This window comes from Peromyscus maniculatus, chromosome 9, assembly GCF_049852395.1.
Source record: "Peromyscus maniculatus bairdii isolate BWxNUB_F1_BW_parent chromosome 9, HU_Pman_BW_mat_3.1, whole genome shotgun sequence".
Lineage (NCBI taxonomy): Eukaryota > Metazoa > Chordata > Mammalia > Rodentia > Cricetidae > Peromyscus > Peromyscus maniculatus.
The window spans coordinates 55150738-55387567 of NC_134860.1; the positions used below are offsets into that span (position 1 = coordinate 55150738).

Sequence of the window (236830 nt, forward strand, 5' to 3'; positions counted from 1 at the left end):
GCCATGCCTGGCTCAATAGAATTTTAAGGGACTGGATGTATATTTGTCATAATTCCACTCTCGGCCATAACTGTAGCTGTTAAAGTGCTCACTCACTCGGTGACTCAGAGCTCACCTGAGGTTCCAAGCAGCAGTCACATGATGCCCACCATGCCTGCTTCTCCAGCTGCAGGTGAACTGTGAACTCCTCTGCAATGGCTAAGTTATGAAGACCATTTGTGTTCCACAAACAACAAACTGATAAAGCAGAGGACAACGACAAATGGTTTGACCCGGCCCTGGTAACAACACACATCATCCATGCACGGCGTCCTCATTTGGGTAAATAACTATAATTAGCGATATTTTTTCACAACCAAAACATGTATCTCAAGGTTTAGCTTGAGGAAAGAATAAGAGGGAAAGCTGGGAGGAAGGAAGTGTTCCTGGCCCTTCTCATAAACCAGTCGCCACCCCGGTTCCCCCAACCCCACATGGAATTTTGCTATTCAGTTCCTAGCAATTCCAGATAAGGCTACTGTCGAGTTCAGAAAATGATACCCAAAGTACAGTGACTTGACATGCTGAGTCCATTGAATTAAAGAAACTTAAATTAATTAAAGGAATTGAAAAATTTAAAGCTGCCTCTGATGAAGTTCATTCCAACCTTCCACCGTGGGCAGAGAGATCTGTCCGAAGTTCCCTGTGCACACGACATTGCCCACCTTGGGCAAGGAGAAGGCAGGACTCATACCCCATCCTTTGGAGGACCAAAGTGACAGTCTCTATGACCCATGTCCCAGGTGTGTAGACAACTCACTGATGCCAATTGCCATGGCTTCCAAGTGACAGAAGAAAGGCTTCTGCTTGGGACAGAGGAGGCCATCAACTGAAAGGAGCCTTTTGATCCCACCCCACCCACGGCACCTCACAGTTTCTGGACATCGACCTTCAAATGAAAATAAACAACTAAGGCAGTGCAGAGTCAGCAGCTAGAAGTCCCCCCAGGGGCTGAAGCTACAGGGTGAGTGGCAGGAAGCCCGAATCCCTGGAAAACCAAACAAACAATAACGGACAACTTTGCGTGCAGCCACCCAAACGCCAGCGTCCCGTGGTCTGGGCCCAGCATGGAAGTCTGCCCCAGGAGCTCCTTATCAATATTAAGTTGCTGGAAAGAGTTCCTCATTCGCCTTTTAAACAGGCAGAGGCCCTGGTGTGCTCAGTACAGTACCCGGGATCTAATGGACTTGGAGAGCAGCAGCCACACAACAACAACCATGAGTGACAACACTTAGGGGAAAGTAAGGGGGAGCAAATATCACACTTGTTAAATCCCCTCGATGTTGCTGAAGCTTTACCTATGTGTGCCAGGTAGGCTGTGCCTTCATAGGGGCTTACTCAGCAAGCATGAGGCCCTACCTATGGTTGGTCTCCAGCACTGAAAGTGTGTGTGTGTGTGTGTGTGTGTGTGTGTGTGTGTGTGTGTGTGTGTGTGTGTGTCATGGCCACTCTTAGTGGCATCCTGTGTTTCTGGCCTGATAATAAGATCAAACAATTATTTTCCTAACTTGAGTTTGTCTATTCTATTTAACATATTTTTATAAAAATATTTAGATACATATTCATTTTTACTTTGAGCATGAACTGAACAACCTACAATTTGTAGACCATACTGGATAATTAGATTCTGTCTACACTGATGATATAATTAGCACAAAGTCAAAAGTCTATATCAGAAATTAATTGTTCCATCCTCCTAAGAATGTCTTGTGGGGTCCTCTTCAGGGATTTGGACTTTCTGTTTTAAACTCAGAGGACAGCAAGGTCATTAGGCTTGTTTCTATTTTTATTTTTATTTTTATTTTTATTTTTATTTTTATTTTTTGAGACAAGGCCTTACTATGTATATTGACCAGGCTGACCTCAAACTGGAGAACCTCCAGCCTTAGCCTCCCAAGTGCTGGAATTATAGATGTAGCCAAGCAAATTTGACAAGCAAGAATATCAAGGTTGGGTTGACTGTGGGTTGACTGTGGTGGTACACACCTGTAATTCCAACACTTGGGAAGAAGAAATGCAAGGATCAGGAGTTCAAGTTCAGCCTTAACTATATAACAAGTTTGAGGCCTTGCTGGACTATATGAGACTCTGTCTTGGAAGAGAAAAGAGAGGAGGGGAGGGAAGGGGAGTGGAGGGAAGAGAAAGAAGAGGGAAAGGGAGGGAGAGGAAGGGAGGAAAGGGGAAGGGAAGGGAAAGAAGTGGAGGGGAGGGGAGGGGAGGAAGAATCAATGTTTGAACAATGTTTTGTCAATATAATCCTTTTAGAAAGCAATACACACAATACTTGAAATCAAGCCACACTAACAAATTGCCTCTAAAAAAAAGGGAGGGAGTGGGAGAGATGACCAGTAGTTAAGAGCACTTGCTCTTGCAGAGGGCTCAAGTTGGGTTCCCAGCACACACTTGGTAGCCCACAATGCTCCACAGTGTCCGTTCCAGAGGATCTGGTGCCTCTTCTGGCCTCCAAGGGCACCAGGCAGGCATGCAGTACACTGATATACATGCAGGCAAACACTGATACACATAAAATAAATAAAACCTTTAACAGTAAATAATTAGGGTCTGGCCAGGCGATGATGGTGCATGCCTTTAATCTCGGCACTCGGGAGGCAGCAACAGGTAGATGTCTATGAATTCGCGGCCAGCCTGGTCTACAGAGTGAGTTCCAGGACAGGCAAGGCTACACAGAGAAACCCTGTCTCAAAAAAATAAAATAAAATTGGGCTCAAGATTTGGCAGAGCAGTTAAGAGCACCTGCTGCTTTTGCAGAGAACCTGGTCCATTTGCCAGCACTCACATGGTGGTTCCCAGGCATCCGTAACTCCAGTTCCAGGGGATCTGATGCTCTCTTCTGGCCTCCTTCAGGACTAGGCACACACACACACGGTATAAATACATACATCCAGACAAAGCACACATACACATACAATAAAAATAAATAAACCAGGCATGGTGGTGCACGCCTTTAATCCCAGCACTCAGGAGGCAGAGGCAGGCAGATCTCTGAGTTTGAGGCCAGCCTGGTCTACAGAGTGAGTTCCAGGACAACCAAGGCTACACAGAGAAACTCTGTCTCAAAAACCAAAATAATAATGACAATAATAATGATAGTAATAACAACACTAATAATAATAATTTTTAAAGGGGAAGAGGAAGATAATATAGCACCCAGCAATATGTATCAAGAGCCAGCCAGATAAGAGTGTTCATCTAGAAATTCCTTTTTTTTTTTTTTGGATTTTTGAGACAGAGTTTCTCTGTGTAGTTTTGGTTCCTGTCCTGGATCTCGCTCTGTAGACCAGGCTAGCCTCGAACTCACAGAGATCCACCTGCCTCTGCCTCCTGAGTGCTGGGATTAAAGGCATGAGCCACTGCCACCTCGGCTAGAAATTCCTTTTTTTTTTTAAAGAAACTTCCTTTTAAACAGTAACCCAAAGCAGGAGGAATGCTGTAGAGAGATAATGAAGTCAGTGTGATTAGTTAAAGCTCAGTATTGGTTTGGTTAGGTTGTTGTTAAGAATCAGTGGAACTGTAGGGTCATCCACAATAGGCAAACATTCCCCCTCTGAGCTCCAGCCCTAAAGCAGGTACTGAATAGCCATAAGAACATTACCTTCAGGACTGGATACATGGCTCAGTGGTTAAGAGCCCTGACTGTTCTATCAACGGACCTGAGTTCAATTCCCAACATCTACACAGTAAGTCACAACTGTCTATAACTCCTGTCCCAGGAGATCTAGTGCCCTCTTCTGGCCTCTGCACTGCATTCACATAGCGCACATTTACACATGCAGGCAAAACAATCATACACAAAAAATAAAATTTTATTTTCAAAAAAAGAACATTGCTTTCTACTCTTTAGTTAATTGAGCTGATGTATTTACAAGGCAGACTGCTACAAAGACCCTAGAAGAACCACACAGGCTCTAAGAACAGAGTTACCGTTGGTTACAGAAGCAGTCACCAAAACTATATAAATAAGGACCCATTGTGGTGACGAACGCAAAAACAATACAGGAAGTGAAAGGGGGCAGAGGAATAAAAATGTAGTGAGAGTTTAGGGGTAACTCATTAGACCTTTCCTTCTTTCTAGCACCCGGACTTTGTTAATATCCCCAATGTGTTTGTTCTTGTTTGCTGACAGAGGGCCTCTGTATGTCTAGCCTTTAAGTCACTATGGAGTCTAGGCCACCTTGCTAAGATGACTAAGGCCAGCTGCTGAGATTACAGACATGTAACCCCAAGTCTGACTTGCCAACATTTTTTTAAAGGGATGGTTTGTGTACTAGGGTACTCTGGAATTCCTTCCAGACACTGGCTGGCCAGCCTGAGGAATGTCAATCAAAGTGCTAGGGCTGACCGTGGGCCCAACCCTAGGCAATGTCACATCGCTAGCTTTCTTCATCTTCTATCCTCATGCAGCTCACTAGCAAGCCTCAGGCCATCACTGTCTGTCTGTCACCTGGATGGCTCCCTGCACTCTGAAGCCAAGCTCCCTCCACGGCACACATTCACTCATCATTGCAATCCGCCCTGAAGCCTAGGTCAAAATCTCAATTGGCCAGGTCCCAGCCTCACAGAGTGCAGATGTCAAAAAAGATGGCACTGAATCCTTAAAAGCACATGGCACCATGTGCAACTTGGATGAAAGAAAGCAAGCCAGAGTAAAGTCAAATTCAGACCTATGCTAACCTTCACCGGGTTAGGACCAGAGTCCACCACCTTCTACCATTCTGCCCGGGACATGCCTTCATTCTAGTTATGCAAGGCAAAGGCCAGAAAGAGCGGATTGCCATGGACTAGTTTCCTACTGATTTTGCAGATCACAGTCTGAGACACGCAAGTCATACCCCAGCTGCTTTGTCACTGAGGGCTTGTAGGGTAAACACTCGCTGGAGGGCCAGTCATGCTGGCCATTTTCAGGCCTTCCCTGCAATCAGGTGGAATGCAAAGCCGAGCCTCTCCCACCTGTGGCTTCACTGCCCTTTGTTACACCGTGACTAATCACTTTCTCAAGTCCTGGTTTGGTCACAGAACCTAATACAGTCATGTGTTACTTGATGGTAGACATATTTCTGAGCGCAGCATGAGGAGGTTATTGTGCGGTTGTGAGGCCATCCTAGGCTGTAGTTACACAAAGCTAGCTGGTCCTGGTCAGGTGCTACACATGGTCACTTATGAGGCATGGTGGGGCTGAGGCAGGGACTCAGTGGGAGAGAAAGGGCCTGTGGTGCCTGGATTCCATCCATCCCTAGTACCACATGTAAAAACAAGACATGGTAAGTTTGAGGTGTATAAGATTGCTGCCAGCATCACACACACACACACACACACACACATTGTTTTGCAGTAAGTTTTCTGGGGTGCGTGTATGACAAGGTCTCACATAGCCTAGGTGGCCTCCAACTATACATGAAACTGAAGATGACCTTGAACTCTTGATCCTTCTACCTCAGCATCCCAAGTGCTAGGATTACAGGATTAACCACCATGCTAAGATCTACGAGAAGTTTGTTTTTTTTTTTTTTTTTTTTTTAATAAGTGCAGGACCTACACTTTAAAATAATAATTTAAAAGCATAGTACAAGCTGGGTGTGGTGGTACAGGCCTGTAGCCATTATAACATAGAGGCTGAGACAGGAGAATTACTACAAGTTTGAGGCCAAGCTAGACTACCTTTTAAATTCCAGGCCAGCCTGGGCTCAGTAAGATTCTATCTCAAATAAATAGAGTAAAATAATAATAAACAAAAAGTATACTACATTAAATATACATACTAATATCATTGTTATTTATTATGATGGTTAAGTATTATATACTAAATGTAATTGTACCACTAGTATAAGACTTGCATCTTGGTAGGGCAGTTTGTACAGCATCATCACAGGTATGATTGACACATTGCAATATGATATCAGGGCATCGATGGGCAAAGAGGTCTTCCAGCTGTCATATAACCTTTTTGGCCCTACAGCAGTAGTCTATGGGATCCATCAGTTGGTCGTGTAGTAAGTATGTGACTGTGCATACTACAGCAAAAAACTTGCCTTGTATGTTGTATGTATATTGTAACACATTTTATTTCTTGATTACATTGTATCTTTGAAAGCTAAACATGGCCCAATAAAAGAGGCCAAAAAAAGAAAGAAACGGGGAAGAGGGATGGAGGAAATGCAAATACACAGCTAGAAAGCACCTCCTGCCTAGGTCTGGAATCACACTGTTTGAATGTGGCAAGAGAGAACTATCAGAAAAAATAGAGTTCCCGTAAGAAGAAAGATGGACAGAATTTTTTTCACATTTTGCAAGTCAAATAATGAAGCTGTGTTCTTCTGAATGACCCCTGAGCAGAGGGGGCTTGCAGTCCTTAGGGTCTGGACCGTGGGGACTCTAAGATACCACAGACTTCTCTGATCACCGAGTGGCCGAGAGTGTCCAGGAAGTCCCTCTCTTCCTCACCGTCGCCCCGCTTGGTGCTACCGCTGAGACCATGCGTTTTCCTTCGACCAGACCTCTGATGTGTGACAAAGCCAAGTGAACCTTCTTCCCCCAAAGGTGGTTTTCATCATGACACACCTCAGAGACCTTGCCCAGGGCCTCGGTCCACACACACTCTCTTCCTGTCACCACCTGCTCTACAGTGTCCAGAAGACTGCCGATACCAAGATAAAGTCCTTCTTTGTCAGCAGCAGACAAAACCCACAGCCAGGAGGGCAAGGGAAGAAAGAGTTGGTGCCTTGCTTGCAGAAGATAAGAACTGTCTCAAGGACTTTCTAGAATGCCCCACCAAAAAACGTCCTTCACAGCTACATGCTCACCCGCCCTGTATGTATAGACTGTTATGTCCAAGTTTCTCTGGAACATTCTGGGAGGTATCACACAACTCGGGAGGTGCTCTTCGGGTCGTCACTCCTCCAGGCAGCTGATGTCAAGCCCTGTCTCAGTCAGTCCCCAAGGCCCAGGGCCTCAGGATGGAAGCGACTTACTTGAATCTCTTCTCCCTTTTGCTGACAAAACTTCCCTTCCCTTGTGCACACCTATTGCCTGCCATAGCTTGCATCTGAATTACAACCTTTTTTTTTTCTCACCCCTGAACAAATTCTTTCTGCTTGAAAGTATTTCCTGTGGTTTCTTTGCAGCTTTGACACTTTGTAAGCCAGACAGGGCACTCCTGGCCCCTGGGACCCAACCTGCAGACATCAGTACCACTAACTCTTAAAACTGAAGAGGTCCAGCAAGTAGCAACTTTTTCCTCCTGTTAACAAAAAGATATCCAAGGAACGACGGCTGGGGAACTTTACCTGGAAATCAAAACAGCCTCACAAGAGTCAAACTTCTTCATAGAGAAACTGACAAGGGCAGTGCACAAGGCATTCTGTTGCTTTGTAGTAACAAGTCAACTCAATTCCATACTTAGCATTATCTGAAAAAAATCATTCGCATGGTCTGAGGATATAGCTCAGTGGTGGGATGCTACACAAGGCCTGGATTCTACTTCCAGCATTAAAATAAAAAGTCTTTACTGAGAATGTATGTACTTCTTTTGTTGCTATCATGCCCTAAAATAGACAATATAACCACTATTTTCTTAGCATGTTGTATGAATTATAATAAATCATTTAAGGGTGACTTAAAACATATGGAGGTGTGTGCATGATGTCTGTGCAAATGCTACCCCATGCCATACAAGGGCTCAGAGTTTGGTATCATAAGAGGGTCTTAGAGCCAGTCTCCCACAAATGTTGATGGACAGTTATGAATGGCCTTCAAGGACGTTCTTACTAGGCCAGAGTAATGGCTGGGGCCAGCAATGTCAACACTTGGGAAGCTGAGGCAGAAGGATTGTAGAAGTTTGAAAGGAGGGAGAATCCAGGAACACTGTTGGTGAATGGAAGCACAATCCTCACACCACAGTTATTCCCTCTTTACACAGGATGGTAGGACAGAGAAGCTACTTCCCACCTCAAGGTCACCTCAGCGACAGAGCTGAGCCCTGAATCCCAGAGTTTACAGCTCTAAGGACCAACCTGCACTGTAAGTGATGAACTGGGGAGGGGCCAGGGGGCCTGGGACAAGGACAAGCACCTCCTGTGTAGTCAGCAGGAATCAGCAAAGAAGGCCCTGGGTCAGCACCCCTCCACGCTCCCAATGAAAGATTATAAAACACAAACAAAAACAAATTAAAAAAAAAACATGCCACGGAGACTCTACCCGGACTCAAACCCTAAAATATTTATGGCCCAGACCTTAAAGAGAAGGTTTGCTGAGCCTTGCATCGGAGTAAGCTTTACTAGTACTTGAAAAGGCAAACTGAGGCCCATTAAAATTTTAACAGTTTATTTGAGCAAACAGTGATTCCTGAAGTAGGTAGACATCAGCAAACCCAAGCGGGTCTGGGCTCTGTCACTGGGGTTGGCAGAGAAGGCTTGCCCTGGATACCCTGATTGGTGACAGTCTGAGCAGTGGTCTCATTTGACAGTCCAGTGGAAAGTCCCTGGTTACCCAGGAGTGCTCAGTGGCCCTTTGTAATGGGCTACGACCAAGCTGGGGCAAGGGGCCACTGCAGCCCAGTGAGCTCCCATTAGGTTGCTTTAGACACAAACCTTTAGCAGTCGATCAATAGTAACACATTTACAATAATAATTATTTTAGTCTTTAACCCATAAAGATAACCTCAATATGTTAAATTATATTGTTTCCTGGGCATTAATGCTCCACTGTAAAAACACAGTTAATGATTGAATGGTAGGCGTGCAAACGATTTCCCAACCCATAGAAATGCATAGTTGTGAAGGTCAGTATGATAAGGACATGGAAGACATGGATGCACTGTATTATTAAGTACAAACGTTCAGTCTTCAGGCTGCCATCAAACCTGGTATGTAACCAAGGGCAATCTGCAACTTCTGCTCCCCCTGCCTCCAAGTCCCAAGGGCTGGGGGTATAGGTGCACACGCAGTACCACATCAGTTTACACAGCACTGGGATAGGACCTGGGCTCTGTGAGTGCTAGCTATTCCGCAAACTGAGCGACAGCCTCATGCCCCATTTCTAAAATTCTGAATAAATGAGGGTTTAGTTCGTTTATTCTTGAGACAGAGTCTCACACTATAACCAAGGCTGGCCTCAGGCCCACTAATGTAGCCCAAGCACCCTCAAACTCACGATAATTCTCCTGCCTCAGCCCTCCCAGTGGCTAGAATTATAGGTATATGACTCCACATCCAGCCCACTTTCCTTATTTTAAGTATTACTAGTGTTCTGATCCAGCTTATAAAATGAAGTAAAACCTTGGAGTTCCACTTCTACCTGGGATGTAGAAAGCAGTTTATAAGTTACATTTTGTCATCAGTATGTATGTGTATGGAGAACATACAGGCTTTGTTATCCTCCATAGCTTCAAGCATCCATCCTAAGTCTTGGAAATTGTCCGTGACGGCTACAGCAGAAGGATGCTGTGTCCCTGTTTTCTATGCCTTCATCTGTGATGGATTAAAGCTAGAGCTTTCATGATTTAGCTTTTTTTCTTGACACATACTGATGACAAAATTTAACTTATAAAAACGATGCACAGCAAGAGATGAGCAACACTAAGTACAAACAGAGTATGTGTGCTAGTGTGATGATCCAGACACAGAGTGATGTTTACCTCAGAAAACTCTTCGGGGGGGGGGGGACCTCCCAGGAAAGTTTGGGTGCAGCTGGAGGGCAAACAGAGCTTTCCTTGACTGCAAACGTGTACAGGAGCCACATGGCTGCTGCTGTGGGAGACTTGTGAATTAGGGACATAAAGGTGCAGAGGCATTTGGAGCTCATGGCAGACCTCAAATAACTTTGAAAATAGGAAGATGCAGTTGACTTCTTAACCAGATAGATTGGACTTCATTCCTCAAAGCAACAATCTAACGGGAAGAATCAGTGTCAGCATTCAGTGGGGAAATTACAGAAAAACACACTAAAAAGAAAGAAAACAGTCAGTGAAACTGGATCCAATGAAAATCTAGAGACTGGGATGTCAGAAGAGAGACAGATGCTGTAGTGAAATGTTGGATAAAAATGACAAAGAGAAAACTGCCTTTGATGCAAGGCAGCTGGTCCCTAAGATGGACACCGGTGACGCCTGTCTCCAGAAATCATGCCTTTGTACAGTCCCTGCTCACAGTGACTAGGTCTGCCCTGTGTGACCTACACAATGAGGGAGGACAGGTTCCATGACTTCTGAGACTCAGTCATGGAAACTGCAGTGTTTGCCACCTGCTGTGAGATCACTCACCTGCTGGTCTATCGTGGAGACAGTCAGTGACCAATGAGAGTCCATGAGGAGGGGCAGCAACCTCCATCCACAAACTTGGCAGAGATGAGAGGTCCATCTTGAAAGTGATGCCCCCAGGTCTGACTAAACCTTGGGCGACAGCAGCCCTGGCCAATATCAAGAGAGAACAAAACCAGAGGCACTTTGCAAAGTATCTCCAATGTAAAATACGTTTACCATTGCTTTAAGACAGCACAAAGGCTTCCAGTTAATGGGGTACACAGCAATAAGTAACAGTCAGGCACACCACCAGACTCTACAGAAATGAGGAGCCAACAAGGGTGAAAAGAGGTAGAAATCACAGGAAGTGGGGGGGTATAGAGGGAGGAAGAGAAAATGCAGGACTCAAACCAATTTATCAATTTTCTAGACTTGTAACTTAAGCACTTAGAAAAAGGAAAGCAAATCAAATCCAAAACAAGCAAAAAGAAGGAAGAATAGTTGACGGAAGAATCAGTCCACTCTAAGGAAAAATCACTAGAGAGAAAAATAAATAAAACTGAACTAGTTCTTTGAAAAGATTTGTAAAACTGATAAGCCACTTGAGGGGAAAAAGAGAGAGAGACTAACTATGGATATCAGGAATGGAGAAGAAACATGAACACAAACTTGAGACACTAAAAAGACAACAAGAATGTTACTAATAACTATGTTTCCATAAATTTAACTTTTGGATGACATGGGCAAATTCCTCTACAACTTCCAAAGTTATCCAGGCAGAAATAGGGAATCCACCACCCTGCATCTGCTAAAGAAACTAAGCCCATTGTTTAAAAGTTTACAACCAACTGATGGGAGTAGATGCAGAGGCCTACAGCCAAGCATTAGGTGGAGCTGGGGGGTGGGGAGAAGAGGGGGAGAAAGGACTGTAGGGGACAGAGGGGTCGAGGACACTAGGAGAACATGGCCCACAGAATCAACTAAGCAGGGCTCCTAGGGGCTCACAGAGACTGAAATGACAATCATGGACCCTGCATGGGTCTGAGCTAAGTCCTCTGCATATAGGTTATGCTTGTGTAGCTTGGTGTTCTTGTGAGACTCCTAACAGTGAGAGTGGAGGCTGTCTATGATTCTTTTGTCTGCTCTTGGGACCCTTTTCCCCCCTCAACCAACTGAGGCCCTTGAGATGGCTCTGCAGCTAAAAGCACTTCCCGCAAAGCCTGATTACCTGAGTTCAAGCCTGAAAACCACATGGTAGAAGCAGACATCTAACTGCATGTGAGCATGTGCACATGTGCATGTGCGTGTGCGTGTGCGTGTGCGTGTGCGTGTGTGTGTGTGTGTGTGTGTGTGTGTGTGAATTTATGGTATAAATAAATAAATATTAACCAAATGAACCCAGAAAACATAAAAAGGGTAATATATCATAACCAAGTAGGGTTTATTCTAGGCATACAAGGTTGGTTTGACATTCTAAAATAATCCAATAAAAATTCACCATATACACAAGGCCCTGGGTTTGTTCTCCAGAAACAGGGGGAGGGAGAAAAGAAAATACAGTAATAACAGATTAAAAAGAAAACCACACAGTTCTCTTAGTGAACAAAGAACATGCATTTGACAAAATTCAGAGTTCAACATCCATTCATTATCAATACTCAACAAACTGGAATTAATGGGAATTTCCTCAACCCGATAGAGGCACCAAAAATAAATTTAAAAAGGAACTCTAACATCACAATTAGTCATGAAAAACACTTTCCCCCATAATAAAAAACAAGATACAGCAGCATGGGTATCAGATCTTATACTCCTGATCAATACCACACGAGACAGTGTAATCGGCACATCAATAAGAGTCATAGCAATTGGAAAACTATTCAGACACATGTCTGCCTAAACAGAGAATCCTAAACCACTACCAAACTATTGCTAGAGATAATGGGTGAGTTCAGCAAGACCCCAGGACATTCAGGCTAATGAACGGAACAACTGGAAAGGGGTCCTTTTTGACAGAGCTATTGAAATGGAACTAATATCACTAAGCACTTACAAACATATCTGACAAAATGTACGCCAAGTTGCTATTAAAATCTACAAAACACATGAGAGAATTTTTTAAAAACTCGATAAACGGAGGGGTATACCATGTACATGGATTCCAAGGCCCAATCTTGTTGCAAGTCAGTTCCTCACACTAATCTATAGTCACTCGAACTCCAGGGGGATTTCTTTCCCCTTTTTTTTGGATATGGGTTGTGGGGTGGAATGGAGGAGTACATGTGTGGGTGCTGGTACACATATGCAGTTCTCTGATGAATGTCAGATGCAGCCTCAAGTGTGGGTCACCAAGTGCCTTCCACCTTTTGTTTGACGCAGGGTCTCTCACTGGCTTGGAACTTCACCACATAGACCAGGCTCGTTGGCCCTGGTGTTTCCAGGGATCCAACTGTCTATGTATGTACGCCAGGCTAGCTGGAACTAACAGTAATCCCCCTGCCTTAGCTCTCCAAATATTAGGATCATAGGTGTGTCCCACCACACCCAACTGTATTGTTTGAGGTTTTTGGGGGGTTGGAGTTAATTTTTTTATATTTTTTTATTATATGCATATGTGTTTGTCTAAATGCCTGCCACATGTGTGCCGGTGCCCGTGAGGCCGGAAGAGGATGTTGGTGCCTGTGGAACTGGAGTTATAGGCAGTTGTGAACTGTTGGACATAGGTGCTGGGAACCGATGGAACTCAGAACTCAGGTCCTCTGGAAGCACAGCAGGAACTCGTAAGCTCTGGGCCACCTCTTCAGCCCGATGTGTTTTTTTGTTATCACATTTATTTATTTAGTGTGTGAGTGCACACTCTGGCATATGTGGAGATAGAGGACAACTTTCAGGAGACATTTCTTTCCTTCCACCATGTGGGTCCCAGGGATTGAACTAAGGCTTGTCAGGCTTGGTGGCAAGCCACATACACCTTCACCTGCCCAATCGGTCCCCATATTCTTTTCTTTTCTTCTAAATGGTTTCTGTCCATGATTGGCTGGATCCATGGATGTGGAACACACACAGTCAACAAAACTGTACTAAGCGCCCCCTCCCCAAACTCAAGTTCTCGGATGAAACATGGGTTCCAGCCCCTCGGGCCTGTGTCGTTCACAGGCCAGCTGTGCAGACATCTGTCCCATGCACATGGTACTGAACACTGAGACAAGCACATTTTATCAGACGTGAATGATATCTTGCCTGTGTGTGGTAGTGCATACCTGTCATCCCAGCGCTAGGCGACGGCAGGAGACTCAGACATTCAAGGCCAACCCTAGCTACAGATAGTTCCAGGCCAGCTTGGGCTACATGAGACCTTGTCACAAAACAAACAGATAAATAATAAATACAGCCTTAGTAAACCCGATTTCCTTTCTTAAACATTTAAGAGAGTTAAAGCTATACTCAGTGGTAGAATGCTTGCCTAGTAGGCACCAGACTCTGGATTCAATTTCTGGGCAGCAAAGAAACAACAAAAAGCTATATTAAAAAAAAATATCTTAGCATATAAAACAAGTGTCACATGCCTAGTGTGACATGCCGCAGAGGACCTTGGAACTCCAATTTCAGGGCACGCCCCTGTGCCAGCTCAATGCTGCCATCCCAGTAGCCTCTGCCCCCCCCCCCCCGCCTCACCCCCTCCCCCACAACCTCCTCCATCCCCACTGAAGCGACCATTGTGAGCCTCAGTGACTAAGACCAGGTCCAGTAAGCTGCTATTCTTTAAACCAACACAGACATTTCAAAATGCTGCTACTTAGGAGTGCGGCTTCCTGTAACTGACGCCCGTGTCTGGGAGTCCTTTCCAAATGACACCAGTACCTTTCCAAGCTGTAAAGAAAGGTGAGGTTCAGGTGCAAACTCCCAGCATCTGCAGGGACCGTGTGACCGGGGCTTCTAGATTTCAGCCGTGGTCCTGCCTTTGGAAGCAAGCTCCATTTCAACCTCCTGAGTTAATAAGCCATTCTCATGGCTCCGGCCAGCCACCTTGATCCCCAGGCGTCAATGGCAGAGATCAGATTATGCCTCCTCCAGTCGCTAATGAGCCTTAATGCTCTTCAGAGGGTGACGCTTTCAGACCGGCTTTTGAGACACAGCTTATTTTCCAGTACGGAGGACTTTCTTGCCAGGCAAGATTTGGTTTCAAAACTGCACTAAGTTCTAGAAATTCAAGTTTCTTTCTTGGAGGCTCCCACATTTCAAGAGTGCTAGGAAACCTTCTCACCAGCACTCCTGTCCTCTGGGATTCAGGTAGACGATTATCTTGGGGGAGGAACGGAGCACACCTCACCGGAGCACACCTCACCACGGCTTTGGCGCAAGGACTAAGCAAATCCTGCAAGGGGACTGTTTGGGGTTGAGGAATTTGTGCAGGCAGGCTCCCTGGGTGCATCTGCTTATCCTGAAGCTCTGCCTCCCACTTCGGAACATTTCTCCAGAACAACAATTTTGAGGAAACAGCCTGCTGGCACCCCATTTTTCTACAAGAAAATGGGAGTTGTGAGAATGGGTGCAGCTCCTGGGGTGACTCTAGAGGGACAGGTGTAGCACACACCTGTGATGCCAGCTCCTTACAGCAAGAGGCAGGAAGGCCAGGAGTTCAAGGTCAGCCTCAGCTACACAGCATGTTGGAGGCGAGCCTGGGCCACATAAGATCCTGTCTTGAGGCAAAAACCGAAGGTCCAAGAGTTCTGTGGGTGCACCTCAGTGACAGGGCTATTTCCTAGTTGTGTGAGGCCCTGGGGACAGGCACCAGGACCTTTTGAAGCTCTAGCTTTCTTGATATTCATAGATGGGAAATTAAGCTCAAACACCATACTTCTGTCTGAAACAGTCTTAAGGAAATTAAATATAGCAAGAGGTGGATTTGTTTTGGGATAATGGACCTGAGAAAACACTTAGTGTTATGTGTATAACACATAAATGCTTGTTTTTGAAATGGGATCTTGCTGGCCTCAAGTGTGCATGGATCCCCTTGCCTCTGCCTCCTAAATGGTACAATTATAGAAGTGACTCACCATATCCAGCCTTCTCCAAGTTGTATATTTAACATTCCTGGACATTAAAAACATTAACACAGTCTTTAAAACGTGTAGCATACCATTACATGGTTTTTCTACGGGGGTTTTGTTCATTCCTTTGCCTGGTAAACAAAGGTTGAAACATTGGGAGGTACTAATTATAGACATTGAGTTATTATCATTTGCCTGTTGTGGTGGCAGCAGGATCACAAGTTCAAGGGCAGCCTTTGCTACATAGCAAGGCCTGGTCTAAACAAGGACTTGAGCTGTAGCTCAGCAATGGAGACCTTGTGTCCTGTGGCTCAGCCGTGGAAAACTTGAGTACCATAAGCAGTGCCATGGTGTTTGATACCCAACACCACAAGGAAATAAGAATGTAAAAAATTAGTGTGTAAAGCGACTACAAGCCAGGTGTAGTGATGCGTGCCTATAATCCTGGCTCTTGGGAGACTGAGGTAGGAGGATGTCCTTGGGTTCAAGGTCAGCCTGGGCCACCTTGAACCTGAATTCCTAGCTAACCTGAAATGAACTACAGAGTCAGAAAAGGGGTCATCTAGCAAATGGGATCATCATGTGACTTTCTTCCCACCTCCCCTTCTGATTAGTCACCTCTTCTGGCCATCCTCTGAAAGATTCTATCAGGATAGAAATTACAGCCCAAACTCTGTTTCTAAGGGAAAACACGGAGTGTCCTGCTGATATCATCATCCTCGGCATGTTAGAGAGGTTAACTCATCTCATCTGAGGAGCCCTTGAGCTGGCATTAAAAGCCACCCTGAGTCACTCCTACCTCAACTGCTTTCTCCTCCGTGCCGCACCTGTGTCTCAGTCACACTAACTAACCTTCTAGGACATACACACTCACCTCCTCCATTCATCTCTTTCTGAACACACTCCCTACCCTGAGCCCCTTCAGCTCCCCATGACCCCCTTCCACTCTCCCAAACTCCACCTGTCAATTCCTCTCTGCCTTAAACCTCCTGCACATTCTCTCCCTGTCTCTGAATTGCTGGAGACAGTTTCTCAATGCAGTCTCTTACAGGAATTTAACCTAACAGGCCTGAATCACTCCTCTCAATTCTCCTTCCCTTCTCTCCCAGCCTTGGTTGCTCCACATAACAGACAGAGCTCAACATAAACACATTCGTTACTTGGAAAACAGACGGACCCTAGTTATGGCGTCTGCTGCATAGGGAACACTGTCTCTTGCTCTGTACCATTTATTTGTTGTCAAAAATTGTACCCAAATTATACAATATACAAATTATTAAAATGACTATCACTTATGAAGCATTTCCTAGGTCAAGGACCTTATACAGTAGCATATGTCCCTTTAAGGGATAATCATCCCTTAATTGCTGGGTGGTGGTAGTGCACATCTTTAATCCCAGCACTCGGGGGAGTCAGAGGCAGGCAGATCTCTGTGAGTTCTAAGAAAAGCACCAAAGCTACACAGAGAAACCCTGTCTCGAAAAACAAAAAAAAAAAAAATATATATCCCTTAAAGGATTCACTTTATATCCAAGACACCACAATGCCTTCTTGCTAGTGAAGATTTTTATGTAAAAAAAAATTTTTTTAGATGTATTTATTTTATTTTATGTACATGTGTATTTTTCTTGCATGTATGTATGCAGATCTGAAGAAGGTGTCTGGTTCCCTGTACCTGGAGCTACCAATGGTTGTGAACCACTACGCGGTTGCTAGGAATTGAACCCACATCCTCTGAAAGAGCAGCAAGTGATCTTAACTGCTGAGCCATCTCTCCAGCCCCACAAAGCACTGTATTAGATGGTTATGATAATTATCTGCTAGACTGTTTTTTTTTTTTTTAAATAGGGAGAGAAGTCAAAAAAATCCACAGGCATGGTGATACCTGCCTATACCCCAGTGCTCAGCAGGCTGAGGCCAAGGGCTATTCCTTGAGCCTTCAAATTGAAGGCCAGCCTGAAAAACACAGCGAGAAAGTTCTTGAACACAGGTATACTCATTATCCTAGAGCATGTCTTCACACACCCACTAGTGCTGGGTGGGATATGTGTAAATAAGCTTTCTAAAAGCAACTTCAAAGGAAGCGACATGGCAGGCTATCTCAGTGCAAAACCACACGTCCTGTGACAGAAGAGAAAGCAGCCTGCCTCGGTGTTCGAGAATTTTATCCCACTGGCTGTAGGATAAAATTTCTATCTCTGGGAAAGTGGACGTGCTGGGGAGGGAAAAGACGGGCTCACAGGGTCCAGGCTAACCTAAAACTCGCTATGTATCCTAGAATAACCTTGACCTACCCCTGCCCGCACCTCTCAAGTACAGAGAATACTACACACGACCACACCAGGCTGGGGGTGAAATTTCATGGATGAATTCAAAAGCTCTGTCATGAGCATCTCTGAAGAAGCGAAACATCTCTGGGCACCTGGCTAGACAGACCCCAAGACATGACAGTACGCTGGAATGAGAGATGCCTGATGGGAGACAGGAACAGAACGCTTTGTGAGTGAGAAGCTGGAAAATCACAGCGGAGGCCACATAGCCACATTTCAGATCTCACTCTATAACTAAATCAGATGAACATGGAATTATAACGTGGCAGTTCTGCTACTTAAGTAGATGTGGCTGAGCCTGCTTCAGCAGGTTCCAGGGATTCGACCAGCTTCAGACTGAAAATATGAAGGGGAAAAAGTGTGCCTCCTCTAAGTACATGCAGACTTTTCTCACCATTATCCCCTAAGCTGAACACTGTACCCACTATTTACAGAGCACGGTTGTTGTGTTGGGTGTGAGGGGTCATTGAGATTATTTAAAGTTCACAGGAGGATGGAAACAGGGTCTATGCAAAGATGACACTGCTTTATTTTTTAAATTAAAAAAAAAATTTTTATTCATTTTACATACCAACCACAGATTCCCCTTCTCATCCCTCCTCCCTCTCCCCCTCCTCTGCCTAACTCCCCCACCCACCCACCCACTCCTCCTCCCCTCCTCCAAAAGGTTAAGTTCTCCTATGGTGGGGGGGGGGGCAGGGAGACAGCAAAGCCTGGTACATTCAGTTGAGGCAGAACCAAGACCCTCCCCACTTTTTATGGCACCTGCACAGCTTTGGATTTTACAGCTACAGGCACCTAGGCCGATGCCCGGGGGATGCTGATAGCTCTTACATCAATCAACCCCCAAAAGAAGTGATTTTTAATCCCGTCATTGAATAAATAGAGCCTTGCCTTCCAGGAGAGTCACCTTAGATAGACTCCCAGATGGGAATCCTCACACCGCTCCAGAGTGAGGTTATCGTCCTCATACAAATGAGGAAGTGGCCGGGCGGTGGTGGCGCACGCCTTTAATCCCAGCACTCAGGAGGCAGAGCCAGGCGGATCTCTGTGAGTTCGAGGCCAGCCTGGGCTACAGAGCGAGATCCAGGAAAGGCGCAAAGCTACACAGAGAAACCCTGTCTCGAAAAACCAAAACAAACCAAACAAACAAATGAGGAAGTGGAGCTTAGAAGTTTAATGCATATACCAAAGATCCCCAGCCCCTGTATGTTAGACTGTCTCCAGGCCTGTCGGACTTGAGTGTGTTCTGAGTCACAGGCTGCAGGGAAGGCTCCCACCTGCCTGAACTGTTCTACCCCAGTCCCACCTCCCCCGCATCCCCACCCCGCAATCCCAGTAATGAAGTGCACACTTGCTTCAAAGTTAAACCCACACAAAGAAGCTGCTCCGCCAAGACCAGACCCAGGTGGCTTCTGTGCTCTCCAGAAGCAAGCCCAGGGAGTTAATGTAGAAACGGGGCACCTGTGAGCTCACCAGGACACTCTCTGACCCCTCACGGGGCCCTGCATTTCATACAGCCTATACCATACCAAGAGACAGAGATGATCATGTGGTGCACATGCTGCAAACCCAGCATTCAGGACACTGGAGCAAAAGGACAGCTGCGAGTTCAAAGCCATCCTGGGCCACATGGCAAGTTCCAGGTCAGCCTGAGCTACACAGTCAGACTAGGTCTCAAAAAGGAAGATGGGGGGGGGGCGGGGGGAGGGCAGCGGCGGCACGGGGGCAGGTGATGGGAAGAGAGAAGGAAAGAGAGGAAGAGAGGGAAGGGAGAGGAAGAGATCCCACCATCCACTGGGTATATATCTCAAGCCCCCTGTGGATGCCCAAACCACGGATAGTCCAAACATTATTTATGTTGTCTTTCCTAAACATGCACATATATGATGCAGTTCAGTTTATTAAGTGAGAGGCTAACAGCAATAACTAACGCTAAAGAGTCACATAACACACTGGAAAGTGTTATGGGACTGTGCTGGCGGAGGGGGCAGCCTCGAGACAATGATATTTTTAGATTCTTATTGACCACAGGTAACTGAGACCGTGGGTGAGTTGGGCTGCTGTATTCGAGAAAGAGAAGAGCTGAGAACAGTCCTCTCGTCTCCACCCCACCACACGTTTGGTAGAGAAAGTGGAGAACTCAGAGCCACAGAGACAAGGAACCAACCTCTCGGGACAGGGTCCACAATGAAAGACAAGTGGCCTCACTGGCTTCTCCACATTCTCAGTGTGTCCCCTTGGAACAACACAGACACTGAGGAGTCCCGGGAATAGCCTTTGATTTTTAAGTTAATTCATTCCAAGCTTATAGTAGAAAGTGACGTTTGCACTTAGGAGCAGGGACTGGCGGCAAGGTGGGCACATGAGCTGGGGGGACAGTGGCCTGGAAAGCTGCAGTCCTAGCACCCAGACGCCAGACTCAGGCTGGAGCAACCACTGCCATTCTCCAGACAGATAAAAAACAAACAGTGCCCGTGAGAACTCTTTTTTGTTTTTTCTTTTAGTGAGATTATCTAAAATCCTAAATGCTAATGGAAGATTTTCTTTTAGGTGACTTCCTTCAACTTCCTGCTTACTAGAGTGAAAATGTGTCCATTTAAGAATGCAAATCCAGACCTGGTGGTACTCACCTTTAAAGTCAGAACTCCTGCGACCCAACTCTGTATGCTCAAGGCTAGCCTGGTCTACAGAGCAAGCTCCAAGTGACAGAGCAAAATAAAATGGTGTTAGGAGTCCAGAAACCCTTTTCTTCCTCAATATTCTGACAATTCTAAGACATCATCTTCGTAGTTTGATGAGCATCTGAGCGACGCATGTTTTGATGACCCTGTTTCCTGTCACAAAGAACAAAATCCTGATCTTGAAGGTACAAAATGTCTGCACCTTCCATGGTGGAATCTCGCCTGCCGGTGCTTCCAGAAAAGCTAGAAGACAACCTCTGGCCTCTTCCAACCTGAGAGCCTCGGCTTTGACTCACCTGAATGTGCATGGCGCCCTCTACTGCTTCCGCTAGGTTACCGCAGCCGCTGATGAGAGACAACTGCTGCTCAGCACTCAAGGAACCTTTCAGAGAACCGGACTGCTCCAGCAACTTCATCTCCTTCCTGCAAAAAGGTGGAGAACAGTCACCATGGCAACCAGAAACAGATGTAAAGACCAAGCTGGACAGACCCAGTGCAAAGTCATCACACCTTTTAGATGATACTATCAAAAAGGAAGGAGGAGGAAGAGGAAGGAGGATGGGGAGGAGAGATGGGGGGGGGGATGGAGGGAGGGAGAGGGAGAGAGGGAGAGAGGGAGAGAGGGAGAGAGGGAGAGAGGGAGAGAGGGAGAGAGAGAGAGAGAGAGAGAGAGAGAGAGAGAGAGAGAGAGAGAGAGAGAGAGATGGAGATGGAGATGTGATGGTGAATGTGGAGAGACTCAAACCCTTCTGGGAAAGTAGACAGTGCCGCAGCTATGGGAGTCAGTGTGGAGTTGCCTCAAAACCTTAAAAAACGGAAGCACATGATCCAGCTGTTTCTAACAACCAAAAGAATTGGAAACATTCTTTTTGGTGTCTGCAGGGAGAGAGGTTCGAATTTGTGCATGTGTTGGGGCATGGAGAGGCATTCACATACATGTATGCAATGTGTGTGGAGTCCGGGGATCAGCTTTGGATTCCACTTCTCAGGAGCCATTCACTGTTTTTGGAGACAAGGTCACTCACTGGGACCCAAAGGCTCATGGATTCAGCTAGGCTGCCCAGCATCAAGCCCTAGGGACTCCAAGCATGCACCAGCATGCCAGAATTTTCCCATAAGAACTGAACTCAGGTCCTCATGCTTTACACAGCAAATACTTTATAAACATCACTATCTCCTCGGGTTCCAGAATCCAACCTTAAGGAGGTTCTGCACAGCCGTGTTCAAGGCAGCGCTGTGGAAGCAATAGAAGACTCTGCTGATTAATAGAAAATCAAATGGAGCATGTACATGCGGTAGAGTATTATTCGTCCTTAAGGAGGTAGATAGATGAGCAAAATGTGTTCTAGCCAAAAGGAGTACCATTCAAGCTTTCAAAGGGAAGAAACTCTGGCACACACTGTGTGGCTGTTCTTAAAGACCTCATGCCAAGTGAAATCAGCCATTCACAAAAAGACAAACGCTGTGACGGGTCACACTTGGATACAGTACCAAGAGCAGTCAACTGGGAATAGAAAGCAGGGGGGCGGTTCCCAAGGCTGAGAGTGTGGGGGAATGAGGAGTTAGCGGTTCACAGTGCAGTTTCTTCTCTGCAGGATGGAGAGCCGTGCCTCATGCACCGACTGCACTTGAAATGGTGAGATAACAGATGCTGTGACATGTCTTTTGTCCCATTTTGACATTTTTAATTGAGTTTTCTACCTTTAAAGTAAAGGGTGAAACTAACTCCATGGTGGGGTGTGGATATAACCAACGGTACATTCTCACTCCCGGCTCAGTCCCCTGGCGTGGACAGGTCCGCTGAAAGCCGGGTGTAGTGGACCTCTGATCCCACCACTTGGAAAGCTGAAGCGGGGGGGGGGGGGGGGGGGGAACATGGGTGTATGAAACCAGACCACATCACTTAGAGAGACACCGCCCAAGAAAGAAAGAGTTGGGGGAGAGCCAGCGTCATGCTGTGTAACCTGTGCCATCACACTGGGCGCATGCTGGGTGCGTGGGAAGCCCACGTTCTCGTTTGTCTCCCAAACTACGTTGCCAGCACTGCTCACAATGCAGGAGCACTGAGGGGGGGGAGGGGGGGACACGGAGACGGACACATAACCACACCCAGCTGCCCAGGCACCACCTGTGCCCCCCAAAACACACTGCAGATTTTAACCAGCAATCAAATACCTTCTCATTCATTTCACATCATGGTTTTTACCTTCCGAAGAGCAAATACATCAAAGTGGTGCCCGTTTATAGAGTCCCACGTGATGTTCCAATACGGGTACACGTTGTCTAAGGGTCAAACCACAGCACATATCCATCTCACGTTTTGCAACCACTCAAAATCTCTTCTAGGTTTTTGAAAAATATAGTGTATATAGCACATGGGACACTTACTCTCCTCTCACGGCCCCTTGGTCCCCACTGCTCTCCTGCCCCTGCCCCTCCCCTCTTCACCAGACTCTGGTTAAGTACCATTCTACTCTCAACATGTGAGCAAGGTCACATGCGGCACCTCCTTCTGTAACCATGTTTATCTTTGATCCACTGATGACCTTGAACCCAAAGCCAGCAGGAGCAAACTGCAGGGGAGCTAGCCAGGTCTCTGAGAATGAGAGGGACACATGCCGCATGTGTATCTCAGGAAGAGGGTGGCAGACAAGAGCTTGCACAGGGTTCAAGCGTTCCCTGGGCAATCCCGAGGGAGCCTCTGGAAGTGGGCTCTCCATGTGAGATGCCGTCAGAAAGCGGTACAGCTAAGGATTGGATTCCTTGACATCTCACATGTGGATGGCCGGACCTATGTCAAAGCTGGGTGGGCAAAGGGGCAACAGGCACCCCTTTCCACCAACAGAGGGGCACTGGGCATCTGTGGGGCCCTCATTATCTTCAAGGCACCCTGTGACCTTGCTTTGTCTATAATTGAACACAGTTAGCCTTGCTCTATCTTGATCTGGTCTGGTGGCCTTGAGTAGAACACGAAGGCACAGTTCTGAGTGCTAGACAGTCTCACAGCATGGGGGCTGGAAATTAAAACAAAAAAAAGATGTGCCAAGATATAAATAAACTTCCATATTATCTTTAACCAAAAGAATTGCCATGTGATGATGAATCTACTTTGTCAACTTGACAAGATTTAGAATCACCCAGTCGGCACACCTCTGGGCAGGTCCATGACGATGTGTCTGGAAAAGTTTAACCGAGGAGGGAAAACCCAGATTTGGGCAGCGCCATCCCATGGGCTGGAGGCCCAGACTGAAGGAGAAAAGAAGATGGCCGGGGGCATCTTCTCCTCGCTTCCTAACTGGGACTCATGTGGCCAAGTGTCTCATGCCCCTGCTGCCGTGCCTTCCATCATGGTGCACTGCATCTTTTCTTTTCAAGACGGGGTTTCTCTGTGTATCCCTGGCTGTCCTGGAACTCGCTCTGTAGCCCAGGCTGACCTCAAACTCAGAGATCCGCCTGCCTCCACGTGCTGGGATTACAGGAGTGCGCCACTGCTGCCTAGCTATGGATCTTTTCTTAAACTGTAAGGCAAATAACCCCTTGTGGTATTGTGTTCCCCCAAATATTGTGCATGCTAATAAATGTATCTGGGGTCAGAGACAGAGCAGCCACAATATTAAACATAAAGAATAGGCAGTGGTAGCACGCGCCTTTAATCCTAGCATTCCAGAGGCAGAAATCCATGTGTTCATGGATACAGACAGGCATGGTGACTCCTCACGCCTTTAATGCCAGAAAGCAAGCCTTTAATCCCAGGGAGTGGTGGTAGAAAGCAAAAAGGTATATAAGGCGTGAGAACCAGAAACTAGAAGCATTTGGCCTGGTTAAGCATTTGGCCTGGTTAAGCATTCAGGCTTTTGAGCAGCAATTCAGCTGAGACCCATTCTGGATGAGGACTCAGAGGCCTCCAGTCTGAGGAAACAGGACCAGCTGAGGATCTGTCGAGGTGAGGTAGCTGTGGCTTGTTCTGGCTCTCTGATCTTCCAGTGTTCACCCCAATAACTGGCCTCAGGTTTGATCTTATTAATAAGAACTTTTAAGATTCATGCTACAAACCCTTCCAGCTGATTTGCTTTTTCAAGTATTTTATCAGAGTAACAAGAAAAAGATACACTAATACACTTGGGAAAACAACCCTGAGATCGCCATGGGCCAGACAGTGCATGGGTTTCTTCTGGTACAGGCAGAAAAGGGTACCAGTAGATTGTCACCAGACATGGGAATTGAACTTTTTTTTTTAATTCAGGGCCTCCCTGTTTGGCTTAGACTGGCCTTGAACTCATGATCCTCCTGCCTCAACCTCCTGAGTGCTAAAAATCACAGGCATATGCCACCACATCCAATTTTGTCCTCATTTTCTCCTCATTGTTTTCTTCTCTGTTTTAATGGTCTCAAAAATCCTATGACAGATTTTTTTTGCAGTGATGTGTGTGTGTGTGTGTGTGTGTGTGTGTGTGTGTGTGTGTGTGCGCGCGCGCGCGCACCAAGCTGTTTCCATTAAAAAGTACTTGTTTTTAACAGTACTCTTAACACACTTGCCACCAACGAAGTGTGCTGGTAAGTGTGCTGTCAATATACCTATTCTACCACTAGATGTCAGGCTAATGTTATGATGTAGAATAAAAACACTTGGATGCCAACCCTGGGGTGTGGGCCCAGCACTTGGAAGGTGAGGGTAGGAGAATCAGAAGTTAAGGATGTTCCTGAGATGCATAGCATAGCAAATTGCATAGAAAATTTGAGGCCTGTCTGGGACACAATAGACTCTGTTTCAAAACATAAAAACTTAGAAGGGAAAAAGTATGCAAACAATTATCACTATAAGGTAAAATAAGGGTTTTTTTTTTAAACTGTAAAAACAAATTTTTTAATTTACATTTATTTATTCATTCACTTGGGGGGTTTGTGTGTGTGTTTGTGTGTCTCTGTGTGTACTAACACATATGGATTTGTATGTACTTGTGAGAGCATATACGTGCTACAGCACATGTATGCCCCATCAGGTCATACACAGGTCAGAAGACAGCTTCCAGAAATGTCCTCCTTCCACCCTAAGGGTCCTGGGAATCAAACTCAGGTGGTCAGGCTCCATTGCACCTTTACCCACTCAGCCATTTCACTCGTCTCTTATTTCTAGTTTAGATGTTGTATTAAAAATCAGCAACTAGAGCCAGGCAGTGGTGGCGCACACCTTTAATCCCAGCACTCGGGAGGCAGAGGCAGGCGGATCTCTGTGCGTTCTAGGCCAGCCTGGGCTACAGAGTGAGATCCAGGACAGGCAGGGATATACAGAGAAACCTTGTCTCAAAAAAAAAAAAAAAAGAAGAAGAAGAAGAAAAAATAATAAAAACAAAAACAACAACAAAAATCCAGCAGCTAGGGACTAAGCCTAATGGCTCTTGCCTTTAATACCAGCCTTCAGAAGGCAGACGTGGGCAGACCTCTGTGAGTCTAAGCCAGCCTGCTCTACAAGGTGACACTTTTCTCAAAAAACGAAAACAAACAAACAAACAAAAAACAGCCAAAAGTACCTGTCTAAACTTTGGTGAGGACAAAGGGGAACTGGAGCCCTGGCCCGCTGATCAGTAGGAACAGATGTGGTACAGTTGCAATGGACATGGCCATCCCTTGAAAATGAAAAGCAAGAGGCACACCAAACTTCCTCTGACAGCACAGTGCTTTTCAAAACCTTGACAGCCTTCAACCAAAGACTATCTGGAGTTTGCCGGGGGCCTTCCACCAAGTAACCACACCTGCTACCCAGCCAGCCAGTCTGTCGGTCCTGAGAATCTGAAACCCTCTCTCTCAGTGAGGCATCTAAGCTTGAATGGACTGCAAAGAGACAGAAAAGAGCCTCCAGCTGTCCACAGGAAGCCCAGGGGTCTGACTGGTGAGAGCGCCCCCCTCCCCCCACCTCCTCTCCTCTGCTTTCTTGGGCTCTGAGGCTGGTGGCAACTCTGGAACTTGGAGGCCAGGAATATAAAAAGAGAGGCCCAGTTAAGTCTTAGGACAACCAATTTTACCAAAATTTACAGGGTAGTATCGAGTGCCAGCCCCGTCACGAAAGTGGCCCCGTGGCTGCCTGCTCGTCAGTCAGACACACGGGGAGACCGCTGCAGTTTGGAGGGGTCCCCCGAGGTCTGTGTGCTGGAAGATTCAAATAGTGCTCAAAGGTGGTGGGATGGCCTAGTGGGAGGTGAGGTCAGAAGCAAATAGTGAAGAGTACAGGTTTCACAGCAGGAAGCCAGTTTGTGGGAGAGTATGTTGTTACAAAAAGAACAAGTCCACCCCTCCCAGGTTCCTGTCTTTCTGAGTGGCACACACATACACACACCATGCCCAAGTCTTCCCACTGTGTGACGCCATTTGTGATGTAGCCAAAAGACATTCCCAGGCAGAGCCTGAATGGAGCTGCCCAGCATCAGATCTTCAGCTCTAAAACTGTGAGATACTGAGTCTCTCCTCTTTATAAAATAGGCAATCTCTAATGTTTTGTTACAGCAATGTGAATCAAAATGGTGAGGTAAGCGTCACATCATTCCTTTTGAAATTCATTTTAAAAACTGATTTTCTAGGGCTGGAGAGGTGGCTCAGAGGTTAAGAGCACTGACTGCTCTTCCAGAGGTCCTGAGTTCAATTCCCAGGACCCACATGGTGGCTCACAACCACCTGTAATGAGATCTGGTGCCCTCTTCTGTATACATAATAAGTAATAATAAGTAAATAAATCTTAAAATATATATATATATATTAAAAAAAACAAAAAACAAAACAAAACCTGATTTTCTAATTCTCGTGTGTATATGAATGCAGAGGTAGGGGTTAGGGTGTGTGTGTGTGTGTGTGTGTGTGTGTGTGTGTGTGTGTGTACATGCCTCTCCCTATGAAGGCCAGAGAAGGTGTCAGGCACTCTTCTCTCTTTCTGCCATATTTCTTTGAGGCAGGGTCTGGAGCTCACATTTTTAGCTAGGCTGGCAAGCCCCCGAAATTCTGTCTCTATGCCACCATGGTGCTAAGGCAGCAGACATGGGCAAGAACATGTTCTCGGTGCTTGTTCTAGGGGTGCTAAGATTCAAAGTCAGGCTGTGGCGACTGGGCAGCAAGCTCTCTTAACCATCCATCCATCTCTCTGGCCCCAAGTCACAATTGGTTTTTTCTTTTGAGACTGTGGCTTTCTATGTAGCCCTGGCTGTCCTGGGCTTGTTATGTACACCAGGATAACTTCGTACTCAGAGATCTACCTTCCTCTACCTCCCAGGGGCTGGGATTAAAGGTGTGCACCAGCAGGCCCAGCCCAAGTCAGGCTATTCTTGAGCCCACATCTCTAGTGCCGTCTAAGCGTGCACAGCCCTCTCCTCCCGTCGGCATGCTCCTCTCCAAGCACACAGCGTGGAACAGCAGCAGCTGGCCTCAGAACGCTCAGGCGCAGTCGTCACCGGCAGCCCCACTGATGACAGCAAGTCACAGTCTTCAGGCCCCCCCAACTTTTCAGATGTCCAGTCCCCACAGGTCACTGCTGCAAATCAGATCAACTAAGGCTATTGCTGCTTGGGAAGAAAAGCAAACAAAGGAAGTGAGGCAATTGCCTGAACTGTCACAATGGCAGCCAAGAAAGAACGGAATCTGTGAACACCCAGATAACTGGGGTGGAATGACCCAGCTGAATCCACAACCCGAGACTGTGGGCCGGAAACCACCAGGCTGATTACTCCTGGGCCCGCACCCTGTGCGCCCTGCTGGGTCATGAGACCGCATCTGCCTCTCCACTTACATTTTATTTACTTATTCATCACTAAAATTAGATATATCATCCCTCCATGAATACATCTATGATGTCTGATATTTATACTTTTTAAAACATATATTTACTTTTATACTATATTTACTCTTATTATGCTCTCTGAGAATATATTTTATTATGTTTTCTGTGTGTAGCCAATCTACAGAAATATAGTAATTTTTTCTTCCACATGATATTTTCTCTGCTTCCTTGAGATTTTACCTCCAAAGCCTATGTTCAAATTTCTCCCTTCCAAACACTCACCAACAGTAAGCTAGAACCACCAACTCCCCGGTGGTCTCAACACACTCCTCTGAACTGACCCGTCCCCCCTAACTGGGAAGAAGCACTTGAGGCTTTGCCGGCATATGGTGTATATGGGCAACAGACGGAATGCCAAAATAGACACGCGGCAACAAATGGCTGGGGCTAGGTTCTCCCTGTGTGACACGGATTGGGGCAGTGAAAGGTCCCCTGGCAGAGCAAGGCCACCAGTCCCCAGGCCTTGAAGTCAGTGGTGGTTGCTGACTGCAGAAGCCCAGTCAAGGCAGGCATACTAGTTCCCACGCGTCCTGTCACGGTCCCTGGGTCTGCCATCTTGGTGGGGCTCTCTAACATGGAGGCTGCTGGTCTAAGCTGTATCCCTCGTCTGTCTAGCAGATGGTGCGGGGTAGTGCTAGGAAGTCCTAGTGGACAACTGTGAGGAGAGGTTTCCCCACCAAAAGCGGCAGCATCCCCATGCACAGTGCCTTCCAGGTTTCTGCTGAGTCACCGTTTGGACTGCCCCACTGGCCAGTCGGCATGGCCTGGCCCAAGTCCAAGGTCAGAGTAGAAAGCCACCTGGTGCTGGGTTGATGCACGCATCTGTAATTTCAGGGCCTGCTGGGTTGACACATACTTGTAATTCCAGGGCTTGGGAGGCAGAGACCACCCTGGGCTACACAAGGAGTAGGTGCCTCAAAATAAAACAAAAAGTATATTGCAAAGGGGCCAACAGAGGATTCTTGTCTCACATGCAGGAGCCCCCAGGTTCAATCCGGGGGGGGGGGCGCGTGTCGACAGACAGGACAATAGTTTATGGCCATTTTGTGGTCCACCATTCTAATGAGTGGTTTGTGGTGGTGGTGTTGTTTTATTTTGTTTTGTGACAGTGTCTCATGACCTCAAACTCCTGATCCTCCTGCCTCCACCTCCCAGGTGCTAGGATTACAGGCACGGACCATCACACCTCACCCACTATTCCAACTGTTCTAGCCTAAGGTGTGTGGAAAACCTAAAAGTTTCCAAGCAGAAGAACAGACGAATCCAGAGGAATGTAGGTGGACACAGTTTAAGATGAAGTTTAGGCTCGGGCAGAAAGGAGGCTGGAAAAGTTAAAAACAAGGGATCAGGTCACCTGCAGGGCATGAGTTCAGAAACAACGTCAGGAGCCAGAGGACAGGGCAGCTGCCAGTTTCAGAGATCACTTCCCGGGGTTTATTAACTCCCAATCTCTATAAAAAGCTGACACATTTGCAGAGGGCAATGAGTCCCAGCGACCACAGAGAGTAGAAAAAGGTAGATGACAAATGAGATGTCACCCAAAGACAGTGGTCACAGCTGAGGACGTGAGCCACACAAGACAGCGTGTTCATACCTGGGGAGGGGTGGGCAGTCAAATGACGACCCATGGCCTGAGGACTTGGAAAAATGCAACAAGCTGCAAATCCTGAGAAATAATTCACTCAGATCCACAGGCGGCTTTGTTTGGCACCATGCTTACTGGGTTTCAGTTTATCTTCTTAACATGTTCTTAGAGCCGTCACTCTGGAGAGCTGGAGACCTAACACCTACCGAGCGAGCTCAGAGCCGAACAAAGGCGAAGCAGGCAGGCACAGGCAAGACCTCTCCAGATATCCTCCACCTGAGACGGTGACAAGTTTCTCACTGTGCCTCCCTGCTAGGAAAAGATCAGTCTTGGATGACATTTTTTCCCATGCACTAAGATCTCCTGTCACATAGTATGGGTTATGATAATAACTTTTTCAATGTCTTGGTTTTTTATTTTATTTTATTTTTTTGAGCCAGGGTTTCATTCTGTGGCCCAGCCAAACCTGGAATTTACCATAATCCTCCTGCCTCAGCTTCCAAATTCTGGGATTACAGATGTGAGCCACTCACTATGCCTAGCTTCTAATATCATACTATAAAATAAAAAAAAATACATCAAACTTCTCCTATTCTATATTTGTTTTTACACTTTTCACATCAATGTGAACTATTTCTACTATTTAAGATTAGTTACCAAAAAAGGCAGTGAATACCTGTAATCTCAGGACTTTGTGGGAAGAGACAAGAAGGTTGTGAATTCTAGGCTAGCCTGGGCTACATAGCAAATTTAAGGCCATAAACAGATAAACATAAACAGATACCATCTCTGAAAATACAGAAGGGGCATGTAGCTCAGGGGCACTAGCCTAGGGTCAGTGTAACATACAAGGGATTTCTAAGGCTGTCTAAAATAGATTTTGTGTGTGTATCTGTGTCTGTCTGTGTGTGTGTGTGTGTGTGTGTGTGTGTGTGTGTGTGTGTGTGTGTGTGCGCGCGCGCGTGCATGGTGCCTAAAGAGGCCAGAAGAGGGCTGTGTGCCCTGAGCTATAGTTGCATGCAGTTGTCAGCTGTCTGAGATGGGCAATCTCAACACAGATTCTTCAAGAGCAGCAAGTACTCATAACCACCGAGCCAGCTCACAGGGCATTTCCTGCTGTAAAAATTTCAGAAGAACCAGAATAAAGTCAGGCCCAGTGGCACACTCCTGTGATCCCAGCATCTGGGGATTAGGGGTAGGAAAATCAGAAGTTCAAGGCCATCCATGGCTACATATATAATTCAGGGCCAGCCTGGGCTACTGAGACCCTTGTCTCAACAAACAAACAAAGAATCAGAATGTGGGGAGTAAGTAAGTACAAATGACTGAGGGAGGGGAAATCTATGAAAAATACCAGAACCCAAAAAGCAAGCAAGAAAATAAGTATCACCAGGAGAGTTCTCTTTTGAGGATCTCAGAAGCTGGGCATCTTGTCTTATATCTGCAGTGGGGAGTAGGGGTGAGAGATCTTAGGAGGAGAACTGTCCCAAGTTTGAGGCAAGCCTGGGCTACATGATGAGTCCTAGGTCCTACTGAAACCTGCTGAGACCTAGAACCCATTATATTCCAGGCTCTGAGACACAACGTGTCGTCTGGAGTGGCTGGCACAGAGCTTGTGTGACACTGATACATTCAGAAGACTGAAAACAAAATGCACAGCTTGAACCTAGAGTGCCTAGAGCAGTGGGCACTCCCCACAAAACTGGCAGGGAAATGCCAGGGGCCATGAGAACCCTAATCTGTCATTTCCAGCAGCAATCCCCGTGTCTTAGCTTCTGGCAGCTTCGGTTACTTGAGGCCAACACTAGGACCGTTCTGAAGTTCATGTCACTCAGCTCCGGGCCACCAACCACAAACACCAGAAAACCAGTGACAAGTCTAGGTCTGCTGAAAAGCTGTCACCATCCAAGGGTACAATGCCAAGGCGTGTAACCACCCCATCAGGGAGGGAGGTATTATAAGACAGACACAAGCGCTTCTCCACTCAGCAATCAGACTTTGAGACAACGGATCTCCAAAAATTGAAATTTCCCTGGGAACCTCATGCTGAGGGAAAGAAAAGACTGAAGTCCTGGTACCAACTCAAGGAGGAACTTGGCTCCCCAGAAGTGACTTTGTGATTCTACTAGCTCACCAAGCCACCTTGTGGGACCAGAAGCTAGATGATAAAGGCTCAGTGATGGGCAGGACCACACCTTGACCAGGACTGCTCAGTTATGCATAACACTTGCCCTCAGTTTAAACCTAAGCCTTGTTTTAGGATCCCCAAAAACAGACTTGGGGTGGGGGGTCACTACACTATTTGTTCCTCTTTCCCATAAGGCCACATTGATTAAATCTCCTTCCTCTGCTTTCCACTGTAACTTGTGTCTGTAATTGGTGTGCTATGATGCATTACCGAGCCTAGCTTGTTGGGCAGCCGGAGCCCAGGCTTTGACTCTAAAACCTCTGGCAATGGATGCTTTGGCCAGCTACCATTTCCAAAGCAAGGTCCGCAAAGCTCTTACATAAACTACTCATGTGGGACTAGAAGATGACTTTGACAAAGGATTACTGTTCCTCCCATCTTCGGGATCTGCATCCCCAGGTTCAGCCAATAGCAGGTGGAAAATAATAATCAAGAAAATGTTTTTCATCTGTCATTGTCCCTAAAGTATGCAGCACAACTACTTCCATAACATTTGCATTGCACTGGGAGGAATGAGCCACCTGGAGATTGTGGAAAGACACCGGGATGAGCAGACTCGATACAGATGCTACGCCACATTCCTACAGGCAACTTGGCATCTGTAGATTCTGGTGAGGGATCCAACTGTGACTAATTCCTTTAAATCTTCTCTGAAAACTTCCACTCCCAGACCAGAATTTCTGAGGAGTCACTTTACAAAATCTTTACATGGGATTCTGAGTTAGAATAATTACTGTGCACCAGGAAGTCACAGCAAATGAAAATCTTTAAGGCTCACCTGTTAGCCAAAAACATGTTTTTAATGGAAGGAAAGAAACTGGGTCTACTTTTGGTAGAGCATATGCTTACACGTACAAGGCCCTGGGTTCGATCCTCAGCAAGATCCGAAGAAAGGACTGGAATATACAGATGGCAAAAAGTCATGTGGAGAGTTGACGCATGTCGCATGCCATCAGCAGATCAAAAACAAGGTGGCACCGTTAGACACACGCTGTGGCTCACTAACGCCCAGAACACTGGCTGCACCTAATGCTGGCAGGGGTTCAGAGCACCAGGAACTCTGACTTATTGCTGGTGACAATACAAAACAGTATAGCCACTTTGGAAGACTCTTTATAAAATGGAATATATTTTTGCCATTTAATCCAGGAAGTCACGATCTTTAGTATTTATTCAAAGGAGTTGAAACATGTCCACACTAATCTGTACATGAATATTTATAACATCTTTATTCATAATTTCTAAAACTTGGAAGCAACCAAGGTTGCTCTTCAGAAAGTGAATGAATAGTCCAGGCCATGGACTATTAGTCAGTGTTAAAGTGTGGTAGGTCATTAATACATGAAGGAAGCTTAAATGCACATTGCTAAATAAAAGATTCCAATTAGGGCCGGGCGGTGGTGGCACATGCCTTTAATCCCAGCACTCTGGAGGCAGAGCCAGGCGGATCTCTGTGAGTTCGAGGCCAGCCTGGGCTACCAAGTGAGTCCCAGGAAAGGCGCAAAGCTACACAGAGAAACCCTGTCTCGAAAAAAAAAAAAAAAAGATTCCAATTAGAAAGAGCTACAAACTGACTCCAACTATGTAACACTCTTGAAAAAGACAAATTATGGAGATAGTAAAAATATCAGTGGTTGCCAGGGCCTGGGGAGGGATGTATGAAGAGGCAGAGCATAGAGCAGTTTTTCAGGAGGTAGAACTATTCAGTATTATCCTGTAACAGTGGACACACGTGAGGACGACCCACAGAATGTGCACTACCAGAAGAGAAGCCTAATGTCAGTCAACCAAGGGCTCTAGGAGACAATGATGGATCAGGGTAGCTTCATCTATTGTAACAAATGACCAGCGGGAGAGGAATGTTGAAGGTGAGAAACACTGAATTTGAGAAGTTGGAGGCATGTGAGAATCGCTATATCGTCTCCTCAATTTTGCTATGAGTCTACAACTTCTCTAGATCTTAAATCGAGAGCTGCCAGCAAAACTGTCACCCTAAGGGACATGTAAATAGCTGCAGAGGCACCACATGGGACTGAAGGCTAACATCACGTTTGGGTCTTCCACCCCTGCCTGCCCCCCCATACTTGCTGATGTAAAGGCTCTCTTCACAATAGGAGGCCCTTCGCTCGTCTAGATTCATGTGCTGTTCCTGTGAACCTTAAACCTGGCCTTTATCTTCTCAGGGTTACAAGAGCTGTCTCGTGCAAATGGGCAACTTCAGGTAGTCATAGCCTGGAGGACTGCGAGATGATCCTCGAGATGGACTTCGAGGAGCAGGGCCATCGGATGACCTCCAGGTGTGCGAGCAGGGCCTACCTGATGTTTTCCAGGGTGTTCATGATCTGCTGTTGCTCAACATCATAGAGTTGCACCTTGAAGCCTCCACTGGCAAATAGCATAGCCCAGCTCCGACCAATGAGTCCACTGGGGAGAAAGGCCAATAAAAAGGATTCAAGTCATTTATCGATCCAATCACTTGGTATGTCTCAGATAAAGCAACTCTAAAAATTAAACAACGTCCCCCTCTTACAACCTTTAATAAATAACCTATATAGACTTCATGTTGGATTGTGTAGTACACGGAATCTAGAAGGACTTCAAGGGAAGGTGTGTGTCACTTCTGCCACACTGCCACTGTTGCTTACACAAGAGACTTGAGCATCTATGTTGACACCCAGAGGGGGGACCTCAGAAGCCCTCCCTCATGAGTACTGAGGGCCAACTGCATTTTCCCTATCCACTGTCTGCCCCCAATAATGACTGCCACTCTCCCCACATCCAAGCATGGAATAGGTGCCAGACACCATTAGACACTTTTCAGGTCTCACCTCTGTTAATCTTTGCAATACCCTAGAAGTAGATGCTATCAGTTTCTCTCTTATACTTGAGGAAAGGAAGGCATCAAGGGGTTAATCTCAGGCAGGCTGTTTGTGCTGTGACTAAGAGATAAAGCCAGGAGGTCTGACTCAAGAGTCTTTATTCTTTGTTTTAGGTTTTGTTTTATTTTTATAAAGAAGAGTAGGGATTTTTATCAAAAGATATTTTTTTAAAGATATATTTATTTATTTATGTATACAGCATATGTGGCTGCAGGCCAGAAGAGGGCACCAGATCTCATTACAGATGGCTGTGAGGCACCATGTGGTTGCTGGGAATTGAACTCAGGACCTCTGGAAGAGCAGTCAGTGCTCTTAACCTCTGAGCCATCTCTCCAGTCCCCTCAAAAGATATTTTTAATATCAATTCCAAGCATGCAGGTTAAGAGAAAGAAAGGCGGGGCTAAAGAGATGGTTCAGCAGTTAAGAGCACTGACTGTTCTTCCAGAAGACAATTCCCCAGCACCCACACGGCAGCTCACAACTGTCTGCAACTCCAGTTCCAGATCTGACAGCCTTACACCAATGTACATAAAATAAAACTTAGATAATTTTTTTAAAAAGGTTAAAATGTTAAAGAGAGAGAGAAAGGCACCAAGAAAGAAAGATACACCAGACAGCATGTGTGTGAGCTTCTAAGACCCCCGCCCCCCAAATCTAACTTTTGTTTTTCTTGCTTCCAGACAAAGTCTCTGTAACAGCCCAGGCTGGCCAGGGAGCTGAGGGAAACCTTGAACTCCTGATTCTTCTGCTCCCACCTCTGGAGTGCTGTGATTCCAGGCTTATGTGCCACCAGCCCAGTTTGCATAGTGCTGAAGACCAAAGTCAAATCTCTCTGGTGCTAGACTACACTCAAAGCAGATGAGCTACGGCCTGAGCACGAGTCTTTATTCTATAATCCATCCACCCTTCCAGACTCACTGCAAATCAAAAGGACAAAAAGTCACCATTTCCAAAGGACTAAAAACAACGTTATAAAACACAGCTGGGTGCATGGTATACATATAATATACCTGTTATCCCAGAACTGGAGGGTCAAGACAAGAGAGTCCTGAGTTCAAGGCCAGCATGGGCTACAATAGTAAGATATCTATAAAAAAAAAAAAAAAGTCCAGAATACATCCAGGGTCCAAATTGGCTTCTAATCCCATTCTTTAATCAAAGGAAGCAGGACACCTTGGAGAAATGAATAGTTCTAGGACTGAGCATGCAAGATAAAAGATGACCCTGGAGCAGTCAGCAACACTAGAAAGCTAGGAAGTGCTAAGGCAGTGCCTGGCTGGCCCAGCGTATCAAAGAGACCCATACAACCATTAGGAGAGGGCTCAGGGGCCAAGGCAATGAAATCCAGCTTTCACTACATAGAAACAAATAAGCAAACAAAAGTACCCTGTGGAAGAATTCTAATAATTCATGCAGCTACACCCCCCTCGGGGACATGAGGTCATACTCTGATGGCTATTCTTGGTTGTCAACTTGACTACATCTGAAATAACTAAAATTCAAGCAGCTGAGAATACCTGTGAGGGGTTTTTCTTAACTGAATCATTTGAAGTGGGAACACCCATCTTTAATCCAGATCTTAGCTGTGTGAAGACCCACCTTTAATCTGGGCCACATCTTCTGCTGGCAGCCTATATAAAGGACATGGAAGGAGGAAGCTCTCGCTCTTTGCCTGCTTGCCCTCGCTCTCACTGGCAAGTCTATTCCTTTGCTGGGATTAGAGCCTACTTCTTTGGGATTCTGGCATACACTAAAGACCTCATGGACTGAACAACTACTAGATGCTTGGTTGTTCATTTGGGAGACAATCACTGTTGAACTAGCTGTATCACAGTCTATAAGCCACTCTAGTAAATTATATGATAGATAATATATATATTCATAGATATTCATTCTATCAGATCTGACCCCAATACACCTTCCATCCATCCCCAATGTAACTTATGCAGAGACACTCTCAAAAGTATAGTAAGGAAGGACACAGTAACTCAGCCATGGAGAAGCAAGGCAAACAGGACCTTAGCCAGGTTGTTCAAGGTTACTATCAATAATGGTGAGTCATACTGACTGTTCACTCCCAGGCTGTGCTGTGATGAGAATGCCCCTTGACCTCTCAGCCCTTCCCCCCAGCAGCCTGTCTAATCAGGAGCAAAATATTAGGAGAACAAACAGAATTCAACTTCTTGCCTGGTGTTCTTCAAAACTGTCAAGGTCACCAAGAACAAGGAAAGTCTAAGAAATTGTCACAATCTAGAGGCACTGATACAGAAACAGCCAATGAAGCGGCCCTCTGCATCAGTGAGGGATTAGCTCCAGGGCTCTCCTGCTCCCATCCCAGGAGGTGGCCATGTTCCTTGCATGACGTAGCACTGGCACAGAACCTATATCCATCGTCCCATATCTGTAGACCCTGCCTTGATCATCTGTAAATGACTTACACAACGAAAATGCTATTACACATGACGGTCATATTACATTGTTTAAAGCAGTGGTTCTCAACCTTCCTAATGCTGAGACCCTTTAATACAGTTCCTCGTGTTGTGGTGACCCCCCCCAACCATAAAATTATTTCATTGCCACTTCATAATTGTAATCTTTCTACCGTTATGAATCATCACGTAAATACCTATGTTTTCCAATGGTCTTAGGAGACCCCTGTGGAAAGGGTCCTTCAAGCCCCAAAGGAGTTGAGAATTGCTGTTTTAGAGGATAATGACAGGGGAAAGTCTGCACACATGAAGCCAGGCACTTTTCTGTCAATTATTTTCAGGCCATGTTTGGTTCAATCCGCAGCTATGGAGCCCAAGGACACAGAGGTGTGAAGAGAGTTCCCCTGGGACTCTCGCCAAGCCAACGCCATTGCTGGACCATCATCTCCGTGTGCAGACCGGCATGGAGTGGCTGAGAGTGCCTGGGAGCCAACGACAAACCCAAGCAAGACCCTGCTTCCGCCGTCATCCCCCGGCCTGGGAGGGGTCACTAGATGCTAACCCAGCTCTTGCTGGTGTGTCTCAGCATGCGGATAAACATCAGTTTTGGGCAGGGAAGCGGGAGACGCAGTGCTGGTCAGCAGCAGCGCACTGTTTGCACTTGACAGGATGAACTTCACACGCTCTGGGAACCTTTGTAATCTTGGCACGCTGTGGAGCCTGAGAAGTGTTAGCTGTTGACAACCAAAAAAGCTGACATATGCTACTGACAAACTCCAGATAAAGGTCAGCGGTGCTTCCTGTGGGGCGAACGAACACAAGCCCAACGGCAGGTGGCTGGAGATGTGCAGAGCGCCCGCTGTATGCCAGGCACCACTCCAGCTCCAGATCAGATGGAGTTTGCAGCGGGCACAAGACAGCCCACTAACGGAAGTGCTGGGAAAGAGGAAGCAGCAGGAAGAAGGGCCTAGAGCAGGAAGTGGGGATTGGGAGGCAGAAGAAATCTGAAAGCACTACCAGGGACTATCTCACCGGGGCACTGCAGGAGGTGAGGGGAGGTGCCTGGAAGAACCGTTCCTGGCAGAGCTGGGGTGTGTTTGCAGGTCCAGGTGAACGAACAGGATGGCATCACTAGCATGGAGGTGGCAGGAAAGGGTGGCAGAGGATGAGGTCAGAGAAGGGAGGTGAGAGGGGTGATCTCATTGCATACACAGCGCCTCAGAGGCCATGGCAGGATTTACATTTTTAAGCTGGGTGTGATGAAAAGTTTTAGATTACAGATGTGAACTGACTTGTTTTAAAAGTTTAAAAGGAGCTGTGCACACCAGTACTCAGGAAGCCGAATCAAGTGAACTTTAAGTTTAAAGCTATTCTGGGCTATACAGCAAGACCCTGCAACACACAGACACACACGTAGGCACACACACACACACACACACATAGAGACACACACCACACCTCAAGATGCTGGGCATCAGCAGCAACTGTAGCTTCCTGAGATCACTAAGTACACTAGACATTCCAGTTGCTGTGGTGCTAAACTGGGATGTGTAGATGGGTAGGTAGTAGGTAGGTCAACAGATGACAACCAAATGAGAAGGTGGGAAGGATTGGGGGGGGCAGAGAAACCAAGGGGAAGATAGCACCCATCTGTGTTCATCGATCAGGTTCAGATTGGACTGGATAAATAGGAATGTGGATCAAGGTAAGAGCAGTCTAGGGAGTCCAGTGTCAAGAAGAGCCTGCTTAAGGAGGGCCTAGGCAAAAAGGGCCTCTGGATATTAACTACCAGTCTCTCAGGAGCAGAAGGGGTAGGTGGGCATGCTAATATATTTGGCAGTGTCTCAACTGTGGGAGATTTGACTCCATGTTCTGCAATATCAAAATCTTCTATAATTAATCTTCTATAAAAAATGCACAAAATTTTAATGAAACCCTTAGAGCTCTAGATGTGCACTGATCAATATGGTAGACTTTAGCCATGCACAGCTACTAAAATTTAAATTACAGTCAAGTAAATGTTAAAGTTCAGTCAATGAGCAGAACTGAACACAGTTCAAGTACTCCATGTCCACATCTCACAGTGGCTACCAGGCTGGACAGCAAGGTCCAAGATATCTTTCCATATCCACAGGTCAGACATTGGGAGAACTTGCATCTGTTTGGAACATGCTGACTTTTCCTGGTCATTACTCCCTAAACAATAAACAACTATTACATGGCACTTACACTATACTAGGTGAGGTATAAAGATGGGGAGATTAAGGGGATATGGGATGGGAATGGGCTTCTTATCTAGAATCTAGCTTAAGTCTCTCACCAGCTATGAGTAAGGAATTCCATAACAATTAACATTTGCTGTAAAGCTTGCTTGCCTAAAGACAGTATTCCTTTTACACAGAGGCTTCTTAAGTAAGAATGTTAAAACAGCAATGAGTCATACTTAAGGTCTAATCATATACAGCCTTACTCCCACATGTAAAATATATTTTTATGTGACATTTTCTGGAGAGATCACACCCTTCTACATATGTGCAGACTTGTTATGTAGCCTTGGATGGTCTCAAACTTACAGCAATCCCTTGACCTCAGTCTCTTGGGTGCTAGGATTGCAGGTACCACCAAGCCTGACTCTGGCTACTCTTAAAATTAGCTGTCTACAGCTACCTCTTTATGAGAACAAGCTGAAGTAAAGCTGCCTCTAATCTCTTGATTTAAGTGAGCTATATGAAGTTGGTTAGTATTAAATGTTTCCTAGGAAGGGCACATCAGTGCTGTTGTTGACTCAGAGGCAACTAGTCTATCTATGGTTGGTTCTCTGTGGGGGGGAAAATTAATAGATATTTTTTCAGGAAGTCTTTAGGGCAACACTTGGGAGAAAATATCTATCTCAGAAAGTTTCTTATGTTAAGAAAAAAAAGCATCTTAGGAGCCCCCACCCCTAACTGAGGATCTATTGACAGTAGATGGTTCTGGGGGAGGGAGGGTCAGTTTTATTTAGGGGTGTGGCCCCTGGTAAGTTAACCAACCACTCATGAATGGCTCCACACCTATGAGCATATGGGCAGCACAAATTGGAATTTTTTAAACAACAACAACAACCAAAAAAACCCCCACAACATTGGGAGGGTGTGGAGAGGTAGGTGTTAGGGTGAATATTACCAAAATACATTGTATGAAATTCTCAAATAATTCATAAAAATATTCTATTAAAATTAAAATTGCCCTGAAGTAAAATTCTGGGCACTTACTAATGAAGAAGAAGATTCTAGAGCATAAATCTCTTGTCTAATATTGTATTGGCTGGTTTTGTGTCAACTTGACACAGGCTAGAGTCATCAAAGAGGAAGAAGCCTCAGTTGAGGAAATGCCTCCATGAGACCTAGATGTAAGGCATTTTCTCAATTAGTGATCAATGGGGGAGGGCCCAGCCCATTATGGACGGTGCCATCCCTGGGCTGGTGTTCCTGGGTTGTATAAAAAAAAAAAAAACAGGCTGAGCGAGCCATGAGGAGCAAGCCAATAAGCAGCATCCCTCTATGGCCTCTGCATCAGCTCCTGCTTCCAGGTTCCTGCCCTGTTTGAGTTCCTGCCTTGACTTCCCTCAGTGGTGGAAGTCAACCTGAAATAAACCCTTTCCTCCCCCAGTTGCCTTAGTCATGGTGTTTCATCACAGCAGTAGTAACCCTAACTAAGACAAATATCAAACAATGTTCTCCAGGGCCTTCATAGTGTGGGGCCTGGGTGATAGCTATTGGAAACATTCAAACATCTGTGCACAGGACTAGATCTGGGTTAAAGTGCAAGTGTGGGCAACACAGAATCAGCTCCTAGGGGAAGTTCCCAGAGACCAAGTCTATCTGAGAGAAGACTATCCCTGAGCTGAGCTAAATACTATGTCTGACGAAAACAGGGTGGGAGAAAAATCGGCTCCAGCTGAACATGCACGGTGCCTACCTCTTAGCAACCACCAACACACATGCCCACAACCACCCCAGACAGGTGTCTATCTCCAACAGGCTCATGACTAGAGTAGGTTTACCAGCACAGAACAGTGTGTGAATGAACACAGCACCCCAACAGAGTGAAAGCCTGGGAACACAACTCAAACGCCCATCCATACTCATCTCTACTCCAGTCACTAAAGTTGTCATTTCCTGATTTCGCCTCTTTTGCTCCCACAGCCTTATCGAAGACTATTGGGGTCCAGCCCTTCTATAGTCTTCTCCCAGGGCTCCAGAAGAGATGGTACCAGCAGTGGATTAATCTGAGGGATACTCGAATGAATCCATGTGCACGGAGCTCTTTAGTCCATTCACTTTATTCTTCTAAGTCAAAATCTCTCTGCACAACTTCAATTCTGTTCTCATACTTAGCATCTCTCTGTCCCTTCCTCTCTGTCCTCTCATTGTTCTATCTAAGTTCCTTCCATCTTTGTTTCTTCCCCTCCTCTCTCCCCAGTCCAGTTTAAACACACATACAATGCGCAATTCTCTGGCTTTGCCACTATCTGCTTAGGTGAAGCAAGTCTGCTCGGCAGCTAGGAAGCCTGTCACACAGCTTGATGCACCTGGTATGAAAAGGCCCTTTTTCTGAGTATTGTTAGAGGGGAAGTCTAGAGGTGCCACTTGAGCTGTAGAAGAATGGAGGGTCTAACCTTACTTTGCACAAGAAACAAAGCTATGTACCTAACGTCTACCTGGCCTAGGGGGTGTCTCTGTATGAATTTAATATTTACCTTAATTCAGAAGACTGTCTGGAATGCTTATTCTGTCTGTATGACAGGTATCTCAGATTAAATGCTTTTGTACAGAAATGGCCCTAGCCTTGGATGCTTGCTAAAGGAGATAATTACAGAAGGCTGACATCTGATTCTAATGCTAAGGGGGGGGGGGCTGGAAAAGGGAAGTCTCCCCTGTGTCACGGTTGTCAGCACAGTTGGGAGAAGTATTCCAAATAACTTAATTGCAACGAGAAAAACTGCCCAAAGAATGATCAATCACACTGCTAGAAGAATCAAATGGGAAAGCTGCAATAACACACATGAAATCGTGCTATATTCAAATATATGTAATATAGTCAAAAGCCAATGCACCAATACTTCCTTGAGTCTTGACTTCCTCTGGAAAAGCCCTTGACTCTTCCAGGTAAATGATGTCATAATCAGCTGAATTCCCACATCATATTTCTGTGGCTCATAGCACAGCCTCAAACCATGTTTTGGTTTTGGTTTTGATTTTTTTCCATCCTTAATGCTCCCAAATCTGCTCTTCCCTACCATTTTAAAACATCCTGCCCCAGAAGCCCACAGGGTTAAACAAATGATCCTAAGGAAGGGTAGCCCTGGTAGAAATAGCAATAGAAAATAATTAAATCAAGGCCAGATTTCTAGGTGGGTATGGCCTGTAATCCCAGCACTAAGAAGGCTATGGGGAGAGACTGAGGCAGAAGGACTAGAAGGTTAAGGTTATCCTTAGCTACACAGGGGATTTGAGTCCAGCTTGACCTACATAATACCTCTCTCTCTCTCTCTCCCCTCCACCCCCCATGAACTTCAGAGCCAGTGATCTGGCACATGTTCACAGTTCTGACACTTGAAAGGCTGAGGCAGGAGAACATGAGATCAAGGCCTGCCTAGGCTACATAGTAAGGTCCTATATCAGATGGAGTGAAAATGACCTAGGGTTTAGCTCAGCAAGGAACTTACCCAGCATTTGCAGGGTCCGGTCCAATCCCCAGCACTGCGAGGAAATGAAAGGAAAGAGGGGAGGGGGCGGGGGGGGGTGGCAGGAAGGAGGGAGGGCAGGCCAAAGAGAGGGCCAGGGTGTAAGTCACTTGCCATGAAAATCTGGCAACCTCATCAGAGTTTGATCCCCAGACCCCACATGAGGACGTGGAGCAAACCAACTCCACGAAGTTGTCTGCTGACCTCTACTCATACTGGCACATACACATACAGAATAATACAAAATAATTATTTTTAAACTTGTGTAACTGCTTTAAAAAACAAAACAACAAAAAGTGGAGCCCAGCCAGGTCTATTTTGCGGTTGCTTTTGTTTGAGACTCTTGCCCAGGTTGGCCTGGAACTTGAGAGCCTCACGTCTCCGCCTCCTTAGGGTCACAGGTGTGCAGGTGTGCGGCCTTGCCAAGCTCTTCATCCGGGTTGAAGGAACTGATTTACATTCTGGGCACCACCTGTTAAATGGATGGGCCCTTGAATCACCTATGGGGCCCTGAAAGATGGAGATGGAGAGCGATAGAGAAGACAGAAATAAAGTTAATAGAGATGAGACACACGGTAGAAGACTGGTAATAGATACTATAGAGACTGGTGGATGATTGACTGATAGCTGGATAGACAGATGAGAAAGAAGGGTGGGGAAGGGTGAGGGGAGGCCAACTTTGTGTTCACAAGGGTGTTGTAAACAAAAGACAGACAGAACTTTCTCATTAGAAGACAAAGTAACATGCAATGGCCCCAGGGTCATCCTGTGGTGCTTAAGATGCCCCAGGCCTCTTCTAAGCTCCCTGTCCATGAGCTCAGATAACTGAGTAGTTCCTCCACCTGACACACCTGTTAGGCTCAGGCAGAGCACTACTTCACTCCCAACATGAGATCCAAAAAAAACCAGCCCTTGACCCTGGCGTATCACAGAAGGCGAGGCAGCACACTTCACCGCAGGGGCAAAGTGCACTTTTTGATATTCCTTGACCATTCAACCACAAGCATCCACGGAAAGGACAAAGGTGCAGTTAATTCCAGTTCTGTGAGAGAGAAAATGGCCGGCGGCATCCTGACACCTTCCTCCAAAGGGTTCTAAAGGAAAACCCCTGAACTTGAGATTGGTCTGCAGGCGGGGCAACAGGTGGTCAAAAGCATAAACCAGGACATGGAGCCAGCCACTCCTCAAATAGCTATCAACCAACACGAGTTACTATGTTGCTACATGTTGATAGAATTATGGACATCTAGCCAAAGAAAAGAACACATAAACGCCCCCTCCTTATTGAAAAAAAAAATAGCAATGAAGGAAAAAAGGGAGGTGTGAGAAGAGAAATCAGTATGGATGAACTTGGCTTGTAAAGTGACTCAGCCTCCCTCCTTGGGGCACACATACACAAGAGTGATGAAAGCCAGATGTTTTATGACTGACAAGGGATCTGCCTCCAGAGACTTACCAGCCTAGCCCCGGGGTGCACGTGAACCTTCTTAACGCCCCAGGCCAACCTTCCCAATTACTATCATCCTGCGTAAATCACTTGTCTGTGTTCTTAAAAAAAAAACAAAAAACTAAGGGCACTGTTTTCAAGCTGGGTGTGGTGGCACGCACTAGCAGTCCCTGTAATTGGGAAGTAGAGGCAGGAGGATCAGGAGTTCAAGAACAGCTTCAGCTACTTAGAGACTTTGAGGCCAGCCTGAGCTACATGAGACTCCCGGTTCAAAACATTAGAACACAGTCTTCGCAGGATCATCGCTAGTACTTGATGCCAGACACCACTGAGGAGCCCTGCACCATTGGGCTGTCCAGCCTGCACTGACAAGGGTGGAAACCTCGGGGTGACCCCACACCGACTTAAGGAACACATTAGCTCTCCTCAGGGCTCCGCCAAGCCTCAGCCGCCACCGTGTCTCCTGCCAGGCCAGCTCCGGAGTGCAAGTGCAAAAGCGCCTGGAGGAGCGAGGTACAGCCTGATGCCCACCCGAGGCACCCACGGCCGCCCCAGCGAGGCCCCGCGTTCCGAACGCTGCCGGGACGCCAGCCATTGCAGCGCAGCGCCACTGAGACCTTTACCTGCCTACGATCACCACCCCTCCCGCTGCGGGGGACGCCATGGCAGATCCGGGCCTGGCAGCACAGCTGCGCTAGCGGAGGAAGCAGGCAGAGCAAAGCGGCTGTGAACTGGTACGGGGCTGGGCGCCAGGGTGGGGCTGGGCGCCAGGGTGGGCGTGCCCGGGCCTCGTGCAGCCGCGCCCATTGGCTGCTAAGCTCCGGGGAGGAGCCGAGGCGCAGGAGGGCGGGGCTAGGCGCCTGGTTTGGTCACTAGGCTCTCGCACCGGGAACGTGGGAAAGTGGGAACGTGGATGAAACCGGGAAAGCCAGACACTTCTGAGCTGAGCAATTTTTACTTTTCAGTTTCTGACAGGAAATCATTAAACCAGTGTCCCTAGGAGCGGATGCTGCCAGGTTGGCACAAAGCTTTACCCTAGAGACACTTGGAAGAAAAACGTTCCTTTAAAGACATTTAAGACATTCCCGGCCGCTTGTTTCACTATTTACATTCGACTCGACACAGGAGATGCAGGTCTGGCGAGATACCTGCCGCCTGGCTTCACTGGTGTGAACTGAAGCCCGGGTACTTAGGGACAGCCACGAAGGAAAACTCCGGATATGTCACTCTGCGAAACGGAAGGACGCGTTTGAATTCCTTGTAACGTGCCACAGCCACTGTGTGCCTTACTTCCTCCTTCCAGAGGCGTACCATGGGTGTTAAAAAATAAAAATAAAAAAGCCAAGTGGGGCATGCACCGCCCCTGCTCTTTTACAAGACCTAAGGCAGCTTTCAACTGCTCTTCCTTTCTGGAGGAGAGGTCAAAATGACTAAGGTAATGCCATCTTGTCCTAACTTAATTTTGTGTCCGCCTAGCAATCCTCAGCCTTCAACCCCTAAAAGCCATATCTGCCTTAGCAATGCTTTTTTTCTCTGTGACCCTGACCATGGTCCAGACATATAAGTCAAACTAATTCATGTTTGTGCAAGCTAAAACTAAAATTAGAGGAAGTGTAAATAAAAAAGAATTGTCATGGAGTGTCTGAAAAATACTGCTGAGTTTTCCAAGAAAACATGTTACTAGGCCACCCCAAATTCCTCACTAATGCAATTATGGCTTTTGTCTTTAAAAACATTGTTGTACCCCAAGAAACATTTTGGAGGCTTGAGCCTACTGTGGGTCTGGCCATTAATAAAGAACGAATATGCTTTCCTTTGGCTTAATTAGCGTGGCTGTCAGTAGCTATCTCTTGTGGATCATCTCAAGGTCACAGTAAGTCACTGGGAGAGCATCTGCCACAGCTCAGACTTCAAAGCCTCCATCCTCTGATGTCAACAGTTCCTGAAACAGACACTAAAGATCACATGGGTCTGGGTGCCAAAGTGAGGACCCTGCACTGCCCACTACTGGGGAGGGTGCCCACTACAAGGTCTAATGTTTGGGCAAACAAAAGTTCCAGGCCTTCCCCTGCTGCAAAAAGCAGGCCCTTCTTGTGCATGGCTCTGGGGTATAGAGCTTCAAGAAGCTGGTGTCGCTCTCTGCTAATCTCAGATATACAATATGCTGAAGCAAGAGGACAGGTTGATCTCGGAAGTTCAAGGCCAACCTAGAAAACTAGTCAAGAACCTCTCACTAATCAATCATCGAAACTTAAAAAAAAAAAAAAAAATTAAGATGAACCCCTTCCAAATAGCCTAACACTGGCTTATTTTTACTCTCAGTCTAAGAGACTACACCTCTTAACCTGTAGGTCTTTTGTCAACAAAACAGCACCAAGTTCATTTGTTGGCTAGCAGCTGGTGAAAACCTTAGACCCTCACAGTTATTAATACATTACAGAATTTAAAATGTAAGTGCTATTTTGTTTTGTTTTTCCCATGCTGAAGCTCAAACCCAGGGCCTTGGACCTGTTAGGCCAGTGCTGTGCCACAGAGCTACCCTCCCACCCCCAACTTGTATCATCCTTTTGGCTTAATTCCAATTCTAGAATCTATTTTACAAAAATATAGAGAGATAGTGACACGGAGAAAATAGTTTATTTCAGCGTGGTTTTTAAATGAATATTCGCCAGTTGAAGACGGTTTTAAAGATGGTTTGATTTTCAGAGAATATCTGCTTCCGGTGAAGTTAGAGGAACAAGGACGGAATTCAGCATCTAAGCACTTAAAAACACAACAGGAAGACCTCCCCAAGCAGAGAACACAGTGGTCTCAGACACTGAACAAAATTCAGTGTGGGTGGCTGTCAGTGTAGCTCAGTTGGTAGAGAGTTTGCCCGGAGTGCACAAAGCCCTAGGTTTGAACCCTGATGCCCAACACCACATTAAGTGGAAACAGTGTCTGTGTCTGTAAAGCCAGCACTTGAGAGGCAGAGGCAGCACGGTCAAAAGCACCAACCCAAGATCATTCTTAGTCAAATATTGACAGGAGACAAAAGAAAAAGAGGCAAGGGAAGGGGTTCCAAGGAGAAGGAGAGATGTGGTAGGTCATGGGGCACACAGTCCTCAAATTAACGGAGCTCTCGGGAGATCTTAGTTCTCCCAAGTGTGAGTTATTATAAATAAGACTAACTCACTAACACACTTCTCCGTGCAACGGCTTTGTTTCTTACTGTTTCGTTGCTGTCCTGGAACTCGCTCTGTATACCAGGCTGGCCTCGAACTCACAGAAATCCGCCTGCCTCTGCCTCCCGAGTGCTGGGATTAAAGGTGTGCGCCACCACTGCCCAACTGCCAACTGCTTTCTAATTAGATTTGAGGCCCCACAGAAGGACCAAAAGCTTGTGGCTGGAGAGGTCACAGGCCCTAGAGGGAAATTTGTTAATGATGTTTTTGCAAATGGACATGTGGTCAAACTGCTTTCTCTATATACACTCAGACAACCCCACACTCCAATCAAGGATGCAAAACTAGCCCTGCAGATAAAACCTCAAGCCCTGGGTATATTATCCAGGGCTCTTTAGAGGAAGAGAACTTATAGAATATATAGATATAGATATTCTATATATTCTTTAATGCCAGTGAAGGAATGGACTTGCTAGCAAGCAGGCAAAGAGAGTGCCATCTTCCTTCTTCCCTGTCCTTTCTATAGGCTGCCAGCAGAAGGTGTGGCCCAGATTAGAGGTAGATCTTCCCATCTCCAAAGATCTAGATTAAAGGTCTATTTTCCCACCTCAAAAGATCTGGATTAAAAGTGGGTCTTCCCACTTCAAACAATTTAATTAAGAAAAAAAAAATCCTTCACAAATGTGCCCAGCCATTTGAATTTTAGTTAATTGCAGATGTAGTCAAGTCAACAACCAAGAACAGCCGTCACACTTGGGAGTTGCCTTGGGAGTTGCCTTTGAGGTAAAGATAACTGAAAACTTCTGGGTCATAAACTGCTTGAAGGAGGAAAAAAAAAAAAAAGAAGTGCTGTGTCCAACTCAGATGAGTATCCTGAAGGAAAGAGCTAGAAAAGGTTAGACCAGAGTCAGGTCCTTGTAGCACAATGGAGACCTTGAGCCAGAGCCAGACCACCTCCCAACCTCTGGCTGTCAGTGTGTGTGGAAGCAGCTCAGTATCATCCCAGTGACATGAGCTGTTACTAACGCCCATCATTGGACTGTCTGATGAGGTGACTGGGGCCGTAGCCTATAGATACCAATGCCTGTGAATAATTTATATAGGCCAAAGGAAACATCAAGGAGGTTTGAGTGAGGCCTCTTGAGTTAAAAGAAGTAGAGACATCAAGATTCAACTGGCTGGCCCAGCAGTGGTAGCACATACCTTGAATTCCAGCATTTGGGAGGCAGAGGCAAGGGGAATCTCTGTGAGTTTGAGGTCAGCCTGATCTACAGAGTGAGTTCCAGGACAGCCAGAGCTACACCAAGAAACCCTGCCTCAAAAACAAAACAAAAGAAATAAAAATAGAAAAGAAGAAGAATTCAGCCTGGTGACCATTCTCCTTCTCTGACTCCTTGTATGGCCTAAGTCCTAGTGAGAGTTGTCATATGCACAAGTTGATGGATGAGTGCTCTTGAGAAATTCCCCGAAGTGTGTGTGTGTGTGTGTGTGTGTGTGTGTGTGTGTGTGTGTGCTTTGCAGTCGAGCTTTGATGCCTATATGGCAAAGGTGGGAAAGAGAGGACTCTGGCAGAAAAGTGTGCTGGCTCCATGACTACAAGATTACTAATCATTGGTTTGAGTTCCCAAGGGCATCTAAAAACTAAATACTTTGATGGTGCTTAATTTTTTTTTTAACCTGAAGATTTTTGTTTGTGTGTTTGTTTTTCAAGACAGGGTTTCTCTGTGCAGCCCTGGCTGTCCTGGAACTCCTCTGTAGACCAGGCTGGCCTCAAACTCACAGAGATCTGCCTGCCTCTGCCTCCCAAGTGCTGAGATTAAAGGCGTGTGCCACCACCACCCAACTTCCTCTTCTGTAATCTTATTTTCATGATACTAAGGAATTAACTGTTAACACATGCTAAGCTCACCTCTGACGCCAAACAACTCTCTCTGCCCTTGAGTTTGGATCCTCAGAGTTTCTCACATGCCCACATGTTGAAGGTTTGGTCCGCAACCTGTGGCACTTTTGAGAGGTGACAGAATCTTTAGGAGGTGGGACTGGGAGGAAGTTAGCACATTGAATAATAAACAATAACAACCTTGAGTGGCATATTGAGACCCCAGCCCTCATGGTCTGTGCTTTGGCTTCCTGGCCACCGTGAGGTAAACAGATTTCCTTTGTCCTTGCTGCCTCCATGATGTACTTTACTGCCCCAGGCCCAAAGCAGTGGAGGCCAAGTGATCCTCGGAGAGATCATGAGACAGAATAAAGCTCTCCCTTCTTTAAGTTGATCATCTTGGACATTTTGTGACTGAAAGTTAACTAGCGCTTTTTTTTTTTTCAATAAGGTAGCCACCAGCCACATGTATTGACTGCTACTTTAGCTAGGACTGAAGCAGCCAAGGTAATTCATTTCGTTTCAGTTAATTCTACTTTCAGTAAATGGCCAAGTGTATCCAGTATTGATAGCTCATTCTAGGCATTGAGAACAATGGTAACCAAGACCAATAAAGACCTTTAGCTTCATGAAGTGTCCTCTAAGTAAAGATACAGAAACTAAACGGAGACAAATAAGCACAGTATATATGGTTTTGGAATCAGTGGTTAGCAAAGGCCTCTTGGGGAAGGTGAGATTTGAAGCGCTGAAAGATGTCTGGTAGGTTTTTTTTTTAGGGTTTTTGTTGTTTGTTTCTGTTTTCTGTTCACTTTGGCCAGAGAGGACGTACAGATTTGATCCTTGGGCCTAGTGCATAGGCAAGCATTCTATCACTGAGCTATCTCTTCAGCCTGAGATTTGGGGTGTTGAAATAGCTCTACTAATCTACAGCCTCTCCAAATCCAAGACTGTTTTCACCAGAGATTCTCTGAAACTCCCTCTCTTCCTAAGGAGTCTACTCCACTTCCCCTTTGCAGCTCTGACAACCGCATCCACGATGGCTGCTCTTTTCTCCGAGCTCCCAGGATGCTGATCACCAGCACTGCACAGTGTAGCCCTCAAGTTGTGGTTATTCATTCACCCGATTTTATTTTTAACTATGCAAACCAGTTGGTTAACAAATGCTTGATGTTTAGTCTTCGACTAAATTATAAACGTCTTCTTTTTTCCTTACTAAGCACATAATAGGTTTAATCTTTAATGATGCTCCTGAAAGCTTTCTCTCACTCGTTTCCAAAGCCCCAGGGAGGGGACAAAGCATTCTCCTGCTTTGTTTCCTTTTCCGGTTTGACAGTGGCACTGTGCAGGTGAGGACATCCATGCCAATGGAATCTGCCAGGCTTTCAGTGACCGCTGCACTCATAGAATAACAAATCAAAGCAGTGAGCCCCAAAGCAGACAAACAACATTACTTTCCAAACAAGTTGAGATGAAATAAAATTCAAAATAGGCAAGCCAGGACTATTGGCAGTTGGTCTGTAATGGCAGCCTGGTCAGGACGCTGAAGCAGGAGAGTCACTTGAGCCCAGGAGTTCCAGACCAGCCCGAGCAACACATTAGGGCTCAGGCTCAAAAGAAGAACAAAAGTTTATTTTAAAGCCTTAAATAGGGCCTGGCGGTGGTGGTGTACACCTTTAATCCCAGTACTCAGGAGGCAGAGGCAGGCAGATCTCTGTGAGTTCGATGCCAACCTGGTCTACCAAGTGAGTTCAGGACTATGTAGAAAGACCCTGTCCCAGACACACACACACACACACACACACACACACACACACACACACACACACACACACCTTAAATAGGAAAAATAAAACTGTTCCCAGCACTTCAGTTCTAGGCCAGCCTGGGCTATAAAGTGGGACCCTAGAGAGGGTGGAGTGGAAAGCAGGAAAGAAGGAAGGAAGGGAGAAGAATATGCTCCTGCTGGAAGAGACAGGGACCCTTAAAAAAATAGAATACAGGGGTTGGGGGTTTAGCTCAGTGGTAGAGTGCTTGCCTAGCAAGTGCAAGGCCCTGGGTTCGATCCTCAGCTCTGAAGAAAAAAAAATAGAATACATTAGCAAAATATGACAACATTTTAGTGTATCATAGTATTATTAAAATTATTAGAAAAAAATCAGACAAAAGTTAGCTGTGGGGATACACGGTAAGATTTTTTTCAAGGGATGGCTCAGCAGTTAAGAGCACTGACTGCTTTCTCTGAGGACCCAGGTTTGATTCCCAGCACCCACATGTCAGCTCAAGCTATATGTAACTCCAGTACTAAGGGATCCAGTGCCCTCTCCTGTCCTCCATGGACACCGGGCACATTCGTGGTACACAGACATACATGTGGACAAAACACCCATTAAATATAAAATAAAAATAAATAAATCTCAAAAGTTTTTTCAAGCCTTGTAAATGTCTGTTTCATAAACAATAAAAAAAATTACTTCAGAGAGTTAAACTATAGCCAGGAGGTGGTGGCACACTCTAAGCCCAGCACTCAAGAGGCAAAGGCAGATAAATCACCGAGTTCTGGGCCAACATGGTCTACAGAGCAAGTCCCAGGACAGCCAGGGATACACACAGAGATATCCTGTCTTGAAAGCTGAGAGAGAGAGAGAGAGAGAGAGAGAGAGAGAGAGAGAGAGAGAGAGAGAGAGAGAAACAGAGACACAGAACTATAGATCTTATTTGTCAGCATTAACTGGGGGATATGATCTGAAGAACTCTGCCTAACACATTCATCATGCTTTGAAAGACAGGCAATCAAGATCCAATTCTAATATTTGTCTCCCCATTTTCAAAAGTGAATGGAGGAATTGATTCCCTTGGCTTTAATTAAGGAAAGACTGAGTGGGCTCCTGATGGGGAATAGAAAAGAAGCCTAGGGGCTGGAGTGTGGTGGTATTATGTTCCCCAAAATATTGTGCACTCTAATAAACTTATCTGGAGTCAGAGAACAGGACAGCCACATTATTAAACATAGAGATTAGGCAGTGGTAGCACATGCCTTTAATCCTAGCATTCCAGAGGCAGAAATCCCTCTGGATCTCTGTGAGTTCAAGGCCACATTGGAAACAGCCAGGCATGGTGACACACGTCTTTAATCCCAGGGAGTGAGGGCAGAAAGCAAAAAGGTGTATAAGGCTGATCAAGCTTTCAGGCTTTCGAGCAGCACAGTTCAGCTGAGAGGCATTGGGATGAGGACACAGAAGCTTCCAGTCTGAGGAAACAGGATCAGCTGAGGAACTGTTGAGGTGAGGTAGCTGTGGCTTGTTCTGCTTCTCTGATCTTCCAGCATTCACCCCAATAACTGGCCTCAGGTTTGATTTTTTTAATAAGACCGTTTAAGATTCCTGCTACACTGGAGAGATGGCACAACAGTTAAGAGCACTGGCTGCTCATCCAGAGGTCTTGAGTTCATTTCCCAGCACCCACTTGGTGGCTCACAACCATCTGTAATGAGATCTGATGTCCTCTCCTGGCCTGCCGATACAACACTCATATGCATAAAATGAAGCCTAAAGGGAACTCCGTTGCAAAGGCAGCCTCAGTTGGAGAGTTAAATTTCCGGTCCCCACTGGCCGAAGTTGCAACGAGGGAAGAAACGAGAGTCAGGCAAGATCAGACTGTTTCTCAATCACCTCTGTCCCCTTCACTGCTGCTTTGTTCTTCCTGGGTCCAGTTGGATGACAGGAAGAGGCTGGTGACAGAGGGCATAAGATCCTCACTGCTCGCTGCTTCCCTTAAGGATGCTTAGTGAGGTCTGGATCTGGCAGATAATCAAGACAGGCAGTGTCTCTTGGCTGCTTGGATGGACTGGACCTCTAGAGGGACCCTCTGGGTCATTTAAACTAACTCCTGTGACTGGGAAGAGGCCTTTGCTCCTGTGTCTGCCTTCCCTCCCTCAGATTTCCTGGTGGCCTGCTTTGCCCCACTCTCCTGTGGGAGTCTTGCCCACCCACGTGAATCTGTCCTCTTTGTCTGGAGTCACATGGTCCCAGGAGTCTCCCATGTGTTTCCTCATCTGTGTTCACTTAAAAAACTCAGAGTTTTGCTGATCTCAACCTAGTAGCATTTTCTGTGTTTGCTGAGCAAGGATTTAACACACACACCCTTTTTTTCTCTTTAGTATTTCTGCTTTTTAGACATTTTGAAGTTAAATATTAACCCATCAATCCATGTCCCAAATCACAGTTCTCTGAGTGGTCATCAAGCTCAAATTCCACTATATATCATCACTTCACACTTTCAGATTCAACCAACCACAGGACAAATACATTTTTGAAAAAAGTACTACATTTGTAAGGAACACATACAGACTTTTCTCTTCTAATTATTCCCTCAACATTCCATGTAATGACTATTTTCATACTGTTGGCATTGTTGTGGGCACTGTAAGTCATCTGAAGAATGTATACAGGTTCTATGTAAATACAACACCATTTTATTTAAGAGCCTTGTGCATCTATGGATTGGGGTATTTGCACACTGATCTATCACCACTCCTAAATCCATGCAAAGTCTTAAAACAACTAGAAAAAAACAGCCAGCTTCTGTTTATATATCCTCTAGCATGCCTCTGTGTCCTTTACCTGCATTCTGTTCTTCCTTAGTACCTAATATTTACCCTTTTTGTTTGTTTGTTTGTTTGTTTGTTTTCTAGACATGGTTTCTTTGTGTGGTTTTGGTGCCTGTCCTAGATCTTGCTCTGTAGACCAGAGCCTTGAACCCACAGAGATCCGCCTGCCTCTGCCTCCTGAGTGCTGGGATTAAAGGCATGTGCCACCACCACCCGGCCTATTTACCCTTTCTTATTCTCCCTTGTACTGGTTATACTGGACCCACGTGTGTAAACTCCAGTGTGAAACCCTGCACATTCAGAATAGCTGTTCTTGCTGTATAGAGGTATTCATTGAGAGAGATAGACTTTGAGTCTGGCTAATCTTGATTCATGTGTTTTCTTTGCAATAATGTTTGGTTTTAAAAAAGACATAAATCCTGATCAGCACAAAGTTGTCACAATTTCTTGTGCGTACATATTCATATATGTATGTGGGTGTGCATTTAAGTGCACATCTGTGTGCCTGAGTGTGGAGATCAGAGGTGTTTTCCCCAGTTGCTCTCCACCTTATTTTTCCCTGTGTGCTCCAAGGATTTGCCTGTCTTCACCTCCCAGGCACCAGGCTCACATACACACACCCTTGAACTGGCCATTTATTTGGTTCCTCAAGCTTATGTGACAAGAACTTCTCCTACCGAGCCATCTCCCAACATCAAAGTTCTGTTTTGTTTTTAAACAAAACCAAACCAAGATACTTTACTGCCATCTTCTGGAAGATTGTTTTTTTGTTTTTTCTGTTACTATCATTATAAGTATCAGATCTGTGATGCCCATGATATAAATAGGACCACCTTAGGTAGTTCTGTCTCCATGCATAACAAGAGCTGTAATAATCATAATATTCTTTAGGGAACTTGATAAGCTTGAATGTAACTATATTCAGTCAGATGGTGACTTTTCACCAGAAAGTCCTGTTTCTAATAACCATGTATAATTACCATGACTTCTTTCCGAGTAACCACTGAATTTGCTACAAGATGACATCACATATATTCTAAATGTGTGTGAATACTCTGAGTGGCAGGTGAGTTGTCAGCAGGTGATGGACATCCTGAATAAGAAATCTATCCAAAGGCAAGAAGCTCATTCAACAAGCACAGTCTTAGTCGAGGAAATGGAATGATTACATCATGGCCCAGGGTGACTTTTGAGGGCTGTTGTTTGTGCTAGAAACGGAAGCTAGGCTTAGAGAATTCTAAGCAATCAGTCTACTGTTGAGCTGCCCACAGCCTCTGTTGACTTCTTTCCTGGGATTTCAGAGGACAGACTTAGGTGCCCCTTCAGAGCTGTTAGTGGGCAAAGATGTACTTGTAGTAACAAGAATTTCTTTGTTTTTTTCTCACAGGTCTACATCCCCCCCTCCCCCCCCCCCACATATCTACCTTAAATTTAAAAATAGAGGGCAAGGATTCTTTATTATCGAAATTTTAGGTCAAAACACAAAATAATGGATTTCATCGTGGCATCTTCATACATGAGTGTCACTATACTTCATGTTCATTTGTCCCCTCCCCGACTGGTGTTCTCTGTGCCTCATTCCCCATTCCGGCTGGTTCTCCCCCTAGTCAGGCCCTGTTGGCTTTTCCTGTTGCGTGTGCTCCATTACCTTCTCTATGAAAAATAGAGACCAGCCCAATGCGGTGGTGCACATTTTTAATCCAAGCACTCAGGAGACTAAAGCAGGGGGATCTCTGAGCTCAAGGCCTCTCTGGTCTACATAGTGAATTCCAGATCAGCCTCAGCTACAGAGCAAGGCCTTGTCTCAAAAAAGGACAAAACAAATACAGAGAAACAAAGATTTTTGAAGCAAAAGAGTCACCTAAAGAGACGAAGAATATAGCTATGATCTGTGCATGTCCTCCAGGATTAGCGCATCGTAGAAAATACTTCCCAGTGCAACAGTGACATGGGAGGGACCTTTAAATGGCTTCAAGGCCACAAGAGCAGAGCCCTCCTGTGGCTGTGTTCCTGCCAAGCTACTCCTGGCCTGGCTCCAGAGAGCAGCACCTAGCCATCCTTCCTTTAACCGACACCTTTTGTTTCTCTTATCACCCGATGTGAGTCTTGTCTCAGAGTCTCCCAAGGATCAAAGGCCTATGCAAAACTTGGTTCAGGAAACCCAGAAAACCATGGTACCTGAGAAATCGAGGAACTTGCACTTGGCATTTTATCTTTGGGAGCTCCTTTCAGGTTGCTTTGAAGGTACGGAAATTAACTGACTAAACTGTAAATAGAGAGAAAATAAAACTGCCCTAGGCAAAGGGTTAGTGCTTCAGTCCTTCAAGGCTGGACACCCCTACAGCCACAAAAGGCTAAATTCATTCTTAAGATGCCTCTGAGTCTTCTTTCCACGGATCTGCATGAACCCACACACCCAATGCCACGATAAACAGCGACACTTCAGGACTGGAGAGATGCCAACACTTCAGGAGTGGGGTCCTGATAAGAGCTCGAGTTCAGCCCTCCTCCCCCCACCTCCATCTGCCCTTCCACTTTCTACTGCAGAATGACCCAGCCCGAAGACCCTACTGGATGTAGGCCTTGATCTTGGATCTCCCAATTACCGGAATCATGAGCCTGATAAGCTTCTATTTTTATACCCTATACAGTGCCTGAGAGTGTGTTACAATCAGCCAGCTGGGATTCTTTTACTGTTGATCCAGACAGTACTCACGGGTGATAGAGGAAAAGCTCTTGCAGTGTTGGTGCTTGGGCAGCTTTTATGGCCTTTATTTCCAGCAGCTGTGAGCAGGGGTGGCACACTGCAGGTGGCTTCCACAGCTGTGAGCAGAGGTGGCACACTGCAGGTGCCTTCCACAGCTGTGAGCAGAGGTGGCACACACTGCAGATGGCTTCCACAGCTGTGAACAGAGGTGTCACACTGCAGGTGGCTTCCACAGCTGTGAACAGAGCTGGCACACTGCAGGTGGCTTCCACAGCTGTGAGCAGAGCTGGCACACTGCAGGTGGCTTCCACAGCTGTGAGCAGAGGTGGTACACTGCTTGTGGCTTCCACAGCTGTGAGCAGAGGTGACACCCAGTAAGTGGTTTCCACAGCTGTGAGCAGAGGTGGCACCCAGTAGGTGGCTTCCACAGCTGTGAGCAGAGGTGGCACCCAGTAGGCGGCTTCCACAGCTGTGAGCAGAGGTGGCACCCAGTAGGTGGCTTTCACAGCTGTGAGCAGAGGTGGCACACTGCAGGTGGCTCCCACAGCTGTGAGCAGAGGTGGCACACTGCAGGTGGCTTCCACAGCTGTGAGCAGAGGTGGCACACTGCAGATGGCTTCCACAGCTGTGAACAGCAGTAAGTAGCACCTCTAGCTTACAGCTGTCCTGCAGATCTAGGGAGTTAGGATTCCCCAGCCTTGACATGGCTAGTGTTACAGCTCATGAGCCTGGAATATCCAAGACCTTTGACCTCTAATGTCACAGCCCTTTCGACTGCTTTCAATGGCCAGGCCTGCAATTTCTCTTCTCTGGGTCTTTATAGCCTTCCATATTTCACCTCTTTACTTCTACTCATCCTCATTCTCCCTGCCCTGACCCCTCTCTAGAACTTTCCAAGGCCTCTCATTGCTGTTGCGGTGACCACAGTTTGCCCTTTTTCCCACTAGAGTACTCTTCTGTCTGTGCTGCAGCTCCTACCTCTGTCACTGTCCCCTTCTTTCTTTGTGTTTCCACTTGGTCCCACCCAAATAATGAGAGATCAAACGCAGCAAGAACAGACCATCAAGAGAAGGTTCTTATTGGGTCCAACGTTGCAACACTTGGTGTGAGGTGGGGGACATAACAGAGTGACTCCCAGCTAGCCCAAACAAGCAACCTACTTATAGAGCCAGAGGGTGTGCTTGCAACAAACACAACAGAACCCTTACCTAGCACACATAATCCTGAGGACTGCGAGAGGGGAAAACGGTTTGTACATAGGGTGATTTTAGCATTCTTTCCATCCTTGTAGCACTACCCAGTACAACTTTCTGTGTGATAGTGTGAAGGCAATATGAAGGCCGAGACTTGACTTTACAGACTCCATCTTAGGGAAGGGCCACCATCTTAGACCACCTGCTGTACTCAGTTCCAGGAAGGGCCTCAGGAATGTGCCATGACAACTCAACAGATACACGGCAGTAGGGTTTAACAAGATCCAGATGCTCCTGCAGACATTCTGTCTGCGGTTTATGGCCCTTGAAGATATCCAGATAATCCTGCTCAGCAGGTTGTGGTTCCCCGCCAAAATTCTAAACCAATAGTTTCAAATGTAGTTTTGCGCCAAAAGTCTAGACCAATAATTTCAAAAAATCACCTTGCCCCATATCCCTTCTACCCAATCCCAAGATGCCGAGGCATGTAACTCCTGACTTGTGGTTTTTCCTTTAAAAACTCTCCTCCCCCTGGGCCCACTGCTGCCGCCGCATTTCCCTCCATCTGCTGAGTGGTCTGACAATAAAAAGGCTCTTAGGTGCTTGCATTGGAAACAGGCTCCTTGGTGGTCTCTAGGGGTTTTACAACATGTGTACAACAATAGAAGTGTTTGGTTTTGTCCTCACCAATATAGTGACCTGTAGCCCCGTGTGGCTCTTGAGCTGTTCAATTAGGCTAGTGTGACTGAGAGACTGATTTTTTTTTTTTTAACAGAAGGAAAGGTTTTGTGGTAGTTTGGATGAAAATGGCCCCCATAGGCTCACAGAGAGTGGCACTTTTCGAAGGTGTGACCTTGTTGGAATAGGTTTGGCCTTCTTGGAGGAAATGTGTCACTGGGGGTGGACTTTGAGGTTTCAGAAGCTCAAGCCAGACCCAGTGACTCACTGTCTCTTCCTGCTACTGCCAATCCAAATGTAGAACTCTCGGCTACTTCTCCAGCACTGTCTGCCTGAGTGCTGCCATGCTTCCCACCATAATGACAATAAACTAAACCTCTGAACTGTAAACCAGCCCCAATTAAATGCTTTCCTTTGTAAGAGTTGCTGTGGTCATGGTGTCTCTTCACAGCAATAGAAACACTAATAAGACAGGTAAGAAGAGTTTATTTCAGCTTTCAGTTTGAAGAGCAACAGTCTATGAAGGAGGAGAAGGCATGGTGACAGGAGGCTCCACAGTGGTGGGTCTGTGCAGCTGGACTCATTGCTCCACATCTTGGAGAAACAGGGAAAAGACAGAAGAACTGAATATTTGTTTACCATTCTAATTGGTGGTGGGTCCTGGAAAACTGGAACCAACAAATGAGGCAGACTAAAGCCTCATGCAATGGCCAACTTTATTCAGAGTGTCAGACAGTTTATACTCTGAGGATTAAGAGGAGTCACCTAAGCAAAGTGTCCAATCACAAGGACAAGTCTCAAGTGACTGTAGCTAGAGTTTTCCTGACTTGCCCACAGTCAGGACAAATCTTTGTCTCCTGCCAGTCCCACAGCCGCTCAGACCCAACCAAGTAAACACTGAGACTTATATATTGCTTGAAACTGTATGGCTGTGGCAGGCTTCTTGCTAACTGTTCTTATAGCTTAAATTAATCCATTTCCATAAATCTATACCTTGCCACGTGGTTCGTGGCTTACCGGCATTTTCACATGCTGCTTGTCCTGGTGGGTGGCTGGCTGGCTGTGTCTCCTTCTGCCTTCCTGTTCTTTTATTTCTCCTCTCTGTTAGTCCCGCCTATACTTCCTGCCTAGCCACGGCCAATCAGGTTTTATTTATTGACCAATCAGAGCAACTTGACATACAGACCATCCCACAGCACAGCCAAGTGCAGACCATCTCAGACACCTGCACTCAGGCCCGTGGTCCCAATCATCCTCTATGCGGACCTGCTGGGTAAAACCACGAAGAACCCGAGAATGGGCTCCCACAGGACATACAGAACATCCCACAGCAAGTGACAGACAAGCTGCACATGGCAGAAACATGTTTTTCCATAGGTGCACATAAACAAATAGCAATAGCCAGCTGTAATGAATAATCTGAAGCAAACTCACTCCTATCCTCTATACCTGTGAGGGGCACAAAACCACAGTCCAAGAATAATTGTGTGTTTTTGAAAAAACTAAGGTCACAAGACTCTTGTTTGTTTTCTTGGAGTTTTCTCACAAGCACTCAAAGTCCTCCTCACATGACTCCATTCTTGGACCATGTTCCAACAACCATTTAAAGCGATTTACTTTGAGCCACATTAAATTTAGTTTGAAGTAGCCACCAGCAGCTAGGGGCTCTGGGTTGGGCAGCACTGTTTCTACACGCTGCTCTTCTGCCTGCCAGGATTGTCACTGACTGGCACCTGTGTGGATTCCCCATAAACAATGGATGAGTGAAGAGTGACAGCTTCTCTTAGGCCTTCAGTAAAAGACCACTAATGCCAGAAGTAGCATACATGTAATTGTTTCTGTGAGTCTGTCTGATTGGTTTAATTTTTGTTTGTTTTGTGGAACAAAATGGAAGCTGGGACGCAGGGTTTTGTGCATGGTAGAAAAGTACTCAATCACTGAGCTATATCCCTAGTCCAGTCTCACTGTTTATCATCAATATCTTTGTATAACATTCCTTTGGAGATTCTAGGGTTCTGATTTGTTGGTGATTTTTGAGGCTGAACAAGGGGGAGTTTACTTTGGGTCGGAAAGGATATATCTGTTTCTTTCCAAACCACATTCTAGCCTTCACCGATCCTACTTCAAAGTGAAAGCAGAATTTACTCTATTATCATGAAATCAGTTCCATTACTGACGCAGGCAAGCAGAAAAAAAAAGGGCATGTTACACTAGAGAATAAGGCTTTTTATAGGCAAGCACTTTTGAAACAGAAAAAGGCAACGCCCAAGGGTAGAAATTTACTTTGCACATAAGATACACAGACCATCCTTTCATTGGCTTCAGACAGCATGGAAGCCTGGGCTGCAACAAGCAAGCAGTGTGTAGAGCCCATGAAAGGGCCCTAGTGTGTAATGCGAGAATTCCACGGAGTCTATTTAATGAGCAAGGGAATTTATAAGGGGGCAACTCACTACAGCATAGGTATTTATCATGGGTCCAGGAAGCTGAGCTATGTCCCACACTGATCTTCTTCCAAGATCTGCCTGGTCAGTCCCAGCATCCAAACCATGAGGGAGAGAGGAAAGTGCTGTGTAAGTGCATCCCAGGTCTTAAGAGTCCCAAGTGTCCATGCCCCAGGGGCATGTATTTCAAGGTCATAGGCAAGTGTAGCAGTTACCTGCTGCCTCACTAGGGGTGGTGCTTCAAGGTCATAGCTAGAACTGCTACCCACTACATCTCCCCCTTTTGTCTAAATAAGAAAGTTCCAAGCTAACACAAACTAAATACAATAGAAATGATTATCAAGTATTATCCAGGAGAAATAAAGGGTAATGGCCTAAACAAAAATGAATCTACAACCAACAAGAATAATGTCAAATAAGAGGCACATACTAAAATCCAGAGATGTCCAGAACAAAGGTAAATGGCATATGTTATAGAGATTATCCCAAAAGTTATCCTATCCTGGAAAATCTGAATCTAGTACTTAGTATGTTCTAGCTAAGATAAGAGAAGATTGTAACTGTAACTGTTAGTCTTCAACCCCATCAAAGATATGAGAAGGAATATAATAATACCTGAGAAAACAGGAAATGCACACAAGCAATTTTCCAAAATCTTGTGAGAATAGAGAGAGACAGCTGGCAGCCTGGACAGTCACCTAAAGTTTCTCAGCACCATTGGGGCATCCAATTTGGCTGCAGGCCTAGAATATCTGACAGACCATTTTCAGAAGCAGGAATTTTGAAAGACCATCTTATCCTGCCTTGGCAGGGTTCAGTAGTTGCTTTTCCTTGTGTCCTACTCATCCAGAAAGGACAGTATTTGTACTGTTAGAAGTTGAGGCAAGGGCAGTTTTTTGCCCTGCAGGCCATTATGCACCAAGAAGATGACAAATGTCCATATGGAGTATCTTAGAAGCCCAACATTTTCTCGGGATCAGATTGGTGCTGCCAGGAGCAATCATGTCTCACGTCAACAGAATTCTAAGTTATCAAAACATTTAAATGCCATATTTTCTAGGTATATGAAGTGTTTGAAGATAACCTATCTATCTGACCTATGTATCTATAAATCTGGACAACATAACTAACATAACTATAGGAATGGCAAGCATGGGTGACAATAAATTTGTAAGTCTTATCTACCTAAATAACCTAAGGACTAAGGCTTCATATAAACAAGGTAAACAGTCCGTAAATAAATGTACAGTAAAAGGACAATGACCTCGCCAGGTGGTGGTGGTGGTGGTGGCGGCGGCGGCGGCGGCGGCGGCGGCGGCGGCGGCGGCGCACACCTTTACTCCCAGCATTCAGGAGGCAGAGGCAGGCGGATCTCTGTGAGTTTAAGGTCAGTCTGGGCTACAGAGTGAGTTCCAGGAAAGGCGCCAAAGCTACACAGAGAAATCCTGTCTCGAAAAACAAAAAACAAAAAACAAAAACAAAACAAAAAAAAGACAATGACCTCAAACTTGTGACAATACACAAAATATCTTAAACAGAAGTAGAAATGTATAGTGCAACATGCAATATGACAACAATCCTAAATATGTATCAATATACAAAATACGTTAAACAGAGGTAGAACATATATACAGTATGACAAATGTAATTTTACATTTGTATCAATATACAAGATATTTCAAATAGGAGTAGAAATATATGTACAATATAGCAAATACAATTTTGTATTTGTATCAATATACAAATTATCTTAAATAGGAATATAAAAATAGTTTACATTTGTATCAATATACAAGAATCCATAATAGTGCAAAGTATCTAAGGCTGATATTTTACTAAATTAGTTTACTAGTATATACAATAATCTACCTCAATATCTTATACCTATCCATTCCCCTTTTTCTTTTCTTAAGGAAAATACTGAGTCTAATTTTTATTGTTCCACCCCTAACCCTATAACCATTATCTATAACCCAGAGAAAAATTAAACATTTGGGAGAGGGGGCATTGTTTTCTTAGAATTGTTTCCTGATGTTTAGGGGCTGATGGTATCTCTGTGGGGTCCTGTAAGAAAGCTCAGATAGTTAGATCTCAATAGGACTAGTTGTAGATTCTGCAGCTAGTCTTGGAGTAGTGGGTAAGGTTGTCTGAGATTCTGGCTAGAAGTGTAGTATGATGGACCATCTCATCTTGGAAGTGTCCTGGAGAGTTTTCAATCCAAAGCTGATCACTGAGTAATGTTCATGGGTACCATGGCATCATTCTGGACTGGGTAGAGTCATCGTTGTGGGGTCCTGTCTTCCTTTTGGAGACTTCAGAGATTGCTATTGAGAAGACTTATTTTTTTACTGTGGAAAATTTGAACATTATTAATATCAAAATGGAAAGTTTGGATTTATTTTGGCTAGAGAAAGGATTCTCCAAAAGCAAGGACAAGCATGGAAAGAAATAGAATCTTGACAACAATGGTCCCTAGATTATTGGTTTTCTTCTGTCTCACACCAGTTGGCTCTTCCAATACGAGGCAGAATCCCCTAATTTTTCTTTTATCAATACACTTGGGTTTAGAGAAGGAGAGATCCACATTCCAACTCCAAAGCCAGCTTGATTTATAAATGAATCAAGACCACAACTATTCCAGAGGTAAAGAGATACTGATGTTAGGTAGCGAGCTATTACCCTGTAGAGTATAGTGGTACCAATAGGTCTTTCCCTTCGGCTATAGACATCTGGGTGTCCACGGCCTTATGATTTCTTGAAGATAGGTATTCCTATTATCCTTTAAAGACAAACACACACACACACACACACAAAAAAAAAAAAAAAAAAAAAAAAAACAAACAACAACCCGAACTCTGCCCTGACCCTTGTTTGTTGAGACTTTCTTACAACTTATAGAGTTGTCAAATCGGTGGATGAGCTATTACTTCTCTTCATCAAGGTTTAATCTGTTCAAATCTAACTTTTATTAATTTTGTTGGTATCCATAGCTTTTTTTCTCCTGCAGAAACAAAAGCAAAACTCCTTCCCCAATGTAGGATGTATCGTGGTTTCCATTCCATGGTCAACACATCTTTGAAGTAAACCTGTTGGTTAAGCTCAGGAGTTTTTTCTGTTGTCCAATGTCTCTCTGCAGTTGTTGTTCCTTTTTCATCAGCACTGAGAAAATTCAAGGTTAATAAAGCATTATGTAATCTATTTCTAGGGGTTATTGTTACCTCTTTCTGTTTATTCAGCATATCCTTTAAAGTTTGATTAAATCTTTGTATGATCTGTGGCCTGTGGGATTGTGTGGTATACCTGTAACATGCTTTATATTGTAATAAGCAAAAAAACTGTCTCATTTTACTGGAGACATATGCTGGAGCATTGTCAGTCTTAGTTTGTACAGTTATTTCTATGATGGCCATAACTTCCAATAGGTGTGTAATCACAGAATCAGCCTTTTCAGAACTCATAGGAGTTGCCCAATGAAATCCTGAATAGGTGTCAATAATATTGTGTACATATTTTAACCTTTCAAATTCTGCAAAATGAAACACATTCACCTGCCAAATTTCATTTCTTTGTATACCTTAGGATTACTTCCTGCAGGTAATGGAGTTTGGTTATAGAAGGAAAAAGTAGGACTTTTTTTTTTTTACAGTTTCCTTGGCTTGTTGCCAAGTGATGGAACAATCCTTCTTCAAACCCTTGCTATTTACATGGTGTTTCTTATGAAATTCTGAGGCTTCCAGCACATTGCCTATTAGTAACTGATCAATCTCATCATTACATTGTGCTAGAGGACCTGGCAGACCCATATGGGATCTGATGTGTGTTTGTTATATATATGATGTTTCCTATTTCTGATTTCCTGTAATTGTATAAATAGTGAAGTTAATTATGTATTATCAGGAATAAATTCAGCAGTTTCAATATGTAAAACAACTTTCTCTGCATATTGAGAGTCAGTGACAATATTGAAGGGTTCCATAAAGTCCATTAGTATCAAGAATGGCATGCAGTTCTGCCTTTTTTACAGAATTGTAGGGGCTTTGAGCCACTTTACTTAAGTCTCCTGATTTATATCCTGTCTTTCCTGATTTATTTGCATCCATATAGAATGTGGGGACTCCAGAGATTGTTTTTTTATCATATAATATGAGGAAGGACCCATTCAGTTCTTTTTATGAATTCTATTCTCTTGCCTTTGGGTTAACAATTGTTAATCTCTCCCAAAAAGTTATTGCAGCTGGGCGGTGGTGGTGCACGCCTTTAATCCCGGCACTCGTAAGGCAGAGGCAGGTGGATCTCTGTGAGTTCAAGGCCAGCTTGGGCTACCAAGTGAGTTCCAGGAAAGGTGCAAAGCTACACAGATAAACCCTGTCTCGAAAAAAAAAAAAAGTTACTGCAGGCTCTTTGCTAGTATTCATTATCTTCTCATAAAGAGGAAATCTCATTAGTTTAGGGTATTACAATTTCTGCTGGGTCCACTCCTGTCAATTGACAAAGTCTTAATTTTCCTTTTAGAATCAAATCAGAGATCTTTCCCACATAAATTTTTAATTTCTTACTCGGTTTACATGGTAGAGATATCTATTCTAATATATATCTTCCCTCTGCATCGAAATCTCTGTTTGTGGGTGTGTCTAGAGGGGAATATGACTAGAATGCAGTTAAGTTCTGAATTCACATGATCTACATGTGCTTCTTTTATTTTATTTTCTATTAGAGCCAATTCCTTCTCAGCTTCAGCTGATAATTCTCTTGGACTATTTAAGTCCTTGTCCCCTTTTAGGATATTAGCCAAATTCACTAGTCCATCTTTAAGTATTGCAATGATAACCTGTAAGTTGGAAATGCTTCCTAACAATTTTTGAAAATCATTGAGAGTCTGCAATAGATCTCTCCTGAGTCGTACCTTTTTGGATCTAATTTTTTGGATATCTATCTTATATCCTAAGTAATTAATAGAATTTCCTCTTTGTATCTTTTCAGAAGCAATTTGTAGTCTCCAATGAGGGAAAACTTTCTTCTTCAAACATACTTTCTAAGGTACCTAACTTTGGATCAGCTAATAAGATATCATCCATATAATGATAAATTATGGATTGTGGAAATTTCACATGAATTGTTTCCAATGGGTTTTGCACAAAGTATTGGCACAGGGTGGGGCTATTTATTCCTGTGGGAGGATCTTACGTTAATATCTCTTGACTGGCTGGTAATTGTTATAAGTAGGTACTGTGAAGGTAAATTTTTCTCTATCATTTTCTTGTAAAGGTATGGTAAAGAAACAGTCTTTTTCGTTAATAACTGTAATAGGCCATCCTTTGGGCAAGGGTGTCCCATTCTGTAGGGAGCCCATAGGCAGTATTATTTTATTAATTGCTCTCAGACCCATCAGCATTCTCCATCTACCAGACTTTTTTTTAATAACAAATACAGGAGAATTCCAATGGCTGGTAGATTCTTCAATGTGTTGAGCATTTAACTGCTCTTGAACCAGCTGTTCTAAAGCTTGTAGCTTCTCTTGTGTCATAGGCCATTGTCCAACCCAGACAGATCCATCAGTTAGCCATTTTAAAGGTCGGACTGTTGGTACTTTAGAGAGTTTAATGGCAGTTGTGCTGTTTATGTACAGCCTGAATGGTTGGTGGCTGGTTTTTTTTTTTATAGTATCTTATACTATTATTCCCAGAAACATGAATTGGTCTGTATTACACTTCTGAGATTGGAGGAATTTTAATTTGGATACTCCACTGCTGTAATAGACCTCTGCCCCAAAGTTCATTGTTACATTTGGCACATAGGGCTCCAGCCTTCCTCTCTGACCTTCTGGCCCTATGCATTCAACCCATCTCGAACTTTGTTTTACTTGAGATAGGGTTCCAATTCCTAGAAATTGGACATCTACCCCTTGAAGAAGCCAATTCAGATGCCGTGATTTTGATATAATTATAGTAACATCCACACTTGTGTCTACCAGGCCTTCTAGAAGAACGCCATTAATTCATACTCTAAACTTTGGTCTTTTTTCACTTATGGAAGTCTGTCAAAATATTCATTTTATGATTTTTTTTGAATTTTTGATCCATCTATCAGATCTGTTCAATCATCTAGTGCAATATCATTCTTTACATTAGACACTGGGTTATTTAATTGTTCTGGAGAGGAATTTCCTCCACAGTGGCTCACAATGTTTGGACCACATTCAATTTGGGGGCCTGTGAGAGGCCCCCCAAGGTGTTTCCCACCGGTAAAGGATTGCCTTGTATATCTATTGTTGATCTGCATTCATTGGTCCAAGTTAATAGAGCATGAAATTCTTAATCTCAGGGTCGTGGGCTCATGCCCCACATTGGGCTTCAGATAATGTGAGAAATCCATGGAGTCTATTTAATGAGCAAGGGAATTTATTAGGGGGTAACTCACTACAGCATAGGTATTTATCGTAGGGTCAGGGAAAGCCCAGCTATGTCCCACACTGATCTTCCAAGATCTGCCTGGTCAGTCCCAGCATCCAAACCATGAGGGAGAGAAGAGAGTGCTGCATAAGTGCATCCCAGGTCTTAAGGCTCTCAAGCAGCCACGCCCCAGAGGCTTGTGCTTTAAGGTCATAGGCAGGTGTGGCAGTTACCTGCTGCCTCACTAGGGGCGGTGCTTCAAGGTCATAACTAGAACAGCCGTCCACTGCAAGTATGGGCTCTTCATCAGGCTTCACTTTGCTCCAAGCACACTCAGGGTCTCATAGGCAGCAATTCAAGGGCACCAGACTCCCTTTTAACCATTTCCATCTATAACAGCAACTTGAACATTTAATATTTTTCCATATGTCTTTTTCCCCATGTTTGCGACATTCCCCTCAGTTTTAATCAGCAATCTCCTTTACACTGAATACAGAGTGGTCGCCTTAAGCCTAGAACATTCTCCTGGTTCTTACAGTGAGAAATGTGTTTAGAGGAATCTTGGTGTTGAACCTGGCCTAAGTTCCCTTGGCAACTGCAGAACTTCCTTTCCTTGTGAACAACGGGGCAGTGAAATACCAGGGTCAAACTGCTTTCCTGACAGGTAAATAAAAGACAGATGAGATCAAAGACCCAAAAGCCAACAGGGTGTCAGGAGGTCAAGTCTGACCCCTCCCTTTCACAGGTGAAAATATTATTCTAGAACAAGAAAGGACTGGGCCAAAGATGCACAGTACTGAAATAGTAATGCTGATGGGAGAACCAGAAACCCTGACTTAAACATGCTTTCCAACATACTTACCTCTCTGGGTCCAGGCCCAGCCCCCCTCCAAGCCTAACACTGTGCTGAGAAGCCTTTGTTAAAAACCTTCCTCAGTTGGTGGTGGTGGCACATACCCTGTGAGGCTGAGGCAGGAGGATCATGAGTTTGAGGCCAGCCTGAGTTACAATGGACCCCTTTGTGAACTCTCAATCTCTCTCTGCATAAAAAATTTCCTTTTCTCAACTAAACTGAATTTTTAAAAACCTCATTAGCTGCTAATTTCTTTCTGATGTATAGATTAAAAAAGCTCATCTTAAAGCCTTGCTAAGCTTATGCTTAAGATGGGGATTTGAGGTCTCTAAGTAATCCAGGCTATGGTCTGTGATGGTTTAAAGACATTCTTGGGCTGAGAATGTAAATCAATGATAGAGCCTGTGCCTAACCTCATGCCAGGTTGGGCACTCCATCCCAAGACCAAAAGAAGCAAATATTTTCTTCAAAAAAAAATCCACCAGAAAATACATTTTAAAAACTTTATTAAACTACATAAAAGTGACATGCAAACTTCTAGTGTCAATTTCTTTCTTTCTCAACTTCACAGTGATGCAACTGCAAGGCGCAGATGTTCACAGCTCAGCCAAATGATGCAAAGCAGATGCCCCCATGTCTCTGACACCACAGTGGCCTCCATTCATGTCTCTACCGTGGGCTGCATTCGTGATTCTCACACCAAGCCACTGCTTTCCTTTGTTTTGTACTCTCGCTACTGAAAACTTAGGTCACCGCCTTCTGCTTTTTCAATCTTTAGTTTTTATTTTGCTTTGTCTGTCTGGTATTATTTAAACTTTCTTTTGCAATTTTTATTAGAATAAATTTTTTATACATGATGATGAAATTCATTAAGATTTATTTTTATGTGCATGATAACTATATGGGTTCTGGGAACTGAATCTGGATCCTGCAAGAGCAACAAGTACTCTTAATCACTGAGCCCTCTCTCTGGCCCCAATAATGGGTTTTATTATGACAAGCCAAGAGAAGCAAGCCAGTAAGCAGCATCCCTCCATAGCCTTTGCATCAGCTTCTGCATCCAGGTCCCTGACCTGAGTTCCTGCCCTGACTTCCTTCGATGATGAATGCTGTAGAAATGTAATCCAAATAAACCCTTGCCTCCCTAAGTTGCCTTTGGCCATGGTGTTTCATCATAGCAATAGTAATGTAACCCTAACTAAGATACTCTCCAAAAACAAAATCAAAACAGCAAGAACAGAACAAAACAGGGCTAAGCCAGACTGCAGCCAGCAGTGGCTTCCTACCTGGTGTTGTGATCGCTTCTCAGACACACACTGCTATTTGTCACGGGGCCCTTGTCAGAGCCTGACTCATCCTCCAAAAGCATGTGAAAATAAATTTGTTTTCCAAACAAAGTTAATTTACCTCATGGATTTCATTGTAGTAACATGAAATAGACTAATACAATCCCCAATAACCAGCTAACCCTATAGAATCAGGCTTCTATTCCACTATCCATCAAGAGTTCCTGATAAACCAAAGGTGACATTCAAGTTACTTAAATATAGTAAAACATCCTTTGCTTAAACTTAATCTCTCAACCACATTCCTTCCAATACGTACACTTCCCTCCTGTTTAACACACTGGCTTCCTGGTCTTCCAATGCTTTCTCTGTCTGATTTTTACCTCCATGTCTGACCACTGAAGAGTCATTAAGGGCTCCTCTTCTATAAAATCTAAATATCAAGGCTCAGTTCTAGGATTTTTTAAGAAATGTTTTAAACTGGTATATGCTTACATAACAGGATTCATTATAACATTTCCATACATTCATATAATGTTTTGATCCTGTTTACCCACCTTCATTACCTTCTCATCCTTTCTTTTTTGACTTTCTACATGACCTTATCCTTAAAAAAAAAAACCTCATTCACAGGCTTCCAAACCATCCTTTTCAGGAATTACTGAATCCCAAGTATGTATCTCTAGATGGGAGTCTCTTTTCTGAGCTTGTTTATTGTGATGCTGGGAATCCAAATCAGGACTTTGTACATGCCAAGCAAATGTTCTAACACTGAGCCACATGCCGGGCCCTCTTCTCTGAGTTTTATATCTTTATACACAACTGCTTACTCAACACCTTTTCTTGGGTATTCCACAGGCACCTGGACTAAACTCATTTCCCCTCAAACCTGCTTCTCTTCTAGTGTTCTCCATATTCACATATGGAACTTGTACTCAGTTACTCGAGTCATAGGGCTCATGCTTGTTTGCGTCTCGCTCACCCCACTCTATATGTGACTAATGACAAACCTTGACAGTTAATTCAATAATTATTGAGTGAACAAGTCCAAAATGTCTGTTGCCTGAGGAACTTTTATTTTAACAAAACATAATAATGTCTTCTTCTCAGACAAGGCCTGGGAACCCTGATGTGCAATCATTAAAAAAGATTCAGTGCTGGGGGTGGGGAGTGCAGGCCTTTAATCCCAACACTCAGGAGGCAGAGGCAGGCAGATCTCTGTGAGTTCGAGGCCAGCTTAGTCTACAGAGCAAGTTCCAGGACAGCCAGGGTTACACAGAGAAACCCTGTCTCGGAAAAACAAAAACAAAAACAAAACAAAACAAAAAAAAGGTTCAGTGAGTCTAATTTTATCTTTCTGTATCAAAGCCTTTGAAAGAAGGGCTCTATGGTGTTCACTAACTCAACAAGTATTTATTGACTGCTCTGAGTGATGCACGGTAGCCAGATACTGTCAATAATTGTAGGATTTATCCCACTTGCAAGCTAATACATTAGCTTAACATTGTTACCTTCTGAATGCTGGTACAAAACACCTGTATCAGAGACAAAGTGCTTTAACCTTCAAAGTACACCAAGTAGCACGAGCCTGATCAACCTAATAGTTTGTCCCTACACCCACCTCCATATGTCCCGTGGAGGGTAAGATGGATGCTACATATGCAATGCCTTTCTGATACAACTGAGCAATTCAAGGTTAGTAAACCTCGGTGTTTTATAATAGACTTCAAGTCAACATGTCCAGCTTTTGTTCCGGAGGGAAACATTATTTTGCTATTAAGACAAGGTCTTGGGTGGCCCTGCTGGCCTTGTATTCCCGATCGTCCAGTCCACCTCCCAAGTGATGGGATCACAGGCGTGCGTCATCACACCTAGCACTACATTCCCTTTACTTTTTAATTTTTCCGATGAAATTTATTTAGAAAGAACCCCGACAGGGTCATCTGACCATTTATCGTGTGGTGAATACAATTTCTACGCCATGTCCCACAGAAGACAGCTTTCCAAGGTTCCCAAGCCCTGTGTGATGGCTCGGGGACGTTTCATTCACTCGGCCATCACGCTCCGGTCGCCTGCTCTCGGGACTGTTGCTTCGGGGTTCACACGACCTTGATAATTCCTTCTGTGATCATCCCTGGCGCTAGCGGCAACTCCCGGACAGCAGTAAGGCCCGGTGAACCCCGCAACAGCTCGGCCGACTCTGCGGTCCACAGTTCCCGGCAGCCCTCCCTGCACTTCCGGTCCCGAGCTTCCGGCCTCGCCCCGGCGGCGCAGGGGACTGTGGGAAAGGCTTCCTTGGATTCGCGCCTGGCAACGGCTGGGCGTCCAGCTCTGGCCTGCGGAGGCTCAGGCGTCGCGTCTTCCTCCGGCCCACTCGTGGTCAGCCCGCTCCCCTCGGCACGAGGTAGGAGAAGGGCCCGGGCCCTCGTGGCCACCCGCCCTGCTGCCCTGGTACCAGCCCGGTGCGTGAGCGGCCAGCGGGGTCGCAAGGGCAGGCGGGCTGGTGGCGCCCCAAGCCCGGCTCTGGCGAATGCGCTTCTGTAGCCAACACTTTGTTAATGCTCCCCTTCAGCGAGTGGATATCCCTGCTCCAGCTCGCATGGCGACCCGGGCCAAAGTGACAGGGCTTGGCGATGCCATGGCACTACTGAGACTTTCAGAGTTTCACCGTGGGTAACAGAGAATAGTTTCCAATACTTTCGTCAAGTCAACCTTTGAAATTGCCTAGTAATCAGGAGTGAAGAAGTACAGAAAAGAATGCATAAAGCACAGTCTCACAAAGATTAAAAACGTATCCCCTAGGGTTTGGTTCTAGGACACCCACTTTCCCGGGATACCAAACTTCCCAGATGCTCATTCACATATACAAAGTGGTTTGATATTTGCATTGTAGCTAAGGCATTTTCCCATTTAGTCATTTTGGACTGTTCATTGCTCCATAAATAATTGTTATGCTTAATTTTTCAGGGAAAAGGAAAAAAGTGTATGTTCAGTAAATATAATATTTTTCCCAAATATTTTCAGTTTACACTTGGTTGAATCCAAGGATGCACTGATAAGGATGGCTGACTGCTATTTTCCCAAGTCTTTCTAAGCCTAAAATTCCACTTTTTCCTTTCCTTTTCCTTCCTTCCTTCCTTCCTTCCTTCCTTCCTTCCTTCCTTCCTTCCTTCCTTCCTTCCTTCCTTCCTTCCTTCCTCCCTCCCTCCCTCCCTCCCTCCCTCCCTCCCTCCCTCCCTCCCTCCCTTCCTTCCTCCCTCTCTCTTTCTTCCCTCCCTCCCTCCCTTTTTCCTTCTTTCCTCTCTCTTTTTCTTCCTCTCTCTTTCTCCTTTTTTCTTTTCCTTTCTTTCCTTTCTTTCTTCTTTTTCTTTCAAGACAGGTTTTCTCTGGGGCTGTCCTGGAACTCCTTCTGTAGACCAGGCTGGCCTTGAACTCACAGAGATCCGCCTGCCTCTGCCTCCCGAGTGCTGGGATTAAAGGCGTGCACCACCACTTGGCACTACTTTTTCTTTTTATAGGCTCTTTATTCCTTATTCTGGTTATGAGCTTTGGAGAAACTACCACTGACATTTTGAGTGTGAACTGTATCATAGTAGAAGTATATAGAACTTTCCCATGCAAAATGTTTTTTTGGGGGCAATATTGAGCTGATAGTATCCCAAATTATTTTTGAAACACCTTTGAGAATCTAGAAGCCCTGGGTTGTACTATTTGTTAACCTCTTGTGGCTGTTAGTAAAGGACAGTTAATCACTTAATCTTTGCTATCCTTGCTTTCTACACCTTTCAAATTAGTGTATTCCACTATTGGTCTGTTCAGCTATCTGTGATGTTTCCCAGGTGTGTGTGTGTGTGTGTGTGTGTGTGTGTGTGTGTGTGTAAATCTGGTTGTAACCAGCTATCTCTGATGTTTCTCAGGTGTGTGTGTGTGTGTGTGTGTGTGTGTGTGTGTGTGTGTGTAAATCTGGTTGTAACCCGGAAGGAAGGAGGTCTAGTTTTAAATGCTGATTGTTTTAATACCTTATGGATAAATTCAATTGGCATCAGAAAGGTTTGTAAGCAGGAAGTTCTTCAGCATGGGATTCTGGAAGCATGTTCCCTGGAACCACACTTGGGAACTTGTTTGGAATCTAGGGTTGGGGAAATGGCTCAGTGGGTAAAGTGCTTGCTGCAAAAGCCCGAGAACCTTGATACCCAGCCAGCATGCGCTTAAAACTATAGTGTAGTGGCCGGTACGCGCTTGTGCTCTCAACTCTGCAGAAGTGAAGTCAAGGGATTTGTGCTGCTCCCTGGTCTGCTAGCTTGGCGGAATCTGAGTTCCAGGTCCCACTGAGAGATCTTGTCTCAAACACAAGGTGGGCAGTGCCTGAACAGAAGGACACCCCAGTGTGACCTCTCGCCTCCACATGCACACGTACATAGTGTGTCTACACACATGCAGGAGCAACCATACCCACACAAAGAAATTCACATTCTGGCTGGACAGAATGACTCATATCTCTTACCCCAGCTCTTGGGAGGTAGAAGCAGAGTTCAAGGCTAGCTTTGGCTATGTAATGAGTTCAAGGCCAGCCAAGGCTACATAAGACCCTGTCTCAGAGACAAAAACACACCCCCTCCAAAGATTTCCTGAATCAGAAGCATAGATGGCTGGGGAGCAGCTGTCTGAAACGAACAAACCTTTAAGCTTCTGATGGGAGCTCAGGTTTGAGAGACACTGGTTTGATATCACAGTGTTCCCTCTTATCTGTGGGGGATATAGTCAAAGACCCTCATACCACACTGAACCCTTCATACAGTTTTGGAGGGTGAAGGGTCAGGATAAGGTTTGTCTGTGTAGCCCTGGCTGTCTTGGAACTTGCTTTGTAGACCAAGCTGGCCTTGAACTCACAGAGATCCACTGTCTTTGCCTTCTGAATGCTGGGATCAAAGTTGTGTGCCACCATGCCTGGCCTTGCTGTTTTTGTTTTTGTTTTTTTCAGTTACATATATACCTGTGATAAAATTTAAATTATAAATTAGGCACTGTAAAGAGCCCAGCACTGAATCCCCGATGCGTGGCACAGTGTGGGAAATGTGGTGTATTGAAGACCCACTCCCTGGCGCCGCTCGGGGTGAGCCCAAGTCCTTCTGATCAAGGCCCAGAAAAAAGAATTAGGCACTGTAAGAGATCAACAGCAATAATATGTTCTGTTTCTCTCTCTCTCTCTCTCTCTCTCTCTCTCTCTCTCTCTCTCTCTCTCTCTCTCTTTCTCTCTCTCTCTCTCTCTTTGTTTTTTTTTTTTGCTGTTCTATATTCACTTTCTTTAATAAAGTGAGGTGGTACTTAAATAGAAAATACTTTCCAACTTCTCTTTGGCATGTTTGAATTGCCAACACCTCTGATCTTGTGCTTTGAAACCAATGATAAGGAAAATAGCAAGGACTGCAATACCAGAAAAATTAGCCTGATAACTGAGATAGCTGCTATGTGGCTAATGGGCAGGCAGCCTATACAGTGTGTATACAATGGAAAGGGAATGATTAAATCCCAAGTGGCAGTGTTTAGGGTGGTATAATATTTTATTACTATGCTCAGAAAATGGGCAGCTGTTCCAGAAGCTTCCTATATGGCCCAGCAATCCCATACCTTAGTATATGCCCAGTAGAATTGAGCATACACTCTGCTAGAGAGATGGCTCAGTAGTTATAAGCACTTGTTTCTTTTCCAGAGGACTTGGATTCAGTTTCCAGCACCCATGTTGGCCAACTCCCAACACAGACACATACATTTTAAAAAGAAGGCATATTCATGTAAAACTTGCATATAAACATTCGCGACAGGGTTATTCATAAAAGCTCCAAAGTAGAGCTAACCCGATGTTCTTTTACTAATGACTAGAGAAGCCAAATGTTGTAAATTTATTATTGATCCATGAAAAAGAATGCAGTATAATGAAACTGCATCATGAACCCTGAAAACATGCTAAATGAAAGGAGTTAGGCATAAATGCAGCATGCTATATGGTTTCATGCACATGAAATGTCTGGAATTGGCTCATCTATAAGGATCGGAAGTTGTTTAGTGGCTTTCAGGGGTGGGGAAAAGGAAGGATGGGAAATAATTGCCTAAGAGCCCTCAGGTTTTTGTTTTTATGGGATGAAGAAAATGTTCTGGAATTGGATAGCAGTGATGGTTGTACATCTTTCGAATATACTGAAACCCAATGAGTAATATGCTTTATTTATTGAGATCTAAGCTGGCCTCTAACTTGCTATGTAGCTGAGGCTGACCTTGAACTCGTGAGCCTTCAGCATCTACTTCCTTAGACTGCCACCATGCCCTTTGTGGTAGTTTAAAAGGGAGAGTCTTGATCTTTTAAGAGAGCTGAAGCCGGGTGGCGGTGGCGCATGCCTTTAATCCCAGCACTCGGGAGGGAGAGGCAGGCGGATCTCTGTGAGTTCGAGGCCAGCCTGGGCTATCAAGTGAGTTCCAGGAAAGGTGCAAAGCTACACAGAGAAACCCTGTCTCGAAAAACCAAAAAAAAAAAAAAAAAAAAAAAGAGCTGAAGTAAAGAGTGAACATGGTTCACTATTACATTGGCCCAGAAAATGCTACACAACCATGCAAACCAAGAGGTTCACGTCTGAGTGTTCTATTGGGCATGGTGACACGTGTCTTTAATCATTGCCCTTGAGAGGCAGAACCAGGCAGATCTTGGGGAGTTTGAGGCCAGCCTGATGTATATAATTAGTTCTAGGCCAGCCAGGGTCTGTCTCAAAAAAGAACAAAACAAACAGAAAACCACCAACCCCCCCCCTACACACACACACACACACACACACACACACACACACACACACACACAAACAATACAGTAAAACAAAAAAACACTTGTGAAACTGGCCAGGTCATCAAAGGTAGGCATATCAAACAAGAGCCACCAAGTATTTGAAAGGTGTCAGTGTAAAGAAACAGTTCGCACCTCTCTGGGGATATAGTGGTGGAGTTGGTAGGTGTGCCTAGGCAAAACAGTGGGCTTGACCCAAGGTCAGTGGCCCAAAACGAGGGCTGAAGTTTTGGTTCATATGTTAAAGAATGCAAATAATACAGAACCAAAGGTTGGTTTGTTTATATTTATGTGTGCATGATGAGGGTGAAGGATGAGTACATGCCAAGTCCACCTGTGGTGGTCAGGGGATAGCTTTATGAAGTCTGTTCCCTCTATTTACCTTGATGTGGGTTCTGGGGATGGGACTCAGGTCACCATGCTTCTGTAGCAAACACCTTTGTCTGCTAAGCCGTTTTTCTGGCCTCTGAACTGAAGGTGTAAATACAGATTCTCTGGTTATTGAACATCTACAAGTAAAGCCCCCAAGGTGCACTGCTGCACTTTTGGAGCTCATGGTTGGGTTGACCCATGCCTAAGCTCCCCTGCCACATTGAGGTGATCTTCACTAACTGAAAAGAAACAGGCTATTCCTGGGCTAGCAGAGGAGACTCTACTGGAAAGATCCCAGGAGATCTTTGAAACAATGAAACAGAAACTTACAGACAGAAGTCTGCAGAAAGTGAAAGCAAATACAGGTTAAAATGGGGTGGGGGGATTTATAGTATATGAATCCCAAAAGAGTATTTTAGTATTCAAAAGGTTCTAAGAAGCCACATAAACTTGGTAGTATGCCAAACAATACGAGTGTATGGAATTCTCTTTGGAATTTACTGGCACACCTAAGATACAAGTTAGCTAGATATTGCAGTCCAGTGCTGTATTTCTTGACTACCTTCCTCACCACCACTCCCAGTCTTCCTAAAATACTGACTTGACTTCAGCAGAATTTTGGGCCCTTCCCAGATGCTCATGTAGTGTGTCAGTTAGAGTGTACGAGTGCAGTGACCACACAGCTCTCCTTCAGTCCACTTTGTATTGCCATGCTTTTCTGCCTACCTTCCAGCTTTCTCAGCATTTAGCAGGAAGACTTCCAACTGTGCAGCTTTTTTACAGTGACTCTGCTTGCAACCTGGTGCCTCCCATCATTTTCTATACTTCCTTGTTATATATCCATCTCTCTCTCTCTCTCTCTCTCTCTCTCTCTCTCTCTCTCTCTCTCTCTCTCTCTCTCTCTCTCAATATCTTCTTTTTGTACTTTTCAAAGTAAATTTCCCCCTGAATACACCGCATGTGGCTTATGTTTGGACATTTATTTAGATTTTTTCTTTTGATGTAAAATTTGCAAAGAGCTGAACTAAGAACACATTTGCTGGATTTTCTAGGCAGATGCTCTACCATGGTGTTACACTCCCAGTTCCTTTGCTGAGTTTTCACGTTGTGTGCCAGTGTGACTCAAATCCTTGTCAAGATAGAGAACATTTATCGTCACTCCAGAAAATTCTCTCATGCCCCTTTTTATTCACTCTCCACCACCCAGCCCCAAGAAGCAGCTGTTGTCCTATTTTTTCCTCCAGATTTGTTTTGTCTGTTCTAGAACTTACAGAAGTAAAACAATGCCCAGTGTGTTATTTTCTGTAAGGCTTCTTTCCTCACAGTGTCTACTCCATGTTACTTGTCGCTGTGCATTTTCTAGTTGTGACTAGTACTCCCTGCATAAATATGCCATGTTATGCTCATCCATTCTGTCGTAGGGAACCTGGTCGGACCATTTGGGGCTGTTGGGAATAGCATTGCTATAAATGTTCTTGCATTAATATTTTGGTACACATATGTTTTCATTTCTGTTACAAAAATACTCGAGTAGAATTCTGTCATAAAAGATTAATAGTATGAAGCAGCAGATTTTTTGCACAGTTGTAACATTTTATGCTCTCACTAATGATAGATAGGTATTCTGGTTGCCTTCTGTCCTTGCTGACTTTGTGAGTTGTTGCTCTTTATAATTAGCACTAATGCCAGGGGTATAATGGTTTTTGCCTTATATTTTAATTGATTACTGCATTTTCTTTCTGTACTTGATATTAACCTCTGTGAAAATCAGGGTAACCAACTACCCCTCTCATTGCCTGCCACTTACATAGAAGATGTGGAACAAACACGAAGTGAGGGTAGTGGAGGTGTGTTTTGACAGTTTGGGGAATTTGGAAAATATGAATGAATGTCACTGTTACTTGCTTGAACTAAGAATTATTTTGTAGGTCTGGGTGTGGCTTGCAGCATGCTTAGCATGCATGAGGCTCTGGGTTCAGTTTCTAGCATCAGAAAAATGAATTCTTATACCAGGAACATTTTTATGTTGCTGATTTTTTAATAGGTACAAATGATGGAAAATGTGCACCTGGCACCAGAAACAGATGAAGATGATCTTTATTCTGGTTTTAATGACTACAACCCAGCCTATGATACTGAGGTAAAAACATTTTTACATTGTTCTTTCTGGTTCTTACCAGTTCAGCTGATTTATGAAGACTTTGGGTTTAATTGTGTTTTGCTTTGTATGTGCTTCAGATCAAGTGCAGTATTAAAAAGTAGGCAAGTAGTTAATGAAGAACCTGTTTGTACCAGTGACAGTGGCCACAGCAGAGGGCAAAATCATGAGGAAGCTCACGTGACTGAACCAGGATAGCTGTGCTCTTATATACTCTTCCGCACTAGCTGTCGGCATAAGTAAAGGCTTGGGTAACCTGGAGATACCTATGATCAGTTTGGGTTTTGTTTATTTAAAAAGTTTTTTAAGGATTTAAAAATTTTTGTTTTATGTGTATGAATATTTTGCCTGCATGTATTTATATGCACCGTGTGTATGCCTGGTGCTTACAAAGGTCAGAGGAGGGCATCAGATCCTCTGGAACTGGAGCTATAGACAGTTGTGAGCCACGGTTCTGGGAAGAAAACCCAGGTCCTCTACAAAAGCAGCAAGTGCTCTTAATCCCTGAGCCATCTCTCCAGCCTCAGTTTGTTTGGCTTTTCCAGTCTCCACTGTCTTCTAATTTGGGATGTGTTGACATACGAGATCCTGTCATAGTCCCCAGGGATCGCAGGGCCGGGAATGCAGCTCAGCGGATAGAGTGCTTGCCTGGCATGCACAAGGCCCTGGGTTCAGTCTCCAGCACCATCCTCAAGAACCTTAGAGTAGAGACCACCTTTGCGGTGCTCTAGTTTCTAAATGCCATGTAGTGATTTTCTCTCTTTACGCATGTATTTTATAGAGAAATTAGCAAATCAAAATGAATATAGAGGAAAAATTACAGACATTGAAACTGTTACTCTGCAGACCAACTTACAGTGCTTATCTTACCAGATTTTCCCTTATGCCAACACATGTGTATCTATATATGTTTTGATAATATGGGGTCATGCTGTGTATTGGTATTTCTTTATGTCAGTTTAATATTTAATTTTATAATAATTACAAAGATGAAATTGCTACTAAGACAAATTTGGATATTTTCACCTATTTACATCTCTTATAAAAGTTACAGTTTCTGAATTTTATAACAACAAAACAAAACAGAAAACCTTATCAAAGTTATCTTAACCTAGAATGGGTAAAAGAACGAAACATCTGGCTTAGTAGTACTCACCTTTAATGCCAACACCTGAGAGGCAGAAGCAGGCAGAGCTCTGTGAGTTTGAGTCTAGCCTGGTTTATGTAGTGGGCTCCAAATCAGCAAGAGCTGCATAGTGAGACTCTGTCTCAAAAACAAAGAAAAGACAAGAAAGATGTGGTTGTTAATTTATTTGCAAATGTGTAAGAATAAAATACTAATGCATATGGACTTTAGACATTCTCATTTTGTTCTAGAATTTTTCACATGGCTTTCTGGAGTTTTTACTTTGGTGTAAAGTGGCTCTCTGTGAATGTGACATGTAGAGAGGAAGCAAGAAGGGAAGGAAATAGGGATGGAGGAAATCTGTGTGGTACTGGTCATTACAGAAAGTGAGGACAGCAGCCGGGGGTGGCAGCACATACCTGAGCACTCCTCAGAAAAGTAGCAAAATTTAGAGAATTGGAGAAAATTAATAATAAAAAAAAATCTAACAAATAACAGTAAAATAGTTATAAATAATAAAATAACAGATTCAGCACTCAGGAGGCAGAGGCAGGTGGATCTCTGTGAGTTCCAGGACAGCCAGGGCTTCTCGAAAAACCAAAACCAAAAAAAAGGAGAAATATTTCAGTATATAACTGAATCATTTGATATTTGCTTAAGATGTTTATTTGCAAGTTGATAATTAAGGTACAAAGAAAAAGTTACGAGTGGTATTTATTGTTTGTAATTGAAGCATTGATTGGCCATCTTTTTAAACTTGTTGGCTTAGTTAAGTTGCCCAATTTTATTTATTTATTTTTTTTTCGAGACAGGGTTTCTCTGTGTAGCTTTATGCCTTTCCTGGAACTCACTCTGTAGACTAGGCTGGCCTCGAACTCACAGAGATCCGCCTGGCTCTGCCTCTTGAGATTAATCCCTGGGATTAAAGGTATGTGCCACCACCGCCCGGCCATTGTCCAATTTTTACTACTAGTTTAGGGATCTTAAGAGACATCTTTTTGTCAAAGATCTGCCAAAATAAAGGTATCAGTTATGGTGGTGGCTGCCTTTGACTTTAGACTCACATAAAAGTTCCCAGTTTTTGTGACTAAGAGTTGTGTATACATTTAATTTTGTAAGTTTGATATAAAGTTATAAGTATGAAGAATATATATTGTGTGTGATATATATGTATGTGATGTATATGTGTATATATATATATACTATTATCACATATAACTTGTATGTGATAAAATCATGTTTTAAAGTTATTTGGACTAACATCTTGGTTATGTAGATATTCAGTTTTGATTATCCATATAGAGTTTTTTTTTCTAGTTAATTGATAGTGACTATTTTACAGGCATTGGCTATATTTATTTTTCAAGTGTTTTATAACAAAATACCTGAGTCTTCGAACTATGTAGAAAAGTAAAATACTTAAGCCACGGTTTTGAGGCTGAACATCCAAGATTGGACAGTTGTATCAATTCATCCTCGTCAGTATCACATTTAATTACCATTCTTAGTAATATAAATTTTACTTGGCTATATTACCATTAGTATGGTAAGTGGCATCGTGATGAAGTGTCTACAGGAAAGACAGATCACAGGTGAGACAGACAGCCATAGTGGAGAGGGGCATCTTACTCTTCCAACACCCCATTCGCTCAGGAACAGTATTAGTCATGTCTGAGCTCAGCAGCCGCAATAATCTCACTGCCTGGCCCAACCTCGTGAAGATCCACACTGTCTACACCACCACACTGAGGGCTGAGCCTCTATCCTTAATCCCTGGAGGCAGAAGCCGAATCCAAACCACAGCAGCAAGTGTGCTTTTTAGGAAGCAGCCTGAAGTACATCAAAGGCAGGTGTGAGGTTGTGTTCAGTGTATCTGAAGTTAGTCCAGAAGCAGGAAGTGAGAGCCGTTCAGAAGATAGGCACTTGGTAAGACAGGATTCCACATATCTCAGGAACATGTATACCCTACCTTGACTAGCAGGCCTTTCCTCAGACTTCCTCAGGGAAATTAAGTGCAGGTCAAGAGTCAGAAAAGTTTATTTCAATGGAGACATTGGTTCCCACCTGCACTGCAGGTTTCCACTTGTTACATGGACACACAGAAAAGGAACAAGAGAAATTATTTGCCTTCTTTCTTATAGAGAATATGGCCCTTTCCATCCTGCAGCTTCCTTAGATAGGGACTGTAGTGTGATCCTGGAATATAAGAGGAAAGGACGGAAGAGGGGAAGGGTGAGGGAGGAGGGGAAGGGGAGAATGAAGAAAAAAGGGGAAGAGGAGAGAGGGAAGGCAAGAGATTTGACTCTCCCTCCTCCAGCCACCATGGAGGAGGAGGAAAGGACATGTCTGAGTATCTGACAGATAGCCAGGTGATGGCTCCACCCTCTTAGGGGTTTGGGTTATTTTAAATGGTGAATAAGTACACAGTTCTCAGTCATAAACACTGAGGACTTTCCTGGGACATGTGCAGTCAACGGCACCCACCAGCACAATTAATTATTCTTCTACTTTGGCCGAGCTTTTTGCAAAAAGATGTTTTCCAAGATTCCAGGGGGTAGAAGGAGACTTGATATTTGGGAGATGAGGGGTGTAGAACTTGAAGACAGTAGTCTCTCTTTGGGGTAAGATGAATTATAGGAGGTCTTGAATATGAACCAGACGAGTTTAAAGTTTGTCACATTTATTCACATTTGAATGTTATGTTAATTTTGCCTTTTTATTTTAGGAGTTGGAGAATGACACAGGTTTTCAGCAAGCGGTGAGAACCAGTCATGGCAGAAGACCTCCAGTAAGCAAATCAGAAATGATTCATTGATAAAATTTACCATCACAGTCATGTTTAGGTGTCCAACTCAGTAGTGCTAAGTACGTTGTCGTGAGGCAGAGCTTCAGGATGACCTCCTCTTGCAGACTGAAAACTCTTGCCTATTAAATACCAGCCCCTCCCCCAGCTTTTCCTTCCCCAACACTCAGTAGCTACCGCTCAGATTTCCCTTTCTGCGCCTTTGACTACGAGACCCCTCACACGGTGGAATCCTGCAGTATTTGCGTGTTGGCTTCAGCCAGCCCTTCATTTTACTTAGTACATGTTCTCTAGTCCATCGTTATAATCTTTGTTGTCCTCTTTCAGGACACGTGGTTCAGGAATGGGCTTTCCTCCCATTCTGTGGGCTACTTTCATGTTCTTGATTATAGTCTCTGGTACACAAAAGTTTTTGGATTGATGTAGTCCTGTTTATCTGTCTTATTGCTTATTCTTTTGGTGTCATGTTCTAGAAGTCATTGCCAAGGCTAAGACTGTGAGCCTTTCTGCTAATATTTTCTCTCAGGAAATTTGTAATTTTGGTTCTTTAATATATTTTTAATTAATTTTATATGTGTGGTGTATGATAAAGATTCAACTTCCTTTTGAATGTTGAAAAGGTGTTCTTTCTTTCTTGGTCTATTTTAATTTATGAATGCTCACATAAATAGTTTTCCCAGTTCCTAACAATAGCAGAATTTTACATTGTTTTTAGAACTGTAATTGCCACCTATTCCTGTTTTTTGGTTGTTTTGGAGACAGAGTCTCACCATGTAGGCCAGGCTGGCTTTGAACTTGCTCCTGTGTTAACCAGGATCGCGGGTGTGCAGCACCACGTTGGCTCATTCCTTTTTCACTGTTCTCAGTTTTCTGCTAAAACTCCTGGCCTTGTGATCTGCCTCCTGGCACTCACTAAGCATGGCGGTGCATGTCTGGTGTTTGCACTGTATGTGTGCCTCCTGGATCGCTGTCCATTTGTTTGTCTCTCAGCTTGCCTCCTGGCCTCAGTGTATAGCCTTTTGAGATGACCCACTAAAGCCTGGACGATTACCAGGGCTGTCTCCCTGGCAGGCCCTCTCTTCCAACACATATTACCTCATTTTGAATGCCGGGCTTTGCTCAGCTTCTCAGCCTTGCCTGTGGAATGGAAAGATGCCTTGAGGACAAAAAAACTGCCCTAGGGGCTGGAGAAATGACTGCTCTTCCAGAGGATCCAGGTTCAATTCCTAACACCGACGTGGCAGTTCACAACTGTCTGTAACTCTAATTCTAAGTGATCTGACACCCTCACACAGACATGCATGTAGGCAAAACACCGGTGCACATAAAATAAAAATAAATGGTTAAAAAACCAAAAACCTGCCCCAGTACAGACTCCTTTTCTTCCTATCTTAAGACTTTATGTCTTACTTTAGTAGTTCTACAATGCATTCAAACAGATTTTTATAGTGTGTTTGGGGAGGGTACAGTGTGTGTATCACTTGGTCAGAGGACAACTTCTTGGAGTTGGTTCTGCTGGAGACAAACCAAGTCTCCTGGTTTGTCTGACAAGTGCTTTTTTTTACACACTGAGCCAGCTGACCAACACAAACTTGGTTTTTGTTTGGTTTTCAAGACAGGGTTTCTCTGTGTAGCCCTGGCTGTCCTGAAACTCTCTCTGTAGATCAAGCTCCCCTCAAACTCAGGGGCTCACCTGCCTCTGCCTCCTGAGTGCTGGGATTAAAGGCGTGTGCCACCACTGCCCATCCCAAACTTGTTTTTTAATAGACATTTTTGTGCAGCCTTTTTAGTAGTTCTCAGTAGGAAGACGTGGTAAAACAGTCCAGTATAGCAAGAAGTAGAATTCCTTTTTGAGTGATACTCAGTTATTCCCAACAGCTAGCATGTTGAGGTCACTTTCACATGGTCCCTTTTGAGTCTAGCTCCAATTATATGATGTGTTGTTTGTATCCTTTGCTCTCAGAATCCTTTTTACTTAAAAGTTGAAGGAATTTGGACTCAAAGATATTAAATATAGTTGAGGGAGAACTAGGATTCAAATCCCGTAGCCTCCAAAGCTGTATCTGTTAGTGGGGTCTGTGGCTGTAACACCAAGGATGCACATGTGTTGAATGAATGGTGGATGCAAGCATAAAAACTGGGCTTATTAGGGGCTCGGATCATTCCCAAGTCCCTTTCCTTTAAAATCAATTTCAAACCGAGGCTCCTTCTGAGCACTTTCAATAACTGAACTCCCTAGTATTTAAGCAATCATTCTAAGTATGACATTTCCCCTTTTTTGAGGTTATAATATAATCACAACATTTCTCTCTTCCCTTCCCTCCAAACCTTTCCATATACCCCTCCCCACTCTCCTTCAAATTCATGGGCTCTTTTTTTTTTCATTGTTATTGCATGCATGTATGTACACACACACACACACACACACACACACACACACACACACACACACACTCCTAAATATAACTTGCTCAGTCTGTATAATGTTATTTGCATGTATAACAATTTGGCATCAGACAACCAATTGGTATGCTCTTCCCTGGGAAGAACCACCAAATACAACATTTCTTCACCGTTGAGTCTCTGCATTTTCTGCTTTGTCGCCTGATCTGAATATTGCTGACTATGCTCCTCTTCCTTCCCAAGGTAACTGCTAAAATACCAAGCACAGCAGTCAGCAGACCCATAGCCACTGGATACGGGGTAAGTTCTATAGTTTTTTTGGTTTTTCGAGACAAGGTTTCTCTGTGTAGCTTTGTGCCTTTCCTGGAACTCACTCTGTAGCCCAGGCTGGCCTCGAACTCACAGAGATTCTCCTGCCTCTGCCTTCCAAGTGCTGGGATTAAAGGCGTGCGTTACCACCACCTGGCTGGGGTAAGTTCTATTAAGTGGAAAATATTAAGATGTTTCTTAAAATATGTGTAAGTTCATATAAGGCTGTTCTAAATAATTTAGGCTTTGTCAAGTCATGACCTAGATATATAGTTATAGGTATTAAAAAGTCTAATTTGAGTAATAGCTTTGCACATTTTAGTAAGTTTGATTTATGCACAACTATATTTTATTTTCCTTTTCTATTTGTAGACCTTCTTGTTTGCCGGTTGATTTCTGTTTCCTACATAATATAACCAACTCTTGTGTGTGTATTCCATTCATGAATTCTACATGAAGTTAGATGCTACATAAGAACAATAGTGTTTATAAGAACTTAACTGATGAAATTGTAGAAAATGTTTCAGGGATATATGTCTGGGTTTTATCTTATCTACCCTTTGGGGGAAATAGTCTCTAAATTCCCTAGGAGTAATAATCCTTTTACTTAACTTACATAAGTATTTTTGACTTACATAAAATAAGAAAGAATGGTAGAAAAATGAAAGACTGAAGTGGAGTAGCTTTTTTTAATCTCTATGATCATGTACTCTAGGGTCAGCAAAATGGCTTCACAGCCCAGAGGCCCAGAGTGTTAGCCTTTACAGCACTCCTTTACGTGAGTAAGGAGAGCAGCCTCCTACAGGAAGCCTGAGGAGGATGGATTTACATTTGGTCTTGCTTCACAGTAAGAGGAGGTGAAGGGACAGATATTTTCAGTTTTGCAGATCAAATGGTCTTTGTTACAAGTATCCATGCAGTGGTGTTTGTAATACAAAAGCAGCCACAGGCGGTGTGTAAATGGGTGGGGTTTTGCTGTAGTCCAGCAAACCATACTTATAGTGCAGATGGTGGTGTGTGCTGACCCCTGTTTAATAGGTTTGCAAATTGATCCCACACTATTAAGTGACAAATGGAAAAATTTGTTTGTGTTTATGGGTAGATAGAGTGAAGAAAAAATTAAGAGAAATGCCTGCAGTTTGATTTGTAAAGTTACAGGCAGCTGTTTTAGGAATCGGTTTAATTTGCTTTTCTGCTTATTAGTCTAAGACATCCCTGACATCATCAATGGGAAGACCAATGACAGGGACTATCCAGGTATGTCTGTCTGCTTGTGTGGGTTATCTTGTGACTTAGACCTTATTACCAAAGGTTTTCCTCTTCTTGTACTTTAACAATTCTAACAAAGATGTTACTTGTATAGTAACACCTTTACCTTGTAGGGTAACATTTGGGCTGCTTTGAATCTTCAGAAGCATGCTTTCTTTGAATTTGTATGCTCCAGACTCAAGTGAGATCCCATTAGAACTGACATAGACTGATGCTTTGTTCTTCTGAAGTAGCTGGAACTCATTCTCCTGTGCTACTTTTTACAGCAGTTTCTATGGATTCTCTTGTAGCATGTGGGAGACCAGCCCAGAGTAGCTGACAAATAAGCTGGTTTGTAGGCAGAGTTTTTTTTTGTCAAGACCGCCAGCTCCCAAATAACCACTCAGAGACTTATTATTAACTATAAATGCTCAGCCAATAGCTCAGGTTTATTACTGACTAGCTCTTACAACTTAAATTAACCCATTTCTATTCATCTGTGTGCTTCCCCGAGGCGTATGGCTTTTACCTCTCCTGCTTCCTTTCCATCGGGCTGGTGACTTCTCTGACTCTGCCCTCCTTCCCAGCATTCTCTCTGCCCCCAATTGGCCATCGACCAATGAGCTTTTTGTTAACAATGAGAGCAACACATATTTACAGTGTACAAAGATTGTTTCACAGCACCAATTAGTTTGTTCTTTTATAACCAAGAAAAGAAGAGTTGGATCAAGGCATTTAAATTTTAGAGGGCAAAGAGAGACAGGGTTGCTGCATGAGGATGCAGAAGTAAGGCATGAGGAAATGGCTATTAAAAATCAGGACTAAATGGGCTGGAGAAATGGCTCAGTGGTTAAGAGCACTGGACGCTCTTCCATAGGACCCGGGTTCAATTCCTAGCACCCTCAGGGCAGCTCACAAATGTCTGTAACTTCAGTTCCAGGGGATCCAACACCCTCACACAGATATATGTGTAAGCAAAGCAACAATTTACAGAAAAAAAATAAAATTAGTAAATCGTTTTTTAAAAAATCAGGACTAAAGTAGGATGTGTGTTATATGCAAAATTGTCAATAGGTATAGTTCTTATTCAAGAATAAGTTTTAAGTGATTCTTGTTCTTTGAAGGATGGAGTTGCTCGACCCATGACAGCAGTGAGAGCAGCTGGCTTTTCCAAGGCAGCTTTACGAGGTTGGTTCATTCCCCAGCACCCACGCCCATTGTGTATGTGCATATCATTTCCATTTAAAATAAAATCAAATCAGCCATTGATGCACCATGATTTTAGGTACCATTAAGAAAGGAATGGGGTGCCGGGCGGTGGTGGCGCACGCCTTTAATCCCAGCACTCGGGAGGCAGAGCCAGGTGGATCTCTGTGAGTTCGAGGCCAGCCTGGACTACCAAGTGAGTCCCAGGAAAGGCGCAAAGCTACACAGAGAAACCCTGTCTCGAAAAAACCAAAAAAAAAAAAAAAAAAAAAAAAAAAAAAAGAAAGGAATGGGGTAAGCTGGCTCTGGTGGTTTGTACCTGTAACCCCAGCACTGGGGAGGCTGAGAAAGGTGTGCCACATCTTCTCTAGCAGGCTGCATGTGGAGAGCCTGCTCAAACGGAGAGTAAGAGGGAGAGAGGGGCTGGTGAGACTGCTGTAGCTCACTCGGGGCGGTCGTTACACCAGTGTGGAGTTTGTGAGAATGTGTTCAAGTATGCACCTGAAATGTCGTTTGTATAAGTTAGAATTTGATCTTTAAAATGAAAGGTGAAAATATTCCTCAAATACATAAGTTAAATTATTAAAAATAAAAAATTGTTTATTATACCAATAAGGAAAATTAGAAAGCTAATCTCAGGTTATACCTTACATGCTTGATAATTTAGAGTTCATAATAGAAATACAGACCTATGAAGGAAGAAAGTAAATACTTAGGGAATAATTTATTTTTGTTTTTGTTTGGTAATCTGTAAGTTTTGTTTATAGTTTCATGTGTGTTAAAAATCTTAACAATTTCCATGAAATACTTATGTGTGATAAGTGTTTTGCCTATTGAACTTACACCGTATAATAAATGGTAACTTATGTATGTACTTTTGTACAAAGTTCTCTTCAACTTTGCTGGATCATAAACTTAAAGTCTTGAATTGTGTCTCAGGCTCTGCGTTTGACCCCCTCGGCCAGTCCAGGGGCCCTGCTCCTCCTTTGGAAGCCAAAAACGAAGATAGGTACGCAAGGCCTTACGCTGCTGTGTTGCTGCTGCTGCTGCTGCATGATTTTTTCTCTAGATAGATCCTTTAAGCTGTGTGAGCAGCATGCTGATGAAACTTCATCCCCATTCTTGAACTTAGTGAAGAAAAAAAAAATCTAGGAATAGTCATGTGAGGTCGTGCCATCTCATTGGACTGTAAGTTGACTGCAGTTGTGGTCTAAGTTTCATGAGTAGGAATTCTCTGGAAGGCCAAACAGGATTATAAATGGTATGTTATTTTAAAAGGGTATTTTTCAAAGAAAAAATTTAAGAGAAAAATAGCAAATTAGTTTGCCATATTATTTATTGATCAGTTTAATTGTGTGTGTGTGTGTGTGTGTGTGTGTGTGTGTGTGTGTTTGGTGCTGGGTTCAACCCAGGACCTTACATTTGCTATACACATATATACTTTACCACCAAACTACAGCCTTAGCCTGAGCAATTCATTTTCTAGAGAATTAACTCTTTATAGTTGTCTAGACATAAACCTAAAAGCTTCAGGGTTCACAGCTATGTGCATTCAGGCTGCCTATGGTCCTCGATGCACACATTGTACATAAAGAGCAGCTGGCTGTTAGTGAGTTTCCTGAGTGCAGGCACTTAAGAGCTTCACACATGAAAATGGAGCTATTACTATCACCAGTTGAGAAGGAATGGAAGGAAGCCCAGGGACTTCTCTTGCTGAAGCTGATAAAGGGCGTGGCTGAGATTCAAACTCAGTTTGGCAAGTTCCAGGCTGCATGTTGTTAGGTACTATGTGTACGTGCGTGCGTGCGTGCGTGCGTGCGTGCGTGCGTGCGTGTGTTTGGCTGATTGGTTGGTTTTGTGTTGCTGAAGGTCTAACCCAGAGCCTGATACATGCCAGCAAGCACTGCATCCCCAGTCCCTCCTGTGTTTAAAATTGTAAATCTTAATCACAGTACTCGGGGCTATTATGTTTATTATATAAGTTCCCTTTTGACTAACAAGGAACCTCTATAGATGACCAGTTTATTTTGTACCCAAGCTAGTTGGGAGAAGGGTGTTATTTAAATATTAATGTAATTTAGGTTCTTTTTACTGCTCACGAAGAAGAGAAATCTGGAAACATGCACACGTAATTGGAGCATTTATTGTGTTACCCAGCGTGAGTTCTGCAGGAAGGGCAGTTCTGGTGTGGCTGGTTTTACTGCTCAACAGCATAAGCCTTTGTTTGGCTTTTCCCAAGAGCCCGCTTATCGGTGTGATGCCCGAGAGTGGTGAGAGTTCAGGATAACATGTGACTGAGAAGTTGAGTGGCTGAAAGCTCTAAGATTCCAGTCCCTTTCAACAAAGCAGAGACCTTTGTAGCTCTCTCTCCCACAAACCCATGTGCCTTATTTCTCATTGACCTTGAATGCTCAGAGGCTTAGGGCCGAGTCCACTGCTGGGAGGAGAGTGAGGTGCTCTGCTCCAGCTTGGTGTCTGCACTGGCTAGCAGGCGTTGTCAGACACCTAGCAGTGTCTGCAGACCAGTTTTATCTTATTGGAATTGATTAGGATATATATATATATATATATATATATATATATATATATATATATATATATGTTTATATTAGTGTTTTTGGTTTACTAGCAATCTGTAACATTTAAAGACTTTTATTGAAGCTGCATGGTAGTAGCCATGCCTTTAATTCCAGCACTCAGAAGGCAGAGGCAGGTGGATCTTTGAGTTCAAGGCCAGCTTGAACTGGCAAGTTGAGTATATTTAAACTTCACTATAAAATTTTAAATTTCTGTTTATTTTATTTTATGTATATGAGTGTTTTGTCTACATATACGTCTGTGTACCACATGCATGCCTGGTACCCACAGAGACCATAAAAGGATATCAGACCCCCCAGAACTGGAATTACAGATGGTTGTGAGCCACCATGTGGTTGCTGGGAATTGAACTCAGAACCTCTGGAAGAGCAGTCAGTGCTCTTAACCTCTGAGGCATCTCTCCAACCCCTTACCATTTTTTTTTTAAATAAAAATTTCCATTTGTTATGCTATTGCTCAGCTTGAATTTTAAAGCTCTTATTGACCACTAAAATGCATATTCTTAGTCTCCCATAGAATAAGAGGTTATAGATAAAACTACTGTATATTTATTCCTGAATTCTTTTAAAAAGTCCATTTGTAGTGAATTAAGAGAGCATCTACTTGGATGTAGGTGGATTTTTCTTTGGGCCACCAGCTCACAAAAGAATGACACAGAGACTTATTATTAATTATAAAAGCTCAACCTATAGCTTAGGCTTGTCCCACTAAATCTTAAAACTTAAATTAACCCATTACTGTTCATCTACATGCTGCCGTGTGACTCATGGCTTTTACCTCTCCTCCTGCTTGTCTCTGTGTCCGGCTGGTGACTCCGCCTTTCTTCTTCCCAGAGCTCTCTCTGTCCAGAAGTCCCTGCTATACCTCCTGCCTAGCTATTCGCCATTTAGCTTTTTATTAAACTGATCAATGACATATCTTTACACAGTGTAATCAAATATCTCACAATACTTAGATGTAACTTCACTGGGATTTTATTAAGGAATCTGCATATAGAGAGAATTACACTATTTTCCTGGAAGAAAGTGCTAGCAAATCAACATTAGCATTATTTTCAAATGTGACTGCCTTGGCAATTGTTTATTTATTAATTTGTGTGTGTGTGTGTGTGTGTGTGTGTGTGTGTGTGTGTGTGTGTGTGTGTTGCTAGGAATTGAATAGGGCCTTGCACATGCCCAGCAATTGTTCTACAACTGGGCTGTATCTACAGGTCCAGGATAATTTGCTCTTAATAAAGTCAAAGTTTTTTTAATTCATGCAGTATTTTTATGAATTCTTTCTGAATGTTATACATGCACGCAGTATATTCTGATCGTGTGTACTTCCTCACCCCTCCACCAGTTCCCCTTAGAGACACTCCTAAACCACCTTTCAACAACTTGATACCTTTTTAAAAAATTCTTTATAATCCACTGAATCCGATTTGTGCTGCATAGATATGAGCCGTTTATTGAAACATGGTTGACCTCCCAGGGACCACACCCTTAAGGAACCACGTTGGTTGGTTTTTTTCGTTTGTTTGTTTGTTTTCTTTAGTGTTTTTGGACAGGCTCTCACTATGTAGCTTTGTCTGGTGTGGAATGCTCTGTGTATACCAGGTTAGCCTCCAAGTCAGTGATCTGCCATCCTCTGCTGCCCAGGTTCTGGCATGAAAGGCCCATGCCACCATGGGGCCCAAGAGCCAAGATTTTTAAACTGTTTACTCTTGTTGGAAATTTTCTTTATAACATTCTTGTGTTCATAAGTAACTTTAAATCTCTTTTATGAGCTCTAGTTTTCCTAGCCATAGGGAAGTTTTCACTTTTCATAGATCTAAAAACCAGCCACTCCTTGCTGGAGTAGTGACTCCAGTTGCAGGGGCCCATTGTGCCTGCTTGGTCTAGATCTTGCTCTGTCCCTTGCTAGCTTTGTGATCCTGGGCAAAACTTTCTAAACCTGTTTAGTTTCATTTCATTATGCATTTCATTAAAATGCAGTTACACGTCAAGTGTTTTATGAGAAGTAATTGAAGTTGTTAGGGTGGCACATTCTGTTCAGTGTGTGATTATTACACTTGGCTCTAAATAAATATTCATTTTATTTTGATGTTTATTTATTATGACTAATTCACTAATGTAATTATTAAGCACAATAGTGGTTGTTTTGTTTCGCAATTCCATGTATATCCTTATTCGAAATCTAGTTTTAAAGCTTAATGGCATTTAATAGGCAATATCCCAAAGTAACTGGTGGTATAGATTTTAGTGGTTGGGTGATTTAATCTACACCCTCTGGTGTTTCAACAGTCCAGAGGAAAAGATCAGACAGTTGGAGAAGAAAGTAAACGAGCTGGTAGAAGAGAGCTGTATTGCCAACAGCTGCGGAGACTTAAAGCTGGTAAGTTCACAAACACGGAGAACCAGATTCTGAGATGTGTGTTGATGTCTGTATCTGCTTTTAAATATACACATACATGTGCACATTTTCTTCTGCTGTTGTCTGGCCTTAGGCTTTGACTAAGACAATTATTTTGAGAATTTTGCTTTACAAATTCTGATACCACAATGGGGTGATTTTATAATTTTTTTAATGTAGTTATTTATTTTATTTTATTTTATTTTATTTTATAATACCATTCAGTTCTACATATCAGCCACGGGTTCCCCTATTCTCCCCCCTCCCACCCCCTCTCCTTACCCCCAGCTCACCCCCATTCCCACCTCCTCCAGGGCAAATCCTCCCCCAAGGACTGCGATCAAGATTTTATAATTTTTGACATTGGTTTTTTTTCAAAGATTTATGTGTATTTTGTGTGTATGAATGTTTTGCCTATATGTGTGTATGTAAATCACATGTGCCTGTGGAGGCCAGAAAACGGTGTTGGATCCCCTGGAACACAAGTTACAGACTTTTGAGCTGCCCTGTGGTTGCTGGGAACCACACTCAGGTCCTCTGCAAGAGCAGCAAGTGCTCTTAACCCCTGAGCCATCTTTCTAGGCCCAACATTAACATTGGTCTTTTTAATATGGAAACAATTCTGTGTAGTACTTCCAAAACTCAGCACCATGACTCATGAATCACACTGTGTGCTATAGAGCACTATTTCCCCTTTCTACTGAGCCAGGGTCTCACTATAGCCAAGAGTGGCCTGGGAATCATGCCCCTCCTGCCTGTACGTTTTCACCCTCTGTGTGCTGGGGCAATAGGCATGTGTTACCATGCCCAGCTTCCTAAGTTCTGTTTCCTCATCGAAACCTCACTGGCCCTTCAGGATTTCAACTCTGCTTTTTAATGTGCACATGTAATGCATTAGTGATAAACTCCCGAGTTGCCAATCCTGCATTGAGGAAAGAAATAAAAACACTTCCTTCCCCCTAGAGTTGTTTAACCAAGAGTGAGTTCAGATGGAATTCTCTGCTTCATACTCCTTGTGTCTTCTGTCCATGTCCTCTGTCTGCTGCATGAGTCTGAATCTGTGCCTGCATCTGTATCATGGCTGTCCCTGTATGTCTGTCTGTGTGTCCGTCCCACATAAAGGGCTTCACTCTGTATGTACTGGACAGCGCAGAAAGCATCACCTGGGGAAGGAATGGGATTTTTTTTTTTTTTTTTTTTGGTTTTTTGAGACAGGGTTCTCTGTGTAACTTTCTGCCTTTCCTGGAACTCACTTGGTAGTCCAGGCTGGCCTCGAACTCACAGAGATCCGCCTGGCTCTGCCTCCGGAGTGCTGGGATTAAAGGCATGCGCCACCACCGCCCGGCGGAATGGAATTCTTAAAGAAATCTTTAGCAGAGTTTTTTTTTTTTTACAGGATTAAGTACTGGCTGCAACTGATCCTAACTGACCCAGACAACAACATAATATAAATACCATTGTTTATCAACCAGTGTCCATAATGGTTGCTTTCAACCTTATTATAAATTTTAGGAAGTTGCTTTCAATTTCCATATTTGTTCCTTTCAGCACATGATACACATGCATTATCTGGTTCAGGGGCATGGAAGAGAACATAATTTAAGATTGCAGCTATGCATTAGCTTAGGTTGTAGAAGCTGACGATGTGGGAAGCCCAAGGCAAGAAAGGTTGGTTCTTACATTGTTCTCTTAAAGGCAGGTTCTTCAAGCAGTTCGAGCACACAGTAGGATAGCAGTTTCAAGTCTTAAATGACTTCAAGGCGTATCATTAACTCTGGCTGTGAGGTCCAGCAAAAGTTCCAGTCTCTTAGGCTGTAAGGGGTATTTTCAGAATATTGTATCACCACATTTTAACATAAAATTTTCCTTCCTTCCTTCCTTCCTTCCTTCCTTCCTTCCTTCCTTCCTTCCTTCCTTCCTTCCTTCCTTCCTTCCTTCCTTCGCCTTGTGCATGTTAGGTAAGCCCTCTACCATGGAGCTATATCCACAGCATTCTTTATTTTGAGATAGTCTTAGTTACCTAGGTTGGCCTTGAACTTGTGATCTTCCTGTTTCAGCCTCCCACACAGCTGTGGTGCCACCAGGCCTAGCTCTTTTCTTGCTTGCTGCTTCTGCTTCTGCTTCTTTTTTGTTGTTATTGTTTTGGTTTTGGATTTTTTTAGTCAGGGTCTCTGCATGGCCCTGGCTGTTCTGGAACTCACTCTGTAGACCAGGCTGGCCTCAAACTCACAGAGATCCGCCTGCCTCTGCCTCTGTGGTGTTGTGATTAAAGGTCATACCTGCATGCCTGGCTGCTAAATCTTTACTTTCAGTTTGCTTTGTTATATTACTTTAGTTCTCAGTCCATGCAAGTACAACTTTTCATGACTTAAAAGCTAAGTCTCTTATTACGCTTTTTTGTAGAAATCAACAAAAGATCCATGATATTTGAGTATTCTAGGGCCCAAGCTAAACATTTCTCATAATATTAGACATTTGTTATCTTCTACCTTGTTGAATTTTGAGTATCCCCAAAGCCAAACAAAATCCATCTAAATCCTACCTTGTAAGATTGAATTAAAATAATCAAATACTTAGAAATTGGGAGGAAAAAAGATAACATAAGCATAACTGTAAATGGAGTTTCTGTGTCTTGCTCCAACCTGCAGCCACTTCCAAATAATCACTTGGAGACTTAATATTACTTATAAATGCTCAGCCGTTAGCTCAGGCTTATTAAAAACAAGCTCTTATATTTTAAGTTAACCCATATTCTTTATTCATGCTTGGCTGTGTGGTGGTACCTTTATTAGCATGGTACGTTGGTCTCCTGCTCCCTCTGTGTCTGGCTGGTGACTCCTTTGATTCCTCCCTTCCTCTTCCCAGTGTCCTCTGTGTCTGGCTGTCCCACCTATACTTTCTGCCTGGCTATGGGCCTGTCAGCTTTTTATTAACTAATGAGATCAATATATATTCACAGTGTACAAAAGAATTATTCCACATCACATAACCAAATCCAAAAGGTGGCAGGAAGGGGTGGTACAATGTTAACTTGCAGTAAATACACCCTTTTCCAGGAAAACAGTTATTTATTACAGAGCACCATTTTAACAATATTCTGGGAATTTTGTATGAGCCTGCAAAGGGGCATTCAGGGAAATCTGGGGTGGAAGATGAATTCAGTCATACATCATAAAGATGTGTAAATATTGGTGAATGTGTGAGCCTGTCTAAATCAAGAATAAATCTGATTTCAGGCCTTAGAAAAGGCAAAAGATGCAGGAAGGAAAGAGAGAGTCCTGGTGAGACAGCGAGAGCAAGTTACAACTCCAGAAAATATCAACCTGGACTTAACATACTCCGTAAGTGTTGCTGTGCCTGATGAGTACTATGTGTTTACCAGCATCTCTCCACTCCAAGGCTCTCCATTTTTGTCTGTTTTGTTTTTTATTTCTTTCTGCAGTGATAAGGATCAAACCCAGGGCATTGTATATGCCAGTCAAGTACTCTGTCACATATATCCTTAGCCCTGTTGTAGCATTTAGGAAAAGATTTTTTCACCAAATCATAAAGTTTGTTCAGATTTATGGGATACTGTCTTACTTTTCTATTGCCATGGCAAAACACCATGACCAAGGCAGCTTATAAGAGAAACATTTAACTGGGGGCTCACAGTTTCAGAGGGTGAGTTCATGACCATCATGACAGGGAGCATGGCAACAGGCAGGTAGGCATGGAGCTGGAGAAGTCGCTGCAAGTTTGGGACAGCAAACCATAAGGCACAGAGAGAGTAAGCTGACTGACTGATGTGAGCTTTTTAAACCTCAAAACCCACCCCAGTGACACACCTCCTTCAACAAAGCCACACCTCCTAATCCTTCCTAAACAATTCCACCATTTGTGGACCAAGAATGCAAATATGGCAGAATAGTGGTGGCACACATTTTTAATCCCAGTACTTGGGAAGCAGAGGCAGGCGGATCTCAGTGAGTTCAAGGCCAGCCTGGTCTACAGAATGAGTTCCAGGACAGCCAGGGCTATACAGAGAAACCCTGTCTCGGAAAAGGAAAAAAAAAAAAAAAAGATTTCTTTCGTTTAATTAGTTGTTCAGTTGTTTTTATTTGTGATGGAAATTGAACCTTGGGCCTCAGGCATGCCACATTAGCGCCTCACCTTGAGCTTCATGCCCACCCCTCAATTGTAAGCCCTTGTTCTTATGCCTCTATTTTTCAAACATTCCTAATATTTATGCTGCACCCAGGGTTATCTTAATGAGGGGCTAATGTAGATTTTTGAGTCAGTAAATATGTGACACTAGTGGGAAAAATCAATGCCTTTAATTTCTAACTAAATATCTTCAATGCTAAAAAGATTCTTCCTTGATCGCTACACTGCTATTTAAAAGAGTGTATTTTCAGTGGTCTGAGTCTTATATGTAAAATAAATGAAAAAGGAAGCATCTGAAATATTAAAGGTACTATTTACAGGTCCATGCCTTTAATCCCAGCATTCAGGAGGCTGAAGCAGGCAGATCTCCGTGAGCTGGAGACCAGCCTGGTCTACATAGAGAGTTCCAGGCCAGCCTGGGCTACATAGTGAGACCCTGTCTCAGAAAAAGCTTTTGTTATACAAAGCCTTCTCTGATATGCTTTACGGCTTAAGCTATTTCTATATAATATTTCATTTCTACTTGTAAGGAGAACTAAATAGTCCTTTCTTGATTATTTTTCTACCAGTAGCATTAGCAAAGCACATTTATTCTTTGTGGGTCTTCCTAAAATTACTTACGTAGTACTCAAATTAAAAAAGAATACAAAGAAAATTAAGTGAAGCGTAGAGGACAGCCCTCCATCGTCAGCATTCTATTTACTTGTAATGCAAGGTAGGTTTGCCTGAGTGGCTGGCTATCTTGAGACATAGCATTGTTCAAGCGTTTTAACCTCCAGAATGACTGCAAGTGAATGGGGCCTAGAGTGGTCATTATGTGGCTTCTTATAACGTTTCTTTCCTAGGTTCTCTTCAACTTGGCCAGTCAGTATTCAGCTAATGAAATGTATGCAGAAGCACTAAACACATACCAAGTTATAGTGAAAAATAAGATGTTTAGCAATGCAGGTAGGTGTATAAAATGAATATTTCACGCAGATATGTAGTTCCTTTGTAGTGTTAATTATATTTCCTGGCTTTATGTTTTCTTATAATAAAATGATCTATGCTTTAAGTGAATTTGTATTTATGATGTGGTGTCCTGCTTAAACATACTGTGTGTGAAAAAAAATACATATATAGGAATAAATGCAGTTGGCATGAAATAAACTGCCTAATACCAAACAGAAGATATATTCCAAGTTGGGCGAGGTGGTGCATGCTTTTAATCCCAGTACTGGACACAAGGCAGGTGGACAAGGCCACCTGGTCTACATAGAGAGCTCCAGAACAGCCAGGACTACATAGTGAGACTCTGTCTCAAAAAAAAAAAAGCATTATGTCATCATAGGAAGAAGAAGCCATGCCAACCATATGGAACATTTCTTTCATTATGTGACTGTGTTCCCAAGAGAGAAATGTATATTTATATTACATAGTTTTTGTTGTAATATTAAGGTTTATTATAGTGAGTATTGTTTCCTTTAATAATATTAAAATTATGTACCATTATGGAGTAAATTACAAATGTCTTGTATCCCTTTTTAAAATTATATGGTGTGTGTATATGTATGTGTATAAATGTAAATACATGAATGTTGTGGTGGAGCCCGAGGGCAGCTCTCCGGAATCTGTTCTTTTCTTCCACTATACATTCCAAGAGGGAATCGGCTCCTCAGGCCTGCACAGCAAGAACTTTACCATTGTCTCCTGTTTCTCTTAGCACAATGCACTTCAGTTTTGTAATAAAAACAGTTGTCTAGCCATATTTTCAAGAAGTTCCATTTCTCCAGAGAGAAGTGTGTGACCATATGACAATGGTGTACTGTTTTGATGTTAGAATTTTAGGTCTAAAACTTTTAACTGGGCCAGTGTAATTGCTCAGTGGGTACACACACTTGTACCTATGGCTACTGACCTGAGTTTTGTCTCCAGATCCTAGAAAATGGCAGGAGAGAACCAACTCCCATGAGTTTTTCTCTGACTCCCACATGTGTGCTGTGACACTTGTACCTGTACACATACACACACAATAAAATTTTAAATCATTTAAAGCTTCCTAACTTGAAAAATAAGCTTTAGAGAATATAAACTAAGATTATCTAAAATATCATAGGAAAAGTACAAACATGAGAATGTTTTACACTCATCTTTTTAATTAGGAAGACTGAAAGTGAATATGGGAAATATTTATTTAAAGCAGAGGAATTATTCCAAAGCCATTAAGTTCTACCGAATGGCCTTAGATCAGATCCCGAGTGTTCATAAAGAAATGAGGTAAGTGTGGAACCTGGTGACTATAAAGTTTAAGTGTCTTTTCAGAAACAAGATGACTTGTGGTTTGCTGTCATTGGGCTGAACATTTTGAAGTGTTTGTAGATGGGAGGTATTAGATTCATGTTTCAGATGTGTTTTGCTCTGTTCACTTGTAACATATATATGTAATATATCTCACATATTGGCAAATTAAAGGTTAAAGAAATAGTATATGATCAAAAAATAGAAATAAAACTAAGCTGAGCATGTAGGCTGTTAGTAACATCATACAACTTAATACCAGCACAGCCATACAGCAGTCCTGACAGCAGAACAGACTAAGGTGCACACTCTTCCTACTGTTTCGAGAATAAGGCTAAAAGAGATTACTGTGGAATAGAAAAGGTGGAGAAGTTGGGGTATCTTCTACTCCAGTATTCAAGAACAGAAATAGTATATTTATGGGCTTAATGGTTCCCTAGGCGTGGGGGACATTTCATATGTTACAGTCCCTTATTTGTAGATGCTACTTTTTAGCAAGTGTCACCTAACTTACAGAATACTCTAGAACAGTGGTTCTCAACCTTCCTAATGCTGCAACCCTTTAATACAGTTTCTCATGGTGTGGTGACCCCCAACTATTAAATTATTTAGTTGCTACTTTGTAGCTGTGGTTTTGCTCTTATGAATCATAATGTAAATATCTGATATGCAGGATATCTGATATGTGACTCCTGTAGGGGTCACAACTCACATGTTGAGAATTGCTGCTCTATAAGAATCTTTAACCCAGGTAAAACAAAGAATTTGAGCATTTCTGGAAAATTTAATTTAGGGGCATATATTATATGCTTAATAATAGCTGAGGCAGTGGATACTATAGTAATTTAGCCGAGGCAGTAGCTACCAAGGACTTGAGGTAGGTTACATTGTAGACAAAAAGAACATCATAGAATGAATGATCCTGATCCAGTCAGCTAGTTATGAATAAACACTGGGGTTATGTTCGGATATACTTGGAAACGAGGCAGGATCATATCCACTAGAATGGCTGAAAAGGACTGACAGTGACAGGTATTGACCCAGATGCTGTTACATTAGAAATCTCATACATTGGATATGTGAAATGCTACAGCTACTTTCAAGACAGGCAGTGTCCTAAAAGGTAACCATTTACCATATGGTCAACAATTCTATTCCTTGGTATACACCTAGAAGTAATGAAAATTTACATTATTTCAAAGCCTTGTATGTGAATGTTCATAGTAGCACTAATCATAGTATCAAAAAAGTGCAAGTAACCCAAATTTCCAGCAAGTAGGCAGTAGATTAGAAAGTATGGCAAGGCCAGGTGTTGTGGCACACATCTTTAATCTCAGTACTCTGGAAGCAGAGGCAGGCAGATCTCTATGAATCTGAGGCCAGTCTGGTATATGTAGAAAGTTTTAGTCCACCAAGCCAGCCAGAGCTGCATAGTGAGACCCTGTCTCAAAAAAATAATATAATATAATATAATATAATATAATATAATATAATATAATATAATATAATATAATATAATATAATATAATATATCTATGCCATAGAATACTATGTAGTGATTTTTTTTTAAGGGATGAGGCATTGATACCACAGTATAGAGGAACCGCAGCATTGTGTCAAGGGGGTGGAGCCTGACATTTCATACAGTTTTATTTATAGACAATAACTAGAGAGAGACAGAAAGTAGATTAGTGGCTCTGTAGTGACTGTGAGGATGGGGAACAATTGTTAATAGGCACAGGTTTCTTCTTCAGGTAATAGAAATGACTTAAATATGTGGTTACTGTCCCACGAGTGTAAATATGGCAGTAACATTAAATGTTGTGATCTGTCTGTTGTACTATTAAAGCTTTAAACTTAGGAAGTAAAATGAGAAAGGAAAGTGTGGCAACTTGAATGTCATAATTGGAGTTCAGACGTTTCAGGCTAACCTGTTTCTTTTTGTTTAGGATTAAAATAATGCAGAACATTGGAATTACATTTATAAAAACTGGTCAATATTCAGATGCCATTAACTCATTCGAGCACATCATGAGTATGGCCCCGAATCTGAAGGCAGGCTTCAACCTCATTCTCAGCTGTTTCGCCATTGGAGATCGAGAGAAAATGAAGAAGGCATTCCAGAAATTAATTGCTGTTCCGTTAGAAATTGATGAAGATGATAAATATATCTCCCCAAGTGTGAGTATGAAAATGACAGTTATGTGGCGTCTTTCTATTTCTGGAAATGAGCAAATTGTAATTTCTTAACAGGCAATTAATACATTTCATTTGCTATTTAAACTGAGTTGAGTATGGAGCTCTTGACATGGGGTTAGAGATTATGGTTAAAACAGACTGCAGTAGTGGCACATGCCTTTAATCCCAGCACTTGGGAGGCAGAGCCAGGCGGATCTCTGAGTTCGAGGCCAGCCTGGTCTACAGAATGGGTTCCAGGACAGGCACAAAAACTACACAGAGAAACCCTGTCTCTAAAAAACAAACAAACAAACAAACAACAACAAAAACCCAGACTGCACAGTTGTAGTCAAAGCTTTACAAAAGGAATCACTAAAAGTAAGATTTGACTGTACCTTGACCATGTGGCCGTGGAACTTTTAGTTTTTGTCAGCTTGACACAACTAGAGGCACCTGGGAAGAAGGACTCAGCTGAGGAATTGCTTCCATCAGCCTGGCCTGTGGCTGGGTCTGTGGGGCATTTTCTTGATTAAGGTTTGGTGTGGAAGATTCAGATCACTGTGGCCAGTCCACCCCTCGATGATGAAACCTGCAAGCTAAATAGAACTGCCCATCCCATAAGTTGGTTTGGTCAGTGTTTTGGTCAGAGCAGTAAGAAATAAACTGGAACAGCAGTACTGAGGATTGAACCTAAGGCTTGCACATGCTCTACCACTGGGCTCCACCACTGGTCTATACCTCTGTCCATCTACCATGGAACCTAAATTCTGTCTTGTTTTTGTTTTGTTTGGCATAGGATCTCACTAGCCCAGGCTGGCCTCAAATTTGCTATGTAGCTAAGGATGATTTTGAACTTCTGGTGCTCCTGCCTTTACCTCCTGAATGCTGGGATTCTAGGCATGTGCCACTATGCCCAACTTCCAGTTTTGGGATATAACTCAGGCCTTCATGGATCACAGGCAAACATTCCACCAACTGAGCTACATCCTCTGAAAAGTCTTATTTTTAAGACCTGAGGAGATATTATATAATGTTAAGTAAAGAGGTATAGGCCCATATTTTATACATGAAAAACTGGGAGAAAATACATCAAAATAGAAACAAGAGTTTCTGGGCAGTTAATGTTGTTTCCTCCTCCCCTTGCTCCTCTTATTCTTCTTTCTTAATATTTTGAAAACATTTCCCATATTTTTATGCATAAATTATTAGCATTCTGATATATTAAGTCAAACTATATGAAATTGCCTATATTTAGATAGGTAGATCTATTTTCATAGATCAAAGTGATATTTTTTTTAGCTTAATAGAGTTGAACTTCATTGTTTATTTTTGGAGGATCTCTTAAATCTAGCTGGCCTGGAACTTAACCAGTAGCCCAGGCTAGCCTCAAAACTCTAAATCCTTCTGTCTCAACCTCTCCAGTGCTGGGATTGCAAGCATAGCTCACCATATCCAACAGAATTTTCATATTCATTCTCTCTCTCTCTCTCTCTCCCTCTCCCTCTCTCTCATCTCTATCTCCGTGTGTGTGTGTGTGTGTGTGTGTGTGTGTGTGTGTGTGTGTGTGTGTGTGCATACCTGTCTGCCTCTGTCTCTCTCTGTCTTTTGGTCTGTCTGTCTGTCTTTCCCTCCCTCTTTCCTGGCAGTAGATTTTTGTTGGTAGAATGTAAGGGTGTTATTGATCCTAGTAAAGAGAGAGTGTGGGCTATGGAGCCTGATGCCTGGCCTGCCACTCATGACTTACTCCTCTCGCAGCTCAGTTCCTCTCTATATAAAATGGGACAGTTATAATAACCTGCCTTACAAGATTGTGAGGGTTAAATGACCAGTGTATGTAAACTGTTGAAAGTAGACCTGGAACACCGCGCTGGATAAATATGGATTATTATACATTATTAGTGAGAAAAATGGTGTGTGTTGTTTTAAAATAAATTGGTGTTTGTTTTGGTGGTGCTGGCAATTAAAGCCAAGCCTTCCATGCTCAGGTTGATACCGTGTCACTGTCTCAGCCCAGCCTTGTCTGCGTTCTCATCGGGAGTTACGTGGATTGTGATAGGCAGTGGATAACCATGAACACATTTGGATTTGAGTTTACAATCTAGAGTATCACATATTTCTACAAGAAACCCTAGCTTTTGTGTATTCGGTTTTATTCTTTCTGTCCTAACCCTTTATCTGCTGCTCAGAATATATATATTAGTTCCATGGAGAGTGATAGGCAGTCATAAAAACAAAACAAAACCAAGTTCTGCTCTATGTAAGCAGAATAGATTAATTTGTGCACCATTTTATAAAACTAGTTGTTGGGTTTGGGTTAGAAATCTTAAGTTTTTATTTTTATTTCTGACTTCTTTTCATTTTCTTTTCCTAGGATGATCCCCATACTAACTTACTGATTGAGGCTATAAAAAATGACCATCTCAGGCAGATGGAACGTGAAAGGTAACGTTGTGGCTGCAGTTTTAGAAAATGACACCTTTTCCTTGATCCTTACAGAACTTGTCAGTTGTGTCTGTTTCCCAAGCTGAGTGGTCACAGCATCCTCTCCTTAAGGATGCTTTCTCCTCCTTCGCTCGCTCGCGGTCCCCCTGCTGGCCCAGTCTTCTCCTTAGGGTGTGTGTCTAATGGGGCGGGGGGGGGGGGGGGGGGCGGGGGGGGGTATGCCCATGCCCCTGCTCCACCACTGCCTGTGTCTCTAGCCCTTTCCTTGCTTTTTGTTTTGAGGCAGGCTCACTAAGTTACCTGGCCTACCCTGAGTTTACTCAGTCACCCAGGCTGGCTTTGAACTTGTGATCCTCTTGCCTCAAACTGGGATTAGAAGCCTACTTTACCAGGCCTGGTCTTATTCAGCAATTCTTAACCATTTCTCTGTAATTCCCTTTCCCCACATTTGATACTATATTGCAATTTATTTACCTTTATTTCATTTTAATTGTCTTATGTATGTTTGTCTTAACTGCCAATTAGATATCAAGCATGAAGAAAAATCCATATTTTTTTTTTTTTTTTTGGTTTTTTGAGGCAGGGTTTCTCTGTGTAGCTTTGCGCCTTTCCTGGAGCTCACTTGGTAGCCCAGGCTGGCCTCGAACTCACAGAGATCCGCCTGGCTCTGCCTCCCGAGTGCTGGGATTAAAGGCGTGCGCCACCAACGCCCGGCGAAAAATCCATATTTATTTTATTATTTCCTCTCTCTAATATGGACCACAGTTGTTTTCTCTTCTTTATTTTTTTTTTTTTTTTTTTTTTTTTTTTTTTTGGTTTTTCGAGACAGGGTTTCTCTGCGTAGTTTTGCGCCTTTCCTGGAGCTCACTTGGTAGCCCAGGCTGGCCTCGAACTCACAGCGATCCGCCTGGCTCTGCCTCCCGAGTGCTGGGATTAAAGGCGTGCGCCACCACCGCCCGGCTCTCTTCTTTATTTTTATTTTTCAATATGTACAATGAATTTTGATTATATTAACCCCTTTATCTTCTTCTTCTCAATAAGTCTCCCCCCACTATCATGTAATGTGTGTGTGTATTTATGTGTGCATGTACGTGTGTGTGTGTGTGTGTGTGTGTGTGTGTGTGTGTGTGTGTGTGTACCATTTCTACTTCTAACACCAAATATATGGGACTTTTCCACACCATGATTGTTTAGCTCTCTGGACATCAAGTAGGTGTCCAGCAGTTCACTTTTGATGCAGACCCTACAGGTTAAGGGCTCAGTTCCACAGCCTCTTCATTACCCAGTACAATCAACAGCCATAAGCTCCCCCAGTACAATCAACAGCCATAAGCAGAGGCCTTCTGTTCTGACTGACATCCTATGAGACAGGTTTTTACCAGCTCTCCTTAGACTCTGTAATTTGCCTTGTATAAAGGGAATTATATGCTGGTTTTCTTTTTAAGATTTATTTTTATTTTATGTGGATCAGTGTTTATCTGCATGCATATGTGTATACCACATGCATGCCCAGTGCCAATGGAAGTCAGAAAAGAGTATCAGATCCCCTGGAACTGGAGTTACAGGCAGTTATGAGCCACCATGTAGGTACTGGGAATTGAACCCAAGTCCTCTGGAAGGCAACTAGTGTTCTTTAACCACTCAGCCACCTCTCTAGCTCCTTGAGTCCATTTTTAAAACTGCTGCATTTATAAATCCAAGAAAGATAAAGATAAATAAAATCTATCACTATAAATTGGTGTATACATTTTGGAATACAACGGATTTTCCAGATGTTGACAATGGGCGTTTTGTAGTACATAAATATGGTGCATATATACACATACTTACATACTTTCAAAAGTAACATACACCTGGGCATGGTGACCCAGTCCACATCTGCACGTGGATCTCTGTGAGACTGAGACCAGCCTGGTCTCCAGAGCAAGTTCTAGGCCAGTAGGACTACAAAGTGAAACCCTGTCTCAAAAACCAACACAGGCAATATGTTATGATTCTGTTTTAATAACACACAGTTTCTTTTTGTGGGTTGTATGCATGTGTGGTTTATGTGTCTGCATGTGTGTGTGTGTGCCTGGATGTGCAAGTATAGAGGCCAGAGGTCAATGTTGCATTTCCTTCTCTATCACTTTCCACCTTTGCTCACGGAACCTGGAGCTCAACCAGTGGCTGGAGTGACTGTTGAGTGAGCCCCCAGGGTCCTCATCTCTGCATCCCAGTGCTAAGATTACAGGCACATGCACCTGGCTTCATACACGGGTGCTAGGGAACCCATAAGGCATCTTCCCAATCCCATACATCATTTCTTTAATGACTATTTACACCTCACTTTCCTGTCTGTAGGGAGGTTATGTAATTTAGCTGCAGAGCTTTGTCTATGTTTCATTATTTCTTTACCTTGTCAGAAGGCATCATCAGGCAGGAAGAGAAAGGCCCACTGGTATCCAGGAGGCACTCACATTGCTAGTCGTGTTTGCTAGTCGTTTTTAGTCAGACTTACAGACATGTTTCTCTGTACTGGGAGTGGCAGTGCTGGGACTGAACCAGACTTAGTCATGCTGGGCCAGCGCTGTAACACTTGAGCTGATCTCAAGCCCTTGTTTTGAGGGACAGGGTATTACTGTGTAATCCAGAGTAGCTTGTGACTGGCTGGCCTCAAACTCATGATCCTCCTGCCTCCACCTCCCTTGTGCTAGAATTAGATGTACAGCTACTCCTAGCTTTTTTTTGTTTGGGTTTCATTTTAGTTTTTGGTTTGGGGTGTTTTTTGGTACTGTTTTTGTTTTTAGAGATGTGGTCTCTCAATATAGTCCAGGCTGTCCTGGAACGTGCTGTGTAGACCAGGCTAGTCTTGAACTCAGAGATCCACCTGCCTTTATTTGCCTCCTAGGAGGCATGCCCTGCTCACTCCTAGGCTTTAGAAACACATTTCTTATGTGGCTGCCTGTCCTCTAGTAAGCTTCTGTGGTATGTTAGTTTTGATAGATAATCTTTATACTTGTATCTTGAGAACTAAATATTAATTACTTTCATGTCACATCTAACTATAACTTTTTGTTTGTGTGTGTGTAGGAAAGCCATGGCAGAAAAATATATCATGACAGCTGCAAAGCTCATCGCTCCTGTGATCGAAGCGTCCTTTGCTGTGGGTTATAACTGGTAAGAGAAAGTCAGGAACACTCTGTGAGTGTGCTGTGATCGAAGCGTCCTTTGCTGTGGTTATAACTGGTCAGGGGAAGTCAGGAACACTCTGAGTGTGCTGTGATCGAAGCATCCTTTGCTGTGGTTATAACTGGTCAGGGGAAGTCAGGAACACTCTGTGAGTGTGCTGTGATCGAAGCGACCTTTGCTGTGGTTATAACTGGTAAGGGGAAAGTCGGTAACACTCTGTGAGTGTGCTGTGATCGCCATCTGTGTTGGCATCAGAAAAGTGGACACAGGATGGTTAGGATCCATCTGTACTTCCCATACCAATTATCTTACATGTTAAGGTTAATGTCGACCATTGTGAAGTTCTCGTAAGGTAGTCTTCTTATTGCTCATGTGGCTAAGGCCAGTGTGCTGCCACTGTTACGATTCTTTTGTTGTAGAAATTCCAATCTGTGCTTTTTTTACATTTTTCTCTTTTCTCCTTTTTTCTGCCTTAATTTTGGCATTAGTATTAAACTTTCTGGCCGGGCGGTGGTGGCGCACACCTTTAATCCCAGCACTAGGGAGGCAGAGCCAGGCGGATCTCTGTGAGTTCGAGGCCAACCTGAGCTACAGAGTGAGTTTCAGGAAAAGGCGCAAAGCTACACAGAGAAACCCTGTCTCCAAAAACCAAAAAAAAAAAAAAAAAAAAACTTTCTATCCTGATTAATGGCTCTCTAAAGAGGCCATTGTCTCCATGTATACTCTGTTTCCTAGAAAGAAGTAAAGCATTTTAGGATAGGTAAATCCCAGAACATTGTTACATGAGCAGGGGTTGAATTGTTTCCTGTTCTTACACCCAGCATGGGGTTCTCTCTGATAGTGTCTCTGATAGGAGATCATTTAGTTTCTGCTCGGAATCTACTTTTTATTGGCTTGATTTTAAATATCTGTAAGAAGTTAAAAATTCTTTCTTGTATTGAATACAGATCTGACTTTTACAGAATTCTTATTTTGAACTTTTAAACAAACATAACCCCTTACCAGAATCTTTAAAACCTGAAGTACACACACATGGTTTCTAAAAGGTAAAGGAAGCCTGGAAGCATCCCAGGCCTGATTTTCCGATTGTTTCTCATTTCTTACTGTGAGAAAGAACAAGTAGCCTCTTATTGAAAGTCTTTCAGTGTGGTTAGCACTAGGAGTCAACTTTTTAATTTGTGCTGGAGGCTTCAGTTTGACCCATGACGTTTTTTTTGTTTTTGTGTTTTCCGGTTGCCTGCTTACCTTTCTTTCTGTCTGTCTGTCCTTCCTTTCTTCCTCCCTCTCTTCCATTCTCCTTTCCTTCCTTCCTTTAGACAGGTCTAGTGAACTCACAGCATCCTCCCTCAGCAGGGATTGCAGAGCCGCCCTGACTGACTGACTCTGACCTGGCATCCTTTGTTCCTTTGTGGTTCAGCTTTCCTCACCCTCCCTCACTGAATCCCTCGGTCTTTGCCTCTGTTTCTGGAAGGGTTCCTGTTGTGACCTGGGGCTGAAGGCCATCTTGGGGTCTGCTTGGATTTCTTTCCCAGTTTGAACCCTTTTATTTAACAAGCAGTAGCTTCATTTTTCTCTTGATTGTATCTTAATATCTGTCTGTGTGGGTCTCCCTGGGGTATCCTCATTCTTTCTCACTCTTTGAGGCGGGGTTCTCAAGAGCGTTGCCTCGGTTGGCCTCTGGGCTTCTCTTTCCTCAGTTTCCTGAGTGGTGGGACCACAGGTGGGCCCTCGTGTGTCCAGCATTGACCAGTCACTGCGTCAGGTTTAAGGTCCTAGGCTGTCCCTTTGTTCTCACTTTCCTGTCTGTCCTTCCTTTCTTCCTCCCTCTCTTCCATTCTCCTTTCCTTCCTTCCTTTAGACAGGTCTAGTGAACTCACAGCATCCTCCCTCAGCAGGGATTGCAGAGCTGCCCTGCCTGACTCTGACCTGGCATCCTTTGTTCTGAGCTCCGGGCACTTGTGTGCCTTGCTGACTAGCTTTGCTGGTGACTAGAAGGCTATTGCTACTTGTCTGTTATCTGTAGGTGACTTGCATTTTTTTCCAAACGTTTCAGTTTTGTTTCTCTAAAATTCTATAACCAAGTGTTTAAATTTGTCTTTTTATTTTTAGTCTTGTTTCTGTTCAACTGAGGGAGACATATAAGTTCTTTGATGATTTGCTCCCTTCATATCTTGTTATGGATTTCCATCAGACTTTAGACTTCTATGTTGCTTTCCTTCTCTGATTTGGTATTTCCTAGCTCTCATGTTTCTTTGATTTCTGAGACTTCCTTGGATTTCTCACCCAAACTTCATTTTTTTGTGTGCTTTATTTTTTCCAAGAGCACCATTTTTCTGTTGTTTTTTGTTATTGTTGTTGTTTTGTTTTTGTTTTTGTTTTTACCGGGGTGGGGGTGGATTATGGAGGATGAGGAGCAATCTTCAGTATTTTATATTTTTAGAAGATTATTATAGTAGTTGTGTTAGCATTTTTGCTGCTAGTTTACAAGTGACATACTGAAGATTTATCAAGCTCACAACTAGTGTGTCTGAAATTTTCCTCTAAATGAAAGTTTCATATTTTACTTTTTTTTAAAATTGATTCTTTGGGAATTTTACATCATTTACCCCAACCTACTCATCTCCCAGTACCCCACCCCCCATATTCACCTCTCCCTCTTGTAATACCTTCCCCAAAGGAAAGCTAAAAAATAATAATAAGATAAAGTAATACAGATAAATAAATAAATAAATCTTTAAAATATGTATACACACATAAGTATATGTGTGCATGTATGTATATATATATATATATATATATATATATATATATATATATATATATATATATATGGGTGTGGATATATATATATGGAGGGGCTTTATTAGAGTGACTTACAGGCTGTGGTCGAGTAGTCAGCAATGGCTGTCTCAGGTCTGAAAGGTGGGAATTCAGTAGTTGTTCAGTCTACGGGGCTGGATATCTCACAGTCCCAATCTGACGTTAGAGTCCTGAGGATTTCTGCTGAGCTGCTGGTCTTCAGTATACATTGGGATCTCAAAGTTACTTCTAATACAGGCACAGCATCGCTTCAGAGATGAACTTGCCAGAGAGAGTGAGGGCAAATCAGGAAAAAGCAAAAGCTTCCTTCTCCCTGGTCCTTTAATGTGGGTTACCACTAGAAGGTGTGGCCCAGATTTAGTGGGAGTCTTCCCATCTCAAATAATCCAGTCACGCAAATCTCCCACAGTCGTGCCCAACAGCTTGTGTTTTAGTTCACTGTGGGCTAGTCAAGTTGACAAGCAGGATAACGTCACAGTGGTCCAGCCTGGAACTCACTTGCTCCTTCTACCTCAGCCTCCCAAGTGCTAGGATCACAGACATAGGGACAGTGTGTCCCACTCCCACGTGTCATCTCTAATCTTTCAAGTCACTCAAGCCAGGTGTTCCTTTCACCTTGCTTCAGAGCACGGTGAATATTCTTGCTTGAGTGTATTTGTGTTGTGAAACCATAGCCTCCCGTTTAACAAAAAGATAGGCTTGCTTAGGACGTTCTCAGACAGCCGTGACATAGGAAATGAGCACACCGATACTGGAGTCTATCCAGAGAGATTCACCTTAGTCCATGTGTGGTGCAGACTGACCTAATAGGAGGGATCGAGGCAGAGCACTTAGTCAGCATGTCCTGTCATGTGAGCTCCAGATTCACCCTCATGGAGTTTTTAATCTTGACTTAACATTTTTAAATATGAATGTTAGTTTGTTTTCATCAAAGAGCATAGTCTCCTACTATTTTTTTCTTAAATTTTTTAATTCTTTTATTTTATATGTACGGTGTTTTGCCTGCGTGTATGTCTGTGCACTATGTGTGTGCCTGGTGCTCTCAGAGGCAGAAGAGGACATTAGATCCCCTAAATCTGGAGTTACATAACTGAGCCACCATGTAGTTGTTGGGAATCAAACCCAGGTTCTCTTAAGAGGTTAAGAAGTGCTATTAACCAGAGCCATCAGTCCCTTACTATAGTTCTTATCATGAAGGAACTTTCAAGATTTCATTTGCAACCTAAAATGTGTCTTATTTTCCTATTTGTTATCTAGATAGGCACCCATTCCTTTATATGAGACCTTCTGATTAAAAAAAAAAAAATGCGCCAGGCAGCGGTGGCACACACCTTTAATCCCAGCACTCGGGAGGCAGAGACAGGCGGATCTCTGGGAGTTTGAAGCCAGCCTGGTCTACAGAGCAAGTTTAAGGACAGGCACCAAAACTACACAGAGAAACCCTGTTTCAAAAAACAAAACAAAACAAAAATGCTGGAAGGTGGTGGCTCAGTCCTTTAATCCCAGCACTCAGGAGGCAGAGACAGGTGAATCTCTTAGTTCAAGGCCAGCCTGATCTACAGAGCAAGTTCCAGGATAGCCAGGGCTACACAGAGAAATCCTGTCTCGAAAAACCAAAAATTCTGCTTATAATCCCAGAATATGGGAGGTGGAGATCAGGAATTCAAGGCCATCCTTAACTAAATAACAAGTTTGTGGCCAGTCTGGGCTACATGAGACCCTATCTCAAAAGCCAAAAGCTTCCCCCACCCTTTTTTTTTTTTTGCTAGTTCTCAGATAACAAGAAAGTCAAGTGTAAATTTGATTTTAGTAGCTTGAAAAAAAAGTATATATTCATAAAATTACCTTATATAATCTTTAAAAAATTATAATTTGTAGGAGCAAAGGAAGACCTAGAGGAATGTACAGTTCACCTGGGCATATACTGAGGACTCTAAGGCCTTGGACCTAGGGGACTGTTGACATATTGTCCTGTTGGTAACAGCCTCTATGGGCCAGGCTGAAGGGGGGTGGCAAAGCTTTCCTGGGGAGTCAGAGTGATTGGTCAGCATGTGCAAAGACAAGCAACTGCAATTTCCTTCTCCAGTGCTTACTGCCTGAGACTGATCACCCACAGACTTCCTACCAAGACTAGCCAACCCCATGTGCTCTACTGTACCTCTTAAATGTGTCTTTCCTGTCCTCACCATCTCTAGTCAGGGTTCCAGGACTCAAACCTTGCAGGATTTGGCAGTGATTGACATATACATACATACATACATACATACATACATACATACATACATACATATGTATGTGTGTGTGTGTGTTTATGGGTGATTATTTTATATCCATGTTATAATATACACATGTAAGATATATTTGTCCATATAGCTTTTATATGTACATAAATATACTTGCAGATAGAGAGAACTTAGTGGACAATACTCTTTGGAAACAACCTTAGAGTTTATGATTGATATTAAAGACTTTCTCAGGCCTCTGTCTCTGAACCTGCCATTTGCCCACCATCTTGGAATCTGTTGCCATATTCCGTCTGAATTCAGGAAGTCCGGGAGGCTCTGAGCATCTTCTGTCACCCTGTGATATGCTGTTGTGAAGAGAACCATAAGGAGGACACTGGGTGTCCAGAAGGCAGAGATGGAGCTAGTTAGTCTTTGAGGACCCTCTGAGGGGTGTGATGCAGGATGACCACACAGCCTGGTGTCCTTGGGGCACTGCATAGCCAAACCTGAGTTGTTCTCCAAGTTGGAGTGTGAATTTGGGCCATGAAATATATCAGAAGTCTTAGTCCACAACCTTCTAGAAAATACCTGGGTCCAGGAGGTGAGTGAGATGTGTAAAGCATAAGAGAATTAAAGGAAGAATTTGGGGAAAATTGTCTCCTACTTTGGGAAGAAGATGGTTTGCACAAGAAAACCTATGGAGATTCTCCTGCTGTGTCTCAGTGGCCAGATTTGAGCACATGCATTGGAACCCTTTTCCTAACCTGTATTCCTGCTCAAAACAGTAGACCATGTCTGCATCCTTAAAGTGGCTAGAGGCAGAGAAGGTTCCTACTTCACATGTGGAAGAGGAGAGGTGGGGTACCCGATGACGACATTATTTGTACACTTAATGTAATAAAGAAATGGAGTGAGAGACAGAGGGCAAGTGGGAATTACCACGGGGGCTGAGGGGTGGGTGAGAGTGAAGTAAGGCTGCACACAGGCGGGACTCCGAGTCATGTGTATGCGGGGAAACATTGCACGTGACCGTCATTGTTGGGTTCTGCCTTTTGCTCCTTTCCTGCACTTCACTAACTGCTGTGATTAAGTCACAGTCTTTTCAAGACATGACAGCTGTTCAGTGTTTGGAGAACTTTGAAGACTTGGAATTAAATAAAACATTTAAATTAAGCTATTTGATATCTGTTCTGTTTATATATCATTTTAAACAGACATTCCTAAGAAAGATGCCAATCAAGTCTTCCATTTAATTTAGTTTCTTGGGCAGTTCTGTGTTTGTATGTTTAAAATTATCCAGTTAAAGGGAAGCAGTTTTGAGGTCCAAAGACTACTTTCTGTTCATTCAAACCAGCTTTCTGAAGCTCATTTCCACTTAAAAGGTTTTTCAATGGTAGCCGTGGGGTTGTATTTTAAGTGGTTACTAGTTTTGCTGTGAAACATTTTAGCCCATTGAAATCTGAACTATGCAGATGTGGAACTGAGCAAGGGGGATCCCTGCGAGCTCTCCTGCCGGCAGGGAAGTGACCCATGTGAAGTAAACTTGGTTTAGGTCAACTTGGTCAGGCTAGATCAAACTTCGGGAATCTGACGCCAGGAGATTCATTGTAGGCCTATTTAAACACAGTACAGTTTGGAAAAGAGTTCAATAAAAAAGGCTACAATCATTGCAGTTCCAGGTGCACAATGAAGACTCCCTTACCAACAACATTCCATACTGTATTGTGTTGATAATCCTATATAGACACACCGTCATTACCCCAGGCCTGGGGTTCAGGCTTCCCTTTGTGCTATGAAACATGACGCATGTGTCTTTGATGTATCACCAGAGTATCTCCCCTGCTCATTCCTCCATCAACTCACAACCTTGGCTACCTGGAACTGTATTTTGCTTCCACAATTTTTTCTTTTCCTGACTGTTATAGTGTTGAATTCATATATTATATAGCTTTCTCATGTTAGCTCTGACATGTAGTAGCATGTCTGTAAGTTTCTTCCACGTATTTTTGAGGTTTGCTACATTTTAATTCTTAGTAACGTTTCATTTTACAAGTATCTACTCATTGACCATCCAAGGGCACCTTGATTGCTTCTAAATTTTGGCAGCTGTGAATAACACTGTTAAAAACATCCATGGGTAGGTTTCTGTTTGAACATAAGTTTTCAACTCTTGAGTACACACCAAGGAATGTAGCAGCCAGGTCATTTTGTCAGGCACTGCCCACTGTCTCCAGAGCACCTGCACCACTCTGAATCCCCCAAAGCAGTGTTGCTCTACGTCCTTGCTAGAGTTTGGTGGTGGTGTCTTGAGTGTTGTCTTTTCTAGTCGATGTGGAGTAGTATCTCATGTGTAATTTCCTGGTGAAATCAAGCCTCTTTTCTAAGGCTTTCTTATTTGCCAAGTGGTCATTTTATATGATCAGTTCTTTGCTAAATTTCACTTTTATAATTATTTATTGGCTGTACTGGGGATGGAGCCCAGTACATTATACAGGTTAAATGAACCATCACCAGCCCTTGGATTTTTTCATTTTTTTTTCTTTGAGTCCCTGTGTGATTCAGGCCGGTCTTGAACCCACTGTGTAGCCCAGGCTACCCTGGAACTTTGAGTCCTCCTGCCTCCTTCTGCATCCAAGGATTGCAGGAGCACACCATCCTTCTCAGGCCAGTTTTATGGTTTTTGTTTATAATTGTTTGGTTTCAGGAGTCCTCTACATATTTTTTGTTTTAGTCCTGTATCAAGCAAGTGCTTCACAACTATCTTTTTCCACTCGGTAGATTTTCTTCTGAACTCTTTTGACCTGGGAGGGGATGTGCTTAGAATGTCACTGCAGTCAGCAGATGAGGAGAGGGAGAGGCAACACCCTTGTATTGTGAGCATTCCAACCCATGAACATGATACATGCCTCCATTTATTTAAATTTCTTTCAGTTACACATTTTAGTTTTAAGTCTAGTATATCATTTGTTACATTTGTCCCATTTGGTATTATTTTTGTTGTAAATATCTCAGTTTTTAAATTGAATTTTTTTACTTGTATTGCTGATACATAGTCATATAATTTTTAATGTATTTTTCTTTTACCCATTGACCTTAACAACTTATCTTACTTTTTTTTGTTTTTGTTTTTTTGTGTTTTTTTTTTTTTTCAAGATAGAGTTTCTCCATGTAGTTTTGGTGCCTGTCCTGGATCTCACTCTGTAGACCAGGCTGGACTCAAACTCACAGAGATCCGCCTGGCTCTGCCTCCAAGTGCTGGGATTAAAGGTGTTCACCACCACTGCCCGGCTCTTTTTCACTGTTTTTAAGAAGTATGTGTATGTATATGTGTGTATGTGCACATGCTGGTGCCCATGGAGGCCAGAATTCCCTGGAGCTAGAGTTAAGGGCTGTGAGCTGCCCAATATGTGTGCTGGGAATAGAACTCAGGTCCTCTGAAAAAGTAGTATATTCTTTTAACCCCTGAGCTATCTGTCCAGCCCCCAACAATTAGTTTATTAACTTGAGTAGCTATCTCTAAATGCTCTTTGAATATCTACACTTATGCCATCTACAGATAATCATTTTTCTTGTTGACCTTTATGCTTTGCTTGTGGTGTGTGTGTGTGTGTGTGTGTGTGTGTGTGTGTGTACCGCAGGAGTCAGGAGACAGCCTTGGATGTTGGACCTCACCCTCTGAACCCTTTTGAGACAGGTCTCTCTTGTTTTCCTTCCCGCTGTGTTTGTCGGGTTAGCTGGTCCTCTCTTGTGTCTTCCTCCGATGTTCTCAGAGGAGTGCTGGAGTCGCAGATGCTCGCACTGCCCATCTGGCTTCTAGGGATTTGAACTCATGTTTTGGTGGCAAGCACTTTCCCCTCTGAGGCGTCATCTCCCTGGTCTGTTTGTTGGTTTTTGAGACAGAGTTTTCCTGTGTATCCTAGACTGGCCTCAAACTTATGGTCCTCCTGCCTCTGCCACCACGCCCGGCAGAGCTCCTTTGTCCTAGAAGGGCACCCATCCATTTCAGTGGTGAGGAGAAGTGGTGATGTAGATGGTTTTGTCTTGTTTCTGATCTCAGAGAGTAAAGCTTTCAACAGTGTGCCATCCTCATAGGTGGGGGCATTTTACCTCGTCATTTTCAGATAATCACTAATGGCTTGTATTGTTCAGCATATTTTTTGTGAGCCCCTCAGACATTGTATGTCTTCTTTAGAGACCTGTCTCTTCAAGTCTTGCTATTTTAGAATCGTGTTGTCATGTTGTTGTTGAGTTTTAGGAATTCTCTGGATCTAGATAGTAATACCAGCTGTGATTCACAAATAGTTTCTCACATCTTGTGGATTGCTTTTTTGCACAAGCTCTAATTTATCTGTTTTTTCTTTTCTTTTATCAGCTGTGCTTCTGGTGGCATATCCAAGATATAATTGCCAGCCAAATGTCTTGATTTTTTTTCATATTTATTTGAGGGGAGGGGCATGAGCATGCCACAGTGTGCACGTGGGGGTCAGACTTGTGGGAGTCAGTTTTCTCTTTCCACCACATGGATTCCCGGGATAGAACTCAGGTTGAGGCTTGGCAGCACATGCCTTTACCTGCAGAGCCTGCTCACCAGCCCTGTCTTAAGACTTTTGCCTTATGTTTCTTTCCAAGAGTTATGTGGTTTTAGGCCTTACAGTTAGGGCTTTGATCATTTTTAAGTTAACTTTCGTAACTGAATTAAGTCAAGGTTGGACCCAGCCTCATTCTTTAGCATGTAAAATGCTAGTGTTCCCGACACTGTTTGTTGAGAAACTGCTGGTTTTGACACCCTCACCTACACCATTTGACTGTATGTATATGTATCCCAAACAACCTGACCCAGTACAAGAGAACTGGGTCCAGTATGCTGTAAGACCAAGGACAGATCTTCAAGGATTACACAGAGTACCCTTTCCGGGGATGATGTATTTCCTGAGAGAAGCATGGTCTGAGGTGGTTGCAAAATCGCATGATTTGAGTGAGAAATTTGGAATTTATAAAGTGGTCAAGACAAAAACCTTCTTTGAAGCCGGGTTGTAACTGGTTTCAGTTAAGCAGATAGTAAAGAATGAGGTCAATTCCTGGTGCTAGGGTCTGCTTTTAAAGTTCCATACATATATCACACTAATGGAATTGCTTGTCACATGCTGGAAAACCACACAGGGAAAAACATGATGCTCATTTAGGAGTGCAATACAAGTTGTTCCCCTGACAGCTTCGTTGGTAATAGTGATCAACAAAACCATGACTGATTGTCTCTAACCTCTTACACTTTGTGTTATTTCTGTCAGGTGTTTTCATTCTGAAAAAGTTTTATTCTAACAAGGAATTGCTATCAATTATTTTCCAGGAAGAGTTTAACCAGTCTTCCTTGTCATTTATGATTTAGTATCATATTCAGAAAGCCAACAGCCACAACAAAAATAAATACTTATTTATTGAGGCTAGTGATAAGTCAAAATTTTTTCAGTTTCTTTCATTCAAGAAGTTTACAGTTGAACTAAGTTGACAAATAATTATATCAACAATAACAAAGAAATCTAAGTGATTATTGCCCTGACATAAAGTAACACTTTCTAGGGCACTCTGCTCGAACTTAGTCGGAGTGCCTAATTTATAAACTGGGGCCACAGAAATCTTGTATTGATATCTGGTACAGATAGATGTGGAGGGAAGGAGAACATTCTAAGGAGAAAGAAGAGTAGTCTCAGTGTTCCAGATGCCTGCAGCCCTTCACACATATATTGCTTAAAATACCTAGATCTTAAAGTGGAAGACCCCAGACTCCTCCAGTTTGCTGAGGACCCTTTTGATCTCACCCATTGTGTGTGGGTGTGGGTGTCATGGTGTGCATAGAAAAGTCGGAGGACCACTTTGTAAAGTCCGTTCCCCTTCCTTTAGGTTGGGTCTCGAAGTCAGACCCAAGCTGTCAGGCTCGGGCAGCAAGAGCTTTAACCACTGAGCCATCTCACTGACCATCGTCACATTCTTTATCTGTGTCCTTCAGACTGTTGTTTGTGATGAACTGGTCCAGTTCTGTGTGCTGTGACAGCAAGTAGTGGGAGCTGAAGAGCTTGAGAGAGCCTCCTCCCTCTGCTGCATTCAGGGTGCAGTGTGAACCTGGACACACCTCACAACAGGGTCTGAAATGTCCCACAGCTTTGTGCCCATTAAGTCGGTCACAGGATTGAGTTAAATGTAAGACAGCTAGTTTTTGTGCTAAGAGAAACAGAAAGTTGCTTTGTGTAGAAGCCTCTAGACAGTCTGTGTTGGACATGTGAGGAGAAAAGTTTTCAGTTCAGCATTTCTGCCTCTTACTGTCCCTTATATCTGTCAAATCCCAAAAACTTTTTCTAAAACTCAGTGTTGTATTGTAGGCTCACTTGTTCAGCTGCCAGCTCTGCCTGTCTTCTCAATGTTCTGTCTAGTTCAGACTTTGTAGTCCCAAGCATATCTTCTCTTTTAACCTGTGTTGTTAACGTGTATTTGCATGTCCCATCCTGAATTGTCCGTCTGAGGCAATGATACCACTAATTAACCAACTGTCTAAGCCAGAAATCTAAACTTAGCTCCATGGCCTTTATCTCAGCAGCCACACATCAATTCTGCCTCCTTTTCTCTCAGAATGACCTGTATGCTCTTCTGTGTGCTGTCTAGGTTCAAACCTCTCTGTTCAGAACGCATTCAGCCTGTCTACCTATCATCTGACGGTAGAGTAATTTTTCTGAGTGCAGAACTTGCACCGACACTCAGTTTCTTACTGTCCTCAATCCCTGTCTGGGACTTTGGGAGTACAGTGAGCATCCTTGTCTCGCTCTCCAGAGGCTCTGAAGGATGTGGCTTCCACCTGCTTCTCAGGCCATCTCCCTTTCCACTCCCTGAGTGCTTCCCGCCCCATGTAGCAATTGAGTCTCTTGAGTAGGTCCGGCTTGCTGGTCCTCTCCATCTTTAGATGTGTTGTTTACCCACCCTAGGATTCCTTTTCTTTTCTCAAGTCGTTCATGCTTGTTTGTCCTCCAAACTGAGCTGCAGTGTCTGTGGAATTCCTTTGTACAGAGCTTGCTTTACTGTTCTTTCCTCACAGGGGAGGGACAGTATTGTGTCACTCTTGCAGCCCCTGTACCAAAAATAATGTCTGACGTGTAGTAGACGTTTAATAAATATTTGCTGTGTATACCTGGGTTTCCAGATTATTCTTTTGGAACTCAAATTTCATGAGCCTTGTCTCCAGATGGGGTAGAGTGCAGAAAGGGCCTCCAGTCCTCTGTCCCTGTTTCAGGCAGATAGACACTTTTATATATGAGGCTTTTCAGGAAAAGGTTCTATGAAAGAAAGGGATTCCTTGTTTTGAATTATGGTCTAGGCCACTGAACCATACCCTTAATGACAAATATTATTTTGCTTTATTTTATTTGGTTTTTCAAGACAGGGTTTCTCTATATAGTTTTCGTGCCTATCCTGGAACTCACTCTGTAGACCAGGCTGGCCTCAAACTCACAGAGATCTGCTTGGCTCTGCCTCTTGAGTGCTGGGATTAAAGGCGTGCACCACCGTGCCTGGCTCTTTTGCTTTAGTCACTGAAGCAGGTGTAATGAAACAATCTGTTTCCTGTGTTGTTTTTCTTCTTTTTGGGTTTTTGTTTGTTTGTTTGTTTTGTTTCGTTTTTCAAAGCAGGGTTTCTCTGTATAATAGCATTTGCTATCCTGGAACTTACTTTGTAGGCCAAGCTGGGCTTGAACTCACAGAAATACGCCTGCCTCTGCCTCCCTAGTACTAGGATTAAAGGTGTATGCCACCACTGCCTGGCTAATTGTTTTTATTTAATTTTTTTTTGAGACTGGGTTTCTCTGTGTGGCCCTGACTGTCCTGAATCTCGCTCTGTAGACCAGGCTGCTCTCAAACTCATAGAAATCTACCTGCCTCTGTCTCCTGAGTGCTGAGATTAAAAGTGCCCAGCTAATTCTTTTTTAAAATTGACAAGTGTTTTTGTTTGAATAAACATGGCCCTCATAGGCTCATACATTTGAATGCTTAGTCACCATGGAGTGGCACTATTAGAAAGAATAGGAAAAATGTGGCCTTATCGGAGGAAGTGTGTCACTGGGTTGGGCTTTGAGGTTTCAAATGCCCATGCCAGGCCCTGGCTCTCTCTCTGCCTGCATGTAGCTCTCACCTACTTTTCCAGCACCACACCTGCCATGCCTGTTGCCAACCAGCCCACCATGATGATAATGGACTAAGTCTCTGAAGCTGTAAGCCAGGCCCCAGTTAAATGCTTTCTCTTGTAAAAGTTGCCAAGGTTATGGTGGAAAATGATGGAGGATGGCAGCTGACCTTGACCTCCGGTCTACATATGTGCATGCACACACATGTACATGTGTGCACCCAACAGATGGGTGCATACGTTGCGCGCGCACGCACACACACACACACACACTTGGAGAGAGAGGAGGAGTGGGGTCAACAACATGGATAGTGAAATGAAAGCAAGTTCCCCTTTGTCTCACCTTTCTCATAGGTGTGTGGAAGTGGTGAAGGCTTCTCAGTACGTGGAGCTGGCCAACGACCTGGAGATTAACAAAGCAATTACATACTTGAGACAAAAGGACTTTAACCAAGTAAGTGCAGCGGCATTTCTCAGGTCCGTTGGTCCAGGCAGTGAATACAGGGAAACTCCTTCTAGAATGTTATTGAAGTGCCCTACCCCTGAGCTCTACCCCACCCATAAACTCTGACAAGTTTTTAATATGTTGGTTCTGTTTCTTAAAATATAAATACTTTCCATATAGAGCATATTCTTAAAATACCAAACCTTGTGCTGGTTGAGGCCTTGAAATCCCCAGACTGCTCTGCAGAGAGCTAAGACATGTAGAAGCTGGTGTGTGCAGGGAGCCCAAATAGCATCTGATGGTCTTGTCTCGTCCTCTCTGCGCAGCTTCCTTAGAGGCTGTTTCGAGTGTTTTCCTGTGATAGACACTGGCTTGGAACCCTGGCTTCCCTCACTGGCAGGCTGCTATCTTGTTGTCTAGGGGTGGGGTGGAGTATTTTGTTCCTTTCGGTGCTCACTCAAGTAGAGCAGAGCTGAGACAGAAGCAGAGGATTGCAGTTTTAAGAAGAGGGGATACCAAAAGAGAGCAGGCAGAATGGCCATGGTTTCCTAGTTCATAAGCTGATGATGGGTGTCCTATGTACCTGCAACTCAAAACTTCATTCGACCCAGACAGCAAGGCTCGGGGAAACCACAGCGTCTTTTCCACACTGTCCAAGCCTGTGCTTTCTCTTTTCTTCCTGACTGAAGGACCCTCCTCTTGTCTGGAAGACAGGAGAAAGGAGTAACTGTAGAGACTGGGGAGAACACCCTTCCCTCAGAGCATGCGAACAGAGTGAAGCAATCCTGTGTTCATGGTCGATAGGCTGCAGTACCAGGAGGTGGCTAATTGTGTGGATCCATTAGCCATCCTTAAGTCTCTTAGTGTTTACAAAGCACTGAAGACTTCCAGAGAGTCCTCACATCTGTCCTTTCACTTTATCGTCACACCAGGGGGCTGGAGAGACAGCTCAGAGGGTAGGAGCACATACTTCTGCAGAAGTTCTGAGTTTGGTTCCCAGCACCCACATCTGGAGGCTCACAGCTGCCCGTAAATCCAGCTCCTGGGGACCTGACTCTCCTGTGGACTCCTAGACCACCTGCACTCAGATGTGCATAACCACACAAGAGCACACATACACAAAATTAGAAAAACAATCAAAATAAGTCTTTTTTTTAATGCCACTGTCAGCCTCGGTGGCTCATGCCTGTAATCCCAGCACTGGGGAGGTGGAGACAGGAGGATCAGAAGTTCAAGGTCATCCTCAGCTATTGGTGAGTCTGAGGTCAACTGAGTGCCATGAGACCCTGTATCAAACAAACAACCTCTGCAACCCCCGTTGCAGTAGAACCATACGATGTGACACAAACTGGTCTCTGTTACCTTGCTGAAGTGACCTTGGGACCTGAATAATAATTTATGAATATGAAGTATACTGTTATAGATGACACACTGTATAAAATTTTATTTATCTCTTTTATCTTGGCATTTTAAGTTTTTTTTTTTTTTTTTTTTTTTTTATTTTTTTTAAGAACAGGCTAATAGTGCATTCCCATAGTTCATGTTTTAGAACTGTCCATCCAAAACTAAGCACTCTTGGTGCTGGAGAGCTGGCTCAGCAGTTAAGAGACTGGCTATTCTCCAAAGGACCTAGGATTCGTTCCTAGCACCCATGTGGCAGCTTACAACCATCTGTAACTCCAGCTCCATGGGATTTAATGCCCTCTTCTGGCCTCCACAGGCACCAGGCACATAAGTGGTAAAGACATACATGCAGGCAAACACTAATACACATTAAAAAATAAAATTAAAATAAAAATAAAGAACACTCTTAACCTCTTCGGTTAAAATTAGCCCAGATCTTGTTATCTCCTGTTTTTTTTCCTGCTTGTTTGCTTGTTTGCTTGTTTTTTGGTTTGGTTTGAGGGGGGAGGGTTGTTTGTTTGGTGTGTGTGTGTGGTTGCTTTGTTTTTGAGACAGAGTTTTGCTGTGAAGCCCACTCTGGCCTCGAACTCACTGTGGATTCTCCTTCCTTAGTGTGAAAAGGCAAGATGTGGTGTTAGGATGTTTCTTTTCTAGTGTTAGACTATCCTAGAAATGACCAACAGTTTTTTAAGGTCATTGAAACCCCTTTGAAAGGGTACTAGCATACTTATATGGGAACCAACATTGTGAGATTTAGTGTGTTTGTTTGTTTTGTGATGTGAGATATCAAACCAAGACCTTTATACATTCTAGATAGGCACTGTACCTCTGGGCGACACCGGTAGCCTTGGAATCCAGTATTTTAAAAATTCTCATTCTAACCAAATTGATCATCGTGCTTACTGGTACGACCTTGGACTCCAGCCTCGTGTGGTACATTCCTCTGGTTAGTAGTCAATTGAGTGGATGGTGGCATTAAAAGCAGGCAGGAGTTTTGCTTGGACACAAGTGATGCCATAAAGTAGAGACACCAAGATGTCAAACATAAATGTATTTTTTTAAAAAGGAAGAAAATAAACTCCACTATCCCTTTTCACCTATTCCTTCTCATATCAAAATAATTTCTAGGTTGGATAACCATGTACTGTTCATGTAGGGTGTCTAACTGTTCTATATCCTGTTTAGATAGCATTATATCAGACTTGGCAGGTGGCTAAACATGTACTTCCATATCTCAGGACTTGAAGATGGGGTTATATTTACCTACTTTAGATAATATTTTGGTAACATTCCCAGAATTGTTTTCTATTATTGATTTCGAACTCTTTGGCCATCCACTTTCCTCCTCCTCTGAGCATCCCAGTTACATTTATAAAAGCCCTTTTCCTGTGCTCGCCTCTGTCTTGTGTCCTCTTTAAAGAACATTTTTCTTAAAATATATTCATCCTTTTTCTGTACTTTATTCAGAACCTTTTGTGAGATCTTGGTCTTCAAGTTCTGGTTACCTCAGTAGCTCTCCAGTGCCTTCCAAGTTGTTATAGTGTTTATATAACTTTTCGGGTTGTTCTCTGTTGGAAAATGGCCCATAGATTAGTCTGAAATAGCTGTAACCAGAAGCCCTAGAACATTCTGTCAAGAAGAAGTTGGACTGAGTTAGGGAAAAGTTTTGAGGTCCTCATCCCAGCATAATGGAGGGTGAAGAGGATGCTTCTCTGATTCACGAGGCTCGGTATTCACAGTGACCCTTGCTGGGGCTTCAGTCCTTCTTCAGCTCTGTCCAATCAACTTTTAAATCCCTCTGTCTGCTCCTAAATTCAGTTGTTATTTCTTGGTGTCGGGCTTGTCTTTTTCTGTTTGATTAATTCTTTTCTTGAATGAAATTCTCATCCTGCCAACTGTCGTCTTGAACTTACGGCTGCACCATCCTATACCCTCTGTCTCCCGCTCCACACAGCCCCTTCCCCACCCAGACCTTTGGATACCGCTGTACAGCAGTGGTAGTCATCTCAGACATTCTGTTTCTAGGCTGTAGACACCTTGAAGATGTTTGAAAAGAAGGACAGTAGAGTGAAAAGTGCAGCTGCAACCAACCTCTCCTTCCTGTATTATCTGGTAGGTTTTGCTTTTTTACCCTGAGTTGTTTATGGGGTAGTTTTGCATTGCCAAATTTCTGCCTGAGCACGCAGCTGAGGAAGGGCCTCCAGAGAAGACTGGTGCATGGGGTAAGTGGAGTGCGTACGCTGAGGACCGACTGTGACCAGTGCTGCCAGGGCCTGAGTCTGCAGACGTGAGTAAGAAGCCTGGCTCTAAGAGGTGAGGGGAAAACAGAGAATTCTGGGCTGGCAGCTGCAAGACCATGCTGAGCCAGCCCTTTCAACCCATCGTGTTAGTGATGGAGAAAGTGGCATCTCAGGTGAAATGACTTAGGACGGGGTTGCAGAGTACCATCTGTAACAAGCATTCATTGAGTGCCTACTAGGTGCCAATCACTGGGACTCCTGGAAATAGGTGGGCGCCACTTATGCCAGTTGCCTTCCAACTACAAACTTGATTTGCCCTTTGCTCAGCCGCAGAGAGCGGCTCCCTCCCACCTCTGCAGGTCCCACTGAGTTCCCTCCTCTGCAGTCCTGCACAGCAGCCTCACAGCTCTCCTAAGTTCGGTGTGTTGTCCACAAGACAGCTCTTCACAGCTGCTCTCCACTTCTTGGGACCAACTTTTATATAAGCCGTAGTTCAGAGTCCACACAAAGACTCACACATAGACGCTCACAGCAGCATTATTCATAGCAACCAAAAGGTGAATGGAAGCAGCATGAATATGTGTCAGTGACACAGGGATAAACCTGTGGTGTTCATACGTGGACGTTAGTCAGCCATTGAAAGCACAGACCACTGATACATGGTACAGAGACCTTACGAACCACCAAGTACAGGAAGCTATACACAAAGGTCCCGCTTAATATTCAGTGTCCAGGATAGGAAGGGAAATAGAAAGTAGAATACAGGTTTCCAGAGACCGAGAGAAGAGGAAGTAGAGCGTGGCTGCTGATGGACACAGGGCTTCTGTTGAGGGAAGAAAAGTTCCCTGGAATGGGGCAATAGTGAAATGTTTGCCACTGAGTTGGGCATTTTAAAGGGGTTCTCACTGAGCTGGCCTGGCACAGAAGGCCATGTCCCAATGAAATCAAGGGGTCCACGGGCCTCATGTGAACGATGGCAAGGGCCTGATCAAGCTCTCGACTGCGAGAGGAAGAGAAAGCAGTACCCGGGCAGCAGTGCCAACGCCTCGTGGGTGCCGCAGCCAGGTGCAGAGCAGGGGACGGCTGAGGCCCTCCAGCTATTTCCGTGCCTCAGGTGGGAAGGCGGCTCACAGCAAACGAGGACACGGGGCCTGGGCGGTGAACGGGGACCGCCTACGTACAAATACTCGTGTTATCAAGCCAGGAGGCGAGAGGAGCCAGCCATAGGAACTTGGCTGCTTGAGCTTGACAGCTACAAAGAGCCTGTCAAAACCAAGAAATGTCAACTATTTGCCTCTGTTCATCTTCCTGTATAATCTCGGGAAGTCTGTTTATCGTTTCTGTAATCTCAGAACTCTCTGAAGAGACTGGAAATTTAGACTTGAAGTTTGTGTATCTTTCCTGCTGTAGGAAAATGAATTTGCCCAGGCCAGCAGCTATGCAGACCTAGCTGTGAACTCGGATAGATACAACCCATCAGCTCTCACTAATAAAGGGAACACGGTTTTTGCAAATGGTGATTATGAGAAGGCAGCTGAATTCTATAAAGAGGCCCTAAGAAATGATTCTTCTTGTACTGAAGCACTTTATAACATTGGTAAGTTCAACACGGCAAATTGTATTAAGGAATTGTTGACATCTTTAAAAAAATAACCCATTACTGGGCAGTGGTGGTGCACGCCTTTAATCTCAGCACTTGGGAGGCAGAGGCAGGCAGATCTTTGTAAGTTCAAGGCCAGCCTGGCCTACAGAGTAAGTTCCAGGAAAGGTGCCAAAAGCTGCACAGAGAAAAAACCTAAAAGAAAAACCTGTCTCAAAAAACCTAAAAGAAAAATTAATAAATAACCAATTATTCTTAGTGGAGTTAATGATTCAAAAGCCATGCTATGTAAAATTTGGATCAGCATTGTTATGTTGCTCGACTTTTCTAATATCTATATCTACCACAGTTATAAGACTGACTGTGTCCCCAAGTTTTTGATGACATGAGATGATATTTTTAAATGTTTCCCAAATAGGAAAAAAAACCACTGATTTTCCTTTTTAATTATGAAAAGTGTCAAATATACAAAAAGTACGTAGAGGGTGTTTAGTGCCACAGTTTGACACATTTTAATGTTTTGCCAAATATGCTTCAGAAGTTTTAATATTTTTCCTATTTTTATTTTATGTGTGTGGGTGTTTTGCCTGCATGCCTATCTGTGCAACCCTTATGTGGCTGGAACACACAGAGACCAGAACAGGGTGTCAGGTCCCCTGGAACTGGAGTTACAGGTGGTTGTGGCCACCATGTGGGTACTAGGATCCAAACCTAGGTCATCCGAAAGAGCGGCCAGTGCTCCTGACCACAGAGCCATCTCTCCAGCCCCTCAGATTTTGGTTGTATTATTTGTACTGTTATAAAACATGAAGGCTCATCACCATCTCATCCCCTTTCTATCCTCACAGGTCGCCTGATATGGGCACTGTTGCTTCCAAGGTGTTGCATATATGTCTGTAATACTGGGGCTGGTTTCTTTGTTTATTGATGTTTCTTTTAAAATATGCTTCTCTTTGCATGTGTTGTTTGATTATGAATTTTGTTTGTATTTTTTGGTTTCTTGTCTTTTTCTCATTGTTTCTCTTTCCTTGGATGTCTGATGCTCTTAGACTATTTCCTGGTGTTTAGCAAGTTGCAGATAAAAGCTGAGTCGGGGGCTGAGGAGATGGCTGTCGGTAAAGTGCTTGCCACACAAGCAAGAGAACCTGAGTTCTGATCCGCAGCACTCACTTAAAAAGCCAGTCAAGGCAACGCATGCCTGTAATCCCAATCGTTTGGTAGGCAATGAAAGGCAGAGGACCTGGGGATTGTCTGGCCAGCTAGTCTAGATGTATTGGTGAGTTCTAGGTTCAGAAGGAGACCCTGACTCAAAAAAATAAGGTAGAGAGTACTTGAGGAAGATACCCAGCATAGATCTCTGGCCTCAACATGTATGTGAACGCATGTGCATGCACACATACATGTATATATCACAGAATAAGGAAAAGATTAATAGGATCTGTGTTCGTTAGTGAGAATACATAGTTAATGCTTTACATAAGCAGCCAATCTGGCCTGGTCTATTTAGTTAAGACTGGCCTGTCAGTCAGTTGTCTGCCTAATAAAAGGAGAAAGACTCACTGCCAACCCTGGAGATGAGGTGTGGGACTAGGGAAGAGGTAGGGGTTGAGGCACGTCACTGAGAAATGGCAGGAAGGGACTAAGGATGTGACGTTCAAGATCTGGAAAGGGTTTTACGGCTTAGGGAAGAGAAGAGCACAGGCCTTCCTAGGGTAGCTCAGTCGCCTACTTAGAGGCTTTTTTACTCTATAAATTTGAGATTTTTTCAGACTCTTACCGCTTTATTTTTCCTCTGTAATTTAAAAGTAAATTTTGAATTTTTAAAACATTTTATTAGCAAGTATTAATCATACATAACGGGTTTTATTATGACATTTGCATGAACATAATGTATTTTATCATATTTACTTCCTCTGCCCATTGCCCTCTTGTGTCCACACTCCTGCTGACCCCTTTCCTCTCCCTAACCAGCTCCCCTTCCACTCCTGTCCTTTGGATGTTTTGTAATGAAGTAAAGAACTACCCTTGTCCCTCTCATGTGCAATCAAGCAGTCCCAGCACAGTTCATCACATTTATCCCTTCATCTCCACTGCCTTTAAATGTCCATTAAATTTTACAGCTGGATCCATATCTGAAGTACTTATCCCATCCTTTGAGTCTGTTTGTTGGTTTCTGTCTGATGTCCTTGATGTCCTGCACCCCCCCACCCCCCCAACACACACACTTTAAAAATCACTGGAGCTGTCTGTAGCTTGTCTAATGTCTGCTTGGAGAAATTCCAGCCCTTATTGTTTTCTAAAACTGCTCAGTTCATTGTCGTTTTCTTCTCTGGATGATTTCGCATAGGTTTAAATAGTTACCCGTTGCCTTGAGTACAATGATGCCTGTGATGCACTTTCTCTCTTCTCAAGGCCTCACCTATAAGAAGCTAAACCGTCTGGATGAAGCCCTGGACTCCTTCCTGAAACTGCATGCAATCCTTCGGAACAGCGCTCAAGTTCTTTGCCAGATAGCAAATGTGTATCTCACTTAAAAACTTAAGGACATTATTAATCCCCTCAGTAGGAAATTGAATATTAATTATTAAATAATATTAACCATGGAGATAATTGATGAGGATAATATAACAGATTAACCTGCTGAAAATAGTTCAGTTGGTAAAAGATCATTTGCATCCTAAGAAGAATTAGTTTAAAATAGTTGTTAATTTTCATTTTAAAAAAACTAATTGAAGGATTTGAGGATATTTTGAACACATAATCTTTGAGTGAAAGTTAGATACTTTAGATCATTGTACTAATTCTGATTTTGTTTAGAAAGTTCATGTAGGATATTGAAAATTTGTGACTAATTAGTACTGTTGAGTTTAGGTAATGAATTAATTTTAGCTGGTGTGTAGATATAGTGAAGCTAGCTCTCTGAAAACTGTTATCCTCAGAAGTCTTCAGTACTGTGTGGCCTCGTTCATCAGCTCTCATGCCGGTGTGTCCTGTGTGTGCAGGGTTAGATCCTGTGTTTGGATCTCTGCATGCAGCACTCATCAGCACTCATGCCAGTGTGTCCTGTGTGTGCAGGGTTAGATCCTGTGTTTGGATCTCTGCATGCAGCACTCATCAGCACTCATGCCGGTGTGTGCTGTGTGTGCAGGGTTAGATCCTGTGTTTGGATCTCTGCATGCAGCACTCATCAGCACTCATGCCAGTGTGTCCTGTGTGTGCAGGGTTAGATCCTGTGTTTGGATCTCTGCATGCAGCACTCATCAGCACCCATGCCGGTGTGTGCTGTGTGTGCAGGGTTAGATCCTGTGTTTGGATCTCTGCATGCAGTACTATAAGGTATTGCTGCCATGTCAGCCTCTACGACACTGAGGGCCCTTTGTTTTCCCTCTCATGGTTAGAAAAGCAGACGTGTGAATGTTTTAATGCCTCTCACTGATTGGAAAGTACTTTGACTTTTCTCATTTTGATGAACTTTGACCACACCATTGGGAAGAGCTAATGTTTAGGTTTCCATATACTGTTACCCTGATATGTTTCAGGTAATATAGTTAGAGAAAGGTGAGGCATATTATTAAACTAAGTACTATCCAATCTACTTTGGATAGGTATTTTTTAATTTTTTTCATAAATTTTTAGAGCTGATAGCATTATAGTTATTCCTTTTATTCTTTGTGTTTATTATTGTGTTTCAAGCAGTGCTGAAGATAGAACGTAGGGCCTTGCTCTTGCTGGGTAAATGCTCTATCATTGAGCTGCACCCCAGGAGGTATAATTTTATCCATTTTTCCTGAAACTAAACATCATGACTCTGCTGGGGCCTAGTTAGTGACTGGGCAGTAGTTAGTTGATGAATTTGAGACTCTGAATAAACTTCCTTGTTTTTTCCTTGTGGTATCACAGCACAGGCGACTTCTTGCTAAGCAGACCTGGGGTTGGGGGATGTTCATTCCATTCCACATCAGCTGTAAGTAGGTAATAGTCAACAAATGTTGATACGAACAGAGTGCGTGTGCATATGCAGAGGACTTACTAGGTGCTACAGGAAACTACAGAGGGAAAGTGCCCTGTCCTTCAGCTTGTACTTTAATTAGGGAAAACACGTAAGAAAAATGCAAGAAGACAGTTTCTTTACTGTGCTGAGGTTAAGAGAGCTGAGGTCACTGAGCAAAAGTTCCAGCATTCCTGGGCAGTGCTTTGAGTGATTCTGCTAGACATTTGGTCCTTGTTCCATTTCCAGCTCTGCAAAAACACTGTAATAATAAATATATAAGATAACTATGCTGCTTTCTGCTCCAAAATTTTGTGGAAAAAAGTTTAAATCTGCATCTAGAATAGATAGTACTTCAAGTTATTAATGGTATACCTATCCTTTTCCTAAACATTGACATGGAACATATCAAGGTGACAGTATATGAAAACTTACTTACACTTTAGCTCTCCTCCAATGTTGTAGTCAAAGTTTATCAAAATGAGAGAAGTCAAGGTGCTTTTCCAATACAATGAGGGGCATTAAAACATTGACACATGTCTGCTTGTCTGAGTGGAGGGAGACAGCTGAAGAAAAGCTAAAGGGGAGTAGACTAGAGAGAACCAAGGTGTCAGTGGCCGCACTGCCCCATTTCCCTCCTCCTGGAGAGGGCTAGAACTACACTGCAGACAGCGTGTTCCTGAGGAAGCATTATCATTGTAATATTTCCAAGTTTGCTTATCGGTGACTGAATCTTAACTGACGTTGCCCAAGATATGAGCTAATGGAAGATCCCAATCAAGCCATTGAGTGGCTGATGCAGTTGATCAGCGTGGTGCCGACTGACTCCCAAGCTCTGTCTAAACTAGGAGAACTATACGACAGTGAGGGGGATAAGTCCCAGGCGTTCCAGTATTACTATGAGGTGGGTGTGTGGTCTCACTTTCCTTCTAATTTCTGACGGTTTGTGGATTTCAAGGGAACAGGCCCTAGAATTCTAGAAAGGATTATTGGTTTAAAACTAATAATGAGTTGTTAAAATAAAATATTATTAAACTATAGTTTTGATTCGTTTTAGTTAAAATGAAAAATACTAACTCATTTTTCTTAAACCATACTTTGCATCTCCTGATTCTTTTAAATATTTAATATAACTCACATCGTACATAACTGAAAACTGTCAAGTATACCTACATTTTCTAAGTCTTGTATCGTTTTAGAACTTGCAAAGTTATCTTGATACTTCATACTTTTTATAAATAAATCCATTCAACAGGTAAAGTAATCACGTATATTCTGTACTGCTTCTGAAGTTATGTTGTCACCTTCTGTGTTTTCTCTAGTCATACAGGTATTTCCCTTCTAATATTGAGGTCATTGAGTGGCTTGGAGCTTATTACATTGATACCCAGTTCTGTGAAAAAGCTATTCAGTACTTTGAAAGAGCATCTCTTATACAGTAAGTAACTGTTTTATATTTAGTTAATGTCTTGCATTGAGACTGTTTTTTATCCCTAAAAAATTAGTATTTGATAAGCCTAATAAATTCATGAAAATATTTTAATGAGTTGTTTTCATTTTCTTGTATTTTTTTCATTTTACTTTGTCTCTATTGTGACAGATATATTTTCCTTTGCACAAGAACTTTAAATACCTTTTATGGTATACTTTGTTGTTTTCCTCACCTGAACCTCAGTGAACAAGTAGTGTTTATTTACAAATCAGAAAGTGACTTTCTAAGTCTTAGGACAGTTTTATTACTAGAAGAGTCTTCACAGAAGGAAGTCGTATTGGTTGCTGTATATTGAACCTTGCTCTTTTCATCTCAGCCTCCCCCTGGCTTCAGTTCTGATCATGGCCTTTCTGGAATGCCTGCTTGGTCATATCTATTCCGTTTCTTGCTGGTTCCTCAGTTCCATTTTCTCTCTTGTTTTGCTGGCCTGTCTGCTCTCCCAAAGTTTTGTTTTTGGGTTAATGCAGCCATTTGTTCCATTGGGGACAGCTGTGCAGAAGTTTAAACGACGTGACCTGGTAATGGATGCCGTCATCTGCGTCTGTCAGGCCGGCACTGCTCCTTAGTCTCGGTGCTCCCTTGTCTCCTCAGCCTTCCAGGCTCCTCAGTTCCTCTCCTTGTTTTACACCTGAGTTTCCCTGAAAATGGGGGTCTTTCATGTGAAGTCCCTCTACACTTCTCTCCCTGCTTTTCTCTCTCTACCTTCATTTGCTTCTGGTCTTATGTGTTTTTAGTGACAGGCATTCAGTATACATTAATTACATTTCCTCTATATTTTTGATCATGTATTTACTGTACTGTACACAATAATTTCTTTTCTGATATGTTAAATCATTTTTAAAATACTTTGTTTGTTTGTTTGTTTGTTTGTTTGTTTGTTTGGTTTTTCAAGACAGGGTTTCTCTGTGTAGCTTTGCGCCTTTCCTGGAACTCACTCCATAGTCCAGGCTGGCTTTGAACTCACAGAGATCTGCCTGGCTCTGCCTCCCAAGTTCTGGGATTAAAGGCGTGTGCCACCAATGCCCGCTCTAAAATACGTTTTTTATTTTTGCCAGGCATGATGGCACACGCCTTTAATCCAAGCACTCAGGAGGCAGAGGCAGGTGGATCTCGGAGTTCAAGGCCAGCCTGGTCTACAAAGCAAGTTCCAGGACAGCCAAAGCTACACAGAGAAACCCTGTCTCAAAAATACCAAAACAAAAAAAAACTTATTTTCAACTGATACATAATTATTGTAGATACTACATGCTAAGGTTATTGCTGTATAAAGTCTGCCTCTGTCATAAGAACATAAGCACTTAAGGAGTGGGACTGTTCATTCTTCTGTCATATAACTGCTTACATATTATAGAGAACTGGCAAATGATTTAATTCAGTTTAATTTCTTCTAGTGACACCTATGATAGAAACGTCTCTCCTGGTTGTATCACCTATATTTTTGTGGTTCTTAGTGATCTACTGTTTCTTACTTGTTTAAGCCTATACTTTTGTTTTATATTTTCTGTATATCTATAAATTACATCTTAAAATATTAAGGAATACTAGCCCCAACTGATTATAGTCACTCACATCTGTAATCCCAGTGCTTGAGAGCTGAGGCAGGAGATTTTCCACAAGTTCAAAGCCAACCTCTTTGTGATACAGTGTGAAAACCTGTTTCAAAAAAAGAAAGAAAGAAAAGGAATGAAGGAAAAAGGAAAAGAAAAGAAATTCTACTCCTATTGGTCCATTATTCAATGCAATTCTATTGTTTAGCAGTTTTGGAGAATGTTATTTAATATGTTCATCATGATTACTATGATAAAACGCCATCTGAGGACCAGTGTATGCACTGTGGGAGCTCCAAGAGAGGAAGAGAACAGAGCAGAGAAACTGCTGAAACTCACTGTGGCCAGCATTTCCCACAGTTGAGGAAGGTTGTGGATCTGTGAGTCTGCAGAGCTCAGTGAACTCCAAGTGGGAAAAACCCAAGGGACCCCATGAGACACTTTAGCCACACTGTTAAGAAAGTCTTAGCCACACTGTTGAGAAAGTCTTTAGAGCATCAAAAGGAAGTGTCCTCACATACAAGGGGTGCTGGATAAGATTAAGCAGAGTTGTGGTGGTATTGTGTTCCCCAAAATATTGTGTACTCTAATAAATTTATCTGGGGTCAGAGAACAGACAGCCACTAGATATAAAAGCTAGAAAATGGTGGCACTCACACCTTTAATCCTAGCATTCCAGAGATAGAAATCCCTCTGGATCTCTGTGAGTACAAGGCCACATTGAAAATAGCCAAGCATGGTGACACACACCTTTAATCCCAGAAAACCAGCCTTTAATCCCAGGGAGTGGTGGTAGAAAGTAGAAAGATATATAAGGCGTGAGGACCAGAAACTAGAGGCGTTTGGCTGGTTCAGCATTTGGCTGGTTCAGCATTCAGGCTTTTAAGCAGCAGTTCAGGTGAGAGCCATTGGGATGAGGACACAGAAGCTTCCAGTCTGAGGAAACAGGACCAGCTGAGGAACTGGCAAGGTGAGATAGCTGTAGCTTGTTCTGTCTCTCTGATCTACCAGCATGGACCCCAATAACTGACCTCGGGTTTGATTTTAGAAGAACTTTTAAGATTCCTGCTACACAGAGTCCTCAGCAGAAACCTTGAAGTCCAGAAGACAGTAGATGGTATATATAAAATCCTGAAATCTCTGATTGTAAAGATAACCAAAATCTCTGAGAAATATATGCACAAAATTGAAATATAATAAAAGAATTTAGTAAAATTGTAGGATGTAAAGTCACATAAAATATTTTTGTATTTATGTAGACTTGTAATAAACAATCCAAAAAGAATAACTATGAAATTAGTAAAAAAATAAAAATAAAAATAAAAGTATCATTTATAACAGCATTAAAAAGAATAAGGTAACCAAGAATTCATTTAATTGTATTAGCTAAAAAGCATGTGCTTAAAGCCATGACTCACTCCTGAAAGAGATTAAGTACATAAACAAATGGAAAGACACCAAGTGCATGGATTAGAAGACTAGGGTTGTTAGCAATACCAAGCAGAGTGACCTTAAAGTCAAGGCTCTCCCTATCAAAATTTTACAGACATAGAAAATCCACCTAATAATCATATAGAATCTCTACCCAAAGAGGAATGAAGTTGGAAAATTCAGAACTCCTATTTTCAGAATGTGCTTGCATACAACCATAATCAAAATAGTGTGGTACTAAAAGGGGCTAGAAAGACAGATACGAGAATAGCCGCTAGCACCCCAGAGTAACCCTTCCCATACATGGAAGTTGATTTCCTATAAAGGTAGCAAAACCATTCAATGGAGGAAGGACAGTCTTCAACTACAAACGTTTGACAAACTAGATATTTACATGCAGAAAAATAAACCTTGAAACCAACCGATGGTACACACCAGTAATCCCAGTTACTCTGTAGCTAAGGCAGGAAGATTGAGAGTTCAAGGACAATCTGGGCTACAAATCAGTCCTTCATCTCAAAAACAACAACCACAGAAAATTGAACCCTTAGTTTACCCCATATACAAAAATTCACTTCAAGTGGATTAAAGACCCAAATAAATGTAAGACTAAAAACTATAAAACACCCACAAGAGAGGGCTGGAGAGATGGCTTAGCAGTTAAGAGCACTGGCTGCTCTTCCAGAGAAACCAAGTTCAATTCCCCGAACCCACATGGCAGCTCACAACTGTCTGTACCTCCTGTTCCAGGGGATCCTACACCCTCACACAGACATACATGCAGGCAAAACACCAATGTACATAAAATAAAAAAAAAAAAACTCATAAAAGCCCTCGGTGGAAATTGTTCATGCCATTGAATGTGGCAAAAACTCTTAGAAATGACACCAGAACACAGAAATAGACCATTAGACTTAATCAAGTTTTCAGTCTTCTGCTTAACACAGAAGAGTACAGAAGGAAGCCTCAGAGTAGGTCATTACTGAAGATGTATAAAGAGCCACTGCAACTTGACAGTAACAAAAATGAGCAAAGATTTTGAGCACATTTTTTAAGATGGTGTGGATTGCTGATAAACACATGCAGAGATGCTTGGCCGCATCTGGCATTGGGGAGTGCGAGTCGCACACATGCACACATGGGCAGCAGAATTAGACTGCGTGAGTTATTTGAAAGGAAGATAGGAACTAGGAGTGGGATTGTTGAAGGGGTGCCCTGGGACAGTGGAGGGGGAAATTGGGGATCAGTATCATCATATTTCATTGTATACATGTATGAAATTCTCAAAGAATAAAAATATAGTCTTATTATGTTGCCCTGGCTGTCCTGAAACTCAGTATGTAGACCAGGCTGGCCTCAAAATCAGAGATCTGCCAGCCTCTGCCTCCCTAGTGTTGGGATTAAAGATGTATGCCACCATGCCTGGCTCAAAGAATACATTTTTAAAAATAATTTTTTTAGGCTGGGCTAAAAAACAAAAAAGTAAATAAAAAAGGCAGAGTATAACTTGGGGGTTGGATAACTAAGTGTTGACGAGGATGTGGAAAAACAGGAGTTTTTGCACATGGCTAGTGAGAAAACACAATGCTGTCTTGTGTGCATGGTTTGCAGTTCATCAGAAAGGGACACTTAGACTCGCCGTAGGACCCAGCAGCGCGGCTCCTAGACAGGCGTGGAAAGGAGTGAAAGTGGGTCGTATCCTGTCCCTCAGCTAACAGCCTGGGGAGTCGGATATGGTCCCGTGTGAAGAGGAGGGTGACCGTGGTATTCAGAGACAAGAGTAACAACCCTGTGGTAGTGCCTGCTGGGAGGTGGTGCCAGGAGCTGGTCTAGAGCAGTAGACCGCAGGTTGTGTAGGATGGCAGAGGCTGGGCGGGCCTTCTCACAGAGGGAGTGCATGTGACCTGGAGTCCAGCCGTGCAGCCATGCTCCTGCCTGGGTTTGCTGAAGCTGAAGCCTCAACAAGGCCTGTCGAAGAGAACTGGAGAGGCAGACGGGGCCTGGACGGTGGGGAACCTGGGTTAGGACCCTGAGTGTAACATGTGGGTGGAGTCGGTGACTGGTTTCCAGGGGAAAGTAATACAGTTAACTATGTATTTTATTTAGATTGCAGTGGGTAGGTGTGTGGCAGTGTGCTTAAAATTAAGAACTTGACACACAGCAGTGCTGAGATGAAGCCTAGATGTGTCCAACCCCAGAGCTGGTAGGCTTGCCATCGAACTAGCTTAGAGTTGGAAGGCATCTGGAAGCCCCTGGGGAAGAAGCGCAAGGGAGATTTGAGGGCAGGGAGCATGAAACAGTTCCCTGGGCTGTTCCTGACTCAGATCTGGAGGTGGGGGTGGAGACAGGATTTCCCACTGTGACCCAGCCCAGCCCAGAACTCACTACATAGCCAAGGGTGGCTTCAAAATCAGCAATCCTCCTGTCTCAGCCTCCTGTGCGTGCTGAGAGTACAAGCATGCACCCCGTGCCTGTCTTGGATGTTTGCAGTAATAACTTTAGAAAAGAATGTGATTTCTTGTTGAAGGTGAGGGGCGTAAATAGAGTTCTCGTTGCCTCTCTTTTGATTAAAGCCTGCTTGTTCTAACACAAGATCAAATATTTTTATGTTCTAAATTTGTGAGCCTGTATATTACTAATAAAGGTTAAATAAACAAAAGGTCTGAGGTCTTAAAAGGAAATAGAGGTAGAAAGACATTTCACTGTCTCATTGTTTTTGTTTCGTCTCTAATTTCTTTCTCTTCTAGACCCACACAGGTGAAATGGCAGCTGATGGTGGCTAGCTGTTTCAGAAGAAGTGGTAAGTGTTTTGACTTTCTTCATTTCTTATTTAGGAGTTATGCGTGTAAATGTGCTCCAGTTGAGTGTTTATTAAACATGAGCTTTCTAAATAACTACACATAATTGAAGCATGTCATCTAAAAAACATAATAATTACTACAGAATTAGTCATACAGAAAAGGTCATGCTTCCCAAGCAGGGGTGTTTTGTGTTTGTTTGAGGCAAGGGCGGGGGCCTAGCACTGGCTTTGAATTGAAGCTCAAACACTCTACTGCTGAGTACACCCTAGCCTGCAGACAGTCCAGTGACTCTCCTAAAAACGGGTTACATGTTAACCACAAAATATCCTTTTTATATTAGTTTCTATTTCCATATTTTGCCCGAGTGATTCTTAATTCAAAACTGTGACATCGGGAACTGTATTATTTACAACAAAGGTCACTAGGTACAGAGATGTGCACTTCTGTCCTGAAGAGATGCCTGCAGCTTAACTGCTGGGGAGCCACCCAAGAGGTCAGGGTTAACAAGTTATAAACCCTCCTTAGACCATAAAAATGCCAGGAAAGACAGTCCTGACCACCCCCCACCCACCCCCACCCCCCCGCCCCAGGAAGCACAAGCTGAGGTGGTCCGAGTTCACCTGCTTGAGTGGGAGGTTTCCTGATAGCTGTCAGTGTCTTCAGAATGGCTGGGACATACATTACAAACTTAGTCTGGTCCTAAAGTAGTGAAGGGCCCACTCTTTACCACTACCGTGGCCCTGTCACATGGAAAGTTTGACTGAGAGGTGCCATTCATTTGCACAGGACCACGAGTCACACCCCAAGCTCTAAATGATCTAAACATTAGCCACTGAATTATTTCTGCTGAGAAGTGGAAACTGAATTTCAACCATTTCCTTCCACTCTAACCTTTTTTCAATTTTGTTTGTTTATTCATTTATTTTTTGTTTTGCTTTTGAAGCCCAGTCTTACTGTGTGGCCTGAAACTCTCTGTAGTCAGGCTGGTCTCTACTCAACAGAGGTCCTTCCTCTGCTTCCTGAGTGCGGAGGGTACAGGCATGAAACACCACACCCACATTATATATATATTTTTTCCTCCCAGAAATTACTCAAGAATAATACATATTTGCTTGTGCAAACATGAATGTTTTCTACTAAAGCATTAAAGTATGCCAATGCTTTGGATTCGAATCAAAAATTTTATTAAATTTAGTAAGATTTATATAACTTTATATAGCTAGCTATTATTACATTTTCCTCTCTCTTTACTTACAGGTAACTACCAAAAGGCATTAGATACTTACAAAGAGATCCACAGGAAATTTCCAGAGAATGTTGAATGTAAGTGATCTTGTATTTTATAACTTTAAAGGCAAAGACACCATATTCTGTGTTCTAATTGATAGTTAAATTTGCTGCAGTAATAGTATGCATAAATGAAGCTTCAATTGTGGTACATAGCTTTAAAAGTTTTTATGCAAGCCGGACGGTGGTGGTGCACGCCTTTAATCCCACCACTTGGGAGGCAGAGCCAGGCGGATCTCTGTGAGTTCAAGGCCAGCCTGGTCTACAGAGCGAGATCCAGGACAGGCACCAAAACAACACAGAGAAATCCTGTCTTGGAAAGACCAAAAATAAATAAATAAATATGTTTTTATGCAATAATGAAATTTGACTCCATAAGTATGCATTTTTATAGCACTTAGTTGCTGATAGGTTTAAGTATAATACCACATTCTACTTATAATTAAACAGATCTGCATCTCAAGCTCTTATGAAAACGTTTAAGAACAAATTTTGGGGAAAGCAGCTGTAGCACTGTTGGTAGAATGCTTGCCTGACATGAACAAAGTCCATGGACCAACCCCACACCAACTAGATCCAGATGTGGTCCAGTGCTGCGGGGTGAAGACAGGGGGGTTAGAGGCCCAGAGTTAAGGTTATCCTCAGTTACATGAGTTCATACAGTGATGTTTTATAGGACAGGCATTTGTAGGATTTGTATTGGAGTGTGTGTGTACGTAATGTGTGGGTAGGTACACGTGTGCCCCATGTGCCTGTGTAGACCAGAGGACAACTTTGTGGGGTAGGTTCTCTCTGTCCACTTTTGCATGGGTTTGGGGATTGAATTTCAGTTACAAGGTTTGCATGGAAACTGCCTTTACCTGATGAACCATCTTGCCAGCCCAAGAGAAGCACTTTTTAACTCTTTTTTTTTTTTTTTTTTTTTTAAGGTTTTATTTTGTTTTCTCAAGACAGTGTTTCTCTGTGTAAGCCTGGCTGTCCTGGAACTCCACTTGTAGATCAGGCTGGCCTTGAACTCAGAGATCTGCCTGCCTCTGCCTCCTGAGTGCTGGGATTAAAGACGTGTACCACAGGCATGGGTAGGGGAGAGATTTCTCCCCATTGACACCTGAGGCAGGTGGGAGAGCTGTCTGTCTGCATTCCTCTTATGTCATGTGACAGCATGGGGTAGGGAGAGATAGGGGTGGGAGAACCAACCCTGAGGACAGGAAAGCAGAGGAAGGGCCCCGCCCCTTGCTCATGGCTACAAGGGGTGAACTAGCCAGGGCAATGCTGGTGGTGAGGACAAGGGAGAGCAGGTGGGCTGACCAGCTCCCCAGAACCAGGGTTAAGTATTGGCCCACCCCAACTTCCACCCCACCTGTGATCTGGGGGAGCACAGACAGGGAGGGGCGGTTCTGCAGACCCTGGGCTACAGGATCTCTACGACACAGGGCAGCAACAGGATGTCCAGGGAGAGTCCCAGTGAGGGCTCAGGGTCAGGAGTGTAGCAGAGACCTGGGGCCTGCAACAAACCAATGATTCTTTGCCACGAACAGCTGCATGTAAAGATGTGTGGATAAAGGGGTTTACCGCGAGACTCACTGTGTCACACTGCAGCTTCCACGACGAGGTTTTCCCTTTCTTCCTTTTTTCCCCTTTTTTATCTTAAATTTTATTTTGTTTTATTGGGGGGAGGTTGCAGGGGCAGAGGGCAGATTCGAGGGGACAGGAGATGGGTGGCATTGGGATGCATGATGTGAAAGACACAAAGACCAGCTTGTTTTTAAGATTCTTTTAATGTATATGTGTGTATGCCTGTGTGCATTCATATGCACCACATGTGTGTAGGGGACCACAAAGGCCAGAGGGTGTCAGGTTCCCTGAAACTGGAGTCACAAGTAGTTGGGAGCTGCCTGATATAGGTACTAGGAACTAAACCCATGTCCTCTGCAAGAGCAGCAAGCGCTTTTAACCACTGAGCCATTTCTTCAGTCCTGGGAGAAGCATTTTTAACTGTCCATTTTAGTGTATAATGTTTTCAGGGTGAGAAAAAGATACTGTTACTATTTCTGAAAACAAAACATGAATAATAGTGCAGGTAATTTTTTTATTGGGACTTTAATGTGTTTGTGTGTGTGGTTACTGTGTACAGAGACATACATATGTGTGCTAGAGGTCAATATCCGGTGTCTTCCTCAGTTGCTCTCCACAGTATTTTTTGAGGTAGGGTCTCTCACTGTCCTGGAGCTTGCCAGTTTGGCTAGACTGGTTTACCATGGAGCTCCAGAGACCTGCCTGTCCCCGTCTTCCCAGCACTGAGACTGAAGCTCTGTGACACCGTGCCTAGTGTTCCAGTGTGTGTTCCGGGGACCCAAACTCAGACCTTGGTGTCTGCACAGTGAGCGCTTTACTGACTGATCGTCTCCCACCTCGAATTTCAAAATGCTGTCTTGAGATGGTACTTGCTTGTACGTTGTGAGGTGAGCTTTGCAGAAGCACCCGTGTATTGCCTCTCTTGTTGCACTGTGGATTTGAAGCCTTTCATAGTGATGAGGAAAAGTATTACAGCAGGAACCACAAAATCTGCTCTAATAAAAACAGAAAATAGCCACCTTCATTCACTGCATATTGCCACCAACCTGTCAATTTTGTCCTTGTAGTCAAAGAGGAAAGTCCGCTGGGTAGTGGTGCTTACACCTTCAATCCCAGCACTCTGGAGGCAGAGGCAGGTGGATCTCTGAGTTTGAGGCCAGCCTGGTCTACAGAGCGAGTTCCAGGACAGCCAGGGCTACACAGAGAAACCCTGTCTCAAAAAAACAAAAAGAAAAGAGAAAAGTCAAAGTCAGTTTAGAATTTTTACCATTTTTGTTAACAAACAAAAAGCAATTGCTTGAGAAGACATCTCTTCATTCATGGTGAGGATAGTCATTGAGAGGTGTGGGAGGTGTTGAGAACAGCGCTGCAGCGAAGAGAACATCTTTGAAAAGTCTTTTTCATTTTGTTCTTAAAAACAATAACCACGTGACACATTACAGTAAAAACACATCTCTCCTGAGCCCAGGTTCTGATGATGCAGCCTGATCCAAGGAGTAGGTAGAGTCCCGGCCCTGCTCCTGGAGGGGCTGCGGAGGGCTGAGAAGTCCAGGACCAAGAAGCAGGTCCATCACCTCACAGCCACAGCACAGACACCAATGAGGAAACGGTCTACAGGGCGTCACTTGTAGCTCTTCCTTCAGAGGTGTTTAGGTTCACAGTAGACCCAGGCATCTATTTTCTCTGTTTCTTTTTAAAAAGAAACTTCCTGTGTGGTTCTTAGTCTCAGTCACATTAGAGACCATTCAGGAGCCAGAGGTCCAGGGATGATGTATGTAAGTGGAACCTGCCTACCTGCACCTGGGGTTAGGTGATTGAGGGGTCCCTGCAGGTATCAGACAGGAAAGCAAACCTCGAGAAAGATGAGAAGGAAAACCTGGTGCAGATTGACTTCATCAACCAGGATCAGAGACTTCTGGGAGTCTGATGCCAGGCTATTCATTGTCAGCATATTTAAAACAGTACAGTTTGTGAAAACCTTTCCAGACTGCAATTGGTTCAATTCCAGGTGCACAATAAAGCTTAAGGTGTGACTCCATAACAGTCTTGGGGAAAGAAGAGTGTAGATAATCATTCTGGGGAATTTGGGTGACGTCTGTCTCTATAGCAAAAGGTGAGTGAAGTCTGCCACACCCACTTTCTTTCTCCACAGGTAGCAAAGAGGTCACCAGGTCGTTAACAGAATCCACTGTCAGCCTTCTGGGTAGGAAAACAGGACCACTGAGAAGAGAACCCGTTGGGTCTCCCATTCCTAGTTTCCCTGCTGGTCTGTGGGTGCAAGGACCTTGGGCCCCCAGTAGTTGATCCTAGAATATGTGGGCCATCCAGCAGGTTTGTAAGCAGCATTCGCAGCCTCCACCTATTAGATGTTAATGGCACCCCCTCCCGCCCCCACCTCTGCCCCATTTGCTGAAACCTGAAGTCTCCCGGCTTGGCAAAATGTCCCTTAAAGGGTAGAATTGCTTCCTGATGAAAACCACTGGAGTAGCCACAATGCCTTGGTGCAGAGCCAGCAAGGCTGCATTTTTTTCCTTTATAGAGTGTTTTAAGAGTTACCCTAAAAAGTAAATGAATGATTGTGTACACTATAAGGAATATCTAAGATGACTTGGGCCTATATAATTTTCAAACAAGTGTAATCAATTGACTTTAATAACTGGAGCTGTAGTGGGGAAATTTGTGGAATGTTATCTGAAGCAGGATCATTTTCTGGTGAACCCATCAAGATTCTGTGGGAACGGCATGCATGTGGGGAGAGACGTATATGCAGGCAAAACATCCGTACACACCAGAAATCTTTTAAGTTTAAAAATTGGCCTATTTTACACACTTACAGATGATATCCTACATTTCATGGAACAGCTGCCAAAATGGTTTGGGGTTTGTTTATCTAAGTGGGTCTCATGTAGCCCATGTGAGGTGAGAACTTACCATGTAACTCAGGTTGGCCTTGGAACTAGTCATTTTTATCTTCTATAAATTGCCACTAAGCTGCTCTTCTGAGGGAGGGCAAAAGAGAGAAACAATGGTCTATTACTCCCACAGCATAAACTACCTTTTCATTGTGGATTACTAAGGTAAATGTGTACATAGAAGACTTATATAGTAATTATGACACTTCCGATTATTTTAGGACTGCTAAAATTTTCAGTGTTTTACTGATCAGAAACTAGCTATTTTTGTACACATTTTTATGAATGATGACTATATCCCAGACACCATTCAACACTAAATGTAGCATAGACCCAAATCCTTGGTGTTGTGGATCTGATATCCTACAAGGAAGAGAAAGTTAGTAGCAAGTTTAATGCTGAGAGCATGGAGGGACTGGGGCCTTAGGCCACCGGTGCTGGGCCTTTGAGGTGGCATTTAAACAGGTACCTGGAAGAATCAAGGAGAACAGTGATGAAGACATGGAGTATTGTCAGTCAGGCACAGTGACCATGTGATGTGAGACCTGGAGGGCAGGGGGCCAAGAAGTCCCGCAGCTCAGACTCAGGACCTTGGAGCAAGGCTTCACGGGGCGCTTCACAGAGATGAGGCTGAGCCACTGGAGGATCTTAAGCGAAGAATAAGATTTGACACACATTTTCAGAAGACTACCAGAATAAGGTATACTCACACTTCTGTAACTGCAGTCCACCAGCAACATGGCTCTGTAGGTAAAGCACTTGCCACACAAGCCTGTTGTGAAATGAGTTCAGTGCTCAGAATCCACAGAAAGGCGGAAGGAGAGAGCCAGCATGGCGCGTGAGCACACGCACAGACACACACACCCCGATAAATATTTCTAAAAGCTCACCGTTCTCTGGAAAGTAACAGAGACAGGCAATGGACTTGTAACAGTAACAGTGCCAGCATGGACTTGAGTGGTAGGAGTAGAAATGGTGGCGGCGATTCCGAGTACATTTGGAGTGCATTAGTGACAGTCTGTGCGAGTTTGGATATGAAATAGATCGAAGTGGAGCCTCCAGAAGGATTGAGCACTCACTGCTCTCTGAGATACGGAAAACTGGAAAGAAAAGTAGAGAAGAGGATCCAACTTGTTTGTGATGTCTTCCTCTGGGTTTCTGAGAGGCTGTGTTCATTGTACACAGAAAAGTTGGGGATCACTAACATATAAATTTATCTCAATGCATGTTTGTTTTCTTCTGTTAGAATATTATTACAAATAATTTTTAATCAGGTGTTTGTTAGCTTAATGCTAATTGCTCATTCCCAACACATTTGCAGAACTTTTATCAACTGTTTCCTGTGTGCTGGAGGACACAACAGTGTTTATTCCTGAGACTCTAGTAATCAGTCTACTGATACAGTATAGTAAGTGATACTGCTTCAAATGTTCAAAGTGCTGTGAAAGGACAGAGCTCTGAATCTGCTGGGAGTGACACTGGTTGTGGCCCACAAGGGAGGCAGCACAGCTTTACCAGGCAGGGAAGGCAAAACCAGGTATCCAGGCAGTAGAGCAGCATCCAAAAGAACAGGAATGCAGGGACACGCTCTATTTCAAATAGAGCTATTCTGAAACAAATATATATAGAAGGAGGAACATATGTTTTCTTACACAGAGACAAAAAAATTGCTGTCTAAAAATCATGACCTTACAAGGACAAAGATATAATTTACTTTTATCGTTTTAGACAAAACTTGTGGGGGGCATAGGTAGCAAAGCTGTTTATGACACTGACCCTAATGAATCCCAGGACCAGAGGCATCAAGAGAGGGAGGGGTGCTGACTGTGAGTGTGTGGAGGAGTGACAGGGTTCCACATCCCCCTGGAGTCCAGGCAGAATGAGATGAGGCTGCCGGGGAACGTGAGAGAAACACTGAAAAGATATTTAACAGAGGGGCGGGGGAGATGGATCAGGGTGAGGAGAGACTGGCTGCTCTTCCTAGCATCCACATGGTCTCACAACTGTCTGCAGACAGACATGGCAGGCAAAACACCGATACGCAGGAAATAATATTTTTTTAAACATATTTAACAGAGTCAGAGCTGGGAGATGACTCAGTAGAGTGCCTTCCATACAAGCAAAAGCACCTGAATTTGGATCCCCACCACCCATGGAAAAAGCCTAACGTGGTGGCACAAGCTTGTGACCCTAGTCTGGTGCAACAGATGTAGCAAGATCTCTGGAGCTTGCTGACCAGCCAGTCTAGCCAAATCAACAAGCTCCAGGTCCACTGAGAGACCCTGTCTCAAAAAATAAAGTGGAGAGCAATTGAGGAACATCTGGCACCCACATAAATACATGTACCCCCATACACACGTGAACATGTACACATCCATATATCAACCTGGCACCCACATAAATACTGGCACACCCATATACACGAACATGTACACCTGCATACATCACACATGGCACCTACATAAATACATGTACACTCATATACATGTGAACATGTGAGCATGTATACATCACCCCTGACACCCACATAAATACATGCACACTCATACACTCATACACACATGAACATGTACACATGCATACATCACATGCACATACTCAAACAAGATATTTAACAGTCAAAATGAGTGATTGTGAAAGCAGGCGACAGAGAAGCATAACTCAAGTATTTATGTAGAGGAAACGTAGGAGGGAGAGGTGGGGGTGGTGATGTCAGCGTGGGGCAGGTGTTCTTGGATCGTATGATTTGGTTGAGCTATCCAAACTCCTCTGCCAAAGTCACCGTGATGTGTAGACTGTGGTAAACACTGAGGAGGAGGAATGTGCATCTTTAATTACTAAAATGTAGCCTGGCTGAGGCTGATAAAGGGGTGAGACATCCCAGGACGGATCATAAAGTAATAGACTGGAGTGGACCTGCAGAGCAGTGACGTCCAAGTGAAGTAGAGGAGACATGGATAGAGAAGGGAGGTCGGGAGAGCAAGCAAGAACAGTGCCCCGAAGACAGGGGATGGACTTCAGGAAGACACAATGGCTTGTGAAGCTCGGGGCAGGGACTGTCACTCAGTGGCAGCGCTTGCGTGATATCCGGATGCCCTGGGTTTCATCTGCAGCACTGAGAAAAAAATCGTAGACGTTAGCAGCCAGAAGCCCCTGATTTTGGAAAGTCATTAGGGAAGTAGAGGCAGAAACGGAAGAGCATCGGGTGTGAAATAGAGGTGGGCGTGAGGAGTGGTCTAGGGAAGCTTCTCCGTAAGGATGAAGAGTGGCCATTTGTTGGCTGCAGGGAACAGGGGAGGAGAAAAGGAGAAACTGAAGTGCCAGGGAGCATAGCAATGAGGAAGGATGTCTGTGGGATGGAGTCATCCGTGGAGAGTGGACAGGTGAATTCTGAGAAGCACTGGAACACTGCATATGGAAGAGAGGACTTAAGAGTCAACCATCTGAACCAAGAGGACATCGTGCCAGAGCGCGTATAGAGCAGGACCAGGACCAAGAGAAGGCTGCACTCTTCTCTGTTGGCAAATACAGAGTCTGGATAAAGCTCTCCTCATCTGAGCCTCAGAAAGGGGAGAAGGCCAGCTTGGAGTGATGGGAAGTACAATTTACCAGGAAATATAAACAACTTTTTAGAATTTGATCACAATGTAAGTTAATAATTATATTGCTAATATAGCATATTAGTAATCATTAATAATAAAGTGGTATTATTAATTTATTGATAATAATTTATTAACTTATTGTTTTCATAATAATTTATTAAAAATTGTTATAGGAACCAGAAGAGAATGTAGAGAAATATTTGGCCCCTTCTGTCTCAGAAACAGAAAGTTATAAAAAGACCAGAGGACGACACAGAAGAAGGGTGTTGGCAGGTGTGCTCACAGAGAAGGCTCTTTGGGGAACTGAAAGCACATGGTAGAGTTAAAGTCAAGTGTTTGGAAAACTGGGAGGTTTTTACAGACAAAACCAAAGTAAGAGAAGAAAGAATTTGATAAAGAAGACGAGAGGGCTGAAGAGAAGGCTCAGAGGGTAACACCCGAGCCTGATGACCTGAGTTTAACCATCCCACCCCCTGCATCCTAACACACAGTGAAAAGAGAAAACTGACTCTCAACACACACAATAATAATAATAATTTTAAAGTTAAGTACAAATGTTCAATTGAGACAAAAAAGACAAGCAAGAGAGACAATCTAAGGATTGAAGGTGTTGCCAAAGACTATGAATAATGGTAATGAAAGCAGAAATCAGAGATATAGTAGAAGAAAACATTCCAGAACAGAAAAAGAACCCATCTCCTCATCTGCAAAGAAAACCAGACCAGGTGGTTGTCAGCAATGCCGTGGACACAGCAGAGCCATAGTCTTAGAAACTTGGGCTTAGCAACTGTGCTCATCTCACTTCCTGGAGAAGCAAGCCTGGCTTGGAAACTTAATTTGGAAGTTCACTAGAAAGCTGAGGCAAACTTTAGAGCCCAAACGGGATTTTTTTTCTTTGTTCAATCAAGTGAGGATAGAAACTAAGCCAGGTAGTTGTGGCGCACGCTTTTAATCCCAGCACTTGGGAGGGAAACAGAGGCAGGTGGATCTCTGTGGGTTCGAGGCCAGCCTGGCCTACAGAGTGAGTTCCAGAACATCCAGAGCTGTTACACAGAGAAACCCTGTCTCAGAAAAACAAAAAGCAAAAAACAAAAAAACAAAAAAAAAGGAAAGAAAAGAAACTAGTTTCTAGCATCTAGCTAGCAATTATAAAGTATAATTTTGATGATAGTTGTGGATTATGCTGTATGCCTCCTTACCCTAAGGCCATCAAGAAGTGTGGGTTAAGCCTGGCTGGATGGTAGGTGCCTGCAGCCCAGCAGTACTGCAGGAAGCTAGACAAACAGCCTGGGCAGCAGCGAGAGCAGGAGAAGAGTGCTGAGCTGGATTCTGGTGGACAAAACCATTGCAGTGCCAGCACACCTACTACGTGAGCAGTCTCCGCTCCTACAGAATGACTCAGAGACCCCTGCGCCCTGCCGGGGGAAGCCAGTACAGGCTCCCTGGAAGCTGGAGGAGGTAGCTCTCATGAGCCTCTGAGTGTCTGGAAGTTTGGGTTTGTGGGGGTCTTCTGCTTTGGAAATAGACACATTTTGCAACTACTTTTTCAATTAAATCAATACAATTTCAGCACACCATGAATATTTTTCAGGTATTAGAAACTTATTTTTAGGGGTTAAAATATAACATAATTGGTAGAGCACTTACCCAGCAACCCAAGGTTGATCTGCAGTATTGCTGAAGCTTGGTATGGTGTTGCTTGTCTGGGAGGTAAGAGACAGAAGGGTTAGAAGTCATAGGCTATCCCCAGCTACATAATTAGTTGTAGGCCACTCTGGGTCACATGCATGACACCCTATCTCAAACAAACAAACCAACAAACACAACTAGCTGGTTATTTTTTTCATTTTTCTTTTTATTTATTCTTCTCTTATACAATACATCCCAACCACAGCCTCCCCACTCCATTCCTCTCAGTCCCACACACGCATACCCTCTCCTCCAGACCCCCGGCTCCTGTTTCCTTTCAGAGCAGGCCTTCCAGGGACATCATTCGAACATGCTATAACAAGAAATGATAAGACCAGGCACAAACTTTCATATCAAGGCTTGACAAGGCCACCCAGTAGGAGGGAAGCAGTCCCGAGAGCAGGCAAAAAGAGTCAGAGACACCCCGACTCCTACTGCTAGGAGTCCAGCAGAAACCCCAAGCTAAACAGCCTCAGCATGTATCCAGAGGACCTGGTGCAGACCCAGGCTGGCTGCTCCATGATTGTCACTTCAGTCTCTGAGCCTCTGTGGGCGCTGCTTAGTTGATTCTATCAGTGTGTTCTCCTGGTGTCCTCCACCCCTCTGGCTCCTACACTTCCCCCCCCCCCCGCCCCCCGCCTTGAGTTTCCCTGAGCTCCGCCTAATGTTTGGCTGTGGGTGTCTGCATCTGCTCCATCAGCTGCCAGAGGAAGCCTCTCTGATGGCTGTTGTTCTAGGCACCGATCTATGAATATAGCAGAATATCATTAGGAATCGTTTCATTGACTTTTCTTCTGTTAATCGTATTTGGTTCTACCCTAGGTATTTGAGCCATCCAGCTTCTGGTTCCTGGCCATCCAGGCAGTGTCGGGCATGGGCTCCCTCTCATGGAGTGGGCCTCAAGTTAGACCAGTCACTGTTGGCCACTCCCACAAGCTCTGAGGCACCATTGCCCCAGCACATCTTGCTGGCAGGACAGATGTGGGTCGAAGGTCATTCTCAGCTGCCTAGCAAGTTTGAGGCCAGCCTAGGGTACATGGACTTTGTCTCTAAATAAACAAATCATTTGTGTAAGCCCAATTAAATATGTTGAGTGAAATGTATTTAAGTGATGTATTTAAGTATTTAGTACTGTTTTATGCAATGGCATGATGACCATACACACAGACATTCCAGGAGTGGAAGTGTGGGATGGATGGGGATGGGCAGAGGCAGAGTGTAGAACTATTCAAGTTCCTCACCTGGGTATCAACTCAAGTGTACACGTCCACCCTCTCTTGTAATTATACATATTTAATGTTGGCTTCAAACCCAACTATAAAGTGTATGTTTCTGTTAATGCAAATAATATTGATTAAAAGAATGACTTTACCAACAGTAAAAAGAACATTTACCGGTAATATCCTCCTCCTCCTTTTCCTCCTCCTTTTCCTCCTCCTCATCCTTCTTTGTACACTCTCCATTTTGTAGCCCAGTCTCCCTTACGAATCTTTATGTGTGTATATCTGTCATTGGCACATTAACAGATATTGCATCTCTGAGTTCTCATCCAGTGACTCCCTTGTGCTGTGCTCTTTCTGTGATCTGGTGGCATGAGGACATGGCAAGTCACCAACAAGGAAGTCAGTTCTCCCAGGACTAGAGATTGCAGCATGTAATGGATTTGGGGTGGGGTGGGGAGGTGAGACAAGCTCTCACTATATAGCCCTGGCTGTCCTGGAACTCACTCTGTAGCCCAGGCTGGCCTCTAACTCACAGAGATCCACCTGCCTCTGCCTTTAATCCCTTGTGCTGGCATTAAAGGCGTGCGCCACCACTGCCAGGCTATAATTATGTTTGAAGAGAAAATAGAATGCTGTCAGCATCCAGCCTTTGCCAAAAGGTCAGGCTTTCGTTGTTGGGTTGAAACTGCTCTGTACATCTTTCCTTTCCTAAATATTTCTTGTTTTGTTTTGTTTTAATTTAGGTTTGCGTTTCTTGGTTCGTCTCTGCACAGATATTGGATTAAAAGAAGTTCAAGAATATGCCACAAAACTCAAGAGGTTGGAAAAAATGAAAGAAATGAGGGAACAGGTATCTCATATGGGCCGAAAACTACTGTCTGTTAATTTTCAAAATGTCAGCCTGCTGTAGCTGAAATGCACGGGGCTAGGAGCTTGCCTCAGAGCAGAACTGGAGTTTTTACTCAATGGTAACAAAAACTGAAATTTTCTGGAAAATGAATGGATCTGGAAAGTACAATATTGAGTGAGGAAATTCAAACTCCGTAAGACAGAAACCACGTGTTCTCTTTTATATATGCATCCCAACGTGAGTGTGTGTGTGTGTGTGTGTGTGTGTGTGTGTGTGTGTGTGTGTGTGTGTGTGTGTGTGTGTAAGGATGAGTGAGCATAAGGACATGAAACATGAAAGAGGAAAGGGGGGCATGAGAGGAGGACCAAGGATGGCAGGGGGTGGGAGAGCTGATGGGAAGAAGAATCTACTAAAACCCATCCTGTTCAAAATGCTGTGATGATTCTCTACTGTGTATGCCAATTTTCAAAAGGAGAAAAGGAGAAAGATCTTAGAGGCCAATACAGAACTAACTTGACTTGGCCTACAACAATCTGAGAATGGCGTGTACATTTGCAGTCACTTGAGCAGACATTCCCATTGAAACCATTGCATGTTTAGTGTTTAAAGGATAGCTGTTCCCCCTAGAAAATAATGCAAAAATGAAAAACAATGTTTGGAGCAGAGTTGAGCAGGGAACGAAGAGGCAGAGTTGAACTGCTTTTTCTGCTCGACTGGACTAGGAAGTGTCACTTCAGTCGCAGTCTGGGACTGAATCTGATCTGAGTAGAGCAGCTTCTATGGGAGGAATCCCGGTGGCTTCTATGGAGTCCTTAGTAGAGAGCTACTATACTAATAGATAAATAATTTCGGTGTTCCAGAAGATGAAGTAACAGAGATTAATGTGGAAACTTGATTTTTATTGGTGAGACCTGTGTCCCATGAAAGCCTGTCACTTGCTGTGGCATCAGTACTTTGTTCCAGAGGTGTGCCTGTGTGGCAGAGTGTAGTGCCCAGAATACCATTGTTAACGCATTTCTGCAGCAGATGGAATGGCAGGGTTCCCACCTCCACTTCCTCTCCTACATTTGAGTCTAGAACGCTTAGGTTGTGTGTGAGTTTTGAATAGTTGCCTTTTACCAAGGACAAATATGGTCTTCAAGCTAATACTGATATATTAAAATTAAAATTCTCTTTTTGTTTGTTTGAGCTCACTATGTAGCCCTGACTGTCCTGGAACTCAATTTGTGGACCAGACTGGCCTTGAACTCACAGAGATCCTCCTGCCTCTGCCTTCCTAGTGCTGGGATTAAAGGTGTGCACTAGTACATCCAGCTAGAAATAAAATCCTAGTTTTTTTTTTTTTAAGATTTGTTTATGTATCGTGTGTGGGTGATTTGTCCGCTTCTATGTCTGCACACTAGAAGAGTTCATTGGATCCCATGGTACTAGAGTTACAGACAGCTGTGAGCTGCCATGTGAGTGCTGGGAATTGAACCTGGGTCCTCTGGAAGAGCAGCCACTGCTCTTAACCATTGAGCCAGCTCTCCACCCTAGAAATAAAATTCTAAGTGAGGAATAATGTAGTAGCAAATGATGTTTATGCAATTATCCTGCCTGCAGAGAGGATCTAATTCTCACATGCTTGCAGAATGTGGCTGGCTGTCTTCGCTTCTTAGATGTGATCTAATCTCTTGTAAAAATATTATGAGCAAACTAGTTTTGCTTTAAAAGTCCTGTAAAACATCAAGTTGATATTTATTTGCCAAGCTAGGCTGCACCATAAAGTGTGCTGTAATGGCCAATCTATGCACTGTACCAAACACTAATAAAATTAGATAACTGCATGATAGCTTGTGACACATGAACTGCTGTAAGTAGAAGTTCAAATGATTATGGTTGTAATTATGTATTTAATAAGAATCTAAGTATGCATTTAGATGAAGCACATTGGAATTGAATTCATTGCTGGGGCCCCTCATACAGGTATACTAAACAAGCGTGTGCCTCAGTTCCGAGTTTACAGTTTACAGTGAGCCCAAGTTTCTACAGTCAACTCTGCAGCCTCTGGCTCTGGGGCCTGGCTTCCTAGACTTCTAAGAAGAGTAGCCTCTTGGCTTCTTACAACTTGTGGGTAATTCATAAGCAACTTTTGTTTTGTTTTGGAGACAGGGTCTCACTATGTAACCCATGGTTATAGGTTCCATGGAACTCTCTGTGCAGCTCAAGTTAGCCTCAAGCTGATGGCAGTCCTTTTCCCCCGGCCTGCTGGAGTTATAGGTATAATTCCAAGCATAAGCTTTAGGAAACATTGATTACAAAGAATTCCTGGGCAATGTAATTTAGGAATTAAGTATCCTTAGAATTACTTTTCTCACAATATTTTCAGTTTGCCGCTAACTTACTCCCATCTTAACTCTGAACTGGGTTGAATCAGTGTAGTTGCTGTTCACTCTTCATTTCTCTGAGAATCACGTTGCCTCTGCTCCCTGCACCTTGTATCTTCTCTTTCTCTGCCCCCCTCGGCCCTTGTATCTTCTCTTGCCCTCTTTGCCTTCTTACAGTCTCAACAGTAATGGGACCCTTCTTAAAATCTGGCTGGCGTCTTTGGACTAACGTTAAGTCACAAGGACTAAAGAACTTCACTAAATTTAAATGACTGGAGTAACGTCACTGAAACTGCGCTGCCTTTTCAATCCTCTGCGTCAGAATATTTGTATGTTTATTAAGTAGCTTTTACTTGTTTCTTGCACAGGCTTCTTCATGCTATTTCATACTCATTGTACTTTGACAAAATAAAGCTACCTTTTTACGGTGAAAATGAATGGTTTCTTCTGAGGATGTATCTTGAAGGGGATTAGACTAGTATTTGACAAGCCTTGTTGTCCTTGGAAGGATGCACTTGATCACGTAAACTGTACATCAGGAATAATACTTAAACATTAGAGGAACAAACCATTTGTCAGGAGCCCTAAGGGATTAGAGAAATCTTTTTAACAAATAATCCATTTTTTTATCTGCAGTTAATTCTTATTCCTGGGTGGCTCACTCAGACTCTCCCATGTTTTTCTCACTCATCACCCATATCAACAGCTCCATGCCCTTTCAGGGCCTCTTCAGATATTTTATCACTGGCCTCAGTGTCAGCTGTGAAGCCCACTGTCACTTAGACATCTTCTGTCATTACAGCTTTGCCTGTAGTTCATACTCTGCCATTGACACGCCTCGGTCTCTTTATAGCTCAAGTCTTTATATCCACATCCATGAAGTGTCAAAAGGACACTTCACACCTTCAGGTTCCTCAGAACCTTCGGCTGTCACATACTCTGTGCTCCCTGGCTGGTTTTCTTTTCTCCCCTCCACCCATGATGCTGTTTGCATAAGAGCATCCTTTTTTGGCCCCTGCCTTTAATCCCAGCACTCAGGAGGCAGGTAGATCTCTGTGAGTTCCGGGCCAGCCTGGTCTACAGAACAAGTTCCAGGACATCCAGGGCTACACAGAGAAACTCTGTCTTGAAAACACCAAAAACAAACAAACATTGTTTTCTTTGTTCTTCAGTATTTCTCTTGGCATCATACATCAAAGAAACATTTTCCGGTGTTCTCACCTAAGTTTGGCTGATCAACATGGAGTGGAGAGGATCAGTGTCAGGGAGAGGTTGTAGGAGTAAAGGCCAAAAGCTTCTCGTAATTGTTGGGGGCCCCACTTCAGTTGGTTGTTCTTAGACTGTAAGCCTATGGGGCAGGTCTCTGTCTCCTGGCTTCTGTAAGGAAAAAGGCATTATTAGTTATGGAAGAAAATATGATAAACTTCTGAATTAAGGATGTTCCTTTCTAATGTTGAATTTGAAGCTTGTTATCTCTGCATTTCTTGTTTAGAATCAATCCTTAGGGGGTTTTCCTATGTAATTTAAATTTCTTCAGAGACATCATTGTTAACACTTATATAGATGTATTTTGATTTATTGAAACATTTCCACATTGCTACATACTCAAATGTCTTTTTTTTTTTTAATGTTCATTGGTGTTTTACCTGCATGTATGTCTGTGTGAGGGTGTCAGAAACCCTGGAACTGGAGTTACAGACAGTTGTGAGCTGCAATGTGGATGCTGGGAATTGAACCTGGGACCTCTGTAAGAGCAGCCAGTGCTCTTAACCACTGAGCCATCTCTCCAGCCCTCAAATGTCTTTTTAATACTGACAATTTTCTATGACCAGTCAGATTTTCAGGGTTTTGTTTGCTTATTTGTTTGTTTGTTTGTTGTTGTTGCTGTTTTGTTTTGTTTTTTTGCTATAGTTCTTGGCCCCTATAATTTTATTTGTGAGCTCTTCCTGCAAGAGAAGTTGACCAGAGACATTCTGTGCAGTGGCCATGTGATTGAAATCAAGACTACTTTGATCACACCTACCTTTTACCTGGAACTGCTGGAGAATCCAGAACTAACTAACCCTGTGCTCAGAAAGGGAAGGAGGAAGGAGGGGTCCTTCATCTTCCTTCTGTAACGCAGGGTGGTAACAGTAAGGAGAGCCAAAGCAAAGAGCTTGCATGACCTGCTCTTGAGGGACCCTAGCAATCTTCTTCATGTTTCTCGTAGCAGCTTTCCCTTTAATTAACTTTAGTACATCGACTTCCCTAGACATTAATTGTACCCATGGGGACTGGGGGTGTAGCTCAGAGCTGAAGTGCCTGCCGAGTGTGGGGCAGCCTGCGTTCCATCCCCAGCACTGCAGATGGGAAAAAAAACCAGCTTATATTTATCGAACGTATTCTGGAGGCAGACACTGTCTGAGCACTCGACCTGTGTTGACCATTCAACCGATCTCACTGATCTTGTGATGCTGGAGAAGGGTCACCGTTGACATTTCTTGGCTGAGAAAGCATAGACCCACAGCGGTTACAGAACTTGTCCAGGTCATGTGCTCGAGCTCTCGCTTTCTCACTCCCTTCTCCTCTCCTCTCTTCTCCTCTCTTCTCCTCTCCCCCCTGTACTAAGTGGGATTGGCTTTTTTTTTTTTTTTTCAAAATAAGAGTGCTGTCTCTTTTTCTTATTTCAAACAATAAATAATCTTTTTAAAATTCAGGGCTGGACCTGGGGGCTAGTCATAGCTGCTCAGAAGGCTGAGGCAGAAGGATGGCAAACCTGTGGCCAGCCTGAGCAACTCAGCAAGACTTGTCTCCAATAATTAAAAGAGGACTAAAAATATAACTCAACGTTGAGCACTTGCATGGTGTATCCGTAGCCCTATGTTCAATCCCAGTACCATGGGGGAAAATTCAGGCAGATTCCTTTTGTAAATAAGTCTGGTTTACTGAGAAAGGGTCTCAAAAGTTTCCCAAGGTGATCTCAAGCTCAAAGTCCTCCTGCCTCTGAGTTCCAACTGCTGACACTGCAGTCATGGCCACTGTGACCCACTCTAAATAACTTTTATTCAAATAAAATGTATGAAGAAAAAGGTGAATATCACTCATGCCACTAGTGGAGATTGATCAACATGTTATGCTCCCAGGCATTTTCACAAATGTATATGAACATGCATAATATGTATATTCTTTTTTTCTTTTGTTGGTTTTTCAAGGGAGGGTTTCTCTGTGTATCTCTGGCTGTACTGAAACTCCCTCTGTAGACCAGGCTGGCCTTGAACTCAGCGATCTACTTGCCTCTGCCTACCAAGTGCTGGGGTAAAGGCATACATATATTCTTAAAGGGAGTGACTTTTACAAAAACACTGCCTTACAACTTTTAACCTTTAATTAGCCAATAACATGGGCAACTGGCATTGCCAGCCAATGTTTTTGCTCTTTATTCCGTTACATGGCTGTTTCTCACTTAAGCACCGAGGAGCTGAGAGCCGTCGTTGGCGTGGCACCAGTGCCTCCTTCTGTGTCTACCATCACTCCTGCCACCTGAAATGAGTGGGACCCTGTGAGTTTTAGTAACAAAACCTGCATCTCCCACGTGGCAAGAACATCAGCCTGATGCTATTTAACAAGCCGCTGCTGTATTCCTGAAATGGACCTGGTCCTTGGATGGATCAGATATGTCAGTCTAAGAGTGGAACCCGGGGAGCTACACAGGCCCCCATGGCCAGGCTGTCACTGTGGAGCCACAGAACTTAGCTGCAGCCTTCCATTTGCATTTACCCTTCATACATGAATTATATTTTTGTACTTATATGATTTTCATAGTTAATGCTTGCTCCAGAAGCCTTCTCCAATCTCAGCGTCTGATTACAAAGTCTAGATCCACTCCATCATTATCTTCATACACTATGTCCTTGACCTTTATTTTCTCATCATGGGTACCTCAGCTCTGCCCACTCACCCTGCTGGCTACCCCATTTGTGTTATGCCCTGGGCCTGGGACTTCCTTCCTGTACCTCGCCAGCAAGAACTGTTAGGTAGCTCTGTAGTGCTGTAGCCGGCCCTCCTGAGTTCCTTCTATTTCTTCTTGCCTCTGCCTAGGCTTCTTTACCTCTCACTCCACACTGACGGGGCAAGACCAACTTCCAGCCAGTTCTGGAATCCCTGGAGGGCATGCAAGAGTCAGACCCATGGCCTGCTGGGATTGCTGTTGGCATGGCTCTGTCCCTGGGGGTTTTCCTCTGCATCTGCTGAGGAAGCATGCCATCGCCTGAGGTACTGTTGGTCAGACTTCTCCAGTGTACGTGGTGTCGGAAGTGAACGGCTGATTACGGCTTCACGGTTCCTGTTCTGTGAACCTCAGTGTCATCTTGGTGACGTCTGTACAAAATCTTTGTCATGGCTGTTAACAGTGGTTGGCCCATTAAATTCCCTCCTGGTGGGATTTGTTGATTTCTTTTTAATTTTATAAATTTAATATGTATGTGAGAGGAGAGAAAGAGAGAGCTACGAAGAGATACAGAGCTTGCGTGTGTCACAGAGTGAAGGTCAGAAGACAACCGTCAAGAGTTGGTTCATTGCTTCCATTGTGTGTTCAGGGGTAGAACTCAGTGATCAGGCTTGCACAGCCGTTATTTGTTGGATTTGAGTGCACGTGGATGTTGAGCTGGAAGTAAGGATAAATACCGTTCTACACACAGGATGTTTGTGAAAACCTTGAGCCAGCAGAGACAAGGGGGAAGCCACCAGGGACACACAGGGCATCTCTGAGTAGAAGAGCTGGAGGAAGACTTAGAAGCCCAATGGGATGCTCTCACCTCTAGTCCATGCAGCAAACAGGACCTCACTAGCCACAGGTGAAGAGGAGAGAGAATGGAGTTTAATGGGCATGGGTTGAGATGCTGAGTATACCGTTGGTGCCCTGTGGTGTCCATCGGTGTGCCTAGCCATTTCCAGGTGTCCTGGGAAAGAGGCGAGTCACAGAAGCAGCCAAGGCTTATGTTTCTCTTGGTGAGTGAGCCAGAGAAATGAGTCAGACAGGGCTGACCAAGGTGGGCCAGCGGTCTAGATGGACAGAACGCAGAGGTTTAAATGGTTGTTAGGGAAACGGATCAAACGGGGTATAGCTGAGGACGGGGGCAGCATGGTGGATAAACTAAGTTGGTGCTTGTGGAAGCTCACACCTTCCTAAGTGTCCTGTTCCCACCTAGGGCCACCTGAGCAGGGTGCAGGAGCCGTCTTCACATTTGGTGGGGTGGCTCTGGAGCTGGGTGTTAGGATAGTTGCAACGTTTAGGATGGCTTTGGCTACTTGGAATCTTTAGTTCTGTTCATAGGGTCTTCAAGGCTTTTATCGTGGAGATGTTGAACATTGTGACAGCCTTTTCTGCATGCATGGAGGTCATCATGATTTCTGTACTTAGGTCTGCCTGTGCGCTGTATTCCCTTTGTTAATCTGCAGCTGTGAAACTGTTCTACAGCCTTGTACTGGAGCCATTATGGTTAGGCTGTATGGCCTTTTTAATGTGTTCTTGGGCAAATATCTTACTGGTAATTTTTATGCCTATGTTTATCAGTGAAATTGTTTCAGAGTGTAGTAATCTCACTTTTTCATCTCTAATGTTATTAATGTGAATCTTTTTTTCTTCTCAGTTTGGTTAAATTGGCTAGGGATTTTCAATCTTTGTGTTTTTTCAAAGAACCAACCCTTTGTTTGGTTTAATTCTATGTGTTGTCCTCTTAGTCTCCATTTCACTAATGGATTGTATTATTTGTTGCCATCTACTATTTTGGAATTCATCTTAGTTTTGTTTTTCTAAGACCTTGTGGTGCGTCATTAGGTTATTTCAGCTTTCTTTAACTAAAAACAGTATTATTGTGAGTGTGTGCGTGATTGGGGTGGGGCATGCCTGCAACAGTGCAAATGAGGAAGTCAGGACAACTCTGTTGGCTTGGTTCTCTTCTTCCACCTTTGGAGTGGGTTCTGGGGATCCAGTTCAGGTCACGAGACTTGCTGGGCAAGTACTTTCACCCCCTGAGCTATCCCACTGGCCTTGAATGTTTAATGTGCACGCTCATAGCCTTCCACTCTCCTCCTACAACTGCCTCAGCTGTATTCCAAAGGTTCTGATGAAGAGTGATCTCCTCTGATCCTAGGAATTTTTAAATGTCTACTGAGTTCTTTAACAACCTGCTGGTCACTCAAAGTGTATTGTTCAGTCTCCAACTCTGTATTTTCTGTTTCTTCCTGCTGTTGACTTCTAGTTTTATTCAATTGGTAAGGTATAAGGCATTGTTTTGTTTGTTGCTGTTAAGATTTGCTTTGTAGCCTAGCATGTAACCTATTTTAGAGACTATTCCATGGGCTGCTGAGAAGAATGTGTATCCCATATCCATTGGATGGAATATTCTGTACATATGTTAAGTCTATTTAATCTATAGTGTAATTGAATTCTGCAGTTTATTGAGTTTTTTTTAGCTTGGATGACCTATCTAAGAGAAAAATGGAGTGCTGAAGTCAGTTATGATTATTGTTTCAGGACCTACCTGACCTTCCTATGTTTATTTTTATGAAAACAGGAACTCCAACATTTAGTGCTTGTATATTTACAAATATTAAATTTTTTTTGATGAATTGTTGGGTTTGGCACTAATATATTTTATGCATGTGTGAATATTAAATAAAATACTTAATTAAAAAACAGCTCTAGCTGGGCGGTAGTGGCGCATACCTTTAATCCCAGCACTCAGGAGGCAGAGGCAGGCATATCTCTATGAGTTAGAGGCCAGCCTGGTCTACAGAGCAAGTTCAAGGACAGGCACCAAAACTACACAGAGAGACCCTGTCTCAAAAAACCAAAACCAAAACAAACAAACAAACAAAAAAACAGCTCTAAATAAAAAGCTTGACACTTAGGCAAAACACAAAACAACCATATATTATGGAAGGAAATTTAAAGAGTATCACAGCTTTCCAAGCAAGCCGGAGGACCTGAGTTTGATACCCAGTGCCCATATAAAAGGCTGAGCATGGCACACATCTGTAATCCCAGCACAGAAGGACAGAGACAAGAGGATCCCTGGAACTTGCCAGCTATCCAGTGTAGCCAAATCCCTGACTTCCAGGTTTGGAGAGCCTGTCTCAAAAATTAAGATAAAGAGCAACTAAAAAGACATTAGCATCAACCTCAGACTTCAATGCATGTGCACATGCACACCACAAACATACACATATACACTCACTTGCTCACATGCCACTATCACAGCCCAAGGATGCCTATTTAAATGCTTCTGAGGATTCGAAAAAGTAACTTTGGACAAACCATAACTATGTGTGAGATTTTAATAATGCTTTTTTTAGAAGTTTAATATCAAAGGCCAGGATGCTTTTTTTTTTAAACTCTCCAATGAACTGGGTCAACTGTTACAGTTTAGGGATAGGGTAGGAAATGGTCTTTGATACATGTTTTTCTCCTATTCCACTTTTTTCTCAAACTATTACTATGTTTGAGTCCTGAATCTTCTCGTCAAAAAAATGCTGTTTAATTTTTTAATTGCTTTGCTGTGCAAAGGTTGTTGTTGAGTAAAAATGCCATTGGTTTACTCTGTAGATCCTGGGAGGTCAGACTTGACTTTCCAATGGATTCTGTCCAGCCAGGTGTGATGGTACATGTGTTTAGTCTCATCAAAGGCAGACAGATCCATGTGAGTTTGAGGCCAGCCTGATCTACAGATCCAGTTCCAAGACAGCCAAGGCTACACAATGAAACCCTGTCTTGAAAAAACAAAACAAAAGATTCTGTCCTTTTTCCTGTTGACTCGGCTCTTGGGTGGTGATGAATCAGTCCTGAGGGTCATTTGCTAATGCTGGTTTTATGCTCACTCGTTGTGTGTGGTTCCAAAGGAATGTCACTAATTCTTCCCTGCTTGTCTTCCTATTGCTTTAGCGCATCAAGTCGGGCAGAGAGAGCGGCGGCGGCGGCCCTCGCAGCAAACGAGAGGGGAGCTCGGGCAGTGGTGAGTGTCTCCTGTGCTCTAGAACGCTGGCTTCGACAGGTTTCCAGAAACACTGAAATCCTCCAGAAAGGTCCTCTGTATGTTTTATGTTCTTCGTCTGTTGATTTATGTACACAGTGATACCTCCCTTATTCTAACTTGGCAAGTGGTTGTTCTGCTAGGTATGTGAGTGTTTGTAAATGTTACCATATTTTAGTTCTCAAATCGCATGCCTGTTCCTGCCCTCTGGTTGGAGAAGAGCATAGATGGGCATCTGCTATTGCCCATGAATGAGGTTTACTGTTAAGATTTCAGAATTCCCATTTAAAGAACTTAGCATGAGTAGTGATGTGGTCTTGGGGATGCTGACAGCCCGGGTCTTTAGTCTGACCTCTGCGGCAGCACCAGTCTGACAAGGAGATGTGGGTCACCGTCTTGATCTTGACAGCGTACTTCTGCTTGTGAGTCAGCCATAAATACTTGACATGCTTTTGAAGTTCTTGACATGTTTTCAATTCCTTCCTCTTGGCTCCTTGTGGCATCATTTGTTGATAAAACATTATAGTACATTTTTTATTTTTTTCTCAGCTTCTGTCAGGTAGTGGTAGTGACAGTAGAAATGTGATTGTTTTAAAGAAGCTATTTTTTAAAAATGCTAAATTAAGATTAAGATTTGGCTTTTCCTACATTCTTTCATTCCCACACTCAGCACTGTCCCACACACAACCTTGCTCTGGCTAATGAACCAACAGTGTTGCCTTGTAGTGTTCTAATCCAGGAGCATAGCAGTGAGAAGAGGAGATGAACAGGATGTGGTCCCTGCAGGCGAGGCTGTTGACATCTAGTTAGAAAGACACAGGCTTCAGTGCCCCGCCAGGGCTGCCTGGGGAGAGAAGCACATGGTTTTCTGACTTTCCTGAGGATAGAAAACTGCAGCTGAGACAGACTCTACCATGAATTCGGAGCTCTATTTTGCTAACTATGTGTAGGCAGTTGTTGTTATTGGTGGCATGTGTTCTTAGCCAGACCTCCAACTCCTGGCCTGTTTCTCCTTAGGCCACAGGAGCCATGACACAGTTTGAGAAGTGCAGAGGAGCAGTGTTGAGCCTAAGTGTCAGGAGCATCAAAGATGTGTGCTCTGTCAAAGCAGTGGTCCTTCCTCTCAGCATCCCATGGGCCTGATGGACACCACTGTCTTCTTACTGTCCCCATCTCCTACTTCATAGACTGAACTGAGTCTTGAGTCTGAGAGAGCTAGGCCACCACTCCTTCATTAGCTGGAGGCAACTATAGAGTCTATATGCCCCTGTCCAGAAGTTCTGAGCTGAGCAGGTTGTGAACCCAGAAGTTAGTGTGGAGTATTAACCAATCTCCTGAAAGCTGTGTGTAACACTTCACAGTCAAGCATGATGTTCTTAATCCAGTGTCACATATAAATAGCCCCACTAAAGAGAATAAGAATAACTATGTTTTATATCCAGGAAGTTCACATATGGCCACCTAGAGACCTGGCCTTCCAGCTTGTGAACTTTTGAACTGGAGGTGAGAGATTGAGGATCTCTATCAAAAGATGGTATTAGCCAAGTATTGGGTAGCAAGCACTATGCACCTATTGAAAGAAATTCCTGAGCCAGGCCAGATGGTGCCTACCTGTGACCTCAGCCCTGGGAAGAGGAGCTGGAGTTCCAGGCCAGTGTGGGCTACAAACCAAGACCCTATCATCCCTGCCTTCCTCCCAACAAAAGAAGCTTAGAAGGTTCTGCAGACAAAACTGATAGTCCTTGATCATAGCATCGGGAAGATCTGTGACCTAGGCTCTTTTAAAATCAAGTATCTCTTTCCTAGCTAACATTTAGGAGAGTAGTCATCGTACATTAAAATTCTAGGACCAAACTGGGTGAGATGGTTCCCCCTGTAAGCCCAGCACTTGGGAGGCTGACACAGGAGGATGGCCACCACACATTTGAAGCAGGCTTGTGCTAAATAGTGGGTTCCAGGTCTGCCCGGGCTACAGAAGGAGACCCTGTCCCAAAAAACTAAACAAATGAACGAACGAACGAACGAACGAACGAACGAGAGAGAAAGAAAGGAGAGAGAGAGAGAGAGAGAGAGAGAGAGAGAGAGAGAGAGAAAGAAAGAAAGAAAGAAAGAAAGAAAGAAAGAAAGAAAGAAAGAAAGAAAGAAAGAAAGAAAGAAAGAAAGAAAGAAAGAAAGAAAAAACATTCTAGTAGCCCTGAGGACAGCACCTCTGAAAACCTTGAGTTTTCAGAATAAAGACTAGCCTGTTCCTAATGCTAACCAGCCACACTCAGTCTTCAGAGCTGCTTGTTCATTTGGAAGCCTGTGAAATCCCTCTGGACGCCTGAACCTCCTGGGTTTCCACTCTGAAAGCCTGCCTTAGAGCCCCCAGGTCTGTGAGGGATGCTGCAGCCAAAGGGGGAGCTGGGAGGTAGTCTGGAAAGTCTGTGGGAAGACTGCCCAGCCCCCAGGGCCCTTCCAAACTGCCCTGAACTCCTCACAGCCAGGGCTGAGTGAGAGAAGGCACCCTGTGTGTCAGGGGAGCTGCCCAGCCCTGCCTCCCCCAGCTCCACTGCCAGTTTTAATCAGGCTTGCTTTTTCCCATCCAGTCCACTTCAGGCCAAAACAAATACTGCTAACACACAAGCGAGCTTTATGCTCACAAAAAGCTGTTCCAAGGAGAAACTCGGCCCTGGTGGCACTTTCCAAGCAGGGCCTCATGTCGCTTGGTTTGCTTGGCACCAGTTTAAAGGGCTACCCAGGACCTTCCCCGGGGGCTGCGGCTTCTCCTAGCACAGGCCTTTTTGTCCCTTCTTTTCTGACACCTCAAGCACGTCATTCCCGACGTCCTCCCTTCATCCTGCTGTCGGATGTGAGGCCTCTGTCAGCACCCACCCTGCAGTCAGAATAACCAGGCTGCAGCTGCCTTCTTTTGTCTTGACTTGGGAGCCCCTGCCCCTGCCCCGGACACCCTCAAGCCCTCTGTGGCAGCACCCTTGTCCTCAGATGCTCTACCTTCCCATCCCCATTATCCCCGTGTAGGGGTTCCCATCCCCATTATCCCCATTTAGGGGTTCCTGGAGGCAAGGAGCCCCTTCTCCACACCTCCATGGTGAACCTGAGATTCCTGGCAGTCTTTGCAGCATGGCAGAACTCAGCTTCCATACGTGCATGGATCAGATGGGAAAGAAAGGCTTTCCATAGGGATCTGCAAAAAGCCTGCCTTAAGCAAGTACAGTATGTTAAAAACAAATGCAGGAGCCAGGCCTGGTGCGCACACCTTTAGTCCCAGCACTCAGGAGGCAGGCAGGCGGGTCTCTGTGAGTTCGAGGCCAGCCTGGGCTACAGAGTGAATTCTGGGATAGTTAGGGCTGTGTAGTGAGACCCTGTCTCAAAACAAAGCAAACAAAGATGCAGGGCCTCAGCTAGCTTTGAAGTCTTGTCTAGGAGAAGAATACAAGGAACTTGGATGTGTCAGGATTACCGGTTGTACAGTGTAGCTCTCTGCACGGTTCACCTCTGAGAGCTCTGGTTTGTGCTTATGGATCAGACTAGATCGTCCCTCCTTCCCCACAGTAGCTGCAGACGCAGAGTCATCTAGAAGGCTTGCCAGACTGCTGAAGCTACTCCCAGGGTTTCGCTACCGAGTCTGGGGGGCTCCCGGCCCTGCTGTCCCCGCTGTGGTACCCCAACCCGTGCTGGAAGAACCAGGGCTCTACTCTGAGTTAATGCCCAGACTGAGTGTGACACAGTTACAGGAAAGGCCATTCCTACTGTTACCACAGTCAGTTCCCAGTGCGTGCCAGTGTGCTCATCCGCCTCAGGTCTCACCCTGTCCCTGTCACTACAAGGGGTCACCCTGAGGTGCTCCTTCCCACGGTGTAGGAATTATGTGCACAGCCACGGAGCTGGCCTCCACACTGCCTGGGACACATTTTTCCTCCAATGTATACCAATTGCTGTACGTGTTTTGGGGACACACTTGCTGTGGTGGCCTGGGTTTACCTTGGAACTCCCAGCCATGCTCCTGCCTCAGCTCCCGTGTATGAGGCCACAGGCGTGCCCAGAGTTTTCAGAACTTTAGTTTCACAGAATTAACTAAAGTTAAGTGAACTTAAATATTTGTAACTACTTGAGGTAAAAATGCATTACAAGCAGAGGTTGGGGGCAAGGTTTAACAGCTATTGATAGACATGCGGAAACACTAAATCAAGCATGTCAGCCTCATCAAAATCAGAAGCACATACTCACAGTTTCAGAGTAGTCCAGTGTTCCTGTTCTCGCCTAGTGTGCTGGCTCCATTGAAGAGCCAGGGAACCATCTGCACTGTCTGCCTGTCCTTCTCCTGTCTGCCTGTCCTCGAGTCACAAGGATGCTTCCTGGTAAAGCATTCACTGCCCCACCATGGCTTTGTGGATTCGTCTGAGTGCTTTGTTATTAAGGTTTTGTTTTAAATGGCTCTTTTTCATTTTGCTCTGTGTAATTATAGTGGCTTGCTGTGTTTTTCATGTGATTTTGACAATGTCCTGGTTGTGAACTCCTCTAGTGAAAATATATATGTTTTATGCTCCAACTGATTTTATAATGAAAAGCACTATGGCTCAGTGAACAGAAATTCACTTTTCAGTCAACTTTCTGAAGGACATTTTAGTTTTGTAAAAGTCCAAATTTGATTTGGAGATTATAGTCCCAAGGCAGGCAGTTTTTTGTTGTTTTTGTTTTTGTCTAGAAAACACCTTTCCATAGTTTTTCTGGGTTTTGTGGTATTGCGAGCAGAGAGTGAGAAGGCCGCACTCCTATGGGCTCCCAGGCTGTGTCCTGGAGTGGTCGCTACAGTCTTGACTACACTCCAGACCTGAGTGACCTGGAGGAGCGAGTGGGCCACTCTTGTGGAGAAGCAAGCCCTGAAGGCCAGGCTGGGGACTGTCATGACTCTGAGTATTGTTCCTGCCAATTGCACCTAGAGCAGCCCTTCACTCCAGAGATCAAGGTGATGGTTTTGCTGGACACCCTCGTTTCTGAGCACTCTGCAGCACATCTGCCTTCGCAGGGATAAGCATTAGAGGATGGAGGGACACGCCACTCCAGAACCCCTCAGTGTTAGAATCCAGAACTTTGACATGTTAGTACCCACTGTTAAGCTGCTCTGTGGGGTGTTCCATTTGGTTTAGTAATCTGTAAAGCAAACCAGACCATGCATGGATAATCTAGGATTACAGACCACATGTCAGTGATATGATTCCATTCTGCCTTTGAATTATCAAAGCATCTACACACATTATATAAATGAATGGGCATCAGACTAAATTATCAGACATAAGGATTTGAAGACCATGATATTTAAATGTTCCAATATACTCTTCTTTGCCTTTTGCAACCACTGAAAATATGTAACCTTTCCTTAGCTTGCTGTTTGTAAGAAAAAACTCAGGTCTGAAGTGTGCCAGACCCTGCGCGGGCTAAGCTGGCCATGATGGTAGTGACAGGTGGTACTGTCCTTGTGGTCTAAGTGCCAGTTTACAGTGATCTGAGCAAATATACTTCCTGGGCTGTGAGATTCTGTTTCCATGCCCTTCTCCTAAGATGTTAGTTACGCCTCAGCTACTTAACAGCTATGTGGTTTTGTGGCCCACTTCTGGTTTTCAGAACATATGCCTTTCCTCCGGCCTTTAGCTTGTGCTGAGTTGGAGATCACTATGGTTAGTCCCCTGAACTCACTTGGTGTCTATGAACCCCTTTGTCAAATCAAGCTCTTTGTCATAGTTCCCTGTCAGTAACATGAGAGGAGACTAGGACCCCTGCATGGAGCTGCCAAGAGGAAGAAGTGAGTTCACACAGGGAGAGCTTTTAAAATAATGTCTGACGTGGGCATTCCCTGGGTAAGGGCATCCCCTGGGTAGTGGGCATCCCCTGGGTAAGGGCATCCCCTGGGTAAGGGCCAGCAGTGCCCAGACCTCACTCAGCAGAACTGGAGATGCTGCTGTCCACCCTAGTACTACATCCGTATCCTTTCCTGCTGTTTCTCTACTGTGTGTGCTTATGTATGACGGAAGGGCACACCTGTGTCATAAAATGTGTGTGGCAGCCACAAGACAACTTGGTAGAGGTGGTTCTCTCTTATACTTTCCATGGATTCTGGAACTCGATCTCGGTCCCTTAACACATTCTCAGAGGCTAACCTTAATCTAGACAGCTTCTCACAGGGGTACCCAGAGACTTGCCTCCCAGGTGTCGAGTTAACAGTTAACTGTCACAGCTGGTGAGGTAACTCAGAGAGTAAAGGCACCTGCCATGAACGTCACGTGACCTGACTTCAATCCCCAGGACCCAGGTAAAGGTAGGAGAGAACCGACTCCACAGTTGTCTGTGACCTCCACACACATGCTGTGGCGTGTGTGCCCACATACACAATAGTATTGTTTTAATTTACAGATATAAATATATACACACACATTTATCTATAAGTAGACATACACATCTGTATGTATATTTCATTTTTATTATCACATTTATTTATTTGGGGGTGGCATACATGCATGGACATGCTGTGCTTGTGGAGGTCAGTTCTCGCCTTCCACCACATAGGTCCCAGGGATCAAACTCCTCAGGGTTGTTAGGCTTAGTGGCAAGCATCCACCTGCTGAGCCGTCTTCCCACCTCATGTGTGAATTTTATGTGTATCTATTGTATGCATATGCATACACACGAACTTGTTTTGGTTTTTCAAAACAAGGTTTCTCTGTGTAGCCTTGGCTGTCTTGAAACTTGGTCTATTATAGACCAGGCTGGCCTCAAACTCACAGAGATCCCCCTGCCTCTGTCTCCCAAATGCTAGGATTAAAGGCATATGCCACCACTGCCCAGCAAACTACAAACTTATTTTATCAGTTATTCCCTTGTTTTCCTTCTGGTCTTCCTAGCTTCATTTTTCTTTCCGTTTTGAAATAGGTCTTGCTGAGCTAGGTGTGGTGATGCACACCTGTAGTCCCAGAACTCGGGAGGCAGAGGCAGGCAGATTCAGGGCCATCCTAGTCTACAGAGCAAGTTCCAGGACTACACAGAGAAACCCTGTCTCAAGAAAGAGGCAGAGGCAGAGGCAGAGACAGAGACAGAGAGGAAGGAAGGAGGGAGAGAGGGAGGAAGGAAGGAGGGAGGAGAGAAAGAAAAGATCTTGCTGTGTGATCCAAGCTGTCCTTCAGTGTTCAATCCTCCTGCCTCAGCCTCCAAAGTGCTGGGGTTTCTGGTGTGTACCACCATGCCCTGGTGCACCTCTCTACCAACAAATAAGTCATATCCAGTTCCTCACATAGTAGGTACTCAGTAAATGCCACTGTCCTTCTGCCTTTCCCTCCTGATCCACTTTACACATCAGCTATTTAAGCATTTAAAATCAAATGATTTTTATAAAATATATTAAATCCCCAGGTGGTGGTGTTACATGCCTTTAATCACAGCACTTGGGAGGCAGAGCCAGGCGGATCTCTGTGAGTTCGAGGCCAGCCTGGTCTACAGAGTGAGTTCCAGGACAGGCTCCAAAGCTACACAGAGAGACCCTGTCTCAAAAACAAACAAACAAAAAGACAAAATATTAAATCAGTGTTTCTTTGCCTGTGTCTTTATTGAATCCCTGCACAGGCTCCCTCTCCTCTCATGAGGAGTCAAGTGACTGTGGCTGGCAGGGTCAGCTTTTGCAAAGTCTCCCTGTGTCAGCTGATTGTGTGCAGTGTGTTTGGATCAACAGCAGAGAGACGGTGGGAACCACAGCTGTCTCTGTGTAAAGATGAGTGTCTGTCTGCTTCAGCATTTCTAGATACCAATAGTTCCTCACACTGTGAGACTGTGTCTTCTCAGTTACTTTTATATCAGTATCATCTTGGGGGGTGGAAGAAAGACCAAAAATAACTTTTAAAATATCCAATGAATTAGGAAACCAGACTTATAGCTTACAAAGGCAAATCCTTGAATAACAGATTTGGAAGGATCATAGCCACTGTGTTGATGACATATTCTGATAAATGGTGGGCTTTTTTGTTATTTTGAAAAGCTTTGTTTTAGGAGGTACTTTGTTTCAGAATCAGGAAGCTGATAGGTGACATTTGAAGGGTTTCTTAGCTTCAGAGAAAGGAAGGTTGAAGAATTACTGGGTATGGATTGATCAGTTGGTCCTTGATAACTGAAGGACCAGTAGAGCCCTGGAGAGAGCAGTTTCAGGCCAGTCAGAGGCAGTGATAACATCTAGTGATCTAAGGAGTCAGTGGTTGCAGGGAGAGAAGATACACTGTCCTCATGTGCATGGGAGTAACACATGCAGCCTCACTGCACACAAAAGACAGGCCAGCTAACTCAGAAAATCAGCACTGTCTTAAAAAGGGTGTCCAGCTGCAGTGAGGTGGGCAGGGGTTTTATTTTCCTTGGCTTTGTTTCTGTTGGGTGGGCTTATTTTTGTTTGCTTTCTTGAGACAATGTCTCCCTGTGTACCATGCCCTGCCTATCATGGAACTTGCTATGTGGGCCAAATTAGGTCTAAACTTCCAGCAATCCTCCAGCCTCTGCCTCACCAGTGCTGGGGTTGTAGGTCCATGACACTGTGCCCATTAAGACGTGAAGTCTTTATGAACTGAAGACCTGCTGTCTAAAGTGCTCCACCCTGCTGCGGATGGCTGGGAATGTTCACCAAGACCTTACTAAAAGGTCTGTGCCCTCAGGGCTGGAGAAGTGGCTCAGTTAGAGCACTGGCTGCTCTCGCAGAGCACCCAGGTTCAATTCCCAGCACTTTCGTGGCAGCTCACAACCATTTATAACTCCAGTTCCGGGGCATCCAGCGCTCTCTTCTGGTCTCTCTGTAGGTACCAGGCACACAGGTGGTGCATACATATACGTGCAGGCAAAACACCCATATACATAAAATAATAAATCAAATGTTCATGCCCTTAATAGAACTTATTTTTAAAAGATAATCAGGGCCGGGCAGTGGTGGCGCATGCCTTTAATCCCAGCACTTGAGAGGCAGAGGCAGGTGGATCTCTGTGAGTTCAAGGCCAGCCTGATCTACAAAGTGAGTTCCAGGGCAGCTAGAGCTGTTACACAGAGAAACCCTGTCTGGGGGGTGGGGGGTGGGAATTGTGATTTCCATCCCTTACCACCAATCTGCCTTCAAGTCAGTGATGAATGGTTTCTTTTTCCTGTTTTCTTTATCTTTCTCACCACCACGGGTAAAGTACTGCTGCTATAAAAATAGGAGTACAATTCCAGTTTTACTAAATTTGGGGGGTCTTATTTCTTAAAAGATAATCAGGGCTGGAGAGACAATAGCTCAGTCTGTAAGTGCCTACCATGCAAGCACAAGAGGTCTCAGATCTGATCCCCAGAACCCACATAAAGAGCTGTGTGTAGTGGCTCCTGCCTGTGATCTCAGTACTGGGGAGGTGGAGGCAGAAGGCTCCCGCCCTGCAGCTTTGCCAGTGGGCTAGCCTGTGCTAATCAGTGACTACCAGGCCAGTAAGAGACTGTTTACACACAAAGCACACAGAGAGAGAGAGAGAGACCCAGATGCAGACAAAGTTACACACACACACACACACACACACACACACACACACACACACACACACACACATTTAGCACATTATTTGTGGTAGAAAACACTAAGGATAAATGAAGTGTGAACTAGATATAGCCCCAAATGTAATTCTTCTCTGCTTTGGTCTGTGACAGTTCCTGCAGGACCCTGGTACCTACCCTGGACAGGATCTGCTAGCAGGCTTCCTAGCTCTATTTAAGAGAGAGGATTTTGCCTTTAGAAGCCCTAAGACTTGGATGCCTTAATATCACAATTTCCAGGGGTGCAGCCAGAGTACAGTATTAATGTTCACTAGAAAGTGCCCAGAAATCAATAAAATGAGAAAAATGCAAGGAATGTTATTGGTTGTTTAAAGTGTTTTATGGATGTGATTTTATGGAAATATTTAAGATAAAAGCCACCTTCAGGCTATCAGGTGCCCAGTGAAAGTGCTGTGTCCTTTCCTCTTGTATGGAGTGCATCAGAGTCGTTAATACTCACAACAATCCAAACCATCACTGGTACTGAAGAAGGATGTCCAGGAGTTGTTCTTGTTTTCATTACTCATATAAAGGTAATACGTACTCAGTTTGCGCAAATCACTGCATTTGAATCTGATTTTAAAACCTCAACCTTGCCGGGAAACACATGCCTTTAACCCCAGCATTTAGGAGGCAGAGGCAGGAAGATCTCTGTGAGTTCAAGTCCAGCCTGGTATACAGAGTGGGTTCCAAGACAGCCACAGAGGTTTTGACACAGAGAAACCTTGTCTCAAAAGTAACAACAAAACAACCGTTATCTTATTCTAACCATTTAGAAAATTAACAAAAGTGAATCGCATACATTGCATGTTCTCTTTACCAATTATTTCCCCTGCCTTGAGTTTATCAACCACTATAAATAATTTTCATTCTGTGTTGTCAGTGGGCAGGGACTGGGCCAGGTGTTCTAGGTTCTTGGCCTCTTACGTAAGAATGAAATTAAAGTCCGTGTAGATTGCAGAATAGCAAGGAACCTTATCAAAGCCAAGAACTAGAACACTGGAAATGAACACTGTCCAGACTAAGAGCAGGCCACCCAACTGAGGGTACTCAGGGCTGGCTCCAGCGATTGCTTTGGGACTTCCTTTTCCAAGTTGAACTATTCGTATGGGTGTAATTTAGGAAGTTCTCTTGTCTGCCTGGAAGATGTGGACTTACATCAGCCCTTGCTCACTGTGCATGGCCCTTCCCACAATGCATCTGACTTTATCATAGGTATGCCTAAATTACGTATACCCAAATTATGCACAGGCATAAGATGGAAGTAGAGAATTGTCTTTAAAAGTTCACTTTGAGGACACAGTTTGCCTACATGCACATGTACCCAAAACCAGTCTAGGGCGGATTGGCCCATTGCCTGTAGTTCCCAGATGGTACTCCAGGATATGTTTACTTGAAACCAAGGAGTATCAAAGGGCAGCTCAGGAGAGTAATTTATTGTTCTTGTTTAGTGCAAATCTATATACAGCTCTACGAAGGTTAGGGTCACAGGTTGCTAACAGGTTGCTAGGTACATTGTTCAGAGATGGGTATATGTATATATATATAGATACATATATATACATATATATATACAGCCCAAGTTATTCTCTATGATTACCTGCCTTATTAGGAAGCATACTCTTTCTAAATAAGCAAAGACTGCCTCTGTTGGGAATTTATTCATTTTTTATTTGAAGGAAACATGTGGTGGAAGTCTATATAGTTAGGCCCCTTAACCTTACTTGGTTTAGTGAGTAGACCTTATATTGAAAAGATCGCTTTGTCATAGGTGCTAGAGAGATGCCTCAGGGGTTAAAAACACTTGTTCTTGCAGAGGATCCAGGTTCAATTCCCAGCTCCCACATGATGGTTCACAATCATCTGTAACTCCGGTTTCAGGATCGGATGCCTTCTACTGACCTTCACTGTTGCTAGAGTTTTCCTGGTCCTGCCTGACCCACGGTCAGGGCAAATCTCTCTCACCTGCCAGTCCTGCAACCACTCAGACCCAACCAAGTAAACACACAGAGACTTATTATATTACTTATAAACTGTATGGCCGTGGCAGGCTTCTTGCTATGTGCTCTTATATCTTAAATTAACCCATTTCTATAAATCTATACCTTGCCACATGGCTTGTGGCTTACATCCTGTTTCTCATTGTGGCACCAGCAGTGTCTCGTCACTCAGCCTTCTTCCACCCAGACTTCTCCTCTCTGCTTGTCCCGCCTACACTATCCTTCCTGCCTGGCTACTGGCCAATCAGCATCTTATTTATCATTCAGTCGTAGCAACATATATTCACATATGTCATACAGGACATCCCACAGCACTTCACAGACATCAGGCATTCACAAAGTGCACATACATACACACAGGCAAAACACTCTTGTGCCTAAAATTAAATAATCTAAGAAATGGTTTTAAGGATCATCTTGTCAACGGGGGGGGGGGGGGGGAAGAGTGCATATGTAAAAACAATAACATTAAAATGTTACAATTGGTCACCAGGACAGGATAGAGTCAGTACCAAGAACTGCTGTGAGCTTCTGTGAGCATTCCTGAGACAGCAGCCTTGCCCGTAAGGGCCAGGAAGCCAGTGCTGTTCCAGAGTCGGAGCTGGGTTGAGTTCGGAGAAAGAGTACATGATTAGTTTGTCCAAATGTTCAGCTACTGTAACTGAGACAGCCACATTTTGTAGAGTCCACCAGATTATTGAGCTGGAACTGCAGAAGCTGGGGATATGCATATAAAGAAGGGCCACGTACCATACTGTATCCCTCTGCTCAGCCAGACAGCTATCACTATATGCTGCATGAATCCGGGTGGCATGCAGGAAGCCTGGGTTTCGGGGTTACTGTCATGGGTGCACTATGTTTTCATAAAGAAACATAGATGGACACATGTGTGTCTTTCCACAATGTCAGAATTGAATGGCAAGTTCACATCAGTTATGCTGATTGCAATCTTCCAGGTCCTCTGAATTCCCTTGATAGCTGCCTGAGGCAAACATAAGTTCTTTTATCCCTGTCTTAGCCTACTAACATTAACTCTCAGGTCACAGTTGCATGTCACACAGTAATCATGTCTACATGTATGTATATGTAGGTTACAGGACAACTACAAAAGAGTTAAGGAGGTCACAACAGAGTTCAAAGAGGCTTTCCTAGAGGCAGAGGCAGAAGGCTGATAGAGATGCAAAGAGTCTGTGGGGAGAGGCAGGGGTAGATAAAGAACCCTGTTGGAGAAGCTTCCTGAAACTCTTCCTCTGCAGAAACAAGACGCAAGGTTAGGTCAACTGCAAAAGTGGAGGCCATGGAAGCAAGGTGCAGGACTGGCGGGTGAACAATGGGGCAGATGTCAGAGGTTCTCTGCCTGTTGGTCCCTGGTAGTCAGAAGACAGGTTGGTGGAGGCTCTGGTGTCAGGGTGAGGTGAGAGTGTTGCATCCGTCTTCCGTCCGGAGGTTCTGCCTCTCCAGCCATGGCCACAGAAAGGAAGGGCTGCTTCCTGAACTTACTATATGATTTCCCTCAGTAACTATACTGGTTTTTAATATAGTGAAATGAGTATATAATTGCAAGTGATTTGATTTTATTATTTGTGTGCATGCGTGTATGTACACCTCTGTGTGTACACATATGCAGAGACCACAGCTCAAGTTTAGGATTGTCTTCAGAAGCTATCCATCTTGTTTTTGAGACATGATCTTTCATTGGCCTGGAGTCTGCCAACTAGGCTAGGCTGGCTGGCCAGTGAGCCCCAGAGATCCTTCTGACCCTACCTCCCCACTGCCGGGATTGCAGGCGTGGGCCTACTAACTCTTGTTTTCTTTTCTTTTCTTTCTTGTTTCTTCATTTACTTTTTTAATTTTAGAGACAGGGTCTCTCTGTATAGCCCTGGCTGTCCTAGAACTTGCTCTGTAGTTTGAGGCTGGCCTCAAACTCAGAGATCTGCCTGCCTCTGTCTCCCCACTGCTAAGACTAAAGACATGTGAGACCACACCATGACGTTTTAAATGTGGATTCTAGGGAATGGAGTCAGCACTCATGACTACATGGCAAGCACTTTCGTTGCATTTTAAAAACGGCAGGAAGGAGTCACACCATACAACAGGCCCACGTGGGAGGCTTATTGAAGGAGGGGAGAGGAGGGGGCAGAGACCGGTCCCTGGGGATGAGAGCGAAGGGAGAGAAAGAGACAGAGCCAGGCAGGGCCCGCCTTTTATAAGGGAACAGATGCACACAGGGGCTGCTCTTAGTGGCTGCAGCTGAGGATGTATCCTGTCAGGACCCTAAGGGCAGGCCAGTACAGATGCCTGAATGCTAACAACTTTACCAACTGAGCCGCCATCTCCTCCGCTTTCATTATGTAAGCCCAAAAGCCACCCAGACTCATTCATGCTTAGTAATCTGTTGTGCCCCATGGTATTCATAGCATACCCTCAGACTATAGTATGAGCCAAGCATGGTGATCTGCCCTAGCCCAAGCTACTCAGGAGGCTGAAGCAGGGGGTTAATTTGACCCCACAGAAGTGTGAGACCAGCCAGGCAGTGGTGGCGCACGCCTTTAATCCCAGCACTCGGGAGGCAGAAGCAGGTGGATCTCTGTGAGTTCGAGGCTAGCCTGGTCTACCAAGTGAGTTCCAGGACAGGCTCCAAAACTACACAGAGAAACCCTGTCTCAAAAAAAACAAAAAAAAAAAAAAAAAAAAAAAAAAAAAAGTGTGAGACTACTCTAATCAATACAGTGAGACTTATGTCATTTTTTCCTTTTTGTTTGCTTATTTACTTATTTACTTGTTTGTTTATTCATCCATTTATTTATTTATTTATTTAATTTGAGACAGTGTCTCACTATGTAACTCCTGGACCTCACACAGATCTACCTGCCTTTGCTTATGGAGTGCTGGCAGTGACATTTATTTATTTATGTGTTTGTTTGTTTGAGACAGTGTCTCACTGTGTAACTCTGTCTAGCCTGGACCTCACGCAGATCTACCCGGCTTTGCCTATGGAGTGCTGGCAGTGACGGTGGGTACCACCTCACCAGCCACATTTTCAAATGGACAAATCAAGTTTATCAAAGGATGTCAGGGGTTTGGTTGCTTGGCTAGTAATTTTTTGTTTTTGAGACAAGGTCTCATGTGTCCAAGCTGAGCTTGAACTCATTATGTAGCTGAGTATGATCTTCAACTCCTAGCTGGAACTTCAGGCATGTACCACTACACCAGCTGAGGTTTCATTTCCTTAAATGTTTCTTTTTTTCACAGGATTTGAATCTTCTATGATTGGGAATTACCTTTGATCCCAATACTCTCTCCCAGAGGCAGGAAGACCTCTGTGAGTTCAAGGACAGCCTTGATGAAAAATGAGTTTAGGCCAGTCAGAGTCATACTATGAGTCCCTGTCTCAAAACAAAAACAAAATAAAACTGCCTAGAGCAAGCCAAATATGGTGGAGCCACACGCCTTTAATCCTAGCACTTAAGAGGCAGAGGCAGGCGGATCCGAGTTTGAAGCCAACCTAGTCTACAGAACATTCCAGGGCTACACAGAGAAATCCTGTCTTGGGGGGGTGGGGGTGGGGAAGGGAGGGAGGAAGGAGAGGGAGAGGGAGAGAGAGAAAGTGAGGGAGGGAGGGAGGGAGGGAGGGATGGAGGGAGGGAGGGATGGAGGGAGAGAGGTAGGTAAAAAGTAAAAAAATACAGCTATTTTCCACCACTGTTAGTATTAAGAAAATCTGAAATCTCTGAAAATCTGCCCCCAGCCCCCAAACAGTGTTTCTCTGTGTAGTTCTGTGTATCACTCTATAGACCAGGCTGGTCTCAAATTTAGAGATCCGCCTGTCTCTGCCTCTGGAGTCCTGGGATTAAAGGTATGCAACACCCCTGCCTGATGTCTCTGAAAATCTTGACTGACAAAGTATTTCCACCAAATAGGTGCTATCTTTTGGCAGCCACAATTCTTTATGAGTTTTGCCTGGTGGTGAGCTAAAATCTTTCTCACTACCCAGAGGAAATCACCCCTCTTCAGATGTTTGAAGACTGTGCTTGTATGGCACAGGTCTTCTTGCCCACCCTGGCTTCAGATGACAGCCTGCAGTAGTTTCCAGATGCTAACAAGCCTGTGTGGTGGCATGCACACACAGTCCAGCACTTGGGAGGTAGGACAGGAAGATAAGAAACTGAAGGAAAACCTCTCAGCTACTGAGTTCAAGGGCAGCCTGAGCCCAAGATACATGAGACCCTGTCTCAAAAACAAAGTGAACAACAGCCTAGTGCCGCCCTTCAGGGCACCTTGCCAGCCTTGAGATGAGGCTGCTTTGCACCGTCCGTTTGTCCTTCCTTCAGATACTCTTTCTTCCCAGGAGTAATCTTCAGGGCAACTGGTCAGCTTCTTATGGCTTCTCTAAAACTGAAACCTAGGGGCAGCAAGGTGGTGCGGGAAGGGAAAGGTAATGCGATTAAATAGCTATCAATCCACAGAATCAGCTTAGTGATCAAAGGAATTTATTTGGGGGTTAACTCACAAGACAGAAATAAGGGACTGTAGCAGGATCCTGGAAGGGTGAGGCAAGGGCCAAGCGGTTCTCTAGTGAGTTCTGCCCTGGTCCGTCTCAGCATCCAAACTCCATGAGGTGGAGAGAACACATAAGTATATCCCAGGTCTTAAGGATCCGTGGTGGCCATGCCCAAGGGGCAGGTACCTAGCAGCTACCTGCTGCCTCACTGGGGCGGTGCCTCAGGGAAGGATATAAACAACCACCCCCTACAGAAAGGCACTTGTCACCAAGCCTGATGACCTGAGTTCAATCCCCAAAGTCCAGTAGGAGAGAACCTGCTCCCACAAGTTGTCTTCTGACCTCTACATGTATGCCTGGCAAGTGCACACAGACACATACACAAATAAACACATGTAAAAATAAAACTGAAACCTGTAAGTAAGCACACATTTGCAGGTCACAGATGCTCAAGTGGTATTTTATGTGTTCGGATTTCCAACAAGAGGTTTCTTTCAAACATGAATTCCATTCCCCAGAAGTTGGCTTCTGATGAAACAGACTACGTATTTCTTGGCAAACACATATGATTTGAGATGTGCAATGTGATGTCATGATTCCTCGGCTTATTAAACAAATGCATTTTTATTTTTGTTTTCAGACAGTGGCCAGAACAATAGTGCCAGTAGTAAAAGTGAACGACTGAGTGCCAAGCTCAGAGCTTTGCCTGGGACAGATGAACCTTATGAAAGTAGCGGTAACAAAGAAATAGGCAAGTGCTGGTCCCCGCCCAGCTCCTCCAGCACAGCTGGGCTACAGAAGAGCCCGAGGGGGCGAGTGTGTCCTGGGGAACTGCTGAGAATTTGGCATGTGCAGACTGGTCACAGACTTGGAAGAGCCTTTCTGTTCACTCAGAGTCATTGGGTTTGGACTGAGTCTAGATTGCTTCCATGTTTCTTATTTTTTCTGTTGTTCTAATGGCACGATCTCTTTTGAAACCTAGATGCCTCCTATGTGGATCCACTGGGCCCTCAAATAGAAAGACCAAAAACTGCAGCCAAAAAGAGAATCGACGAGGATGATTTTGCTGATGAAGAGTTAGGAGATGACTTGCTTCCAGAATAATACAAACTTTAATACTGTGTGTGTGTGTGTGTGTGTGTGTGTGTGTGTGTGTGTGTGTGTACATGTGTGTCAGCCAGAAGACAGCCTTGGATGCTGTTCCCCAGGTACCATCCATCCACCATTTTTGTAACAGGGTCCCTATCTGGCCTAGAACATGCCATGTAGGCAGTGGCCAGCAACCTCCAGGGATCTGCCCATCTCCATTTCTTCCTCCCTGGTGCTGCAATTATAAGCACTTGCCACCACACCCAGCTTTCTGTAAAGGGGCTCTGGGGTCTGAACTCAGGTCCTCCAGCTTGTGTGGCAAGCACTTTCCCAACTGTACTCTCCCTGTCCCAGTAAGTCATTTACTGAAGGAAAGAAATCGCCTTATAAGATAATGCTCTTGTTAAACCTGAGACCAAACTTTAATTTTGTACACTGTTGAAACTTTAAATAGTGTATTCTGTTCTCTGAGGATGGATCTGTGCTGTCATTTTTATGGAATAAAACCATGAAGCTACTACCTAGGCCAATGACTTCCTTGCCTTTCTAGTAACACCAACCCACAGTGAGAAGTCAGTGTTTTAGAACAACACAGTATCTGCCCACTCACAAGAAAGCGTGTATATATAGTGACAAAATTTACCTTTATTACTATATATAAAGTGCCAGTAGAGAACTTTAAAATTACTAAGATGTATGTGTGATCTTTATTCAAGCTGCTTAACTCACTATTAAGACAGTTCTCTTTTGAAGGCAGCATAACAGAACAGAAATAGAGAAAACAACATACTGTAACTTGCTCTTTTTAATGGTTCCCACTGCCGTGTGCACAGTGAAGCAATGTCTCCAGACTGGTTGGCCCACTCCTTGCCTAGAGCACGCGTCTGGGGCAGGATGGCTTGTGTTTTCCTTTAGACATGTCTGTGAGGGGCTAGCCTGTCTGAAGAACTGGCTGCTCCATCTTACTTGTCCAGGGTGGTTGGTATGGAACTTGTAGGCTCAAATGATCCTGCCTCAGCCTCTAGAGTAGCTAAGACTGTAAGCAAATGTCACCCAGAAACATTTTAAAATATGAAGATATTGTGAGGTGCCCAACCCTGACTAATACATCCCCAGTGCAACCCCTGCACCCAAGGTTCAGGGAAAGTCATGGAGAGGGGGGATGAGTGTAAGAGCCAGAAGACTAGAACATCTGCTGTGAGGGAGGATCTCCTATACAAGATGGAGAAACATCACACGTGAGTTCTCAACAATCTCAACAATATAACCACCTGAACAAGATTAGCACAATGACATCACCAGCTGACATGCCATTGTGAACAGGGTCATTCCACAGGGTCCCACCGCTAGATGATAAGCTACAATGGCCTCCAGGATAAACTCTCCTGCATAGGTTGTCCAGTCCCACAAGTGAGCCCTGGCTGAACATGTGCATATAAACAAAATTAAATGGACTCAGTAGGTTATGTATACATGTGTGCATTTACATGCTTAATATATTAAGTATATACATACAGCAATAATAAAGAGATGAATTTGAGAGGGGGACATGGGACGAGGGAGGGGAAGAAGGAAGGTGATATAGATGTATGAAGTTCTCAAAAAATTTAAAAAATATATATATATGAGGGTATAGATATGTTGAAACAGAAAGGGTAGGAAAAGCTCAATCCAACCAAAGGAATAAAGGAGAAGTCAACCTTTTACACAGAAAACCTCATAACGATATTTGACTTTGGCAATAATTATATACTATGCATTATTATTATATCATCTTCTGACCTTGTCAAAGTCGTTGCAATGAACTAGTGGGAAGAGTTCTCAGCTGGAGTGCATTGAGCAAACAGGAAGTGAGATTTTTAGAGCCAGAGAACAAAGACAAGCCTGTGCACTTTGCTGTCAAAGCGGAGAAGGTAGCTAGTTAATACCTGGGGTCAAGAAGGCTCATAACATGCATTATGGAAGATCCAGCGTGTGTGAGCTTGAATGCAAGCAAGTCAGTGTTCATCTGGCGGTGGCCACTGCTCTCATACATGTCTATGGAAGAAAATGAGAGATCTGGTGAGAACAGATATCCATTAGTAACCTTGGACAAGGGAATAGAGGCAGAAAACTTAATAGGATATTTGTATTGAATGCTGCGTTAGTCAGTGTTATTGTCAATGTGTTTGCACTGGCTCGTGTGTTTGAACATCCGCTCCCCAGCTGGTGATGGTGTTTGGGGAGGTGTTACCTTGTGGGAGGAAGTGAGTCACTGATGATTAGGCTGCTGTATCTCCTGGTCCACTGAGCTCTGAGCAAGCAGCTGCCTGCCACACGCCTGCCATCACAGAACCTCCCGCCACCATGCCTTTCCTGTCATGGATTGTATTCTCTCAAACTGAGTCAACACTCCCCTAAAGTTGCTTTGGCTGTCCTGGAACTCACTCTGTAGACCAGGCTGGCCTCGAACTCATGGAGATCTGCCTGCCTCTGCCTTCCCAGTGCTAGGATTAAAGGCGTGAGCCACCACCACCTGGCAGTTTTAAAAGTTGGATTAGTGCAGACAAGTGCTGCAGAAGAAAAGCACACCAAGGGATTGTAAGAATGTGGTAATAAAGACGAGCCAGGAAGCTGGGCTAGACAAGAGAGAGGGATTAAAGAGTGGACTGTCAATGAAGAATACCATGATCTGAAGACAGATGAAGTCTCAGAAGTGCAGAACAGAACATACATGGGTGCTGGAATCAGACACTGGGATGTGGTCAGCCATTCCTGAGGAGACCTTGGATACAGCCACACAATTTGATAGCCTGAGATCAGACAAAGCTGGGGTGGGGGAGACAAAAATTGAAATGGGCACTCAGGACCAGGTCTTACTGTGCAGGCTGATGGTGCAGGATTGAGCAGCAAAAATAATGCAAGATCCAGGTGCTAGATCCACCCGTGAATAAAAGGAGGAGCCCCGAGGGAGCATCTGAGAAGAGAATACTTTTGTATAGGCACCTTACTCAGAATCCAAGGTCGGCACGGAAGTAGCCAATCACACATTGGCTTTGGAAGTTACAGTGCCAAAGAATGACTCTCTGCCAGCACTTAACAGTGTCCACCATTCTTGCTGAGGATCAAGGTTCAGTTCCCAGCACCCATCTTAGGCCACTACAACCCACCTGAGGCACCAGTTCCAGGAGACATGATGCTCTCTCTTCTAGCCTCTGTGGGTACCTCAAGGTTGGTCCATGCTGTCTTGGTGCTTTGCTGGACTTGGGACAGCTGAGTGAAGCAAGGGATGAAAGGGAAAATATCAAACTAAGTCCACACAACTACACTAGTAGAGATATAGTACAGAATGCTAAACATGCAACATTACCTGAGTGACACAGTAAGATTAGCTATAGTTGGCACCTCTATCCCCATCCCAGCATATATTAAATCTAGACTTACATTTTTTAATTTTTATTTATTATCATGTTTAAGATTTTATTTTATGGGCATGTGTATGGGTGTTGGATCCCCTGTAGCTGGAATTACAGACAGTTGTGAGCTGCCATGGGGTGCTGGGAATTGAACCCAGGTCCTCTGGAAGAACAGTCAGTGCTCTTAACTGCTGAGCCATCTCTCCAGTCCTATTTTCATGTTTATGAATATTTTGTCTGCATGTCTGTCTGTGCATCGTGTGTACACCAGGTATCCTCAGAGGTCAGAAGAGGCTGTCAATCCCATGGAACTGGAGTTGCAGATGGCTGTGAGCCCCATTTGGGTAGGAACCAAACACAAGTCCTCTGCAAGAGCAGACAGTGCTCTTAACTGGATTAGTCTTTAAAATATTTTTGAAATTACTGTGCGTGTGGAATGATGTGTATGAGGTGGCAGAGGACAGCTTTGTGGAGTGGGTTCTCTCCTTCCGCCTTTATTTGGGTTCCAGGGATAGAACTTGGCACACCAGTGTTGCACAGTAGGCCCATTCACCCACTGAGCCATCTCCCCAGCCCAAGTCTGGACTAATTATTAACATGTGTCTCCTCACAAAACGCTGAGATCTGGGAAGAACTCTTCTTGTTTTCAGCTGCACCTGTTTGTAAGCTTTGCTCCACTATTTAATGTTTTCGGTATCTTCCACAAACTGAAGACTGTTAAAGGTGATCTGGAAGAGGTGAGAAGTTGTCCAGTGGCCAAACACTGTCCCTGGGCCACTATGGGCATCAAAGGATGCTGCACAGAACGTGGTGAGTATTTCCATGGAACTCTGGTAATGGCAAGCTCACCCAGGAAATACTCCTACACTGTTTTTCAAACAGAAAATAAGCAGTACTGAGCGCTGTCTTTATTCCCGTTTTACTAGAAAGGAGACAATGTTAACAATTTATGTGCTGTCAGAAAGTGTTTCATAAACCCAGATGTGTTTACTAAGAACTGGAAGTTGTTTAAGCTGTAAGGTTTGGAGGGACTTTCAGCAGTAAAGCAGTTACAAAGCATTTTAGTTTTAAAACATCGAAGGCAAGTGTTTTATTGCACAGCAAAACTGAAATGCAGTTTAACCACTGGTTTACAATTTGGTTAAAACCCAAAGCTGCAAGCCATTTTAAGGAATCAAAAATTATTATTCTGCACACTTTCAAAAAGCTTTCAGCTTGTCTCAACCATTTGTTTTTATTTTCAAAGCATAAGTGCTCAAAAGGAATCGTATTCATTAGCTGGACGCCTGGCAAGCAAGACATATTTGTAGAATGAACAAGTAAGTGAGCAAGCTCTCTTGAGATCTTGAGATACAATATAGTCCTTCATTTGAGCTGATTTCCCTTAATTAATTCACAGAACTTCAGGCTCATTTTACATGTCTGCTCACACAATTAATATCATGGTTGAGTTCTCCAACACTGTAAAACCAGAGAGATGCCCACTTACAGCCATGTGTCAGGTGGGGGAGGGTATTTATTACTCTGCCTTTAGCTGAGTAAGAGGCACGGAGTCATTTTATGACTATTTAGGGGAAAACAGTTTCCTCTCGCCTCACAGAACATAACTGTTTGTTTTTTTTAATCTCTAATATAATTCTTCGAACTATGAAATCCCAGAAGACGTGGTCCCAAGGAGGAGAGTCCTTCTAGGTTTGAGTTCATTCATTTCCAAGTGGCTCGTCCAGCTCCTGGACCGCTTTAATACCTAGAGAAATCCGCTTCCTCTGAGCCAAAGTCGGCCTCCCGACAGCATCCCCGCCGCCCCACTGGTCGGTGCCGAGACGTCGAGGCCAGTCACCTCCTCCTCCTCCTCCTCCTCCAGCCAGGCGGACCGCGCCAGTCCACTTCTGTGGGGGCGACACCCAGCCCGCAGGCCACACGCCCCGCGTGTGCGGCGCCTTTATTTACTTCGCTCCAGAGCCATCAGCCCCCCTCCTGACAAGTCTGGAAAGCATTTCGGTGACGCGATGTTGGGGACACTGGTGAGTGCCCTCGGGGGGTCCCGGCGAGGGCATGGCAGAGGCCGGGCTGGGGCTGAGGGACAGGGGAGGGGACCGGCCGGGAGAGCCGTCTCACGGGCACTCGCAGCCCGCCGCGCAGCAGCCCGGCAGGCACACGCACACGTGCACGCGCGCCCCGCACCCGCCCCCCGCGCAGGCTCCGGCTCTGGGCGGCGGCGGCGGCGGGGGCCGGGGGCGCGCGGGCCGGCGGCGGCCGGGGCCCCGGGGGCCGCGAGGGCGGCGGGCGGGCGGGGACGGCGCTCGGGGGCCGGCCCGCGCGGCGCCCATGCTCGGGTAGGGCCTCACGGTGTGCGGAGCGGCGGGCGGGTCCCGCGACGCTGAGCGCGGCCTGTCCCGCAGGTCTGGATGCTCGCGGTCGGCTTCCTGCTGGCCCTGGCGCCGGGCCGCGCGGCCGGCGCGCTGAGGACCGGGAGGCGTCCGGCGCGGCCGCGGGACTGCGCCGACCGGCCCGAGGAACTCCTGGAGCAGCTGTACGGGCGGCTGGCGGCCGGGGTGCTCAGCGCCTTCCACCACACGCTGCAGCTCGGGCCGCGCGAGCAGGCGCGCAACGCCAGCTGCCCGGCCGGGGGCAGGCCCGCCGACCGCCGCTTCCGGCCGCCCACCAACCTGCGCAGCGTCTCGCCCTGGGCGTACAGGTGAGCGGGCCGGAGGGGCGGGGCGGGGCCTGCAGGACAGGTGGGTGGGGCAGGGTGGAGTCGCTGGGGGTGGGGCCTGGTGGGGATCGGGTGGGACTAGCGGGATGGGGCGGGGCCAGCTGGAGTCCGAGGGGCGGGGTCTGAGGGACAGGTGGGCGGGGCGGATCTGATGGGTGGGGCAGGGTGGAACTCCTGGGATGGAGCCACGGAGGCAGGCCAGGTAGGGCTGGTGTCCGGTGGTCGGTGAGCCCCGGGAGGAGCCCAGAGAGGCAGATGAGATAACTAAATTGGGAGCGATTGGTTTCTACAGAGGTCTGTCTCGTTCTTTGAAGAAATGCTGTTCCCTCTTGCCAGCTCTTCCTGCATTTGTTATGCAATAAATACCAACTGAGCACCTATTCTTCACCAGATAACATCATGAGGGACCAAGCCAAATAACCCTTTATTAATGCTTAAGGGATTTTGCACAGGAGGCCTGTGAGAGTGTGAGCTGGAGGTGTGGGCGCTGAGAGCTAGGAGGCACACCCTCTGAGAGGATGTCCGGGGAAACTGTAATGTGGGGACAGGAACATGAGGTGACAAGCAAAGCTTCCAGTGTGCGGTAGCTTGAAGTTGAGGGAGGGAGAGAACATCTTTTCGAGAGTGAAAGCGATTCAAGATGTGTGGAGGATAGGCAAGATTCTGAGGATGGCCTAATCCAGGGATTGTGTCAAAAGAAGGGCAGGTCAAAGGGAAGTGTGGCTGGGCAGCGAGAAGCGTGGCCGCAGTGGCCTGGGCAGACAGTGGTGACTCTTCCTTGAGCTCATGTCAGAAAGCAGAGGAGGGAGCCCTCACGCTACCCTGAAGATGAGAAAGGTTTTTATAATAGACGCGAGCCTGTTGAGGGTGGGCTGGACTCGAGGGAAGGACAGTTGTGGCCAGGAGAGAGAAAGAATGTGGCACCTACAGAAAACCACCAGCAAGGCTTTTATATGTGTTTGCCTTGTCGTGCTGGAGGTGGAAAAGTGTCCCGCCACTGGGCTGCATCCCATCCCAGTAGCATGGTTTTGTTTTGTTTTGAGACAGGGTTTCTCTATGTAGCCCTGGCTGTCCTGGAGCTCTCTTCATAGACCAGGCTGGTCTCAAACTCACGGAGAGCCTCCTGAATGCTGGAATGACATGTTTCTTGATTACGAAGACTATATGGCCACCCACTCTTGTATTCCCGCGAGGATATTATTAGTCAGTTTGCCCTTACTGTAACAATCCCTGGGCCGACAAGTTGGCTTAGCAGATTAAGGTGCTTGCGGACAAGCCTAAGGACCCGAGTTTGATCCCCAGGACCCACACAGTAGAAAGAGAGAATAGACCCAGCAAAGGTCCCCTGACCTCCGTATACAAGATTACCACATCATACACGAAATAAGTAAATAAAAACAAATACCTGAGATAATGAACTTAAAAGAAAAAAGAGTTGGCTCGGTTTTAGAGGTTTCGGTCTGTGATCAGGCAGGCCTATTGCTTTTAGGCTCTAGCTGGGTTGCAGATGGCAGTGGTCCGGGGGCACGTGGCAGAGGAAAACCTCATTACTAGGCAGCAAGAGAGAGAAAATGGAAGGGATCAGAGTCCCAGAGTCCTTCAGGAGCACACTTAAGTGACCTCAAGTCGTCCGGCAGGGCCCCACCTTCAAAGGCTCCACCACCTTCCATGGCGGCACCCTGAGGAGCGGGTTCCAGTGAGGGGCGTGGTGCCCGACAGGCGCACTGCAGTGGCTGACAGGGAAGGCCTCAGATGGATCAGGAAAGATGCTAATGAAAAGGAAGAGCTGGGTGAACCAGCGCTTGAGTAGTCGTAGAGAGGGAGCAACTAGGGTGTGAACGATGTCCTGGGTCACCTGGGGCTGATTTTGTCGGTTCTCTTGAACTGCACGCGCACACACACACACACACACACACACACACGCACACACACACACACACACCAATTACCCCGCCCTTCAGGCTGCCCTTCAGGCCAAGTTCACTCGAGGTCCATCCCTTTTCACGGCTCCACCCATGTGGAAGTGGGCCCACGTGGGGGCACCCTCTGTGACACACCCTAGCTCTTCAGGGAAACAGTGCTGGAGTCGAGGCAGGCCTAGAGGCCACTCCAAGCTCAAACACACACTGGTACCACACAGCGAGTCTCAAGTCCTCTGTAGGCATGTCTCCTGTGGCTCTGGCCAAGGCTGCAGGGCATATAGTCTTAGTAAGTGCTTGAAGAGGAAGCGTGGAGTCAGATCTTGTGCCTCTTGAGTCTTACTGCCTTGGGATGACAGGGGCAGGAAAGAGCAAAGCTGGGGGTCAGTGGGGAGTTCTCCACTCTGGCACCCTCCACGGAAAGTCAGGCTACGCTCTTCCTGCTGCAGGCCGACACTAGTGTCTTCCGTGACCGCACCTGAAAGCAGGAAAGGGCAGGGAGGGAACTGGTTGGTGAGCCCCCATACTTGGAGTGACTGGGTCTGGTGGGGCCCTCCCCTCTGCCACTGGCCGGGTCAGATAGCTTCAGGCCCCTGTACCTCCTCTTCCACGGTATCTAGCACGCTGATGAGCTGTCCTTGTAGTCATCCCATCCACCCTTGGGGCAGCTTACCCTGAAGGAAGCTAGGCTTTAGGGGACCCTGTGGAGCCATTGTCGCAGGAGTGGACGGTCGTCCCTGGCCCCCTTGCCTTGCCTCTCTGGGTACCCCTCCATTGTCACCACCTCCTGACTAAGGAGGAGGATAGAAAAGTGCAATCCAGGACGTACAGAGCCTCATCTGTGAGAGGGCTGGGAAAGGACTTCTGAGAGCTCTGGTGGCCTGAATGGAAATGCCCCCTAAATCCCACCAGCTCAGGTGCAGGCGTGGCGCACTCAGCCTGCCTCAGAGCCGGCCAGTTGCAGATCAAGAGGATGCGAGAGCGCTTGGGTCTGTGCCGATTATGCATGCAGTCTTCCTCACTGTTACTCCCTAAGCACAGTGTACAGAGCATCACTGTGTTAGGCACGTAGAGATGGCTGAAGCCTACAGGAGGGGATGATGCGTAGGTTCTATGCAAATTCGGCATCACTGTATCTATGGGATCTGAGTGTCTGGGGAGCTTGCTTTTCTCCTCCATTCCCAGCACTCTTCTCTACGGGTGGAGGACTGAAATGACCATGCTCCTACAGGCAAAGCAGAATGCTAAGGAAGATGGGTAGGAAAACAGAGTTAGAAATACCACAGCCAGGGAGGATCACTGTAGGTGGGATGCAGGTTTTCCAGCAGGCACTGAACTATCAGCAGGCTCCTGTGTCTGGGGAATGACGATCACGGTTTCAGGACAGCTGGGTCTCCAGCTGGAAGGAAATATGCTTGGATCTCGCTCCTATGTGACAACAAATTCCAGATGATTCAAAGATTTAAGTGTAAAAAAATAAGGCCACAAAGAGGAAGAAAAACACGAGCAACTTTATTTATAATCTTGGTGTGGAGGAGGCTTGTTTAGCAGCTCACAGCCCCAGACATCATAAAAGATGAGATTAAGAAATTCAGTTATATAATTACATGCTGTGTCGTCTTGGCAAAACAGGCTGGAGTGCAGGGCAAGCCAGGGGGAGAAACATTGGCAACCTGTGTCACAAAGGGCTCCTTTCCCAAAGAGCTGCCGCAAACCATCAAGGGAAGATGGGCCAAGGTCAGAGCATGTGCAGGGAAGGGAAACCGCACGATCCAGCTCTCCCTACGTGAAGAGCCGCATACTGCAGTCAAGGGAGCAAAACACATGTAGAAACCAGAGTGAGAAACTTGGTTTTTGCAACCGTCCTCGGGCCGCCTGGATAAAGGCGGAGGAAGGCGGAAGCCGATCTGGTGCAGTGGGGGCATTTGGATTGCGATGACTGGGAAAGGAGGATATGGGGATTGTAATGATCAAAAATATGTCGTCAGAGGGGGGTCTTGCTGCTGCTACCCATGCTGACTTCAAGCTCTGGGCTCAAGTGACCTCCTGCCTCCAGCTCATCAGTGGTTGCAGGTGCACACCTGTGCCTGGCTCAGTATCAAACTTTATATACACTTGACCCAATGATTCGACTTATCAGCATTTCTCCTGCAGACCCATGTATCCACATACCAAATGACTGTTGAGGAAGGATATTAGTCGTTGCTGTAGCAACAAGGGTTGGAAGGCATCACAGTGTCCACCAATAGACAGTGAGTTGCCTAGAGCAGAGCTATGAAGAGGGAGGTAGTGGTTAGATCACATAAGTAGATCCATGGGCATTCCTTAAGGGAAAAGGTACAAGTAGCATGCAGTCACCTTTGCATGGAAAGAGAAATTGACATAATCCATACATAATGAGACGTTTTCCTTCTTTCTTTGAGTCAGGGTCTCAGTATGCAGCCCCAGCTGGCCTGGAACTCATAAAGTGCTGGAACTAAAGGTTCCCATGACCACACCTAGCTACATTTTTTTTTTCAAAGAGATGGGCCTCACTATACTGTTCAGGCTGGTCTCAAACTTTTGAGCTCAAGTGATCCTCCTGCCTCAGCTTTCTGAGTATCTGGGACGACAGACCTGTGCTACTGTGCCTGCTGAAGATGTTTTCTTTGTTAAATGGAGAGAAGGGAAGTCTCCCAACCATGAGGAAAAGGCAGAAGCTGCAGACAGCTTCTGAGATACATGCAGAGCCTGGGGGGGGGGGGGCTTATTTGCTCGTAAAGTCCAGGGGCTAACGGAAGGAGTGCTGTGGGCATTGAGGTAGGGTTTTCAGAGCCCGTGACTCCATGGCCAGGCTGAGCTCTGAAGACGGCACAGCTTGGACATTAAGAGATTGTTGCTAGGTGACAAACCCAAAACATTAGACCCGGGATACTGGACACCACTGACTTCATCGTCAGGATCCAGTGTGTCATTAGGAAAGCAGCGTTCGTCTCCCAGAGCATAAAAATATTTTCTCACTTACCTTGTGCTGTTATATGTTTGGTTTTCCTTTGCTTAAAAAACAAAATGCCAAAAATAAATCAACTTGATTGCTCAGGAAGATGTTTAAACAGCAGATCAATATATTCAGAAATCTACTGCTGGGACATTGGGGTTTATTACAGTTTAAAGACATACCAGCTTGTCTGATGGCACCAACTTGTCTGATGGCACCCCAAAGATAAACACCTGCCAGTGCTCTAAGCAATTTTAGCTGGTTTATTTTTCTAGTAGTAGGCTAAAAAAATATATATTTTCTCTAGGATATGAATAATGCAAAACAGTTTATTTTTAGGCTTTATTTGTTTTTTGTTTTTTTTTGGTTTTTTGTATAACTTTTCTCCGGAGAGTCTAAGAGCCAACACCCAAATTTATTTCACAGCAAAGATTTGTTGGCTCTTGTGGCCAACAGCAAGTGAGTGTGCCCCGGGCCTGTGGGCCAGTGCTGAGGTGGCCTTTAATCCCTTTCTAATGTTCCGTCGCCTGTGCACTTTTCCGACAACCTCCCGAGGCGAGTCCATATGTCCTTGGTTTTCCCTTTTTCCAGAGGTCTCCACAGGAAGAAATCTCACTTACTTCAGCCAGCACCTGTGCTGTGAGGACTCTCCATAGCCCACCATGTCCTGGTACCCTCGCTGCCCCATGCCAGCCTGCTGGGGTGGCCTTGCCACTCTTCAAACATCCTGGTGGGACAGGACTGAGAGCAAAGGTTGGGGACGAGAAGTGACTTTAAAACAGACACACAGGGCCAGGCAGTGATGGCCCACACCTTTAGTCCTAGTTCTCGGGAGGCAGAGGCAGGTGCATCTCTGAGTTCAAGACCAGCCTAATCTACAGATTGAGTTCCAGGTCAGGGCTACATAGAGAAACCCTGTCTCAAAACAACAACAACAAAAACAAAAACAAACAAACAAAAAAAACAGAAAAAAAAAAAAACCCAGACCCACAGGCCATCAGGATGTTTGATTAAGGGACCACCTCAGCATCTACCCACAGGTGTGTGGCATAGCCTCAGTGTATGGAGAACCTTCTACTGTCTAAATGTACCAATGCAGCTCATGTGGTCTCCGGTTATACTAGTGAGCAGACAAGGCTACCCCTGCCCAGTGATGGCCTGGGCTTTCAGAGTGATCTTAGGCTCTGACAGACCGTGGCCTGCTCTCTGTGGGTGCTGTGTTATGAAGGTTTAGGAGAAAAAGCCAGATTAATAGAAAGGATGGCTCATCTAAGCAAACTTTTGCCCTCTGAGATGTCCATTAGTTATTCCATCTTCCCCAAATGGCAGCCTAAGGTCATATTTACATCATCAATATTAACAAGAGCTTTACAGAGCCCACACAGGAAAAAGGGGAGCCACTGGCCCTGAGTGCTGCTATGAGCACAGGTACCATTCACATCAAGTTCTGCCTGGCAAATCTTTAAAAAAAAAATTTAAACGCAGAGGCAGCAAGGTGGCGTGGCACACCCTGCCATCCCCAGCATGCAGGAGGCTGAGGCAGGAGGCTCTTGGTTTTGAGGCTCATGGCATTACCCTGTCTCAAACATCAAATAAATGAACATTAGAGAAAGGTAAAGAACATCGTTGCCTTCCCCTCCCTTACACTTGACTTCCTTTTCAGTGACTTCAGTTACCCAAAGTAAATTGAAAATACTAAGTGGAAAATTCCAGAAACTGGTAAGTTTTAAAATGCAGACAATCTCAGTAGTGTCATGAAACCTTGTCCTCGCTGAGACATGAACTACCCTGTTGCTCAGTGTATGCACACTGTGTACGCTCCTCTCAGCAGCCACTCACTCGCCATCTTAATTATCATAGCAACGTGCGGGTGGCCTGGCATAGTCACCCAATGACATGTCATGACACCTTGCTCACTCCCTGTCATGTAGACGGTGGGTCATCTCATGAAAAGGGTGGTATCGTGCAATGAGGTTTTGAGACTCACATAACTCTTATTATAGTATTAACTAGAGTACCAAACTTATCCTTTTTGTTCATTTGCTTTGTTGTTGTTGTTTGTTTGTTTTTCGAGACAGGGTTTCTCTGTGTAGCCTTGGCTGTCCTAGAACTCACTACGCAGACCAGGCTGGCCTTGGACTTTCATAGACCCACCTACCTCTGCCTCCTGAGTGCTGGAATTAAAGGTGTGTGCCACCACCACCCAGCCGAGTTACCAAATTTATAAATTAAACTTCAGTTTATAAGCAATGTGCTATCTGAAGTTTCAGACATGGAGAGGCACAATTTCTAGGAAGGTATCTACTGGATAAGGATTAGGGGAGAGTCTACAGTTTAATGTTAGAGGAATCCATGCCCACAGCAGTTATCCTTTAAAAACATTCCTATTTGCCTTTTAAAAACACACCCTCCCACCTCTATGCACTTTCAAATTTGTGCCAAGGCCCCAGTACAGTCTCAGGCGCAGGGACCCATCCTTCCTTGCAGAGGCGACTCTGGCCAACAGGGGGCAGCACAGGGCAAGCATCCTGCCTGATGGTGACCCAGGGACTCTCCATCTCTTCGGAATTTGGGGTGGCGGTCCTTTCCTAATTAAGTTTTTCCTTAGGAAGTTCGCTCTTTCCTGTGTCTTCCTCATACCTGTGGGTTACTCCAGATGACCTAACAGCAACTTCACAAACTCTGGATTGTTTTATCTAATGCACTAACTGGATGAGACGCAGTAGCACAGGCACTATGACCCTTCCCACACCACCTTATCAGGAGAATGTTCTGTTAAGAAAAAAGGGGGTGGCTTGGGGAAAGGGACGCCCAAGCAGAAAGAACGCTGTGGGTCTGGCTGGGAGTCTCCACAATATTATCCATCCCTACTGGTCACTGTAGAAAAGGAGGCACACATTTTTGTTCTTCCCAAGCAGTTTAACTAAGAGATGTTGGTGTTTTCCATATATATACATACACAATACATAGACAAGTAACCTTGACTTTGCTCAAGTACAAAGCTGACTTCCCCCCCAGTGGGCTTCTCAGAATACAGCCAGATATCACCTGTCAAGGAATAAAAATAAAATCATTGTCATGGAGCATTGTTCCCGGATTACCATCAGCTTTGATGGTTGGTTGCTCCCCAGGGCTGGGGCTTTACTTTAGCATGCAGAGTGCTGCCAGGGAGGATGACAATATTTCACTCTCTTTCAACGCTCTTCACCTGAATAAAATGTGGGGGCCCGTGCCAACAGAAGGATTTGGGCAAATACAGACAGTCCCACACAGGCCACGAAGTGACATTCCTTCTGATCTCTGTCCTCCACAGACAGCACATTGAGAAGGTGATAGAGAGGGGACACGTCTCCCCAAATCACTAAGTTGTCAAGGAGAGAATACCAGGGACTCTCAGAGTTGAAGAGGCCAGGCTAGTGTATGTGAACTGCCCCTCCATGGTGACAGCTGGCTGCCTGGACCAGGTGGGCTCCTCCCTCGCACACCCAGCCGCCTCCCCCATTGTTCCAAGGTCGGGCACATCAAAGATGGCTCTGGACCCGCATTCTACAGCTTCCCCTGGAGAGCCGAGCAGTCCTGTGGGCATGAGTGAGTTTTTCCTTTGAAGAGATGCTGCCCAGCTGCTCTGAGCGTCACATTTGCCATGACAAAAGAATGAAAGCCTTCGAGAAATCTGGGCCGTCAGTCTCATCCATTGCCTTCTTGTGCGTGACCCACCGCCGCCACCACCATCTTCCAAATTCTTTCCTAGTGCTCTGTCCTCGAGCTTGGCCACGTGAATAGGTTTTATGCAGAATAAATGGATCCCCAGGTTGGACCATCCCTACGTGCAGGTGTGGGACTGGGTGCTAAGTATCCACAGAGCACGCTGCAGTTCCCCCCACGCGTGTGAGAGGGAAGGTGGCCAGGCGCCAGCACCTCCATTTCCCCGAATGGGAGAGGGAAAGTGGGCAGGTGAGCCTTCCCGCTGCCAGGAGCCCTGAGTCTGCTCACTGGCAGAAGAGCCACATTTGCCCTGGAGCTGCCTCCGGCTCGGCCTCGGCTCTGCCAAGTTCAGATGGCAGCAGCCGCTAGAGCAGGACGGACCTCTAACTGTCCTTGACCAGGTGAAGCCCATGGGGATCTCTGTCCTGGTCAGGACTGCTGCAATCGCTGCCGGACTTTCCATGTGCTCTTTCATGAGAAATGCACGGTGCTTTCTCCCAGGGGCCAGAGAAGGGTTTTTCAGGGCTTCTTGGCAATGGACGCTGCAGCCCTTTGGCTCCGGGAGCCTTAGCAAATGGAAGGAGGGTGGAGCTGATGGACCTGCTGGCCGCAGCTTCCCCCTAGAGGGAAGCTGTTTGTAGCCTCCAGTGTCCCCAGTTACCCCCTACTTACCCCACGGAGCCCACTGTCCCAGGCCCTGGAGCCCTGGACAGTAGTTTATATACAGGGAGATTTTTCCCCTAGTGTGGTGACTCCTGCCCACTCCAGCTGTAGGGAGGGCCAGCTCCAAAGGGAAGGGGAAGATTAGAAGGTTACAAATTCCCCTTTTTTAAAACCCCCAATGCTGGAAATGGAGCCTAAAGCGTCTTTCCTATGAGGTCGCCACTGTGCCATGGTGAGGCACCCAGACCTCAAGCCCTCATTGACTCAATATTTCTTCTTTTTTCTTTTTCTTTTTTTTTTTTTTTTTTTTTTTTTTTTTTTTGGTTTTTTTGAGACAGGGTTTCTCTGTGTAGCTTTGCGCCTTTCCTGGAACTCACTTGGTAGCCCAGGCTGGCCTCGAACTCACAGAGATCCGCCTGGCTCTGCCTCCCGAGTGCTGGGATTAAAGGCGTGCGCCACCACCGCCCGGCCTCTTTTTCTTTTTTTAAATACATGCATTGGTGTTTGACCTGCATGTCCTTGTGAGGGAGTGGGATCCACTGGAAATTGAGTTACAGATGGTTGTGATCTGCCATGTGGGTGCTGAGAATTGAACCCGGGTCCTCTGGAAGAGCGACCAATGCTCTTAACCACGGAGCCATCTCTCCAGTCCGCTTCTTTTTGTTTTAAGGCAGAGTCTTGTTACATAGCCCAGGCTGCCCTCAGAATTGTGGCAATCCTCCTGCCTCAGCCTCCCAAATGCTAGGATTACAAGTGTGTGTCATCAGGTCTGGCTTCGTTACTTTTCTTAAATGTGGAGACCAAACAGCCTGAAGAGGGCTATTGTGAGAATTATATGGGAAACTCTTTAAAAAAAATAGCAACATCTTGGCCCCATTCCAGAACAATTAATTCAGAATCTCTAGGGGTGAGGAAAGAGCATTACTATTTTTAAAAATCTCACTTATGTACCTCCAGAGAAGCACAACTAAGTCCCATGGCCATTCCATGGGAGTGCCAACTCTTGGGTTATGACGACCTTCTGTGTGAACTACTGTTAGCACGGAAGGTAGTCTGGGGCTGGGCTGGTCATGCAGAAAAGACACTGGGAAAATGTGTCATCCAGTGGTTGGCCGCCAGCTGCTATCACTGTGTCCGAGGTAACAATGGCTAGCCATCCAGTGCGGATGTGGCCAGACACTGCTGCTCGGTGCAGCCGCATTTCTGTGGGCTCATCTTCAAGATGCCTGGTGTAAGTGAGCAGAGCAGATCGCTGGGCTTCGGGTGAGCCTAGAGCCGCATGCTCAGAAGGTGGACACACGTGTCGGGCTTTCTTGGACCACCAGCCCCCAAATATTAGTTACGAATGCCCGGCTTTATCTTAGGCTTGCCCCACTAGCTCTTATAACTTAAATTAACCTGTTTCTCTTCATCTTTGTTTGGCCTCAGGACTTTGTATCTTTCTTTCTTTCTCTATGTCCGACTCCGTGTCTGACTGGCTGGCAGCTGCCTGGTTGGCTGGCCCCAGGCGTCTCCCTCCCTCCCTCGGTCCCTGTTCTTTCCTTCTCTCCTGTCCTGAGCCTAGATTCCTCCTCCTGCTCATTCTCTCTGTCTGCCAGCCCCGCATATCCCTGTACTAGCTAGCTAGTGGCCCTGCAGCCTTTTATTAGACTAATCAGGTGCCTAAGGCAGGCAAAGCAACACACCTTTACATCGGTAAACAAATGCAACATAAGTAACACGCCTTTACATAGTTAAAGTAATATTCCACAACAGACAAGACGACTGGAAATTATAATTCTGTTCTTCTAAGATATGTTAATTTTTATTAGCATAATAATTATGCAGATTCATGAGGCACCATGTAAGGTTTCAGTACATGAGTGCATTATGTAATGAACAAGTCAGGGTGATTGGCACCTCTCTCAGGAAACAGGGTCCTATACTTGGTGTAGCCCAGGCTGGCCTGCAACTTACAGTCCTCCCGCCTCAGCCTTCCGAGTGCCACACTGACGTGTGTGTCATACACCACGCTCTGCCAGGACCTTCATTTTAAACCAGAGCCACACTTGGTTCTGATGACAGGGCCTTCTCAGAGGAGTCTCAGCTTTTCCTGAGGGAAGCTGCTTATCCCTAGAGGTCCCTGGGGATTAGCCACCATCTTGGTCTTCTCATTGTCTTTTAATCACTTCCAGTCTGGTGAAGCGTCCACCCCCTTCTTCTCCCTGGAATGTGTCCTGACAGTTCCTGGGCCTGCCCTTCCCTGTGAGTTATAGGATCCGTCTGCCAAGTTCTAAGCTGGGATTTTGGTTAGAGATGTGCTGATGTTATAGACTAAAAGAATTACACTTGCTTGAGGGAATTTTCCAAGACCTTTCCAAAACTCAAGCCTGGTCTAAAGGCCTGGGGAAGCTAGCGAAGTGGCCTTCCTGTCAAATCTTATTCAACTGGCAGCAGTAATGATCTGCTCGGGGTCACTGGTCGGACACTGGACTGGACCAACGTTTTCTTCCCAGGACCCATAGATACAGACAGTTCCCTGCCTTTTCTAGAAAGGCTGCTGGGCTGAACTCCCTGGCCCTCAGTGCTGCTGACTCAGGCTGCTGAGGCCGTTTTCTCCCTGGACTTCTGGTCAGGACCCCTTAGCTTGGTGCCTGGGTGTTTGGGTTGCCCTGGGGAGAATCCATCATCCTTGGGCTCTGCTGCTTTGAAATGGAAATATGTTTTGAAAAGTGGCAAACTGTGCTGGTGGCTGCCCAGCTGTAGATGCACACATCAGGTGGCAGATTCCTGCAGAGAATGCGTTCATTGTTCCCTGAGCTCCGCCTCCGGAACCGCTTAGAATTGTTTCCTACGTGTCCAGGCCCCAGGGCAGGGCTCTTTTTCTGTCTCTGCTGTCACTTACATGCCTCGGAGAGCTCAGCTTCCATCGCCTCTAATCATCCCTGGAGGACTTGTCCTTTGTTCTTGGATTAAGCCCTACCAGCTGTCACTCACCCTAGCCAAACTTCCACCCGGGGCCAGGGCCGCTCCTGAGATCCGTCAGGGGGGAAACTTGATGAGTTTCAAGCGGGTCCCATGCCAAGTTTGCACAGAGCGGCGGCGTTCAGCAGAGACAGCGGGGGAACTGGCCAGGGAGGCCAGGCAGGGTTTCTGCTGGGCTACATTTCCATGTTTGGAAGAGAAAGGCTCCCTATGGAGGCCTCGCTCTTCCTTTCCCATGGAGCTGGTGATTTCTACAGATTAGGCAAGAAGCTGGGCATCCACAAACTCAGAAGCTACTTGCCTTTCTGCGGTGCTGGTCACTCTGAGTGAGTGCCACTGCCACGGACAGCACATCTGGTCTCCATGTTGAGCACAGGAACAATCCAGGGCTCCAAGACACTCTCATTCTACCCCAGGTGGCAGGTAGAGGTGGGGCAGATGGGTGCCTTGTCACCAACCTTAGTCCACAGGGTTCAAAGTGACGTGGAAACGTTTGGCCTGGGGCCCGCTGGAGTGCTGGGATGGATATTTTTAGTTGACAGAGCCTTTAGCCATCAGGCACCCAAGCAGTAACGCTTTTGATAGTAAAACAGCACTGGTGGGTGGTGCTGGTTCCGGTGGAAAAGGCACGGGCCACGGCCACGACTGCCAGAGTTACAAAGAGCTTTATTAGGAAGAAGCCAGGCCTGGACAGGAAGGAAGATGGCGGCAGCAGAGAGAAAGCAGGGAGAGAGCACAGAGAGAGAGCATGGGAGTCTGCGTCTGGCTTTTTAAGGCGGGTATGGCAGGGTACATAGTCGTCAATGCCCCTTGATGACGTAAGACGCCAGACCCCAAGCTTCGCATGTACCAGGGGAGAGCAGGAACCTAACGACTTTCACCAACAAAACTAACCCGAGTGGCACCTGAGTGCCAGCTGTTCCTGAAGGACACCCAGGATGGTGGTGTGTTGGTGGAGTTCAGAGGTGGACCTTGGGAAGTGAGTAGGCCATGGCACCTCTATGCTGGCATGGATGGCTTTATAATGAGAGAGTTTTGAGCTGAAAGACCAGTCTGTCTTGCCGTTTGATACGCACCACCATGAGAGATGCTTCGAGAAGGCCTTGTTCTTGAGCTTCCCAGACTCCAGAATCAACTGAGCTAAATGCTAGATAAATCTCTGTTTTGGAGAGTGGCTGAAACCAGGTCATTCTATGTAGTCCACTCTGGCCTTGAACTCATGATCTTCCTGCCTCAGTGTCCCCAGTGCTGGGAAGTACCACCATACCCAAGTAAATGTCTAGCCTTTATAAATTACCCAGTGTCGAGGATTATGTTGTAGTTGCAGCAGGTAGACTGAAACATCGTCTATGTCTGTATGTCTGATGAGCTGGCCTGTCCCCACTGACGCCTTTGAGCAGCCCCGTCTCCAGGCTGTACCTTCCTCAGCCTGCGGACCCAGTCTATCCTCAGACTTCAGGGTCCCCTGCTGCTGCCAATCTCCTCCACACACTTCCGTGAACTGTCACATTTAATACAAACCAGATCCCAAAATGCAGTCCCCATCCTGGACCAAGATCTCCCCCTTTGTCCCAGGCAGGCTTCTACTATGAAGTTGGGGTGTCGTTCTAAAGCATCACTGGGTCACACTTCATTCTCTGTCAGGGTCTGATCCAAATCCTTGACTGCGGCATCTCTCTCCACTCTGTGGCCTCTCACCTGTACTTCCCTCCTGTGACACACTCCCCGGTTCTGACTTGGACCCTCTTGCTCTGGTGCGTGTTCCTGTGGGTTGTGCTCATTCCCAGTGCATGTCTTTGGTGTGCAGAGGTGTTCTGCCCGAATCCCAACTGCCTGACACAGGACTCAGATAGGAGTTCGTTAAATGTTGAAAATAACTGGAGACATTATGCATATAGCTATTTAGGACTTCCTTTCCCTTCAAAAATGTTCAGTGAAAGGGGATGTCAGGAGGGCGGGAGACGGGTCCACTCTGCTCCCAAAGCCCTGGGGGCAGAACTGAGCAAACAGTGACAACAGACTTTTGATGTGCATTGGTGTTCTGCCTGTGGGTATGGCTGTGTGAGGGTGTCAGATCTTGGAGTTGCAGACAGTTGTGAACTGCCATGTGGTTATTAGGAATCAAACCCAGGTCCTCTGGAAGAGCATCCAGGGCTCTTAACCACTGAGCCATCTCTCCAGCCCTGAAACAAACTTTAAAAGCAGATTTTTCACCTGCTTTGTGTTGGTGGGAAGCACAAATGGGCAAAATCAGTGTGGGATTGTTTTAGAGGTGTCTGCATTGATCCCTCCACCCAAGTTAGGAGCTTTCCCCCAGGCCACGCCTCTGGTCCCTGGAACAGTGTGAGAAGGGAGTTAAAAGGTTCCATCCCCGGAGGCCTTCCTAGACCCCACTCCTCAGCCAGCACCATCATTTCCAGCACCTTCTCTCTGCAGACCAGGGCCCTCCTGGCATGGGTGCTCTGAATGTACTTTCTTTTTTTTTTTTTTTTTTTTTTTGGTTTTTTCGAGACAGGGTTTCTCTGTGTAGCTTTGCGCCTTTCCTGGAACTCACTTGGTAGCCCAGGCTGGCCTCGAACTCACAAAGATCCGCCTGGCTCTGCCTCCCGAGTGCTGGGATTAAAGGCGTGCGCCACCACCGCCCGGCCTTCTGAATATACTTTCAAAGGGAGGTATTTTTGTTGGCAGGTGTCCTCTTAGTATTAAGGATGAAGGAGAAAGCATTGCCTTGGATTGGCACCATACTCTGCAGAGATGGTGTGCCCATCTCCCAACCCCCGGGGAACAGAAAGATCTCCAAGTCCATCCCTCTCCCTCTCTCCATCTCTCATCTGTTTTCTTCACTAGATTCAGGCTACTGTTCAGTGCTTCCCATGCTGGCACACAGTAGGTCTTCAGATGTGTCCACTGCTGGACAGGTTAGCAAGGTCAAGGCTCATAGATGATCAATTTGAGTGTCTCTAGAAAGAGCAGACCCATAAGGGATTGCCAGTGTTCTAAATGCACAGATAGATGGACATGATGTAGGCACACAGAAGTCTCATGAGCAATTGGGGTAACGCTTCCTTCAGCAAGGGGACATTCAAGAAGGGTTCTGGGTTCCTGCCCGTAGCCCTCTGGGTTTCTGCAGCTGTGTAGGTGGCCACTGTGAGAGCAGTCTCTGTCCTGGGGTTGCTTTGTCTCCAAGTGAGTCAGTCACCTGTTGTAGCTGACCTATAGCCTCCCCTAGGATTTGGCCACAGGCTGTCCTAGAGGGCTTTACCTTTGGCATCTGAATTGAAACTTGGAAGACTTGGAGGTAAATCAAAGTGATGGAATTCAAGATTATTTTCACTTTTCAAGTATCCCTGGCCAGCCAGCCCTCCTGCCACCCTGCTGTCCCTTAGAGAGGGCACACATGGCCTTCTGCACAGGCGTGGCTATCTGTAGGAACTGCTTCCTCCCCAAAGCTGCAGAGCTTGGCAGGCCTGGGCTTGGAATCACAAAGATGGCCCCTCAGGGTTGACAGGACAGCCCGGGAGGATAGTCCTCTGTCCTGGTACAGTGGCCACCTGTGTGTGGTGCCAGTGACCTTGACGAAGGGTAGGGTTTTTTTGTTTTGTTTTGTTGTTGTTGTTGAAAATAATTTATTTTTATATAATTAATGGTTTGGGGTTTTTTGGGAGTGTTGTTTTTTTGCTTTTTTGAGACAGCATTTCTTTGTGTGGTTGGCCTGGAACTCACTCTGTAGACCAGGCTGTCCTCATAGAGATCTTCCTGTACCTCAAGGCATGTACCACCACCACCACCACCACCACCACACCACCACCATCCAGCTGCATGTTTTACCTGCGTATGTCTGGATGAGGGTGTCAAGGTGTCAGGTCCCCTGAAACTGGAGTTGCAGACAATTGTAAGCCACCACGTGGGTGCTGGGAATTGAACCCAGGTCCTCTGGAAGACCAGTCAGTGCTCTTCTTAACTGCTGAACTATCTCTCCAGCCCCAACACAGGGTAGTTTTATAGGCACTCAAGGATAGTGGCCCATGCTGCATCCAGCATCCCAAGTATGATAGAGGTCAAATGCCATGGTAGAGCAATCTTCCAGGTCGGGGCTCACCGCATAGTGGTGTAACTGTCGGTTCCAGGTAGGCCCTGCCAGGGTGCTAACTGCGCATGCATCCTTGCGCCCAGCCTCGCTCAGGTCTTCCTCATTTGGCCTAGCTTGCCATGTAGCCCAAGCTGGCCTTGAACTGGCGGTGATGCTCCTGCCGCAGCCCTCACTCACTCGCTCTGTTGGCAGGATTTCCTACGACCCAGCTCGCTTCCCGAGGTACCTGCCTGAGGCCTACTGCCTGTGCCGCGGCTGCCTGACCGGGCTCTTCGGTGAGGAGGACTTCCGCTTCCGCAGCGCACCTGTCTACTCCCCGGCCGTAGTGCTGCGCCGCACCGCGGCCTGCGCGGGCGGCCGCTCAGTGTACGCTGAACACTACGTCACCATCCCGGTGGGCTGCACCTGCGTGCCCGAGCCCGACAAGGCCTCGGACAATGCCAACTCCAGCATGGACAAGCCAGGAGCCAAGCTGCTGCTCGGGCCCAGCGACAGGCCAGCAGGGCGCTGATGCCAGGGACTGGCCGCCGCCGCCACCCAGCTTCCTTCGTGCATCTGTTCCCCCAACCCAAGCCCTACCCCACCCCCGCCGCTGCCCACTTTTTCCGAAGGGACAGCTACATAAGCATTAAATATATTTGTATTTTTCAAAGTAGACACTACATACCTAAGGCTATTTTGAATAGAGGCAGAAACTATTTTCATATTAGTAATTTAGAGCAAGCATGTTATTTTTAAAACTTCCTTGACATACAAGCAAATTACAAACATCCGTTTTCCTCTACTAGGATCCTTGAGCGCATAATTGTGGTGCTCAGATGAACTTCTTTTAGCTGACGCTGCCCTCTCCCTGAGGCTGACTGTTGCCAAAGCTCACCGAGGTGAAATGGATGCTCCGAATCTGTGCCCCGAGGCCTCTCGGGTCCACGGAGAGAGGGATTTGAGGGGCCTCCGGGTTCTGGGAACCAAACTCTCTTTTGTTCTGTAGCATATGGATGGTCTCAACTTTATGACAACTTAATTTTTTTTGGTGTTTTTCTTCCACTTTTAAAAGCCACTGGCCTCAATTTATGGCAGGAGGTGGAATGTGGCATCTTAGCCAGTTCTCAGGGAGCTCCAAGTACACACAGGCTTAGTTTTATGGGCTTTTGGATCAGCCAAGCCTGCGGAGGAAGGAGGGCCGGGTCTCCAGAGTGCGGAGGCCTCCTCTGGGTATTACGTCTGAGTGTGAAGTCTACCCCTGAGCACGTTTGTAAAGGGTCTTTTTCAGTCACTAAAACGATGGTAGCTGAAGGATCTGCTGGCTGTGTGCGTTTCATTTCTTTCCAGATTTTGCTTAGGTGAACTTGTTTAGAATGTTGGGAGGAAGCCCAGGTCTTGAATATTCTAAATAGGATCTCCACCAGTGAGCCACACCCCCTCTTGGCTCACTTTGAGAAGAAAATAGGCTTCAAGGAGGTCCTTCAGTCACTGGGGATGCGCCCAGTGGGACCCATCTCCCGCACTTACCCCACACCTGCTTTGCCTGTGACATGCTCCTTGGTGTCACCATCTGGCAGACCAACCAAGGACCCAAAACAGTGAGTCCCATTGACCTTAGGTTGGAACCTTCAGAACTGTGGGCCCAAGGACACCTTTTCCCTACTAATGATCTCGGGCATTGTGCTACAGCAATAGGAAGCTGACACAGCGTCTCTCCAGGACATGCTCAGTCCCTGTCACCGAGCTCCAGGGCACCAACTGTGGACAAGGCACAATCTCTTCCTTAAACTAAGACCGGAGCCGCCAGAGGGGAACTGGGCTGCTGTGGGCAGGTCTCTTTGGGGGTGCTTTCCTCATCTGGGAAATGCTACAGCATCGTGTGAGCTATCATTCTGTCACTGTGTTAGAAGACCTCATCAAAACGAGCTCAGGGCATCAACGTCAGCCTAGGGTTTGCTGGGCCCAGTTGCTGTGGGCCTCTCTGGCAAGGGACGCCATGGCTGCAAGCAGGTGGAACAGAGAGGCTCACCTCATGGTGACCCGGAAGCAGACAGAGATGGGGGGTCTCCAAATCCTCTTCAAAGGCATGCCCCTGGTGTCTCCCTCCCTCCCACCGGCCCCTCCTCAGGTCCACCATCTCCCAATAGCACCCTCCCACAGAGACCAAGCTTTTCACACACAGGCTTTGGGGACACAGTCACGATCCAAACCATAACCAGCACCCACCTCACAGAGTTACTGTGAGGACTGAGCACTATTTGTAAAGTACCCAGCAAGGGTCCCAGCACAGTTGCCATTAACACCCTGGCCCAGGCTTGGGGCGGGCACTCAGCAGCGCTCCCTAGCGGTCGCTCCACCTTGGCCCTGACTACCTGGAACCCACGTTTGAAAGAATCACCACGGTAAGCCTCCCTTAGCAGGTGTTTGTCCAAAGTGACTTTATCTTCTGTGTAAGTTTAAATGAAATGACTTTCACTGGGTACCACTGATTGGACAGCAAGGTGACCTGGGACATGATGTTTCTTTTCCTTTTTTTCTTCTTCAGTATTTGCTCCTTTTTTAAAAAAATAATTTTTTATTTTTATTTTATATGCATTCATGTACAGATCCCCTAGAACTGTAGTCAGATAGTTGTGAGCTGCCATGTGGGTGCTGGGAATTAAACCAGGGTCCTCTGGAAGAGCAGCTCTTAGCTGCTGAGCCCTCTCTCCAGCCTGATGCTTCTTTTCTTTCTTCTTTCTTTTCTTTGTTTTTGTTTGTTTGTTTGTTTTGTTTTTACTTTTCAAGATAAAGTTTCTCTGTGTAGCCCTTTCTGTCCTGGAACTCACTCTGTAGACCAGGCTAGCCTAGAACTCACGGAGATCCACCTGCCTCTGCCTCCCGAGTGCTGGGATTAAAGTGCACCACTGACTGCCCAGCTGGGTGGTGATGTTTCAGTGAGTAATGATGGAATTTTGTTTTCTTGTCAAACTAACTGGGAGTGGGAATGAGCTGGAGATGGGAATTTAGTGGGATAAATCCATGGAGTCTATTTGATGGCCAAAGGAATTTATTTGAGGTTAACTCACAACCAGAATAAAGGAGTTGGTCGCAGAATCGAGGAGGGGTGGGGCAGGTCCAACGTGGTTCTCAAGAGAGCTCTGCTTTGATCTACGCCAGCATCCAAGACCATGAGGTGGTGAAGAGAAGAGAGCACGTGCATGTGCATCCCAGGTCATAAGGGTCCCTGGCGGCCACGCCCAAGGGGCAGGCATCTAGCAGCTACCTGCTGCCTCACTGGGGCGGTGCCTCTGGGGCATGGCACAACCACCCACCCACTATAGGAACTGTTTTGACAGTTATTCAAATAGGGGATGTACAGCAGCTGGAGTTCAGTGGCCGTTCTTCCTCTCAGTTCCACGCTGCATCTTATTGCCCACAGTGAACATGGCTGCCCAGGTTTGCCAGGGAGGTTTGCCCTTAGGCTTTGTGGTAGAGCAGCGCCTGAGACTGTAAACACGATCCCTGCCTCCTCTGCCCCCAGAAAAGGCCCCCGGTGCATGTTTCCACTGAAGAGGTGCTGTCTTGAGGACTCTGTGGCACTGCTTGGCATGGAGGTATTCTGCAGGTCACCAAAAATCTTTTTATAACCATCTGGTGGGACAGCAGTTCCTCCTTGCCCTTTGTGTTGGTTATGGTCAACAGAGAGCTAAAAATAGTAAATGAAAAACTCCAGAAGTAATTCTTAGGTTTGGAATTGCTCATCATTCTCCACACTGATGAAATCTGAAATGCTGCGTCTTGCTAGGATGTGAGTCATCCATCTGCCCAGTGTTTCCGTTCTGTATATGCTACCCGCTTGTGAGTCACTTCGTAATAAAAGATCGTGCTTTCTCAGGTCACCTGTCATGATGTCACACTACTTGTATTCAAGTGACTTTATTTTACTTAATAATGGCCCTGAAGCCAGTGTGGTGGCACATACAGCTATAATTCCACCGTGCAGCAGGCTGAGGCAGGAGGACTGCTATGAGTTTGAGGCCAGATTGGTTTATAGAGAGAAACAGTGTCTCAAAAAACTGGAGGGAAAAAATAATGCCTTTAAGTCAGTGTGGTGGTACACTCCCCAGTCACAGCCACTTGGGAAACTGAGGCAGGAGGATCATTTTAGTCTAGTTAACATGCAAAATGAAGAGAACCTGTTTCGTATATTTTTTTTTTTTTTTTAAGATTTATTTATTTATTATGTATACAGAAGAGGGCGCCAGATCTCATTACAGATGGTTGTGAGCCACCATGTGGTTGCTGGGAATTGAACTCAGGACCTCTGGAAGAGCAGTCAGTGCTCTTAACCTCTGAGCCATCTCTCCAGCCCCCAGTTTCGTATATTTTTAAATGGGGTGTTATGATACTGTATGTGGGAGGTCCTGGCGGGTAGAGCCAAGGTGCCCCACAGCAGGTGATAGACAGATGCCATGCAGACAGAGCTCAGTGAAGAGTTTTATTTGGTGGAGGGAAGAGATGGCGGAGAGAAAGAGGGAGGGAGGGAGGGAGGGAGGAAGGGAGGGAGGGAGGGAGAGAGAGAGAGAGAAGAGCAAGGGGTTTCAGAGGTGTGCACCCTCGTGGGAGGAAAGCAGAAGAGAGAGAAGGAAGGGGCGGAGTTTTCCCTTAAGAATAGGCTTCTAAGTCGGGACACAGGGTGGCCCCAAGGGGCGGGTCAGAATATTAACACACGCTCTACCTTCCAATGCTTCCTTAAAAGCATTTGTCTTAAAATGTGTGTCCACTGAAAAGCAAACAATATAGAACTGTAACAACAGTCCTCTTTTGAAATATTTTCTTTGCCTATGACACTGTTCTAATGAACTTAATATTCATCAGCTTGTTCAGACTTTACAGAGCCCCTGAGATGAAGTAGGTATGCTATCACTGACCCTATTTGTAGGCGAGGAAAGTCAACTCCATACAAGGGCAGTTTCCATACACAGGGAGAACGCAGCAAGGCTGAGACTTCAAGGCAAGGGGCAGCATTCCAAATGTGCACTTGTTCGTTACATATGCCACCTGAAAGAGTGCAAGGCAGGGATGCCAATGTAATGACATGGCGCGGCATGCAGGAGGCCTTGGCAGATTAGGCCAAGGTGCCCTGGTGAGTGAGGGAGACACGCCATGCGGACACAGTGGAAAGTCACTCATACCATGCAGACGCAGCATCCACGTGGAGAGTTTATTATAATGGAGAGATGGAGAGAGAGGGAGAGAGGAAGAGAAAGGGATGGAAAGAGGGAAAGCAGAAGTGTGCACACTTCATGGCGAGAAAGAGAGGAAGTGTGTCTAGTTGACAATCACCAAGACACACTGTCTCCTAACAACGTAGTGTAACCAACCAACCAACCAACTTTGGGCCAATACCAGCAATCCATGTTCAGGGACCAATTACCTACACTTCTTAGTTTATTTTCTCATCAGTGCAAAGGGAAAAACACAACACGACACAACCGTATATTGTTTCTTAGCGACTGGCTCCGGGTCTGACTTTAGAAGTGAAGGGGATAGAACAAAGAACTTGTTTAATGCCCCCGTGTCTCTCATTTGCTCCTGCAGTGGGCACCTCATCCCTTCAACACCCAGTCGGCATCCCACAAGGAACATTTAGATGAGCAAAACTGCAAAGGCCAGGGTCTCCCTCCCTGCTAGGGTTGGTCACAGTGGGCGCAGATCTTCCTACTAGAAAGGATCAGTAGTAGAAGGTTCTGAACAAATTCTGAAGTCCTTTGGCCAGGGTATTACTTTCCTCATCCATGTGACACTTAGTGTGGCTCATACAGCAAAGGGTACAGGCCATCACAGCCAGGAGAGCTCACAGGCAGCAGGTCACATCCCAATAGACAGGATGAGAGAGCTCTATGTAGCCATCCCTTTCAGGGCTCACGCCCAGTGACTGACTCACTGACGCTAGCTAGGATGCAGGATCCACACCCTCCCAAACAGCGCCACCAGCTGGGGACCAAGTGTTCACACACCTGAGCCTGTGGGGGACACTTTGAGTTCAAATCATCTATAAATTGTGAAGGTCTGTTGCTCTGAGCATCCACGATGCTTGGTCTGTCTACTGTTGTGATGAGGGCAGAGGGGGAGGAGAGAGATGCCTCCTGGGCCAGCCTGCTTGAATTTAGCCCAAGCACCTCTGTCTGGTTGGACAGGAATGCACCCAACGAGTGTTCTGAGAGCTGCAGAAACAGCTGCAGGGCTGTATGAGGTTCCAAGAACCGTCACGTATGAACACAGGCTTACCACCACTGTAGCAACATCGAGGGTCCCAAAGCCAGGAAGCATGCTGGCTGCTTCTTAAACGAGCCTGTCACAGGCCTGGGGATGTAGCTCAGCTGGTAGGGTGCTTGCCTTGCATGCATGGGGCCCTGGCTTCGATCTCCAGCACCAAAGGGGAAAAAACCCAATCTTCATGACAGTTCTGCAGGCCTAACGCCTCTGATGGGTTAGGTTGCGCCCGGTCTCTTTCCTAGAAGAGTTGCAGCTTACAGGACAGCTTGGTTTCTGATTTCTACACTGTTAGCTGTCCACAGTTCCTAAACTGAACATTCCATTTCTACACATACTGTGTCACTTCATGTTTGTTTCTGGCCTAAGGAATTTGTGGCAAATTGATTCGTAGGGAAACAATAAGATGCAGCTATTGTTTAAAGAACATTTTAGACAACATAATAGCACGTGCCAGGTGTCTCAGAAAAGCAGCACTTCTTAGAGTGACACCATCTGGGAATGTGACAACCAAGGTCTAAGGACCTCCTGGTCTCTGAGCATGGACTCCAGTCCCTGGCCTCTGCCTCTGGGTTGGCCAGGACAGGCTGGATTCGCCTGTGGTAGCAAGTCCATTTCTTCTGGTGCTGTATCAGGGTTCCTATTGCCGAGACGAAACACCAGGACCAAAAGCAACTTGGGTGGAAAGGGTTGATCTGGCTCACATTTCCCATCGATGTTCATCACCGAAGGAAGTCAGGACAGGAACTCAAACCGGGCAGGAACCTTGAGCAGGAGCAGATGCAGAGGCCATGGAGGGGTGCTGCTTACTGGCTTGCTCCCCATGGTTTGTTCAGCTTACTTTCTTATAGAACCCAGGACCACAGCCCAGGGATGGCACCACCCACCATGGGCTGGGCCCTCCCCCATCAATCACTAATTAAGAAAATGCCCTACAGCTTGCCTGCAGCCTGGTCTTCTGGAGGCGTTTTCTCAATGGAGGCTCCCTCCTCTCTGATGACGACAGCTTGTCTCATGATGGCATGAACTAGCCCACACAGGTGTCCAACCCCCGGGCTCATCTCTCCTCCTCCGAAGGTCAGCTGAGGTACTGTCCAAGTCAAGGGCTAGCTGCTGGAGCAACTTCCACCCGGAGAACGCTGGTCAGTGTGAGGGTGGGGGACACAGAACAAGCGATGTGTTGGCCAAATGACATTCTTTTGGTCAAAGCAAGTTATCCTGTCCCAGAGAGACAGGTGGATTTTTTTTTTTTTTTTTTTTGAATTTTGACCGTAGGTCTCAAAAGTTACCAAACCACCAGAGGGACCTTATGTACTTACTCTTGTTTCCGGTGAGGGGTGTGGTACAGAAACTGCCAACATGACCGCTCCATTAGGGGAAAGGTTTTTACTGTGGGTAAGAGAGAGACTCTATCCAGAGGCATAGAGAAAGGAAAGCAGACTGGACATGGCCAGGGCTGTGGAAGTGGAAGAGAACAGTGGAGATAGCAAGAGACAGAGCAGCGTGAGAGAACTGGAGAGCAGAGACCAGAGCGCAGTGTGAGTAGTGAGACAGTGGGTGTGGGGGGACGGACAGACGGACACAGGGATAGGGGGACAGGTCATGTGGGTTAGAAGGACAAGTAGCCGGGACAAGGGCTCCTTTGGGGGATGGAAAGCCACTTTCACAAGTTCCCCAGGTAGCTGGCTTTTATCTGCCCACCAGAAATCCTCCTGTAGTCCAGCTGGAGCTCATTCTAGACATACGGAGGGTCTGAGACCCAACACCCTGAAAGCAGCATGTTGGGTAACTGTAGTGTGATGTCACAGCCTGGAAAATGGCAATGACTGTCCCTGGATGCCATTTGGAGTCAGCCAGATTCACGTGCACCATGTAATGTGATCACAAGCAGATCTGTGAAACTACCGCTGCAGAAAAGGACAGAACATCCCGGTACCACAGAGAATGGCCCTTGGTGGCCACACTCGGCCTCCTTTGCCATGTCCCCTCCTGATCCCTGTCACTGCTGTGCTGTTCTCCATTCTCAGACATTGTGACTGGAAACAGCGAGTGTGGGCTTTTGCGCTCAGCATGATGCCCCTTAAGATCTCTCCAAATTCTCCTTATCCATGGTTTTATTTGGAGACAGAGTGACTCAGGGTGATCCCAAACTTACAACCCTCCTGCCTCAACCTCCCTGGTGCTGGGATTACAGGCAGGTGCCACCTTCTACCTGGCAGTTGTCCCCTGACCTGGGGTATGGGTGGATGTAAACAGCTTTTCACAGCAAGGGTCCAGCACCCCCAGCTCGGTTGGTTGGTTGTGGAGTCTGGCTTGGCACTGCCATCCCCTCACAGTCTGGAGTGAGGTGCCGAGCTGGGCCACATGCTGGGACAGCAGGGCTACATTCCATCAGGACTCTCAGAGCTGAGAGGGAGGTTGAACCCGGGAGGAGCTGGAACACTGGTTGCTTGGATCATCAACCTGCTCTGTGGAGGCAGGTCAGGTCTCTAAGAAGCTTCCAGAGCACTCCCAGTCCACTGGGCAGGCAAAAGCTGCCCATGTTATGGAAACTTCTAGCAGAGGCCAAGGTCCTGTGCCATTCAGGAGGCCTGTTCTGTTTTCACAGGTGCTGAACAATTAGACAGCTTCTGACATTTCTCTCTACTCAAGTCCATGGACCTGGTTTGTGTAAGAATCCCAACTTCATTACCGAAACAGCAGTAAGACATTTTAGTTTGAAAATTAAGCCAGGAGAGTCCCAGTCCAGGGCAGAGTGGGGGAGGTCACATGTCAACAGAAAGAGAGTAAACCAGGAAGGGAATGTGTTCCTCCGAGTCCTTTATTGTCACATGTTGCCATGTGAATTTAGGTTTCATAGTCCAGACCAGAATCGTAGTTCGTGTAACAGCGGAAGTCGTTGGCCAGGTTTCGGGAGTGCTCTGGAATAAACTTACACATCTTCACACCGAGAAGCTGAGCAGCCTGCTCTTCCATGATGGCTCCTGTGAAGAACAAAGCGAGCGAGCTGAGAGTCAAAGGCACCTACACCTGGGCTCTAGATGAAACCCCTGAATAGTTGGGGGACAGTCTCACTGTATTTATTTATTTATTTATTTATTTATTTATTTATTTATTTATTTATTTATTATTCTTTTAATTTATGTGCATTAGTGTTTCGCCTACATGTATGTCTGTGTGAAGGTGTCAAAAGCCTTGGAACTGGAGTTACAGACAGACGTGAGCTGCCACGTGAGTGCTGGGACTTGAACCTGGGTCCTCTGACAGAGCAGCCAGTGCTCTTAACTACTGAGCCACCTTTCCAGCCCCAGGATATAGTCTTTATATTCCTTTTTACTTCCTCTAACATGTTTGCAAAGTGCCTACTTTTCCCATTTATTTTTATTATGTGTATGTGTGTGTGGTGTGGTGCATAGATGTGCTATGTGTGTAGTGCATGTATGTGCCCATAATGGTGGTGGCTACTAAAAAGAATAGCGAACGTATCCACGGGCGTTGAGTCGGACCATGTTAAACACGTCATGTGTACTACGCCACTCAATTCACAATGGCCCTCTGGGGCAAGGGAGGTCACATAATTTGGCTAAGGTCATACATACAGTAAGTGGCAGATTCAGAACCCGGTTCTGAGATCTCTGGCAACCCTAAAAGCCAGCACCCTGACGGGGCTTACAGGATGTGAGGGGCAGCACCCACCTGTGCACAGCAGAACTTTGCCCCGAGTCAGGAACCGGATTGTTTGGGATGTCTTCCTGAGACATTCCTCAGACAGGTAAGGGGGATCGGCAACCACGATGTCAAAGCTGTGCTCGGCGACTCTTCCGGGTAAGTCCAGTGGACTGTTGTAATCATAGAAGACAAATTCCTCCCCATATATGGCGAATCTCTTGTCATACTCAAAGATGTATACAGAGATGTCTCCCCCATGCAGCTCCCGGAGCTTCTGATACACGCTGGGTGCACTCACGCATGCGATTCTGGAAGCGAGGGTATAACCTGAGATCATGAATGGTGCCAATAATAACTTTTAAAAGTCTCTGTGCTCAGATTTCATCTTTTTTTCTGATTCTAGGAAAAAAGTATTCTAATTCGGTTCCACTTAAAACTTAAAAGAACATTCCTTACACCCTTACTGAATGCATTAACCAGAGTTCCACATACAGGAAACTTACATACATTCAGTTATTTACAAGCTATACCTCCATATAATACATTTGCATCCATGTAAAGACTATGACTTATTTCACTGAATGTATTTGTGACTTTTGCATCTGATCCCTTTTTAAAATAACTAACATGTAATACGCTTATTCCCTAAAAGGCAGTTCATATGATGGTTTAAGGTTAGAAGTTTATTTTGGCCAGACAGTGGTGGCACATGCCTTTAATCCCAGCACTCAGGAGGCAGAGCCAGGTGGATCTCTGTGAGTTCGAGGCCAGCCTGGTCTACAGTGAGTTCCAGGACAGGATCCAAAACTACACAGAGAAATCCTGTCTTGAGAAAACAAAACAACAATTAAAAATTAGTGGGAAAACCCAACATATCAAAGAAAATACTATCACCAAATGTTTCAGCTTCAACCTCAAATGTCTTACAGACATTTGTATGGTGTTGTTTGGTTTTGTTTTTTCGAGACAGGGTTGTTCTGTGTCACCCTGGCTGTCCTGGATCTTGTTCTGTAGACCAGGCTGGCCTCGAACTCAGAGATCTGCCCAAATGCTGGGATTAAAGGTGTGGACTACCACTGCCCAGCTGAAATGCATATGTTTAGAGCCTTGGTCTCTGGTCATTAGAAGGGGGCCGTGAGGAAGCTGGGTCATTGGGAACATGCTTGGCTTTGGTTCCTGGCTACCTCTGCCATAAGTGCTGCTTCCCACAGGCCAGCTCACCATAACCAAAACCTCCAAACCCATGAGCCCGAATCAGCCATTATCTCAAGTGTTTATCAGTAGTTGGAAGCCAACAAGCTAAGAAAAACCAAATAAACAGCAATGTAAAATCAAAGACAGAGAAAATAAGACTTCCAGCTGAGGAAGACACATGGGACACACTATTCACATGAGTCCCATGTGTCCCCCATCAAAGTCCACTACACAAACAGTAAAATTTTGTTTTGTTTTGTTGTTTAGGAAGAAATTTCTGAGAGCAAAGGGAAAAGGGCAGGGGAGTAAGTAGCTACACTCAAGAGTAAACAGGTGCGGTGGTTGGCTCACTGGCGCAAGCAGTTAGAGCTGGCAGGAGCAGCCAGGAGAGCTGAGCAGTGCCTGGCTCCCATCACAGCATCCCCAGGGGCTCCGGGGAACGCAGACCCAGGAGACTCAAGCCATGAGAGTGAAGGTGAGGCTAAAAACAGAAGCTGTGAAAGATCTATTCAAGACACAGTCTGTTCCCAGGCTTCTCTTTCATATCCCCATGCGCTGAGGTAACTGGAGAAAACTGGAGGAATGTTCTGCGGCCTGGGGGATGTCTGGGAGGGAGTGCCGGACACAGACGACCGAAAGGTACCCTGTGGAGATCAGAAGAGGGCTAGTGGGAGAGCAAGGTCCTGGACCCCAATGCCAGCACCATGGGTCGCAGGCGAAGATGAGAAGGTCCAAGGGTCACAGTAAACCAACTGGCCGCGGGACTCCCTCCAGACATTGAAGGCTGCTGGCCTGGACCTTCAACCAACACACAGGAAACGCTCAGAGGCTTCCTGGGAAACAGCTCGTCCTGATCCCTCACTACAGAGACCCAGCAAAAAGAGGGATGGGGTGCAGCTCACTGGGGGTCCCTGAAATGACTCCACAGCACACACCACCCTTAGGTCAACTCTCCTAGTTTTTAAGTGTTCCAGCTACCCTTAGGAATGAAGGAAAAGGCAGAGCTCAGCCAACATGCAAGGAGAACATCTAATACCACATATAAGGGAAATTACTGCAGCATCAACAGAGGGTGCGCAGGAAGGAGACATTACTCGTGTGTTGAAGACTTAGTACTCCGCTGGGTGTCATTCTGAGGAGTGGATACTTTAGAGGAAGCAGGTCACTGGGGATGGGCCTTTGAAGGGCACCCCTTGCCCAGGGACCCATCCTCTGTTTGTCTGCTTCCTGGCTGCCAAGAGGTACCACTCTGCTGTATTCGAGCTCTGAAATGAAGCCAGCACACCTCCAACTGAACTGTCTGCAACCATCATCCAAGAGAAATCCTGTCACTCTCTCAAGTGTTCACCACAGAACACAGAAGATACAAGCTGAGGATTCGTCCCGAAAATCTGGGTAGAGACAACTGGTTTTTAAAAAAAGGGGAGTGGGGTGAGTGGATCAGGTTCCACTCTCAAATAACACAAGTTCCAAGAAAAGGAACAGAAAACAAAGACACACACACAGCAGGAGTGATGTAAGAAATAACTCAAGAAACCTCCCAAATTAAACATGAGCCACATGAATGAAGGGCCACCACAGGGTCCAGTGTGGGAGAGGAAGTTGCACATCAAGACACTGAATACCAGAGATTAAGAGACAATCCTAAACATGCAGTGGGTAGGGAGGGAGAAAGCAGATTTTCTACATAGGGTCAAAATGTTAGATTTCTTTTTTTCTTTTTGAATGTTGGGTTTCTTAACGGAATAACATTTTCAAAAGCCAGAATTAGACACTCAGCAAAACTATTATAGTCCAGAGAAAGAGGAAATCAAAACAATTTTCTGGCAAGTCCCTCTTCTGTGGAAGGCATGGGGTGTAACCTGCTTAGATGAGGATGCAGACTAGGAACTGGAGCTCAGAAATGGGGAGCCTAGAACAGAGCGGGCTGAAAGACCCCAGCATGCTGGCCAGGGAGTCCTCAGGAAGAGCTGAAGCAAAGCTAGAGGGGGGCCCTGGGAACACAATTTTTTTCCCTAAGAAGTTGTGCTGCGGGCCGCAAGTGCATGAAACAGATTCAGCTGTATATAATAAAGCTATACCTAGAAGGGTCAAGGAAATTCTTCTAGAGGAAAGTCAAATATCAAGGAATACTTGGTGATATTCAGCTTTTAATATATCAGCTGTCTTCTGCTATGACTTTCTTGTGTGCTCACATACTACTAGGCCACATGGCAAACAACTAAGCTTCTCAGACCCACTGCTGATCTACTAGGTAACACCCCCACAGAGCCCAGGAAACAGGTGGGCTGTGGATGCATAGCTTTGTTTCTTGTGCACATGAAGCTCGGACCATCCCTTTCCTTTAGGCCTAGTGGCATGCCAGAGCTATTGGCTCAAGATAAAAGAGTTTTTTGCCTAACCAGGTGCCGTAAAGACTGGAGCAGGATTCTTGGTCTGGTCAGAGTCCTGTGGCCAGAGAGGAAAAGAACAAGGCAGAGTTTCGATATATGGTAATGCAGACTGGCTCAGGCCAAGGAGTGAGGAGCAAGGAAAAGTTCTGCAGACTGTAGGAAAAGAGGAAGGAGAGGTGGAGGAAGGAGGAACGGAAGATGAGGATGAGGTCGAGAGCGTAAGAGCTTAGCTATTACTAGGACTACGAGAGGACAGAAAAACAAGGGACAGAGAAGAACTGAGTGTCAGGACGGAGCTGAAGCTGTGTAGACAGAAGTTTGTTACAGAGAGATAAAGTAAACAGACATGAGAAATTGGCATACACAGATTCTTTTCCCTCAGATAACCCCACGCTGGATGGAGCGTCTTCCCCAGGACTCTGGGAACATTCCGACAAAGTTGAAGATGTAGCTTGCTCTAAAGTCCTCGCCCAGCATGTACAACACCCTGCATTGATCCCTAATGCTGCAAAAGTGGAGTTGGGAGTGGTCACATGTATGATCGCAGGTCTTAGGAGATGGACTGCATAAAAAGTTTGAGGCTAGCCTGGGCTAGATGAGGCCCTGTCTTGGAGAGAAGGGTGGGAGAGTGAGAGAGACGCTATACTGAATAGATTTCCCAGTGTTCCCTCGACTTTGTACTGGAGCAGTTCTGAGTGAGCCATGAGCTGCAAACCATGTGACAATATTTACATATTATAATCCAGACTTTTAAGAAACCATCTCATTTAGGAAGGATATTAAAAATATTTATGGCTGGGCAGCACTGGCTTGTGCCTTTGATCCCAGCACTCGGGAGGCAGAGGCAGGCAGATCTCTGAGTTCGAGGCCAACCTGGTCTACAGAGCAAGATCCAGGACAGGCACCAAAACTACAGAAAAACCCTGTCTCAAAAAACCAAAAAAAAAGAAAGAAAAAAAAAACAAAACAAACAAATTCATTTATACATTCATCTGTGCCTCATAAGTGTCAAGATTGTGTTTCCATGTGTCCCTCAAACTAATTTCAACTAGAAAAGAGGAAGAAACAAAAGTTGAATCTCACCTGCCACCTTCTCCAGCAGCAGCGATGGCTTCCTGTGCCAGCCGCAAAGCAGTGTCCTGACTGTACCAGAACTGGCTCAGCTGCTGTAACGGGAACAGGATGACAGGCTCAGAATTCACTTCTTCAGCGTCTACCTCCTAAGCCAGTTCACATACATTTAACCTGTCACCAGCTCGCTTTCCCTGTAAGTTATTTAAAACTGGTACAAAGCCCCAGTGTATCGACAGAATCTACACACTGAGTATCAGGGGCTGCGAGTGTCATAGAGATAACGCCAACAACCAGCCAGTGTTCTCTTGAGGGCAGAACATACCCACCCGAACCTGGTTAGACTTCCAGAGTCAACCACCATGGAGAAGAATCCAGACTCACAGGACAGCGTGCTGAAGACCCCTGTGGCCAGTCAGTAGTGCCCATGGCTCCTTTGACCTTACCTCCTCCATGTGTCCTGAGTTACGTGCTGTGTTCCTCACAGCACGTAACTTTGCTTTTAGTCTTACTGTTTGGTTTCATACTGATGGGTGACTTTCTTTACATTTCTGGGGGTTCCTACTTACATATTTGCTGTGGGATGTTCTGTATGTCCTGTGGGAGCCCTTCTTGGGTTCTTTGTGGCGTTACCCAGCAGGTCCCCATAGAGGATGATTAGGACCATGGGCCTGAGTGCAGGTGTCTGAGATGGTCTGCACTTGGCTGTGCTGGGGGATGGTCTGTATGTCAAGTTGTTCTGATTGATCAATAAATAAAACCTGATCGGCTGTGGCTAGGCAGGAAGGATAGGCGGGACTAACAGAGAGGAGAAATAAAAGGACAGGAAGGCAGAAGGACTGACTGCAGCCGCCGCCATGACAAGCAGCATGTGAAGATGCCGGTAAGCCACCAGCCACGTGGCAAGGTATAGATTTATGGAAATGGATTAATTTAAGATAAAAGAACAGTTAGCAAGAAGCCTGCCACGGCCATACAGTTTGTAAGCAATATAAGTCTCTGAGTTTACTTGGTTGGGTCTGAGCGGCTGTGGGACTGGCGGGTGACAGAGATTTGTCCTGACTGTGGGCAAAGCAGAAAACTCTAGCAACACATATTCGTATTATAAGTGAAGGATGATGCTAATGTGGGAAAGCAGCCTGGTCTTCCTCTGTGGCCAGCGCATTTCTCCACCTCTCTCCCCTAGGATGTCCATGCTGTCATGCAGAGTCTGACTGAAAATCTGTTCAAGGTCTGAGGATGTAGGTCAGTGCTTGCCTGGCATGTGTGGGGCCCCAGGCTCTAGAAGATTATTTGTTAAAGTAATGAAAATCTGTCAAGAGCAAGAACCAGCTAAGAGCCTGCCAGGCAAAGAACAGGCACCCACAAAAATGCAGTGTATACCCCACACAGTAGACTTGGGTCCATCCAGAGGGACCTAGAAACTGACATGTGCTACAGTGTAGAACAGGTGTGTACTGGGAAACATGGAGTGGGAAAAAAGTCAGACTCAAAATCGCACTTGTTAGGTGAGTCCATTCCTATGAAATACCCAGAAGAGGCAACGGACAGGAACAGACAGGTTACTAGGGTTACCAGGCAGTGGGGGGACAGCCAGGGAGGCCATGACAGCTAAAGAGGAGAGGCGAGTTTCCTCCTGAGGCAGTGAAAATGTCCCGATGGCCTGGAGACAGGCTCAGCGGTTAAGAACACCTGTTGCCCTTGCAGAGAACCTGGGTTCCCTTCCCAGCACCCCCACGGTGGCTCACAGCCATCTACAACTGCAGTTCCAGGGGTCCAGTGCTCTGTTCTGCCCTCCTCGGGCAGCAGGCATGCACACGGTACACATACATCCATGTGAGCAAACACTCACACACACAGGAAGAAGTGGACGGTTCTGTAGTTTCCAGCGCTGGCTATTCTTGGCTCATGAGTACAGGGGGTGTTCATCCTCAGGTCTCACACAGACACTCCCAGCTTTGTTCATCCACAGCTCCCACACAGACACTCCCAGCTTTGTTCATCCATGGGTCTCACATAGAGACACTCCTTGTCTTGTCTCTTACCTTTATAAGCTAATTTTTTTTCGTTTGTTTGTTTGTTTGTTTGTTTGAGACAGGGTTTCTCTGTGTAGCTTTGCGCCTGTCCTGGATCTCACTTTGTAGTCCAGGCTGGCCTCGAACTCACAGAGACCCGCCTGACTCTGCCTCCCGAGTGCTGGGATTAAAGACGTGCGCCACCATCGCCCGGCTTGTAAGCTAATTCTATGTCATCAGTTTTATCCATGTTTCCTTACCCTAGATCATAAACACTGCATCTTCTCACTATTCTTACTTGAACACTTGAATCTATAGAGACATTAGTTCTGTGAACACACGATGAGGACTGAAGTTGGTTAAGTTGAGAGCAATGCAGCACCCGATACCTGCTGTCACTTCGGATGCTTTCTTCTGCAAATAGCCTTGCCCGCTGGGCTGTCTCCCTGGCCTCTGGGTATTTTTTCTGACCCTCCCACTAACCCAGTGTCTGCACTGAGACCTTTGCATTTTGCTATCACAATGCCTGTCACGGCAGCCATCACTGCGGCCTTAGAACGCTCTGTTTACTATTGCCCTAGCCTTGTTCGTTTATTTACTTATATTATTTTGGGGGGTTTTGGTGTGTGTGTGTGCACGTTGAGTGTGTGTGTGCTCACACACGTATGCACAGCCTGAGGCCAGAAGAGGATGTTTGATCCCTGGAGCTGGAGTTCCAAGCAGCCGTGAGCTGCCTGTAGGTGCTGGAAACTGAACTCAGGTCCTCTGGAAAATGCAAACACCTTAATTGCTAAGCCTAAACCATCCCTCTGGAAGCTATGGTTGCTTTGTGCGATGAGTGTTAATCATTATTTGGAGCTAAGGGCTTACACTTGCTCAGCCTGAGCTGGAACTTATTATGTAGCCCAGACTGATGTCAAGCTCACAGCTGATCCCCTGCCTCAGCCCCTCTAAAAGCTGACATGACAGGTATGAGCTACCACACCCAGCTAAATACTTTTCTTCTTCCTTTGGACTCCTGAAATCGAGTCCAGTGCCTTGTATGTGCCAGGCAAGCACTCCATTCCCAGCGCTAGTATTCACTGGTATTCTTGTTGTTAAGTACTGAGTGCAGGTGTCAAATCCAGGGCCTCACGCAGGTAAAGCAAGCTCTTTACCAACTGAGTCATATCCCCAGCCCTAGGTAAGATGTAGTCTTACTCCAGCTCCGGTCAAAGGGTTTATCTGGGAGGACTTACTAGTCATGGGTCAGCAGCCTTCAAAATTACAACTGAATTTGTTATTTCAAACAGCAAATGGTATGAAAGCACGCATGATTCTTTAAGTCAGTAACATTTCGGGCTAATGCAAACCAGCATTTTTATGTATTTCACATTCAGTCTGCACAGCACTGGCTGAATATTTACTAGTAAACACGAGATTCAAAATGTTTCCAAAGACAGAATGCACACGTACATTGACATGTACATATGAATTCACGTCTGTGTCTACATGGATTCTACATGGGTGGCTGGAGGAAAGGAGCCTCATCCCCTGCATCAGAGGCAGAGGACCGCATCCGCTCTCAAGCATCACAGAGGCAGAGGACCGTATCCGCTCTCAAGCATCCCGAGTCACAAGAGAGGTCTGCAGGGAGGCTCCAAACGACCCTATTCCTCATCAGCACTATTAGTGGCCTACAGTTTTGGTTCTCCTCACGTCATTCCACAAAATAAGAAAAATCTTTTCCTTTCCTTTTTCCTTTCTCTCTTTCCCTTTCTTCCCCACCGCCATTCAAAAACCATTGTTCCCCTTAACACCCACCTCCAAAGTCATGGAATTACTGAGCCTGTTCTTACTGTATTATAGGAACATGGCCTTATAAGCAACACCCCCCCCCCCACCAACTACTAGATTTACAATGAAAACTAAGCCTCCTATCACCCCACATCTCCTCACTCTCGGCCCCATTCGTCAGAAGCCGACATCTTCAGTTCTTGGCTTTCCACCCTGTCACCCACCTCTAAATGCTGTGTTTAAACTCTATCTCCAGGCCGATCTAGTTCTTTGGCGTCCTGTGCTCCCTCATACTCACTCCCTCCCTTATCATCTCCATGGAGGTGAAATCCACATTTGGATAACTGGAACCAACACTGTTGAGCCACTGAACAGACTGAGCACATGACTTCCCAGTGTGGTCATTTCCTTTTCCTAGTCAATACGTGCACGATTGCCCCATCCATTTATTATTTATTTAGAGACAGGGTCTCACATATCCCACACTGGCTTTGAACTCCCTATGCCGCCAAGAATGAGCTTGAAACATTTCATTCTCCTGCCCCGCCCCCCTCAAGTGCTGGGATTATAAGTGTGAGCCATCGTGTCCATTTTGTGACGTACTAGGGATGAATCCAGTTTCATGAATGCTAGCTAGGTGAGCGCTCCACCAATGAGCTGTCCTAAGTCCTTTGAATACAACCCTCTTCCTGCTGAGTATTCTACCATTCTGTCCCCCGCTCCCCCAGAGATCTCCTGGAAGACCAACGTTGTCCTGGTTTTCAGAAGGGCACCTCCCTGACTCGGTGTCAGCGTCATCTAGGCACCTTCTCCTGCTGTGTGTCCTACGGCGGCCACCTCCCGAGAGCTCACACCTTCCTTCCTTGGTGTCCTTGCTAGAGCAGACCTTTCTGTGGGGAGGGAGTGCCGCCAGTCTAAAATGTCTTACTTTGTCCTCACACTTGGCTGACAGCTTAGCTGACCGTATTTTTATCGGAATACTGACGGAATTTTAGATTTCTAGCTTTTTTTCTTCCCTCCCTCCTTCCTTTCAAGACAGAGTGTCATTATGTAGCCTTGGCTAGGTCTGGAACTCAGATACATCTGCCTCGGCCAACGCCCCCCTACCAGTGCTGGGATTAAAGGCAGCCGCCACCACAGCTAGCAATCCAGTTTTCTATGTAGCTGAGGATAACCCTAAGCTCCTGGACCTTCCTCTGCCTCCACCCTCCTGTGTGCTGGGTAACAGACATACATGTACGACCTAAACTTCTAGTTTCTGTCTTTCTTTTCTGTTGTTGTTGTTTATTTTTATTTTTTTGTGATTGGTATTTCAAGATAGAGTTTCTCTGTGTAGCCCTGGCTGTCCTGGGACTTGCTCTGTAGCCCAGGCTGGCCTCGAATTCACAGAGCTCCACCTGCCTCTGCCTCCCGAGTGCTGGGGTAACAGACGCGTACCACCAAGTACAGCTCTGAAGTTCTGGTTTCTAATCAAGTTATTGAGAGGGGCAACGAGGCTCTGATCCTAAGATTCTAGGATGGCCTGCTCTTCCTGGGGGAAGGGTTGGGATCTTCTTTCGTGTGTGTGGCATGTGTCTGTCAGCACTGGATGCCTCCCCAAACGTTCCTCACCTTACTATTATTTTTTTGACAAGATGCTCACTAAAGGTGGGGCTCATCAATTTGGTTAGATTAGCTGGCCAGGAAGTTCTAGGGGGTCCTCGAGTGTCCACCCCCACACCCCCCCCCAGTGCTAGGATCACAAGTGTGCATCACCCCTCGAAGCTGTTTACCTGGTGCTGAAGCTGAACTCAGGTCCTCATGGCTACATGATACGTACTTTACTAATGAGCCAATTCGCCAACCCCTCCCCTCCTGGATCTTCTTTACTATGCACATCCAGAATTTTCTTGCTTTTCTTGTGTCTCTGTGTGTATGCACATGTTTGTGTATACATGTGCACGTGTGTGTTTATTGCTAGATATGGAATACAGGAATACATGTGTGGAATACATGTTAGGCAGTGGTCTACCAATGAGCTATATTCCCAGTCCTTGGTTATTTTTGTTTATTTGTTTTAGAGATGGGGGTATCTCGGTATAATTCAGGCCAGCTTTGATCTAATGATCCTCCTGTCTCAACCTCCTGAGTGCTGGAAATAAAGAAGTTCCCTGCCCCTAAATGAAAGTCCCCAAATTAGATAAGTGACAATAAAGAGAAATAATAAGAAGTAAGTTTTTGTTCATGCTTTTATATATTTTATACAATAGCTATTACTTTTAGAGTCAGAAAATAAGTATGTAAATGCAATATTCTAAATAGTAAGCAGGAGAAAAAGACCACCTAAATAATAATACTTCAAATTCATGCTGCTCATCCACAGAAGAGCAAGCTAAAAGGGAAAAACACATAGAGAAGTCAGGTGTGGGGGCACAGCTGGAATCCCAGCACCTGGAGGTAGAGGCAGAAGAGCAGGAGTTCAAAGCCAGCCCTGAACAAAACAACAAATAAAAATACACAAGGACTGGGGGTGCACTAGGTGTGACGGTGCACGCCTTTAATCCAGCACTCTGGAGGCAGAGGCAGGTGGATCTCTGTGAGTTCAAGGCCAGCCTGGACTACAGAGTGAGTTCCAGGACAGCCAGGGATACACAGAGAAACCCTGTCTTCAAAAACCAAAAACCAAAACCAAACCACAAGACGGAATCCATGAGAAAGGTGTCTGATTGGGTAGAACCCCTGGAGCAAAGGAAAAGGGCCATTTTTATACCATAGTTTTAAGTGAGGGTGGAGGATGGTCAGAAAGATCTATTTATCTAAAAAATAAAAAGTATTGAAAAAACAAAACAAGATATAAAACCTTTCTCCACTTACCAAGTGACAGGGTGTTACTTCGAAATCAGCAGAGACAAATTTGAGGCTTTGTTACTCAACTTATGGTAGAGGTTTCCCTCAACAGTTTTAGTTTTTTGGGTTTTTTTCTTTGATTTTTTTCAAGACAAGGTTTCTCTGTGTAGTTTTGGTGCCTGTCCTGGATCTCACTTGGTAGACCAGGCTGGCCTGGAACTCACAGAGACCTGCCTGGCTCTGCCTCCCGAGTGCTGGGATTCAAGGTGTGTGCCACCACGGCCCAGCCAGTTTTAGTTTTTTACTTCCTACTTCTTTTTTAGTTTACCTTTTTGAGGCAAGGGCTTGCTATGTGTCCCAGGCTATCCCTAAACTCACTATATAGCCTAGGGACCTCAGGCTGCTTGATCCTCCTGCCTCTGCCTCCTGGGTGCTAGGATTACAAGATGCACCATTGCCCTAGTACCTACTTTTTGTTTTGTTTTGTTTTGTTTTTCAGACCTGAGGACCAAATCCAGGGCCTAGCAAGTGCTCTACCACTGAGTTAAATCCCCATCCCCTTGTTTTGTTTGTGTGTGTGTGTGTGTGTGTGTGTGTGTGTGTGTGTGTGTGTGTTGTTTTTTCGAGACAGGGTTTCTCTGTGTAACAGTTCTGGCTGTCCTGGAACTCAATTTGTAGGTCAGACTGGTCTTGAACTCACTGGCTACAAAATACAAAAATGTATAAAACTAAAAATTATCCTATTCTTAAAAATTCTTCCATCGATTTTTCATTATATGTTAGGTCAGCTACCCCTTTCACTGAAACAATGTATTTTAGGATTGTTGGGTTCTATGAAAACCAACAGGGTGTGCTTCTACCCAAGGACAAAGCACAAGTTACTTATGGACATGACACTATTATCCCACTTCCTGCAAAACTCCTACCCCTCCTCTGGTCACCAGCCAGCCTGCCCGTCAGAGGCAGGAAAATCTGCGCATACTGTCCTAGGACGCCGCTGTCTGCTTCCTGCCCTTGCTCCCTACAGAGTTCTCAGTTCTGAATGACAGGCAGCAGAGGGAAAGGCAGACAAACACTGACATGGCAATGGTAAGGGCCACACTGCTATTTCCCGACAGGGATGCCTTTACTTACCCAGTTCTCCTCTATTACCCCAACATTATATTTATCATCCCCCCCTGGGTTGAGGGATTGCTTCTGCTCAGCATAAAATTCCTGGAGAGCTGCTAAGGCGTGGGAAGAGAGCTGGGGTATATCATCATCTTCTGAATCACTCATTTCACAAACTGTCTATGACCTGCAGAACAAGAATGAATATATGTTGTATAGACTTGTTTACTGTGCTCGCAAAATAACAATGAGAACAATTAAACACAAAACAATGACCCAAACAGAAGTGATCCCCCCCCCCCCCCCCCCCCCCCCCCCCCCCCCCCCCCCCCGCATCGAGACAGGGTTTCTCTGTGTAGCCCTAGCTGTCCTGGATCTCACTCTGTAGACCAGTCTGGCCTCAAACTCACAGAAATTTCCCTGCCTCTGCCTCCTGAGTGCTGGGATTAAAGGTGTGCCTCACCACTGCCTGGCAAGAAGTGGATTTTAAACAGAAAGCATACATACATATCTAGCTTTCCAGGGCTGGTGGGATGGCCTAGCAGGTGAAATCTCTGGCTATGCAACCCTGATAACCCGAGGTCAGTCTTTGGGATCCCTGTACAAACAGCCAGACGAGGGGCTAGAGAGACAGCCCAGCAGTGGAGCACTGGCCGCTCTTCCAGAGGACCTGGTTCAGCACCCACATGGCAGCCCACAAGTTAGTAACCCCAGTCCCAGGGGATCTGCTGCCCACTTCTGGCCTTGACTGGCACCAGGCACACATGTGCAGACATATATTAAGGCAAATACTCATATGCATAAAATACAAATAAATACAATCTAAAACAAACAACAACAAAAAGATGAGGTGGCTTGCATATGACATCCCAACCTCAGAGGGTAGAAACACGAGATGGATGCAGCAAAAATGAGAGAAACCTTGAAATAAGGAAGGGTAGTCAGGAGCGGGGTGTGTGTGTGTGTGTGTGTGTGTGTGTGTGTGTGTGTGTGTGTATGTGTGTGTGTATGTGTGTGTGTGTGTGTGTGTGCACATCTTTAATCCCAGCACTTGGGAGGCAGAGGCAGGTGGTTCTCTGAGTTTGGCCTGGTCTACATAGCCAGTTCCAGGCCAGCCAGGGTTACAAAGAGACACTCTCAGAAGCCAAAAACAAACAAACAGGCAGACAGGACTCCGCCCTCCACACCTGCAGACACAAGGAGCGCTAATCAAAGCTCTCCTCCTATTCTTCTTCTGTGTCTTTCTTTCCCGGTGGTCTTTAAGATTTTCTACTTCTTTCTGCCGAGTTGCACTTTCTACATGTTTCTAGCACTTCGGGTTTACTGAGGTTCTTCTATCTGTGGGGTTTCCAGTTTTTCAGCACGTTTGATAAAAACCTTGGCCATGTGGGTTCTGGGTATCAAACTCAGGGCAACCAGCTTGTCCACAAGAACTTTACCTACTGAAGCCTCTCACCAGCTCCCATCTTTGGCACTGCAGTTTCCATCTCTACAAGGAGGAGGTCTTTTCATATCTACACTTACTTTTTAACTGTGTGAGTGACTTCCCTCCATGTGTCTGTGCACCACATGGCTGCCTGGTGTCCACAGAAGGACCACTGTACTTTCCTACCTAGTGCCCAAACCCTTGGGAAACTTAGGGATACGCAGCCTAGACGTTCGTTAACTTCTTAAACCGAAGGTCATGCCCTCATAGATGAGGTTTCAAAATCAAATGCGTATGGGAGAGGTGCTGGCCTCCGTGCAACAACCAAAGTTAACTGAAGACCCAGCGCGGAAGGACTCTGTTGTCCTGAGCAGCACTCAGCTGCTGCACGGCACTTCCCTACACAGCATGAGCCACAGCGGCAAACTACACATCGCTTCACCACTGCCTCAGGGAAAAGAACTTCATCCAGCAGTCAGACAGCAACACATAAATAAATAAATAAATAAATAAATAAATAAATAAATAAATAAATAAATAAATAAATAAATAAATAAAACATGGTCTTAAACTCAGGATCCTGCTAAGAAACCTTTTTTTTTTTTTTTTTTTTTGGTTTTTCAAGACAGGGTTTCTCTGTGTATCCCTGGCTGTCCTGGATCTCACTCTGTAGACCAGGCTGGCCTTGAACTCACTGAGATCCGCCTGCCCCTGCCTCCCAAGTGCTGGGACTAAAGGCGTGTATCACCACACCCAGTTTTAAGAAACTTTTTATCAGGGCTGGAGTAATGGCTCGGTGGTTAAGAATACTGACTGCTCTTTCAGAGGACCTGGGTTCAATTCCCAGCACCCACGTGGCAGCTCACAACTATGTGTAATTCTAGTTCCGGGGGACCTGAGACCCTCAGATATACAAAAACACCTTTTTGTTGTCCCTCATACATAGGAATATATATGAGAAATGTAAAATAACCAAATCGAATATTTACTGATAGCAAGCATAAATTTTATTTAATTTTTTATGTGTTTGGTCGTTTATCTATCTAGTAAGACAGTGGTGGAAGACAGAAGTTTCTGTCATTACTTTTTCTTTTAAACTTTATGTGCATTGGTGTGAAGGTATCAGATCACCTGTAACTGAGTTACACAGTTGTGAGCTGCCATGTGGGTGCTGGGAATTGAACTCAGGTCCTCTGAAAGATCAGCCAGTGCTCTTAACCACTGAGCCATCTCTCCAGCCCACTAACCAATTTTTTTTTTCTTTTTTCTTTTCTTTTGAGGTGGGAAAGGAATACAGAAGACAGTTTCATTATGCAGCCCAGACTGTCCTGGAATTCACTATATAGCTTAGTCTAGCCTCAAACTCATGATCCTGCTGCCTCAGCTTTCCTGAGGCTGCAGGTATGTGCTATCCCATATGGCTGTTTTATATTGTTTTTTATAATAGCTAAGTGGATTTGTGAAATTCTGTTAGAGATTTTCAGGTCTGAAGGGGGCTGGGAAGTGCTGTGTTATTATCATTAAACTGACCTGGAGTCCTTCCTGGCTCATATTCTAGATCAGTGGTTCTCATGGGAAAAACTAGGAGTCACTCTTCTCCTAGAAGAAGCATTTGCAAACATCTGGAAACATTTTTGGTTGTCATAATCAAGGGCATTGCTGGCAAACTTTCTATAGTTCCCAAGATAGCCCCCCCACTTCAAAGACAGATCCAGCTCGAAATGTCCTTAGTGCTGAGTGGAGGAACTTCGGAGTCAAGGAAATGGCAATGTGGGGATTCTTCTATTAAGGCAGTGTGGCTCAGCGTCATGGGATGCAGGGAAGAGCCTGTTGAGGGCAGAAGTAGAACAGCACGTGGCAGTTTGCCTTGGCAGGAAAGGATGAAAACAAGGTAACAGGAGGATGGATACCAAGAGCAAAGGAGGTCTGCAATGAGCAACCGCTGCAGCAGGGATCTCTCTCTCTGTCTCTCTCTGTCTCTCTCTTTTGAGACATGGTTTCTTTGTATAGCCTTGGCTGTCCTGGAACTCACTCTGTAGACCAGGCTGGCCCCGAACTCAAGATCCGCCTGCCTCTGGGATTAAAGGCGCGTGCCACTACTGCCTGGCTATGAAAATCTCCTGCTTTCACATTCAGACAAGGCTCTTTGCCTGAGACGAGTCCTTCCATCTCACTTTCTACATAGTACTTAACCTGTCAAGTATTTATTTACTTTTTAAAGAAAGAATGTTGGGAGTGGTGATGCAGGTGTACGGACAGCAAGAGGAAGAAGGATGAATGAGTATCAGGCCAGCCTGGGCTACACTGTGACACCATCTCAAAAAGAAATACACCCCACCACAACCCGAGATAAAACTTCCACCGAGAAAGCATGCCATGAACACACAGCATGGTAAGTTAGGGTACAGCCAAGGCGGCTGTGTCCAGCACGTGCTCCCCTTCCCCGGCAGTCTTCCCGCTTCCGGTCGGAACACCATTTCGAGGGGACCATCGGCGGGACGCTAGGGCCTGTTTCCGGGTCACGGTGCCCAAATCCACGGACCCGGCAGAGCCGAGGCCCCCACTGGGAAAGTCTCGAAGGATCAGCGTGGACGGCAAGGCCCGCCGAGTCACCACTGACCGCACGCTGCCGCCACGGAACCCACCCGCGACCCCCCAAGCCACCTAACGCCCTCAGCCCGCTCCCGCGCCACTCGGCGCCCGCACTCACCACTGACACATGCGCAGTTGCCCCGGTGCGCAGACGCCGTGCAAGAGGCGGAGCCCGCTGCGTTTGCGCAGGCGCAGACCCGTCGGAGGCGGGCCTGAGGGTGTAGCCCCGCCCAGCCAGTTTAGATTCGGGATAGTCAGGCTGTTTCGCGCTAGGTTTGGTGTCCAGTCAGTCTTGCAATGAAAACACTGACAAAAACAACAAAGGCTTCATAATATTAATGGGATTCAGAAAATCTTCCAAACCCCTTAGTTTTTAAGCGCTTTTAGTGTTGAATGCGCATATAGTATATGAACACATTTCACCAACTACACTACCTAGCATGGTAGCTGGCACGCGATATCCCTTAATTAAAACCAAGGCTCCCTTTCCTCGGCAGTTATCAAATCATATGTAATTTGTTTTTCTTTCTCAAGGACAGGCAAACTACATTATGTTCCCGCCTTTGTTTACTGATTTCATGATCTGCCTGAGCAGCTTTACATCATTTGGGGCATATATGAATCGCTCAGCTGATGATGCCACTCACTAAAGCAGCTTGATAACCGGTTGCATCACGATTTCTATACACAGTTCTCTTCTGTGGAAACCCATACTTCACTTTGATTTCGATAGCTCTGAAAAGATGTCTCTAGTCTATTAAACCAAGAAGCTCAAAGCAAGTGCAACTTATCAAAATGGCAAGAAATGAAAAACTATTAAATGAAAATAAATCAGGAAAATAAACCACTTTTATGACTTATCAGGAAAGTCTGCGTTAAAGCAAATTATTTGAGGTCTGACTATTTTTTTTAAGATTTCAAAGCTTCCATTCCTTTTATAAGCATGCACACAATGATTACATGCATGTATTTTAGTATATGCTATTTTTATATTAAAGTGTTCAAAGAAATCAGAAAGCTCAAACCTTTTTTTGTTTTGTTTTGCTTATGTTTTTTTGAGACAGGGTGTCTGTATGTAATCCTGGCTTTCCTGGACTCTCTGTAGACCACGCTACACTCACATTTACAGAGATCCACGTGCCTCATTCTCCCAAGTGCTAGGATTAAAGTTATGGTCGACAACCTGGCTAAAACCTTTTTATCTCCAATAGTTGCTGGCCACTCATGTAATATATAAAGGTTAATATCTTCCCTGTGAAATATGTTTTATAACAAATGTTTTTTATTTATAAATCATAAAAAGTAATATCAAAGGCAAACTCATCCCTATTGAAGTAAAAGTGAAATTGTTCCATCAAATTGCACCTAAAAGATGATTTCAAATGAATTTCAATTCGGGAATTATTCCTTTTACATTCAGCAATGGTGCAAAGCATACTTTGAAAGACCTCTTAAGATAGAAATAGCTGGTCTGGGGTTGGGGATTTAGCTCAGTGGTAGAGTGCTTGCCTAGCAAGCATAAGGCCCTGGGTTTGAGCCTCAGCTCAAAAAAAAAAAAAAAAATAGCTGGTCTGGTGCCCCATGTCTTTAATCTCAGGGCTCAGAGGAAGCAGGTGAATCTCTGTGAGTTGGTGGTCAGTCCGGGCTACATAAGTTCTTGGAGAGCATGGCGACATTTTAAGGGCCACCCCCCTCGCGCACACATACATACATACATACATACATACATACATACATACATACATACATCCTGGAACTCTTGTAGAACAGGCTGGCCCCAAACTCCCAAAGATCCATTCATCTCCCTCTGCCTCCCGAGTGCTGTGATTAAAGGCATGTGCCACCACTGACCTTATGAGTTCTCATTATTATTATTGCTGTTGTTGTTGTTGGGGTTGAGTTATCCTCCAACTTCAGCCTTTGAAGTAGAAAGAACTGGCAATTTCACAATGTTCAGCCTTTTAAAAAAATATAATGCATTGCTGGGCATGGTGGTGCAGGTCTTTAATCCCAGCATTTGGGAGGCAGATCTGTGAGTTTGGGAGGCCAGCATGGTCTATAACTCCAGTTCCAGGATAGCTGAGGCTGTTACACAGAGAAACTCTGTCTCAAAAAGCCACAAACAAACAAATAAATGAAATAATCTAAGCTCAGGTAATTAAGAATTTAACTTCACACAAATTAAAAATAATTAAATAAATATAAAAAAAATAATCAAATCAAGTAAGATTTATTTGACAATAGACTATGCCATAAATTAGTCTTGGCAGGAAACTCAAGTTTGTGAATCATTTGTTGGATGTTTCCCCCCAGGAATAACAGCAGCAGGTGCATCAGAAATGCCTTGCTTTTAACAAAACTCTGCAAAATTCAGATGTAGCTAAAGTGATAGCATCTTGAGGTTGGGCATTGAAAAGTTGATGAAACCTAAAGGTTCATCCCTCCATGATGACATCATGCCCCTTCTAAATGGACTAGACAGAGGGTGTTGCTCTCTCTTGCTTTTCAACTTCAGCTATGTGAACAAGCAAGAGAGCCCTCACCACACACCCATGCCTTCATCTTGGACTCCCTGGCCACCAAGACTGGGAAACCATGCTGTTTGTTATTTAAACTAGTCAATTCAAGTATCCTCTTGTATAGGACAGGTGGACTAACTAACACAGCTGACTGAAAACAAGGTAATTTCCAAACAGAAGAGACAAGAGTGGTGTGGTCTACATTTAAAAATGTATAAAGACTGGATGTGAAGGGCTGGCTCAGTGAGTAAAAGTGCTGATCTTCACACTTGGACTGAAGTTTGATGTGCATGCACAATATTTAATGATTGTTAGATGTTAAGCCTTTGTTAGAATACATTTACCAAGCGAAGTGAATGTAACCTTAGAATGGAACTTAATGAGCATCTTTTATTTATCATTGTTTTGAAGTTTCATTTTGGGAGGTGTGGGAGTTTGAATGTAATTGGCCCTCATGATCTCATAGGGAGTGGCACTATTAGGAGGTATGGCTTTGCTGGAATGGGTATGGCCTTATTGGAAGAAGTGTGTCATCTTGGGGGTGGGCTTTGAGATTTCCTATGCTCAGAATACTACCCAGTGTCTCAGTTGATTTGCTGTTGCCTGCAAAATGTACGACTCTCAGCTACTACTCCAGCATCAGGTCGGCCTGTACACTGCCATGTTTCCCATCATGATCATGGACTGAACCTCCAAGGGAACCCCCTCAATGAAGTGTTTCCTTATAAGAGTTGCTGTGATCCTGGAGTCTTTTCACAGCAACAGAAACCCTAACTAAGACAGAAGTTGGTACCGGGGACTGGGGTATTACTGTGATGGCCCTGAGCATGTTTTTTTAGAAGTAATATGGTCTTTGAGAGTTTGGGTTAGGAAAGCAATAGAATGCTTTTAGCACCACTTAATGGGCCATACTAGAGGAGCATGGAAGACAGGGTGCTGAATGTGATTTGATGAACTGTGGGGAATCAAGGTTTCAGAGAAGAATGTTAGTATGTGGCCTAGCGACTGGTCTTACGATATTTTGGTGAAGAAAGTGTCTACTTTTTACCCTTGTTCAAAAATTCTGAGGCTACAGTGAAGAGTTTTGAATGAATTCTGTTGGCAGGGGAGATCACAAAACAGCCTAGTATAGACTCTGTTGTGTGGTTATTAGTGGTAACTAGAGTTACCTTTAGAATGAAGATTTATATTGAAAAGGAGCAAGCTGAGCAGGGTAAATCACAAAACATGGGGAGAAAAAGAGCACCAGGAAGTGGAATGGAGGTTAAGTTCTGTGTTTAAGGAGATAAACAGGTTAAGAAATGGAATTAAAGGAAGTGGTGACCTCAGCGCAAGATCCCACCCAGCTAAGTTTCCAAATTGTGAATAGGAACTAAAGAAAAGCTTAGAGCTGGGTGTGGTGGGGCACATCTTTAATCTTAGCACTTGAAAGGCAGAAGCTGGGCTGGAGGGATGGCTCAGTGGTTGGGTGTTTTGTTCCCGTGTATGGCTGTGCACCACAGGCATTCAATGCCCAGGACAGATGATGTTGGATCTCCTAGAATTGGAGTTATAATTGCATATGGCGATATGAGTGCTGGGAATCAAACCTGAATATTCATGAAAAGGTGCTCTTAACCATCTCTCCAGCCTGTTGGGAGCCATGTGGCCCAATTTCAGACCAGTATAGGAGTGCATGTCCAACAGGTCTCTAGATGAGGCAAAAAGCCCATGGGGACAGTCTCAACTCAGCAAGGACCAGTAGACTTCATCAGGACAGCACAGAATACTGCTGAGACTGCGTGGTCTGCATGCTCCCTTCTCTCTCGTAACATTGATGATTCTCTTGGTGCTTTTAGTGTCATGCATGGGGTCGATATGATCATTTCTGAAAACCCCACTTTTTTTCTCACTTTCCCCTAAAATTCTCTGGGAGCTGATGTGTGGTGGTATTGTGTTCCCCAAAATATTGTGTACTCTAATAAATTTATCTGGGGTCAGAGAACAGACAGCCACTAAATACAAAGGCTAGAAAATGGTGGCACTCACACCTTTAATCCTAGCATTCCAGAGATAGAAATCCCTCTGGATCTCTGTGAGTTCAAGGCCACATTGGAAATAGTCAAGCATGGTGGCACACGCCTTTAATCCCAGAAAGCCAGCCTTTAATCCCAGGGAGTGGTGGTAGAAAGCAGAAAGATATATAAGGCGTGAGGACCAGAAACTAGAAGCTTTTGGCTGGTTAAGCATTTGGCCTGGTTAAGCTTCAGGCTTTTGAGCAGTAATTCAGCTGAGACCCATTCCGGATGAGGACTCAGAGGCCTCCAATCTGAGGAGACAAGACCAGATGAGGATCCGGCGAGGTGATAGCTGTAGCTTGTTCTGTCTCTCTGATCTACCAGCATGGACCCCAATAACTCGCCTTGGGTTTGATTTTATTAATAAGAACTTTTAAGATTGCTGCTACACTGATGCTTCTCAGGTTTGTTGTCTGGGGGGTGCCAGCTGTCACTTCAGACCCTGAGCTGTTCTAATTCAGTGCTGACAGGATCGGAGGCAGATCACCCCTATTTCTGTAAATATGTTTTGAACGGGATTGTTCTTGAAAATGTGTGCCTATGTCAATCACCTTTAGTTTTGTAAAGACAGAATGTACCTGGTTCAATATTTGACCAAGCCTGCAAAATTTTAAGTGTTGTTTTGGTTTAAAGATGTTTTGATGTAAAAGTTGGGGAAAAAAACCTATTTGACATATTTTTTTTTTTTTTTTTAGTGGAGACTAACATTGGAGGATGGGAAAAACTTATTAGTATGGGAAAACAGGCTTGTTTTTAATGTATAAATAAAGATGGCTGGAGCTATTTGGGGCTGGCCACTTGTGTGAAACTCATCTGGTGGTTTCATGTTCATGTCTTCCTGCTGACATCCCCCCACCCCCCCATCTCAGGACCTGAACCCAGGCTGTAGGCAGACTGCGGCACCAGCCCCAATATCGTTTTTATTCCTCATCACTTTCTGAAAACACCAGTGACTTTAATCAGTTGGTTTTCGTGCTCTTTGTTGAAATCCACTCAACACAAAGGTGCCCAGTAGGTTGTTGATTTGTATGCTCAGATTTATCTTAAATGTACTCTGTAGAATTTCACCACATGGCTTTCCTCTTGGATTTGACCAACTATGCCCTTTGTTTCCAATTAGTTTTAAAATAAAGTTTAATAGAAATGTCATTTTAGATAATACAGAAGGCACAAGATCCCATCAGGAATCTCCCATTTAATAAATATCAAAACAACCAAAACAAATCCAAACTAACCAGTTCCATAATGGATTCAACATGTCAAACTATTAATCAAACTCAAACCACTCAATATAAGTTCAGCATATACTAGGACCTGAATTCAAACTCCAGCACCCACACAGAAAGCCTAGCGTTGGTGTGTACATCTGTAACCCTGGCACCATTTGGGGGAGGGATGATAAAAGGATCATCTTGGCTTGCTGGCTGCCAGCCTTGATACAGGTTCACTGAAGAGATCCTATCCCAAGTAATAAAGCAAGCCACGTGACATCCTCCTCTTGCCTCTGTGCATAGCTCCAGGTGGGCTCACTTGCTCAGGAGCATGCGCACGCTTGCACACACACACACACACACACACACACACACACACACACACACACAGAGGAAATTTGCTCCCTATTGCATACATATATAATTGATATATACATATATATTTATATACAGTTTATATGTATATAAAGTTGATTTCCCTCTGAATACTAGATATCCTGAGGATCTGGGTATTCCCATAAAGTAAAGAAAATCATGCTTTTGGTTATATAGCTGTTTCCTTGTGAAATTATCTGGGGTGAAGTTGGGGCAGGATGGCACAGAGGTTAAGAACACACATTGCTCCCACATCATCAGCTCCCAAATAACCTGTAACCTGAGCTCTAAGGGGATTCAATTTCCTCTTCTGGTGTTGAAGACACCTGTACTTAACCACATAAACTCTTCACACACAAACTCACCCATTTAAAGACTATTTTAGCAATGTATTACATACTGAGTGTAGTGTCTACCCATTGTCTCATAGCCAATCAATAAGCACCTTTCCGTTATAGTTTCCCTAAGCACCCGAGGTGGTTTGAGTAATGGTGAACCTCACAGGCTCATAGAGTGGTGCCCTCTTCCTGCTGCCTGTGGATCTGGAGGTAGAACTCTCAGCTACTTTTCCAGCGCCATGCTTGCATGTGTGCCGCCAGGATAATGGACTAAACCTGAAACTGTCAGCCAGCCTCTATGAGAAAGGCTGTGGTCGTGGTGTCTCTTCACAGCAATAGCACACTGACAAAGGCAGTTGATACCTGAAGTCGTTACCTGAAGGAGTATTGGGATGACAAGTCTGACCATGCTGTTTGTGGGCAGAATGTGGACTCTGGATTAGGAAAGCAGTTGAATGCTTTTAGTGGGGCTTAATGAGGTAGACTTGAAGCATGGTAGAGAGTGGTGCTGGGAGCAATGTAGATTCTGATGGCCTGGTTCAAGGGGTTTTAAGAAGAACGTTAGTAAGTGGCCTAAAGACTGTTCTCTTGTTATTTTGGTGGAGAATGTGGCTGCTTCCTGGCCTTCTCAAAAAAAAAAAATCTGCCCGAGGCTAAACTGGTTTTGAATTATTTTGGCATTGGCAGAGATTCCAAGACAGCCTAGTACTGACTCTGTTGTGTGGTTATTAGTGGTCACTCTTAAGCAGATCTATAACAAAAAGGAGCAAGCTGAGCAAGGAAAAATAGGTAATGCACAGTTTTAGGAGAAAAGGAGCAGCAGGAAATGCATGGAGCCAAATTCAGTGCTCAAGGAGATCAAAGAGAAAAACAAGAGCACGATGCTAAACGGAATAAAGGGAATCGTGACGTAAGGACAAGACCCTACCCAGCTAAGCTTCCAACTTGTGGAAGGGATTAAAGAAAAGTTGAAGTGGTGAAGGAAACCATCAGATACAATAGAAAGCTGGTGCAAATGTGAGTGAACTAGGGGCCAGGTTCCTGCCTCAGCAAGCAGCAACACTTGGCACAATACTTGTGGTTCTGCCTTTTAGAGTAAAAAATATCAGAAAGGATTTTGGAATCTCCCTCCATGGCCAAGGAAAGCTTCTGAGGCCATGAATGTGTTAGGGGCATCCCTGCATGGAGGCCCAGACAGACCACTGTATGAAGCTGTGAAGGTGAAGCCTGGATTTCCTTGGAGGCTCGAGATGTTGGAGATATCAGAGATGTGTAATACCTGTGAAGGAAAGCTGCTAACAGGGAACAGAACCAGCCCGAGAGAGACAGAGGTATGTGGCAATCTTATACGCGCTAAAGGGAGTTGGAGATCTGAAGAGCGCTTGGACATCGGACATGAGATGTAGAGTTTGGAGCCTGCCCTGCTGGTTTGGTCTGGCTTTGGTCCAGTGTTTCCTCACTATGCTCCCTTTCCTCCTTTTTGGAATGGTACCGGATATCCTGTCCCATTGTATGTTAAGTATGGTATCTGCTTTCTGATTCTGATTTCTAAAGGGATTACAGTTAAGAGGGTTCAAGGAGTCTCCGAAGAGACTTTGGACTTTAGACTTTTAAACACTGTTGAGACTGTTACAGACTATGGAAACTTTTAAAGTCGATCTGAATGCATTTATCCTTTATGATATGGCCACAAGCCTACAGGGGTCAGGGAGTGCAATGGGGTCGTGTGATTAAGAGCAAACCCCACAGGCTCATAGATTTGAATGCTTGGCCACCAGGGAGTGGTGCTATTGGAAGGATTAGGAGGTGGGGCTTTGCTGCAGGAAGTGTGGTGCTGGGGATGGGTTTGGAGGTTTCAGAAGCCCAAGCCATTCCCAGGGATGTTCTCTTCCTGCTGCCTGCGGATCTGAATGCAGAGCTCTCAGTCCTCTCCAGCACCATGTCTGTCTGTGTGCTGTCATGCTTCCTGCCGTGAGGATAATGGACTAAACCTCTGCAACTATAAGCAAGCCCCCAATTAAATGCTTTCTTTTATAAGAAAGGCCGCAGTCACAGTATCCCTTCACAGCAACAGAACACTGACTAATACAGCACCCATGAACAAATCACACATGGTCAAAACAAAATGTAATAAAAATATTTAGTGAAAACACATTTTAACGCCCATTGAGGATTTAAAAAATACAAATAAAGTTTTATCAATTTGATACTCAGGTTATAATTGGCTTAACAAATAGCCATGGTTTATTTCCTAAAATCATACTGCAGTATCTTTTGAAAAATTAAATGCCTTCATTAGTTATATTAATAGAGGTAAATATTTAGACAGGATACTCATCTCTGGGTCTCTTAAAAAAAAACTAAAAAGTCTTAGTGTAAGTTTAAAATTTTAATATTTATAAATTTAAAAATGTTACACGTGCTGAATGATAGCAGTGCTGACATTCTGTGACCATTATACCACAGCTCACTGCATAGAACTTCTTTTTTTGTACAGAGAATAAGCTCACAATACCAGGATTTGCAATTTGTCATAATTTCGTGGTAAAAGACACCACACCAGGAAACCTGGGCTTAGAGCACACTTGAGGTCAGATTCCCCACCCCCACCCCCAGTAGGTACATAGTGCAGACATGGTCAATTACTTCAGGCTAGGGAATTTAGCTGCCAGAACATATCTGACAGCTCCTAATAGCTAAGAGGCCTAAAAATGCAGACAGGACAAGAAATCCAAACCTTCCCACAACTGGGAAGTTCTGGGAACAGGTGAAGGGCAGGCCACAGTGGGTCCAGAGAGCTGCCTAGAGCCAGTCACACATTTTCCACTCTACAGGAGGGAATCACCACCACAGCTGAGTATTTCAGTCTTTACAGAGACTTCCACATACGCATCTATAGGACAGAAACATTTCTTCATCCATCTTCAAAACTAGCAAAATGAATGTTCATTATTAATCTTCCATTTCGACCTGAACCAAATATACTCTTTGGCTATGTAAGTCATGGTTTCCTCTTATAACCAACCAGGAACACTGCACAATTCTTATGCCTAAGGAAAAATGAAGTTAAACTTGAGCCATGACCCTTTAAATTAACTTGAATTCAGCAAGATGTCTAATTTGGACATTTTTCTCTCTAATTCTAGAAAGTCAAGTTTTAAAGAAATGCAGTTTTTTCAGAAAAATTTAGAAAACACCCACTTTCACTGTCAAATAATTTAAAAATACTATTACATCCCCAAATCATGTTATTCTCTGGGAAATTTTATAGAAAATTTATAATGTTAAAAACCTCCTATCCAAATGAGTTCCTTGCTCTTAGAAAAAAACAAGAGACATCTCTGTGCAACACTGCAGTTCCTTCTGACTTGAAATGCTGCTCCATGTTTTACTGAGAAACCGATAGTGATAATCACTCGCAAGACACAGCTAACTTAGAAAGGGCCAATGACAATCACCTCTAACA

General features: G+C 44.8%; 4 protein-coding genes across 6 annotated transcripts in view; 2 read left to right on the top strand and 2 right to left on the bottom strand.

Moving 5' to 3' along the window:
* Window positions 1-45176, bottom strand: part of Cryl1 (crystallin lambda 1) — a 123938-nt gene extending 78762 nt beyond the window's left edge. The window contains exons 1-3 of the mRNA XM_016006914.3: window positions 45052-45176; window positions 34265-34372; window positions 20653-20779 (exon numbers count right to left, since the gene is read on the bottom strand). Coding sequence (XP_015862400.2) covers window positions 20653-20779; window positions 34265-34372; window positions 45052-45092 — 276 coding nt within the window. The 5' untranslated portion in view covers window positions 45093-45176. The remainder of the gene's footprint in view (window positions 1-20652; window positions 20780-34264; window positions 34373-45051) is intronic.
* Window positions 45177-71889: 26713 nt separating this feature from the next.
* Ift88 (intraflagellar transport 88) lies at window positions 71890-178648 on the top strand. Of its 2 annotated transcripts, XM_076545090.1 has the most exons (26): window positions 71890-72031; window positions 78873-78968; window positions 82838-82900; window positions 85562-85618; window positions 86831-86884; window positions 88000-88063; window positions 89021-89090; window positions 92965-93055; window positions 96310-96414; window positions 98065-98167; window positions 99361-99475; window positions 101446-101677; window positions 104046-104116; window positions 107189-107275; window positions 120848-120947; window positions 124368-124454; window positions 125993-126179; window positions 128595-128703; window positions 130924-131074; window positions 131493-131608; window positions 137388-137440; window positions 138699-138764; window positions 150473-150579; window positions 160867-160936; window positions 177675-177785; window positions 178017-178648. In XM_076545090.1, exons 2-26 carry the CDS (start codon window positions 78879-78881, stop codon window positions 178136-178138), a joined length of 2481 nt encoding a protein of 826 aa, XP_076401205.1. In that variant the 5' UTR covers window positions 71890-72031; window positions 78873-78878; the 3' UTR covers window positions 178139-178648. The 2 variants fall into 2 exon arrangements, with proteins under 2 accessions (XP_076401205.1, XP_076401204.1); XM_076545089.1 differs by lacking the exon at window positions 177675-177785 and having other exon boundaries at window positions 71898-72031.
* A 4631-nt stretch (window positions 178649-183279) lies between these two features.
* Il17d (interleukin 17D) lies at window positions 183280-201848 on the top strand. The gene is made up of 3 exons (XM_076545091.1): window positions 183280-183542; window positions 183921-184216; window positions 200745-201848. Exons 1-3 carry the CDS (start codon window positions 183528-183530, stop codon window positions 201061-201063), a joined length of 630 nt encoding a protein of 209 aa, XP_076401206.1. The 5' UTR covers window positions 183280-183527; the 3' UTR covers window positions 201064-201848.
* A 7040-nt stretch (window positions 201849-208888) lies between these two features.
* Eef1akmt1 (EEF1A lysine methyltransferase 1) lies at window positions 208889-227042 on the bottom strand. Of its 2 annotated transcripts, none has more exons than XM_006988431.4 (5): window positions 226983-227042; window positions 222871-223033; window positions 215132-215214; window positions 210489-210769; window positions 208889-209776 (listed from the first exon to the last, which is right to left on the bottom strand). In XM_006988431.4, the coding sequence occupies exons 2-5, from the start codon at window positions 223012-223014 to the stop codon at window positions 209640-209642; spliced, it is 645 nt and encodes a 214-aa protein (XP_006988493.1). In that variant the 5' UTR covers window positions 223015-223033; window positions 226983-227042; the 3' UTR covers window positions 208889-209639. The 2 variants fall into 2 exon arrangements, with proteins under 2 accessions (XP_006988493.1, XP_042140872.1); XM_042284938.2 differs by lacking the exon at window positions 226983-227042 and adding an exon at window positions 225803-226963.
* Between the last annotated feature and the right edge of the window lie 9788 nt (window positions 227043-236830).

What these genes read in the sequence shown, in the direction of transcription:
- Ift88 (XM_076545090.1), top strand. Translation starts at nt 78,879, where the DNA reads ATGATGGAAAATGTGCACCTGGCACCAGAAACAGATGAAGATGATCTT. An exon ending in CCATAGCCACTGGATACGGG is followed by an intron (nt 85,619 to 86,830) that starts GTAAGTTCTATA and finishes TCTGCTTATTAG; the next exon opens with TCTAAGACATCCCTGACATC. An exon ending in AGAGGGGAGCTCGGGCAGTG is followed by an intron (nt 160,937 to 177,674) that starts GTGAGTGTCTCC and finishes TTTTGTTTTCAG; the next exon opens with ACAGTGGCCAGAACAATAGT.
- Il17d (XM_076545091.1), top strand. An exon ending in GTCTCGCCCTGGGCGTACAG is followed by an intron (nt 184,217 to 200,744) that starts GTGAGCGGGCCG and finishes CTCTGTTGGCAG; the next exon opens with GATTTCCTACGACCCAGCTC.
- Eef1akmt1 (XM_006988431.4), bottom strand. Translation starts at nt 223,014, where the DNA reads ATGAGTGATTCAGAAGATGATGATATACCCCAGCTCTCTTCCCACGCC. An exon ending in GGGTAATAGAGGAGAACTGG is followed by an intron (nt 215,215 to 222,870) that starts GTAAGTAAAGGC and finishes TTCCCGTTACAG; the next exon opens with CAGCTGAGCCAGTTCTGGTA. An exon ending in GCTGCTGGAGAAGGTGGCAG is followed by an intron (nt 210,770 to 215,131) that starts GTGAGATTCAAC and finishes CCTCGCTTCCAG; the next exon opens with AATCGCATGCGTGAGTGCAC.